The 259671-nt window shown below is 40.7% G+C and overlaps 1 long non-coding RNA gene across 1 annotated transcript; it reads left to right on the plus strand.

Moving 5' to 3' along the window:
• The first annotated feature begins 39317 nt into the window (after positions 1 to 39317).
• On the plus strand, positions 39318 to 171494 carry LOC124174122. The gene is made up of 3 exons (XR_006868869.1): positions 39318 to 39744; positions 96766 to 96844; positions 171352 to 171494. It is a non-coding gene; the product is annotated as an uncharacterized LOC124174122 (long non-coding RNA).
• The last annotated feature ends 88177 nt before the right edge of the window (positions 171495 to 259671 follow it).

Here is a 259671-nt window from a genome sequence, read left to right on the forward strand (position 1 = left end):
AGTTGGGTGCTGGAGTGAAATGTTTAAATCGGTTAGGTTCGCGGATGATCAGGCGCTGATTAGCCAGTCAGCGAGGGGATTGCAGGCTCTAGTGGATGCGTTATACGAGCGGTGCGAGGAGTAGGTATGAGATGAGGATTAATCACAAGAAGACTAAGGTAATGCGGTCTTGTAAATCATCGCGAGCGAGGAATGTGAGACTCAAGATAAAAGTAGGTGGGGAAAAACTTGAGCAGGTAGAGCAATTAAACTTTTTGGGCACCACATTAGAGGAAAACGGACACATTAGCAAGGAAATCAGGAAGCGCATTGAACTAGCGAAGGAGGCGTTCATGAACAGGAAGTAGCTTCTGAGAGGATCGTTATGCAAGAGTTTAAAGAAAAGGTAAGTGAAGAGTTTGATCTGGAGTGCAGTTCTCTACGGTGCGGAAACGTGGACACTGAGGAAAGAAGAAGGGAGAAGATTGGAGGCATTCGAGATGTGGGTATGGAGAAGAATGGAGATGGTGAAATGGACGGAGAGGAAAAGGAACGACGAAGTGCTGGACATGGTGGGCGAGGAGAGGCAGCTTTTTGATGAATTACGGAGGAGACAGAAAGTGTGGATGGGAGGAGTACTTAGCGGGGAAGGAATGTTGAAAATGGTTTTAGAAGGTACAGGGCGTACCCAGGATCAAAACTAGGGGGGGAGGGCAAGCCATGGTTGTTCAAGTTGTAGGTAAGATTTAAGCATGGAAAAGATGAATGAAATCAACATTTTAAGGAAACTGTAACAGCTCTTTATTAGTCTTTAAAAGTATTTGCTTGAAAAAATATTATTTTCCTTAAAGGCATTTGCGATTTTTGGATCCAAGGGGGGGAGGGGCGCAGCTGACCTCTCCTGCCCCTCGCTGGGTACGCCCATTAGAGGATAGAATGTTAGGGACACGAGGGAGGGGAAGGAAAAGAATAGGATTTTTAGATGGATTGAAAGGGAGTAGGCCTTACAGTGAATTGAAGAAGGCAGTGCTGGAAGGAAAGAGAGGCTCCCAGATTACTTCTTTAGTACTCCATGGAAACCTACCTAAATCGGTAGAATACTATTAATAAAAAACTTATGGTAATCCAGTGCTTCAGGTCCTGGTTAGCACACTTAACATTATTGTATAGTGTTATTGAGGCATACTGATAAATTTTTGGCTTCTTCAGCTTGGCCCTGTTGTTATCGTTGAAAATATTGTCGAACATATGTTCACTAAGTCCTGGGAGCAAATTTCCTCCTCTCTCCCAAGCCTCGACTAGGGAATCCCTCACTAAATACCCCAGTATATTACGATTTGTTATCTAGTTACATGCCTGGTATCACCGAATTGCTCATTGCTCAAACTTATGAAGATAAAGAGGATCGATCGAGTAAGTAATGAGGAAAGGGAAGTCTTCTAAAAACCTTATGGAGAAGACGGGGCAGCTGCCCCCCTCCGCACCAGAAGCAAAAGAAAATTTAGTTCAAAACGAAAGTTTTGAACAATTTTTTTTTTAATCCTAGAAAATAAATATTAATATAAAACATGTAATTAAATTAAAAATATTTTATTTCCGAGCAAATAATTAAAAAAACTAATAAAGCGCTGTAATAATTTTCTTGGAATTTTGGTTTCCTTAACCCTTTCTGTGCTACAACTTGAACGACCACAGCTTGTCCCCCTCTAGTTTTGAACCTGGGTAAGGCCTTGGGTATTAGTGCTTCAAGTGCAAACCTTGGGCACATGCGGCAATTTTTGGCTGGAGTAAAAATGAAACGAAAGACACCCTGGAAATGTGATTTGTGTGTGCATGGTCTAATGCCTAGTTTCTAATGTTCTTCTATATTTCGCCGTGAAAAATTTATCAATGTTTTTCTTCATTAAGACCAACCTGTTCTTGAATTTTGTTTTTAAGTTTGACGTTTTACTTCAAATCATGTGCTACTGAAGAATGATGAAGAAAAAATTGATCAACTTTGTAAGTAACGAGAAAGTGCTAAGAAGAGTGGGAGAAATCAGAATACTCCGAAAAATCTTAAGCAGGAGACGGTAAAACTTAGTTGGCCATATTCTGAGGCATGATGGCCTCATGGATCGTAGAAGGGCAAGTGGAAGTGAGGAAGGGCAAGGGACGACCCCGAATGATTTACATAGGACAGGCTATAAAGGATTTAAAAGTGAAGGAATTCGTCGCTATAAAAAGGCTAACAAGCGGATAGAGGAGAGGAATGGAGAGCTACATCAAATCAATATTAGGATTGTTGACGAATGACGACGATGCTCCAATTGATATCGCCATAGAAACTAATATTACCAAAGCTGCGGCCACAGTCCTCTCCTGCTCAAGATCAATGACTAATAATAAAATATTTAGGCACTTCCGTCATCGCGTCAACAAACTGAATACGCCAGTTGCAAGTCACCACTTTCACCTCTTACCTTCGGATGGAACAACGGAACACTTATACAAGATAAGAACGTGAAACGAAAAAAAAGTGTTTTTCCCGTGGAGGTTTTAAATTGCCGAATAAAAAACTTTTTCATATAAATAATTTTTTATCACATTGTTTTCCTTTCTCGCATTTAATTTTTACGAGGAAAGGCATTATCTCTCAGAATTTAATCCATTACAATCCCGAGAAATATAGACTGATATGTTATCATTTCCCAGTATTAGTAATAAAATATTGAAACGTTAAATGTGTCACTGTTATTAATGGTATTTTCAATGTGACGCATGGTGTTTTTAAGATCACTTGTAAACACTCATTGTCACCGGACTAAGGGGCGCAGCTAGGAATTAAGGCTGGGGGAGGTTTAGGTGCAACTAATACCGGGGTGTGTGGGAGTATGGAATACCCACCAGGATAAGCGGTAGGTGCGAGATTAATATTTTGCGGAACTTTAAGATAAATGGCTCAAAATGGTGAGTTTTACGGCTTTCTGAGGGATATGTTATTAATCCTTACACTATTCTATTAGTAATATCAATCCAATTAAGTAAAATGAATTAAACATAAAATATCTCTGAGCTCTGGGGGGGGGGGGGTTATCCCACAAAACCCCCCCTCGCTCGCGAGGACTTGTTAATAGGATACTGAAGGAAGGAGCAAATAAGGTATAAACATGATAATTAGATTCCAGTTATGAATAGGATATATTATGAAAAGCGCCATCTATCAAGCTGTTGAAAAAAACGTTTTTTTTTCAAACGCTTCCTTTTTTCCGAGGTGCCCATCTTTAGGTACCGACTTTTAAAAACGTCATTTTATAATTTTGTCGACCTTTGTTCGATTCCATCCCACTTTGTGCGGTTGTGTGCGTCGTCGCTATGCTCGTTGCGTCTGCGTGCATGCTCAGACGTGATTGAAGAACCATCCATTGTCACGGAAGTCACGTCCCTCCCTCCGTACTTCGATATCACGAGAGATGTTTCTTTCGCGGCTGCAGTGAACTCGACTGCTTTTTATGCCTCTCCCGACCGTTTGTCCTTCACAAACGTTGGCACGAGTTCGTCAGCATCGTATGCTGCGCTTCGTGTGATGTTTACGAAGCCGCTTATATTTATAACTTTATCCATATCAATAGAGTTCGTATTAAACCAACAGGAAAGAAACTAGAACGTGTTCTAATTTGGTGCATGCATTCGTACATGTTCCGTTCCGGTCCACAAAAGGCATTCACGTAAACGGATATGAACGCTTGCGTGTTAATGTACCGTGTGACCAGGCCTTAAAACTGTAAATAATGTGTACTGTAAACGACGTAAATTCCGATAATTTACGATAATCTATTACACAAGCATGGTTTCGTCGAACAGTCGACATCATCAGTGAAGAAAGTACGGAACTTATTATTAAAATATCAACACCAAGGAGAAGGGAGGGGAAATGGAATAACAGGGGATACAGGCTGATTGGTTTGGAGCCCTATCGCGCTTCCCACAGCTTAAAAAATCTAATTTTACTTTTCCAATATGGTGGTTTCCTATTATTTTTTTATTGCCTAAATCGAAAGATTATTACTCATGGAGTACGTATTTCACGTACGTAACGAATCGCAATCAATGCCTTTCGTTTTCTTTGGTGAAGGAAACTACCCTATTCTCCTACTCATTGGTGTCATGGTGCTGGAGCGCGCAGAAACGTCGTTCCGGCACTGGTTAACGAACGATATAATAGTCAGTCAGCCAAAATACATAATAATCATTCATAATAGACATCGTAAAATGTTCAGGGATCGCCACCGGGTCAGCAACTGCACAACTGCTGACGACACTCACAGCCCTAGAGGACGATGACCGAGTCGGAAATCGAAACGTCGGCAAATCATGCAGTTCCTGTCCCGATGGCGATCCCGAGAACATTTTACGAAGTCTATTCGCCGGAAAACACTAAATATTTCTTCTTAATAGACAACTTTCATCAATTTTTTGCCTCAATACTTCTCATATTCGTCACTAAAACAAAATTTTTTTGTTATAAAATGTAAATAATAACCTCTAATATAAAAACAAACTGAGTAGTATTTCACTTATTGTTTGGTTGTGAATTTCCCAGAAAAAGTCGAGCCTCGCCACCTGGTGGCGATACCACGAATTGTCGGGTTTTCGTTTTGGTTTTGTTTTTTGTTTTGTCACTCCGAGAACGGGAGTGAATAGGCAGTCGTCCAGTGAACTTCGCAAGCATATGAGCAACCCCAGGAGAAGGAGCCATGTCGCGCCCCCGACGGGAACAACAGCAGCGGTGAGTGGTATGCCACTGGCCCGGCTCGACTTTGATTTAAACAGTATACAGTCCACATTTAAATAATCACGTTCGGAAGTGATCATATGGTCCTTCGGGCCGGATTTGTCGTTGTAGAATCAGTGTTGGTGTTAGAATACTTTTGGTTTTCCCTTTTTTGGTTGGTTTTATTAGGGAACGTTGAAAATGCCAGTGATCGACGATGTAGAGTTTCGTATTGCATCTCTCTTAGCGAAGATGGGTCGTATTGATAATGTCGCTAAAGATTTCGAAAAGAATTCGAGTGATGTAAAAAAGAGGAATATATTACGAGCTATGACGGACCACGTGGATAGTCTTTTGGAGGAATTCAATGAGGGTATTTTGAAATTAGCCTCGTTGTACGCGAAACAGTCCCCTCCCGTCGAAAAGGACAAGGAATTGCGTAAGTCTACGGAGGAGTTCGAGGCTATGTTTTTTAATACTAAGGCAATTCTTCTGACATATTTCCCAGATATAGAGCCACACTTAAGGTCAACCGGGGAACATCTTGCGACCGGGGAAAGTAATTCAACTCATACCGTAGCTCTTCCTAAGCTCGATTTAGTCGCGTTTAATGGCGATTTAATGCAATGGCAGTCATTTTATGATGTATACCTATCTGCGGTTCATGAAAACCCGTCCTTGAGTGACGTGCAGAAATTTTTGTATCTCAAATCTATTCTTAAGGGGGAAGCACATTCGTATGTTTCGTCTTTACCTGTGTCCTCGGCGAATTACTCGGTCGCGTGGGAGAGTTTGAAAGCGCGCTATATGGACTCAAACAGGTTAACTAATGCCTATCTGGAGGCTTTGTTCGATATCAACCCGATCACCCGGGAAGGTCAAGCTATTCGCAAATTTTGCACATTAATTACTGAGTATGTTGGTGCGTTAAGCGCGGTGGGGCATAATGTCGAAAGTTGGTCGGTCCCAATGCTTTTTATGTTGCGCCGCGAACTCAATTCCGTGTTACGGGAGCGGTGGGAAAAGGTAGCGCTCAATGTTGGTGAGCCTTCCCTACAAACATTTTTTGATTTTTTAAGTGAGGAAGCCAAGATTTTGGAAGCAGCCTCATCGTTTCATTCAGATACTGGTCTGAATAAAAGGCCCCATAAGCCAATGCAATCTTTAAGAAAGTCTACTAGTATGGTTGTTAATACTGATCGGCAAAGGGTCCAGAAATCGTGCCCAAATTGTTCGTTGCCGCATTCTTTGGAAAAATGCAGGAAGTTTTTGAAATTGTCAGTGGGATCTCGGCTAAGATTAGTTAAGGCTAAAGGGTGTTGTTTAGTTTGTTTCAGCCAAGACCATTATTTAAAAGATTGTGAATTCAAAATGCCATGCCCTAAGTGTAAATTTCCTCACAATGAATTAATTTGTTTTGCCAATCGTGAGGGTTCATGTTCGAAATTAGATAAAGATAATACTGCGGTAGAGCAGAAGCAGCAAAACCCTCAATTAGTGAGCGCAGACCCAGATGAGACGAAAGAAAATCCAGTTCGAGAGGTGTCTTCTTTCCAAACGTGCACTCATCGGTTGGGGTCTGTCGTGATGCTTGCGACTGCCAGGGCGATCGTATTGGACATTGATGGCAATGGCCGCGTAATTAAACTCTTGCTTGACACTGCAAGTCAGGGAACCTTTATCACGGAATCTTGCGTTCGAAAGCTACGGTTGAATTCCAATAAAATTAGAACTCCTATTTTTGGGTTCGGAAATAATAATTCCGTGATATCGTCTGGAATTGTCAGTTTGAAAATGAAACCTTTGTCTGAAAGCACGTTGAAATTGGAAGTCAAAGCTATGGTGGTTCCTCATATTGCTCAATGCCCAAAATTATCGGTCTTTAATAGATCATGGCCTCATATAAAGGGGTTGAAACTTGCGGACCCGAGCTATTACGATGAGGAAGAAATAGACGTATTATTGGGGGCAGAATGGTTTGCACGCGTGGTAGTTAACGCGCCGATAATTGGTCCTCCAGGGACACCAGATATTTTGCCAACTGTTTTTGGTCATTGCCTAATGGGGAAAATTGAAAATAAAGTAAATCAAATCCGAGTGTTCTGTTCAACACTTGGTGATAATATTGAAGGTTTACTGCGAAAGTTCTGTGAGTCTGAGGAACCTCCTAAGAGATATCAGTGTAGTCCAGAAGATGATGCTTGCGAGCAGCATTATAAGAACAATATATCTCTAGTGAATTGAAACAGTATGTTGTTCGTTTACCTTTTATCTCATCTACCCTTAAATTGGGGCAAAGCCATGGTTCCGCGCTGCAAAGGTTCTATATGCTAGAACGCAGATTAACCAAAAACTCCGCTTTACGCTCGAAGTATAACGAATTTATGAAGGATTATTTTGAGCAAGGCCATATGATTGTGGCAACGAGTGCCCCATTGAGAACATCTTATTACATTCCGCACCATTGCATTTATCGTTCAAAGGCGGAATTATCGCGATTTAGAGTGGTTTTTGATTGTTCTATGAAAACCACTAATGGCATATCATTGAATGATGTGTTGCATAAGGGTCCCAAATTACAAGTGGATCTAATCGACATTTTGATGCGCTTTCGATTGCATGAGGTTGTGGTGATCGCTGATATACGCCAGATGTATAGAAATATTAAGCTACACCCGGCCGATTATGATATGCAACGAATATTTTGGAGATTTAGTCCCGAGGAAGAGCTCCAAGAATATTGCTTGACCACTGTGACTTATGGAATGAAATCAGCTCCATTTTTGGCAATTCGGACACTTCATCAGTTGGTATGCGATGAAGGCGCAGAATTTCCGCTTGCAACTCGAATAATTCGAGAAAATACTTACATGGACGACATAGTTTCTTCAGTTCGAACCATTGACGAAGCATTAGTATTGCAGAGCCAATTAAAGAAGCTTTTAGATCGTGGAGGATTTGAGTTGCGCAAATGGTTGAGTAACCAGTTGGAACTGCTAGAGAATGTACCATCAGAATTTTGCATTCTGAAGCCAGAGTGTTTTACTTTTCAGCATGAAAACCAACCTGCCGCTGAAATTTTGGGTTTGGCATGGAATCCTAGGAAGGATAAATTTTCGTATAAGTTTGAGGCTGGATTTGGTGTCATCACGAAAAGAACCATATTGTCGGAGGTGGCTCGCTTATTTGATCCACTTGGATTTATTAGCCCTGTCACATTTTATGGAAAATGGCTCATCCAGCACCTTTGGCATTGCGGACTTGAGTGGGATGACACTCCTCCCGAAGAAGTGGTTGTCAAATGGAAACAATTCCGACTTGAGTTACCACTCATTTCGAAATTTGAATTACGTCGTTGCTTGAAAGTAGACTCGGCAATCGACCTTCAGTTGCACGCCTTTGCGGATAGTTCGGAGAGGGGATATGCGGCGGTGGTTTATTTACGAATTGTGAATTCCGACCAGACGGTTGCCACGTCATTACTGATAGCTAAGTCTAAGGTGGCACCGATCAAGCGGATATCATTACCTCGATTAGAATTATTAGGTGTGGTTTTGGCTACTAACCTTATTGATTACGCAAGAGATATATTGCTCCCTCACTGCGTAATTTCTGATGTTGTCGTATGGAGTGATTCAATGGTTGCTCTTCAGTGGATCAAGTCATCTCCTCACCGCTGGAAATCATTTATCGCAAACAGAGTCACTATGGTGCAAGAGAAATTATCTCCGAACAAATTTCGGTATGTTCCATCAGACTCTAACCCTAGTGACATAGCATCGAGAGGAGCCCTTCCTCGTCAATTGATCGAGGACGCAGGTTGGGTGACGGGCCCGTTATGGCTAAGTGAACAATCGGAGGCATGGCCGAGGGTTCCCAGCCTATCTCGCCAAACGGATCGTGATGCCCTTGAAGTGGAAGCTCGAACAATTAATCTCCATACGGCACTAGAGGAAAACGCGCTGACTTGGTTGTTGATGTTTTCCTCATTTTCACGACTGAAGAGGATAGCAGCATATTTGCTGCGATTCATTCATAATTGTAAGCACCCTAACGAGAAACATATTGGTTATCTCACTACTGGAGAGTTGGACCAGGCTGAGGTGCGGTTGGTAATCTTAGTGCAGCGAATTGAGTTTCAAAAGGAATTAGATTTATTACGGAAAGAAGAAGTGCCAAGTCGCTTAAGAAAATTGAACCCATTCATCGATGAGGAAGGTGTCTTAAGGGTGGGAGGCAGATTGAAGCATGCCAAAATTGCATTCCGCCAGAAGCATCCAATGTTGCTTCCAAGTTCTCATCATTTAACGGCTTTGATTATCGATTATTATCATGAGACCTACCTACACCCTGGGTCACTTCATTTGCACTGCCTTATCCAGTCGAAATTTTGGATCATTAATGCTAGAGACGTTGTTCGTCGAAGAATATTGCACTGCATTAAATGTTTTCGTGCAAACCCCAAACCGAAAGAGCAGTTTATGGGCAATCTACCGCCCTCTAGATTGAAAAAAATGAATGCTTTCAGCATATCGGGTGTTGACTATGGCGGGCCATTTGCTCTAAAAATGGCTAAAATCCGAAATTCTAAGATATTAAATGGATATATTTGCTTGTTCGTTTGCTTTGCAACAAAGGCAATACATTTAGAGCTTGTTTCGGATTTAAGCACAGACTGCTTCTTAGCCGCGCTAAAGCGGTTTATCGCTCGTAGAGGCGCTGTGACAGAAATCCATAGTGATAATGGTACTAATTTTGTAGGGGCACAGAGAAGGATGGCGACTTGGAGGAAAGTAACGTCATCAACTGACTTCAATGACAGAGCCGAACGATATCTGGGTGGAAGAGGAATCACATGGAAATTCATACCACCGGGCAGTCCTCATATGGGAGGACTATGGGAAGCCGGGGTAAAATCGGTGAAAAGGCATTTGGGAGCATCACTCGGCGGTCAAGTGCTGACGTACGAAGAATTTTACACGGTGTTAGTACAGGTAGAAGCTGTATTAAACTCAAGGCCTATTACTCCAGTTAGTTCGGATCCTAAAGATTTTGAGGCTTTAACTCCTGGCCACTTTCTCCTACAAGAACCAATTTACGCACTTCCTGAAGAACTGGAGCATGGTAATAGTGGATTGGGGAGACGATGGAGTTTGCTGCAACAAGTAGTAGGGACATTCTGGAAGCGATTGCAAAATGAGTACTTAATGACTCTGCAGCGGAGAGGAAAATGGACCTCAAAAAGTGGTAATATCAAGGAGGGTGACTTAGTTATATTGAAGGAACCGAATCGTAGCCCATGTAGGTGGAGACTTGGCCGAATAAACCGTTGCTTCTTGGGGACAGATGGCTTGGTTAGGGTTGCTGAGGTTAAAACCAAGCAGGGAGTGTTTAGACGGTCAGTAAAAGATTTGTGTCCATTACCGCTATCGCATAATTAACGTTTGAGGTCACGATTTCGTTTTGTTTTTTTTTTTGTAATTTTAGGTTTAGTTCTGTAGTTGATAATTTAGTGTTTCGTATTTGTGAACCTTTCCGAGGGCTACCCATTCCTATTAAGTCTCCTTGATGGCCCCCTTGGAGTGAAGAATAAGCAATCCTTTCCTTTTTGTTTTGTCTTTCCCTCTCCTTACCCAAATTTGAGGTTGGTTTAGTTAAAGTTGGACTATATGATCACATTCGAAAGGTAAAGTAATATATGATTGTTTATCTATTCGATATTAATTTAATTGATAATTACTTTTGGTTTTTTTGCTTTGGAACGGTGTTCCAAGGGCGGGGGAATGTTTGGTTGTGAATTTCCCAGAAAAAGTCGAGCCTCGCCACCTGGTGGCGATACCACGAATTGTCGGGTTTTCGTTTTGGTTTTGTTTTTTGTTTTGTCACTCCGAGAACGGGAGTGAATAGGCAGTCGTCCAGTGAACTTCGCAAGCATATGAGCAACCCCAGGAGCCATGTCGCGCCCCCGACGGGAACAACAGCAGCGGTGAGTGGTATGCCACTGGCCCGGCTCGACTTTGATTTAAACAGTATACAGTCCACATTTATTATCACGATCGGAAGTGATCACTTATAAAAAAGCTAAGGAAAATACGTTCCGGCACTGCTAATTTTGCCATCACGTCACTCCTCCTACTCCTCCTTTGTTTTGCTATTTAAGGAATACATATGTTCATGATCAGTTTGAATAACACTTCCTTAAACTTTGCAAATAACTTCATCATTTTTTTATCTCGGTAAATGTGAAGATTGCTCAAGATATCTTTTGCCCCTTCCCCTTGAGTTTTTGGAGCCAAAAACATGTTAATGACTAATCCAAATAATTAAATTATCCGACATCACATTTCCATTTCTTATTTTCAAATGTATTCAGTGCGTCTAGAGGAAACCCTATTCGCGAATCTAAGCGTAGTGTGTGACACCTGGCGGCTAAAAATCGAAGCTTTGGAAAGATGATCGCGCAAATAAAACTGTTTGAGCGCAATTTTTCGTATTTTTTAAAAGAATTCCGCAAATATGGAGATTAATGTTGCCAATATTTCATTTTATCAATATCCCACCAACATCCAGACAATATGGTCGTTATTAACATATGCCATCTGTGCGATATCAATGTTAATACAGTTAACGTTGCATGGATAACTGTAAAATATCCAAAGGACACGCGAAACAACTTTACAGGGATGTCCAACGGTGGGCATGGAAGTCGATATTAAAACATATCTTTTGGCTTGTTTACACGGTGCATTAACCCGTACGAGTTTATGACTAAATGTAGAAACGTGAGAATGACCACGAAAATGCTCTGTGTAAACACCGAGCTTGTGCGAATGCATGAACGTAAAATAGAACCTGTTCTAATTTGCTTCATGCATTCCTACATATTCCGTTCCGGTCCACAAAAATCATTCACGCAAACAGACATGTTTCGCTCCGTGTGGAAAACCAAAAATTGTTGTATAACCCGATATTTTCCTTTAAATTACAATGTTACATGAAATATGTTACAAGGATATGTAACTTTTTCGTAAATCATGTTATATGTAACTTGTTTCATAGAGCATGTTACACTGTGTAAACGCACCTTTAGGCTGGTTGATTGGATCAACCAGCCTTAAGGTGCGTTTTGAATCGGATTGGATTCAAAATCGGATCGGAGCGTGCGAATTGAAATTGGATTGGATTTGAATCAACCAGCCTAGAGGGCGATGAAAAAGTATTTCATCGTTTCGTCGACAGAAATGGAGTGCCTAACCCGGTGGGAAGCCCGAGAGACATTCACAGCCAATGGATGTACCAGTCTGAAGCGGTGGCGCAGCGAGGGGGGTTTTGGGGGTTAAACCCCCCCCCCACCCCCCCAGAGCTCAGAGAAATATTTAAATTTTATCCATTTTACTTAATTGTATTGATATTACTAATAGAATAGTGTAAGCATTAATAAAATATCCCTCAGAAAGCCGTAAAACTCACAATTTTAAACCGTTTATCTTAAAATTCCGCAATTTATTAATGTCGCACCTATCGCTTATCCTGGTGGGTATTCCATGCCCCCACTCACCCCGGTACTAGTTGCACCTAAACCCCCTCCAGCCTTAATTCCTCGCTGCGCCCCTGGTCTGGAGTACATACCCGGTTTCCAACAGCTTTTTCTTCGATCTGGTATCCCTCCGCATCTCAATCGTCATCGGCACCACCATCAGCGGCGTCGGAGAGGCGCGCGGCATACACGCGCCACGTACCGAAAGCAAGCCGAGGGTTTTGAGAGCGGGATCAGGTGAGCGGCGGCGACTGGAAAAAGTAACAAAAGACGCACGACGCGAAGGAACATCACAAAAGCGATTTCCCTTCGCTCGCGATTGATTTCATTCCGCGAATGTGTCGTCTGAATCGATGTTTAAAAAAAAAGCTTTTCCTGCCTTCTCAAAAAAGACCGCGGAGTGGATTCGGGGAGGAAGTACGCACTTCCAGGCAGTTCTGACAGTTCCCAAGAGTGAAAATATCGATCATGGGAAAAAATAGTATCCCAACTAAATTTGTGCGAGTACAAGCGGTCACCGAGAGAATACGCTTCCTTACCTGGGACCTTTTCGGTCAGTAGCCAAGCTACTACCCTCCAGGCTAACATCCTCCACATAATTTGTAAGGTTCCAATATTTAAATTCTCGTCAGGAAAAAAAAGCATTTCAAATCGAGAATCTTCCGGGAGGCCTTGGAAATTAAAAAGCATAGAAACAACTTCAATAGAGGCAAAGGGCGGAAAATAAGCGAAACACGACTTCCAGTCATTTCTAGTGAGAAAGACGTCCAGAAAACTCGGCCAGCACCGACCTAATATAAATTGAGGCTCAACGAAGGCGACACAGTCGTTAGCCTCGATGAAGTCTCCGGAATAGGAGAAGAAACGTTGGCCATTTAAAGTCTTGACGCAGGTTACCCCAAAAGCCATTAATATTGATTTAAATATAATTAAATATAAGATAAAAGAGAACCTGATGCTCTTTTAAAAGGGTTATACGAAAATATTATTTTAGACGTTTTTTTGGATTTCAGTGCAGTCTCAAGGGGCAAATTCACTCAATATATTATTGATACCATAATACATTGTTAAATTTCATAAGCTTTGAAATTATCACTTTTCATAGTATTTTTTTCTTGCAAGATCTTTTCGCATGCGAAATTGTTCATTTTTATTAACTTTTATCTAGTTAATAGGAGCCAGAATAGCGTCGAAATCCATTTTCTGACATGCAATTTCCTAAAATTTTTCGGGGGAGGAACCCCCTCAAGATGGGAACCATCAAGACCTCCGGGCGAGGGCCTCCAATCACCCCGGGCCAGACAGTTTACGGACATTACATTACGAAACAGATGACGAACTAGAGTGATGAAAATTGAATATAAACAGGAACGCATGCATATGATGAAACAAGAAAAAAGTTTCACTAATTGCTAAAGTTTTTTTCCGCGGCAAGCGGGCACATATCTTCTGCACTGAATAAACACTTTGGATATGAGAATCGTAGGTTTGGGTGTCACACCCAAACCTGAGGTGAAGGAAAGGACTTGACCATACATTTGAATGTGTTACCCAAAGGGAACGGGTGATAGGGAGTTGGATGTTCCATCTCACTCCTTTGGTTTCTACATCCAAAGAAGATGGACGAGTACTTTGGGTGTGAGAACCAAAGTGTTGGGTGGCTCATCAGAACAATGTTTGGATGCCGAATGAAAACTTTTGATCACCAGCCCAAAGGAATGCGCCCTTACCCCTTCCTCCCTCCTTTTCAACCCCACTACACTTACACCAATATTGTTCTTTTTCAACCCATTTTTAAATAGGCCACTAGGACAGTGCAACTAAAAAAATGAGAAAACCTAGCTCTGTGGTTGTTGTACTATCTATTATCTCATAATTCAACATATTGTAACGTGCGTGGGTCCAAAAATAAATATTCTTATTTGTAGAACACTAGAAAGAAAATTTGTTCCCAATATATAAATACACACTTACGTTAAAGCCACTCCAAACACCATTTTCACAATCCCTTCCTGTTCATTCTCATCTCCTCGTCAATAACCTCCGTTGTCAATGCTCTCGATGATTACTCCGCAAAGGTCTCGATGAATCCGCAGTTATAATATCATAAAAAGTGCACAAAAACAGTGAATTAATGTTATTATCAAATTTTAAGCCAATAACATAAAATATTATTAAAATTCAATCATGACATGGCTTTCTCTCACCTAATAAAAGTTGTGGCTGAGATTAGCGACTGAGACCCAAAATTTCGAAACGAAAATCGAGTTTTAATAGTCAGAGATCGAGCCATCATCTTCGAGTTTCGTTTTTAACTCGATTTTTCAAAATCGATCTTGACCACTTCGTTTATTGTAAGTTGTGCCACTACTAACCTCTGATAACGTCATGCGTCCCATGTGAAAGACTTCTCTCTAGAGGTGCGTTTACACTGTGTAACATGCTATATAAATCAAGTTACGTATAACATGTTTTACGAAAAAGTTACAAATCCGTTTAACATGCTACATGTAACATTGTTTTATAGAACAAATTTTAGGTTTCCCCCTTCATGTGGGAAGACAAAAAGAAAGATTAGCAAGGAATGTCCCTCAAGTGTCTCCACCAGATATCGTTATAATTTTGCCAGGTGATAGGAAATGGAATCACACGAGGTGTAGTTTTTGTTTCAGCCGCCAACGCTTAATACTTTTCAAAATATCAGCGACGGAAAGTACTAGGAAGACGCCTACATTTATGCAATCAGCATCTCAACAATAGCCCCTTATACTCCGTTGCTAGGACGAAGAGCACCGACGGTATATTGTTTATTTAGGGCTTTCCCTGGTACTTTCCGTAAGTTTCATTTTGGAGAGAGATTATTTGGTGACAGTATGCTGTTATCGAAATGTCAATTTTCATCGGATCATCACGAAATTTAGGATTGATTACTTATTTCATATTGTAAACAATCCTCGAGGTGGGCGAAAGCGCTGCGACCACTATTATGATAAATACAGTACCTACTTATCTTGATTTTGAATATCCTAAGTTCGGTGAAGGTCCCAAGAAAATTGGTATTTCGATGAAAGTATACTGTTTCCGATTATGGCAACGAGGAAAAGTGGGAATGACTCCTTGACGACCGGGGAAAAATAGATAAATAATCGTACCAAGTATTTCCACTGTGATTTACAAATGAAGGAACTAAACGGAACAAACCTATGCCAAAATAGCAAAGTATTCGATCGATAACATTGAAAAACCTTTGAAATGTTTCGACGCCGTGAATATGCTTCCCTTGCAGTCAGTTTTGTGGCGTCAGGATCGCTGGCTTTCTACCGGCTTTGATGTGCATCGCTCCGTTTGCCATTGTGTTGACAGACAGTCGCGAATGACAATGAGTCGGGGGGAATGGGGAATTTGCAGAGAAGAGATTCGATCGAATATACCTTTCACGAGGTTTCTCCGACACGCGGTGAACTTATCTCTGATTTCGTCTTCGGTACGGTTTTATCGAAAGACCAGGTTTTGACGGATGTGCCACCAACTGTAGAATTCATCGCCTACCCCTCATATTGTATGATGAGGATCAAATAGTCGGCCGAGTAAGTGATGAGGAAGTCCTAAGAAGAGTAGTCTCATGAAAACCTTGATAAGAAGAGGGAACAACCTTTTAGGCCATATCTTGATACATGATGGCCTGATGAAGACTATCATATTGTCGAGTGAAAAGGACAGAAAAGTTAGACCACGAATAAAACATATGGAAGAAGGATGTGAAGGAAAAGAAATAAGTAGGTGTGAAAAGATTCGCTGATGGGAGAATTGAGTGGAGAGCTGCGTCAAACCAATCTTAAGATTGTTGACCAGTGATGATGACCCATTACTTCATATGAATTAAAAGCGCTCAGACAATATTTAAAGGATTAAAAGATGCGGTACTTACCTTAATTTGGGACGGGCACCTCGTTTGCTGCCCTGCCAAACACCCTAGAGGCGGCTCGCAGGGTATTGTGTAGATGTAGATTGCAAGTTTTATTTTCCACCGTTCTAATCTTGCATGGATTTTCTGTAGGAATTGCTAACCTTTGGCAAATTTTGTCTTAGCAGGAATGTACGCATATATTTTGCTATTAAGGGCAATATTTCTATGATCGTGCGGTATGCATGTGGCAGTCTTCTTGCATGCTGCACGTTAGTGATTGATCACCCCCTGCCAAACATCCTGGGGGTGGCTCGCAGGGTATTTTGTAGATGCAGATGCTTTAGCCTCTTTAACGACTGTACTGCTAACGTGTCGGATAATGTTGGAGTCGGTTGGGTTATTGTGTTTATGAAAAAATGTTATTTACTCGTCTTTCCAAAATCTGTCTCATCGCGTCCGCATTTATCTCATTTTCTGACCTGTCGTACTGGAGCTAATTGATTCGATCGTCCATCGTCGTCTGTTATGGCAACCGAAGCCATCGACGTACCATACCTAAAAGTAATGAGTTCCATGTAGGACTTCACTTTTTCCGGCGAATGGTGGCAGTAAATTCTTCTCGGCATTTCATCCGGGTAAGCTCCTCGATCTCCATCGCTACCGACGCGACGTTTCGATGGAACAGAATTCCTTGCTTAGCTTACCCGGATGAAATCCCTAAAAGAATTTACTGTAATATGTTCCATATTTATCATATTTTAATTGTTGTTGCAACGCTTTCTTTTATGTCCATTATTTTTTAGAATACGAAATATATAAAATTTGAATTTAGTGTCCATCTGACAAAAACTGACGATTCAATAGAATAATATTTACGATTAATTTCCAAGCTTAATTACAGACGGAAGCGCTATCTATCAGGAAGTGCGCTGTTCTTGCACTTCTCATCAAATCTCCACGACCGCATCACATGCTTTCTCTAAAATCTCTCAACAGAACCTAGTGTACATCGTCCTTTTTCCAGGGTATCATGAAACATGTAACCTATTATATAAATTAAATAAGGGAAATGATGATGACTTGATTGGCCTATGTTAATGATGTATTTAACTTTACTTTCGAGGCGAGTGAAATGTTACTGTATCATCGACATAATGCTCCTTTACACTAAAAAATACTCATAAAAATAATGTAGTACATACATATATATGCTAGAAAAAAAACTTGTTGCTCACAAGCATTTTCTCTCACACATCTCACTTCTTTCTTTCATAAAAGTTCTTTTAAGATATCCTCTGTTTGATATTATTTATGCAATTATTTAATGATTATCTCCCGGTGGCCGCGGGGTTAAAGTTGTTGCCTGCTAGACCGTCGGTCGCGAGTTTGAGTCCCGCCGAGTAAGTTGCTCCTACTAAGGTCATGGATTAATGCGATCGTCCGTAGTTACTTTTTGTCATCTTCCTCAATGTAAAGGTGTGGTGATGAAGATAAATACATAAATACAAAAATAAATTATAGTAGTAAATGGCGCATAGGGAATTATTTCCGTAATCATCTCGCTTCCTTTTACATTTCTTGTTTCATATAATTCATTGTCCTTTTTGTCACGGTCTCGATTAATCACCTTTGGTGTTGTAGAAATAAGTCTCACGTTTATCAGCTCTTCAATCAAGCTATTCTATTATACAAACTATCCTTATCATACCGCAGATGCATTATCCCTGAGAGGTACTGAATACCATCATGTTGCCGCGGTGAGGGCTGAACCTCCCCCCCAAAAAAACGACCTTAATCCGCAACTAAGTGCCTAGTTTTGTCTTATTATATTAGCATTAACGTTTTTTATCCTTTTCTTCCCTTTCGTCCGTATTATATATTTCCCCTCCATCTTGAACGCCCTAAATGGAATTAGTTAGCATCACTTCCATCTAGAACGCGTACGCCCTGAATATGTTAGGAAAGTCTCCTCGCGAAACGTCGGCCTACAACCAGCAGATCCTAACGCGGTTGAAAACACGAAAATAATTCATTCTAAATCTTGTTGTATTTCTTCTTCAACGGCTCATGGCTCCTCTATCATTTCCCTGGAGGCGTCGACGGACTCTCATCGCGGCGGTGTCTCATATCCTTTTTTCCCTCCTCAGTCCTCCCTCTCCTGTGACGCACAGGAGTAAAAGTCACTGACTTCGGCCCTCAGGGAGGACAAGGGCGTACTCGGGATCATAACTAGGGAGGCGGCAAACCATGGTCCAGGGGGGGAGGCAAGCCGTGGGATTTATGAGATTATTTCCTTGAAAAAATAGTTTTATTTTAGTTACATATCTTATACTAATATATATCATTTTTCGTGGGTTTCAAGAAAAATTGTTGAATAATTTCGTTTTAATTCAGTGCTGATTTTGCTTAAAGACTTATGCGATTTTTGCTTCTGAGGGGGGACAGCTGCCACTTGCTGGGTACGCCCATGCCTCAGGAGTGTAACCTATGCGGGCCCGCCATGGATACCCGTTTCCATTGCTCCTCTATTACGCCCATCTTATCGGAAAGCGATGCTTTGGCTGCAAGGCTCTCGTGATGCTTTTAATTCTCTCCAACCTAGTTCTTAACTCTCCTTGTTCCTATACTTTTCCAAATCCTAGCTCCTTGACCGAAAACGGACTGAGTATGGATAGGACCACCCTGCCCCACTAGTGCCGCACTCAGGCGTCCGTCATCGGAATTACACAGCTGCCGAAAATTTGTTGGGAGTGTCTAGCGGGTGCACAATCGCTCTTTTGTAAGGGATTTGCATTGGAAATTAGACTCAATTAGACTCCGCCTTGCGGAAGCGGATTAAGAGCAGAGATAGGGGGAGGGGGTGGTAACCCCTATGTAACTTCTGGAAAATTTGAAAAAATGGCAATCTATAAGTTCGTTCTACAATTAAAGTTTTAATTTCACAAACGGTGTTTAAAAATAGTTGTCTATTGAAATCTATAAGTCATTTATCTATACATGTCAATGATATCCAATCTCTCCCAATGAAGAATAATTATAATAATTATTATCCCACCTCAGACGCAATATCCCTGTGAGGTATTGCATACCACCAAAATGTCGAGGAAAGTGCTGAACCTCCCTCCCTTCCCAAAACAACGACCTTATCCCGCCCCTGAATCCTTGAGGGTCAGTTACAGTGGGAGAGGTTGGAAATGGAAAGGTGGTCCAAGGAGTTAGGATCATCGGAACAGAAGAATCGACGTAACAAATGGAGATTTGCCACTCTGAAAGTGATTTGTTGTTTGGTCAGATAACTGCGAAATTTCGAAAGGGTCTTTATATCCTTCACTCAATTCTTCTTTTGATTGTAATTTTACCTTTGAAGTATTTTCTCACGAACATTTTCCTTGTATTTGGGGTACAGAAAAATGTTGAACTTGAGTTACTCTGTTTCCTCTTATAAATTCAAGATGATAGCCTAAGCTTTATACGAGTTATCTGTCAAATTAAACAAAAGCGGAGGTATGCGTTCCCATAATCCAATCTTACCCAGTCCAAAGCACACACGAATATTCGCAGATCAGCTTTCAGAGATGTAATTACCGTGTAAATTGGCGAATGTAAAAGGGACCAGTGACCGGTAGTCATCACGTGATCTAACGTCTGTGGGGGGTAAAGACCCTCCCATTACCCCACGTTAACTTCTGTAAAAATTGGAAATATGTTAATTTTTTGGCTGGCTCTCTCCAATGTAAGATATATTTTTATCAAGGGCTTATGATAAATAGAAGGCATTATAATCATTTTGGGCTTTTGTAGCCCTTGATTTATTTATTTATATTATTACTAGCTGACCCGGCGAACTTTGTACCGCCTAACAATCAATGAGCTTACAGTTTAGTTACACCATTTATAAATCAAGAGCGGCTGTATCGTTTTTAATCATGTATAATTTATTATAATAAAATAAGAATGCAAACTCAATAAAACTACGTAAATGAGTATCAAAATTGCTTGTCAGAAAGACATTTTCTTTATTGTATCTACATAGGGTGGATCGGACCACGTTTACGCGGATTTTTTTCAATGAATTTTCTTACTTAGCTTAAGTTTACTTAGTTTTAGCTTAAGAAATTTTGGGCATTGCGGTTTTATAAAGCAGTTAATGAAATAAAAATTATACGGATTCAGTTGTTGGCTGTTTGCGTTATTAACCGTAAAAAAAATGTTTTTAGGCCCAAGTCTGTTGCGTAAACTTGTCTCGTTCACGGGACAGGTTAACACAACGCCAGACTGACACTTGAATGATGCTCAAAATCGTGTAAGAAAAGCCCCTATGAAGCAGCATTCGTATCAAATGACTTTAGGCGCGCCAGTTAAAGTATCTCTGTTTGGAAAAAATGCACTGCGTAAACGTGCTGAATGCGTAAACGCACCACGGTGTGCCCTACACATTCGGGTTTAATGTCTTACTTCAAGCACCTTCTGATAAACAACAGTTTTTGTTTTGCCATCAGGCGCAAGATAAAGCGGATGAAGCTAAATAAATATAGCGAAGCGAAGCAGTGACGCAGCGAGGGGGGTTTTTGGGTGTTAAAACCCCCCAAGAGCTCAAAGAACTTTTTATAAAAACTTTGGCAACTAATATTAGGGGGACGGATGAGTAACAAACAAAACATGTTTAACTATTCACACAGCCGCAGAACCCACTACTTTGAACCATTTATCTTAAAAAATGTCTGGGGGAGGGCCCCCACGCCTCTCGCTTACCTTAGCCAGTTTTATATACCCTACAGACCCGTAGCATTAGCTGCGCCTAAAACCCCCCTATCCTTAATTCCTAGCTGCGCTCTTGAAGTGAAGGAAGAAATACAGCGGATGGTTTACCGACTCGTTAACATACCACGTTTAATTAACCATGAGAAAATCATTGGTTTTCATTAGCACATGAGCACAAACATCACAAAAACTGAAAGACTGATCATGCGATTTGTTAATCGTTATCACGAATGCAACACAAATTGGAAATTGAATGCGTTTAAGCTCAAAAGGGCATATAAGTTGGGAGCATGGAATCTTCGGAATGAGAACTTCCTCATCTTTGAATTTTCCTTTGAGTAAAGTCGCGCGAATCACATTCATTATCAATTTTTTAATCACCAAACGCGTTCCGTTGGATAGTTATGGTTGGTTTAGGTTTCGAAAGATCATGAACGCAGAGCCTACATTTAGCTGTAAATCGTGCCTTGGTAAGTCAGGTACGTCCAAGGACTTAAAATATTCAGATAGATTGTTGGTGATTTCGTCTTCGTTTGTTACACAGTTAAAATATTTGAATTCATGCAGAGTACCAACTATTTCATCCTGATTTACCTAGTTTGAGTAATCCACATCTTCGTTCTGGGCCGTCAAAATTGTTCGCTCAATCAACCAATTTTGATAAATCATATTCTGGAACACTTTGATGATGAGCTCACCTTCCGATGAAACTAATTTGCAAACATTCCGAGGAAGTGTTCTTTTTTCTCGATTCCTCGACAGGAACACGGACACCGTTTGTCAACAATTGCTTGGAGATTTGTTTACAAACACGGTAGTACAGGGTGGTCACCCCTCTGTGATTTCTGGAAAATTTGAAAAAAATGACAATCTATAAGTTCGTTCTACAATAAAAGTTTTAATTCCACAAACGGTGTTTAAAAATAGTTGTCTATTGATATCTATAAGTCATTTACCTATACATGTCAATGATATCCAATCTCGTCCAATGGAGACGAATTATTATTATTATCACAGATCAGGCGCAATACCCCTGTGAGATATTGCATAAAATGTCGCGGAAAGTGCTTAACCTTCCTTCCTCCCCTAAAACAACGATCGTAATCCGCCCCTATCTTACGCTGGCTCGCACGTGCGGAGACCAAAACTCGCTCCTCCCTGTTCACTCAGGGTCCGGAAAAAGCGAACAGTGCATCCGCCCCTTAGTCTCCGTCGACAGCTGTTCGATAATCCACTGGCATCACGCGGTAGCTCAGTGGGAGATCTCCTCATTTTCAGTCTTTGAAAATGAGTGATTTGATATTCAATTGATTTCCACAAGCTCTGAGCGATATAGAATATTTTTGTGAGTATAATTACTAACATTACACAAGTACTCTTTCAGTTACTTAGTGCAAGTATATAAAGTTACTCATATACTTTGGTGAGTGTCAGGTAGAGCCGGAAGTAGGGGTGAATGAAGGTCCATGGGTCAGTGGCGTAGCCAGGGGGGAGTTTATTCAATTATGAATGGTGTTAAAATTAGTTTAAAACCGATTACTTGGTACCCTGTTTTTCAAAAAATTTTCCCACTGGTTTTGGACCCCCCCCCACCCCCACGAACGAAATTCCTGAGTACGCCACTGCCATGGGTGTATGATTGTTTCATACGGTTCAATACTCGCAGCGGCGCCTTGGTGGTATGCAATTGCTTTTATTGATAATGCGTTTGAGGTCTGATATGCGGAGAAAATGGTTATTTAGATATATAGCAATGATTTTAAAACATAGTTAGTTAAGATGGTGCAATAAAAACTTACGCTGGAGGACCACCTAAAAAATACCATCCTTTTTATTTATTCCGAAATTAAGTAGTGGTCGGAAGTCTTAATCCGCCACTGATGAAAAGAGCATGACCACCAGTACCTTTGGGGACCATCTTAGTGATTCCATATCGCTCCTGAAAGTGATATGGATATAGGCCTCAAAATGAGATATGTAATGAAATGAAAGCTTGGAAATAAGTTTCTAAAATTATTTGGAAAATCCTTGTTTATTGTGAAATACGTACCATCGTTTTATTTGCGAAAGTCTCATGAAAGTGTGATTTAATTTAAGTGAAAATTTTTTCAACCACTTTAATTTGTCATCCTCTATGCCCTTCGAGTTTCCCCTTCCATCACGTCTAGAGCGGCCGGAACTATTTTCATAGAGTGCTCGTAGTTTCACATCTTTGGGGGGCTCAGCCCCCTCTCCCTTGAAAATTTTTCCGGTGTATACTACCCGCAATATATCCACTGAGAAGATCTCCAGCCCAGGGTCATCTCTCCTTTGATATCCCATTTTTTGATGTAGTAATGTTTCATTATGCTGAACAATAACCAACGATGTTTTGAAATTTCAACCGTTTTGAAAATGAAATAAGGGTTAAAATAAAAGAAAGGTGCGGAGATGCCGCCAAGATGTATTGCTCCATGCAACACAAAGAAATTCTGATATAGAAAGCTGAAATCTGGGAGACGTTTGCAATCAAAATATGTCTATCCATTCAAAAAAGTAGAATAAAATAAACGAGGCCTGAAAATCAAATAGAGGAGGCCTGCTCGGCAGGAGAAACACCTGGTGTCAGGAGATACTTCTTGGGCAAGTATTACCCTCCCACCTTCCCCAACTCCCGTGTGTTTGACGGTCACTGTCGTAAGCGGTAGCTTCACAAACCTGAGTGAGTGAGTGCGTGTGTCCTACGCGGACATTTGTCCCTTGGAGCAAATCCGCGAGGTGCGTGAGCTGCGCGTTTGTATAATCTCTTAGTGTTTTATTTTGGTTTCGTTCATTACTCCCCTTGTTAACATTATAACTTCTCACCCCCATCTGCCCACAAAAGAGTACGGCCCTGGGGGATTTATTTTCTTTCAACTGTTTAACGGCCGTAGTCCGTTCAATCACTTATATCAAATAAACGGTTTAGAAAAAAGATAAAACAATTTCCACAGAGAAAAGATGATAAACAACGCAGTTCAAATGCATAAGGAGCAATTAATACAATACAAAGGGAAAAATATGCAATCAGTCGCTCTATTGTGCCGCGATTAAAACAGGGTAATCATTAGAAAAGAGTGGGGTCATGAGCATGGTTTGAATGAAAAGAGAATAACTTACAGTTCATGTTTTTCATTTTTCGAATTTGTCGTCTCAAACACTATTTTTAAATAACGAATAAATTTCAATGTGTGCGCCCTCAGTCGCTCGACGAGAGAAAAAAATACGGCGTCGATATTAGCCTACTCCGAACGAAAGGCGCCAAGAGGAACACGGCTTCACGTCCCATCCGACGGACGGAGTTCTGCATTAGAAGTGCCCTCCTTAAGGCAATCAAGCAGGGATCGGGAATTTTCTGAAAAAAATATCTGCCACCCCATCCCTACTATCTTCCTATGGCTTACTGGAACCGTATGATTATTTTGTGATGACCGAGTTAAATTAAATAAAATTAAGCCGATTAAATTAAATTCATTATTTTCCGATGAGTGCGAATTGGCCAAAAATATCGTTAAAGCCAACCAGTATTTCACCTATGATCCCCGAAGAAAATTTTTGGCTACGTGTTACGCTGAGGCTTAAAAAGTTATCTATTTTTGACGTGACGTCTGTTGAGAATTTTCATGATTCGATGGATGATTTGACTCCCCCATAACTGAGGGAGAAAAATTTCTAACAAGTAGCTTTGTAGTAACTTTGTAAGTCTGAACTGAAAGAGATTGCGCGTACATGCACGCTTAACCAATGAGCACAAATCTCTCAATTATGCGTCGAGTGATCCTTCCTTGATATTAAGAGTAGGGAGGGGAAATTGTTCCATTAAAATTATTACTTTGAAGTCGACCAGATAAATTATCTTGTGTAGGATACCACGATGCTGAGTCCTTTCCTTGAGCTTCGTCCTGCTACTCGCCTACTTCATGCATTCATACGTTAACGGAACCTCCCGAAAACACCTTGTGCCTAAAGCAAGGGAAAACGGAATGCGGGTTATTCTATCGGTCAAGTTAGGCTGGCATTGAGTATTTTTCAGATTGGCCTGGCCCATCTTTCTAATAAACTTTGACTAACTTTTTCAATTTAAAAATGTGACCGATTACGTTTCATTCTATCATAAAAATTCTATCCTCTTCCTCCCCCTCTCTCGCTTACCTAACACTATTCTTCCTTTCAACACTATTTTTTTAAACATTCTAACCCCGATCAGTACTCGCTCCATCCATACCCTCCGTCTCCTCGGTATTACATGTTCTTCCTCTCCTCAACCACCATGTCCAGCACTTCGTCGTCCCTCTTTCTCTCTGTAACCCTCGGTGGAGAAAAATTATCATATGAAATGTTAATCCTGGATAGCTAATGTGGACAGTGGGAAACAAAATTACAAATGATGCTTGGACCGAAAACGCACTATTTTTTAATATTCTGGACCAATGCAAAGGCAAATGCAGGCAAATCATTCAGAAGTCATGAGTTGTTCTGAGCATCCTGCAACAGGGCTTACTCGCGACCAATCGGAGGCCTTGGCTCAAAGTTTATGAAGTTTAAACAGTGATTTTTCGGCCAAAGCGTCATCTTTAATTTTGGTTCCTAATGGCATCAGCTATCCAGGGTTAAAATTTCGTGTCATAATTTCTATCTACCCCGTATATTCGGAAACTGGGCATGCCGTAGTCTCATGCCGGAAGGGGAGGTTTTTCAATTTATCATCCATTTTAAAACCGTCGTTTCACGATCTCTCCGCACGTCCACCCCTTCCTCCGTGACTCACTCACGCCACTTCAAACATACCCCTCCCTCTCCCCCTCCCGCATCCCGCCACGCGACTCCTCGAGGGCCACGCGGAGCCGCCTTCTTTTGTCTGCTCCACCGCCGCGAGAGGCGCTGACTCCGCCCTAGCGCGTGACTCACCCAAAGAGGGGGGGTGTATCAACCCTTCATACAGCAGCTGTGCTTCTGGGGTTAATTGTAAGTCCCAGCATCAAATTCATGAGGAGGTCGGACTGCGTTATTGGTGTCACATGCCTCATGTCTGCTTGACGTCGGCTTGCAGCTAAACCTTCGTATCCTTTGAGGCTCGCTCAACCCTGAACAACTTGATGAAAACGATGTAGTGAGTGCGCTCATCAGGTGCGAATCTGGTTACCTCATACACATGCTCGGGCGTACAGAAAGTTTTACACAGATTTTAACCTGCTAAGCTGGAAGCAGCTAAAGATGGGAGGCAACGCGCTAGACTAAGATTGCCAGACCAATAAATAACTGATTTCTTTCAGTGCGACACGGAGAACACACAAGATCCTCACTATATTTCCAGATACGGCGGAAACGATAAATTGCAGTAGAAGTTTTGCCGAACTGATGGGTACAGGATTTCATTTTTCCCCTGAACAAGAAAGGACTACAGTAAATATTAGGCGCGCCTTCGTATCCATTTTTTCCATTTTTTGATCACGGCAGGTTTCCTAACAACCCCCGTCACTCGGGGTAGTATTTCTAGATATAATGGTGGACCGCGTCGCCCAAATGTCAGTGCGTAAAGGAAGTCGTTCGCTCAAACCCGGAATTGTAATTCAATAAAATGATTCCATGTGGGAAAGATAAGTTATAACAGAGAAAGGAACCTTCGTCATTCAGCCATTTGCTCTTAAATTTAAAAATAAATTGTAAAAGTAGCCACCCACTTTTCAAGAGTTAGCGGCGTCATTAAATGTCTGGTTCATTGAGTCGTTCAGATAGACGAAATCTTTGACGGAATGAATGGCTCATTAAAGTGTCAATTACAACGAACCACGTGAGATGCATGAGCGAGGCCGAGGAGTAGTGGAGAGGCTGTGAGCCGCTCGGCAACATTCAGTGGCGTCATGATCTTTTCCGCGAAAGGGGTAAATCCTTCGACATCCTTGAGAAGTAGGCAACGGTTCAAAAAACGGAAAAATTATCGGTCTCTTAATTTTTCATACTCTTTCAAATCCTCTCAACTGCTCCGCAAGGAATGGAGATGGTAAAAACTGATTTCCTTCAAACTTTGGGATTTTTCCAATACATTCTCAGGAATACCAAAATAAATCCTTTCATGTCGGCATCTAACGTAAATTTTTCAATAAACGTCTTCGTTACCGTTTTGCTGGGTATGATAATTAACCCTTTCTGACCAATAGCTGCTTCTGGGAGAAATTAAATTTCAGGACTTATCATTTTTAGCATGTGAAAATATTCTACTCAATCATAATAATTGTGGCAGATACATATTTCGCCATTAAACTTTTTTGCACAAAAGAGCACGCAGTTTAAATCTTTCCTGGATAGAGCTGAAAATGTATAATTTTTTATATGTCACTTAGAATCGAAAGTAGGTAGCCAAGTTGGGATTACTTCATTGCTTACTGAGAATGCAAGAACGGAGTGAGGAGAAGATTTTGTACGGACGTGCGTGCAGATCAGAAATCCACGGGAATGATCGTGATTACGTGAGTGTTTAAGTCCTATTCATTCAGTGCCGTCATCAAATATCAGCTGTCTAGACATCGGTATGACTCAGCTCTTCACTCCTCTATCTTTCAGTACTTACGTATATCCAAACCAACCTTCTGGTTTAGGAATCGAGTGAGTAGATCGAGAAAAAGATGGAAGGATGAGGTGATGATTGATATGGGGAAAATGGGAGTCAGTGAGGCGAGTGCAGAAGTGAGAAAGAGTTGGAGGCAGACAGTTGGCGAGGCTAAATATCATTTAAGATATAAATGGCCAACGGAGTGAGTGATTGTAATGGTTTTATAAGTCAATAAATTTTATAAAACGAAATAAATTATTTTCGTAAACCCCTCAGATATAGTTTCAAATCCCACCACAGATTTTGAATGGCGCTATTTTCGTCGTCATCTCAATTCATTCGCCCTCCGGGTAGTTAGTTGCGTCGCCAGGAAATCAGGCTCATTTCTTTCCGCACAAACCCACTGTCAGTCGTCAAGCTGAAGGTTGGTTTGGTTAGGTGGGGTCAGAGCTCACCACGGATTGAAACACACGTGTCGGTATCAAACGTTTAGAGAGAGAGGGGCTTATTCCCTTCCCTGGACCACCACGCTCTCAGAGAAATGCTATTTCACTGACACACTTCCGTAGCACTTGTTTATGAATATAGCAGCTCCTGTTTGTGAATATCGATTTTCAAAATAAATTATACAATATGTAACACATTTGAATGTAGTATTCGTGGAAATAAAGTTAATTTTAAAGACGATTTTTTATCAAATATTCAGTGGTAGAAGGCATTACGCTGCTAAATAATTTACTCTTGAATATAAATTAAGTTATTTTTTAGCCATTATACTGTAGGTTTTGTTTCAACTTTAGATCATTTCGTTATTTATGATCGGAGCACTTCTTGTTTTTTTATCATTCTTCTTGGCCTTTTTAGTGCTTTACAAATATGCTATATAGATTGAGATATTATGAAAAAGTAAAAAAGTTAATAATTCTATTAGAGGTGCTAGTTGCCTTCGTCGGGGGGAGGAAAGGGATGGGCGAACGGACCCGCCAGCTACCTGTGTCGGTCCCATGCAGTTTTTTTGTCGGTCCTTTCCTCCTCTCCTTTGCTCGCGGCTCAGGTACTTCGCGGACCCGTGCGCCAACTTACGGTATACACACTATAATCTCATGAATGACCATTGAAAATGATTTTGTCCATCGCTAGTTCTCGTTTTCCTCGGTTGACAATTATGACGAAACTATCGTCTGAATCAATCGATAGCTGAATCTGACATAATTGCCTGCATGAAGTTATTTAAATCGATACAGAGATGGTGGTGGAAGTGATCTAATCTACACTTTCTCGTTCCATACATGTTACCATGACGAAGAGCAAGTTTATAGTGATGTCATTGTGATAAAAGGCTCCCTTCATTCCACTTAATTCTTTCAGAGTGAAGTCAAGGGGGCGTTACCCGCATTACCCCTAACTATTGATGGAACGTCTATGCCCCTAACCACGGGGGTCGACCTCACTCGCGACGCCTTGCCGCTGCGACAAAATAACAAGTGACAGACGAGTGGCGCTGCTCGACGAGTAGGAAATCACAGGGAATTTGACAAATAACGCTTTTAACCAATCAGAAAAACTATAAGAAGAGATTCAAATATGTTATTTGAGGATCAGAATAACAATCGATGGAAGAAGAAGAAAACAAATTACCACAAAATAGTCCATGCGAACAGGGGCGCAGCTAGGAATTAAGGCTTGAGGGGGTTTCATGCCCAAATAATAATGGGGGGGTCTAGGGGTTTGGCATACCTGCTAGGGTAAGCGGGAGGTGCGAGGGCCCTCCGCCAGAAAAAAAAAGATAAATGGAACAAGGGAGTGTAGATTAGATCACTTCCACCATCATCTCTTTATCAATTTAAATAACTTCATGCAGGAAATCATGTCAGTTTCAGCTATTGATTGATTCAGATGACAGTTTCGTCATGATTCTCAACCGAGAAAAAAGAAAAATAGCAATGGACAAAATCATTTTCAATGTCATTCATGAGATAAATTTCAGCTCAAGAGTCAATTATTTATCAGCATAGTGACTTCTGCCCCTGAATATTTGATTAAAAAATCGTCTTTAAAATAACTTTATTTCCACGAATACTACATTCAAATGTGTTACACATTGTATAATTTATTTTGAAAATCGATATTCACAAACAGGAGCTGCTATATATAAAACCCCCCCTCGCTACGTCACTGCATGCAAAGAGAGCTCTCCACAAAAAGAAATATTTACGTTAAGCAGGAAATTTAGGCAGAAATAAAGAAACCATTTATCAGAATTTACATTTGGAGTGTGCCTCTCTACGGAAGTGAGGCATGGGCAATGACAGCAGGGGAAAGATCAAGGGTGAAGGCTTTCGAAATATGGTGCTACAGAAGAATGATGAGGATCAAATGGACCGACGGAGTAAGGCAGTCTTAAAAAGAATAGGAGAGAAAAGAGAAGTCTTGTGAATACCTTAAGAATAAGACGGAACAACCGGTCATAGCTTGAGACATGATGAAGACAAACTTTGAGGGACAAGTGCTTGGCAAGAACAGTATACGAAGACTTTGAATAAAATACGTAAATAGAACAGGTAAAGAAGGATATAAAAGAGAGAAAATACTCAGGCGTGAAATAGAGCTGTGTCGTTCATGAGTGACTCGTTCATTGGTCATGTAGTGTTCCTTTTGATCGCCATTGTTCGTTTGGTTCACGTGATTGTGTTCATTGGGTTCATATTATTCACATGGTTAATAGGGTGGTTTCCTATTTATTTTTTTATTGCCTAAATCGAAAGATTATTACTCCTGGAGTACGTATTTCATGCTTTTAGATTTTTAAATGACGATATCTATTTTTCGCGATTAAATGAAAAGTGAAAAATTTCAAGCACGCGAAAACGCGACGCGTAAGTATGAATGCCGGGAAATCTTTCCGTGTGGCGTATTTCTGGTTCCCGCTGCCGCCCTGTGAGGTGACCTTGAGGCGAGTTGAGCGCTGATACGACGCAAGCTGCTAGCGGGTAGCTGAGTACCCTGCTGGCTGGTAGCGCGTGGCTTAAATAAGGATTATTAATATCTTATCAAATGAAGAAAACTTTCCGACCTTAGCCAGTTTTAATAAGTGATTATTAAGACATGTTTCCCTGAGCTCTGCGCCTCATGCATGCATTGGTAACCTCAGACGATGTATAACTCCTATCTACTCGTATAGAAACTAGGTCCCTGTGACGTCACGTGGAGTGGCATCGCATGGGCGCCAATATGGTCTTTTTCAAATAAGGATAAAAATGGACCATAGCCATTCGTCTAAACCGGTATTTCTAACACGAAATAATTTGTATATTATGAATACAGTAATGGTGGGTAACGAATCGCAATCAATGCCTTTCGTTTTCTTTGATGAAGGAAACTACCCTATTGTTCTTTCGTTCGTTCATCATTCGTTTGGTTCACATGACTACTTAATTGTGCTCATCTGGTTCATGTGTTCATTCATTTAGGGTTGTTGAATGTGTTTTGAATGATTTAAAGATCGAAATATTGGTATAAACAAAAAACATCACATGACCCAAATCGTTGAAATGCCCACCTCGTGAGTGAAAAGATTAGCTGATGGGAGAATTGAGTGAAAAGCTGTGTCAAATCTTAAGGATTATTGACGTATGATTATTATGAACCAATCGTAACGGAGGATCGTTTGCAATGTTACGAGTTGAGCCCAAAGAATGTCTCTAAAGTGCACATTGTCCCATTCATTCAACCAACCTCATGTCTTGTTTGCTTTGTCTGTTTTTCCGTCACATCGATGAAATCTTATAATTGATCCTTAAACCCACTTCCCATAGTCGGATCGGCTTGAAATTTTGTACTCTTGTTTGCTTCTGATGACAATGAAATATGCAATGATCACACGTTTGAAATTCTGTTCCATTGTGGTTTGATTAATTAACTATATTTCAATGTGGAAAAATGGTTAAAGAATTTCCACTTCTAGTTATTTGATTTATTCTATATAGGAACTGAACTTCCTTCAATTCCTATCAAGTAATTAATTACATGTGGTGTGAGTGATAGTTCGTCTGCAGGACGAGACTACAGGGTTGCAGACAAGAAAATTCAATTGAGAACCTCACGAGGTTAACATTTCGATCTTGACAGTGGATGCCAGCTTCAATGCTATAGCTAATGCAACATTCTTAGCAAGGCAGGTACGGGAAGTCATTTACGATGTGCATCTACATAATAACCTGCGAGCCAAATCTAGGGTGTTTGGCAGGGGGTGATCAATCACCAGCATGCAGCAAAGCATGAAACAGGATTCCTACATGCACACCACACGGTACAAAAAACGTTACGTATACTAACAAAGTATACTACCGCATTCATTTACAAGGAAAAATTTACCAAATACTCATTAAGGTTTTCTGCCAATAAAGATAGAACACACAAAACATGCTGTTAGAAATAATAGGAAAATTGCACGAAGGTATACAAAATTAGTATGCTACGATAAAAGTCATCTAATGTATTTGTGAGTTGTAACGCTGCCATTATAGTCTCTTATTCATCGTTGAAAAAAAGAATTCAGAATCTGTCTGAATGATCTGATCTACCGTAGTATGTTGGCGTTCGTAAGATATGGCTAACTTCGTCAGGAAATACACTGCTCTTGAATTAATCTAATAGGTTAAGTCTATTTTTCAGTCTAAGGCCTGACAGAGATTCCCATCCGAGGTCAGAAGACAGAGGTCAGAGGACGAGGACAGAGGTCAGTTACACTATCAAGACTATCATGACGACTTTTCACGTACCTGGCAGCTCTTCTGTGCACGCGTTCTAACTCTGTTTTTAATCCTATTTCATGAGGATCCTAAACACAGGCAGCGTATTCTAAATGGGGTCTAACGAGGGAGAAGTAGACAATTTCTCTCACTTTGTTGTCACACTTTCCTAACATTCTTTTAACAAAACCCAATTTACGATTCAATATAGGTACGCGGACGTTCCCTGAAACCACACGGGTACCGAATGCTATGCAGAAATAACTTTGGTTGATAAAAATTTATTTCCGTCGAGATTAATATATTATCGTTTTTCATGGGAAGCCATCTCATTAAATTATTCATAAAATTTATATTAATCTTCCCCAAAGCCGTAAAAAAAACACGAACACCACGCGCGCTCAAACAGCTTCATCAACATTTTAAAGTTTCGTTTTTAGACCACAAGGTGTCACACTCTTCGTTTGTATTCGCGAATAGTATCTACTATCGGCGCAAAAAAGGTAGAATGCTGAAATGTAAGCATTTGTATGAAATTCTAGGGTCGTGTAATAAATCGTTTTACTAATTTTTTATTCTATTACTACAATGAATCATTAAACAGCGTTTAAACGTAAACATTTAGACTCTACGATCGAAAAAGTGAAGTATAACACGCGAAGAAAAATGAGAACGGCGAAACGGCTGTTTTCTTCATCTCGTCTCGGGCAAAATATTTGGCTGAATCACTTCACTGTTTTGTTATAGAGAGAATGACATCTTCTCATTACAAATAGGTAGCTTTTTAAAATTAAATTTGACTCATTCTTTGATTTTTTCCATTGCCGAAAGGTAGATTTCAATTCCCGAAGTGCCGTTAAGTGCATGAATATCTAAGTTACGTGTGATATATGATCGAAATATTTCCAAAATTTTCATGTGAGGAAATGTTGATGTTGTTCCTCTTACTAAAAAAAATTTCAAAGACGAAAATCGCCATTTTGGTCGTGTGCACTGTTTCGGTGTACATTCATGTTACGTTGAGCTCACGATTAGCGTCAAATTTGGACGAAACGCGCCATCTTTGAGGGAAAATTAGGTCGGGTCAAAAAATTTCAACTTTTTCTTTTATTATTCGGCAATACATAATTCATAATGGTAAATTTTATTACAAGTTTTAAAAGACAGGAATTTTTAAGGGGTGGGGTTATATTTGAAAATCGTGTGGTTCAAATGAATTGGTACGGGTTCCGGTACCAAACATTTTAGAAGTTAAGCACTGGTTGAGCTCCCTTATCGGTTTGGCTAAGACGGAAAATAGCAACCTAGAATTCAGCGTCTTAAACCAGAGTTATCGATAAAATAATTAGACAATTTCTTTGGGTCACTCTTTTTTTGGGTTCATTTTCAATTCCTAGCAGGAAGATGTCAACGTTTTAGTGAAAATTAGTCAATTCTGAATCATCGAGGTATTAATATTTTTTTCGTCAGCGCTCTCATGAAATGAGTACCAATTCTATTAAAATTCTCTACGAACTAGCCCACCTTCCGTCATCACATTTTCATACTAATTGCCGTTTATCTGACAAACTGGTGTTTTACTTCAACTTAATCGTTTCTTCTAACTTATTTTGGCGTAAATTAGGTAACGTTCCATTATTTAAGAAAAAAATCGTAAGTGCTTTTAATTTTATCACTTTTAATATTAATTATTATTTGTACATTGTTTCTTTTGATTATCAATATTTTTATGTTTAATTTAAAACACTACCAAAACTGGTTAATCCATATTTTATGTTTTTATATATATTTATTTCGTTTTATGCAGGGCCGGCCCTAGCAGGTGCGGGGCTAAGGGCGAACTTTCAGTGAGGGGCCCTTCACTTAAAATATTAAACTCTATACCCCATCTACAAACTCGAGCATTTTGAATCCCTACCACTCTCTGGCTAAGTATGTGTTCCCCTCCCAAATTCAGACTTCGTAATGACGCCGTTATGATACCATCACGCAGTTGAGTTCAAAATAGTATAATACAAATAAAATTTATAATTATATTTATTCATAAAATTATAAGTACAATAAAAATTACTGCATTATTACTCCTTTTTCATAATACTATTTTTCGTCTAGCACGGACTTAACAATACAGTAATTGTTGAAATTGCGTTTTCAAAACTATCGTATACTTTTAATTTTTTTTTCACGAACGCGGGGCCCCCCAAAGCGCGGGGCCCGGGGCGGTCGCCCCGCCCTAAGGCCGGCCCTGGTTTTATGTTTGTTAATTAGAATACATAATACTTTTGCCAATATTAAGACAACAAACCTAAGATTAGAAGGGGGTTGAGACGTAGGGCAGACTCATAGAAAAGTGACTTAATGAGGCATTGCGTATGTGTATTCAATATGATATTTGCATTTCAAATCTGCCGCGAAAACGGTGGTGATTGATGCTGAACGCATTAGTTCCCTTGGGGAAAAATGTTTCTAGAACGGAAATGAAACCTTGTGCTTTCCGGGCCACTGCGACAGCCATCACTATCCTAATTCACAGTGGCCCATGGTGTCAGACCATTGTGGTCCATCCAAGATGGCAACGCAAGGGAGAATGGTAATCGACTACTAAGAAGCCACAGTAATTTGAAAACCAACCAAGGAAATAATTCATAGCCATGGCCAGTGGCGGATCTATGGGGGGGGGGGGGGGGGGTCTATAGCCTCTCCCTTGGGTATCCAATTTACACAAGATAGAATGGTGATTTTTTTACGAACCCCACTACTGCTGGAATTATTATTCCCACCTAGGCCCCCCTTGTCTCTATCCTGGATCCGTCACTGGCCACGGCTGTAGCTCTTGCTAATTCTCTTAAAATATTATCCAAGACAGTGAAACCACAAATATCACGATAAAGACTATGACAAGTTGAAGGAATTATTTTATTTTAACTTACAATAGTATTATTCAGGCATTAGTGGTTCTTATTCTTTTCCCGCCTCTCCCTCGTTCACCCGACATTTCATTTTTCTTTTATTGCTTGAGCAATTAAGAATAGATAGGGGAAAACGGGGTAGAAATGGGTACGGGATAGACTAGGGTTCGAGTTTTTTTCGCCTATGAGGGGCTGTTAGCTATCAGAGAGTATTGGGAATAGATTAACCTGTTATTACTCATTTTCTGCAGCCAAGTTGGTTTGGTTAATTGAGTGTTACCTCATGAACTGTGAGTTGTGTGAATTTTTACTGTTGTCTTCTAACTTCAGAAGATTTTGCATCGATGGTAAGTCATATTTAAGTGTCTAACTTGCAGTCATTCTTGGTATATTGAAATACGTCCTATAGCGTAGTTTCCTTCATCAAAGAAAACGAAAGCCATTGATTGCGATTCGTTACCCATCATTAGTGTATTCATAATATACAAATTATTTGGTTTTAGAAATACCGGTTTAGACGAATGACAATGGTAAATGTTTACCCTCATTTGAAAAAGGCCATATTGGCGCCCATGCGATGCCACTCCACGTGACGTCACAGGGACCTAGTTTCTATACGAGTAGATAGAAGTGATACATCGTCTGAGATTACCAATGCATGCATGAGGCACAGAGCTCAGGGAAACATGTCTTAATAATCACCTATTAAAACTGGCTAAGGTCGGAAAGTTTTCTTCGTTCGATAGGGTATTAATAATCCTTATTTAAGCCAAGCGCTACCAGCTAGCAGGGTACTCTGCTACCTGCTAGCATCATGCGTCGTATCAACGCTCAAAGCCTCGCCCCAAGGTCACCTCACTTGCGGCAGCGGGAACCAGAACGACGTCACACGGAGTTTTCCCGGCATTCATACTTAGCCGTCGCGTTTTCGCGCGCTTGAAAAATTTCACTTATCATTTAATTGAGAAAAATAGATATCGTCATTAAAAAATTTGAAAGCGTGAAATACGTACTCCAGGAGTAATAACCTTTCGATTTATGCAATAAAAATAATAGGAAACCACCCTATTATCGTTAGTTTCGTATAATTGAACGTCTGACGAACGTTGTTTTCGGGTGTCAGTTCTTAGGTAAGCGTAAACCTGTTCTTGGGGCGTGACGGGGAAGCAAGCAAAAATTGAAAAAAAGCATGAAGGGATTAAGAAAAAACTCTATGTTTATACCGCGGCGATTTCCATTCAAAATCAGTTGAAGGCTGGGTCGTTTGTTCTATTTGCAAGAAATTGGCTCACAATAGGGTAGTTTCCTTCATCAAAGAAAACGAAAGGCATTGATTGCGATCCGTTACCCACCATTACTGTATTCATAATATACAAATTATTTCGTTTGAGAAATACCGGTTTAGACGAATGGCAATGGTCCATTTTTATCCTCATTTGAAAAGGGCCAGATTGGCGCCCATGCGATGCCACTCCACGTGACGTCACAGGGACCTAGTTTATATACGAGAAGATAGGAGTTATACGTTGTCTGAGGTTACCAATGCATGCATGAGGCGCAGAGCTCAGGGAAACATGTCTTAATAATCACTTATTAAAACTGGCTATGGTCGGAAAGTTTTCTTCGTTCGATAGGGTATTAATAATCCTTATTTAAACCAAGCGCTACCAGCCAGTAGGGTACTCAGCTACCCGCTAGCAGCCTGCGCCGTATCAGCGCTCAACTCGCCTCAAGGTCACCTCACAGTGCGGCAGCGGGTCCCAGAAATACGTCGCACGGAGAGATTTCCCGGCATTCAAACTTACGCATCGCGTTTTCGCGCGCTAGAAAATTTTCACTTTTCATTTAATCGCGAAAAATAGATATCTTCATTTAAAAATCTAAAAGCGTGAAATACGTACTCCAGGAGTAATAATCTTTCGATTTAGGCAATAAAAAAATAATAGGAAACCACCCTATTCGTGCTCAGGAGTGGAAAGCGAAGCAGACCATTCCGTACTTGCGAGTGAATGTTGCGATTAGGCTTCAAAGAAGACGAAGTAAAAGTGTACTGCACCTAAAAGTTCATTGAAATTAAAAGAAAAGAATGTAAAAGATGAGTTTTCCTTTTTTGAAAAATATATTTGATTTGTTTTTGTAAATATTTTTCACACTACCCCATTCCACCCCGTAACTGGAGCAGGACGGAGAAAATGACGGAATTTTTTTCCACTACATTATTGTATTTTTTAAATCGATACATTTCAAAAGGCCTATTAAAAATGTGATGCAATTTTATTGAACCGTTGTGTGCTTGTTTTTTTTTAAATGTTTTAACTCGATGCCCCATTCCGCCCGAGTTCTCCTATGTATCTTTTGGAGCGACACCGACAATATGATCGCAGCATCTCATAATTTTTCTTGGTCCGATAGAAGTGATTAATTAAAAATGAAGAGAGACATTTTGCGGAACGGATTGGTATTGGAAGTGTATTTTCCCCGAACTAGGAAGGACTTTGACTAACCTTTGGTGGGACTCAGTACGCGTATTTCATTTTCGTTTTTTTTGTAGAAGGGCGTTGTTCTAATACTCGCCCCCACACACTTATTGAGGCGGCATGTGGGGCAGTGTCGTAGCCATGGGGGGTAGTTCGGGGGGACCGGACCTTCCCCCCCGAAATATAAAAAAACACCATTATTTTCCTTCATAAAAGAAAACAAAATATTGAAAAATCATGAATTTACAAAACATTTCTTATCAAATGAGGTTTTTTCGATTATGAAAAGTATTAAAATTAGTTTAAAACCCTCTTTTTAGTACCCTATTTTTCAAAAATGTATCCCTGGGTTACGACCTCGCCCGAACGAAATCCATGGCTACGACACTAATGTGGGGGAATAGGTAGATGAAATTACTAGTGTCCATTCATACTTCTCAATTTGCTCATGGTTAATTGATATTTGTGTATTCGCTGTAAAGCTTTTGGTTAATGTATTCGTTCTTCAATCTTCTGTTACTTGGATCTACGCATTCTTCTTGGAGCTAACGCACCCTCCACATTTTCTAATGTCTAGAATTGTTATACATTATATTTTTTAATAACCATGAGACGCTCATGTGTAGTTCCTATTGCATGCTGGTAATTTGCCACCCCGTGCCAAACAAATTTTTGGGTAGATATACGTATATATCTACATAATACCATGCGAGACAAGTCTAGGGTGTCTGGCAGGGAGTGATGAATTACCAGCATGCAGTCAGCAGCAGTCAGTCTGATCTGCAACATGATTCCCTCTTGCACCCCACCAAGGGCGTACTCATGATCAAAACTAGATGGGGGTAAGCCGAGGTCGTTCCAGTGTTAACACAAAAAAGGGTAAGGGAAACAAAATTTCAATAAAATTATAACAGTGCATTATTATTTAAAAAAATTCATTGCTCGAAAAAATATTATTTTAATTATATGTTTTATACTGATGTAAGTCTTCTTGGCGTTAAAGCAAATTTGTTCAAAACTTGCTTTTTGAACTGAATTTACTCTTGATTCTTGGGGAGGGCAGCTGCTGCCCCCCCCGCTGGGTACGCCCGTGCACCCCACAAAAATTATTTGGCGTCACCGAGATTCGAACCCAGATTTCGCGATTGCGGGTCAGGTATGTGTTACTACCAGTTACGACAGTTACTACCAGTTACGCGACCAAGCTACCTTATATCGCGGTAGGTAATGTTTGCGCGGGGTATTGTTGACGACAAAATCGGCAAGTACAGAAGTTGCTGTTGAAGACGCTACTTCGGCGTGATGAAGAGACTGCGTTCCGCGAAGATGACGTCGTTTTGCATTTACCGAGACGCCTCCAATTCGGCATGTATGTAGACTGCAGCTTGCGCCTTCTCCCCGCCCGTGGCGAGGAGTCAAAGGCCTCGCGCCCTCCCGGAGGAATCGTGAGAACAGACCGCCCACGGCAGAGAGCGCCTTCAATCTGGCAACACCGCCTCCAACCCCCCCGCCCCTCCCCCTCTCTAGCTCACTTCACTCGCTCTTTCACTGTGAACGTGTTTTCGCCTCTCCTCCCCCTCCCCCAATTCCTCGTTCCCCCCCGTCCACACTCACCCCCTCCTTTGTGTCTGCACGGGCCAAACATCTCGGCTGCTGACTAACAGTCAGTCGGGCTCTCCGCTTCATCACGGAAAGTGACTCGCACCGAGTTTTTAATACGTGCGTGTGTGTGTGTTTTTTTTGTTCTCTCGCTTTACGTATGTGTTTCAGTGCATTCACGCGTGTTATTTACCCCTCACGGTGACGTCACGCCACGCACTCGCCGTTGGCTCTTCCTTGAGTGGAACTCTCTTACGGATCTGGTTAGTTAAGACCACGCCGTGTCTTTGGACACTCGGGCTTCTTCGGCGCCTTCCACGTTTTGTCCTTCAGTGTGTGTTTGTGTTGGTTAGTGCCTAACGTGTTTGTTCAGCCTCGTTCCTTTTGTTCGTCTCGGCGAAAGTGAACCGTGTTTTTTTCTGTGTGCACCTTTTTGGATTATAACCGGCGTCGGCCTGCCGCCGCCGAACCAGCCTGCGCTTTGACGTTTCCGCGATGCTGAGGTAAGCAATTCACGAACGACTGACAGTGCGTTCGCTTGCAGGCGCTCCTCCATTGCAGCCGATTCTATGTTGTAGTTGTGTTCGCGGTCGCATTTTTCTATAGACTAGCTGACAATAAACTTCAGGTTAGGGCCTCAAGATCAAGAGGGGGCTGCATTCGATTTGATTGTAAAATTAAGATTACACTATCCTGAAAAATTGTGAACTGAACCGGAACTGACCCACTGGAATCACTGAACCGGACACTTGGCGAAATAATGTCCACATGAGTAATAAACAAACATAAAAATGTACTTGTAAAGATATTTTATCATTTCTCATGTAATTAACAAACTTAAGAATGGTAAGTTTATGGCCTAGTATTTGGAATAGCCTTAGGACTCTTTTTATGTAAATCTGGCCTTTGTTTTCATCATTTTTCCGCGATGTTTTACGTCTGACCTGCAGATACTTGCGGAATAGCCGGGGAAAAGTCGTCATCGGAGTTCGAACAGCACGGTTGAATCCCGAAAAAGATGATCACATCTTATAGTCCCCGCGGATTGCTTGGCTAGAACTTGATTGTGTGTTGTAGCCACGTTAATAGGACGCAAAATTCTTTTTCGGCGACGGATAACTCTATTATAACTTACTATGTAATCTTGAAAATTCTTGGGTATGCAAAATAGATACTATTTTACAATTATCTGTATCTCTAATGTTAAAAAAATGACGTCTGCGGAAATAATATATAAGTAAAAGGAAAGTTATCAACTAGAGTTAGAATCAAATGTTGACAACGGTCTCCTTCATGCATCCTGAAAATTTCAAGATGATAGCAGCATAATTTGTGCGCGAATAATCCGTCGCCGAATAATACCGGTCGAGCAAGATGTATGAGCTTTCTTATAAGGAAGAGTTATGCCGCCACGTAAGGTTGTTGGTAAAATTTTCTCGGGTTAACTTCTGGGTCAGTTCCCTCTTCTGCATTTCGACATATGTAATCTTTTGTCGAAAAGATCGCGGATATTATGAACAACTGACACGGGATAATGTCGTAAGGTCCAAGCGAGCAATCTGTAAGCAAATAGACCGGTCGAGCTGGAGGTATTTGTCCTCATTGGTTATAATTCCATTCCTTCGCTTGGACATGAACCGTGCACAAAAATTCATCCGTTGCTCTTTCGAAGGAAACGGCGATACTATCATCTGTTGTTACCAGCTCCCACCTCCTTTTCTGCAAGACTATGCGGAAAAACTCTTGTTTCTCAGAAGATGTGGTGGTGATCTCCTGAATAAGATGGTATTTGTGAATGTCAATGAACTAGGAATACGGAGTCGTTAATTTGTTTAGCGTGGGAGTTCACTCGCCAGCCGTAGTAGACTGCTGCTCCGTGGCGCCCTTCATGTAGTCCCTTGGACGTTCCGCGAATTTCATAGCCTGTCGCAGAAATCGAAAGTTTGGCCAGAGGCGAAGAAGATTTTCCCGCTGACCGATCGTTGGGATGAATTTTTTTTGTTTTCCTGGTCTATCGGTCTGTTTTCTTAGAATCTTTGCCAATCCTTTTACCCGAGGCTTTCATAAACATCGACATATTTAGAATATGCATAAGTGTGTGGATAACTAAGTTAAACAGCTTGATAATATCACAATCTTGCACTATTTATACGTTCAAGTGCATCGTACCATGGTCAAGCATGCATGAAGTTATTACTTGTTACCCATGGCATTTATTTTCTTCACACATATTTCAAATTAGAAGACTACCGGGAAAATTTTCGTGTGACTGACCCAAGCGAATTAATTTATCTGTAACTTCGACCAAAACCCTAGAAAAAAAGTGGAGAATAATGTGAAAACGGCAGTGGCGCCGACTCCATGGGGCTTGAGGGGGCCCGAGCCCCCTCAAAAATTCGTTATGGGTGTGAGGAAAAAATGTGTCAGGCTTGTCGATTTTCCCCGGAGTGTCCAGATATCGAGATTCGAGTTATAAGGTTTATAACGTTGATCATACGACTCTTCTAAAATGCTTAAGAAACTTAAAACTTATAAAATTTCCCGGGGAAAGATCCCCGATTTGGGCCCCCCAATGTTTTTTGTAAGTCGGCGTCGCTGGAAAACGGAAATAATTGGCTGAGTCAAATTTCAATTTGTTTAGATTCGTTGACAATAGGTATCTTGGCCTCCGTTTTCAAACTTGGTACAACGTCTTGTTTCTAAGCGGTGCCGTGTCTTGGCTACTCAGTGCGAATTTTTTTATTCAAATATTGCTACACGCACTACCAGGTTGAGCATACTTCACGTGTGAATGCTTGGTAGTGTTAGCTGATAGAAGCACGTAGACCATAGATTGCATGCTGCTTCATCGTGTTTGGAAGACATCCAAACCTTGATCATGTGCAATGAAGCACGTTGTATATCTTGCCGCCCTTGGCTCTGTGCGTGAATAATGCGTCCCACGTTTCCGCCCTGGCCCATCGTGGAAATCGGCGACACCCGCCGCCGTCTCGGCCAGCTGATACACATCCGGGCGGCGGGCGGTCCGCTGCCCTCGGGAGACGTGGCAACGCCGCACCGGCGATAAGAAAGCGTTGCACAGGTGTGTGCAGGGCATTCTTCTCTTGTTCCGAGTTGTGTTTATCAATGATGTCCTCCCTCGGGTTGTTTAGTGATCACGGCACAGCAGACACACGAGGGACACGAGAAAAGCGCATCATTATGCCTGACATGAGAACTTCCGGCTTTACCTAGCGGAACCAGGTCATGGCTGGTATCAATTTACACGTGTTATTTCCGACATGCTTGACATTTTATGAAATTACCATATTAATTTGTAGGTCGTGTATTCAACATCTACATAATATTCTGCAAGTCTTCCCTAGGGCGTTCGAAGTTATTCGAAGTGAAACCGAGCCGGTGTCTAGCCGGCGACAACCCAGTCATCCAACATAGCGCTGCTCTAAACCGATAACACTGGCAAACAGAAAAGGCAGAGCCGTATGGGAGTACATCTATTTCTTTCTCAAGAAACTTCTCTATTTCCCACGTGTGCCTTTTTCCAAGTATCTTTCGTTTTCCGCCCATTGTCTTCTTTGGTGGCGAAGGGGTAATGTCCTCCTCTGTCCGCCCAAACGGTAGCGGGTTCGAACCCCGCCTTGGTGGACTCAAACAAGACGTAGATATTTGCCAATGTGTGGTTGGTTCCCTGCAAATGCGGTCTTTTTACTCTCCTGGTAGCACGCGTGATTTGATATACGAAATAATTGCTCTTATTATTTTTTATAAATGTCATTTTCTAGCTGTTTTTTTTCCAAATAAAATATTTTTTGATGTAGGCAAGGCTTTGATAACATGGAATGGAATTCGATGCTTAGAATTCTGGAAGAAATTCGAGTTCTCTGCAATGGTCGTAGAATTGTACACAGTTTGTATATAAACCAAGTAGCTGTGCACCCAACGGTGCAGAAGCAAGAAAAAGAAAAGGAGTGAGACAAGGGTGTGCACTGTCCCCCTTAATCTTTAATGTTCATCGAGAAAGCCATCAAGGAGAAGGCCGTGTGTGTCAATATCCACGAAGAAAAAAAATTAGCATAATGCGATTTACTGTTGACAAAGCAGTCATAGTCGACACAGAGAAGGATTTGAAGAAGACTTTGACAAATATGGAAAGGGCAATGGCCAGATATCAGTTGAAAATCAACAAAAAGAAGACTTAGATATTAGTATGCAGCTTTAGAGAGGAGGATAAGACGAACATTAAGCTAGGAAAGCATAAGCTTGAAGAGGCGAAAGAGGTTTCTTACCTTGGACTTACAATACTGAATTAGATTTTAACTGTTAGCTGAATTACCAGCGATGGACGAAGCAAGAAAGAAATAGTCATTAAAATAGCGCAGGGGAAGAGGGCTTTATACAAAAAGTAGAATCTTTTTGCGCCTGATAATACAGGCGTAGAAGTAAGGAAACGATTCATGAGATGTTACATGTGGAGCATGTTTCTAAATGGAAGAGGGGCTTGCACGATGACAGCAGCAGAGAATTCAAGACTGGAAGCATTCGTAATGTGGTGCTCCCGAAGAATGATTAAGATAAAATTGATCGACCGTGTGAGTAACAAGGAGGTGCTAAGAAGAGTGGGAAAAGATGCCTAAGTCTTTTAAAAACCTTGAGCAGAATACGGGACAACTTAGTGGGCCACATTATGAGACATGATGGCCTGATGAAAACAATCGTAGAAGGACAGGTGAAAGGGAAGAAGGGCTAGGGACGTACCCGAATGAGTTACATAGGACAGGTTATAAAGAATGTAAAAGAGAAGAAATACGTCGCTATGAAAAGACTATCGGATATGGGAGAGGAATGGAGAGTTGCGTTGAACCAATCTTAGAAATGTTGACTAACGATGATGATGACGTATTTTTCACCTGTCATTTAGATGAATTGGACTTGGGTGTAATGAAAAAGAGCGCACTTCCTTCAGTGTCTGATTTTTAATGGCTTTGGTATATCCTCTAAATTGAAATGGAAATTTCGAGCACCCACAAATAATTTTATGATATCTGGCACGTTGTGGTGTAAGTTATTAACAGTAATTCATAAAATATATTGTTGCATTTACGCATAGTTTATTTTCGCAAGACTCTATAACTGTTGTTACAAAAACAGTCAAAATGTAGTAGTAACGACGACTTAAATACAGTGAAAATCGTAATTTTTTACAGAGGGAACAATCAAGTATCTCTCTGAAGGAGTTTCCACTTTTCCGGCGAGTGGACTGTGTGAAAAAGCTGTCTGGACTGCCACCAGGTCAGGAGCTGGAATTCCGGTTGTCGGCAGCTCCGACACCTTTTCACGCATATATCTCGCTCATTCAATGACTTCATTATTTATTTGTGTACATATTAATGTGCTATTGGATTTATTCTCTATGAATTCTTTTTATTATCTAATCCCTCAATGGAATGATCTACCTAATTCCCACAATGAACAGGTCTGGTAGTAGGCTTCTGTGAGTGCTCATTGTGGTAATTGAATAAAAAGTGGCCCATTGTACACTCGTTTTTTTTTTATTTATGGAGGACACAATTTAGTCATGAATCCCCAGCGAAATATTGATTTGATGTTTTTTTCATTTTTTCTCGAATTTTATGTTGTGTTTTTTGAATTGAAAATAGCCGTAAAATAGCAACATCGGAGGTTAGTGAGCGGATTGCTGGGCATAATAAACTTTCAGCATTCCCGAACACATTTCATGTTCTGCAAAGCGAAGTTCTGAGACCTAACACGTGAACATTTGCTCCTTATGAAAACGTGCGTGGTGAGCGAGTGCGTTTTTTCGTTTTCTTGTGTCAATTATCTTTTTCCTTCCCTCCTTTTCTCTCCTTTCCTTTGCCAGTAAAAGAGTACGGCCTTGGGGAATTCTCATTGTCCGCGTTAGCAGGAAACAGCGGCGGCAATTGCCGATGGAGTTCGTCGGTTCTTTTGTCATACATAGGAAGCCACTTCATTCTAACCAGGGGCCGTATTCTGTAACTCCAAACCGATCGGTGCGGCACCGATTCGTCGGGTGCGACGTCACACCGACTCCCGGTAAGAAGTCGTGCGATTCTGTACGAACCCGGTCGGTGCGGCACCGACGAGAGGACGGGAGATCGTCGGTAGCCGTACCGACAGCAAAGAGGTGTCGGTACGGCCACCGACTAGTGGGTTTCATGAATTCCCCGGTGCGCATTGTACGTTTTATTTTGTTTTTACCTCATCACCGAGTAAATAATGAGGTTTTCTCCAATGTTATCTTTTTCTGCCCCTTCGAATACGCCTCTATAATTCACTGTGTCATCATCTATATTAATTACCTTGACAGAAATATAAGATAATGGTTAATAAAAATGAGGTTTGCTAACATATAATGACTTTCTCTCATTTATGTTACCGCACTTTCACTCGCTTGTAATAGGCTTTATTTCTCTCTATCATCATTTATTTGCTCCGTTGACATAAAAAAGATATTTTTGATTAAATATGAGTTTTGCCGCAATGTTATCACTTTATATCACTCTGAATAGGCGACTGTTATTTCACTCAATCATCAATTTGGCGTTTCTCTCGGCATAGAAATAATATATTTTTATTTAAGTATGAAGTTTGCCACAACGGTATCAGTTTCTTTCATTTGTAACGGGCAACTATATTTCATTTCATCGTCAGCCATTGATTCCCTTGACGATAAAAGAAGATATTTGTTAATAAGTATGAGGTTTACCGCAATATTATCATTTTCTCTCACTTGGAATGCGCAACTTATACATATGTATTTCACCCAATCACAATTTATTTACTTCCTCGTCATTACACTTCTTTTAATTGCACCCAGCTCCATATTTTTATAACAATTTCCTAACTTGTTCCTCTAATATTACATTTGCATTTGAATCCTACGTTCACGTTCCATGGTATGCTATTTTCGTCTGCTACGGTGCCAATGGCATAACCTTCCGTTGATAACATTTATACGGAACTTACTTAATGACAACTATATTACCAAATCATGAATAAATAGCATTATACGTAACCAATATTTAAAAAAAGAAACTACGATCTCAAGGATAGTTTCAATGTGGTTTCAATAATTCATTCCAGCAACAACAATCTCCATCACATACAAACTTTATTGTGATGTTGTAATATTGTTTCCTTCGATTCTGTAGGTACAGCATTACTACCACACATTATATAAGCATTGTCAACAACTTATCCAATATCGTTTATCTTAATCTAGCAATAAGTCGTAATTTCCGCAAATAAAAAGTTTGAGAATGACGACAACAAACTGTGCCAATGAGTCTTCACTTGTTTTTACCCTTCTCTCATTGGTGGAGACACGTGAAACTTCGGATATATTCGGATTTTCCCTGTTTGGGAAGGAAGGGGAACCGTACCGACTGGTTTGAAACCGACGACCTTACAGAATCGCTGAAAGTGTCGTCGTCGGTGCGGAATCCGTTGTCGGTACGGTTTGATGTCCAGTCGGTGGGCTTGAAAGGGAAACCGACCGGTGCGGCACCGACGAAATACAGAATACGGCCCCAGGCCGAAATTCCCTTCTTTTTGAGAAAAGGAAGTACGATTCCCTCGCGATCTACAATTCTTTGTCTTTTTTGACGAATCATTACTAATTTTTAAACTTATATTAAAATCATGATATTTTCGCAGCAGGACTTTGTCTGTTTCCTTGTATCTCAAATATTTAAAAATACATATCGGGGTAAATTTGGTCATATTCTTGTATTAAAAACGGTCAATATTGACTGTGCTTTACTTTATATAAACAAACTATTTCAATATGACGAAAATAGTTGTAATATCTATAATAAGGACAGATATCCTTTTCCCAAATTACAAAGCCAAATTATTACATTAGGACGTAAATATTTAAAAGGAAAAATATCCTGCATTATAAATTGCGTAATTTTTTAACACATGGTGTAAGAAATTAAAAATATCAGTAGAATTACAATGGTTGATATAGCTTATCTCCCATTATAATAAAATTCTCAAGTAATAGAAACAATTCGTATATCGCATGTAATTCACTGTATCGCATGCATTTTACAATTAATTTTCTTTAGAGAAGACTCGAGGCATTCGAGATGTGGGTGTGGCGAAGAATTGTTAAGGTGGACGGAGAGGAGGAGGAACGATGAAGTACTGGACATGGTGGGTGAGGCGAGGCAGCTTTTAGATGCGATACGGAGGAGACAGAAAGTATGGATGGAGCAAGTACTTAGCGGGGAGGGGATGTTGAAAACACTTTTAGAGGCAGTGGCGCCGACTCCATGGGGCCTGAGGGGGCCCGAGCCCCCTCAAAAATTCGTTATGGGCGTTAGGAAAAAATGTGTCAGCTTGTCGATTTTTTCCGGAGTGTTCAGATATCGAGATTCGAGTTATCAGGGTTCTAATTTTGATCATATGACTCTTCTAAAATGGTTAAAAAAACTTATAACTCACTATATATAAAATTTCCCGGGGCAAGATCCCCGGTTTGCCCCCCCCCCCCAATATTTTTTGTTAGTCGGCATCCCTGGTTATAGGGAAGAATGTTAGGTAAACGAGGGAGAGGTAGGAAAAGAATATCATTTTTTAGGTAGAATGAAAAGGAGTAGGTCTTATTGTGAATTGAAGAGTGAAATGCATGATGAAAGGGGAGGCTCACGGAATTCTCAAGCACTCCATAGAAAACCTACCTTAATCGGTAGAATACTTCAATAAATAATAATTAGAGATAGGTGAAAGTTGCAATTTCATTTTTATTTTATCTTACTTTCAATAACAGTTTATCGCATTTTGTAGCGTCTTTTTTTATTTTCGTAATGAGGTAGATGACGATATAATGTAGTGAAACACAGTTATATGACAAAATATAGAATATTTTAAATAAATATGTTGTAGAACAATAATAAATTAAGGAATAAGACATATAGTGGCGGAAGTGTAGCTTGCCCGCGCCCACTTGTAGTTCGCGGCCGCGTAAAGTCCCAGCCAACTATCAGCTGCCCAGTCGCTCACATGCTTTTAGCGGTTGGTGTCGGCGGAGCATTTCAACTGCGCTCGGCACAAAATGCACGAATTTTGCCGTCGAAAAGGCAAATTTGCGTAAAAATATCATAAAAGTCCAGTCATCGCTTTTATTTCGCATTTATTTGCGCACATCGCATCTATACCGCATTTATCGCATTTGCGATTTTCACGCAAATAATGTAGCAATAGAATGTGAGTGTAATTTTACATAAGTAATTGTTACGTGAAGTAAGTGATTGGAGGAGTTTTAAGTGGCGCAGAAAAGACCTCTTAATGATACTCTCTCATCGTCCGGAAGAATGCGTGGGCCAAGTGTTTTCCATGCCTTCTCTCGTCGTGAGATTTTCCGGGCTGGGAGAGTCACGTGACTGGTGTGGCCCTTTCTATTTCCGTGGCGACGGGGTTATTTATTTCCGAGCGAGAGGTGAACTGGGCCGTGTCAAGTGTGCCACGCCAATGTCGCGTGGGTTAAGTTTAGACGGAGAGTTCTAAAAGAATGGGCCACGATTCAAAATTCTCATCGGCCGCAATCCGCGATTCCAAACTGAAGTGTCTAAACCTGGCGACCAAAAATGGAAGCTTTGGCTGTTTTAGCGGAGGTAGTTTTCGTCTTTTTTTTACGGTTTCTGGGAATATGACTATTAGCGTTATGAATGTTTTATATTACGGCTTCCAAGAAAAACCATCTGAAAAATAAATCTTGACTGAAATAAATTTTTTCGACGAAATTTATGTCTGGATAGCATTCCGTACGCGTACACTTTCAAGACCTGTTTACACGATGCATATTATCACGTGCGAGTTAATTTATGATTTCATGAACTATTTTGTTTGACCGGAACGGAACATGTGCGAATGCATGAATCAAAGTAGAACAGTTTCTATTTTCTGTTCATGCATTCATACTAGTTGGGTGGCTACACTGTGCATTTTGGCATTCATTCTCTCGTTTATACATTTATTGTTATGCATTAACTTTTTTCAGCTAATGCATAGTATTAACAGACCTTACAAGATGACTTCCAAAAAATTTGCTCTCATAAATTAATATTGTTGCGATCGGGTTGGAATAAAATAAATAGTGACGAGGTGCCTTTTAGGGGTAAATTATTCATGTGAAAAAACAGAAAGTGGTGAGATTTACAGCAAAACAATAAAAGCAAGAATTCGGACAACGGCTGTTCAAAACTCTCTATTCTAAATAAGCTTGGAGTGAGTTTAAATATAGATCACTTCTTCCTACAAATGTTGACTGAAATAAATTCTTATCCACCGAACAACGCTTTAATAGCATTCATTCGACTCTAGGGGTCCGTCCGGGGAAATCTTGTTATTATGATGTGGATGGATTTTTTATTTATGGCCGGGGGGATTGTATTTCTTATCTTGTACTCCCTGTTTTTTTTGGCCAAGACTGATGGTGTTCTTCTCGACGTACTTTGGTATCTGGTTTTCGTGATATTTTTGACGGTATCCGTGAGGAAAGCGGTCAATGCCATCAATATTTGGTGAGATGACGTTCAAGAAATATGCTTCTATAAATTAATATTGACTGAAATAAATTTTTATCAACCAAATAACGTTTAAATAGCATTCGGTAGGCTTGTACTCAAGGTGTTAGTCCGGAGACTCCACGCGGGTGTTCTATATTATTTATTTATGGCCGAGAGGATTGTATTGCGTCCCTTGTACCCCCTGCTTTTTGAACGGGGATGATGATGTTCTTCTCGATGTACTGGGGTATCTTTCCTAATAAGCGCCTGTAGGAGATAGTTTTGTATAGTTATCTTCTCTGTATTTTGAATACGTTCTGCAGGAGTTATATCGATTACGTATGTCTCATTCATTCGCAATTGGGTGGTCATTGCGACAATACTCACCTTAGGATCATAGCTATCATTTCACTCGTTTCTGCTTCATTTTTCTTTTCGATTTCTTTCCTCGTGGGAGCGTTTCTTGTGTTTTAATCTTCCTTACTTGATGTGTTTAGAAAATAAAGCGAATTTTTGTTAATTGAGAATTAGGGTGCGTCGCCGGCTTTTGCGCCACTACCCAATCATTTAAATCAAATTATGTAATGGTAATAGAATGATGAGATGGGTATCGATCTGAGTAATTTTAGTTGTTTGAAAACGATATTTATTATTTTGTGTAAATTAATGTTTTTCGCCTTCAAAATAGTCCCCATCAGATACTATGAATTTGTGCCAGCGCTTCTTCCCATCCTCGCAACACTCCTCAAATTCGATCTTTGGGATAGACTTTAGCTCTGTCAGGGATTTCTTTTAATTTCATCCGTGCTTGTAAAACGGCCCTTAAAGGTTCTCTTTATTTTTGGCAATATAGCCGAGACAGAGAAGGATTTGAAGAAGACGTTGACAAACATGGAAAGGACAATGGCCAGATATCAGCTGAAAATCAACAAAAAGAAGACTAAGATATTAGTTTGCAGCAAAAGAGAGGAGGCTAAAAAACATCAACCTAGGACAGCATAAGCTTGAAGAGGTGAACGAGTTCTCTTACCTGGGAAGCCGAATTACCGGCGATGGACGGAGCAAGAAAGAAATACACAGTAGAATAGCGCAGGCGAAGAGGGCTTTCTACAAAAAGAAGAATTTTCTTACAGCTGAAAATACCAATATAGAAGTAAGGAAACAATTCATCAGATGCTTCATATGGAGTATGTTTCTCTATGGAAGCGAGGCTTGGACGTTGACAGCAGCAGAGAAGTCAAGAGTGGAAGCATTCGAAATGTGGTGCTACCGAAGAATGATGAAGATAAAATGGATTGACCGCGTGAGTAACCAGGAAGTGCTAAGGAGAGTAGGAGAAAAGAGAAACCTCCTAAAAACATTAAGCAGAAGAAGGGACAACTTAGTTGGCCACATTTTGAGGCACGATGGTCTGATGAAGACAATCGTTGAAGGACAAGTGGAAGGGAAAAAGGGCAAGGGACGGCCCCGAATGAGTTATATAGGACAGGTTATAAAGGATGTAAAAGAGAATAAATATGTAGCTATGAAGAGATTAGCGGATAGGAGAGAGAAATGGAGAGCTGCGTCAAACCAATCTTAAGGCCTGGTTACACGGTACATTAACACGTACAAGTTAATGTACGTTTGCGTGAATGCTTTTGGTGGACCGGAACGGAACATGTACGAATGCATGAACCAAATTAGAACAGGTTCTATTTTCCGTTCATGCATTCGCACAAGTTGGGTGGTTACACGGTGCATTTTGGCGTTCATTCTCGCGTTCATACATTTAGACATTAACCCGTACGTGTTAATGTATCGTGTAACCAGGCCTTTAGGATTGTTGACTAATGATGATGATGAAGAAAAACACACACGGAGCCATGTCCGACGAATTTGGAGACTGGGTTATCCTTACAGTGTTGTTTTCAGCAAAAATTCACGAACAAGCAATGATGTGCGACTTGAAAATCGCCGAGATCATAAAAACGCGTTTAACCTCAGCGGCTTCCACGGATAAAGTAAAAAAAATAATACAGCTGAAAATTTGGTATCGGGCTCGGGGAGAGTGAAGGTCACTTTAGACTGAGGGTCACATGAGGTTGTTGTGACCTTTGACCCCTCGCTGCAGGAAAGGTTACCATGTACTGGTGTCCATAAACGTCCGATGAAGATTTGAAGTGCTCGATCGCTTAATTCCGCGACGCACAGTGGTCCAAAATCGGAAAAAGCCAGAAAAAAGTCCAAAATGGCTTTTTTGTGAGACAGACTTAAAAGTTAGCGTGCTTACTCATACATGCTTGCCAATTATAGATTGATTTGCCATTTTTCATACATTTGAATCGTTGCTGTGATACAGTAGCCCAAACATGGTCAATTTTTCAAAAACGCGCGTGATCTCGTTTTTCTCTGAAAATCTTTGAATTTGTCCAGGTCGTGTAGCGGAGGCATGGTATTTATGGAATAAAAAACACAATGTTCCTTTGACCGAATGCTTAGGCTTTGTTATCCATGTTTTTTTGAAGATTTTGGTTTACATACGCTTGGCTTTACAAGGCAAAGTGGTGTACCCATTTTTCGCGTGAAATTTGAAGTAAAGTTTCCATAGGTCGTGACGCAAGAAAACTAGGGCCATATTCCAGAGCCTGACTCAATCTTCCTCCGTGGGTCAGTCTTCGATAAAATTCTCTTCAGCTAGAGTTATTTTGGTGACATTTAGTTGCAACATTATCAAAAATATTCGTTTATCATATCTTGTTATGCTCTTGTTAGTCACAGTCTCCCGCTCATCCAAAACTACCACTGTTGAAGTACACTATCACGTGTAGAAGTAATTTTTTTGAGAGGGATGTTTCATTAATTAAACATGAGGCTACGGCAGTGGTTAACCTCCCGATGACATTTACGAAAAAAATTCATTCGCCAAGGCTGTTGTTACTCATGGTCTACCGCTCGTCGGACAATATCATTATTACTGTAATATAGCATCACTCGCAGTAGAAGTATTTCGTGGATGGAAATTTCATAAAAAAACTTGAGGCTACAGCAGCGGTCATCTTGGAATTTACAGATTCAGTTGGAAGGCCTCAAGTTGATAGGTTTGGAGTTTATTCTGAGAGATCTTTGGGACCGGAGTGAGGTCTCGCAATGCCAACATTGCAACGGGGTCGAGGTTGAGTCAGGATCAAGACTTGAGTAACGATCTGGAATACGGCCGTAGAGGACTAGACTGCAGAAGACTGGGACTGGAGACTAGTATGCGCTTCATTGGCAATGATGAAGGTAAATCCCAACCATATGGTGTCCGGATCAAGGAAAGGCGTGTCATAAACGTTTTGTGTGGGAATGCGCTCCTATGTGAGAGGAGGAAGAAATGGTCAATTATTGTGGAAGGTCGCACGAATAACGCCGTAGAGGTTTGCCTTGACGTATCATTGCTAACGCCGAACTAAATAATTTATACGTACGATTAATAAACATAAATTTAGTTCACCGCCGTTAGAATAGTACTAGTAACAGTTAATATTATAGATTTTCCCATTTCTTTGTTTTGTCTATTCAGCTGGGAATCGTCGTCACTCATAACATTGAATTGAATATGGTATGACATTTGAAGGAGACTACCAGGGGAGGATCCAGAATTTTTTTCTGGGGCGCGGGGGACAATGGTATGGCGGGTTTCTCACATTTGAGGTTAAAAACAAAAACAAAATGCAACAATTACTGTAGAAAACATTCTCTTTATTTTGATATGAAAGTTATTAATATTAAGTTAAATGATTGAGGCTACGTAATATACAAAATAAAATGTACGTAATGATAGCCGTATTAACATTTTTGTCTATTTTCTAAGCATCTGGGAGAGGGGGCGTGTCCTCCTAAATCTGCCTATGGAGGCTACAGATAGCTAAGATCTTTTGCGTCACTAAAAAATGGAAGGGGAGGAAGGGTGGAGAGAAATCCGACGTCAGCGTTAGCCTGCTCTTAACAAAAGGCGTCAACGGTACCACGGCTTTACATGCCATCCATGGGACGGACTGCTGTGCTTGAAGTGCCCTCCACAAAGCTCTCATGTTGTGATCGGGCATTCAATGAAAAATCTCCCTCGGGGATTAGACCACGGACCCCTGATGGTGAGAAGCCAACAATCTAGCTTTTGCACTTACCCTTTTCCCTGACTGGGTTATCCTGATGGACATCTATCTATCTTATCGCTCGAAAAAATGCAATCGTCACGCCAATTACTTCAGGAGTATCGTAGAATACCATTTTGCGGCGGAGGTTGTACCAAATGTGAATGGTATTGAATACTGTTTCGTTGTAGGCTATCCAATAGAAAAAAAAATCATCAGTGTTGTCTTAAGGCGTGTTAACGCGATATATTTAACCGCGCGGGTAGATGTGTAAACACATTCTCCATCAAAAATAGCTCATAGTGAACACCAAAAATTGAGAAAATGCACGGTGCATGTCGAGGAAAGAGCCCCTGTTCTGATTTATTATATCTATCCGGGAATACTTCCAGCCGGACTCAGGCGCACAGCTGATAAAGCGCCCGAGGAAACGAAAAATGAATGAAATTCCACTTGAATTTGACCCCTGAACTCCCAATTGCCGGTCTGATATATTTACAAAAATTGTGATTGTAACTAGTAACTAAGTCCAAACGGCAATCTGTAGTTCTGGATTCGAATCCAGTGAGGTAGCCAGGAATTTCGTTCGGGGGGAGGGGGTCCAAAACCAGAGTGGAAAAAAAAATAGGTTACTAAGTACAGGGTTTTAAACAAATTTTAACACTTTCATGATCGAAAATACTTCATTTGTTAAAGAAATCTTATGTAAAATCATGATTTTTCAACATTTTAATTTATTTTATGAAGAGCAGAAATTGTGTTTTTATATTTCGGGTGGGGTCCGGACCCCCCGGACCTACCCCTCGCTACTCCATTGCTCGAATCTCGGCGAATTTCACGCAGAAACGATTTTCTTATCCCTTTCCTCCTCGGTCGTGAATTTACCAGTTTTTACCACTAGCGGGAACTCTCACTCAGAATTATTGCCGCTCTAACCGATAGAAGACTAGTGTGGGTTTTGATTTAGTAGTTTGGCTAATTAATACTTTAAGGCAAATAGCCTTTTGAATTATGTTAGTATTGAAAACTTAATAAACATAGGTTTTAGCTAATGAAATTTTGGTGTTACTGACCCACCTTCACTGCGTTTCTGGATTTAGAATAGTTTTTTAAATACCGTAGATTCGAAGTCACTACTTGGAATTCTGAAAGAAATATGTGTGCTTACTATTTTGAAGTAGGTATGATTTAAAGCTAGCTCTTCTCATTTTTAATTTTGGCACCATAAGTGTTCGCAAAAACTGTTTGTAAGTAGGTGATGTTGTGTCGAGGCGTTTCCCCTCATTCAATGGCTTTACGGGGAGGAGGTAGGGGGGTCAGGAAGTTTAAAAACACAATTATTTTACTTCATAAAAGAAAACTAAATATTGAAAAATCGTGAATTTACAAAAGATTTCTTAGACAAATGAGGTTTTTTCGGTTTTGAAAAGTGTTAAAATCAGCTTAAAATCCTCTACTTGGTACCCTGTTTTTAAAATAAATTTTCCCCCAGGTTTCGGACCCCCTCCCCCCGAACGAAATTCCTGGATACCCCACTGACCTCATGTATGGGAAGCTATTTCATTCCATCCTGACTTCGACTCTCAACGGTTCAACTGGTTCAGTAGGAAAAAAACCTGTTCAGGATTTCCTGAACCGCAAAGCCCGACTCATAGTCATCGGAATGAATGAGGTGTTAGGATGTGTCGTAATGATGTTGGGCGTGTCTCAATCCAGGAACCAATTACTTCACTCGTGTTGCAATTAAACGAGACGAGAATATTTTGTTTGAATCCTCTCTGATCCTCGTGTTCCTCTAATCTTTTCCGAACTATGAGTGGATGTTCCCTTGAATAATTTTAGGCTTTGCTTCTCTGCATCTTCTTTGCCATTTTCAGATAATTTCCGAGAACGTGAAATCCTTTCTCTTCTCTTATGCGACGAATTTCCAAATATTAGTCGTAAATTTTTGATTGATATTGCATTATGCGAAGGTGGGGTTCGGGTTTGTGTAGTGTGTTGGCCTTCCTCTGGGCCTGGGTTCAGATCCCGGCGGAGGCAGAGATTTTTGAGAGACTTTCCGATTCCTGCTTGGTTGCCTTGAGGGGGAGGGGCAATTGAAGTACAACACTCTGTCCGTCGGATGGGACGTTGAACCTTGGTCCCCTAGGCGCCTTTCATTAAAAGTGGAGGCTAATGCCGACGTCGGGTTTCTCTCCACCCTTCCTTCCTTATTCTTCTCTCATGGCACAAATGACCTTAGCTATCGATTGCCTCCTCCAAATGCCATCTGAAGGTTTGGTTTTATTGTGAGCGATACGTCTGCACTGAGGCTTATGCCGGAATATCTTCCACTCGGCTTCGTACTAGCGCCTCGGATGACGTCACAGATTGAGCCAAATACGGATATTGTTTGTAATTTCAATAAGTGACCGTCTACGGCGCGCCGTTAACGACTCACTTACGGGACTCACTTCCATGGAAACAGTTCATTTCATCCGCGTCATCGTTGTATCCACGAGAGTGAATGACTCATTGAAAGATTCACTTTAAGATCCAACAGCTCTACGAATGGGGTCATTTCATTCGAAGAAACAGAAATACCCCGCCTGCAGGCGGTCTGAACTCCATATGCATCTGAGTTACGCAGAAGAATAGCCGTGACCTGGTCGCTGGCGTTCCAGCAGGACGACCGCCTCGCATTCATTCAAAAATATTCAATCTCTGTGATGTCGTGATCCTTCATATAATTTGAACTTCCTTGAAATCTCAATTTGCCATTGCCCTCTTTATTAAAGATCTTCTCTCTTAAACTTTCTTTTTAACCATCCCCTTCTTTTTTTATCAACAATACGTGTCTACCTTCTTTAAACAAACAGTAAATAAACAAAAGATAGCCAAATTCGCGAAAAAATCATTAACATATAAATTATTGCAATCAAAAAGCTAAATAACGAACGAAATCAAACAAATGAAGTCGAATAAAATAAAAAAAAATGGATTTTCCACGAGAATGAATGACTCATCGAAAGATACATTTGAAGATCCAACTGCTATACGAATGTGGTGCGGCGGCCTGAATATGAATAGCTGTACCTGGTAGTGATGAGCGGTACATCGCTGTGTTTTAATCACCGTTACTGAAAAGTGGCAGTCACTGTCGGTGACTTAGTACTCGAAATCACTGTGATTGGATCACTGGATTCGGTGAAGATAGCCCTGGCTGCTACCAAGTGATATGCGATATATCGCTACGTGTGATTGAAGAGAAGTAGCCGATCACTGCAGGTGACTAAATCACTAAATACTCGAAATCACTGCGACTGTGAATACAGTGAAGATAGCTCGGGCTGCTACCACTGCTACTAACTATCTACAGTATAATAAAGGATGTCTTATTTTATCTTTTATGATGAATAAGACATTCTGTACGTAATATACAGCTAACGGTTTGAGTATGATGGTTCGAATATTAAATATGTAAAAAAATGCCGACGGGATTTTAATGATTGCCAGTTATCAATTCCATTGCCATATCAAATTTAATTAATTATCGTTATGTAAACTCAGAATTAAAACTATTCCCTCATAAAAATATTTTGCCTAACTTTCCAATTTTCAAGTTTATTCGTTCATTTTGCGGAGAGCTCATTCGTTGGGATTGGACTAAGTAGCAGGAATAGCTGCGCCACAAATCACGGCTGACTTTTATGATTGATTCTCATCGGTGATCGTAATCACAGTTATTGATGAGTAGCAGTCACAGGTAACCAAGTGATTGGAAAATCACAGTTCCACTCATCAATAGTACCCGGTATTTGGGGTTCCAGCAGAAAGACCGCCTTGCACGGAAAAGCCTGAATCGCTCCAGTAGCCGGCGAGAAAAGGTTTAGGTTGTCGCTACGGTGGGTGAGGACTCAATCCTGGGGCGGTGGTGTTGAGCGAATAAAATCTCTCATTCTCCGCTGTAGCATCCTATATCTCTCTTTTGAAGCCGTAGGTCGCGGGTTCGAGTCCCGCCTGGGTAGATTGTCTAGTATTCAGGGCATGGTTATTTGTGAACGTCCTTCTTTGTTATTCGTTAGATTCCACAGCTGAAAATTTCTTAAATGCGCCTTTTTCCGGACTAAGGAAATTAATCAAAATTTAAAAAAATACCTCTGAAGCTCGGGAGAAATGGCTTCCCCTTTTTCCCTATGCGATTTTATTGGTGATCTATGGAAGATAAGAATATATATCTTTGTGTTAACAGGCTTTAGTTGGAGTTTTGGCTTTATGCGACGAACGATACCATGTAATGTTTCTGATATCAGGCTGCGTATTTTGTGAATATGCTGATTTTGGGGCGTGTTACTTCTACAGATTGCTTCTCTTGGCCACGGAGTTGGCGGATGCTGAGGTAGGTTCCACAAGCCAAAGAAGATTTTTAAGATAATGATGGACCGGAAAATTATTTCCGAAAGCAATGATTTTGACTCCCGACTGCCTATTTAATGCGTTTTGCCTGTTTTTGTAGCGTATGGGACGATATGCTCTAATTCGTAGAGTTGCCGTCACGCGTGGTAGAGGGGCGCTTGCACCCAATGTATAGCGACCTTTCTTGCACCCGCTGATACAGATGCCCTCTATTCACGACGCTATCCTGTTTTACCACTGCTCCCGTTACTTTTCCGATGGACACGTGCAGCCGTTAAAGTCTCCGTCGGGACGATAGACTGAGGTCGATGAAACATAAACTTGAGCGCTTTACATGCTATCCATAATTTTGTGATGACATATTATTGTGGTTACTAGGTAAAAATATAAAATGGAAGACTTAAAAGTAGTTTGATTCGTATCCTAGCATTTCTTTTTCACCGCAATAATCTTTAATTATTTTGGTATTCATTTTATTTAGGAAAAATCGAAAATACTACTGCAATGCTCTGTTTCAACTGTCTTCTTCCCGGCGAGAGTTTTAGAGGGGGGAAGTAGGACTGCGTGATCTCACTCTCGATTTCAGGACCCATGAAAAATCTCTTCAACCCAACTGCGAGATTTATTACGGCACGTTTTATCGCCATTGCCAACACGTAACTGATCATTTATTTATCCTGTTTCAATTCCCCTTTGATTTATTCCGTTCAAAAGTAATGGAATTGTATTCGGCGATAGGGCTATTGAAGTTAATATGTGATATAATTCTCTAATTTGGGGATAATAACACGATAAGCGTTGAATTTAAAAAAATGATGAATTTCCCAATACCTTTTCCTTAGTCGTTCACACACAATTACCATGTTTGGATTGAGTACTCTCTTGGCCTTATATATGAACTTCCCTATCCCCATTTTAAAACATGCACATGAACTGAAAGCACGGTCGTCTCTGTTTAGTTACTGATTCGATTCCGGGCAAAACAGACGGGCATAAAAAAGTGGGGGTGTACAATGTCTCTTGTGAATCGATGTGTGTGGGACAAACGATTTGTAGTTACACCATCAGGGTAAACGAACACAAACGCTACTTTAATGAAGGGGAAGATCGAATAATGGTGGCCAAGAATCTCATGGAAACAGGACGTGATTGTTAGTTCGAACTAGATTTCCTCCACTTTGAAACGAACGGCAGAAAATGAGACACTCTGGGAAGTAAGGTAACACAGGAACCCAAAAATCGGAACACGCTCATGACGACTGAAAATCTATTTCATTCTTCGTCACCATTACAAAGAATATATTTTCGTGGACCAAGGTGTACACAAAGCGACAGTTTTATCCATTTAGAAGGGTATCCATGAAGGGAGACGAGTCTGCCATAGTTATCCATAAATATCCATTTCGTGTAAGGAGAGGCAGCTTCTACATAAGCACGGGTTGTCTGGCCAGGACGGCTGGTCCGCGATCGGCGAGGGCCCGGAGGTTAGGGGGCCACCTCAACGCTCGCGTCCATAGTGAAACCTATATGGAAAGTGTAATGAAAAGACACGAGAGTACTCGAGCCAAAGTTTTTTTCGCCGTTTTAAAATTTTACATGTTCATTGTTTACTTTATAAACGACGTACTCTGTTCAATAAGATTATATAAAAAGAAGTTGTCAGAAGATAAAATAGAACTAGATGCTTTTTGAAAGGGTTATTCGAAAAGGTTATTTTATGAATGAATATTTTTTTTTAGATTTCAGCGCGGTTTCAATTAAAATACATCAAATAATAGATAATAGAACCATCATGCATTATTAAATTTTATAAGCTGTGAAGTTATCACTTTTCATCATATTTTATCTTAAGAAATGGCAAATTTTTTTGTTAACTTTTATCTGGCTTTTAGTGCCAGTATAGCGTCAAAACCCATTTTCGGGCGTACGATTTCGTAAAACTTTTCCGGGGGAGGACCCCCCTCGAGTCCTTCCCAGGGTAAAGGGGGCCCCGTTATGATCCCCAGCCGAGGGCCCCCAATCACCCAAAACCGTTCCTGTAGATGAGGTTCGGAGGAGACCAAGAATATGGATGGAGCGAGCACTGAACGGAGACGGCATGTTAAAAAATAGTGTTAGAGGGTAGAATTTTGGGTAAGCGAGGGATAGGAAGGAAGAGAATAGGATATTTTTAGATAGAATGGAAGGGAATTGGCCTTGTGAATTGAAGAGAGAAGCCGATGAAGGGAGGAGAGACTGCCATAGAATTTATTAAATACTCCATGGAAACCTACTTTGATCTGTAGAATACCTTAGTAATAATCCCGGTTTAATTTGCTCCATGCCCTCGAGATGGTCGGATGTTTTGGGCCCTCTTATGAAGTAGAGGGAATCAGTCAGGTCGTAATACGGGTAGAAGCTTGATTTCTTGGATGGTGATGTATAATGAAAAGGGGTTAATTGGGGAGGCAAAGGGAGGGGATCTGGAGGATAGAGAAGGCGTGTGCCCCGACCGTTCATTAGTCGCTTCACCCCCTTTTTCTCCCCCCTCCCCCTTCAACTTAACCACCAATCCCTCTAAAACAACAGCGGCAGTTCCTGTTTCCCCCTCCTACTAAGCTATTGAGCTCTTTGGTTAGAGGAAGCTAACGTAGACACACCCACACACAATATTATTTTTATGTGCGTTGTAATGAAGGTAGCATTTGAGAATATATTCACTCGTAGTTCTCCGTGGCATTCTGGACTCGTGAATACCTCCATCTGCCAAGTTTTCGCTACGTTGGTTGTCAGAGGTTGACGAAAATTTAGCCACTACACTGTTGCGAACCTCTGACAGCTATCTAAACGTGGAAACCTTGTAGATGGAGAGATCCACGAAGAATTGAGAACATATTTCATTACTATTAGAGCTTTGGGAACACTAATTTTTCAACTTGAGTCGGGTTGAAGTAGGGTTGGCCTTAATAATTAGTTATGTTGAATTCTGGATTAACTTTTTAATTTTCATCTATGTAAATTTAAGACTGAACTAATATAAAGTGCATGAAATTAAAACACCTTTTCTAATTTTTTTCGGAGTCCCTTTTAAATATGTTGGATCCAATTTCCCTTTTGCCGACGTTAAAAGGAGGATTTTAAATTTAAGGAAGCAAGATGTGTAACAGAGGTACAATTATATGGAAGAGGCTTCATTAAAAATGATGGTCGCATTTACTCACGAAAAACGGTATTAGTTGGTAGTATATTGTGTATAATATCAGATTTTTCTGCTCTTGTTAACTCCTGTAAGTAGCGCCATCCCCAATTTTTGGAGCTTTATTTTTTTAATCCCAGATATGTAGTTTTTCTCTAATTAATTAAGGATTTAGTCTCAAGTTTACGAGTGTATTGTAAAGATGTTAAATGTGATGTGTTAAAGTAGATGTTGCTTCTGCATTCCATTTATCGTTGATTATGTATGATTTTTTATTTTGTCTCTTTTTCTTATTTTTCACCCCCTTTTCTAGGCGTAACTTAAAGAGGAGATACCGTGCTTAGTTGTCATCATTAAAAAAACTTGAAATAATTACTTCTTTGTCATATATAAATGTTATATTCGAAATCGATTGGAGAAAAAAGCACCCATTATTCGATACCTATACCTACCGTTATTTCATTGTTGACTGCCTTAACTAATTGTAGTACAGAAATATGCGTGAACGTAATATCATAATTATGTTTATATCGATTTTTGACCATTTTCATGTATGTAATTCCAATAACTTCGACTAAACGCGAGTTGTTGCCAATGTCATTCCGTGGCTTTTTCCCGGCAACGGGTAATTAAATGTCACTGTTGTCGCAGTTTGTGACGGGGTTCGTGATTGAATTTGTTTAAAAAAATAGCGATTTTTACAAATAGTATGATTCCAACTCGACCGAATAATTTAATTTGAATATCGGAGCAGTTTTTGTCTTCTTTGTTTCCGTGAGTGTTCTTTTACTCCTGCGTGAGTAAACTGGCGAATAAAATCTGCAGTACTTCTAAGTAACATAAAACTCTTTTAAACACCGTTGTCACTGTTTTCTTGTAATAGTACCGAAGTGGAAGAGTATGTCATCGCGATAGGACGTACATTGTGCATAGGTAATTCATGATATACATATTTGCATTTTTGGTCCCTACCAAAATACCTCGAAACATGCGATTATGTCGACGCGAATTCTATTAATTCATTGCGGTGTTATACTTTGACATTGAACTTTTTACTGTACCTCTTGACTTTGAAATAGTCTCATCGGACCTAAACAGCATAAATGAGTGAAACCAATAGTGAGGACTAGATATAAATTTCAGAAAATCCCCGAACTGTTAACCTATTTTGAGCAACACACGTAAGGTAGATATATGTAAGAGCCCTGACGAAGCTAGGATTCGTCGAACGCTTAGTTAAAGCTGGTGGAGGATTTTTGGACGAAAAATTAAAATATAGTTGCTACTTCGCACTAGTTAGGCCGCACCTCGAATACCCAGCTAGCATATGGAATCGGTCGTCGAAAAATTTAATCCTTGAACTAAAAAAGAATATCGAGGAAAACCACGCGATTCATCGGAAACTACTACGAGCGAAATGAGAGCGAACATTTTTACATTTTGATGGGAGGAAGTGATAGAAAACTGATATTTGGTGGCAATTTGGGATCAGGATTGCGAAAATATATTTTATATTTTTAATAATATATTTTGCAAAATATATTATTTTATATATTATTCGCAGCGAGCATATCAACATGTACATTTCAAACTACCCAGTAAACCGCCTTAAAAGGCGTGTGGCAGGGGGTGTTAGTACACCAGCCGTTTACATATAAAAAGCAAATGCTCAAACAAAATTACGACAGGCATTTATTAATGGTTCCTTAATGGTTCTTAAGTCCTTAATGGTTTGGGGGAAAAACGAATTCCCATATCTATCCCTCAAAAACATATCTCTCTTAATTTATCGCTTTTGTCGGACCTGGAAATATAGTGGGGCTCTAAGATGATGTTCTCCTTATCTCTCATAAAGATATCTATTCTCAATTGTTTAAGTAATCTAAGCCTGGCGCGCAGCTTCCTAGTTTCCGGCTCCCAGCGCAATTCGCTTAACATCTGGTATCCTTGAATGTGTAGCGAGCATATAGGATCCGACAGAGAAAATACTAAGGAATGCTGCGTGATTCACCAAAAATTGCTCCGGGCGAACAGAAAACGTTACACAGATGTGAAAAGAATTAGGCAGCGAGTCGCCAGAGATTCTGAGGGTACGTGCGAGGCTTGGATTGCTTGAGCTATTAAGAACAGATATCTTTCATGGCTACTCGGAGAACTCGGTCCGTCTACAGTGCGTCTATCCCGAAGTGCCTGCGGGCAAACCTCCAGAGTGCAGCTATTTTGTCCGGCTACCGTATGCACCGTTTGAGGTCCGTCGGATCCGCCTGGGAACTTCCTAACGGAGCGTCCCTCGCCTCGGTGCCATTGAAAATAACCGCCGGTGATTCACCGCCTCCACTCCCGTCACGATTGCCGGGAATTCCCGCGGCGACGGCCGGCCGAGGAAGAAGCATGCCTGTGCGTAACCGTTTCGGGAAATTCTGGCGGCGAGCCAGTGTCAATTGAGAGTCTGGTGGTGACGTCTCTGCGCGTTGCAAAAATACCTTGGCGGCAGAGGGACGATGGACGCTGATGCCATCTATTGCACTCGTTCGGCGAAGTTCGTGTATAATCGGGGAACTGGAAATATATAATCCAATCCACAGAGTTCTTCTTTGGTGTACAGTTATCCGCGGTGTTATTTCTTTTCCTATTCTTCCATAAACAGTGCAACTTGTTTATTACATTCTCGGCCGGTACGCCGACGCGGGTATGACGTCATTTGTTCCCAAGTAACACCAAACTTGGAGGTTTAAGTATAGATAAAACCTCGGATTTATCGTCGATAGATTCGATAACCTCGCATGTACCGTAAAAAAACCGGCTCCAAGCAGCATAGTAACCTTCGTGAAAATAGCTAAAATGGGCTACGTTCTTGACATAGGGCAACGCACACGTATTCATCAGTCACACCTCATTTTGATGTCTTTTTTTTACACAAAATTTAAATAGCGCAACAGTTTTATGTCAAATAAAAACTTTTGGGCTATGTCGCCGCGTCAAAAGTTTTTATTTAACATGACGAGTTCCCGCGAAAATTTTAATTAAGAATTAGTATAACACTTTTACAGTTATGTAGTTAGTATATAGTTTGTTGTATTTACATCAATAATCTCATTAATGCATGTATTTCATGAAAAATCTTAACTTTTTATTTCTCTTGTGTCATTGATTAATTAGTTAAATAACCCTTTTAGAGTGTCACTCTTATATAGAGCCAATAATTGTGTGGTACATTAAATGACGTTATAACTACATTATACTGTACCTTCTCTGTGGCGTAGCCAGGAATTTCGTTCGGGGGGGGTCCAAAACTAGGGGAAAATATTTGAAAATCGGAGTACTAACAATGAGTAATGGGTTTGAAACTAATTTTAACTCTCTTAATAATCGAAGAAAAACTTCCTTTGTTAAAGAAATATTTTGTAAATTCATGATTTTTCTGTATTTTGTTTTCTTTTATAAAGGAAAATAATTGTATTTTTATATTTCGGGGGGGGGGGGGTCTGGACCCCCCGGATACCCTCCTGGCTACGCCACTGTACCTCCTCACTTCTTTACCTTTCCCTCCATTTTATCGTCATCATCCTGTTATAGCTTCAGGTGCTGAATGTGTGGTAAATTCGATTTTTAATTAAGTTCATAATTTCAGCGATGAGAAATCTAAAGCAATTCGATAGAGGCAGGCACGAGGTTATGCTCCGGGACCGATGCAGAAGGCTATGGAAATCATTGAACGAAGGGTGAAAAGGCTAATCCAAAAGCTAAAACAACGAGGGGGACCCTAATTAACTTCTTCCTTAAAGACGGATAGGCATGATATGGTGCTTGTAATTACGTAAGGAGTCGCTGATAAATGTAATTCTTCTACGCACACGTCTTTTGATCACAGAGCTCTAGCCTTACGTTTTTCTCCACTGCAGCTTATTTGTGTGGTTATTCAGCTTTCGTGAAGATCGTCGCCATCGCCTGACGTGAGGACCGCCTCACAATTGTTTGCCAGGTTACGCAATGTTGAATGAAAGAGACTTATAATGAGTAGCCACTGATCGTTTAACTTCCTGGGGCATGCTTGATTTTGTTCGGGATTTTCCGATGGTATATGATTTTGTTCTTACTATCGAAACGTCGGCCAGTAAGTAACTCACCCGGTGGAAAACCCGGGATGATTCCACCAGTATTCTGATGGGTTCCTTTGTTCTGGTTGTGTGCAAGTTTGCTCTGGGGTGCTTCAAGGATCGGTGTTAGGTCATATACTAGCCTTATGTACATTATTGATCTGTGTAATGTAAATTGTAGTGGTGAACTAAATGCTTTGCGGCTGACCTAGTTGTGTCTTACTCAGGTCGAACTGTTTCTCACTGGAACAAGTTGAGGAATACTAATAACTTTGAATAACAATTGATGAGCATCTAAAATGGGAGAATAATTTTAAAAATATTACAAATAATATGAAAATTTGCATGAATAAACTCTTCTTCATTCATAATTAGTGTTATTTACGAAGCTTTCTTTGCTTGCGGCCAAAACTTTACAACTGTTTGCCCTAAACAATACAAGAGAGTAACAGCATACACGTTCCTGAGGCATGTGAAACTCTGGCTATTTACCAGATACAATATCATAGGGAAGAACTCTGAGAAGTATTTTCAAACCATATTCCTTTTTGAGCTTTTTTTAGTTTAATTTCTATTCCATTTTTTCTCTTTACTGACAATGAGTCATTACTGTTTATTACTCGTAAGTCAAAATTTCATCTAGAAGCCATTTTTGTCATTCAATAATCTACATTGTATTACAATTATTATATGAAGTCGTTCCCACCGACAGGCAAGAGCCTCTGGGGTCACCTAAACTTCTAATCTGTCTTTGTATCTACTTCATTTTAGAAAATTTCAATGGGCAATAAATATTATTGCCATTTCCGAACGGTTTATTACGATTGATTCCTTGGCCATCGGACGTTTTTCCAGCCTTTATATCAACTCACCAACCTGTCTGTTTGTTTGTCTGTTTGTCTGGTACAAATCTTGTAACTCAAATTTGACTCACTTCCTGTGAAGCAAAAACGCTGAAATTTTGCACACTTCTTCATTTCCGATGACAATACATGAAAATATAACTTTTTCTCTCCAACCCCCCTTTAACCACCCCCCAGTCAACCTATAGCCCCCCAAAACATGTTTTTGATCTAAGAAGTTCCAAATGGTCGATTTTCGTGTTTTGCGACCACAGTAAAAGTTATCCACTTTAGGCATATCCACATAGTAGGCATTTAAAAGCATAGGGGTGGCATTTTGAAACATAGGGGGCTTACCATTCACTGAAAATTTAATAAATATAGTGACTTTTTTAATACGTCACTTTTGGTTTTTCGGGGTCACTGAGTTTTTTTGCTTTGTGTCATATATAAACGTTGCTCATCCCCTGTAATCTAAATATAAAGGCTGGTTTTAAAAAAATGTTTTTTATAAGAGCTTATTTTGTTGTAAGTTTCCACTCTTATGACTCACTAGCAGGTCTCATATCGTCTTCGGAACGTAAGGTTTCAACCACAGGAAATTCCGATCGCGTTCCGAATTCCGTTCTCTGTCAAGCACACTCCCCCTCAGTAAATGACAGCTGCAGTATTCCTGCAGCTCTTATCAGCGCTCCGCATTCGCAGTATTCAATCTGTATTCTTAGTGGTGTTAATGAGGACAGCTACCCGTTTGTCTGTTTATATATTCGTCATCAATGTTGACTTGAAGGCTCTTATCAGACACTGGCCTAATTTTCTAGTTCCGCCGAGCTCATAATCGACCACTCTTGTTTATTGGCCCTCATTCCAATTCCTTCTAGACCTTCTGACGCGAAAAGCCTTATCAAGACCTCCATGGACATTACAGTGCCTGAAGAAGTTGACTTGCGTTGGATATAAGTAATAGTAGTCAGCGTGACTCGGTGGAAATCCTTTATCGCAGGAGTTGAAGGAATAAAAACTTCGCTTTTTCCATGTGGTGATTTATTTTGTCCGGCACGGTTTCATTACATCGTAGCATTTTCAAGGTTTTAAACTTTTTCACAACTTTTTGTTTCACCTAAGAGACCGAGGATGTTATCGTCATGGTGATATTCTTACATGGGCGGATAGCGTTGTTTTATTTTTGTGGAAAGTATACTTGAAATTTTGCTCCGCGGACGCTTCCGGAGATGCGAGACGAGTGTTTAAGATAACGGTAAAAGAAATAAAATTCTCAATTCCAGATCCCCTCTTCCTCTCTTCTAATGTGCAGCAAATAGCATTATTAAAGTTACCGTTAGTCATGCCTCTTTCTCTTAGCGTGTTCAGTCTGGAAGGTTCATGGCAGTACTATCTTATGCACTGGCTTGTCTACTGGGCTTCCTTTGAGCATTTCTTAGCCAGTTTAGCTGTTTGAATGGTATTGAAATTTATGAAAATCTTCATGAAGCGACAGGAAAGGTGTTGCCGAAAATTTCAAATGCCCCCGGAATTAATGCACCACCGATTAGTGTCTCATAATTTGGGCTGTACGGGCTGTATTTTCAGGTTATATCGCTTCTTCAAAAGCCGAAAATTCCTTTTAATCCTCATGTCTAAATTGAGCAACTAAAAATTAAGCTAGTATATATAGAAATGATTGTTATTTTGACAAAAATTTAAACCGAGCCACTAGGCTAAGTATAATTGTTTGTTAAAAAATAGTGCTTCATTCACTTCCCCAGGCCTTTCTATTTAACTTCTTGCCATGGAGTAAGCTACCTACAGTGTAACGCAAATGAATAAAATATTTTTGGGCGTAAAATTTTGGAATCTCGCTATGAATGAAGGTATTATCGCTGATTTATTCCTAAAATTCCGTGGTTAGCATAAAGTTTGTTATCTTATTCATGCTAATCCGTTATTTTGCATGTAAGCCCAGCTGGGCTCAATCCGTGGAAACATTTTTTATTGAAAATACTAAATTATGGGAATTCAACTTATGAGTGTTGTCATCGCTTGTCAACAATCTGAAGATTGATTTTCAGCGGCTCACTACTCAGCTCTATTATCAGCTGATCTTATCGTGCCTCCCAATTTTTTCTTTCGCATTCTTCTTTACCCATTCCGCATATTTCATTCGATGCTTTCCTTTTCCGTTCTTGCCGTCCACTTTTCCATCGAAGATTGTCTTCATCAGGCCTATATGCTTCAATATATAAATAAATAAATGATATATAAATTCATTCATTCATTCATTCATTCATATATTTCCTGTTAGGGTGTTCCGCGTTCTCCATAAGGTTTTCATGTGACTCCTCTCCAACTCTTCTTCCTCGTCGTTCACACTGTGAATCTGTCTTCTATTCCACCAGATTGCGAATGCTTCAACCCCTGATTTCACTTCTTATTATAAGTTCAATGAAACATTTCAATGTTTCCACTGGATTTATTGGAACTCGACGCGTTTCGTTATAACTACAACATTATCAAAAGCATTGTGTATATGACGCTGCTATCCCGGAAACCATGGAGAAAAATATGGACTACATCTAAGCAATCCAGCCATGGCGCGAGGGAAAGATAATAAGGGGATAAAAATAAATTCACTTTCTAAGGAAATGATAAGCGGCTATCTTCCTCCTCAATCATTCGATATTCACTACGTCAAGTGTGTTGTGGTTGTAATAACGAAAATAGTTGTGTTCCGATAAATCCTGCGAAAATATTGCTGTTTCATTTAACTTATGTTTTGATCTTCCACCACATCGAGCCGCATATCGTACTCGAGCAGAGCCGGCCTTAGGGCGGGGCGACCGGGGCGACTGCCCCGGGCCCCGCGCTTTGGGGGGGCCCGCGTTCGTGAAAAAAATTAAAATATACGATAGTTTGAAAACGCAATTTCAACTATTACTGTATTGTTAAGTCCGTGTAAGACAAAAAATAATATTATGAAAAAGGAATAATAGTGCAGTAATGTAAAGTAAAAAGAGCGCGTTTTATGTTTATTTTACGTTATAATTTTATGAATAAATATAATTATAAATTTAATTTGTATTATACTATTTTGAACTCAAAGGCGTGATGGTGTCATAACGGCGTAATTACGAAGTCTGGATTTGGAAGGGGAACACATACTTAGCCAGAGAGTGGTAGGGATTCAAAATGCTCGAGTTTGTAGATGGGGTATAGAGTTTAATATTTTAAGTGAAGGGCCCCGCACTGAAGGTTCGCCCCTAGCCCCGCACCTGCTAGCGCCGTCACTGTACTCGAGATATCTCTACTTATTAGTGATGCAGTGTAAATTGATACGAAGAAAAGTGTGGTGACCTATGTCGTCAATAAAACAGTAATAATTGACACTTGCTTGATAAATCGCGACAAATGTGGAGAATTGTTTTGTTATTAACGCTCAACTCCTACGATTTGTCGCTTCGTATATTTTTTCAAACATAATCCTTAGGCAGGAATCCTAGAGAACGTGAAAAAAAAATGCTGGAACTAAAAGGCTCCTCTGAATTCTCGTCGTAACTGCTTCAATTGGCATTTTAGATGTGTGAGTTGTTTGTCTCATGGCGCCATGGATGAGTGGTGGGGAATGCGGAAGCTGCGTCGTCCGCCTGCCTCGACCCCGAAACATCACTGGACGGCAGTGTTATCGAATGATTTAGGAGCAAGATAGCCGCTCGTCATTTGCTTGGAAAGTGAATTTATTTTTATCTCCACTTTATCTTTCCCTCGCGCCATGGGTGATTTATTTAGATGCAGTTTGTAGTTCTCTCCATGGTTTCCGGGTTTGCTGGTCTATTAGCTGGTATTAGATCTGAGTGTGTCAATCAGACCCGATTTGAAGATGTGGCCATCATAGACCACGGAACGTCATCTTAAAAAAACTAGACGCAGAAGACCAGGAAACCATAGATTGAACTGCAATCCAATGCTTTTAAAGGTTCAAGCTGAAACTTAGATGGAGTCTCTTCGCGCGCGGGTAGTCAGTGAGACAAAATCATCAAAAAAGATTTTTGAATTGATAGAGTGTAATGGAATGATGGGTCTGAGGAGGACTGGTGTTAGGGCGGGTGCTAAGATGGAGGATATTTCACTTTATTTGATGATCATTCTTTGCTTGGCAATAATTATTTGATCCTTTTATTTTAAAAACGAAAATAGCAAAGCTCATAAAACCACGTCTAACCTTAGCGGCTGCCACAAACAAAGTAAAAAATGAATTATTGTCATTCGTCAACAATCCTAAGATTGGTTTGACGCAGCTCTCCTATTTGCTAACCTTTTCATTGCGACGTATTTCTTCTACATCCCTTATGACCTGTCCTATGTAACTAATTCGGAGACGTCCCGTGCCCTTCTTCCCTTCAACTTGTTCTCCTACTATTGTTTTCGTCAAGCCATCATGCCTAAGAGTGTGGCCAACTAGGTTGTCTCGTCTTCTGCTTAAGGTTTTTAGGAGGCTTCTCTTTTCTCCCACTCTTCTTAGCACTTCCTCGTTGCTTACACGGTCAATCAATTTTATCTTGCTCATTCTTCGGAAGCACCACATTTCGAATGCTTCCACTCTTGAATTCTCTGCTGCTATCATCGTCCAAGCCTCGCTTCCATAGAGGAACATACTCCATATGTAGCATCTGATGAATTGTTTCCTTACTTCTATGCTTGTATTCTCAGCTGTAAGAAGATTCTTTTTGTAGAAAGCCCTCTTTGCCTGCGCTATTCTGACTACATCTTTCTTGATTCGCCCATTGCTGGTAATTTGGCTTCCCAGGTAAGAAAACTCTTTCACCTCTTCAAGCTTATGCTTTCCTAGAATAATGTTTGTCTTATCCTCCTCTCTTTAGCTGCATACTAATATCGTAGTCTTTTTTTGTTGGTTTTTAGGAGATTTCTCTTTCCTCCCACTCTTCATAGCACTTACTCATTACTTACACGGTCTACTCGTTTTATCTTCATCATTTTTCGGTAGTACTACACTGCTGAAAATTATATCATACTTCATGGACATGTATGCCGTAATAATGAAAAAAACATTATCGGAATCTGTAAGCCCGCAGAATTTAAAAATTCCCATTATTTTCAGAACATGCCTCCTATACTCTTAAGCAATGATTCCCTCGCCAGCTCCTTCGTCATCCATTCCTTATCATAAGCTTCTCCCTCTCTTCTTGTTATCCTTTTCTGCTTAGTCTATTTTCCCTTTATACGCCGCTCAAATAAAGTTGTCGATATTTTTACAGAAACATACTCTGGTTACCCTCTGGGGTATTGACTTGTAAGTATTGAGGAGCCTGAGGATAATTCAGAAAACTATACCGTGGGAAAATCTGAATTTCTACGTCATGTCATTATTTGCTTGCTATGAGTCTTAGGACGAACTCAGATGGTCTCAAGTGGTACTTACCCCGTCGTGGAAAAGTATCTGTGGCTCATATTTTTCCAAATGCGCTTCTCTACATGCAGTTTTAGGTATTTGTGTTGGGTATGTTAGGTATTTGTTTTAGGTATCTGTGTATGGGGTAAGATGTTAAGTATTTGAGAAACATGCATTTTTCAAATACTTAACATCTTACCCCATTCTAGGAAAATAAATGTGGATAATATTTTTTTCCGAATGCGTTTCTACATAACACACACATTTATTTTAAAATATGCGTTTCTATTTGGAATGCATTTCTTACCCACCGTAACACCGTACTCCACGCTGGAAAAATAACTGGTTAAAAATTTTCCGAATGCATTTCTGTAAATTTGAAATGCATTTTTCGAATACTTAACGGGAGAGTTTCGGAGATGAGATGAATACATGCAGAAACATCCCTATACTAAATGAATTCATTTGCAACTGGTTTTCCCGTTCGAAATGGGAGGAACGGAATAAATTGTGGACGGCAGCGATCTCCCATTCCAATTCCCCCCCCCCCTCTCTCTCTCTGCGTTCCCTGCGTTCTTCTCGATGCACTGTGACCACTTCCGTCGTGGCCTCTGCCTTTTACTCATGGGTTACCAATCTCTTACGGTCGTGACTATTCAGAATGTTGCAATGTCGTTCTTTTGTTTGTGCTTCGGAAATAGCCAGCCAGATATGAAAAGGCATTCAAGAAACATTACACGAAAGTGAATGCGGTTTATGAATGTATCGAAGGCGCTTACTTAGCCCTTAACTCTTAACAATGGATTGCTGATGGCTAAATGCGAGATATTGCGCATATAGCCATCTTTAGAAGGGCCTCCAGAGTTGCTATTCATTTAAATGCATGGGAAATGCACCTGTGAATTTTTTTTCGACATTTTGGAGGAGGTATACACCTGGGTGATATTTTACTTCATTAACCCCTCGAAAAGTTTTTCACCTCATGTTTAATTAATTTTTTAATAATATTTTGAGAATTTTTCCATATTAAATACATGGGAGTCGGCTATATTTAGGGGGCCCGGACGGGCTAAAGCTTGGCTTCCTTTCGCGGTGTATAGCGACAGCGATTTGAAGTTTAGTGTTATTTGGAAAACGGTTATGTCGCCATGAAATTTCGGACGGAAAAAGATGTACTAGCTGGCGGCGATTGAAATTATTTTATTTTAACCTCAAATATTGGGATGTGGTCAATTGTAATTTTTCTTGTCGTTTGATCAAAACTCTATTGGTGTGCTAACACATTATCTCTTATAGTGCTTCGCGGTCTCATTAGTTCTTTGATGGTCATTTGTCGGTAAGCACGCGTAGTTTGCGCTTCCACATTCCTCCGCGCGTGTCGCTGCTGCTCTATCCCACTCTCGCATCGCCTTTACTTCTCGATGATGCGCAATGATTTGAAATTACTCAGCCGCGATTCTTCGATTATTCCCCTAAACTGACCGTGCGTCGCTCAAATCCATTTGAATTGGTTTTTGAACCGCTTTATCAGTTTAGAGATTTCAACAATTGAAGGCGGTAGTTATGTCTCTGCAAAACAAAATTATGAATTCAAAATTTTCGGAAATTCAGTCAGACAACTACTGTAATAAAGCTTTGAAAAGTACAATTTGTACTTCCACGTACTACGTCGAAACCTAGGTCGTCCTTCAATATATTTATCTTGAATTAAAAGTTTTACTTTTCTTTATTTTAGGTAGATTACATGATTCTCGAGACAACGAATTAAAAAATACTACTTTCTCTTTGCCAAATTACATCAAAATACAAAGTTTGGCTGCGTAGCTATGAGATTTGGCTATGTCTATGGATTTTTTTCTCGGTCACTGCTTCATCCCACATTTTAAATCTACTCAACTCTGCTATCCGATTGCCATTGCATCGGTCATTTGATTATATCTCCTGGATATAGACAGTTACTTATACCACTTATTTTATAAGAGCGCGACCCGGGTTTCAATGAGTAATCATCATCATCAGGCGCTAATTATAATTTGTGTATCTTGTTGTTACCTAGTTACTAAATGAGCTTTGCGAGATTCCAAATGCCTTATTTTTTATGGCTGTCATATTTTCAAATCACCATATACGTTACTCTTTCTGTCCAAACCTCTATTGTTTTTCGTACTATACAATTTCCTTCTACTTATAGACATGTATCGCCCTGTAGGAGCCTGAAGAACTCAGCAGATTCATGAATACCATTACCAGTGCTATGTATGTAGAGACGTACGCTCTGTTAGAGCAATTCAACTTTTTTGGATGCACAAAACGGATGCAAAAGTAAGGACTTAAGGAAGAGAATTTCGTAATATATGGAGGCGTTCATGAATAGGAAAGAAAGAGAGGATAATTATGTAAGATAATAAGAATAGGCTTGTGAAGAGTATGATCAGGAGTGTAGCGCTTTACATTGAGGAAACATGGACGCATAGGAAGAAGAACGGGAAAAGACTGGAGACGTTCGAAATGTAGGTGTGGAAAAGAATGGAAATGGTGGAGCGGACGGAGAGGTGGGGGAACGACGAAGTGCTGGACATGGTGGGTGAGGAGAGAGGGTTTCTTGATTAGATACGAAGGAGACAGAAGGTATGGATGGGTCGAGTACTTAGCGGGGGGAGCATGTTGAAAACAGTATTTGAGGGTAGAATGTTGAGTAAACGAGGGAGGGGAAGTAAGAGAATAGGATTTTTAGATGGAACTAAAGGAAGTAGATCTTATCGTGAAATGAAGAGGGAAGTCCATGAAAGGAGTGTATACTGCCAGAATACTTCGTAATATCTCCATGAAAACCAACCGTAATCGGTGAACCACTTTGATAGAGTAATTGTAAAAGCCCCTTTGCCCATGTTGGTGTGAAATGAATAAAAATCCGCTGTAATTATTTCAATGAGCTCTATTTCCTTCCTTTTTCATTTCCCATAGTATCTGTTTTATTGCGTAATCATACATGACCAACTACATATTTCAACATAAGTTTAGTTAACACGGTTGTAACCTGCTAACTTTCGTTACATAAAATGGAGCTTTTATATTGCCGGCCTTTCTTAAATTGTTTTGCACCTGGTGATAACTCTGTAGGTTGAAACACGCTGTGTTTTGAAATAAAGATTGTGGAATTGTTCACCAGTTAATTAATTTATCTTACACTTCCACAAGCCCGAATCCAACGATATTTAAATTTTATTTTATTTAACGGATTTTTGGATGTTACAATCGTATTAACTAAACATGTTTCTGAAGTACTTGGCCTTGCATAGTCGCGAGGTCCTCCGACAAATATAAAAGTTCCATTTTATTTATCGAAAGTCAGCAGGTTACAATCGTATTAACTAAACTTATGTTGAAGTATGTACTGGGTCATGTACCGTCATGTATCGAAGGTCCCTCAGTTTGGAGATTGGAGAGCGGAGGATCGCCTCGTGTGCCCCGCCGTCCCCCCTCTCCCGGAAATAAACCCACCCTATTTATGGCCTCCACTCTCTGTTTATTTAATTTTTCAGGCCGTCTCTACATTCCTCCCCCTTCGAGGGTGTTCGCTCGTGGTTCCTCGGGAACGAAGCGTGTCCGCTATACAATGTATCTGGAGACTTGCTCCCCACACACCGTAGCTGCAATCAAAATTGATTGGTAACCATACATTGTACTAGCTTAGTAACCATAAACAAACATGGCTGGAACGTATGTGTCAAAATTATTGTTTCCATTTTGTTAATTTACCAATTTATGAAACTGAATTTGATCCTTTTTTATTACATTGTCTATTACATATTTTGTCTTTTACTGTAAATTATTGTACTTTTGTATATTTTATGGCCCTATATTTTGTTTATATCTCAATATCTTGTCAATTTTCATTTCAAGCCCTGATGAAGGTTCAAAAATAAATCGAAAAGTTGGCAAAAATTGAATTTTAATTTTTCATCTCAAGACCTGCACTCCAAGAAACTCATTTAGTATTAAATAAGAGGTCAAGAAAAGAAAAAATACTCATTTTATTGTACCTGCAATCATCATGCATGACAGCTAACGGTCTCCTCCACAGCCTATTTCATGGGCTTATTTGTTTTGTGCAGATTAAATACATAGACGTAGGTGTACATGCAATGTTTTCGATTTAATCGTATTCTTTATATTTCGGGATTCCCTCGAGCGCTATAATGTGCTATTCGAAAATTCATCCATGCCTCAATATTAGGAATGTCTATTCGTGTCAATTTTTTTCCAGTCCAGTTCAATTCCAGTCCTATTCTATATCCTGTACCTTTCCATGCCCGCTGAAGAGTACAGCCTTCGCGGAATTATTTTTATTCAATTACTTTACGGTAATAAAACGTTCAATAATTGATATTAGCGTTGTCTCAGAAGTGTGGTGGTCCAGGATAATTGTTAGTACCTGAATATTCGATGCCACGATGAATGTGGAGGCAAGAAGCTTTTAGTGGGAAATCGTCTTTCCTTATGAATATTGGAATAAAAGGTAATTGTATTATTCAACTATTATAATTAATGCGTATGACATGTTTCGGCTAACAGAGCCATCATCTAGTATACAAGACCTTGTTTTTTGTCTCCAAATAATAGTTTTGTGACCCGAAACGCGTCGCTTGCTTTAAATAATTGTGGAGAAGTATAACTACCTTTTATTTCAATATACAAAACTTCCACTCTTTCACGCTTGCATCGGTTGAACTCATTGCCTTATGAATGCTAACTAATACTAATACGAATCACTGATGAGTTTACATGGGCGAACTGAAAGCCACGTTATTATTTTTCAACTTCAACACACCGAAAAGAGCACAGTGAGACCTCTTCATCGAGAGACCTACAAAAAATAACCACCGACGACGTCAAACATCCATGCTCTATATAGGGGCCTACCTACCTAGCAGGCGTGATTCGAAGCCGCTATTTTCGGTACGGTAGAACCAGGGACACATGCAAACAACTTTCACCCTGAGCTCATGCAAATCGTTTAGAAATTCCCAAAAATGACAATCATAGAAATGAGAGGAAATCAAAAGTATACCTGCCGTTTTATGGGTATTCCGAGAAATATGGACTAGTTGTTTAGGTATCATTTTTCGACCGATATTAAGTATTAAAGCCATCGGCGTGCCCTAACTTCAAATTGAGGTTTATTCTAAATGATGAAACCATTTAAAAAAATATGTAAATTAAATTATTTAAAAAAAGTGCTAAATTTATTAAATTAAATTGATATCGCACATTATAAAAAACTTTTAAACTTCCTCTTTTGGTTGGTATAATGATTGTTCATCATGGATTTGTACTTGAATAAATACGAAGTTCTGAAAATGGGTCCATCATAGAGAATTACCTTGTGAAAATGAATTTTTTAAACGTTTTTCGGCGATTGATTATGAGTAGAAACCTCTGCATGTGACTAAAAACACCTCTCTTATTGAGTTCTTGTGGATCATGTTTGAGAACGGAATTGTAGTCTTCGAGAGTGAGGTGGTGCGACTTTTTCCGTCGGAATTTTATCCTCCGTTGTTACGAGTGGCAAGGTCTCGCATAATAAAGGGCTGTTCCCTCTCTCTTTTTTTATTGCCCCCGTTTCCCTTCCCCGGCGGGAATTATTTAGGCGGCCGAATGCTATTAGGGGCCGACCCTGGCCGTAAACATTCGGACCTGACGTCTTTCTTCCTTCGCTTCTAGTTGTATTGCCTTACGCCGCGTTCCTGTCGTGGTTCTACCAAAAATATCTCTATTTTGTTTGAAGTCTTTAAATGGAAATTGGAAGAGGTGGTGAATTCTGTTATTTTAGGGGAGGAGGATAACTAGTGATGGAAGAAGCAAGAAAGAAGTTATTAGCAGTATAGCTGAAGTGAAGAGAGCATTCCATTGAAAGAAAGATCTACGTACGGCGGAAAATTTGGGCACGAAATAAAGGAAACAGTTTCACAGAACTTATATTTGGAGTATGCTTCACTAAGGAAGTGAGGCATGGACAATGACAGCAGCGGAGAAATTTAAGGTAAAAACCTTCGAAATGCGGTGCTACAGAAAAATGAAGAGGATCAAATGAATCGACCGAGTTAGTTGTCAGGACTTCCTAAGAGCAGTAGGAGAGAAGAGAAGCGTCATGAAAACCTTGCTAAGAAGACGGAAAAGAGGCCATCATGTCACAAGATATGCCATGTATGATATGATACCTTGTGACATGATGGCCTGATGAAGACAATCGACGAGGGAAAGTACATGACAAGGACGGATAAGGAAGACCTCGAATTAAATATATGGACCAGGTAAAGAAGTATGTGAAAGAGAAGAGATACGTAGGAGTGAAAAGATTAGCTGATGGGAGAATTAAGTGGAGAGCTGCCTGAAACCAATCTTAGGATTGTTGACCAATGATGATGATGATAATTAAGGCAGGTGTGTATTTTTTTGGAGTAGTTTCAATGGTAAAGTAACCATGGAAAAAAATAGCTTGATCGCCCACTATTTGACCCAGCCGTACCGAGTTTTTTTGTTTTACAGCTCCTTTTCATCTACAAATTCCTTAAAAAAATAAGATAGTCCCTGGCGTAACTATTGCCAGATGATACTGAGTGTTCGACGAAATCAAGGCCGTGCAATAAATCACCCCTTGGAAGTTTGCATTGTTTTTTCTTGCTGGTTCAACATCAAATTGCCTGCTATACGTTGGTGATTCCTAGTTTTTTAAAGGGTTTTTACGGCAGACATTGTGGTTAATCTGAAATAAGATCAACCTTTGCTAGGAAAAGTTATTTTCCCAATTAAATTATCAATAATTATTAAATTATAGATGTGTTAAAAGCCTATATATTATAGTGAACTTTAAGGCTTCCCGCAATTGCTTTAAGTTATGCAATAGTGAATCACCTTAAACTCAGTATTCCAATTTTCAAATAATAGACAGGTAGTATTGGTCTCTCCCCGAGTAAGGTTGGCCATCTTAATTGTCCTCGAAGCCTGCATAGATGCCGTGACTTGGCGGAGCGCGTGTACGTTGTTACCAATAAATTTGTGAGCAGTCGGGAACACTCACAAGAAAACGAAGCATATCCTAGTGTTGGAGTGTGTCGCGAAATTTGCGTGTGCGCGTGTACTGCGGCCCAACGTGCATGCGCGGCCAAACCTATTCGCCAAGTCTCGTCGCGTCGTGCCTTGCTTACGATCAGCTGTGAGTGCTCCGCCAGCAGTCGCCTGGCTGTATCGCTGTACCCTATTTTCTTGTTCGAATTGCAGAAATTTCGCTGTCTACTTCAGCCGTCCTACATTAGCCTTGCCGTCTAAATCAATCTTTCTTGCAGTTGCCTTCTTATTTCGTTGCGTTGAAGTATTTACTTATAAAAAATATTAAAGTTCTATCAAAGATAAGACAGGAAGTTTCCATCTATTTATTCCTGCACTCAAAACCTGATGCGATCCACGCTCCGCACAGGACGATAACCATGCGAAAATTGAAACAAAAACGTGAGTTGCGAGTGAAGGAATCCAGTTTGCCATTGGTGAGATGTACCTACTGGGGTTAGTGGTTGCTTCGCGAGCAACTGCGGTTAGTCTTGGGGCGATGCTTTACGAGTTAATGGACGTAATCTTTGGCGTTGGCCGTCGCGGAAGGGGGGCGCCTGCGTCGAAGAAGGAGAGGTTTTCATGGAAGAAAAACCCAATGGAGTGATCTGGAAAGGACGAAGGTAATGGTGCCTGCCGGTCTCATCAACGCGAAGGGCGAAATTATGATCACCTGAGGGCGAAATGAGGGAAAGGGGATGGAATAACTGTGGGAACGTCCTCAGCTGCTGGCCTTTTAAAAGAGAGAGTGGGAATGACGCGCATTACTCTCCCGAGATGGCGCAGATATCCTCGTGGGGTGGCAGTTTGTATGTGTGGAAATGAGTTCCCTCCCCGGTTCATTTCCTTCTTTCGACGCTTCATAGAGCGAGTGGTTAATAAATCATTTCCGTCCACAATATGGTTGCAGGGAAGTAGGAGATGCGATGCCATTACATTTTAAATTATGGACAGAGGCAACCGGGTGAGTTGGTTGAAGGAATTGAGGGTCGTGTATGGATGTGATGGTATCTGGGAGGTTATTCTGTATCTCCGAAGTTGGGCTCCAATTCGGATGACGTCTCAGATTTTACCAGACGCTGGCATTGTTTGGAGGTTCAATGAGTGACCAGCTACGGCGCGTGTGCAATGGTTCACATATAGATCGTACTCTCCCGTGAACGTTTCTTTTCCATCGTGTCATCTCCAGTGCCTCGAGAAATGAATGACTCATTGAACGATTGATTTTAAGATACAACGGCTCTCCAACAGTGGCAATTTTTATTGGAAAATACATAACAACCCTCGAGAGGTTACTCAAACCTCAATCGTTATGCACGCTCCAAAGGCATCGTTCACCAATTTTTTATTTATTCATGATCTCTATAGGTCTGCTGTTTCCATTTGGGGTACCTCTTGGTGTTATATATGGCTCTCTCATATTTTGAACAATGGAAGAGACTTCTTTTTAAGCAAATACTAGTGTGTCCGCCATGGTATTTTTTGTGATGATTAGGACTGGGTTATAATGCCTGTGCTGTATTTTTCCTCGTGTGTTAACGTGGTTGCCGAAGTTTTATGGAATATTTAGATATTTTAACGAGCCTCATCTAATTGGGACGACTAGCTTGTTAGATAAGGGTCCATTATCGCAAGATGCTGCACAGTGCACACGGCTTTAAAATGGCTTGACAACTATGTATTACTGTGGTCAGTTTTTCTATTCCACGGCGAATTTAACCTTAAAAATGATAACGTGTAAGACCGACTCTTACCCTGGAAAACAAATCAATCACTGGGAAAACATAGAAATCTAAGGGTTTTTATTTAGATAAGCAACCCTTTCAGGAAACCTTTTTCATTTTTAAGCAACGTACAACTGGAGTGTTGATTTCGGCCGTGATCACCGTAGCGTGAATAATCCGTTCCACTGGATAGATATTTATCTAAGGTGACTCGTGTGATATAACTGAGAGGATTCATCAGATGGCTACTGAATGTGTTGTCCACAACTACGCATTTTAAGAGGTTTGAACAAGTCGTCACTGGTGACGCTGACGGTTGTACCATCCGAATCTGACCCGTAAATATAGTTACAATTAGGGTTGCTACCCGAAATTTGTATTCGAAATGATATAATATATCGAATTCATTACTTTTCAATGTTTTACTTCGCGAGTGAAAATGTTCAAATATTGAGAATGGATGGCAGAGAAACTTGGCATTAATAGTGTAGACCTGAAGTCATCGCGGAACTGCGGAAGTTTTTGAGAACCGATAAAAATGCCCATCTGCTGGCGACATGAATCAGGCATCAACGGGAGGAGGGATGGTCCACCTGTAAGTATTCCTTGAAGCATCGCGCGTCGAAATCACTACAAACAAAAGACGGGAGAGAGCCTCGCCTCCTCCCCTACCCTCTTCAACATCTCTCTCCGCGCATGTCACTTCCTCGCTCTCGTTCCTACCTCCACCGCCCGATGGCTCCACGGTCGCCGTCTACTAGTTTTCTTCCATCCCCCTTCTCTCACGTAACGGATGAGTCGCAATCATCTTTCCACCTTGATTGGCGCTTCGCTTCTCTCGGCACCTCTGCAGCAACGACTACGAGATCACGTACGCCTCTGTCCATTCCACGAGTGTTGGAATGGATCTTGGAAAGGATTTCAAATGCTTCTTGTATCTATAGAAGAATGTGTGAACTTGGTATTTTTCCACGCTTCAAGCAATAAAAAGGAAACGGTATTTAAAAAATTTTTATGCTGAAGTTGTCGTTTGCACGTAAGAATGGCGTCGGTTGAAGTATCTATGGGGCTATGAAGAGGAGGGTGAATGGGAAGTTTGAAGGTGAAGGCAAGGTGAAGGGTGGTCGTGTCACGTCATCGAAATGGAAAACGATATTGGTGTGATAAATAATTTTGAAAAGAGCTCGAAAACTTTTTAATTGTCGTGGAAAGTATCTCAGTAAATATGCGGACGTTTTACCTTCTGCAGTTTTTTATTTCCACCTCAAAAAAATTACGACAGAAGGAGTTGTTGCACATAGGTGGGGATTAAGTGGGGGATTGCCCTTCCACTGAAGATCCCGTTGTCCAAGTAGTGGTATTATTATTATTACATATTGCTACAACTGGAAAACCGACACAGTAGCAAGGACATCAGGAAGCGAATTGAACTAGCAAAGGAGGCGTTCATGAACAGGAAGGAGCTTCTGAGAGGATCGTTATGTAAGAGTTCAAAGAAAAGGTTAGTTAAGAGTTTGATATAGAGTGTAGCTCTCTACGGTGCGGAAACGTGGACATTGAGGAAAGAAGACGAGAGAAGATTGGGGGCATTCGACATGTGGGTATGGAGAAGAATGGAGAAGGTGAAATGGACGGAGAGGAAAAGGAACGACGAAGTGCTGGATATGGTTGGCGAAGAGAGGCAGCTTTTAGATGAGAGACGGAGGAGACAGAAGGTATGGATGGGAGGTGTACTTAGCGAGGGGAGGGGTTGTTGAAAATGATGTTAGAGGGTAGAATGTTTGGGAAATAAGGGGGGGAAGGAAAAGAATAGGATTTTTAGATAGTGTAGTGGCAGTGCTGGAAGGAAAGGGAGGCTCCCTGATCACTTCTTTAGTACTCCATGGAAACCTACCTTAATCGGTAGAATACTAAAATAATAATTGCTACAACTAGGCTATTGCCTGGCGGCAGCATTAGTTTACACACATGTATAACAAGTAGACTACCCCTCTATTAATAAAGTAAGAAACGGAGAAGACGCCTGTAGTAAAAAATAATACATTAATTCTAATATCATACAACTAATAAAAGAACATTGACCCAAATGACCAATTTTAAACACTCCAGAATAAGCCCCTATGTCATCAACCAAGAAATGATGAACGCTTATTCCTAAAAATTTTGGTATTTGCGGGGAAGATCTTAAAAGTATCTTTAGGTAGGTCGTTCCATTCCTTTATTCCTCTAGGTAGGAAGGATTTTTTCAAAATATCTCTTTTCTGCTTCATGAGGTTAATTTGGTATTTATAATCTTTACTTCTAGTGAGTCTAGCTTTAGACCTATTTACTTCCAACCTCACTCTTTGGAAAAGGCTTTATAGACCCCACATAATCTATTTATGGTTCTTCTCACTTTTAGAGGTGCCATTCCTAAACACCCTAGCATAGCTGAACCCTCTCTCCCCCATCTATGTTTCCCTAGAGTATAGCTGGCTGCCTTTCTTTGAACTTGTTCAGGCTTTTAAGATTCATTTTTACACTCGGAATCCCACACCGAAGTAGCGTATTCTGGTACAGGTCGAACCATAGTCATGTAGGCAATTTATTTGGTTTCCTTTTTTACTCTCCTTATTATTTCTCATGACCCAAGGCAGAGTTATAAATGACTCTCCCACCACCTGATCAATAAGCATTCCCCAATCAATTATGGATGTGAAATTAACCCAAAAGTATTTAAATTCGCTGAAGTATGAAATATTATCCCCGAGCAAGATTTACAACCGATTATCCTTGGCGTAGTGTCCGAATTCAATTGCACTTAAGATTATAGTAGCCATTTTCTTTTCCTCCCGTCAGTATTATCGTATTTTTTTTTAAACATTTAAGTCGCAATAAATTACTAATAAAGAATTGCTTTGTTGCAACTTTTTAATGTTCTGATCTTAGGGCATGTATTTGTTTGAGATGACGTTGGAAAAGTTAGTGTCTCCTGAGCAACTCGGTGCGTGATGTCGCAGGAGTCGGAAATGTCGAGTGTGTTCTCATAGACAATTCTCGTTTTCAATTAAATGTAACTATTCAAGCGGTTAATACTTTTTTCCATCCCCATACCCGCGGTGTCCCCACCCTTCCAATTTCTATACCTCCCATTTACTAACCCCCTCGTATCCTCGCCCTCTTTATGTCTCCACCCTCATGTCTAACCCCTACATATTTAACCTCATAATGTCCTCATCCCCTGCATGTCTAACACCCTCATATCCTCACCCTCTCCATGTCTCCACCACAACCATGGCCCCTGCCCTTACTCGTCCATATCCTTAAACCCGACATGCCCACAATCTCTATGTTTTCACTCATTCCATGTCCTCACCACCTCCATTATCTCACCCCATCCATGTTCTAACACCCCTTCCATGTCCTCACATCCTCCATGTTCTCACCCCCTCCATGTCCTCATCCCCTCCGTGTCCCCACTCCCTCCATGTTCTCACCCCCTCCATGTTCTCACCCCTTCCATGTCCCCACCCACGCTATGTCATCACCCTCTCCATGTCCATAGCCTCCATGTCCTCACCCCTCCATGTTCTCACCCCCTCCATGTTCTCATCCCCTCCATGTCCCCACTCCCTCCATGTTCTAACCCCTTCCATTTCCTCACCCCCCCATGTACACCCCCCTCCATGTTCACACCCCCTCCATGTTCTCATCTCCTCCATGTCCCCACTCCTTCCACGTTCTCCCTCTCTCCATGTTCTCACCCGTCCATGTTCTCACCCCCTCCATGTCCTCACTCCCTCCATGTTCTCACCCCTTTAATATCCTCACCTCCTCCATGTCCCCACCCACGCTATGTCCTCAAATCCACCATGTTCACAACCTCCTTGTTATCACCCCCTTCATGTCCTCTACTCATCCATGTCCCTACACCCTCTATGCCCTCCCCTTCTACATTTTCCCACTTTCAAGTACCCACCTGTACTTTCTCCTCGCCTCCTCGTGCTCATCCACTCCATACCTTTACCCCCTCAATGTCCCCACGCCCTCTGTGACGATCCCGACTCAAGGGACTTCTACCCTGTCGAATTAATCCGAAATTCTTCGTGACTCTTCTATCGCCCCCGCGGCGTTTCGTATTTTTTCCGGATCTCCTCATGATCCCTCCTTCATTGAGCGGGGCGAAAGCTCTTGCTCCGTAAATTAGATTTTTCAGCCGACTCCCTCGGTTGTCTGAATAAGTTATCCTTCTCCTCACATTATCTTGTCAAAGCAATCTTTCGCAATACCATCATTTCAAACATCCCTATCTTTTGATTCCATTCTTTCTTTCTTTGTAACCAATTCGGCCGTCTTGTATGGAAACCAATTCTATCTCCTTTCTTCGGAATGCGTGATGTGCGGTGTGTCCGTTCATGATAAAATTTATTGGCGATATAATTCCGGTACCGAGCATCGTAAATTGATCATTTTTAATTCATCTCTTTTTTTCAGTAATTTTGTATGGCTTGCCTCAGGAATCAGTCATCATCCTCTCTACATTAATTGTTTATTTTTTGACTCTCAAGTTTTGGCTTTTTTTATTTTCAAATTTATACTGCCGTGACACGAAAATGTGGAGCATTGCTTTTCCTGGACTCAAAAACGTCTCTTTTGCTGTATGTGCTTAGTCATTTCCGTGTTTCGGGAAGGATATTTAAATATCTCCATATGTTATATATCCTTGAGGAAAGCTCTTCATTTTCATGATTATGCGATCTACTGATAATAAGGAAATGATTATGATCATAAGAACAGAATTTTGCGCATATCGTAGGGATAAATTGAATTTGGATCATCCACAATACATTTTAAAACTAATCGCTCGTGAGATTCATGTTAAGCCATGGTGATTAGAGAAATTTTGTAAGCTGGCAGTTACTTCATAAGCTTGCAATGCCGAATTTATTGAAGGAGCTGATGTTCTTTGGCGTACAGTTATCCAGGGGCTCAGCTAGGAATTAAGGCTGGGGGTGTTTAGGTGCAACTAATACCGGGGTGTGTGGGGGTGTGGAATACCCACCAGGATAAGCGGTATGTGCGAGATTAATAAATTGCGGAATTTTAAGATAAATGGCTCAAAATGGTGAGCTTTACGGATTTTTGAGGGATATTTTATTAATCATTACACTTTTCTATTAGTAATATCCATCCAATTTAGTAAAATGGATTAAAATAAAAAATTTCTCTGATATTTGGGGGGTTTTATCCTCCAAATCCCCTCCCCCCTCGCTGCGCCACTGCAGTTATCGATAGTTTTCTTTCATCTCCCATAATCCTTTATAACTCGTCGTTTCATACCCTTTCAATTCCAATTTCATCATCCTCTTCAAGCACCAGGTCTTTAAGGCCTCTCTTTGTGTGTTTCGTTTGTTACTGCATGTTGAGACTCTACCTCACTTCTGGGTCCACTTAATCGCCTAGATGGCATGGCCTATGAATCATTTTCAACATGATGGATTTGTTTGCCTGAAGAAGGGAGAATGGTCTGTCGTTTGAGAGAGATGGCGTTTACGTCGTGCGAAGTGATTTGTGCCGAGGGGACAAGGCAATCGCCCCAAGGAAGGAAGGTGGCGCCAAGGGGATTCGAGTGGTCAAGAGGGAAACGATGCAGACGCTATTTGACCACTGGATGTCCCTGCATTCCACTCACCATTCCGTTTTCCAAGGTGACGACGTAGACGAGACTCCAGCCAGTCCCATAGAATCTTGATTTATGTTGCCACTGCGTGGACATTTTAATTAGTATTATTATTAAAAGTATTGTATCGATTAAGGTTAGTTCCCATGGAGTATTGAAGAAGCATTCTGGCAGCCTCCCCTTCCTTCATGTATTTCCATCTTCAATTCATAAAGCCTGAAGCACCCTTATTCAATTTATCTAAAAAATACTATTCGGTTTTCAAAAATCTCCGGAGCGTGGCGGCGGGTGTAGAGCCATCTATTTGTTCTCATTATTTACTTTACGGCATTTAAAATCGTGAGGCATGGCTTTAAAAACTTTGAATTTGATAGACCACACAATCGTGAATATAAATTTCGGTTTATGGACTGTCCGTATTACACCTTCTTTCTCCGTGAATGTAGGATCTGTCTGCTTGTTAGCGGCACGAGTGGTGGCTATAGAAAACTCATTTAAAATCGCGGTGAGTATCAACGCTCACAACGGCTGACTGCAGAATCCTCTGTTGCAATATATGAGCCATTTTCTTCAGCGCGCTGTGCGACGACCTGAAATGACAATGTGTGTGGCGAATCCATTCTATCTGCATTTCTCTCATCGCAATTTTGAGTGAATGCATTTCCATTTTGGAAGTGCATCACCGTTGAATGAAATTTATATCACGGAAATGAAAATGCATCGGCTATCTGGGGATGCTTCGGTTAAGATGCGTTTTCTGGGGCCATGTCACATGTGGATCCGAGTTGGGCGTGGTACACCCTCCGGAGGGTCGCTTATCCGGAACTCTTTCCTCGAGTTACTCACCTTCGGTAGCCTCTCTCTTCGACCCTCCGAGCGGGGGTCTCCTTAAACGAAAACTGACCGCTATGATTTCTATTTTAACTTTTACAACTGCTAAATGGATCTGGAAATTATTGTTTTCATCGTATTCTCACCAACTGTACGACGAAGTACGTCTTTCAACCGTGTTTCTACGATAAAAATTAACGATTTTGTTAACTGCACTAAAAAAGTGCCTGTTGACCGCCGGAAAATGGCAACAGCGCTTTGGAAAGGGTAAGTTAGTGGGCTATTTGAGTGAGTGCCGAGCATGATTTGGCCGTCTCGTCCTGTTCATTTCCACGCCGAGGCATCAGGTTACTTTACCGGAGAAGCTGAGTGACAAGCGTAGATTTGAAATGAACGCTCTTGTCTCCATTGAGTGATGAATTAGTGCCGATAAAACAGACATCTCTTAAAATTGGCGTAATTACGTTTTTTTGTCAAATACGTTATAAACCATAGTGTATGCATATGTTTGCTGGCGGTGTGATCTCCCGTCAAGCATGCATCGCTCTAAGCAACATAAACTGCTCGAGTAATAGATGTTCCAAGGAAGCTAAAGATACTTCTGATCTCAGTATCGCCCCGATACAACCGTTCACTTTCTCTGGGAAGGCTACTCGGGTTTCTCACCATGTAGATGTTTACATGGCTGCCGACGTTTCGGCAACCGGGTCGGTTCCCATCTTCTGGGTTGATGTGAAGACGCTATTCACCGTGAAACGTCCAGTGAATACTTCGCCCCGTATTCATTTTTTGGGAAATGATGAGGCATTACCTCCTGGATTAATAGTCCCCTGCGTTTTATTTCTTTCCCATCATGCCTCTTTTCAGCGCTTATTTCACACATCACGCATAGTTAATGAAACGTCATGCTTTCTGGCTATTGATATCGGAAATTTGCTCTGTATAGCCTGAATTTGTTTGTGCCTGCTTGTCCTCGAATAAGTTTCTCGCGATTTTGGATCGAAGATCTACTTTTGGATACCGGCGCATAAAATCTCCGAAATTGGTATGAAAATTGGTTTCTCCACGTATCACGTGGTCTAGATTCGAAAAATGACATATTTGAGAAATCGATTTTTTAACTCCTAATTGCACCCATAAAGTAGAGGCACAGAGGCACTGGGCCACACCGTAATATATACACAATTAAGTGTTTCGACAATTTTTAATAGGGTTTCAGACGATTTTAGAGGGGGTTGATTATATGACCTTTTGCCTATCTCGTCTCGTTCACCACAAACATTTTTAGGAATCATTCAGTTAGTTAGTGGTCGCAAGTAAATTTTATTATGCATTGACATCCTTTTTGGAGAAGAGTGGCAGAATTTTTAAAAATTTTCTTCCGTATTTGTGTCAAGTTATTGTCAGAGACACTTAACCTATTTTCCCATTTATCTCCTGAAGTGATTAATTCGATGGTCACCTCCGAAGAGAATTTAAGTGGGTGAGAGATCGGGTCCACGCAAAGGGACCGCATCTATCGCGAATAATCTTTATTTATGTTGCCATTTGATGCTCTTTTTAATCGGTTTTCAAAAATGCTCGCAGAACGAATGTTGAGTGTACAGCGATGCATGTATCCTAAATATTTACATTAGATTATTTCCCACTCCCGGGGAATGGCATTGAAAAGTTGTGTAAAGGGTCAGTTTGAAAAATGAAAGTGACAAAGGTAATTCTTCTTTCTATTATATTCCACTCACTCTATAACATATTGTGGGAGCCAGCCAGCTGAGAGTCACATGTGCACATACTAGGTAACAAGCAACAATCACTGAGATGTAAATAAACAACTCGGAGACAGCAATCACCTACAATAGTCCAATAGCACGGTCTTAGAATATGAGAAGGTCTGGACACTCTCCGTTCAGGCATGGTCATTTAATGAAGCCGTTTCCCGTTGAGGCCGGTAGGGGCGCCACCTATCCTGAAGGGCAAGTTTCCCACGTATCTGTATACGATACTTCAGTAATTATGAACTAATTTATGGAAAAAATGAATATAAACACATCGACAGTGGTTACTAGTTAACAAGTTGATATGCACTTAACATCTTATAGCGAAAAATACCGAGAAATCGTTCTCATACGTGAGTATTAATCAAATGGAAGGCGTTGGATTTCAGCTTCGTCTGCTTCCATACCTTTGTAAAATCAGTTACAGCCATAACGAAAGATTGTCAGCAGTTAAAACCTTATGTAGAGAGGAAAGGTATTTTTAAGGAAATAATTATTTATAGCTATCTTGTGGTAAACGATAATATAAGTTGTCATAGAAGCTACGTACGCACCATTGCCTCTGAGCCCATCGGCATGTTTCCACGGCCTTATAAGAATATAGATGTTATTCCTTGCTTTCAAACACTATTAACAAATATAATATCAGAAACGCAAACGGCTTCTTACCAAGGCCGAAGTGAAACACTTCTTATGAAGTGACGTATGTTAATGTTTTTAATCTCCTGAGTCTCGATCAAGTGATAATAATAATGGCAGGGCACAGCAAACCTAAAAAAATGATTCTATCCTAGGGACGTTTTGCGGGTATAGAATAGGCATATTTAATCGTTCAACAGGGTGAATAATTTCCGGAAGTACCATTATTACCGTTAAAGGCTATTTTATAACGATGCTTACTCACCAAAGGAATAATTTGAGATTTAAGGAAGTAAAATACCATATGAAAGATAAGAACGAAAGAGATTTTGCAAATAATTTCCGAATAAACTTCCACGAAAACAGTGCAATGCATATAATCCGAGGGATTTGCGGATGTCTGATCACTTTCAGGTGCTGGCAAATCTGAAATATTATCCCTCGCCCAAAAATAAGATGAGTAGTACGACAGAAACCACAGGCTAATACTGCTAATACGCGGTAAATGTACTTTTCATGAGAGTTGCACGCACCATCGATAAAAGCTGCATTAAAAGAAATCATGGGAATAGGTATTAAGAATGAAAACGATTCACATTTTTCCAACTTATATAATGTACACACACATCAAATCTACATTTCCAGAATGACTACACAATGCTATTGAAACTGAGATTATTTATACAATCAATGCAAGGTAATGTCATGAAAAATAAATTTTAAGTACTCACAATTTAACATTTCTATTAATTCTTTCTATTACTAATTTCTATTTCTAATTACTAATCATTCTAAGAGATTCAATTTAGTAGGAGAGAATGATGAATAGTTAATGAAAGCCGTCGCACATCTTGCATTTTCTCAGTGTTACTTCATTCCTCCACTGTGAATGACATTGACCACTGGAACAGCAGAACCTGTAATTTAAAATATGTATAAATTTTGGAGCTTTAGCACACCAAAAAAAGGAATCGTACAGCTATTTCATCGCTTCTCAGGGTCCTTGGGGACTCTAAAAAGCGAAATCCCCGAAGTCTTGTGGCCATAACCAGTGGTGCAACGCGGTACCACACACGTCCACGGCATTTTCCTTTTTTCAGTAAATCCGCGAGATATAGCCACGAAATATTAATGTAGAACAATAAGGAAATAATGCAGGAGACTAACATTCGAAAATAAATGAAAACTAAATCTTAATTAATTACAAAAATGACTATTTCCACTCACCTGTAGTATGCGCTCAACAATACGGAAATTAACTTACCCGCTAATTCTTGCCCTCCAGAATACGTGGCGCCGCCCCGACAAACGTGCGGCAGGTTGAGGAAACGGCTTCAATAAAAGACCATGGGTTCCCAATGGAGTGGGATAGGAAGTGTCATGGGGCTGTCCAATAGTCACATCAGCTACCTATAAAGCACATTACTTAACAACAGCATATTATCACAGTGTTCATATGAGAAATCGGTCTCTCAAATCTTCCATAACAACAAAAAAATATAAAAAATCGATTTTATAATCACCGACACAAATTTTGTTTAACGGCCATAATAATAGCTTATTTACCTGTGAAACTCGGGTTGCTATGCCATCAGCGACGCGAGTGGCGACTTTTGCAAACCCATTCAAATGCGCCGTAGGCACGGTCTTAGAATATGAGAAGGTCTGGACACTCTCCGTTCAGGCATGGTCATTTAATGAAGCCGTTTCCCGTTGAGGCCGGTAGGGGCGCCACCTATCCTGAAGGGCAAGTTTCCTACGTATCTGTATACGATACTTCAGTAATTATGAACTAATTTATGGCAAAAATGAATATAAACACATCGACAGTGGTTACTAGTTAACAAGTTCATATGCACTTAACATCTTATAGCGAAAAATACCTAGAAATCGTTCTCATACGTGAGTATTAATCAAATGGAAGGCGTTGGATTTCAGCTACGTCTGCTTCCATACCTTTGTAAAATCAGTTACAGCCATAACGAGAGATTGTCAGCAGTTAAAACCTTATGTAGTGAGGAAAGGTATTTTTAAGGAAATAATTATTTATAGCTATCTTGTGGTAAACGTTAATATAAGTTGTCATAGAAGCTACGTACGCACCATTGCCTCCGAGCCCATCGGCATGTTTCCACGGCCTTATAAGAATACTGATGTTATTCCTTACTTTCAAACACTATTAACAAATATAATATCAGAAACACAAACGGCTTCTTACCAAGGCCGAAGTGAAATACTTCTTATGAAGTGACGTATGTTAATGTTTTTAATCTCCTGAGTCTCGATCAAGTGATAATAATAATGGCAGGGCACAGCAAACCTAAAAAATGATTCTATCCTAGGGACGTTTTGCGGGTATAGAATAGGCATATTTAATCGTTGAACGGGGTGAATAATTTCCGGAAGTACCATTATTACCGTTAAAGGCTATTTTATAACGATGCTTGCCTACTCACCAAAGGAATAATTTGAGATTTAAGGAAGTAAAATACCTTATGAAAGATAAGAACGAAAGAGATTTTGCAAATAATTTCCGAATAAACTTCCACGAAAACAGTGCAATGGATATAATCCGAGGGATTTGCGGATGTCTGATCACTTTCAGGTGCTGGCAAATCTGAAATATTATCCCTCGCCCAAAAATAAGATGAGTAGTACGACAGAAACCACAGGCTAATACTGCTAATACGCGGTAAATGTACTTTTCATGAGAGTTGCACGCACCATCAATAACAGCTGCATTAAAAGAAATCATCGAAAGAGGTATTAAGAATGAAAACGATTCACATTTTTCCAACTTATATAATGTACACACACATCAAATCTACATTTCCAGAATGATTACACAATGCTATTGAAACTGAGATTATTTATACAGTCAATGCAAGGTAATGTCATGAAAAATAAATTTTAAGTACTCACAATTTAACATTTCTATTAATTCTTTCTATTACTAATTTCTATTTCTAATTACTAATCATTCTAAGAGATTCAATTTAGTAGGAGAGAATGATGAATAGTTTATGAAAGCCGTCGCACATCTTGCATTTTCTCAGTGTTACTTCATTCCTCTACTGTGAATGACATTGACCACTGGAACAGCAGAACCTGTAATTTAAAATATGTATGAATTTTGGAGCTTTAGCACACCAAAAAAGGAATCGTACAGCTATTTCATCGCTTCTCAGGGTCCTTGGGGACTCTAAAAAGCGAAATCCCCGAAGTCTTGTGGCCATAACCAGTGGTGCAACGCGGTACCACACACGTCCACGGCATTTTCCTTTTTTCAGTAAATCCGCGATATATATCCACGAAATATTAATGTAGAACAATAAGGAAATAATGCAGAAGACTAACATTTGAAAATAAATGAAAACTAAATCTTAATTAATTACAAAAATGACTATTTCCACTCACCTGTAGTATGCGCTCAACAATACGGAAATTAACTTACCCGCTAATTCTTGCCCTCCAGAATACGTGGCGCCGCCCCGGCAAACGTGCGGCAGGTTGAGGAAACGACTTCAATAAAAGACCATGGGTTCCCAATGGTGTGGGATAGGAAGTGTCATGGGGCTGGCCGTAGGTGACAATACATCTAATAGCTGACCGGGTTACATATGAATTTGTTGATAGTTTGAAACTTAGATACTTAGGAAATTATTCGTTTACATTTATTATCAGATGCGAATAATCTGACTGGCGGAAAAGCCGTTCACAATGGGTGATGAACATTACTTCGTTCATATTCTTTTTATCTGACCGGAGAGAATGATAAATTCTTCTCTCTTGTGTAATATCCGTTTGCCGAAGATTCAATTTATGCGCCGTCATGCTGCTTTCTTCCTCAAGAAGGTTGCGAAGTGCCGATTGTTTGTCGAGTCGGCCACTGGCGGCGCTGTAGGGGACGAAGTGGCGACCGTGGTGGTCGCTAACTCAAACACAAAGGGAATTTCCAAAGTGGGGCGATGTGTTGGTCGAATAATCGGCTCGGATGACATGAGGGCGTTCACGGAAGAATGACACGTTTTATTGCTCTCTTCGGAATGCCTCCGTTTTATGTTCATCCCGAAAGCCGAGATATCATCTCATCCTTATTCTTCTGTTCGTTGGTCATGTGGAATTGGGGTCCGGCTTGTAGGAGGAAGAAAACTCCAAGGTTCGAATACCGTGTAAGCATTTTGTTGGCGCAGTGAACTTGGCAGTGTGCTGGAATTGCTAATATAAAAAGTGCCCCTGATGCATTTACGTACGCTGAGTAGAATAGCACGTAATCAATATTTTCTGACGTTACTTGATGTAATTGCTTCATGTTCATGACAACAAAAAGCACTGCCCAGGAATAGGCAAGCAGTTTTTACTTCACAACTACAGACACAAAGAAAACTCATTATTACACAATGCAACAGCGAAAAATATTTTTTCACGAAAAATGTGTTCTTCTTATAATTCTGCCTCTGAACTGGAAAATGATGCTAAAAAAGTCATATTATTCACAGTTTGTCCTAAACTGTGAGTTTTAATTTAAAAAACTTTCTAAATTTTACATGCATCATATTTGTACGACACCACATTTGAAAAGTTTCGTAGCAGTGTGACATCATCTGGGCCAGACCGGTAGTTCAAATTAGATATATCTGTGAAATTTACAAAGTTTTATTGTAGGTATTAAATACACAGTTTAGGCCAAAAATATGGTTGATACGATAATTTTTTAGTATCATTTCGAATTCAGGAGGCAGAATATTTTGAAGAACGCCTTTTTCGTGAAAAAGTTTTTTTTTTCTCTATTGCATGGAATAATTAATGATTTTTCTTTAAAAAACTGGTGGGTGTTAAGCAAAAATTGCCGGCCGAGACTTCGGCGGTGAGCTAGGTGGCGAATTGTTCCCCGAAAATTGAAATAATTTATCTTCGTGGCCACTTGTATGCGTATTAGAATCGAGCCGTAGAGTAATCCGAGGGATTGCTGGGTCACTGCTTGTTCCATATTCCCCTCGTACGAAAGGGAAACCATCGCTTACGTAATAACATTGCGGGTCCCTTTCTGGGTGTAATGTCCTCGCTTCGGACGCCACTGACTTCTTACCCTAACGCTGACCCTGGCCGTTAATTGCCAGAGGAAGGGTTCGAGGGAGGGCGAGGATTTGCGCCACCACCTGCAGCCCCCTGGGTGAGAAAAGGGAATTGGAGTCCAGTTTTGACCCTTTCCCATTACTATCGTCCGGATCAATGTCCCGGCGGTTATCCGTACGATCGTAAACGGAAGTCGATGCGTTTGCATCTCCGGGCAGTCGTAATACATACGTATTTCAGAGCGCTGCCACCTGAGCTCTGAATTGCGGTGATATGGCGCCGTGGCGCCGGAATAGGAAGGGAAAAGTGAAATTTGGCCTAAGCTGCGATTTGAGAGAAAGAGCCCCTGCAGAATATTTTTTAGAAATTTTCAGATTCTTTTTTTTAGACTTAGATTGCTTGAGCAATTGAGATTGGATATAGGCGAACATCATATTAGAACCCCACCACATTTCCGACAGAAACGATAAATTAAGAGAGATATTTTGCGGAACGGATAAGTATAGGAATTCGTTTTCCCCCGCAGGATTAAAGATTTAAATAATTTCTGAGAGTATTTTCGTTAGAGCATTTCTTTTTTATGATTATTCGGCAGGCGTCCTAACATCCCCATACGCCTCACGCCTTTTTGGCAGCTTGCGGGGTAATATTTAGATGTTTACAGTAAATTCCACCAATAAAAAGCAATGAAAATATTCGGTTTTGACGCCATTTTGAAATATGCTGTTTCCCATTATCCTAGGAATTAAGCCGTTGGGTGTATGCCTTGCATCGCGGTTTGAATACGTTCAACTTTTCTTCTATCGTGTCTACGGTAATAGGGAAAGAGGCACTTCTGTTTCCTTCGAAGTCTTTGCTGCTGCCTTGGAATGTTAGTTTCAACAATGTTGCCATCTTCCTAACGCCTGAAGGCGTTGCGGCCGGAATCTTAATATTGGTGTTATGTTAATCAACGCCTCCTCATGAAGGAAAGGCAAGGTTGTACTGGCTAGGTGAACAGGCAAAACTTATTAGTGTAGTCATCCATAGATTATATATTTACCTGCCTTACGATCAGAACTTCGCTGGGTCATCTGTGATGAGAAATTTGCATGTAAATAAATATCGCATTTAAAAATTAATTCCATAAAATGACAGCGAAAATGCTACTTATACAGCCAATTTTTTATTATTTATTTAATATTATTTTGAGAAGTTTCTGTATTTATTTCATTCCTGTTTGGGTCAGTGTGAAACTCTACAGTAAAATAAAATTTTTAGCTATTGGTTTGTGTACTGTTCTTATAAAAAAATAATCAGGTATGCATTGATACGCACTTCAAGGATTTAAGTGAAGGGGTTGTGAACCCAGAATTTGAAACCGTGACCTTTTTTGAAAGTTTTAATAATGGCTGTTTTGAGATATTTCCTCTTTTGTTTAGGCTAACTTTTTATTTTTTCACAATTCAAAGTCTTAATTAACATAAAGGCAACGAAAGTGCCTTTATATTAATTAAGAAGTCGCAAAAATACTTTACTACTGACATGTGTAAAACCAAGTATTAAGTTGATATGTACATATGTCACGCTAAATGGATGTGTATAAAGCATCAAAAGTTGACACAATTTTATGAATTTGAAACAATTTATGGGAAATTTTTATTACGCTTTCTATTAAACTCAAAACTTTTTTGTTACCAATAATTGAAAATAATAAAAAATCACTTCCAAATAAAGACATTTACAAGATTATAGCCGTGATATTGTCCAAAATATGGACGTTTGAAAATTTACTGTATCCGACTAGCTCGCCAGAATGGTAATTTTTGGTGCTTTTTTTAATGGCTGAAACTATAAAAAATTACTTGTAAAATTAAAAGTGGCCAATTTTAAAGTTAGTAATACAGTCTACAATATATATATTTCTTAGAGAGATAACCACAATGGTGACTCCGCGCTTGGCATAGGGGCCTATGTGAGTTTGAGTGAAAAATGCTGGAAAAAAAATTTGACCCCAGACTGACCATTATGGTACACCTATATTTATTTTACCTCTGAACGCATCATCAACTCGAACACGTCGCATGGCCAGATCAATTTTGAACTAACTCAGTATTACTCTTGGTTAATTCGCTTTCCTTCTTTCTTTGCAGAATTGGAAAACATTGATCTCCAGAAATGAGCTGGGACGAACCTTCGCCGACTAATTCGGAGACCTCACCTTATCTTTTGGTAAGTCCACTCCTCTGCAATGGCAAGCATGGAGGAAGATTGGGCGTATTTTATCTTTTTCCTTAAAAAAAGTCTGTCATTTTGGATTCAATGATGTGTATTTCTCATTGATACTTTCGTTGTATTATATATCAAGTGAGGGTTTCTTTGACGAAGTCTATTTTGTTAACTTTTTGCTGAAAAGTTTCTTTTGTCCGAGCTTTAGATCATCAAACCTAGCAAACTAATATTTCATAGCCATGCCACCCGTACCTCTCTCCTTCAATGTAAAGTCGACCCCAACCCCAATGTTTGTCTACACAACGAAACAGAAAGGAAATGTTCCACCTTCCCGTGAGATTCCACCTCACGCTCCCCTGCCCAAGAGTCCTCTGGATTGCCTTATAAGAACTATGTTAAGGAAGTACTGTTCTGAGTGCAATCTGGACTCCGCCTTGCCTGAGCTAAGTACCTCTCAAATTAATGCCCTTGTGTCGAATTTTCCATTTGTTATCCCTAATCTTGTTGCATGTTTACTGCGCTGTATTAACTGTAACTACATTGTCCACGCGATTTCAAATATTACAGCAAATACTGGGAATAATGTGTTTGATAATCCGTATATATTTTTTCAGTATTTCTTACGCCGAACTTGCCTAATATTTAATAATACGGAATAAAACGGAATACGGAATAAAATACGGAATACGGAACACGAAATTACGTAGTTACGATTTTGTAAACTGCAAGTTGTACTTCATAATTACGTCATAATTAGCAAAACATTCGAAAAATAATTTTTTATACTCATAAAAAGATCAGTTGGCAATGGCTATTTTTAATGATAATGGATCATTGAAGGCTTCATTCTTTCCGTCCGCAGTCCGGAACTTGAGGGAACTAGATATTCCCCGGATGTACACGATTAGAAAAGAGTGGACTGTAAAAATATATGAGAGCAAAGAGCGACTTACCCCCAGGGTTTCTTCTTCAACTCTGGTCGAATGGTTTGAGGATTGGATGTTGACCGTTAGCACGGTGTAACAGCGACTGAGAGCGGGTTTGTTGCCTTATAAACCTAGGAAAACATTTGCAAACAAAAAAATAACGGAATTGTATCGGAAAATGGCGCAAATATCTCACTGCCCTCTTTCGGCCATTGAAATAAAGTCCATCAGTGGTGCGAATACTCAACACAAGGTTTGTAGATCAGTCAATCTTATTATCTATTTCAAAAGTAATTTATAGTCGTTCTGTTCTAAACTTAAGTTTCTTAGATGGATATCTATTACTTTTTTTAAAGAAAGCGACCCTGGTTTCGAGAAATTATGATTAACACCAGGCGGAAATTATTAACTATAAATCTTATTGTAGTAACTTGGGTTACGTAACGGAAGAATGGATTGATGGGGAAGAGTTACCGGGGAAATGGATTCCTTAGGGTCAGTGGGTTGACGTGTTGAATCGAGGAGAGCTAAATAAGCTCGCAAATGGTATATACCTTTAAAAATGACAAAGTATACATTTGAAGCGTGGGTCGGTCTCTTTAACTTTTGTGGAACGTACAATTCAGTATATCTTTTATTATGTTTTCTAACTGCTCTCTATAGTCTAACTCGCGGCGGTTTTAAAATCACATAAATTACTATTACATATTAAGTAAATAATAAATAAGTAATAAATAATAAATAAGTAATACATACTTAGCAAAATTACTTTTATCATCTTTGCTGTGTCTGCAAGCACGTAAATGTTATTTCTTCCTCACATATAGATAAATAGATTGATAGATAGATAATAATTTACGGCTGATGATGAAGATTATTTATTGAAACCCAGGTCGCTTTATTCAGAGTAAGAACTATTTTAAGTAATATTTATCCATCCAGGAAACTTCAAAATGGAATACCACACAGTTAAAACTGAGTTAGTGAATCCTGTACTAAACTGTTTAACAGATACGTAAACTTAGTGACATATGGATCGCTCTTGCCTCATCGCCACACTGTGGACTTTTCGAAAAGGTAATTAAAATGCTCCCAAAGTGGCCACAACAATCAAGCTTCTAAGGGAAGGACTGTGGCCACCTCCATGTAGAAGTCCCCTTTGGTTTGCCTTCGAATGCAAGAAGAAGTCTTTGTCTTCGTGGACATTACAGTCGAATTCACGGCCGGAAAGAGGCGGAGAATGCCGTCCGCCAGTGGTTAGTTGGCCCTTTTCCCTGTTGGCGGCACCCTTTTGGCTCTCTGTGCGTAATAGGCCTCCCGAAGAAGGGCTCTAATAGTGGACCCTTCCCCTAAATGTGCGCCTCGCACCCCGTATGCGAACCCCTCATCGTTCCCGCTCTTTCCCTCCTTTGCACGAAATGGCATAGGAGGAACGTCCACCCTCGTTGCATCACCGTTTTAAAGTGTCGGGAGTGGATGCTTGAGGGGACGGAAGGAACGAAGGGAATTTCCGCGGATATTACTGTATAGGATCGTCCGTTCAGCCACTGAATGTGCTGTCAGTCGCCGCGCATTTAAAAGATTTTACAAAACGATACCTCCACTGCACAAACACTCAACAATCGCCCACCGAATCAAATCCACTCATCTAGTACTATGATAGTCCGTCAAGAACTCTTTTATTCTAGTACTATACTAGTCCGTCAATTTTAATAGACGGAATTAGTTCTGATGTAGTAAAAGTTACATCACGTGTTCCACAAGGAAGCGTAATCGGCCCCTTTTTTCATTTTATACATTAATGATCTCTGCTCCCGCATTAGCAGTAAAATACGTTTATTTGCTGACGACGCTGTCATCTATCGCAAATTAGTGATCACTCTGACTATGAAATTCTATCATCGGACTTAAACAACGTTCATTTGTGGAGCCAAGAGTGGGGTCTCGAACTTAATCTGAGCAAATGCATGACGGTACATTTCTTGCGGAATACGTCCAACTATAACCATATATATGCAGTGGATGGTATTAACGTAAAGGTAACAGATGAATTGAAGCACCTGGGAGTTGCGATAACCTCGAACCTCTCGTGGGGAACAAATATAAGGAATATTTGCGGCATAGCCCTGAAGAAATTAGGATTCGTCAAGCGTATTGTGGGAAGATTTTCGGATGAGAAAGTAAAAGAAAGGTGCTATTTCACACTCGTCCGACCGCACCTTGAATATGGAGCATCTATTCTCAGAGACGTTAATATCATTAAATAATCGAGGTCAAGATGAAGAAATTGATACAATGGAAAATTATGCTATAATTAAGGCCGTTTGCCTCAATTTTATTTATATAATCGAGGCTTAGAGGCCGACAGGAGTAGAATCGTCAATGGTGGAAGGATTCTAAATGTGGTCATACCGAAGGAAAACAAGATAAATTGGATCGATCGAGTAAGAAATGAGGAAGTGCTGAGAAGAGTGGGAGAAAAGAGAACTCTTCTGAAAACCTTAAGGAGAATACAGGACATCTTATTCGGCAACATTATGGGACAAGATGGCCCAATGAATACAATCGCAGAAAGACAGGTGGGAAGGAAGAAGGATAAGGGACGGCCCCGAATGAGTTACATAGGACAGGTTATAAAGGATATAAATTAAAAGAAATACGTCGCTATGAAAAGGCTAGCGGATAGGAGAGAGGAATGCAGAACTTCCTCAAACCAATCTTAGGATTGTTGGCTAATGATGATGATGAACACTAAGTGGCAACACCGATCTAGCTTCTACGGGACGCACTGGGCCTTATCCATCTAATCGTCGTGGGAATAGCATGTCGGAAAATATCAAAATTATAACTCCACTCCATTGACAGTAAAATAAAAAAAAACAGATAATGGAAAATTCAAATAATTCACTCACCAGTAAAATACTGTTAAACCTAATGCACATAAAGTCACCACTTATATGTTGCCGTTGTAGTTTTAAATTTCATGTAAAAAATCGGAGAATTTATTGAAATCAGACAACGCTGTAACTGCATTAAAATTGTTCTTTTTCGTGAATTTTTTTGTGACGGATTTTTATGTAATTTTGTATCGCAGGAAAGCCATCATTTTTAAACGTAGACTTGACATATTCAATTATTTTTATTATTTTAACGATCAATCCTGTGGAGGTCAGCCATAGAAAAAGTTTAAAAAGGAAAAAATTTCGCGTACAATGTAGATCGTCAAAATTTGGCAAAATGTGCATGACATCGTGCGGGGTGTTTTTTTATATAATGATTCACACTAAATAAAATTTAAAAAATGGACAAATTTATTGCTTTTTGCAACATACACAAAATGTTAGCATGATTACAATTAAGAAATGAGAAATCTGAGTGGCCTCCAAGAGAAATCTTTGCTGAAGCGACCTTAAAGATTTTGTATGCACTGCCAACGCTTCAAAGTTTTTTATGCAAATGTGAAAGGGTTAACAATAAACAAATCAATACTATTAATATGTGAAGTATTTATTATACCTTCATTTACACGGAATACAGATTACATTTTCTTAAAGTTAAAAAAATCTGATTGCATCAAAAATATATAAGAACTTTATCCTCAGCCAATGTCAATGACTTGGTTAATTTGGGAAATCCTTCACAACTTTCAACATTTTTATTTTCTCGGGTAACAAAATTCCTTCCATTGGGCATGTACATCTGTGGGAGAAAATTAATCTGTGCCAATACATCTCATTTGCTATTATCGATTATTTTACTGTGGAAATTTTAGTATCACACAATATTGGGTCTCAGTGTGCGTTAGTACCTCGTAGAAAACCTTAACTGTGTGTCATTTGATATTTTTGCTGTCAAACTCATTTTATTGGTGGCCAAAATTGGCGTTGTGACGTGGTAAAAATTTTGGACTACCACGTGGACTTAGTATTTGATGGAACCTTAAAAACTTTTTTGTAGTTTTACATTTTACCTGTTATGTGCATTCGTGGAAGGCCTTGTACGCATTTTTTGGTGTTGGAAAACAGTGGAATAAGACCTGGGCTATCGATGCAAGGGATAGTTTGACCAGAGTTAGTCCAACTATTGGGACATTTCCCTTTCTGAAATTAAACTTAAACATGCTTCCAGGTATAATGTTGGTGAAGAATTACCACGCATAGCGTAAAGTATTTCACTTTTTTAACCCATTACAGCCCAGTGTTGCTTCTAACCAGCGTCTAAAATGTATTAATTTCCTAATATATTAAGGAAATATCTAAACTACCCATTATTTTGTGGTGTAAAATGTAATGACGAGATATAGCGGCCACGATAATTATGGTTGAGTGCAAAATTTTCAAGTTTTCAAAATGAAAAATCTTGAAATTTGAGATCTCCCGGAAGCAGCTCTGGGTCAGAAAGGGTTAAATACATTATGAGCAACATCGTAGTTCTGAAATACACCGTAATGCTGCTGTAGAAGACATGTAGATGGAAGTATCCGAGGGATAGCAATATTGTAAAATAACCCTTGTATCCAGTGCGTCGTAGAAATGCTGTGGGGTGGAAAAGTATCTTAGGGGAGCATTTTTTGGGGCGGGGATGTGAGCTGGGGGGGCTGACAAGAGGCCCATCTTGAGATAACGAGGGCCTCTGGCGGGAGGGGGCGGAAGGCGTTCGCCGTGTGTTCTCCGGACCTGCTGCTTCTGCTCCTCCCTTCCGGTCAATCGATCCGCGATGGGTCGTCAAATCTCCTCTGCTATTTCGTATTATGTATGTGCCTCGGACTCGCTGTCTCTTTAAGGAAAGATTCAAATGATCGGCCGAAATATTGTGCTTGAACCACACCGCTTCGAAAAATCTGGAAACGTCCTTTTCAGCATTGGCGTCTCTGAACCATTTAGGAGCTCTAGTCACTGACACCTCATTGTTGTGAACCAAATTTATTTATTCTTACAAGGGTAGATATCCAAGTGTTACCACAGATCACGTTTAAACTTAGCACTTTGATAGAAAATGAAATTTATGGATATAAATGGTTTTGGTTTGACGTGTGCCTTAGTTTTCGAAATATTTTCGACAGAAAGTACTCGTAAGATAATATTAATACAACCTGCTGTACAACAATACCGCAATATAATGGCAATGTAGCCATGTATGTAAATTTTTTGTCGGATGAACGAAAGAGTATAACTTTTTTCCTTTTTAAGAACCCTTGTGCTCGGATTGAACAAACCACTTATTGACTGGTGGTGGACTGGGTGATTATCAAAACTTTCCGCTACGAATTGGAACAGATTTGACGAATTCTGTTAAAAAAAGCAATCCGGGTTTCTGTTAATTTTTCTTGAAAATTGAAATTATTCGTTCTGATTTTTTTCCTTTCCAACACGTGCCTTAAGGTGGCTTTTCAGTAGTACTGACCTACTGATGGACTTCATCCATTGCTCTAGCTATTGATTTTGGACCCCCAATTCCCATGGTATTTCATGACCTCCGTCAATAGTTTTTCCTTCTTGATGATTATGTCTCGCAAAATCTGAGTCAATATATTTCATTTGGTATTATTGAAAATTTTACTTTGGAAATTTTACTATCGCACAATTTTTGTCTTAATGTGCGTTCATAACCCGAAGAAAGGTATTTGTTTTATTATTTGAGCTTACATTTGTAGTAATTAGTTGTTAATGAGTTTAAAATAATAGTAATTAGTTGTTAATAAGATAAAAATTATAGTAATTCATTTATTTGTATTCGCATCGTGAGAAAATTTCCAATCAGTTCGTTAGCGTTTCAAAGATTATGTTTTAAATGATATTACATATTTCTGAGGTCAAAATTTTCACTTCAATATTTTAATCCTAATTTTATTGCGTGCAATTCCTTCATCCCCACTCTTCAAGCGCCTTCATCTACCCTCAGTCGTCTGCGCTAGAGCGAATACTTTTACTCATTATTCTCTATGTTCAGGAATTTTTCCTTGAATTTGACTTTCATCCAATATTTTACAAAAATTCAAAATACCAATATAGACAATGATTTAATATCCTCTAGCGAAATTTTAGGCTTTCATGTGGATTTAAATCAGTACTTTAATTGAAAATAGTTTTTTTGCTAGTGTATGCTATGCAGCGTATCTGAGCTTTTCCAGGTGTTACTCAGTTGACCAATGATTTTCTTGCATTCCTTCTAGACCATAAATTAGAAGAATGCGTTGGTACCGTTTTCTTGGCTGCCTCTGCCATCGTTTTGAGGGATAATGACTGTTCCTGGAGACTTTGGCGAAACTAGCCGTCGAAACGATGGCAGGAGCCACGTTTCTTACTCGGTGGGAAAACAGAGGGCAGCACATTGGACGCTTGCTTCTTTTTTTCCCACTCGATTTGAACATCTGTCTGTCACTTGTTTTTACTCCTCCGGAAGAAGTGGCAAAGGGGCGTATCTGGGGGGAGTGGGTGGGTTCTCCCCCATCTCCCTCCCCTTTTGCTCCATTCTCTTGACTACTCCACGCACCGCGTTCGTCTTTTTTTTTCCTCCTCCGGCTTCCCAATCTCGCCAAGTGGGTGCGCCTCCTCCTCTCCTTCCAGGCGGCCGCAGAAGGGCGCGCGGGGGGTGAAGGGGGGGCGTGGGGGGGATGGGGGAAGCCGTGTCTTTCATTCGGGCCTCAATTGGGTGTGCCAGCGGAGGACGAGGGTGCGGCCCGCCTGCCGTACCTGGGCCGCTCGTCCGACCATTCAAGAGGTCTAATTAATTTATCGCTTCCTTTTATAATGTGTCCGATACCCGAATGCGCCCTCGTAAATTCAATTCCACCCCCCTTTGCCCCCCCGCCCCCTTCCCTGCTCAAACGAATCTCTCGTCAAAGCGGCGCTCACTCTGAATAGTCTCACGTCCATCTTTATGTGTAAGGCTCCCTGATTTTCGCGAATGCGAATTTTCGCGATCTCATTGTTGCTTGCAAGTATCTATAGAAACATCTTTGGAATGTTCTTATTTATTGAATATCCTTCCGTTTCTAGAGGAATAGCAAAGCGTGGTATCGCTAGCGTCGCCTTTATGACGGCGTCGATATTCTCCAATCCTCTACCCCTCCATTCCTTTCCCTATCCTGGAGTGGATGGCAAGAATAAAAATGAAAGACCACGAAAAAATATATAGAAAAGGTAATGAAGGATGTGAAAGAGAAGAGATACGTAGGTGTGAAAAGATAAGTTGATAGGAGAATTGAGTAAAGAGCTGCGTCAAACCAATCTTAGCATTGTTGACCAGCGGTGATATGCCGTGACTATGATGATATTCTCCCGACCCATACCGTTCCATTCCTATCCTTATTTAGGAGGCGTCGTCTTGCCCTCATCGTAGTGGCGTCTCCTTTCCCTTTTTCCTTCCTCTGTCATCCATTCTCTCGACATTCTCTCAAACCTTACCCTCTCCGGTTACATGGGCATAAAAGTTTTTGACTTGGTTCCCAGATCGGAGAGGTGTATCCTCGCGGACCCATCCTGGGTTCCCGTTACCAGTGGTTGCAGAATTTAGATATGGCGGTAAGATACGAACACCTTATTAATCGTGTAAAAATCGTAAATAACGCCGTGACTATGAAAAAATACGTGTGAAAAAATGCTAAATGAAAATCTAATTGCCCTAATTTTACGTGCCCAATGTTTTGGAGCCTATGTCTATGAAATTATGTGATGACCAATGGAAAAGATTTTTAAAATACTTCCTTCGCGTGAGATTTCTCACGTTATAAATTCTTATAATATTACCTATATTTATTTACAATCTCTTTTAATAATAATTTTTGAGAATACAGCTGCTTAATATTTATTCAACTCAATACAAGCATCCGATAGTCTATTATTTAGACCAAACCTCAAGAAATATCTGCTATAATTAAACAATAATTACCGTTAGTATTTAAATTTAACTCGATATTTTCCAAGGTTGAACTCACCATGAGCAAAGAGGTGATACCCTTATGTGGTATATCTTCTTTTCAAAGTACGGTTTTAAGACAGTAAACACACATTGGAATGAAATTCTTAATTTGTCGAAGTTTGCGAGGTAATGAATGCATTAAGTCGAATGTGTCTTTATTAGTATATTTACTCTCTGCTTTAAAAGCTCTTTATTATGCATGAAAGTGATCTGAAGGGTTTATCTGCACAATATGCCTGGTAAAGGAAGTAGTTTTATGATATCGAAGCTCTCTGTCGACGTTGCCGACTTGAAACGGGGAGAAGGAGTTCATCCTTGAGCATATGCAACTCACAACACGCGGACGGATTGCAGTTGTGCGTTCAACATACCTTCAGGCGTTGCTTCTTTGCTCACCGGGTCGTTACCCTGGGCCGAGGTTAGGCCGGTTTATGAAAAATACTATCGGAAAATTAAATTGAGTACTTAACGAACAATTCACTTAATTGGTCTGGGGTTTTTATCTCAAAATTTAGCTTGCGCTCCGCGTCATCTATCATTCTTCGTTGTAACTAACTTGGTGGTATTCTCCGAAATGAATATTGGTATAATTGGGATAAAGGAATTTTGTGCCGGAGAACAAGATGATGGTAAAAGTTTTGCCAAGTTGAAGTGACCCGAAAGAAATCGTGTCAAAATGAAAGTACATGTCCTCTTAAAACAGGTGTCCCATTAAAAACATTTTCAGTGGATGAAAAATAAATTTCTTACCTATGATTTAGTTTTATCATCAATGCAAATTTCCATGAAGTTCCTTCAGGGAGTGTTAACTTTATAATGGTTAAGGCAAAGCTCGGGGAGCGTGGTAGCCTAGTGGGTAGAGAGCGTGGATGCTGAGCAAGAGGTCCCAGGTTCAAATCTCGGGTGAATCACTAGGACATCCCTAATAAAATCCTCGGAGTGCGACATGGCCCATGGAAAGGTGCTAGCCCTCCCACCCTGAATGTTCACACGCCTGTGGCTTAGTTAGGGGTGAGCTCTATTCTTCCTTAACCAAACTAACCTTCGGGTTTAGTCAATGAGTGAGTGAATGTAGAGTTCATCCAGACTAGCATACCTTAAGATGGTAACTTTTGCGCGGTAGCTTTTGCCCACTCACTAAAAAGAGATTTTGTATTTGCAAACATTTTTTTGCACTTAACATATTGTCATAGTGGGTACCGTTACCATTAGGTGGCAGAAGTCATTGAAGATTCCTAGTTTTCATGGTTCACGTTTGGAAAAAGTATGTAAGTGTAATGTGATGGGTAGACTTCCTTTTTGGGGTAATATTGACCTATCTTTATTATTAAAATAAGACATTGCAATATTTCCACTGAGTTTCCACAACTTAATATTAAGAACTTCCACCATATCGTGGCCAACATCATACAAGGTATTGACCTACCAGTAAAAAAAAGCATCTTAACGATGAAATTTCGTGCGTGGAACAAAATAACCCCAGGTTAGGGCATCACTGGCCCAACTTAAAAAAAAAACAATCACAAGGGAATTTATGCGTCACTGCTGCATCAGAAATTCATGTAAAATATAGTCAGAACTCCAAAAAGTAATGTGGTAACTATTTAACATCACATGGAATCAAATTCGCTGATTTAAACATATTTTTGTTCGTACAAGTAGAGAAGAGGGCTAAAATAACCCCATCTAACGGTAGGCTATAGGTATGAAAATTTCACGCATTCAGGAAGAGGAGTTTCTTGCCTGGTTCACATTGCCTTGATCCACTTTTGTTTGAGGCGTACCGTAATGCTATTCCCTATTGAATTTCGAGTTCAGGTTGTTTTTTTGTCTCAATAAGGCCTTTATTTGCTCTTGAGAGAGAAATTGTGCTCGGGATATATTTAATTTGTCCATTCCGTTTCTCCTAGACCCTATATCATTTACACGTTTAGTCTCAATTTAATACGTACTGAGCTATTTTCGTCGTGATTTACTTTTCAGATTCACTTATCTTGGCCATCCGCTAATTTCATTTGTCAAGTGCATGTAAATAAATACGTGTCATTTTCAGAAAAGATTTTGCTATTTAAAGCGTGTTGCAATAGCCGTGAAAAATGCTGACATTGAATTCATTTTTGATATTTTTAGTTTTTTTTTAATATTTAGACTGATGACCCGAAAACAACCTTATATACCTCCAGCATTATATACCTCCTTTTGGCGAATCTTGGGCTGGTAAAGAATACCTAACTAACGAGGTTCGGTTATTCCGGAGTCTTGTCAGCAGTTTCCCCTTTGGCTTCGTTGCCATGGGAGCGCACTTGGGGGACAGCGACTAGGCCACTAGTGCCCCTTCCTTACAATTCCTTTGCCGAAGACTTGATTTCATTTGGCGATCACTTCCCCGGGCGTATTCCCTCTGGTCCTGTCTTTCTTTGTATAGAGCCGATGAAAGGGATACTTTTCTCGAGATGTGAATTTTTTTCTCTTGTCATCCTATTCGGAGAACGCGTACCACTTACTCGAACGGTCTTTTTCGATTACGGATCACTCGCTTGAAATTAGTGGTATCTATAAGATAAAAACAGCCGTAGTAATTTCCCACAGTAATGTATTTACTCAACCATTTTCAAAATTTACAGCTCATTTTCCAGAGCAATCTGAATTAAAAATATTACAATGAATTCCAAGTAGTGAACTCGTCGACGGTTTATCAAACTAATAGTATCAAATTTAAAATGTCAGGGTAATTGAAATATACCGTTTTTGACATTTGGCTGTATCTCAAATTTGATATTTTCCTTTTCAACTTTTAATGTTTTACATCCATGTATTTTTTTAATGCTTGAGATACAGGAAAATGTGGAGCAAAGTTCATTATATTTTCAGGGTTTCACGGTTCATTTTCTCTATTGCTCTTTCACCCTTTCTCTGCGCTTCCATAGGGGTTATTCTGTATTTCACAAAGTGAATGACTGCTTTCCTAGAACTCTTCGATCTTAAAATGAATCGCTCAGTGAATCATACATTTTCCAGATCTGGCGTGGATTTTAATACATTGTCTTCAAGATTTTTCTTTTTGTAATATTTTTTATTCCTTTCCTCCTATAAATGCTCCTACTTATCACATCAATGAATTGCTTTCGCTGTACATTTTGCTAACGTATGTATTTTCCAACTCACTTCACTTTATCCTGCTACGCCCTAATATCATTTCCTTTGTGTCTTCCGGACCTGTGTCTCACTAATCAGATATTTCTTCTCAGCGACCTTAGTCTCCTTCACTTCACCGAGTACGCCTAAAATGTTTACGCTTCATTCATAGCTGTGGAAACCCTATTACCAACAATCATATTAAGGAAAAATTTCCAGATGTATATTTTGAAATAACTTGTCTTCGGTTTTTCTTTTCTATTTGTAGTTCAACCTGAGAGGTTATCAGCGTTGAAGAATCGGAAAAGACTGGAATATAAAAAAAACAGTGAATTCCTGTACTAGCAGAAGGTAAAGGAAGAAATCGTGTGCTGGTGAAAATAATCTCATTTGCTGACAAATTAACATTTAATGGCATGAGTTTCATAGTGAGTAATTAATTTTTCGTGGCTCACTTTTTTCGTCTTATGACTGTTGAGAGAGGATTCTAACGTGTGCTTTTTCACATTTACAATATTAACCTTCCAGAATTCCAAAAAGACAGTGTTTGAGACGTATTTTTAACATTCCATGTCATAAAGAGAATATGGTCTTAGGCGTCAGTATAGTGGAGTTTTAAGGTTTTATTGTAGGGATGTTTTATCACTATGGCGACTCGTTGGAATAAAGTACACATTTTTTTAGTCAGGAGACATAACTTATGATTATGCATTTTGAGCTGTGCTTTAAAATAACTCTGGAGAGTTACTGAAGTCTATATGGAAAGTACATCTTTTTGATAAAATTATACCATCACCCAAGCTGTGATAGCCTCATCTGATACATTGAGATTTTCCACGCGTCATTCAGTTTGATACCATTGGGTTTTTTCTTACGATGCTACCATGCTGATTTTATTGATCTCATGCAGCCTTAAACGTGATAGATGTCTTTTGCCGTGTGGTTTTGGATGGAAATGGTACTTTTTAAAACTCCCCCACATTAAATGCTTAAGGTATTGTGATTTTTACGGCGCATACACCCTTGGTGTCTCTAGCTATCCGGGTGAATTTTCTAGGTGCAATTTTCTCTGGTGTTTATACTGGTGAGATGGGCCATCGTAGCGATTCAACTCTGCACTCTTGCTTGATATCAGCGTAAGCAATACTACAATACATGCTTCAATCACCAATATTGCCTTGATGACGAGGGAAATCAATCGCGATGTCATTCGCTTCGAAACACGTGAAAATTCTTGCCTACAGCATCTCTTTGCCGCTAGGCTCGGGTGGATATTCGGCCGCAATGGTCTTGGCGCGTCTTGGGGGGGTGCTTTGAACTCAACGGATCATAAGTTGACGTCGGAAGGGTGAGTGCTCCCCCCATTAGTCCCTGAGGGGAGGGATGCTCGCGAAGGATGGGTGCAGAAGGGGTGGATCCCCCCACCCCTCCATGCCGACCAGCGCCAGAGTGGACTGGATGATGTGCAGGGGTTGTTAAAGCTGTCGCTGCTAACCTAGCTGCGCTGTATCTGCTACTGATGGCGTTGCGGACGAAACCATTGTTGACTTTTCTTTCCATTAATATTATAATCGAGATCTCCATAGTCGGTCTCTAGATATTTTGCAATCCGCTGAACTTATAAATGGCTTTACATATGTAAAAACTCTTCTCGGGATACCGCACAGGTAAGGCCATATAAGAGCGCCAAATTAAATAATGTATATAGAGCGGGTTTACAAATATCGCCACGCGCGTCACTGACGGGGTAGTGATCTGAATTTTACGGAGAAGTAGTTATCGCTGGTTAAATTTAATATATATTCGTGATTAAATTCAGCGTGAATGACACGATCATTTTTTTCGTTATTTTCGCGTGATCACTCCAGCAATCACTCGTGTGATCACTCGCAATTGATCGTCGCCGGCATTGTTTTTCGCTATCATTCCAATGATGAGGATTCCCATCACTTTTTTCGTCCCCCGTCTGGTCGCTTTTTCCGTCGCTGGAACCGTCACTGAAACCCCGTATCAGCCAATCAGAACGCATGCCCGTATGGAGCGATTGCAACGCAACAATTGACAATCGTTGGGAACGACATAGGTAACGGCGTAAGACTGTGATATCGGCGATATGATGCGAGAAGCGACGGCGGGAGGGACCGTGTGATTAAAAAAATGATCACTGGAGCGATCATTTTTCCGGGCCCTAAGAGGGGCGAAACAAATGATCGTGTAATTCAGGCTTCATCTTCCTATTTGATAACTTTTGAACGCTATTCCTTGTGATTGTTAATATTATGCAGTAAATATTGATAATAAATATATTGGATGAAATCTTCTCGGGTTTCCAACCGGGTCAGGGCCTACACCATGCAGATCCTGACCCGTTTCGGAACCCGAAAAGCTTTCATCTATGCTATTCACCGGGAAAAAGCTCAAATTCTTCATCAATAAATATATTGCTCTCCCGTCAGCGCCGCGCTGCGGACGTATTTGAAAATGGATTGAAATGCGTCCACATCGGCAATGAAAACCTTCCCCGGGACGGACTAGAAATTTGTCTGTGTACTCCCCTTGTATCTTTCAGTCGAGGTTGGAAGACTTGCTTCAAAGAATTCAATATCCCGCCGTGCGCAGCGCTGCAGTCGGGTGCGTACTCTTCCCATCTGTCAAATTTGCCACTATAGTGTGGCCATGTTCACTGCAGTGGCGTGACCAAATGAAAAGTTTCCATCGAAAGGAACTTCATTTCACTACGCCAGCGATTCTAATTCGGGCGCATTTTGACTGCCCAATAGTATGCGTAGTCAGCACTTTACTTTCCGTAAAGATTGTGATTGCTAGCCTAATTCGTTCCTTGGACCTGGCCTGTATATCTTGCGCTGGAAGGTAAGGGTTCAGAAACTTGAGAAGCAATAGTATTGCAATAACAAACAGTAGAATATACAACAGTAGCTGGCTGGTCAGAAGTCGTCTGATCCGTTCTGATGCGATGGATGCAGCAATAGCAAAGCGCCTCACGTTTCGACTGCCAGAAACAGTTCAACCAGCCGGAAACGGTTAGAAATATTCATTCTTTTGAAAGTTTCATTGTGCAATCGAACGGAATTAATTCTAGTAGATTTTGTTAATGGTTGATGTCGCCTAATGGATATCCGAATATCACGAAGAAATAGTTATCATTGGGGCTGATATGTGAAATGTATATTCATGACGTTATCATCACGTTAATAAATATTCAATGCTATACTTTGCGATTTTTAATAAATAAATAGTAAATATTGAGAATGAATCGATCCTTCTCGATCGATAGAATGAATAGATAATATTAACAGCACGTTAAATTGAGAACCCTCGAAGCCAAGGGGTACAAGTGCAAAAATATAATTTTACATTAACTTTTCGTGAGGCTCAAAGATGTGAAGCGAATTTGTCGCTTTTCAACTGATATATTGGCTCCTCTTCAAGGAGTTCACTTGATGAGGATCACCCTGTGGCAGGGGTGGCCCTCAAATCTCCCCTCCCTAATCCCCCCATTCGTGTTGTACGTTCACCTTGCGCGCATCAGTGGTCTTTCGCGTGACAGATATCAGGGGGTGGGGGCTTAGAGTGAAAAGGGGGGGACGGACACCCCTGCTAATGCCACTGACGTGCCCTCCCCCCCGCTCATCCTGACCCTCTGCTGGCAATTTTAAAAGGCACCCGCGGTGAATGCTAAGTAGACCCTCGACGCTAATGCCTGACAGTTCCCTTTCCCGACAGGGCAGGGGGAGAGGGAGAAAAATTCTTTTACAGAGGTTAATTATCTATTGGCCCGCTTGGTGGCTCCACTGACGCTTTTATGGCCCTCTTTACTTTTTATGTGCGGTCGTCGAAAGTTAAGGGAAATTTGGTGATTGAAAAAAATTTTTTTTTTTACTCGTCCTGATTTACGTCGATCGGGGAGATCCCCCACATGTATGATCGATATTTTTATTATGGTGATGATTTTTTTATTTCTCTGAGGTACCCAGGTGTACGTAACGCTTTTTGGAATCGCAAGCGATTGGAGGGGGGTCGGGTATTTCTTCCCTTAATATCCTTGCTGTAAGCATTTGATACCCACTCTCTTGGAAATATTTATGGTACTTCAAATTTTTTATGCTTATCGTCGTATAAGGAGAATTGCCATAAAGAGAAATTAATGTTTATGAGATTTGGAGGGCTCATGCTTATCCTACTTGGTATTAATTCCGTGGGGTTATCGTTACTGACTGGCGCGCGGCACCATGTTCCAAGGCTTTTGAGGGTGTTTGGCTGCTTATGATATGCGCGCAAATAATTAAGAATGTTATTTATAGAGGAAATGCACAATTTTTTTGGCCGAAATTTCAGAGGGGCAGAATAAATTACTTTAGTTTTCAAATCTGGCCTTCGTATTAGAACCGGTATATCGACCGCCTCGTCGTCATTAGGAATCTTCTGTGTATCCAAATCCACGTGAAGCCTTGTATTAGTTCTCCGGTAGGGTGTTTGGCAGGGGGTGATTATTTCTACCCATTGTCCACCACGGTGCGCGTTTAGTACTTTTAAGCCCTACCACTGCTGCACAAGTGGCGGGGGTTAGCTCTCAACTATCATGCATCGTCCATTTCCCTTCGAAAGCAGTTACACCCAATCACAGCCATCAAGTAACAAAGGGAGCTCAATAAAGTGTCATTGTTTATATATCGACCCGTCAGTGATACTGGTCTCAATATTCATTCGCATACTACCCCGCAAAGCTGACTCATTAGACTGTGGCCGGGAGTACCGGGACTCCAGCCGTTAAAAACAGCGGAAAAAAAGGAGTAGTGACAATAAGTGCCACGTACATTTATTGAAGTTCTTTTTTTGTTAGGGGCCAAAACGAAATAATATACCTATCCGTTCGGCAAAATACATTTTATGATTCGTCATTTCTGTCGGACGTAGACAGACGGACGTAGCCAGGGGGGTGGGGTCCTGGGGGTCCGGACCCCCCACGAAATATAAAAACGCAATTATTTTCATTCGTAAAATAAAACAAAGTATTGAAAAATCACGAATTTAAAAAATGTTTCTTTAACATATGAAGTTTTTTCGATTATAAAAAGTGTTAAAATTAGTTAAAAACCTCCCTCATTTTGGACCCCCCAAACAAAATTCCTGGCTACGCCACTGGACTTCGAAGTATACTTAAGTAGGTATATATGTTCTCCTTGTCGTTGTGAAAGATATCTATTCTTTTTAGGTAACAATTGAGCAGGAAAAATAGAAATTATCTAAATACCGGGGAAAATGATCAGGTTTTGGATCGCACTGACTTTTGTTGGGATGAAAAAATTCACCCATCCCTAACACATGCGTTTTTATCTTCGATCCGCAACTTCATGACCTCCCATGGATAAACCAAAACAAACCCTCCTAGCAACGTAAATAACTACGTAATTAAGTATACATATATTTAATATTTACGAAGCTACAGTGGAGGGAAACATTTTGATTCGAATTACGCTGTAATATATTGAGTGGAATTTGCTAAGTTTTATCACTTTAAAAATAAATGGTGTTCTACATAATTTTCTCCCAACATAGTAACTTAATACATGACGTGTATAATATATGATTTTTATTGTGATGATTTATTATAAGTTCGAAGGAAAAGTAAGTTTTTGGGGCTCTCCGTTCCATTTCTCTAGTCATCTCCCAACCTTCCGGAGGGTTCTCGAAGCGTCACGTGATAGTATTTCAGCTGACACAAATTCTCGGTCTGTAATTCGTGGTCTAGACCCTCGTCGGGTGCGAGACAGCTGTGGGAAGGGTGCAGGGAGAGGGTTAGAGTGCTGGCGCTCCTTAGGGTCCGGGGTATTTTTTTATTTTATTTATTTTTTATTATTTTGCTCTGGCTCCTTCACTGATTGGGCTTCGATGTTCGGCGGGAGAGATAGCTGTTGGGGTGCGCGCCGGAAGTGCGTAGCGGGGGGATTTGGAAGCTGCGGTGGAACGCGGGGCGTGGTGTGAATTTGGAATAGGTCAGAGGGGATGGATGTATTGGTTTGGCGTGCCATAGTGTTCCAGGTGGACCAAGTGCACTTCAAAGGGGCGTCAAGGATTAATACTATTGCTGTGTAGTTCAGGAAATCCTGGTTTTTTACTGGACTAGTTTTTCTATGATTCACCGGTTCAGTGTTTTTTAAACCATTTTTTTCTATTGAATCGATTTTTTAATGGAACAATTATTCTTCTCGCCCGGTTTTTCTACGATTCACCGGTTTAGTGGACTGAATCAGTTTTTTCCCATCGAATCATTTTTTTTTACTGGACCAGTTTTTCTACTTATCTGGTTTTTCTGTTCCGTTGTTTTCTCAGTGAACTTATTTTTTGATGCACCTTTATTTTGTAAATTTGATTCTTGAGATACATTTTCCGACAAGAGGTACGTAAGTAATACAGTAACTCTTTTTGATGCAACATTGAAAATTTTAATTTATAATGTGATGAAGAGGCATCTTCAGGTGGATTCTGACGAGAAACATTCTTCTACGATGAGATGGTTATTACCTTTCCATAGTTTAGCAGTACTGAATACGGGAATGCCAAACTACTGGGTATGTGGGAAGGAAACTTTCGATACACATGCCAATGTGCAGTTCTGAATTTTTTCCGGAAAATTCGATGGGGTGAATTAGAACCTTTTTAATTTTTTTCTTCTCCAAATTTTGTCCAATTTATGTTAAATTTGGTTTAATTTTGCCTAGCACTTAATGGAACTGGACATCATGGTAATTTTTCTCCAAAGATACTCATAAATGAGAAATGATTTAAACTTGATGTTTAGAAAATTTATAAATCGCGACTATACCATGTGTGCGTGATGGAGGAACTTTAATCGATTTTACGGATTTAAAATGACTTTCATTCCCTTCTGTTGTACAAAGTAAAAAGATTTCACATTTAGGAGAGTCTATTTAATGATGAAAATTGGTATTTCAACGTAGTCTATACCTCTGAGTCATGATGAAAAATGTTTCATTGCTTTAGATTTAAAGATTCGCTACGTTCATAATGATTTAGCTTTTAAATCGTCACTTTTGATTTCAAACGATTGCACCATGACCCATTTCCCACTTTCTGTTGCACTTTTTAACTTTGGGTCGCATTGAATTTTCTTCTTCCTCCGCGCCATCCCACGCCATAAAACCTTTTCTGCACCTTGGATCCTGCCTTAAAATACGTTTCACATCCCAGATGTGTTTTCCCTTTCCTTCCATACGTGGAAGCACATTTGCGCTGCAACACAATTCATTCAAGCCTCGCGACTGCCACGTGTGTTTAATTGCTACCTTTCTTTGTCAAAAGATAGCGCCGCTGTCGACATGTTATCAATATTTTTGATTCATGTATTATGGTAGAATTGGCTTGTAATACAAAGCCTGTGATCCAAATACCTTCAATTAATTCTCGTTATTCATTAAATATCGCACTTTGTGGCTTTTGGGGGCGTAGTCGAAAGCACGAGACTATTGTAATGATTATGTATACTGTGTACCTCATTAACTATGTTGTATTTTGCATGTAACGTGACGTTAGTTTTAACTAAGTAGGTTTTCTCAGATTTTTCACGCCCCATTCTTGTGTGGACGTTTTCCTGCAGTGGGTTTTTTCGCTGAAGGACACTACTCTCTCATCCTCATGTTTTTCCCAGAAACAGAAATTTGTTTTACGCGAAATTTCCACGCATGCTTGTTTATCTTGTTTGACATTTTACGAATAGAGAATATTATATATTTTTGTTTTGTAAACGTTTATTTACCGGTTGAGGCTTTCCATGGCCGACGTTTCGAGGCTCGACTCGAGCACCGTCATCAGGGCAGTTGAATGTCGGGCGGGGCAACGTGAACGGATGGCAAGCATCTTGGCCATCCTTTTCGACTGCTCAAAAAGGATGGCCAAGATGCTGGCCATCTGTTCACGTTGCCCCGCCCGACATTCAACTGCCCTGATGACGGTGCTCGAGTCGAGCCTCGAAACGTCGGCCATGGAAAGCCTCAACCTGTGGAAAACCCGAGAAGAATTCCTTCAACTTGTTCGCCGGGAAAAACTTGTATCCTATTTCGTTTATTTACCGTTTAAAATATGTTGTCAATGACGCTAACGAGGGGTTAGGTGGAAGAGGAGACCAATTAGTCTCAACCACACCCGAATAAAGACATGTTATTATTATTATGATTATTATTATTCAGCTGAAATCCCTCCACCTTCTTTCTTTTATCCCTCACCACTCGTATTAATGTGACACCTACTCGCAAAACCTTGAGTAGTACCTGTGGTGATATCGCATTAAGTGCCGAAATCGGTTGGATTACATACACTTGTAAGTTAAAAATTAGAAGTTGTTATTACTCACATTTGATTTCGGCTTTAAACACGAGTCGCCTCACCCAACTATCGCCTAGCCCTCTTTTGAAGACTTTTAATAGACAGTGGATCATGTCTAGCAACGGAAAAATTTCGGTCGAAATGGATCTTTGATCGAAATAAAAATCTTCACCATTCAACAAAAATCGAAATTTGAACCAGAAGATCGATTATTCGAAACAATCGTCGGTTATTTTAAATAAAACAGATCGTAAAAAAACATGTTCATTATTTATTCGAAAGGCATTCAAAATACACATATTAGTATGTATTAGAAAAAATCTAATTAGAATAATAGCCTGAATTGCTTGCAGTAGGAATTCAGAGTATCACGCACATTAAAATTTTGGAATCACCGCTCTGGAACTGTTCGGCTTCTCTCAATTTTTTAAGAAAGATCCACTGATTACGATGCTTTATTGATGATCATGGGAGTTACTTTCCAATTTTACCGGCTTCAGAGAAAAGTCTTTCACTTGGAACGGATGACATGGTCATAGGCTGATAGTGAGGCTGCTGAGATCAACCGAAATGGTCAAGGTCGAAGTTGAAAATTCGAGTTTTGGATCAAAAATCGAAGATCATGGCTCGATATCGATTTCCTCGATCTTTGACTGTTGGAAATCGATTTTCGTTTTTTATAAAATTCGATGTTTCCATCACTCCGTATGACATATTTCGGGATGGGCTAAGGTCGCATGTCTCGGAAGGGCTTACCCCTTATTTTTCGCAGAGCCTGAAGGGTATACAATGTCGCCTCATTAAATGGGGATCCGGATGTATTCCCGCCAGAAAACATGGAACCGCATTGCCATTCTTCATATTTTCTGAAGAATCGGGGGTCTAAATTGGGAGAGAGAGGGATACCACCCCTAAAAATTCAACCCCCACCCCCAGATGTGCTTTCCCTTTCCTTCCGTAGGGTGCAGCACATTTCCGTTGCAACCGTTGCAACGCAAACCATTCGAACCACGCGCCTGCCACGTGCGATGAGCTACTTCCTTTCTTCGTCAAGAGATAGCGCCGCTGTCGCTTACGTCCGTCTCGTGCAGGACACCCGCAGCTGCTTATGAGCCCCCAGTACTGCCGTATCCTTCGCGAACTCATCGGGTCCTTTAAGGTGAAGAAGGCGTATTTCAAACTTCCCAATCTCAATATTTTCATAATAACCAATTGGGGAAATTCCACAATCCACGCCGAATATTCCTTATCCAATTTATTATCGTGTAGAAACACTTGAAACTCGGTTTGAATTGAAAAAATCTTCAAATGGGTGAGATTGCGAAATCCTATTTTTGATACTAGCTCTAAGCTCTCGTTTGATTAACCCCAAAGATTAATTGTTTCAGACAATTACGATCATTAATTTTCGTTCAACGGTTATTATTTTATGCCCTTAAAAATCCAGAGTATTAAATAAAATGTCGAAAAGGCTGGATATACAAGAAAAACCGTTGTCATGGTAACAGGAAAGTGCATGCAAAACATGTTTGCGTTGCCATAGCTCCGTAACTAAGGAGTAGCAACCCCATGTTAATGGAACAAACTATGCATAAAATTGTCACCACTACCACCTCCTGAAGTATTGCAGATTCCTTCTGAAACACTCTGTATAGTCAAATATGATTTTATGCTTTCCCGGCGGATAATGAGGGTAAGCTCTTCTCGGGTATTCCACCGGGTTAATTTATCCACAGTGGCCAACGTTTAGCCAAAAACCAATAAAACAACATTCAGAAGCCCTGAGGATGAGCCCCCAGTCGGAGCTTGAAACTTTGGCTATTATGGATACATTAACCCGGAGGGAATCCCGAGAAGAGTTTACCCTCTCTGTATAGTCATTTGACACATTTTTGAATTCTTTATCAATGAAAACTATGTAGCAATCCTAAGTCCGCTTTGCGTTTCTCCTTTTATCCTTAGAAAAAAATTGTGATTGATTTCCGTCCAGGGAACCTGTGAATGATTTCTTTGCGTTGAGTTCAACTGTCCAGCGAAACGCTGTGGGTAGAACTGCGGTTAGCATTCCAGAACTGTGGTTTCGATATCAAGAAAGCAGTTCACTCAAAACCGAAAAGAAATACTTGCAATCATGCGGGAACAGTGTTGAGTCGGTGAAGGGTAAGAAGCTGTGTTTGTTATGGATGTGTCATATGGTAAATAATTGCTCAACCGTGGTAATTATTTTTTTTAGAGATGTAAAGTTCTCGGAAAAAAAGATCTTGCAAGAGATGGTTGAAAAATGTAAAAGATTGAAAAATCTAATTAGATTAATAGCCTGAATTATCAGTAGTAAAAATGTACAAATGACGCACATTAAAGTATTGGAAACATTTGGATTCACTAAATTTTTTTTAAAGAAAGAGTAACGGATTTAGATTCTTCTTGACGATCGAGGGTGTACCTTTCCAAATTTTCCGCCCTAAGAAAAAAGTCTTTAAAACGGGACGGATGACGTAATCATAGGCCGGTGTTGACACTGCTGGGATTAAACGAAATGGTCTAGATCGATGTTAAACATCGAGTATGGATCGAAAATCGGAGATTGTGGTTAAATCTTGATTTCCTCGGTCTTTAACTGTTCAAATTCGATTTTTAATTTAAATCGAAATCGATTTTTTCTTCACTACTTTGAAGTTTCTTTGGAAAGGAAAATTTCCCCTTCGCTCGACGAAGGAAGTTTATCGCTCCATGTAGCTTATCGTTTGAACGTCTTGAGGGCGGCGAATATCGTATCAAGAGAATAAGCGTGATTCATCTTCTTCTTGCCTAATCAGTGCCTAGGGAATATTATTTGGCCAAATAGGTACAAAGGTGTCCCTCCAATATAATAATCTAGCTCTTTAACTCTGTTGATATCGCTGGGAAAAGAAAAAAAAAAATCTTCCCCCCTTGACCTGCCTCTGAATCGGGTGGAATCTCTTCCTCTCCCTTCTAGCGAGAATTCGAGAGCTCGCTGAATTCCGACCAGTTTAATTACGTTCAATTTGGAGCTGCCGCCGCGTCGTTTTCGTCGTGTTGGTATTGCGGCTGGCGGGTGGGCGATGCTTTAAGGTGGCGCTAATTAATCGAGGGGTTTGGAGGGAATCCGATGCTTCGGTCGCAATAAGGGAAGGATTTCTTCCGCCCCGGTGATGTTGACTGGGGGGGGACGTGGTTCCCCATCCACGCACTAAATATATCCGATCGAATGAATATATTGGACCCGCAAAACTCAAAGGAATGAGATCATGGTCGCTGGGCAACGCGGACGGGAACGGTGGAAGCTGGTCCGGCTTCAGTTCGTCCGCGCCTTCTGAACTTGGCTATCGTCATCAGAGGGAAACAGGACCCAAGGAGGGTCCTTAGAAGGTTACAAACGTACCGGGGCCGGGACCCAGTACTCAGTAGCGGATACAGAGAAAACTCAAGGCGGGTCGGGGGGGGGGGGGGGCGCAAAGATATCTTCAGTTAACTTTACTTTTATCGTATTAAAAAATAATCAAGTCATATGCAGAGATTCAGAAATTTTAAATTTAAGTGATTATACACATATTCAAGACAATGCCATCTTATAATATTAAAAAGTTACAATTGTGGTAATGCTATGTTTGTCATTACGGGTGGCCCCGCAAAGGGCCCCCCATCTGTATCCGCCACTGCCAGTGCTACAACTGATACGCCCGCGCACCCGGGGAGGGGAGTGGAATGGGAAGGAAAAAGGGTGGAGGCGCCGCCGCGATAGGAGCCCGACGGCGCCTCTAGGGTAGGCACAGGTATGGAGAGGTGGGATAGGGATTACCCTCGCCGCTATGGAAGCAACCAGGGCCCACTATTAGCGAAACCATACCTTTTTGTGCTAACGATTTTGGAAGATTTTTCTATAAAAGAGAAAAATCCAAAGATCAAATCGTTGGATTGGGTTGGCTATCGTCATCAACAGTCATCAATCCTTAAGCATGAATCACACGATGATTTTTTCCATCCCTTCTGAGGGACAGCTCCAGCGATCATTCCAATGATGGAGGAAATGATGACCGTTTCACGCGATTATTTACCGCGATGGCTCGAGGAATGGAAAATTCCTCTGAAACCATAGCTGGCACCGTCCTTTTCGGGAAGAACCCACGGCCGATAGCAGGGATCGTTACGGCGCCTTGCTTGACTTCAAATTAAATGACATAAATACAGAAAGTGACGGAAAAATCAATGCAAAAAAGGACTGTGGGAATGGCCGTGTGCTAGGGGACTACATAGAGGAGGCACGATTCCATCCCACCGGAGGTTGATCTCTGTTGCCACTTCTATCGCATTTCAATCTGTTTTCAAAATTGTCCGCAGCGCGGTGATGAGTGCAATGCGATCCACTTTTTTCCAATATTTTGCAGTTTAATGTTTCAAATTGCGAGTTATAGCGTTGAAGAGTCATTAATTTGATAAACAACATCATCATGAATGTAAATTTCGGTTGACACTCCTAATTACACCTTATTTCCCCGTCAAACTCGGATCAATTCGTCCGTAAAAGACGCGAGTGGCGACTTCTGCAAGCCCATTTAAATGCGCGGTGTTTGACAACACATTTAGAGGCATTTGTGGAAGGTTTCTCGGGAATTCCACCGGGTCATGTTCTCCAACTCCATCTTGGCCGAAGTTTCGATGTACGAGTTGTCCATCGTTATCAGGGATGATGGACAACACGTGCATCGAAACGTCGGCCGAGATGGAGTTGCAGGACCTGACCCGGTGGAATTCCCGAGTAACCTTCCGCGATTCTGTACGCCGAGAAAGCCTGCGATCATTCTTCATGTAGAGGCAGACTTGTGGATCGTATATTGCATATTCGTGACCGTGTGATTAAGTAAATCATGGGTCAAGCGATCACTACTTTGGTCCCTGAAAACTTTATCTTTCTGAGGGACGGAAGAAAGTGATGGTGTGATGGAGGGATTGATTGTGATTGAGGGTATGATGGTTTGATAGGTTTGACGCAGCTCTCCGCTCAATTCTCCTTTCGATTTATCCGTCGACAACGACATAATTCTTTTGCTTTACATCCTTCGTCACGTGCTCTATGTATCTCATCTATGGTCTCCCTCTGCCGTTCTTTCCTTCCGCCTCTCATTCGTATATAATTTTCATCAGACCATTGTATCTCATAATATGGTCGATTTAATATAACTTTAATTATTAATATTATAATTAATAATTAATATTGTAATATAACTTATATTCCCCCGATTGTGCGAAAAATCTACAGAGAAGAAAAATCATTCACCTTGAGATTCCCCGATTTCCGGTTAGGTGTTTTAGCTAGGTTAGCTACCGACTCGTCATTCTCACCAGTGGAGATTTAAGGACTATACAGGTTGTGCATTGCGGGTGACTACGTAAAGTCACCATGGTCCCGGTGTGCTTAAATTAGTCAAGACGGACCGCCTCTATTTGGTCAAAGTCCGGGCTTTGCCCTTCGGCTGTGGCGCAGTGTGCACGATTTGGACTGCTTGTGGAATCATATGCTCAGCAATCCATACCACCTTGTCCGATTTCCTTTAAATTCTAAATAAAATAGAGGATAAGGATTCCTCGATAGCTTAACTGGCTGAAGCACCTGACCGGAAATTGGGGGATCCGAATTCGAATCCCGGTCAAGGCGAATGATTTTTTCTCTGTGGATTTTTCGCACAATTTGTGTATTGCGGGTGACTCCGTAAAGTTAACACCGTGGCTAGTCCCGGTATACTTAAATATAATTAATATTCCCCCGTTTTTGGTATTAAATTGCGTATGCAACATATCTTTGGAAGACGGCTAGAATAAATAAGATCGTGCATTAAGATCGCTTCAGGTTGTTTAGGAGCTGCTCTCAAAGTGGCAAAACAATTTTTTAGGAACTTCTTTCCAGTTGCTGTGAAATCCGAATTCACCTGGTAGCATTTCGTAGGCGTACTCAATCTCACACGATTCCGTCGAGAATTTCCGTTGCTTTGGCGACATCTCAGCGGTGCGGCCGGACGCAGGACAGGAGTGTCATGTCATGCGGTGCCGTGTAGTGGCCATCACCTGACACGTTCGCACGAAATTTGCCGTGTCGTGTCCCCGCTGAGGCAACTCAAGCGGTGTCAAAGGTGTTGCCCTCAAATCGATTTCAAGGACACTCCTCTCGCTTTCGCACCCTCGAGTGATCATCAGACGGCCGAGGCTACGCACCACGCTTAAAACTTGGATTGCATTTTTGTGGCGGGGGTGAAAGCATCACAAAAGTATTTGGGAAAACATATCCATCTCGGGTCTAGGACCTCGATAAATCGGGTATATAAACTTATACCCAAAGCTTTCCAGAACCTGAACTAAAACTACCAAGACTATTGTTAACTTTGCATTTTTTATGTTGTTTTTTAAAAGCATACTCATGTGTCTATTTTGTTCTAAATTGACTATTTTTTATTTCATTTTTTAATTTTATTCTCAAACCACCGGGTACAGCTCATATTGGCCATTTTATACCGGGGTATTCAACAAATGTAACAAGTAAACGAACACGAACAACCATGTCCGGGATCAGGGATAACGTACCCAGGCGGGACTCGAACTCTTGTTTGGCAGGCGAGGACGTTACCCCGCCGCCACCGAGGCCAGCAATTAATTTGGCATTAACCGGCGACTACATTTAATTTAAAGAGTAACTTGACCGTGCAAATATTTCATGTATGACGAGGGGTTTGACGGAAGACGAGACTTTCTAGTCGAATTATGACTATTGATATTATAAGACCAGTCCGTGATCCTCGTGTATTTAGAGGCACTCGGGCCTTTGGAGACACAACGCACTGTGGGGCGAGTTGAGCTTTTATAATCTGACCATCGTCAGTTGGTACTTCAGTATTTAAACCTACGACCAATAGGATGCTTAATACGCGGTAGAAGTCTCTGTCCATATTTGGTTTCAAAAAAGTCTAAGAAATAGCCTCTGAATTCTTTCTAATATGATGACATTTTTTGCTGCATAATGTGCTCATAAAATGGCAGCATATTCTAGTTTACTTCGAGCTAAAGCATTTTAAAGTAGAATTTATGCTTCGGTCGTATGAAAAAACATACGCACTTTTCATTACAAATCCCAGATATTGAGCTAGTTGAGTCGACTCAGTGGTTATACAGTAGATTCCGTTTAATGAGTCCACCGGTTACTTGGGGCAGCCGCTTAATTGGGGCAGATCTTGAAGAACAGAACCCAATAGAGGAATATCCCAGAGTATTCTCCGCTTAATTGGGACAGCATGCCGCTTTATTGGGCCATGAGTCGGCGACATAGACACTATACTCGCGACGAAATTAATTTTTTTTTTTCAGAATACTATTTTTTTATGTTTTCCTCCTTTGATTTAATCTTATTTTTCACAAATGCCCCTATTCTTGCCCTATTTTGAAAGCTCTTGTTGTTATACTATCCGCAAGAGGATCAGACATTTCTTTAATAGGACTTAGTGAAAGACATTCATTCAGCGTCGCCCGTGGCTGTGAAAAATATTTTTAATAAAAATGTTATAATTCTTAAAAATGATAATAAATTAACTAAACTCGCTGATTTATTAATCAAATTAATAGTTTAAAAAACTTATGTTGCATTATAAACAGTCTTTAATCTTCTTTCTACCATTTCAAAGTTTTTTATGCCCATATACAAGAGAGTTCGCCTAATCGGGGCAGCCGCTTAATTGGGGCAAAGTGCACAAGTCCCGATATGTCCCAATTAACCGGAATCTACTGTATTTCACTAGTAAATTAGAATTACTCCATGAAAAATATTTTCGCTCGATTTTTTTGAGCTGACTTTGATTTTACACAATCAGTTTCACTATAAACACGTAATATTCAAGAGCGTAGAAGGACTAGGATGCTGTTCATGGATTAACATATTTTGTATAAATGAAAGAAAATATAAAGTATTTAATATGCCTGTATCTCGGACACTATGTCAGTTTTCCTAATTTTTCAGAAGAGCAGTTCTAAGATTAAAAAAAATAACTAGTGATTACCAGAAGTTTAGGTTAATATACCAGTAACACTGTGATTCAAAAAGGTTGTAAACTTGTTGCCTATCCGTCTAGTAATTAATGATTAAATTTTTCAAAAATCTTAAAACTGCTCTCCTGAAATAATAGGAAAAGGGACATAGTGTATTTCCCCTCCTATGTACGGGTGTGTGACTTCTTTTCAGTGTTGAAACCATCTCAAATTTAAAGCGAAATCAGTGGTCCCTATATCTTCCTGGATGGTCTTCATCTCTTCAAAGGTGTCTTCCACCCGGATGTTGATTGTAAAGGTAATTCGGGGAAGCCTCCTCCAGCTTTGAACGGTGTTAATCGGAAGCATTTTCGTGGGGGGACGCGCGGCGAGTATGGAGTGGCTGACAAGTGATGCCTGGAATGCGTGATTAAACTCGAGAGGAGGAGGATTGAATTTTGTGGTCGAGGATGTCGGAGAGGAGAAAGGGGAGAGCCAATCCCCCATCCCAACCCTTTCCCCCCTTGTCACACGCGTCAATTGCAAACGGGCTCACACCTGACATGTACCGCGTCGCGTGGGTGACGAGTTTGCGGCATTGCCCGCTTGCCTGTCATGGCGCTGATGTTGCCTCTTGATGGGTCCAGTGGACAACATTGGACGTTGAATCTGTGCACGAATATTGCTCCGGCCGGCCTCTAGATGTGTTCTCGCCCACCGCACGTTTAAATTGGTTTACTTAAGTTGCCTCTCGCGTCGCTACCAGGCAGGACGAACCTAATTTCTCGAATACACAACGTTTGTTCGTTAATACTTTCGCGGGTATTCGTCATGTTAAATAAAAACTTTTGGGCTATGTGGCCGCGTCAATTTTTGGGTGGTCCCAACGTTTCCAAACCGATGCTGGTAGCTATCCAGCATCGGTCGGGAAACGTTGGGGCCAACCGAAAATTGCCGCGGCGACATAGCCCAAAAGATTTATTTAACATATCATCATCATCATAAGTCAACAATCCTAATATTGTGCACTGAATTGTTGAGGCCTTTACTTTGTAGAATTCCATTATATGGCTGGAAGAAAATTACTTTGCTTTTCTACAAAACACACACTTTTTTGCCGACTAGTTTCGGTACACTGTACTAGTGGTCTTAACACTAGTACAGTCTACCATTTTCAAGACTAGTGGTCTTAACACTAGCACTAACACTAGTCTTGAAAATGGTACACTGTACCGAAACTAGTCGGCAATAAAGTGTTTGTTTTGTAGAAAAGCAAAGTAATTTTCTTCCAACCATAAATCCTAATATTGGTTAGACACAACTCTCCATTCTTCTCTCCTATCCGCTAACATTTTCATAGCGACGTATTTCTTCTCTTTTACATTCTTTATAACCTGTCCTATGTAACTCATTCGGGACCGTCCCATGCCCTTCTTCCCTTCTACCTGTCCTTCAACGATTGTCTATATCAGGCCTATTCATAATCTGGCCAACTAAGTTGTTCCGTCTTCTGCTTAATGTTTTTAGGAGGATTCTCTTTTATCCCACTCTTCTTAGTACTTCCTCGTTGCTTACACGGTCAATCCATTTTATCTTCGTCATTCATCGGTAGCACCACATTTACAATGCTTTCACTCTTGACTTCCCTGCTGCTGTCAACGTCCAAGCCATACTACCTTCAATAATAAGTCATCTACCATTCAGTGAAACTTTTTTAACATCTATTTTCATATCTCTCGAAATGAGGTACAGGTTTTGTTAATTCTTTGAAATTGAATTTATATTTGGCAACATATTTTACTTATTTATCTATGTTTGTCGTTTTTCCATCATAACCCGCAGATCACATTAGTTGTAAAAAAATTGAGTTATTTAATTTACAATTACGAAAAATATTGAGTAAATTTTCATATTGTGAACATTGTTGTGGTACTTCGATGCCTAATACTTTTTCATAATTTTTCTCAACTTAATTCCCCTCATCAGATACATTGTATCCGTTGACGTGTTCTGTCCCTCCCTTCCTGTAACTATCCCTTCGGTTAGAAAAATCAATTCGGCCCTTATCCAATCTATAGGAGTCGCTAGCAAGGATAGTAGTTGTATCCTTAGACCGAATCTGGGGGATAACCCTCACCGATTTTACTATGGCTCTTCTCTGAGAATAAGCACGCATTTAGCCGTATCAAAAATGTGCGTTTCTGCTCTACCGGGCCTCGGGAATTATAAGGAAAATCACGTCGTGGTGTTTGATGAAACTGGATTGGTCGATGAAAGGTGATACATCTCTCCTCGTTGCATTCCGTGTTTCCGATGACCGTGGACTCGTATTTTTGGAAATCTTCTCGCTTCGGACGTCGCTAATTGTCAGCGCCGACGGCGCGTATACTTTCGCTGTACCGGTGAGAACAAGACTCACCACAACCAGCCAGTTTTCAAAAGAAATTAAATAAAATTGGCGCAATTGTGTCGTTGTCTGTGTAAAGTGATTGTATATGTAGAAAAGGCAATATTATGATACATTGGCATATTGAATATATGCATATATACATATTTTTTAAACAATTTATTTAAATTAGATTATATCAGATAGAGTTTTTCTCTTTTGAAATTCCATTTGTAAGGTAGTGGAAAAATAATTGCCTCTAATAAAAAGCAAGGACAATTTAAAACCTGTGATTGGAAGAAGGTAAGACATACGAAAGACACGTAGTCGTGAATAATAATAGGGCAGAGTAATTTGCATTGGGTTAAATGTCTGTAACAGTTTTAATTTTGCCCTGTAGTGTGGACAATTATTGGGAATGGAATCTTCTCGCTTCGGTCCGCCGGGAAATATTTGTCCTCCGCGTGTGGGGAGAACGATTGCTATGCATTTATGGAATTTCCGTCATTGGCCACAGGATATGATGCCCATCGCGTATTTGAATGAATCGCTTACTGCAGTAAGGCATCATGCCCGAGTGGGACGATTTTTCTATTTTTCTTCTTCAAGTTTTTGCCAGGTGAGAGACTCAACGTTTCCTACTAAAAGGAAACATGTCCGCTCTGTGTTATTAGCATTAGAAGGCGGAGGTGGTCTCATTTGCTTGCGAGTGTGTAATTTTGTATTTGTATTGGCTTGGTTAATTTCTTGGTTTAGTATTGATAATGCTGCAGTGCATCGAAACATGTCGGCTGTATTTATAATGATTTTTTTGCGGAAAGTGCAAAGTGTTTCACTTCATATCTCATAATGGATCTCCACAAAGTATCTGCCTCACCCATTCAATTTACCAATGTAATGGCCTTTGTTCTGTTTTTGGTGTTAGCTAAATAAACAAATAATAGGAAACTATTTTATTATTGGCTGAAAAATAAATTTTTCATTTTTAAGGAGACCTATGTGTTTTATGATTTTTCTTCCTATTGCAAATAGTTTTAATGCTATTTTATCGCTGAAAGTTATGATTGATTAAAAATGGATCATGAAATGGAAATTAAAATGATTTAATGGGTGAATTTCCGTGTTTTCCCTGCTGACCGTCTTATTGGCAGTGTTCTCTTCCAAATCCTTGGTTAATATTCCTTTGCGTGTACGTGGAAGTGCGACAGAAGGATGAAATATTAAGTATTTGTGTAGCGTAACGGAAGCGAGGAAGTTGAGTCATCATGAATATTTCATTCTTAGGCCGCACGTGAGAGAGGTGACTGCACATTTTTCCGAATTCGATGTAAACAAGTCTCAGAAATGAATGGATTAATACGGAAGTCGGAATGAATTAACAGTTTCCACCCTGCGGCTATTAAAGGTTCCCAGCCAACTGGGATTTTTAGGCCATATTTGAGCCGGCAGGAATGGAATACTTAAATAAGTGCAGCCTTTGCTCAAAATGTATTTTTTTCCTTATCCCAATTTATAAGAACGTACTTCAATTGTAAGTTCTGGTTGTATGAAGTAAGTAAACAATTTCAGCGCTGAAGAGTGCAAGGCCGCTAGACTGGCAGTGAAGATATCTCGGTATTCACATCGGGTAAGATTTTCCATATCTTTCCCGATGTCTTTCCATGCAGAGATTTAGGAAGCGACTAATTAGAACTTTTATATTAATAATTATTATGTTGATTACAAAAAAGGACGTACAAAATATTAGGAGCCTATTATTATTTTATTATATATTATTATTATTTAACCTAGAAGGTGGACCTGTGTTTAGATTACCATCATTATATAATAGTCTTCCATGCATTTGTTTATAAGTAGTGAGGAAAAGGACATGTACCAACGTTAAAAAAATAATGTCTTTGACTTATACATATATTGTTATAGTTATCAAATTCGATATAAAAAGTATTTCTTCAATTTAAGGATAAGTAAACAACCAATTTTTTTTACACTTTTTAGAAAAATATTAATATTCACTGTCCATTTGTTCTCAAATAGTAATAAGTTGTAAACTTTTTGCCCAATTTATGTGAAACTTTTTCTGAACGGTGAAAATTTGAACCTCGGTAAGGTTGTCAATACCCTGCGAAAATACCATAATATTTGGAATGAATACATCACCATGTATTTTATTCCTGTTTGGCCAAGAAACGCCCAACTTGCCCAGTCAGCAGGAATGAGATGTGGAAAATCTTACGGGTGTTAAACCCGAGAAATCTTGTTGATTAAAAACGTTTGGGCTATGTCGTCGCGTCAATTTTTGGGTGGCCCCAACGTTTTCCGACCATCATCGTTTGGGAAACGTTGGGGCCAACCAAAAATTGACGCGTCGACATAGCCCAAAAGTTTATATTTAACATGACGAGTACCCGTGAAAGTTTTAACAATGAATTTCGAGAAATCTTCATTGCCATTGTTCGGAGGGGAAAAAACAGACATCAAAGGACTAGACTGTTGGGCCAACAAGTTTGCTCTCCCATCAGACGAAGGGCTGGTGCAGCTAGACGATTCTTATCCAACCTGGATTATTGGCTACGCCCGCATATGACGATCGGCGGTATTTTCGCAAATTGCCCACCGGCGATCCAAATTGAATGCGCAATAATCTCTCATTATGGCCATTTATGAGGGTAGGTGGGATGGGGGATTTATCTTTATTCATTATTTCACCCAACCCTCTCTCACCGTTTCCCTATCCATGCTATTGTTCATTATGCACGCGTCGGTCGCCTTTCACTTAAAAATACTGCGGTAAGTCCGGAATTATTTTTTTTTTACCAACGTAGTTTAAAATCCGAAACTATACCATTAAGCCGTCTGCACAGGAAGCCGTGTGATTGTGTGCGGCTTTTTTATGCGCGCTGTCGTGGTGATTAATGCGGAGAACAATAAACTTCTAACCCGTATTCAATTAGTGGTGATATTGCCTGAACTACGGCAATGGGCCAATGGAAATGCGGGAATAATTTATCCACTCGCGGCCATTATTCCGTTTTATTTCAGACCGGAGTGCTGATTAAAATCGAGAATTTTAAAATGGTGGCTTTCATCAATTTTATATTCTCCAGTGGGCGAGTTGTTCACATACGGCGTTATTTTGGTGCAATGCAGATTTGACGGTCGAGCGTATGGAATGTTCTGAAGAGATGCGATGCCATGAGTGGCTATTTGGTTACCGCACCGTAGGGTTTGGTTACCGTAGGTTAGTTACCTGTATGTATATAAAGGCTCTTTTTCTCTCTAGTTGTAAGCACACTAATGTCGTTACAAGACAAAACCCCTGTTTTTTGTATGCCCCACAGTTCGGCACTGCTATAGTTCAGAAATCATTTACTGTTGTTGCCTCAAAGCTGTGGAACGATTTTCTGAAACAAGTAAAAGACAGTGCATCACTGGAAGTATTTAAGAAAAGGATTGTCACCAACTTACTATCTAGCTACCCATGGATACTGACCATGTAATTAATTTATCTGCTCATTGATGTGATAAATGTCCATTGTTGTGTGATAAGTAGCAATTTAGTTATTTTTTTAATTTTTTAAGCTAAATTCCCTTTTTAAAATCTGCGTTATTTGTTTATTGGTATGTTTAATTTTCTTTTTTCTGTTAGAAAAAGAAATTCATTTCTTTTCCAGTTCATTGTTGAATGATAGCATTGTAAATGTCAATTGTTAGCAATGCACATGACCACTTCCCGTATTTGTTTTCTGATTGGTATATTAACGTATTAATTGTCTTGCGCACCACCGTAAATAATTTCTATGTTCCAAAGGAGTTCACTCCTAGAACAATAAATGAGTTAATTATTATAATTATTTTTAACGTGAATTGAGTCGATGGTGCTTATTTTTCGCTCTGTTTGTTATATTGTGGCCGAGATATGCTTTAAACACTGGCCGACAGCGCTATTTTAATCAGTTCCAGTGGTTTTAATTATTTTATCAACATAGATCCAAGAACGAAGATACTTTTAACGTAGTAATGCCCCGTGCAGATTGCGATTGTCCCAGCGATCGTCCAAACGACAGTTGGCAGAACTATGTGAATGCATGTCCGGAAAATAGTTCACATAGTTCCGAACTTTGCCACTTTACGATGGTTAGGCGCTATAAAACTGGAAGAGGTAGTGACAAGAGAAGGACTAAAAGTTTGTAAAGCTCCCATCGCTCTATTTTATTCATGAATTTGTTCAAGCAAGGAAGAATATTGGCTGAAGAAAAATTATAAGTTAAATACACGTTGAACACAGTAAGCCCTCCATACCTTTTCTCAACCCTCCATACCTCAACAGCTTTGCTAGCGGTCCGATTTCTCGTTCACTTTAGATTTCAGCACTGGAGGGCAGCACAGATTTTAACATCGTAGAGTGAATGCAAATTAGTTCCAACTATCGCTGGAACAATCGCAATCTGAACGAGGCATAAGCTATCGGGAGTAGTGTGATTCAGCGACCTTTGTGTTTTCTCTCGGGATATTAATTAAACGGGATGTTGTATTTTTATGAAAGAAGTTTAGATTTGAACGTGGACGTGGATTGATTGCATAACAGGAAATGAAGATGTCAACATTTTAATAATTATGTGAAGGAATGTCTAGGCCACGAATGAAACGTCAACACCTTGTTCGGTTAACCCAATCTAGATATACCTTGGTGGTATAATTGGCAGCATGCCTGACCGGCAATCGGGAGATCCGGGTTCGAATCCCGGATAAACGAAATGATTTTATGATGTTGAATTTCATCATTGGTGTGCATGAAAGAATGTGCTTATTCGAGAAAGCTTACTTTCCACCTATTTATGGAAAAAATTGTGGAAAATTATGTTAAGAACTGAACTAAAAATTGGATTAATGGCTTTGGGGATTTATCAAAAATTTACGGGTACTTGAGACGATGTATCACTCTTCTGAAGAAATTGCAGCCAACTGCCGCAAACACGGTATTGAAATTAGGTTGGTTGTTTCTCAGCCGCATCGATGTCTTTTCCGGCTTTAACTTCCAATTTCCACGTCGCATCCACGTTGCGGGTGAACTTCTCTCTTCCACCGGGTTATCTACTCCATAGAATTTCTAACCCTTTGGAAATCCCGAGAAAAGTTTACTTCCCTATAATGCGCCTGTAAAGCATCAACATTATTTTTTGAATCAAAATCTTCTTTGTTATGTTTCATCCCGAGATGTTTTTCTCCATGATTCATGATTTGAGCTAAAAAAATCAGGCATGAAAACGGTATGAAAAAAAACGACTATAAAACAGCGCATTCCAAAATTTCGCGCTCAATTTCCCGATCACGAATATTACAAAAGAGGATCCCCAATTCAGCCTCTTAAATGTGCGAAAAATCCACAAAGAAAAAATCATTCGCCTTGACCAGGAGGTGAACCCGGATCCCCCGATATCCGGTCGGGTGCTTTAGCCATTTAAGCTACTGAGGCGTCATACCTCTACGTGGATATTTGCGGGCGACTCCCGTAAAAGTTATCACCGTGGCTGGCCCTGGTATACTTAAAATTACTCTAAATGTGTTGCTGACCCACCACGCACTTAAATGGGTTTACAGAAGTCGCCTCTCTCGAACAAATTGATCCGAGTTTCACGGGGAAATAAGGAATAATTAGCGGCGTTAACCGAAATTTATATACATAATGATGTGATATATCAAATTCATAGCTCTTCAATGCGATTTTTGCATTTGCAAAGACCATGCTGGAAAATATTGGAAAAAAGTGAATCAATTTGCATTCATCACCGCGCCGCGGACATGTGTGAAAGCCGATGAAAATGCGACCGAAGTGACAACAGAAATCAGCCTTCCACGGGATGGAATTGGGTCTCATTTATGCAGTCTCCTTGCTCCCGATAATTCAAAATTGACCAAACCCCACGGTAATTTTATCCTAGATTTAACCAGGATCCTCGCTTTTTCTTACATGGTTATTCTTAAATTGTTTCGTCTGTTTCGTATGGAATCTTGTAATTGATTTTTACCCACCTCCCATTGTCGGATCGGCTTTAAATCTTGCACCCTAGCTTACTTTTGATGATAATATAATATTCAATAATTTTAAGTTTGAAATTATATTCTATTGTGCTGTAATTTATTAACTAAATTTCCATATGGAAAATAGTTTTAAATTTTCTCGAAAGGTGGCATTAGCTGAAATTTATCCGTGATCAGAATTATTAAAATAGGGAAGCAAACACTGGTGGAGGTGGACGAATTCTGTTATTTGGGAAGCAGGATCATTAGCGACGGGAGAAGCAAGAAAGAAATTATCAGCAGAATAGCCCAAGCGAAGAGAGCATTCCACCATAGGATAGACCTGCTAACGGCGTGGAACTTAAATATGGAAGTAAGGAAACAATTTATAAGAACCTACGTTTGGAGTGTGCTCCTATATGTAAGTGAGGCATGGACAATGACAGCAGCGGAGAAGGCAAGGATAGAGGCATTCGAAATGTGGTGCTACAGAAGAATGATGAGGATAAAATGGATTGGCTGAGTTAGCCACGCGGAAGTTCTGAGAAGAGAAGCCTCATGAAAACCTTAATAAGACGACGGATCAACCTTGTAGGCCACATCTTGAGATATGATGGCCTGATGAAGGCAATCATCGAGGGACAAGTGGATGGCAAGAACGGAAAAGGTAGAGCTCGAACAAAATATATGGAACATGTAAAGAAAGATGTGAAATAGAAGAAATACGTAGTTGTGAAAAGATTAGCGGATGGGAGAATTGAGGGGAGAGCTGCGTCAAACAAATCTTAGGATTGTTGACCATTGAAAATGATGATGATGAATATGAGCTTTGATTTAATCCATAACATAAAACCAGCTCACACAAAGATCACATTAGCTCCAAAGAGTGAAAGGAAAGAGTTTGGAAGAGGCGTGCCATCTCGTGGCGCGGAATCTAAATGATCCTTTTCAACTATCTGTGTGACTGGCCCAGTCGTGTGAACTCGGGAATCTTTCTATCGCGTCGCGGCACGAGGCAAGTTTTTCGGGTTGACCTCCGCGTCGATTCATCTTCATTACGACAGTTTCGCCTTTGTTACAGCTGGCGTCATCACTTCGAACCTGCGACACTTGGGATGTGGGATGGGCAGAGAGGGAGGCGGGCGTTGCCATGTTTTATCAAAAGACTGTCAGTGAAAGGAAACGAAAAACTGTCTCAAAAACCCACTTTGCAACATAGCTAACTTACGAAGCGTATTCCGGAGAGGTCTGAAAGCGACTGAAATTCTCGGAGCCTAGGCTCCGCTCATTGCACTTCGGTTGGTTTTTGGTTGGAAGTCACGTTCCCTCCGCCATTGCTCCCTACAAAACACTGGAGGCCGCCTCCTAGTCGCAAAAATGTTTGAATGACTTACAGAACAGTGTTGGCTCCTCACCGGTAGTGGATGCCACAAAAACAACTCAATCCCCATAGAGAACGAATAGTTAGCACTATGTTGATGGAGACTTTCGCGTAGTGGTGCAGCATGCGTAGCAAGTTTTTCGGGTTGACCTCCGCGTCAATTCATCTTCATTACGACAGTTTCGCCTGTGTTACAGCTGGCGTCTTCACTTCGAACCTGAAGACGCCATCTGCAACGCCGGGGAAACTGTCGCCATGAAGATGAATCGACGCGGAGGTCAACCCGAAAACCTTGCTGCTTAATAGTTACCATTACTGAAAATGTCGCCTCGGTATTGTTAACAGGTTTCAGGACCAATTTACCGACTGCTCAGGACGATGAGAAGTCACGTGCTCTCCGCCTCTCGCCTCCGGAGAAAAACTTGAACCCGCTTCTCAGTCGCAAAGATATTTGAAAGGAACTCTAGCGCTCGCGTTGCAATCACCCCCGGAGCCCCGTCTAGTCTTTCGCCATTACGGCCTCGAATAATGGCCTCTCCCGTCTGCTTAGCATTTGGATGCAGCGGCGCTCTTGAGATTGCGTTTCGATGAGATGGATGGGCGGAGGGGATTGATGGCGCTAGTGGGCGCCCTCGCGACAACGGATGCTGCGGAGAGATTGGTTTCTCTCGGCGAAGGGGGAGGTGGGAGGGCGGTTTAAGTGAATAGTGCGAGGCGTTGGTAGAGGGGGGTGGGAGGAGATAAAAAAGAGAAACAGAAGACGGATGGGGAGCGCGCCGTCCGGAATGCGTCCTTCTGGTCGACTCTTCTTCCTTGTCAGCTGACGAGGGAAGGCACTCGAGTGTCACCTTGCGGATGGCGCGTCAACTTCGCGGTGTGATTTAGGTTGGCATTTTAAGGGATAAGTGTCTGTGCTCAAGTTTCCAGTTGGCCTTAGTTTTCGAGATATGGTCGATAAAAAGTATTAGTAAAAAGCCTATATTTATGCAACCCGCGATATAATTCAATATAACGTAATATAATGGCAATATAGCCGCATTAACATTTCCGGAGACTTTTTTCCCGTTGCTAGGCTCGAGGAAGATCGCGGTAGGGGCGCCATTAAGGGCGTTTTGGATTGTGCTTACAATAAAGTTAACTTTATTTTGAATTCACTTATTTACGAACTAGTTACATCTATCGGAGGTGACATCTATCGATCATGTACTACTCATGATGCAAAAAATAGTTTTTTTTAGTGATGCCAATTTTAATGTTATTCAATTGTTTTTAATTAGAAAGAGATTCAAACTTGGTTTTGTAGCAATATTTATTTCGTTGAAAATTTATATTTGCTGGAGTAAAAATGTATATTTTTCATATAATATAATATGTAGTTTCTTATATATTTGATTATACGTAAGGATTTCCCATAGATATATACCGTTACCCGGAAAATTTTTCGTTTTTTTCGGAGGGAGGCGATGTTTAGGGAGTGGAAATGCATTTCGCGGGGGATGCATTCCTTTTGTGGGGTTACGCCTTAGACTGTACCTTCCAAACTTTAAAAAATGTGTTTAAAGATATATTTTCCGTTTTCTTTAAGGTATATTTTCGTTTTTTGGCTTGTTTTTGGTAATTTATAAACTACTCAGTTTTTTATACTGTATTTTGTTTCCACTTTTTTTACTTCATTGAACGGATGACTCGCTTGCCCGAAAGGGAGACCGTGCAAAGTCTCCACTGGCGCCTAATTTCATTTCTTCCATTTGTAATATTTTTTGTTAATTGTAGATAATATGGAATTAAAAAAAATCGTGGGGTGCAGAGGTTAAACCCCCTCCCCCCACGTGCCCTCTGGATTTGTTTATTTTGGCGCTGTTTGCGTTATTGGAGGGGATACATCGGCCCCTCGGGCACCCCCTCCCTCCCGGATGTTGAGGTGTGCTATCGTTACCGCGGGCGATCACAGAATGCAATCGCGCTCCTTCAAATTTTCGGCGCTGCTTAACTCTTTAAAGACCAAACTAAACTTACCAACTGATCTATATCATTTTCTTGCATAACCTATTCATTTTACAACTAATTAAGAGATATTAAGGAAGAAACCCCGGACAAAAAATTTGAAACGCGTTTTCAAGCACGTTCCCAAATGGGAGCACGCCACAAAATTTTGTTAAAATGCACTTGAAAAATAAATGTGCACTTGACTAAAAAAGTAAGTTTAACTCTGTGACTAACTCTTGACTAAATGAGTATTTGTCACTGGAGAGCATGTGTAGAGAAAAATATCGAATGAACCGCATACTCTCTACAGAGTTGATTAAAATAACAAATTTAGAAAAAGTATAATTCACATCCAATGAATACACAAGTCATGTGATTCTCTTTAAAAATACTTCTATACTTATTTACATAATAAAAGCTGTAAAAGTAATCACAGATACGAAACATGATTTTCGTGAATTTTTATAAATATGTTCCCAAATGGGAAAAATGGACTGCAAACGGTTAATAGGACGTACACCTCACTCTTGACCGGTTAATTTTTTGGTGATGGATCACGCTCTTAAAACTTATGAAATATCATCTTCACATTTTCAGGGTGAACAGAGTAGGCACCGTTCAACATTTACCTCTATCAGAAGTATCAAAAAAATAACACGTGAGAAAATAATTATAATGTCCTAATTTGGGACTAAAGAAAATATTGGCGACTGTCTACATTAGATATTCTTCAAAATCCTCATTAAGCACCCTCAATCTTGTTAATTCCTCCCTCACCTCTTCCTCAAAGGTGTATGTGTGATGTTCTCAGGTACTGTGATGTGTTGCAACAGATTATAGCTCTTTGAGCCGAAACGCGTCGTACCAATTAAAATAATTGTGGAAACGTGCAACTACCCAGTGGCGCCGACTCCAAGGGGCTTGAGGGGGCCTGAGCCCCCTCACAAATTCGTTTGGGTGTGAGGAAAGAATGTGTCAGGCTTGTCGATTTTCCCCGGAGTATCCAGATATCGAGATTCGAGTTATCAGGGTTCTAATGTTGATTATATGACTCTTCTAAAATGCTTAAAAAACTTAAAACTCACTACTTATAAAATTTCCCAGGGCAAGATCCCCGGTTTTGCCCCCCAATATTTTTTGTAAGTCGGCATCCCTGCAACTACCTTTATTTAAATTTGAATATGTTTGTAGTTTCTTAGGAAAACCAGTTCCTAAGAAAACCTAGGAGTTACTCGATAATTAATGGAATAGATTAGTACATACTGCAGCTGAAGCAATGTGGATTTGAATGCATACTCTACAAAATAATTTTGATCACAAAATTGGTGCAAATTGCTCTAATAAGCGTAGAATTGGGTGTATATTTTTTACGCACTGCTCTGATGTCCCTAAGGGCACGCTAGGTAGTGCCCAAGAATGAAGTCCGCCCTCCTTTAAAATTCTCGGAGGCATTCAGTAGCATTCTCGACGACAATTGCAACACGGATGCCAAGAAGGGTCTGACTGCTGGAGGTTTAAACGCTCGCATGATATTGAAAAAAAAACAACCGAAAGAAGAGGACGCAACGTGAAAAGGGCGCGCGAGAATGTTGGAATTCCGAGGGATGGCGATTGTGTCCGAGGGGGCGAAAGCAGTGTCTCCTGGCGGCAGGAGCGGGAAGCGGTGCGTGTTATTTTGGCGAGGGTGTGAGTGAGTTATTCGACTCCGTGGTGTCGCCATAGAAACGGCACCCTTGGGAGAGTGAAGAGGGGAGGGAGGAGGGTGGTTTCTCGCCGTACTGACCTCCACGACGTTTCCTCTCTTTTTTAAGGTGGCTTTTTGGGGTCGCTCTGTGGTGCTTTTGGACCCATGTGCTGTTGGACGGGGGTTGGCGGAATAAAGAAGCATAAAAAGGGGACAGCCATGTTTCAAGGGAGGCGTAATGGGGGCGCTTTTATTTCTCTCTCTCTCTTCACTGTCCGACCGCCCTGCCCTCTGGTGGAGGTGTGCCCAGGGAGGCATTCGACGGTGTAAAAGTGCAATTTGACCCCCCGTTTGGTGAAGGGGTGGGGATTCGTTCGCTGCATTCTTGTTTCCCCTTCGCGCAAGTTGCTCCCCGCGATGTGCTTCGGAACGTTGGAGAACAGTTTTGTGGCAGCAGCGAGTCCCTTTATTTCATGCGGGACAAGGGGATGTTTATGTGTCACATCTGCGCGTCTCTTCCTCATGGGTCAGACACTTACACTGACCGCCTCTCGCGCGAAACTACTGTCTCCATTCTACTTACTACACAGCCCTCCAGGCACGTAGCCTGTGGGAGCGTTTCCCGAGGTAAACGGCAACAGTATTCTTTTGGTAATATTCCATGTATTTCAAGAGCACTCCAACTGAAGTATTTCTCGGTATTCTTTGTCTATTAATCGGTATTCCCCCGACAGCAATTATCGGAATTCGTTCTATATTCATTTATTTATTATCCAAGAAAACAATCATCACGATGATCATTAAATTTTCAGGGCAAGCTATAATAAGAATGATGAGCACGGTTATATCCCTCCCATTTCAGAGGAATTAAGAGTTCCTTAGGCAGAACTCGACCATTTTCTGGATGTCGTGAGGAAGGTGTAGAAGGCCTTCACGAAATAAATGCTTAGAAGCCCAAGAAACTGCTTGCTAGGAGCCTTCAATTTTGCGTCAAACTTTAAAAATTATACAATGAAAAAAAGCACTCCGAAAAATGTATTTGTGTACGAAACAAACAATAAGGTTATATAACCTTTCTCATTAAACAACATGCAGTTAACTGAATTTTAAAACGCAATATCCCTAATGTCTGTCGTACTTGCGCTCTTGCCCGCATTTCCCGAATCGAATCCGGTCCTACCCCTCCCTCCGAAAATCCCTTTACACATACCACGGTCGGATAATGGTAGTTGTTTTGGGGATAGGGTTCATTACTTTCCGCGACTCCTTAGTGGCATGCAATACCTCTAAGCGATACTGGGTCTTAGTTCTGATATGTGTGGACGAGTGACTTTTAGATTAGTAATTTTTAATCAATTATTTCGCAATAACTCATTTTAGAGGCACCTTATAGGCTGCCTGACCTTTTCGATATTTCCAGAAATTAAGGGCGGGGGGCTACTCTCCCTCCCCCTCCTTAATATGCCATTGTATATTTATGTCTACGTACCACCCCGCAAGATGCCGTATTAGGCGTGTGGTGGGAGATTTTATGAAACCATCCGTCAACGAAATAAAATGTAAATACCCTAGCGAAACACGCCTTGCTATTCATGTCCTTTATTGATCGGGGGAAAAACGAATTCCCATACTTATCCGGTCGGCAAGACATCTCTCTTAATTTATTATTTATATCGGACGTGGAAATAACATTGAGTTCTGATATGATTTATCCGCCTTGAAAGATGTCCATTCTCAATTGCTCAAACAATCTAATCTTAGTGCTCAGCGTCCCAGTCTCTAGCGGCTCCCAGCATAATTAGCTTAACATATGGGTAACGCTGTCTGTTCGCCCGCAGCAGTTTTTTTTACGAATAGCGCAGCTTTATTTTGTATTATATTTAGTTCACTGATTAAGTCTTTCTGCACCGGATCAAATAAGATCGCTGCATATTCAAGGTGCGGTCGGACGAGTGCGAAATAGCGCCTTCCTTTTACTTTCTCATCCGAAAATCTTCCCACAATACGCTTGACGAAACCTGACTTCTTCAGCGCTATGCCACAAATATTCCTTATATGTTTTCCCCACGAGAGGTTCTAAGTAATCGTAACTCCCGGGTACTTCACTACGTTTTCACTACGTTACGAATATTTTACATCTTTTGTATAAATATCAGCTACTTGTCAAAATGCCTTTGTTAAGATTTAGAATATTTCCTGTATTTTCCATTTTTTTTGCTCTCATTGGTTTTACCTAGAGCAAAATAAAAATATTCTATTCTACGTTTGTTGCCTTTACGTTAATACCATCCTTATGCTAACACCATCATGTGATGAAGACACCTATGTATGCATGAGATTGCAGAGGGTGACATGCAGTGTACTAATTGAAAGTGACTTACTGACTGTTTAGAAGAAAAGCTTTTCCAGAATCTTTCGCCCGCCTCCCCCCCTTAATCCTCCGCTGACGCTGACCTCCCCATGTCCTCGTGACCTTTGGCGGTGGCGCCCGGCGGATTCCGTGATTCCGCCTTTAGTGTCCCTCTCTTCTCCCAAGATCGATCGCCAATCCGGCTAAGAGCCTGTCACGCAGCCAATGGGGCGGCGAGCGAGGAAGCGAGCGGTTATTTGCCGCCTTGTTCTCTGCGGTGTCGTTTCCACCCTCAACCGCGGACCCCAGGCAGATTTCTCTCTCCTCCCTCGCCATCCCATTGCATCTGGTTTCGGCTGTCTTTATAGCCCAGGGTTCGGGTCACACAGTAAGAAATCCCGGAACATATTTGTACACTTGAACCAAAGGTGGATTGATCGCGAGGTGGCATGAGTGGTTCCATCGCCATCTGTTTTGGTGACCCGTCTCTCCGAGGGCTCTTGCGACCACTCCACTCCTGAGTAGTATTTTGTCTGCACCTCTTCCTCATTGTCTCTTGGTCATGGACATTTCTTTTCTTCTCCATTCAATCGTATCTAGTCCCTTCGTTTCGATCGGTCTCTTGTGGTGACATATTACTCGCGTAAGACGTATGCTATCGTCTGTAAAATTTCAGAACATGTAAATTAGACCCTTTTCATAATTTTCCTGTATCTCAGTTATCGAAAAATTCCACCTTAGAAAATAATAGAAAGGCGATAGGTAATATTTTTAAATTTGAAATACAGTAGGATACTTGCGTTTCAAACGTGTTACTTACAACCCTGAAAATTCCATTATAGGTTTTAGCATAAGAATAGGTGTAGAGATTAATACTAGGTACTCTCTAACATGCAGGTGATAGCCTTATTTTTGAGGATAGTGACCTTTCCCGTAGAAATACCAGTCGTGCCGGATTTATTTATCCTTTTAATATGCAATACACACGTAAGATGATATACGATTCATAGGTCATCAATTCGTGATCCATTGCGGCATGAAACAAAATAAAATCTCTGAATCGAATGCTTATTCAGTGTTGATTAAGCATGCTAACTGAAACTATGTGTTAAGCTTTTATGCTCATCTTTGTCGTATCTTACTGTTGATTAAATTATTAACTGTTGTCAACGAAAGCCTACGGACGCGGTAAGAACCCGAAGAAAAAGCCGAAATCCTCAGATTAACGCCGAAAAAAACCTTCGAACTTACAGGCAATAATATTGCTTGCATTGAATGATGATGTCGTTAACTGTCTTAACAACTCAAAATGACCTTCTCACATTGCATGCATAATTAATTACGCCCACCGTGTGCATTTTTACTGCGACTCCATCAATCACCAGTGCCATCTGCATCGCATCGCCTGGGTTAGCCCGCGAAGTCCATCCAGGGTGCAAAATGCGCTCCTCTCCACCCCCCTCCCCATTGGTCCATTGCCCTTTTGTGCGTCCCCTTTGTAAGTGCCGTTTTGGGGGTCCCTACCACTTCACACGCACGTCCGCCCACCAGCTGACTCGATGATGCCTGGCACGCGGATTGGCAGCGGACCTATCGAAAGCGCGCCTATATTGAAAGGGAGGTGCTGAGCAAGTATTCACATGCGGCGAAATGAAGAGATTTTTGGGCCAACTGTGCGTCGAGGTTGGCAATTGGCCCAGGAACGGTTGTGCGTGGATGACTGATGATATTATGTGGAGGGAGCTCCCGCGACAGACCTCTGCGCAGTGGTCACAATCAGAAGAATATTGCAACGGACGTTTGTATGGAAGATTTGTATCCGAAGCGGTTCTGATGCTCTTTACCAAGTTATGTGTCGGAAAATCGAAAATTTGAGATGTTGCACCCATGAAACTGATGTGAAATTTCACGAGGATATCGATGGCTAAGTTCTAACTACATGTATCTCAAACTTTGGCCGGTCTGAGTTAATACTGCTAATAAAAAATAAAATTCAAGCAAAAAACAGCCCTTTGTTTGCAAATGGATGCTTATTTTTCAGTTTTGTGTATTTTTGGCTTTTTAATTTCGATTAAAGTTATGTAAAATTAAAAAAATAAATCGCTGTTTTGCTCTCCTGAAAATGTACTAATTTTGAGATAAACGTTGTTAGAACTTAGCCATCGACGTCTTCATTTCTAGATATCTTGGTATATGTACGATCTGCAAATATCTGTATAGATAAATATCTGTATGAAATTATGCATGTAAGGACGCAAAATTGAAGGGATTGTCTGTGCTGAGAATGAAGTTGAAAACTGCGCCAAATCAACCTTATGGTTTTCGACCGAGAGTGATGTAATTTAACATTTAACGTTTGACGATTTTAAATTGTATTGCAAGGACGAGGTTTTTTTAGCACCAGTGTTTTATTTGGGCCAAAATATTTCGGAGAGCCAAATGTTTTTGTTTCACGAATAAATATTTTTAATTGTAAATTTATCGTATGTTTAGTTACCATGTTAGCCCTTAGTTAAGGACAGATAGCTTAGACATATTTAACAGGCACCTAATATGCTTCAAAACACACAATACAATGAAAACTCGCTATGGATAACTTAGGTCCTCGCTAAAAATCGAGGTAACCGAATTTAAAGAGTTATGTCTCACCAACAACTCGTTCGGTTGTATGCGAATGAACTGGAAATTTATTCCAACGCTTCTCCATTATCATCAGAAAGGCTTCCACAAATTCGTTATTTTTATCCGGATTTGTATGAAAAAGGTACTGTTTATCATGCTCTTAAAATGGAAGCTCCACTTTGATAGCTATTTTTTTTTTAGAAATCATCCATGCATTGATTTCAGGATGAATTTAAAATGAAGAAACAGTGTTAAAAATGCATATTCCCTAGAAGGGCATCGTAGTAATTGCTTTATCGCCAAGAAAGTGTATCCGAATAAGACTAATATTTTCGCTATGTCTTGAATTTCTGAATATTTAAAAGCACTGTCGGCACAGCATACCTATGCCTATAGCGTTTGCCTCGCATAGTACCTATTGTGTTTGCTTGGTGGGGATGCCCGTTGAGGCGCGGCGCGTGCCATTGTAGCCGTGGGTGTCGACCCGTGGTGCCAGGTGGCGCCTCTCGACGGGGTGAAGACAAATGCTCCGCTCTCCCCCCTCCGAGGAATGTGAATCCTCCTGTGTAACCCCCCTACAACTCCCCTCCCTGAATTTCCATCAGTCCACACATTGTCCCTCGTCTCATCGCTCTACCCTGTCGCACGGATACCAGTAGATTTCGCCTTTACAGTTGTTACCAAGGATGGGACGCGACACTACTGGGAAATGCCCTTCCATGTCACCTACTCCGCCGGTACAGAAAAGAATGCTGATTTGCCGATTTCATCCATAACGTTGTTTTCGTTGCCTTAGTCAAATTTTAAGGTGAAAATTGTACTCACGTTAAATTAAGAACTCGGGGTTAAACTACTGTACGGGGATCATAAATGCAATCTATTAAAAATGTCAGTTTCTATTAAATTCAACCGTGCCAGGCGAAACATAATGGAACTCCTTCATGATGTATCAGAAAGGAAAAACAATGGCAGGTTCCACAATTTATTAATTACTGCGACCGGTTTCGATTTCATGATGATACTATGTGATCGAAACCGGTCGCAGTATTTAATCAATTGTGGAACCTGCCATTGTCTTTCCTTTCTGATACATCAGTTTTTATTTATTTTTTATAATTTTTTAACGTCGCTGGCTAAGGCGCGGTTATATCCTCGTGTAACTTCAATCGACTATCGTGTGCTATCCAGGCGAGTCAAACGCTCATGATTTGCTATTAAATATGTCTTGCTAATTCTGTACTCAGCTTGGAGAGAAATATGTCACGAAATTTTAACCCGGAAATGCTGATGCCAGTAGGAGCCATAATTACTCATGACGTGTTTGTCGAACACGCACCATTTTTAAACTACAGGAACTTTGAGACAATCTTTACAATTGGCCCCGAGTTTGCCCTGTTGCCGAATGCTCTGGACAACTCATGACTTTGTCCATTGATCTTTCGTATTTGAGAGATTCAAGCGCTTTCGACCTTTTGTGCCTACTGGCTTCTATCCCGGGTTATAATTTGGTTACGTAATTTATCTCCATCCTGTAATTTTCTCTCTGAAGATGCTGACATCCTTGAAGCATCTTTCTGCTTCATTCGTTGATGATGTGAATGCTAACTCGATTTCTTGGGGGACCGGGTTATTGTGGTGGCTAGAGTGTTGGCTTCCCACCCGGCGGGCTCAGGTTCAAATCCCGGCAGTGCTAGAGAATTTTCAGAGATTGCTCGATCCCTGCTTGAGTGAAGTGTGGAGGACATTTCAAGCGCAACATTCCGTCCGTCGGATGGGATGTTAAGCCGTGGCCCCGCCTTTCGTTAAGAGCAGCCTAATGCCGACGACGGGTTTCTCTCCCCCCTTCCCTCCATACCCATCCCTCATGGCGCAAATGACGTCAGCAGTCTGTCGCCCCCTCCAAATACTACTATTACTATGATTTCGTTCTAGGAATTTACAGTTAGTTTTTATCTCCCTCCACCGTCAGAATGTGCCTTCAGCGTACAAGGAAAACCATATTTTTCCACCACTTTGCCTTTAGGGGCCTGATTCTGGTTCTTTCTGGCTATATCCAACGCGATATGTCGAAAAGATTGACGAACGGTGACTGAATTCGTATTCTCATTTTCATTCGACAGCTATTTCGCCAGAAAAGCTTCTCTTCGACCCTCTGGCGACGAAAAAGTTATGCTCGTTCTGTCTGGCGAGCATATAGCGAATGTAAACATTCGCCAAGAGCGAATTTCGCTAGCGACGACAGTGAAATCGCTCTTGCGGCTTGGCGAAAGAATTGATGAGAGACCGAATCGTGATTTAATTACAGCTATACACCATTATTATGTTATATTTTTGGGCCCAATGAGTTTAATTGTTATTCAAATAATAATGGGTGATTCGTCATTGCTTTCTTCACAGTATTTCGCCAAGAGAACGAAGTTTCCCGAACTGAAGCGATAGGCGGGGCGAAAAGAACGAGAGTAATCGCGGAGAAAAATTTCGCTTCACTTCGAGTTGCCGTGGCGAAGCGAAGACCCGGGCGATAGGAGAACGAGAACCACTGCTCAGATGTCCTCCCCGACCTTTTCTCTCCTCTTTCGGATCCCATCGATAACGGCAGCCACCAACTATCCCTCCGTGACCCTTTACTATATACCCTCTTGTATTTCATGTGTGGTGGGTTCTAAATGTACGTACCAAAACGCAAGCCGCCTCAATAGGCGTGTAGCGGGGAGTGTTAGAACACCAGTTGTTCATTAAAAAAAAGAATGAAGGTACACGATGCTGTGTTTTTGTTAAGTAATTGCATTATGCATCTTACTGTTGATTATAGAATTAAGTGTTGTCAACAAAAGCCAACGGACGCAGTTAGAACCTGAAGAAAATGCCGAAATACTCAGATTAGCACCGCAAAAAACCTTCGGACTTACAGGCAATAATATTGCTTGCATTGAATGCTGCTGTCGTGAACTGTCTTAACAACTCAAAATGACCTTACCCACAATACCTGTATAATTAATAACACATACCGTGTGCATTTGGCTGCGGCTCCATCAGTCACCGCAGAGCCTGACGGCGCATGCGAAGTTCATCCAGGGTACAAAATACACTGTATTTCTCCTAGCTTTCGAAGAAGTACGTAATTGTTCAGGGGAGACGACGAATTCCTGCACCTAACAGTGAATGAATGCAGGCGAGTTAAAGACGAAAAAAACACGTTGAAAATAATTTGAAATAAAAGGGAGATATAAAAGTAAGGAGGTTGGAATGCACGAATAAAACAATAGATAACTCTCCAGTCGGCCTCGAAGCATGTTGTCACCCACCGCGCACGTGAATGTGTTAGCTCAAGTTGCCACTCGCGCCGCTGACAAGCAGAACCATCCCTATTTCATCTCATTTACATACGACCCCACAAGTCGCCTCTATAGGCGTAAGGCATGGACTGTTAGTACCCCAGCCGTCGACGAATGAAAAGGAAATACTCCGTCTAGCATTTTATTTAATAAAGTTCTCTTTTGTTCGGGAGGAAAATGAATTCCTAAGCCTAACAGTTCGGAAATATATCTCTCTTACATTATAGTTTTTGTCGGGTCTAGAAACGTGGTGAAGTTCCAAGATGGTATATACACCAGAGATGGCAAGTGAAACGAAACGAAAATGTTTCGTTTCGACTCGAAGGGAAACGAAAGTTTCGTTTCCCTTCGAGTCGAAGGTTTAGTTTCGAAGTTAGTAAACGAAGGTTTAGTTTCGTTCCCGCACGAAATTAAAATCACCATGGAATTTAGTTTCGACCCGGGACGAAACTTTACTCTTGAGAATGAAACTAAATTAATAGAAACTCAGCTGCTCATAGTTGAGTTTCCATCCCAGAATTTGAGTGGAGGGGGATAAGAGGGAAAAGTTTCGGCCCATTTCATGACAGAATGTAGAGAGGTTAAAACATTGAGCTTAAAAATCGAATGGCCAGTTTGCGTTCACCATTCTCCTGTTAGTGGTAAAAACATGAGTGCCCCATGTATCTAATGGTGGTAGGCCGAACCTCTACTCATTCAACCATACTTCGGACTCGGTGTGTGGGTCGAAACTAAACCGTTCGAAGGTGAGGCACGTGGTCCCTCCGGCGCGAAATGTTATCTGTGTTTCGTTTCGCCCCAGAGTTTTAGTTTAGTTCCGACCCGAAGTAGTTTTGACTCCGATTTCGTTTTGATCCTGAGTTTAGCTCCCTGGGTTTAAATCCATTTCGTTTCGTTTCAACATTTCGCTCCCGGAAACAAAAGTATTGAAATTTTACTTGTTTAGACTTTCGTTGTTTCCATTGCTATCCCTGATTTACACCGATGATGAAGTTCGCCTCGAAAAAGCATTTTGCTTTACGGCATTCGAACCCGTATCTCCCTATTGTCGGTCAGGCGTGTTAGCCAATTACACAACCAGGGCATCTTCTCAGACCGAACTTAAGGATGGATTTTACCGAGCAAGCTTTCGAAGATGATGTTCTGCTTGTCGCTCTGAAAGATATCTGTTCTCAATGCTCAAGCACCGTGCATATACAGTCCATGTTTCTTATTCAAGGGGGAATTCCTCTTGGGATATTTACTAGAGCCTGTAGGGTTGCACAATATCCTCTGCATTCACCCTCCCCGAGGGGGAAGTTGCGGTGGAGGGCAGGGGCTGTTGTGCCGTGGAAGTCATGATGATGCACACGGCAGTGTCGGAATTTGGGAGTGTAAGGCTGACTGGGTGATCAATCACCCGTGGCTACGGCGTGGAGGGTGCATCGGTGCTGCTCTCCCCCCCTCCCGCACCCCTCTCGTCGTCGCTTGCCCCTCGCCGTCAAATCACCCCGCGATTGTTAGGCGACGATCGTGAAATGCAGCAGTGGACAGTGGGTCCTATTTGACTGAGCCTATGTGCATCGCAAGGAGGCCTTCTCGCATGAGTGCCATTTGCCTGCCGTGAAAGCAGAGGGAAGCTTTGTTGCCCGTGGAAACGTGAGGCCAATTGGTAATACGTATTGTTACCAGGGAAAATACTCGTTGTTTGATTGCATAACAATCGCGTATGTTAATGAGATTGCTTACTTTCCTGGAAATTTAGGGAATTTAGGACCGCAATATTAATTTCCATTTCAAAAGGTTTTTCCCCTGTACTGTGATGCAGTTGATCCACTGCTGGTGTCGCCTATGTCGGAAATGGAACGGGTAGTTGGAAGTAATTTCGACATCGTTTAAGTTTAATACGAACTTTTTTATCGCACTAATATTATCATGCTTTACGATCGTAAATGATTGCAGCAATAAGTAGTTTTTGGACTAACTCTGTCCATTTCATGCTCAAAATTTTTAAGGATGATGATCAATTAAGGAATCGTACGGAGGTAAAACCTGCAGAAAGTTATTGATTTTGTAGCATTTTTATATTACTTATGACCCATTTTATGTATTAATTTTTTATGGCGAATAATGTGTGAACTATGTTCTCATCGCCCTTTCAGAGGAGTAGCTCATTTAAATGCTCGCTTTTTCCTTTTTTGTTCCTTCCGGTCATTTATTTTCTTCCCCCTCTCAATACTTTACTCGTCAGGTTTCAGGCCTAGATCGCTTCCAGTTGGCATTTAGAATTTTTCTCCATTGCTTTATTATGATACCTTTTCAGTTGCTTCATGGAGCGGAGATCATCGATTTAGATTGTATCCTCAGGTGTTGAAACGCGTTCGAACCAAACCGTAAAACTGAGGCAAGAAGGGCTTAAAATATTATTCAAATGTACTCTTTTTCGTTTGGATCAATTTAACTGAGGTATTGCTGGATACGTATATGAAACGCAGGTGAGATTGATTAATATCGACGATTAACCTTGTAGGAAAGAGTGAAAAATCAATTTCTGGGTTATAGCGATATCGAAAGAGATTATTTGAAATTTCTGTGGAATTTTCGAGGACAATTTCTATTAAAATAGAAGATGAGAACGCCGAAATAATATGTATTAAAATGGTGGGAAAAATGGGACTACTTTCCTTTTCCTAACTCTGAGGAAGGATTTCACCGAAAATTTAGTTTTGTGAGTTTTTCTCTTAAGTTGTGTCTTTTACTGTGTGTACCCAACCTGGGATATTTTCTTGTTGTACACCTCTTCGAGGAACTTTATTCATTCACACGACACCTTAAGCGCAAACATGCAAAAACATTCACAGGTAAGGAAAGAAAGAGATGGGAACATTTAACAGAAAAAAGGAGGACAGCGGTGCTGTGGTAGATGGAAAAAGCCTGTCATCAGAGGGTAAAAATGCTGCCTGACTGCACATAATTCAACTGTGGTTTAATACATTTAATTCATAAGTGGCTTCTTTACCCATTTCCTTGTGATCATCTAGGTAAGGTAGAAGGTGGGGTCGGCTTGCGAGAGGTAATAGGTTGATGAACTAGCGTCGCCTATTCACGCATAGCGATCGTCCAAGTGGCGGAGTCTATGCGTCAGCTGGTTCGTCGCTGTAATTGCGCCATCTGATGACAACGCGCCTTGTTCAATTGCCTCCCCCCCACCCCTTCTATTGTTTTGCTGGAATGAGAGTCACTCGTGTGGGGAGCTGATAAGCCTGCCTCTTCTGCTAATAGTATTGGAGGGGGGGAGGGTACCCCTGGTCGGGCGGTCAGCCGTGCGTGTGGTGAGCGGGCTAGGTTTGATACGATCCTGTTGTTAGGTTGATTGCTTGCGCACCGCACACAAAAGCTGTTCGTGACATGCGAAGGATGTGCTTTAACCTCAGCGACCCTAAGCTCCGTTAACGCCAACACACAGTGCATTACACCGAGCCACAGTGAATACTTTTTTTGCTTAGTCTATCACTGTGTTTAATAACCGAACTCAGATTGGTCTGAACTCAAGACCGATATCAAAAGAGAACGTGACGCGACTCGGCGCGTTGAGTTTACGAGCATGAATTTTGCATTTCGATCTACACCTATCGATTTTACCACCCTTGCGCTTGCCTCCCTTTCGTGTGTTTAGATTGCGCAGCACGTACCTCTATTGTGCCGTGTTTATCCAATTTCTTTGTATAGAATTAGAGAAGATAGCATCTGTGTTATGTGAGGGGGTGAGAAGCCAAGGGGTAAAAGTGATACATTTTTGTAAACAGAGTTAGGGACAGAAATTGATAAAATGTATAGACAAAAACTTCGTGACCAAGATATGTTAGTTAGCCTTTGCTCTGTGCTGACATTGAGTGGAAAATTAAATGCACAATTAAATATCTAGTTTATTTCGTTTGTTTTCTTTACCTAATTTTTGTAGTTAAATGTGTTTAGAATAAGAAATTACTTGTACCCCTTGGCTTCCCACCCCCTCATATCATATAGGTCAGACACTGTTGATGGCAAATTTGAACCGAAAGATGAGATAAAGAAGGGAGATGAGATGCAAAAGCTGATGTAACTATTAAAGTACATTAAATACACAAAAAAAGACATCATCATCATAAATCAACAATCCTAAGATCGTTTTAAGGTTTTCGCAGCGATTAGATGCACTATTATAATTCATTTTCGGGAATACGTCTGCGTGCTATTAATATTTAACTCAACGTTTCGATCCACTTACTGGGAACGTCGTCAGGAGAATGAAAATATAAACACCTATCATACCGTTGGAAAAACTGGTCCATTGTTGTTAAGGTATTTAAAAAAGTAAATAAAAATAAAAATAAAATAAAAGCCAACTTCTTTAAAACATCTAATATAAAAAAGGGAGATGAAAGGTGGAATATTGTAATTAAATTTTCGAAATGTATCTCTTCCACACATGGCTTAAATTATATCCATCATCCCTGTTAAAATTCATTGGTCTTTTAGAAATTTCTATCGCCTCTCTAATAAGCCGTGGATAATATGCAGATTTTCTTGCAATGGCTTTGGCCTCATCCAGGAGGATCTTGTGTCCTGGCCCCGACATAAAATGATCGGCGACAGCTGAAGTTTCCCATTGCCTTGCCTTCAGCGCCCTTTCATGCTCTTTCAGCCTTGTCACTATCTTCCGTTTGGTCTGTCCGATGTAACTAGACCCACATGAACACGGAATCTCATATATGCCTTCCATTTGTAATGGGGGAACAGCATCAATGACGGATGGAAGTAGGTCTCTGATCTTCCTCAACGTGCCAAACCTGGTTTCAACGTTGGCTTTTCCAAGGATGCGAGCAATCCGGTCCGTTGTTCCTGATACGTAAGGCAGAACTGCAAAAGCACTTGGTTTTGTTTTCTCCATCGGGGCCTTGACTTCCCTTAAAGCTCTCCTAATGAATGAATTTGCATATCCGTTTCCTTTTAAAATAGAAATAAGATGTTCCATTTCACTTTCTACGCTATCTTCATCAGAAACGGCAAGGGCTCTATGTCTTAAGGTCTTGATAACGCAGGACTTCTGACGCGGGTGATGGTGTGATGCCGCGAAGAAGATGGCTCCTTACCGTTTCTTGATGTTCTAGTAAGGAAAAGGCAAGACGGAAGCTTGGGACATTCGGTCTTTAGGAAGAAGACCCACACAGATAGGTACTTAAACGCGGCATCACACCATCACCCGCGTCAGAAGTCCTGCGTTATCAAGACCTTAAGACATAGAGCCCTTGCCGTTTCTGATGAAGATAGCGTAGAAAGTGAAATGGAACATCTTATTTCTATTTTAAAAGGAAACGGATATGCAAATTCATTCATTAGGAGAGCTTTAAGGGAAGTCAAGGCCCCGATGGAGAAAACAAAACCAAGTGCTTTTGCAGTTCTGCCTTACGTATCAGGAACAACGGACCGGATTGCTCGCATCCTTGGAAAAGCCAACGTTGAAACCAGGTTTGGCACGTTGAGGAAGATCAGAGACCTACTTCCATCCGTCATTGATGCTGTTCCCCCATTACAAATGGAAGGCATATATGAGATTCCGTGTTCATGTGGGTCTAGTTACATCGGACAGACCAAACGGAAGATAGTGACAAGGCTGAAAGAGCATGAAAGGGCGCTGAAGGCAAGGCAATGGGAAACTTCAGCTGTCGCCGATCATTTTATGTCGGGGCCAGGACACAAGATCCTCCTGGATGAGGCCAAAGCCATTGCAAGAAAATCTGCATATTATCCACGGCTTATTAGAGAGGCGATAGAAATTTCTAAAAGACCAATGAATTTTAACAGGGATGATGGATATAATTTAAGCCATGTGTGGAAGAGATACATTTCGAAAATTTAATTACAATATTCCACCTTTCATCTCCCTTTTTTTATATTAGATGTTTTAAAGAAGTTGGCTTTTATTTTATTTTTATTTTTATTTACTTTTTTAAATACCTTAACAACAATGGACCAGTTTTTCCAACGGTATGATAGGTGTTTATATTTTCATTCTCCTGACGACGTTCCCAGTAAGTGGATCGAAACGTTGAGTTAAATATTAATAGCACGCAGACGTATTCCCGAAAATGAATTATAATAGTAATCCTAAGATCGGTTTGGCGCAGCTCCCCGTTCCTTTCTCTTATTTACTGGCCTTTTCATAGCGACGTGTTTCTTTTCTATTACATCCAAAAAGTACTTAACATTCAGAAATCAATGGATGATAAAATATGGGAATCAACCTTCACATCAAATATATAGTCACTAAATATATAAGTGTTGTTTATTTTGGCCAGCTTTATTCGTTTGTGGACCAATGTGCGCTGTTCCTTAGGAAGTTTTGTCGTGCTATTTTTACCTGAGTTTACGCAGCAACCAATTTCCATGGCAATGGACATCTCATTCATTGATTTCCAAACATAGTATAGTATTTTGGCATAATACCAAGTTTATATCTCGAAGAATGTCGTTTTCCCATTTTGTCAACCTTTTTCTCGATTACGACCCACTGTGAGACGTTAGTACCTAATATTAATAAGTATTTTGTTACATACCTAACACCTTAAAAAGATTTTGGTTACACTTTGAATTAATCTTCATGAAAAAGCATGAGTAAAGTGTTTGAAACCCTAAATATAGTATAAATAGCGCATGTATGCTTTGTGCTAATTTGTTTTTCCTTATGATTATCTAATCAAAAGGTTAGTGAAGAATTTGATCTGGAGTGTAGCTCTTTACATTGCGGAAACGTGTACACTGAAGCGGGAGGACGAGAGGCTTTCCAGATGTGGGCGTGGCGAATAATGGAGAGGGTGAAGTGGACGGAGAGGAGGAGGTACAATGAAGTGCTGGACATGGTGGGTGAGGAGAGGCAGCTTTTAGATGAGATACGAAGGAGACAGAAGCTATGGATGGAGTACTTAGCGGCGAGGGGATGTTGAAAACTGTGTTAGAGGGTAGAATGGTAAACGAGGTGGAGGAATGAAGATAATATGATTTTTAGATAGTATGTAAGCCAGTAGGCCTTATTGTGAATGGAAGAGTGAAGTGCTTTACGGAAGGGGAGGTTCCCAGAATTGTTCTAAAGTACTCCATGGAAAATTACCTTAATCGGTGGAATGCTATAGTAATATTTACCTTATTATTCCGACGAAGACTAATTCGCAACCGTTTTTACGATCAAAAACATTTTTAAATGTTGTTTTAACCCAAAATCAGCATTTGTGGAAACAATTGCTCATTTTTTATGATTTGACGCAATGGGCAATTCCTTGATTGGCGTTGGTGTCGGTGAAAGAGAACGAAGAAATCCCTAGGGCGAGTTGAGCGCAAGGTAGCTACGCACTCCGGGGTTTGAACACGACGGTGATGTTTGCTGAGAATCCCGCGAGATCGCGCGACGATTGTGCGTCGAAGGACCGGAAATGTCCCTGGAGACTCTGAGCTACCTGTCTGACAATTCACCGCGACTTCACTACCCGATGAACTTAAGTGCCGCGTGAATTGTGTGTTGCCTAATTATGTCGAACGCCATGGGCACTCCAACACATCAGCAACCGATGATTTCGTGGCAATAGTGGAATAAATGGCTGTTAACATCTATTCTTATGAATATCTAATGGGGAATATTTTGAAGGCGACAGTATTAAAGTTGTCGAATAAATAAATAAATAAATATTAAAAAGAAAACTGAAATTTCCGTTTATTCAGGACACGCCTCGTAATATAATGTGGAAGTTTGCCCCAGCAGTTTATTTAGAAATTAGCTTTATGTAACGTTTGAGTATAGGTAGTATTTTTGTGTTGCACCAATCGGTGATTCATTAATCAGTTTACTTGTATTTCTTTTGTCCATGAACGATGGGTAAAAATTCTAAATTCCACCAGAACATGCCGTTGTGAAATGGAAATTTGTCGCTTACTGTGGCTGGGAATTTTTTATATATATTTATCTATACCAGTTGATTTATCTTGACAAATCAGCCTATGTTGAATTAATTCCTTCTTTGATTGGATCTAACGGCAGTGTTCGTTAGACAAACTAATGTGTTCAGGTCGAACTAGCATGACAAGCCTATTAATTATTGGGGAAATGTTGGATGGGATTTTTTTTCTGGTGTCCGCATTGCAGTGGTTATCATAGTTTCCATATCGCCTGTCTTAGTCCGAGCTGCTCATTTTGCTGCATAAACGGACTTTGCTCGTCGAGTCGGTGCCATCAATGTAGCATATTGCCGGCCTCGGTGGCGGCGGGGTAACGTCCTCGCCTGCCAAACAAAAAGGTCGCGGGTTGGAGTCCCGCCTGGGTAGATTTCCACTATCCAGGGCATGGTTGTTCGTGTACGTTTAATTGTTAAATTTGTTGAATACCCCGGTATAAAATGGCCAATATGAGCTGTATTCGGTGGTTTGAGAATAAAATAAATAAATTAATTAAATAAATATGCCTCGGAAAATATGTAGATATGCATCTCTTTCCTCGGGGGGCCATATTTCTGCTACTTGTGAATCATGGCATACCACATGCCTAAAACGGTGTTCCTTTTACAATTACAATCAATCACATATTCGCAATTAAATTGGTAATGAGGTGTATAAAACACTTGTTCATTGTACAGCACTTTTTCCCGGGACACCTGAAATATAATACATCTTTTACTTCAAACATTGGTAACTTCAGCATTTAAGAAATACGGGATATATATCCTGGTGGCCTCAGAATATCGCTTTGTCTTAACTTGGGCTTAAATGTATGATGTATTATCGCGAGAGTATGCGGTGCAGGCCGTGCCGTCTGCTCCTCAGTATCAATCCAAGTAAAGAGATATTTCATCACCTCGTGGGTCCTAAAATTTCTCACATTCTTTTATTTTTAAATTTCACATGTCCTTTTACACATCAAAGGAATGCATAATTCGCAAGATATAAAATATGCAGAAAGTTTTACAATAGGTAGTATATATTCGCTTGCATGCATGCAAAGTCGGATGGATATGAATGGCGCGCTAACCATTGGATCTCATTTGGCAACTCGCAGTACTCCACCGAGATGCCCCGTCATTATTGTTCCTCTGTAATAACTAACTCATTTGGAGGAAGCTCGCATGGTTCAACGTACTGGCGTGGTCGCGAAGAACAAAGGATTTGTTCGGGGAGTTGCTACCTGCCGTGCGAGTTGGTGTTGACGAGGGGCGTTGAAAGACTTTGGCCAGTCCCCGAAGCGCGCTGCTGCCGCCTAACTGAGGAATTCGGGGATTCCTCACTTCAGTAACGCTGACAATGCCTTGAGGGTGTTGTCAGTGGGGACACCTCGACACCTCATGAATGTGTGTTGTGAATGTTTTGCTAATTTTACTGTGAAAATATACAACAGAAAGTGCCTAGAAAACTTAGGCGAACGATAGGTGTTGGGTATCTCAGGTACTACATTAGTAATTCATAAATTATTTGTTTAATTTTAATATTTCCTGTAATTCAACAGCATGGCTCCTTTTTAGTGATATAATATCTTGTTTGTGTAATTTATAAATACATTGTAGGCTACATTTTACATTGATTTTGTGCGAAATGGCAGGAATCTTTTATATTTTGCTATTGTAGCTGTATATTGACAAACATGCTATGAAAAAACAAGTACAAAAGGTGCCATCGTGTAGAATATTGACGTTATGAAAGCTATGATATAATTAAATTTATTGCATTCAACTTATATCCCTGCACTCATGTAATAAACAAGTTTTTTTCCTTCCCGCCAACAGCTGTGCGGGGTGACTCAGTTAAATCTCCAATAAAAATTGAAGTACGATCAAAAACAATTTAAATGAAAAAAAAATCATTCGTCACCTAAATAACGACAAAGTTGTTGAGCTCAAATACAAAAAATATTGAAGGGACAAGATGAAAAAAATAAGAAAATTATGCAACATTAACATAATTTGGGGTAACTGAGTTACCCCGCACAGTCACGGAAGGGTTAAGAATGATTATTTATTCACCCAAACTAACGACCTTCTCGCAATATCTTTTGTGGTCATTTTCATGTGAAAATATGGCACAACCCCCCTCATGTAAGTCACTCCTTTGTCTCATCTGCGGCCCTTTCCGCGGGCGTCCTTCGTCCGGCCATTTCCATGCTATACGCGTCTCTTCTTCCCCGTGTGTAGTGCGCCTGATGGCGCCTACGAGATAGTGAGAGTAATGGCTAGTAGGTACGTCGTTATTGCGACCTTAAGGGGTGCCATCGCCGCGGCAGCCGGTGGTGGCCACGTGGGAGAGGGCTGCTTTTGCTGAGGGCAGAGGAAGTACTTCAGGTGGAGCTTACATCCATCCCCTATGCGCCAGAAACGGCGTTCGGTCTGGGCGCCGATGGCGCTGTGTCTTCATTGCATTGCACAATATGACCGTTAAAAGGACGCTTGCTATGCTATCGACCTTTTTTTCGCGATGTGTTCGTGTAAAAGTTAAGGTATCGTCAGGAAATTTTCTCATACAGAAAGAGCACGTAACGTCGAGGTCAAGTGGATGGCTAGAAAGAAATGGGAAGACCTCACTTAAGCCGTTGCGCTGTAATGACGAGTCTAGCTCGACATGAACTTTCGATGCCAAAGCGCTCAATGACGAGTGTATCTCGTCATCGGATTTTCATAATTTTAGCGCTCTTTAAAGGAACAATATAATTATTTTGAAAGCTTAACAGTGTTAAAAACATTCATAGTATACAAAGAAACATGATACATTGAAAGGATTAAAAAGATTTTATTCGAGTGGCGATAGCTGTGTTCTCCATTTTTAATAATCACATTTTATTTCACGGTTTTACGATGATTACAAAATATCATTTCATTTTCTGTCATTTAAAAGAGAACCACAGACAAAATAAATAGAGAATAGGAGCACGATATTCAGAAAATTACTCGAAGTGGAAGGGATTAAATTATATGGAACAGGTAAAGAAGGATCCTAAAAGAAGGGTGATGTAGGCGTTAAAATATTAGGTGAGATGATAATTAAGTGTAATTCTATTTCAAACCATTCTTAGGATTTTTGATCAGTGATGATAATTGTGCGAACCATTTGGGTTATGATTATAAAGGGTTTAGTGCCTCCAATCGTATCGTCGGTCTGATGAAGTTAATTTGCTTATCCATGAAGCAAGTTATTATGACTGGTGAAAATTGATATTTGCATAAATTGTCGCACCAGGCGTTTCGTATCTATCTGCGAGAAATTACCGTGATGTTGGAGTAACTCAATGAACGTAGGGGAAGAGTATAGGGAAGGATTTCATAATGCCGTTCCCCCAAATGAACCCCATCAAGTCCTTGTTAAATAAATCGATCAATTCTATGTCCGTTTAAATTATAATTTGAATTGCAATCAGCTCATTTTTTATGCGAGAATATATGTTTCTAGATGTGCGTATAATTTCCCCCACCGTTTCAGCTCTTCACCATGGGGCCACATGGAAATATTTGGTAATAGCCCTCCCCTATATGAACCGCATCAAGATTTTGTTAAATATATATAGCTCAATTCATTAATTATGGTTTGATCATAATTTCTAATAGATTGATATAAAGCCTAAGCATTTTCATCATTGAAGCATTTGTATTGTTTGTTGTAGGCATGAGCAGCATTGTTTGGTTTTTGTCACTACTTGTCATTTTTAGTGCTCACTACTGTTAAATTGTGTCCCTGATTTCTTGCGAAAGTCTTGTTTGAATTGCAATCAGCTCATTTTTTTCGGCGAGAATATATATTTATAGATGTGCATATAATTTCTCCCACCGTTTCAGCAGCTCACCACGGGAGAGGGACGGGGGTAGGGAAAGGATTCCATAATACCCTTCCCCCCATATGAACCCCATCGCCACCGCAGTACGACCTCCTTAAACGAGAATTTCAACCACCGCGCAAATATATCACCTCTTCCGTAATCCCCTTCCCTTAACTCCCCCTTTCAGCTCCCCCAACCCCCTTCATTCATCCCCTTCTTCCTAACCCTTCCCCCCTTCCCAACTCCTGTCGTAAATTCTGAAATATCTCCTTCCCCCCCTATGACTCAAGTGCTTCCTTCTCCTCCTCTCTTTTCAATGCGGTGCTCACTGCCACGTCAGCCCTTCTTTTCAACCTTATTCCTCTCTCTCTCCTCTTTTAAATTTTCATTCCGCCCTTCTTCGAGGATATCGAGTGGGAAAACTTGCTGAAATATTTGTTTTCTTCCTCCAGCTTAAAGTGGAGACACGGCTCGCAAATCATCGGATCGCTCGCTACGAGCCTTTCACGTCACAACTAAACTTCGTCGGGTGGTGGTGATAGGACAGTTATGGATTATTGATAGAGCTAACAATAGCACTTTGTTTTTGGAAGGTGAAAGCATTTTTTATGCGCTGTGGAATCATTTGGGACAATGAATGCAGCAGAGAAATCTACTGTGAATGAAGACTTTTGTAATATGGTGCTACAGAAGAATGATTGAGATCAAACGAATTGATCAAGTAAGTAATGAGGAAACCTTGAGAAGATTAAGAGAGAGATTAAGCATCGTTTAAAACTTAAGATGAAGGAAGAAAAGCCTAATCGGCCGATATGGAGGCACATTGATCTGACGAAGGCAATCGTCGAGGGATAAGTGGATGGTAAGAACAGAATAGGAAGACCTTGATTGAAATATACAAGACAAGTAAAAAGGGATCGAAAGGGAAGGATTATGCAGGTATTAAAATATTAGCTGAGAGGAGCATTGAGTAGAATTCTGATTCAAACCAACCTTTGACCAGTGATAATGATGCCGAGAATCATTTGGAGGAATGTTTTGGAATTGTTTTCAGCCTCTAATCGTATCGGCGGTCTGATGAGGTAAATTGGCTTATCCAGGAAGCAAGTTATCATGAGATGGCAGGTAAGAATTGATATTTGCATAAATTATTGCTCCACACGATTCTTAGCTGTCTCCGAGAATACTTCCGAAGGTGGAATACATTCCTTTGGGAGCCGAGTCATCTCATGGCAACGTAATCCATGCCTTGATCAGTGAAAGATTTCGCTCATCAAGTGAGATGGCGAATCGTATGTCTGACACATTTTCAGAAAGAAATGTTACTAATTATTTTTGACCCACGGATTTTGAAGAAAGGTGCTATTTAATTACTTCTTGTATTAATTTCACGTGATGGTTTTCACAGGATGTGAATGGAAGTTCATGTCACCCATTTAATTTTGGTGATCATATTGGAAACGGTTTGTACAAGTGAAAAATACTGGAGAGCTATGCCGAGGAATATATGATTATCAAAGGATTCAGGCTTGAAATTGCCAGTAGTAATCTGTAATAGAATTACTGGCGAACTTTTATGTGAAATTTAACCAGCACATAACGCGTTACAACTCATAGAATCATCATCTGGTGAAAGATAATTTAATCGTCTAAGAACGCAAATATAATTACCATTCGCCATTCATCCATTCCCCCATCAATAGAAATCGTTTTATACCTGTATTTTTGCTCAATCATATTTTCATACACCTCCTGGTGGCTCTATAACTAGAAACGTCCTTTGTACGCCCATTACTCGTAATTCTAGGAGGGGGAAATTAACGTTGTTAAATAAATAACTTTATCATGCTAAAGAGTAGAAATTAAAGAGCTGTCCTGTATCTGAAGGAGTTTTGAAGAACAGAGTCTTAAATTAGACGTTGTCGACCCTGTGGAACTAGTTAATGGAAGAAATTAACTAAAGTTTCTACCTTGATGGCAGTTATATTCCACGCATATGCTGGGAAGTATTTGTGAGGGTAATGAATTGTTGTCATCAGCATAGTTATGCTTAGCAAACTAGTCGAAAATGAGAATCTTCGGGGGATTTGGATAAAGCTTAAACTGTGTTGGCTTTAATAGCAGTGGCAATGTTTCGCGCTCTACAGAAGGACTAAGGAGTTTACTGAAGTAACTTCAAACCACGTTGAAAGCATCCAATATGCGCCTTTCTAAGTGACTAAACGGATTTTTCTAATTGCGTAGCTTTGTCAACACGGATAAAAACCTAGCGTATGGAACCTCTGTAAAGTGAAATGTTTTATACAGAAAGGAAATTAATGCATTCATTTATGAAAGACAATATGGATCCAAGATGGCGATTTTATGGAAGTATATGGAATTAGAAGTTGTAAAAGAAATTTTCTATACTGGGAAATATGAGCCCCGGATATTGAATGCCATAAGAGGTAAATCACGAGAACGACAGATTGAAAAAAACATTTTTTAGAATGGAAATATTCCTTTCCTGACTACCTAGAAAATAAGGCCAGTTGTATTCTCGCTGTGTGTATTCTAAATGCTATTCTCCGAATACAATTGATATATTATTACGAGAAAAATGGCGGAGCAGTATATACTTGAATATTGAGAAATATATCGCTTGAGGATTCTGTAGGCGCTAGAAACATTAGCAACTAAGTTTGGCATTGGGATAATAAGGTAAAGCAGATAGGTAGCCCACGTGATAGTATCGTTTAAAAAGTAGGGATGGACGGATCCAGGATTTTTTTCGGATCCGGATTCGGATCGTATCCTTGATTTTCGGAGCCGGATCTTTCGGTTCGGATATTTTCGGATTCAAATGCTTTTTCAAATTCCTGACGCTGAGATTCTCCCGATGATTGTTCAATCTCTTGGGAAGAGTCACACTGTACGCCAGTCGAATTTTTCTATTTTTATATTCCACGGCTGAAATTCCCCTACGTAACCTCTGCGAGTGCTTTCAGACAAAACGGTTCATGAGTAGGACAAGAATCGCATGCGACGGCGCATTCGAAGATAGAGTCGATACTCTTTCCACCCTTATAGGGCGATGCATTCACTGAAGCTATTATTTAAAATATCGGATCCAGATCCGATGTCTTCCTCGACTTTGGATCCGATGTATCCGATGAAGGGTAATATCCGCGGATATTTGTATCCGATCCGACCATCCCTAGTAAAAAATACTGTCGGAATGGAAGTGGGAACCCCTACCAACTATATCTTCCCAGAAAACAGAGTACAGCCAAATGAACCTCGGAAACTCATCGAACGGGACTCGTCCGCAAGTGGCGGTGTCGTTCGCAGCAGTGATGTTGGCCGTCTACATGCAAAATCCTTCTCGAGACATTATTATCAGCGGGAGCATCTAAGAAAGAAGAAAAGAAGACAAAGAAGATGAAAAAGGAGAAGTCAGCAATGAATGTGGGGAAATGGGATGTGAAAACAATGATGAGGGCGGGTAATCTAGAAAATATAACAAGAGGAATGAATACAATGCGAGCAGATCTTTGGGGACTTGGTATGATGAGATGGTGGGATATTGGGGACTTCTAAGTGATGGATTAATATTTATGTGTAGGGATGGGGAGAAAAGTCAACGAGGGGGAGCTTTAGTATTAAACGGGAAGCTGGGTAAGGTGGTGGTAGGTGAGGAGAATAGTGACGTTCAGCGGATATATGGGGATACATAAACAGGGGATAAGCTATCATGTAAGTGTTTCATTAGCATTTTTCTGGAAGAAATTGTGGCGCGCCCACCAACCTTGTGAAAGTTCAAGACTACATGTACATTAGGACATGATTGGGAGGAGGAGGTAGATGATATGAATGAACAGCTCTAGGAAATAATCAAGGAAATTCCGAATAAGAGAAATCTAGAAGTGATGTGGGTTTGGGCGCCTCAGTCGGGGAAGGGAGGGATGGAAACGAAATGGGGTAATTTGGATAAGGAATGCAAAAGAATAGGGGAGAGAAAGAAGTCAATATTTGCGATAGAAACAAGTGAAACACATGATCTGATAGACCAAGCATTTTTTTATATCTTGAGTAGTTTTGGCAGCGGAAAAATGAGATATACCTGCAATTTTCGGGTGCGACTGAGCTGTTCTGATGGATCTTGTCTGGCTAGATTTGTTTATTATCCAAGAGAAAAATGACGTTAAGCAAAGAGAAATCCCTGGGTTAATATAATTGATGCCGACGCTTGTATAGTGCGGTATAGTGCGGTAAATTTTCATGAAAACCTATTTTCCTAACTTTAAATTTACAGAGACTGCAAGTTCACAATCCTCGCAATAGCACGTCATTATCGTTGAATAGAGGCGAAATTAATTTACATTCGCTATTTTTGAGTCCATAATGTTACATTGAAGGTATATGATATTTTGTATTTGGTTGAAGTCCGTGTTGATCGTCATCGCTGTAAGTTAGTGTTATGTTTTCATGTTCTGAGTTGATAATTTTAATCTTGCTACCCGCGCCAGCCTGCGAGCGACACGCTTTAATTAAAAAACTTTGAGACCTTGCATTCTCGTGAATTAAAGCAGTATGGAATGAATATGAATTTTGTGAAGAGAGTTTTTGAGTTAATGGCCTGATGAATTCCAAGCAATATTTCGATGACATTGAGTGCTGGTTCTTACAACCATTAAGGCTATGACATGGCTTTCCAGGATATATGGCTCATATTAATTTGAATAGCTAGAGCAGCGAGGGAAAGTATCCTTTACGTGTGAAAAGAGCCGTGGAATCTCATTGATGGATAAATTATTCGAATAGCGTGTGAAGATTAAAAGAAGCAATTTTATCTTAAAATCAATTCGGGCATTGAAATTCGAAATCTCAATTTTTAAAAATATTCGGTAGAGAGAAGAATAATGTAGGTCAATGACAGCTCTCGGAAAAAGGTAAATATAAGTATTAAATATATTAGGTAGATAGATTTGGCTAAGGTAGTTTATATCAGCCACGACAAACCAGTTTTATTAATGGCCCTGTCCCGTTTAGCATAATTTTTTCATCTCGGCAAGGAAGACATAAGGAAACAATTCATCAGATGCTACACATTGAGCGTGTTTCTCTATAGAAGCGAGACTTGGACTTTGAGAGCCGCAGAGAAGTCAAAGAGTGGAAGCATTTGAAATGCGGTGCTACCGAATGCTCCTCGGAAATAATTTCCACTCATTCTTTTTAAGCTGAGTCCGGAATGAAACACGCCGCAAGATCACAAACGGAGAGTAACGAAAAGAAAAACTTTGTAATTACACATGGATTTTAGATGAAGATTCACCTGATGATGACGTGCCAAGTCGAAACCTAGGTGTTTCATTAATAATACATTTTTGTGAAATCACAAAGAATTACTTTTCATTATTTTAAGTCGATTCCATATAGTGATTTCTCGAGACAACGAAGATACAGAGGCGGTGGAAGAAAGAATAATGGTCAAAGTTTCCCATGATCGACCTCATTTCTCGTGATGGCGACATTCCAGAGATGACACTTTGATTTTATGTGAAGAAAAAATAATCACCTCTTTCTCTCTCTTATATTTTTTTGCCAAGGCTTTTTTCCATAATGAAGCATCTTCTATTTTCACCTTAGGTCTACGTGTTTGCCTCTGCTGCCTCGGAGATCTCATTTCATTTTCCTTCTCTCTCTCGCGCGCGCGCCCCCCTCCTTTCAGAGCAGAAACTTGCGATGAATCATTTGGCCCATTGTGGCGAGCATCTTCTCGGAATGGGTGGCATTCCAAGCGACTTATTTTTTCCCGTCTCCCTCCTCTGCTCCATGCGACGATAAATCCTGGCGATATTTTCCTGAAAGGATTCCTTCTTCTTCTTATTCGTCGGCGAGTTGGTGAGTGTTCCTCCCTCACTTCCTCACTTGAATGAAGTTTGTGCATTTGCATTCGAGTGTTGATTCCAGGGAGTGGTGCACTCGTCGTCGCATTTCAAAATCCTCCTTAAAGTATGCATCTTTTATAGCACAAGTACCATTCGTTTCCTTATGAGAGTTCCTCCCTCTGCAATTTATTACGTGAATGTGAAATCTTTGCTAAAATATATGGATATTTTTTATAGAGGCTATTATTAATTGAATTTTACCCGCACACCACTTTCAATTATGATTCGCTTGATATTGAAGTTTTTGGTCAACGGCCAATCCATGGTTGAATGACAAACTGAAACTCTTATCAGTGGAACAATTTTTTTGAATGATTATTTTCCTAATGAAGCATCGCCAGGGCATAAGGTCTGTTAATTATTTTATTTAGGAATTTCTAAGTTAGCCTAATTAATGTCTAAATTCCTTGGAGGCTACCTTACTTCCCCGGAAGGAAATAATTATATGTATGAACGTATGTGTTGAGAGAATAAATATTATTATTCGGTGGAATTCTATTAGTGTAATTTTAAAAGTTTCGTTCATAATAAATAAATACTTGCCTCAGGACAAAGCTTGGATTTATTTTTCACTTCATTAGGGCATAGGCTCAATCATAACACAATTGCCGTGGTGAAATTGAAAATATCGAAAAAATATATGTTAAACAAAAAATAACAGTGCGAGCATATGCCCTGAAGAAACTTTAAAAATAATACGTAACGTTGGCCTGAGGCATGTTTTTTATTTGGCCGAGCCCTCTGTCTTAAGAAAAGAAATATGAATAAAGAATTGGTCGATGAAACCAAAACATTTATTCACCCGTAAGTGTGATTGAAAAATTAAGAATGATTGAAAATAATTTGCCCCCGTACCCTGAATCTGTGTAATTGTCATGCTTTTGGCGTAGTTCGGTTTGAGTTCTACCCTTGCTTATCGAAACCAACCTTCGGGTTGCACTTCTGTTAGGGTGAGTGAATGTGGAGTTTGGGTTTGTGTGTTTGCAAGAGTGCTGACTTCGCACCCAATTGGTCCAGGTTCAAACCCCGACGGTGGCAGAGATTTTCAGAGGATGCCCGATCCCTGCTTGAGTCCCTTGTGGAGGGCACTTCATGTGCAGCACTCCGTACGTCGGATGAGACGTAAAACCTTTATTAAGGGCAGGCTAATGCCGACGCCGGGTTTCTCTCCACCCTTCCTTACCTACCCTTCCCTCGTGGCGTAGATGACCTTAACTCTCGGTCGCCTTCTCCAAATACCATACCATATATGAGTGAATATTCGGAAAACATATTAACTTCCCTCTCTATAATGTTCGTGTTGATGCATATACTTTACGGCATCTGCATCGATTTTTACCCGACGCTTTTAAAGAACTTGAGGCCATTAAATTGCTCTCAGGGGCTTATGCGCTTACAAGATTTACGGAATGCGATGCAGGACTAGGAAAGCAGCGTGATATTTTATCGCCAAAAGAAAATCACAATTTACATAAAATGTAATGCATATAATTCTCTAATGCATGCAATCCATTAATGCATATAATTCTTAACGAATGAAATTAAGGGTATCGATTCTGCCGCCCTTCACACTCGCTCGCAGCGCCGCCGTCGTCTCGAAGATGAATTGCAATTACGAGTCATGAGTCGGTGCTAGGGATTTACCTGTTCGCTACGAGGCGTTCTCCAATTAAACCTCCTCCCACGTATCCTTCCACAACATTCCACCCCCCTCCCCCACATGCATATTCTGATTGTTTAACCCCTGGTCCCACCCTCGTGAAGACCCCTGTGTGCAATATGTGCTCTCGGATGGGGACGCTTTCTAACTTTCGGTGAAGTGATACGTTTTTGGGGGGCTCTCTCCATCCCCCTCCTCAACATGACTTGGGTTCCGCATAATGGTGTGGGCAGATTCGAGGGGAGGGGGATGCTCTTCAACGCAATACCTCTCCTTTGCCGTGGGGTGGTGGCTGTTCTCGGTGGTCGCCATGGAGGCCGTACGCGCGATGCAATTTGATATTCATTCGGCGGAGGCGCTTTCAAGGAGTCCCATCCCTTGGTTTCAGTTTTTCGCGACCGGTCGAAGGGGCGATGGCATAAAGGCTTTTTTTTGGGCCGTAAAAATATTGAGCGGTCGATCCGGCGCACCTGACCCTCTTGATATTCCTTTGCCCCTGAAAAAAAACGCACGAGAGATGCATTTGCGTGCAGTTTCGTTGTGGAAACGGAAATCACATTTGAACTCTCACGCATGTTTATAATTCAGATCACCTCCAATCGTCCCTCGACGATTGTCTTTATGAGGCCATTTTGCCTCAAGATATTTTCGATTTTTTTCTGTCTTCTACTTAAGGAAGAACTTTATCTCTATTGAAAGTGATAATTTTTCTATGAAATTTTTTTCTCAAAAATGTTAGCATCATCGATCGGTTAAATTTTGCGCACAACAATTGAAGCTGAAGTGGAAGCAACTCGAGTGAGATGGGAAGATAGCGAATGCATGACTTTTTGTTGACACTATGCTTTCCCAAGGTTCACACTAGGCTTTTATCCTTCTCCTCATTGAATTTCCTCAATGCATCTCATCATTTCCTCATCCTTCTATTACTTCGTTTTCCTCAATAAAACTGGACGTTTTGAATGATGCCTATTACTCGAAGTAGAACTTCGATTAATTTAGTTGAAATATGGACGCGATTATCTGTTTTCTAAACGCCCTATCTTTTCCTTCTCTACCCCTTCTTGTTCGCTCGCTATAGAGTGAACTTGGGGAATTAATTTTTTTCAACCATTTGACGGCCGTAGAAGGTGAATTAATTTATATTCCTCATTGCGTACTATGGACCAATTTGGTCTTCATCATTCATCTGTTGCACCAAATTTTGTAATCCTTCACTCTTGATTTCTCCGCTGTAGAAATGTAAATCAAATTTAAGCCCTCGCGCAAATTTATGAGTTAGAAAATAGCTAACCGTCAAATGTTGACGAAAATTTCGAGTATAGATAAAGCGTCCATGTTTTAACAAAATTCAACGAAATTAATATCAGCGAACGGAGACATTCTCTTCAGATTAATTCTACCCTGTGTAACGGGCATTATTTAAAATATCTGATGACACCAGAAATATCCTCAGAATTCTACTTCAATGGCAATTGCATTCCGCGCTTTTGCTGGAAAGAATGCGTAGGGATAATGAATTCATGTCATCAGCATAGGTATGTTAAGCAAACTATTAGAAGGAAGGAATCTTCTGTGAATTTGGATAAAGCTTAACTGTGTTAGCTTTAGTAGGAGTGGAAATATTTCCCATTCTCCCGAAGAACTAAAGTGTTTACTGAAGATGTTTCAAACCAAGTTGAAAGCATCCAATGTGCGCGTTTCTGAGTCACTGCACTGATTTTGCTACTTGGATTGATTTGACAACATCGATAAATACCTCTTTAAAAAGCTTACTAGCCCATGGAATGTCTCTAAAGTGACATGATTCATGCGGAAAGAAAAGTACTGCATTCATTTATTAAAGACAATATGTATCCTACATGGCCATTTAGTGGAGCTATGTGGAACTAGAAGTCGAGAAAAAGTTATTCTGCCGTGAGAAACATGAGCACTGGATGTTAAATGCCGTAAGAGTTAAACCACCAGATCGGCAGATTGAAAAAATATTGTGTTTGGAAACATTCCTTTACTGTCTGCCTGGAAAATAAGGCCAGCTGTATTTTTTCGATGAGCACTCAGAATTTTATTATCCGAATATCATTGAGACATTATTACTGGGAAATGGCGGAGCGGTAAATATTCAAATATTGTAAAAGTGTCATCAGCATTCGTATGCTGAGCAAACTAGTTTAGGGAAGGAATCTTCTGTGTGTTTGGATGGAGCTTAAGCTGTGTGAGCCTAAGATGCTTTAGTAGTGGGGATAATGTGTCGCATGTCTCTTTGTTTAATTTTGCATGCTCGTTTCCCATTTCTAAATTTATGTATTATTGTACTTCTTGCTGTAGTTCACTGGCCACGTTAATGTAATCTCCAGGATTCACACCTTTTCGGATGTGCCCTGCTCTCAGTAGTAGAGATGCGTAGGAAGCCATTATAATATGGCTGAGCTAATGTATATATTGATCGGTGATCGTCTCTTGCGTTTGCGTTTTGCGCAAGGTTGTCTTTATTTTTGGTAATTGTGGTGAAGAATATTGCATCTCTGATGTTTTTCTGTCTCATAGACGAAGGCATACATCATTAAAATTGCTCGTTGAAATCCCATCTGCGTTACCATTCATTTTCCTGTATCCTGGAATGCCGGCAACTTATTGTAGAACGCGCTATGTGGGTTGCAGACATTGTGATTCCATCAGAAGCTTACTCGCGCTGAATATCAGGGGATGGAATCACAGCCGATGCACTTGATTGTATTCCTTAAGACCTCGAATGCTGTGGTCATTGTGCGTGAGACGGGATCGTGAGTTCAATTTCGAGTTTTTCGAGTTTCAATTCCGAATGAATTTCTCATCGTGAATATGTACTTCTCTCTTAAATAGTTTCTCTGCCGTAAGACCAGCCTTATTTCACAAACTGAAGAATAATAATTATATTTTTTATTTTATCATTTTTTGTTTTAGGTCACTCTTTATTCCTATAATAACTGATTACTGTTTACAACACACTGCCAACTTTATCGACCTATTTGTTCGCTTCATGCAATTGCGCGTACGGCAGCAATTTTTCATACACAAGGTTGAGTATACGACGTCATTTGCGCGTTTATTGCACTTTCTTAACAATTGCGCGCTAAAATCGCATGAAGAGCATATTTTTGAACTGAAATTACAAATATGAACCCCGGATAAAGCACGACCGTTTAAATACACCCCAGTTAAACGTTACATCTCACAACATGGCCTAATTTGGTCATTGTATCGTTCGCGTAGTATTAAATACTACAATCGAGGTCGTTTCGAAACCGCCGATAAAAAACCGAAAAATAATCAATTTATATCAATTTCGAGTTCTCTTGGTGACATGGACAACGATATCATGTGACAGTTTCGGAGCTACCTCTAATAAATATGACTATTATAGGTTATTGCCGAGTTAAAAACAAATTGTCATCGAAATGCTAGTGTCCGTAGTACCAAAGTCATTTAAGCGAGGATAACCCTTACGGTAAGGATAATTAGAGAGCGGGTGACGTCACGAAATTGGTTCCAACATACCTCGAGCATCTCCACGGAAACGTGGTGTTGTGTCACATGACTTGAATACGATTACCGAATTGTACACCATTGCTGTGCATTTGGGCGCCTAGAAAAATATATCCTGGGTTAGCTCAGTGGTCTTTCATTCGTGAGTAAAGGAAAAAAAATATTTTATAATATGTTGTAAGCCATTTAGATTTGTGCCTGATCATATGTTCCGGGCACATTGATGTGTGAATTTCCCACGTCACGCGATAATTATGATGAGTGGACCTAATTACCGTTGAGGATGCTTGCTAGGTGGGAGAGCTAGCCGTCTTTTACTTTCACCCTCATTCGAAGGGATGACCGCTAGATATCTCTTCCGCTGGGGGTAGTTAATGAATTTATCATATGAGATCGTAGTCCTACGTCTTGAGGTGAAATCGAGATAAATTGATTATTGGCGCCTGTGAACTCGGCAAAATAGCATACTACAATAAAGAATGCCATGCTTAGTCCAAGGGCATAAAGTCTTCGTCACAACGATTAAAATTAGCATAACTTGACGTAATATCACCTAGTCTTAGAAGTGAAATATTCCACCAATCACTGCTTAGACCGTGTGTAAAGCATGAAATATGTTTAAGACAACTTCGATAGCTCATGACTGTCGATATACATTATTACCATCCCTTTTGCTGACTACTCTTAAGGGAAATTAGTGTTTCCCTCCACTAATGACATTTCTCTGTTGAGTTGAGCCGCTTTCAGTTTTTGTGGACCAATGCACGCTAATTTTGGAGTTTTCAATTCCTCATTTACACCTTTTTTAGTCAAGTTCGCATGAATTATCATGAGGAAAAATTCCCCTGGGCCTTTGGATACCCGGGACACCGCACAGACCACTATGCTATTCAGGTAATTTGATTCCCATGGCAATTTTACTGATGCTCATAGTACTAGATGTCAGTCCCTCGCGGTCCATCAAGGATGGTAATGCGAGGGAGAAAGGCTTCAATGAAGCCACAACCGATTCATGCCTACAATCTAGCATATAATACCATGAGCCTCGGTATTATTGCCTACTGAGTAGGGAATTCGAGAACATGGAAAGCCTAATGGTCTGCGCAGTGGCTCGGAAAGCCAAAGATCTGTAGTTCGATCACCAGTTCAGGGAAATGTATTTCCAGGCAATTCATGTGATTTTCTCAAGGTAATTCAAGGTCATTTCATATTCACAACAATTTAAAATTAATGGAAATTTCAAATTCGCATGGCAATTTTAAACGTGAACGGCAGGAATGAAATTTGCATTATTCGTTATACATGACACGTTCACGCGGCTGGATTGAAATGTTACTCAAGTCAAGTTGTAGTGAACAAGGCCGCTTGAAAATCGTCTTGAAAATCTTTTGACTCACAGTACCAATGAATTCTTTCTTGTTCCGTTGGATTGTCTAATGAGAGTACTATTCCGTCCGTTTCAGTTGCTGACCACCCTGGCCTCCGACCTGGACCACATGCGCACGGATCTGCGCCTCACTCCGCCGCCCCCGTTCGACGAGGGGGCTGGGGGTCGGCGGCGGCGGAGGCGTCGGCGGCGGAGGAAACGCCGGAGGCCCCCGGGGACGGGAGTTGGGGGCGGAGAGGTGGGGGAAGAGGAGGGGGAGGAGGGAGGGGGGGAGGCGATGGGGGAGTGGGAGCCCTTGGAGGAGGACGCGGGTCTGTCGACGGACAGCAGCCAAGGTGACGACGACAACGACAGGTGGGTATGCACGCGCCCCGCACGTCGATGCACTTCTCGCGAGGCTGTCGAAAGAAATAAAAATGAATGTTACTCACAATTTTCCACGCATACACAAATTTTATAGCTACGGGAAAGGTAGCATTTATTGAGAAAGGTATTATGTAGCAGGATGAACCTAGAGCTGAGGAAGAGAATCGTGAAATGATATATGTGGAGTGTTGTGTTATATGGATGCGAAACGTGGACCTCGGGAAGAAGATATGGAGATAATTATAATGATAGGATCAACGCTTTTGAGATGTGGGTGTGGAGGAGGCTGGTGAGAGTGAAATGGGTGGATAAATTGAGGAATGGGGAGGTGCTGGAAGGAATTGGGGAGGAAAGAACATTATTGAGAACTGCACTCAAGAGAAAGGGGAATCGGATGGGGCATATTTTAAGAGGGAAAGGGATTTTAAATACAGAAGTGGAGGGAACAGTGGAAAGAGAAAAGAGAAGTGGATGATGACGGCTGAATATGACAGTCGCGGTGAGGTTAGGGAGAAGCTACAGGGAAACTAAAGGGGAGGCCTTGGAAAGAATGAGGTGTAGATTTGAGACTTTGGTGTTTTGGACGTGGCAGTGAAAAGCAGAAAACAAGTCGATGAACATGACTGACTTTTTTACCTGTAGTACCTAATATTTAAAGTAGTACCTACTTTACATTTTCTATACTAACAACGTATTAACATGCTCATTATTATGTACTATACGTCAATGTCAGCAGTGTATACATCATATGAAAGTTGCCTAAACACAGGTACTCTTTCGACGCAACTTCGCTTGCAATCATGGCATCTCTTGTTTAAATTCGTTTAAGTTGTTAGCAATACATCTATCTTTATCTATAATGTGATTTTGCTACACATCGCGAGGCAGGTGTGAGACTCAAGACGAATGTAGTTGGGGAGAAATTTGAGCAGGTAAAGTAATTTGTCTGTCTATCACGAAATTTTTCCCTTACATCCACCTCCTTGGACTGCTTTGCCATGGATACAAAGTCAGGGAAAAGTTTTAGAATTTGGACTGAAAATCAGGGCAGAGTCAGGCTTACTCTCTATCATTCTATTTAAAAATCCTATTCTCTTCCTTCCTTTCCCTCATTCACCCAGCATTCTACCCTCGAACACCGTTTTCAACATCCTATACCCGCAAAGAACTGTCTCAAACCATACCATCTGTCTCCTCCGTATCTCATGTAGAAGCTGCCGCTCCTCGCCCACCATGCCCAGCACTTCGTCGTTCCTCCTCCTCTCCGTCCACTTCACCTTTTTCATCCTCCGCCACAGCCACGTCTCGAATGCCTCTAGTATTCTCTCGCCCTCCTTACTAACATGTAATGCGAAAATAAATATCTCTCCTTTTCTGTGATGAGGCTGGGTGGCGTCTCAAGGACGCCTTTATGTAATGATGAACACGCTGCGGTTATGACCGACCGAGATGGAAGGGAATAGTATCTGCCATTGGAATAGACGCGGTTGCAGATTTCATAACCCGCTAAATCAACCGTTGGTGGCGATTTCAGGGACGATTTTCCAAGGTGATGACATCCTGCTATCGAGACGGCTCAGGTCGGCCATCATCTAACTGTGGATGAGGACTGTGGGGTGTTGGACTGACCGACATGTCTTGAGTTTCGAAACTGTTCTGTATGTATAGATTTTCGCTCGTTTTTTATTTTTAAGCTCACCCTCTCTCTATCCCACCTTCTCGCGCGGAGTTACTGGCCGCTGACATGCATTCACTAAGCCGGGTTGGGGTGGGGTTGCAGGGTGTATCTGCACCCTCCGAAATTTTTTCAATATGGCGACCACCCGCGATGTATCTGCTGAGAAGACTAATAACCCATGGACAACTCTCCTCTGACTCCCCATTTTTCGATATTGTGATAGATTAAAATAAACTTTAGATTTTTTTTACCTCTTGATAATGAACTGAAAATTTGGAAACCGATATTTTAAATAAATACTCTGTGGAATGTTAATAGTTCATTTTTGAACCTATCATGTCAACTTTTCACGAAGTGAACTCGCAAACCATTGATTTGATTTCGATATAGCAACATTTCTTAAAATTATGACTGCTACGAACGATGAATTTTTTACTTGGCCACATTATGAGGTGTGGTGGCCTGATGGAAAAATTCGTAGAAGGACAGGTGGAAGGGAAGAAGGGCAAGGGACGGCCCCGAATGAGTTACAGAGGATAGGTTATAGAGAATTTAAAATCGCGGTCTTCGGTGGTATAGTGGTTGTATTTCCGCCTGTCACGCTGAAGACCGGGCTTTGATTCCCAGTCAAGAAAATATTTTTCCGGCCTCAGTTGCGGTGGGGTAAAGTCCTTGGCTGCCAAACAAAATGTCGCAGGTTCGAGTCCCACCTGCATAGGTTGCCTCTTTCCAGGATATCGATGTTTGTGTACGTGTAAATGTCAACATGTTGAAAATAGTGTAAACCGCACGACCGAAGTATAGACCAGTGAGATTAATGCTAAAAGAGCCTTACTCAATTTCATATGCGTATAAAATTGAGGATAACTTGGAAAGTCTTAAAAATATTTTCTTTTTGTTTATGCATTAATATCTACATTTAACTATTAGGGTAAACATTTTTCGAAAAGTTTAACAGATGTAGGCATCAATTGGTGGAAGTTAGACATATTTAAATAATTAAAATAATGTAGCACTTTTCAACAAAATTGCAAAAATTAAATTAAACAATACAATTTTGTGGAAAAGTGCTACAATATTTTATTTATTTAAATAAACTTTTTTCAGCCACTTCAATCAACGCGCAACATAAAAAGAAAAGTTTTGAAACTCATACCATGAAAATAACTTCAAGAGTATGGTTTTTATAGAAATTGAAACTCAAGTCTCTATAGTCCTGCTTTTGGCCCGAACAGTAGAGGTCCTTCTCAAGATGGAGAGATGCGTAATATTGGAGTGCGAGTATCGGCATTCCATTGCTTAGAGTTCAGTTCCTGCATCCGACATCCCTGCCCGGAAAATGGCATGGCACAGCGCCACCGAGTGGTCGGATGAGGCTGTGATTGCTAAGGCCAAGTGGGAGGGGGAAATGGCTGCGGTCTTCAATGAGGAAGTGACATCGGTGGTGGTCATTGCTTGCGGTCGCCATTGATACCATTGGCTGTGGAGACGCCCTCGATATGGGACCCATGGTTGGTGGATCACCTACTATCTCTTAAGCAATTGGTATTTAGCTATACTATAGGAGCTATCATTGCTGTACTGCTTTGCATAAATGACATTATATGCAGTTGTAATTAGTTTGTCACCGAGGAAGCGGCTGGACATTTGGTATTAGATTTAGATTTATTAAAGATTACATGAGGAACTATTGAAATAACAAAAGTATAATATTCTAGTTATTTATTTGAAATTATTTTTTAAACTTACTCTATGACTCCAAAAATCGTTTGTATATTATGTCACTCAGCTCAGGAATAGAAATCAGTAATTTTTATTGCTTTTTTGGCGATACAACTGATGAAATCTCGCGATGAAATCTCGCGATGAAATCCGATGTGTCATCAGTTATTGTAGAACTAATCAAACAGACTGATTTCCATTTAGAAGGTCAGTGGCGTTACAGACAAATGATTTTTGGCGCTGGAGTATGAGTTAAAAAAGAAAATAATGTCGAATAAATAATTAGAATATTATTCTAGAGTTTTTTTAATGGAGGCACTTGATTTTTTTACTACATCTCCATGCAATAAGAAATGTATCGACATTTTGACTCCAAATTTTGATGCTTTGGCAGCTTAGCCAACACAAGAAAAAATTTTCTAAGTTCAATGATCAAATAGTTTTTAGATAAATGTGTATGCCTATAAAGAAGAGGTTATAATGCGATAAAGTATGTTATTCTAGAATTATTAATTTTTTGTCTAATGGATCCGTATCTGAAAGAAAGGAGTGTATCGGATTTTTCTGTAATAGTGCTCTTAATGTTTGCTTTGTTTCAGCTTTAGATAAGATATTCCGTATTCTCGTGGAGGTAGAAGTTGAACATGAAATATTTTATCTCATCCTAGAGCAGGTCTAGAAAGAGGTTTCCGAGTTCTCCATATTGCTCCCAAACCCAGCAGCTAATACAGCAGTCAGTCCATTTCCGGATGACTTGCTCATGTCTGCCTAAGGCCAGGAGCAGAGGCATGTGATGCACCCTATCTGACGGTCGATGGTTGCCGTTCCGGCCGTTAACAATTGCGTTGCGTCGTGACGGACAGTCGTAATGGGTTTCGTGCTTTAGCGGTGCTAGAAGTGGATGTTGTGTATCGAATAGATGAATGGGGTGGGAAACGAGGTGGTGTACATAAGAATAGGTGGAGTGAGGTACTGTGTAATTCCATTCGCCAAGCGAGAACAGTGTGGGTTGGCCGTGTCGTGATGCAATGCAAGTACGTGGGAGACCGAAGTAAGGTCATCATAAGAAATATCATTTCATTAAGAGTAATCAGTAGATTGAAAGGAAAAAATAAATTTCAACGAAAATACTCCGGCCATTCTCTCGTGATGAAAAAAATTCTTATCTTTGTTACCGCCCATTTTTCATGAGTTGTTGACGTCATTAGAGTTTCTTCAAGCAGGGAGAACCTTAAACTAGGGAAGTAATGGCTAACAAGGGTGTATACAGCCACGAACCACACGACGTCGATGCGCGAGGCCCAGGAGTGGCATGAACGGGGGGACCCGCTGGCCTTGAGTTTGTGACGTCATCAGGTTATGCGTTAAAGATATATTTTTCGCGGCAAATAAGTAGCTCGAGAAGTATGCAGCAGATAGAAAAACGGGAAAATAAAGGTGTATTTAATTATCTAACTCTATCACATTTGACAGTAAAATGAAGTTGGTATGTATGGAGTAATTTAGTTGCGGCTGTTAATCGACATACATATGATACAAAGATACACATATACTAAAAGGATGGGTAGGTGGCGGTGGGGTGAAGTCCTCGCCTGCCAAATCGAAGGTCGCTGGTTCGAGTCCTGCCCGGGTAGGTTCTCCCAACCCCAAAGCATGGAAGTGGTTACGCGATATTTCCCCCGATGTATAACGTCTTATATGAGCTTTTTTCGGGGCTATGAAGGTAAATAAAAGTTGGATATAAATAAAAATCATTGTCTGATTTAAATTGATTACGATTATATTCCTCACCATTACATGTACTATGTTTGTTTGACATAATTGTCATAACGCATTATCACCTTAAATTCTTGTAATTAGTATGTTATAGCTAAGTGCGATTATTTATTTTTTTGTTGAAAATGTTGTATTGTCTTTTTTTCATGCTCTTGGCGATCTGCACTGGTTGCATTTGTCTGTAATTATATTTATTTACTTTTTACTTCTATTTATCTACCAAGTTGGAAATGTAGGAAGCTGTACTATAATTTTCTCATGGGCCCCAGTGCCTAAGAAAATAAACGACATTATTATTATTATGTGGCGAAAATAAAAAAAAGTGAATAGGAGTGCTGCGGACTGCGGATGGTGTTGCGGACATTTTTGAACACCGATTTGAAAGCGACCGAAGTTACAACATAAGTCAACCCTATATGGTATGCAATAGGTCCACCTCTATGTAGTCCTCATGCTCTGCAGCTATCGATTCCCCTGGATGTTATTCATGGCGCAATCGGACGGATGAAATATGAGGCTTTCGCGAGTCGCCCAATCCGTGTTGCTCCTATACGCTCCTTGACTATTGAGGCTACGTGCGCCGTGTGCCAGTGGTGGGACAATCCCTCGGAAACAAGTTTTGACCCCGCGTGATTGATTTGCCCCCACTGCCTCCGGGCGCCATCGGGCGAGTATGGCCCATATCTCGTGGCCGAGTACATATTCCAGTTGGACGGGTTTTCACTCTCAAGATGGGCGCTAAATTGCATATACTTTCGCTGACTGTCTATCGGTGTGGTTGAGTCCAAATTCGGTAATACAGTATGACCTCCCTGGAATGTGAAGGATGACAAGGATCGTTTCTCCTCGATGTCTCTCGAAAAAGAATGGGCGAAATATCGATGATAAAATATAAGGAATGGTAATTAAGTAAGAATAAATGGTAATTTCCACCCTTTAATATATATAACTCCTCTACCGACCATGATTTCTACACTTTATCATTTTTCAAGACCTCGAAAATGACATAGAGTATCATTATTAGAAAAAATACCATACCTTTATATTGTATAATTAATAAATCGAATTTACACCACGTCAACCCTGAAATGATACCATACGATGGTCAAAGTACTCGGAAGGAATGAATAAATATGTAGTACCTATACTTGGAATCTTAAGCAATCATGTTATTAAATATTTCAGTTTGCCTTGATCTCTACCCTGGCCTTGATATTTTAATATTTTACTTATTTTATCTGCCTCGAGAGCTCCATCTCTTTGAGTTCACCGTCGACATGCCGAAGCTAAGACGACATTCATGGCTAAATTGCCTACACTCTGCTCTATGAAGGCGACTTTATAGAAATAGCTCGCTGTCGCTCGCGAGGAGGGCTTTGTCCTTCTTAGATTATCCCTGATCACTCTCTATGACTCACCACCCTATCTCCCTACTTGGTTGAAGTAGTAGTTCACTAAATATTGAAATTGCACGATTTGGCCAAAATTAAAAGTGCTCCGATCGGTCTGAAAATTGGTTTCTGCGACGTGTCACGTGATTTAGATTCGAAAAATAGCATATTAGAAAAATCAGTCTTCGAGGCAAAGAGGTGTTCTGAGAGCAAATACAATGTTATGTTTTGAAAACAAGATTTTGTGTTTCAACAATTTTTCCAAGGGTTTCAGACGATATTAGGGGGATCGATTCTAGGATTTTTTGTCTTATCTCGTCTCGCTAACCCCAAATATTTGTGTGAAAGAGTGATCGGGAATGGTATTTAAAGCGTATTGATTAACGAAAAATTAAAATAAGCTCTTAATTAGAAATTAGCATAATGGCCCTGGGGCGTTTACAAAAATTTACGCGCACTGAACGACATCTAACTTTCTTTTTGAGAACTAACAGCAAACTGCCGTACACGTTGCATTGAAATTGAATTGGGCTTATTCTCAGCTGCCTTCCTGTCTTAAGCGGAGTTTACTTACGTCCTATTTCATAACAAAATGTCCTCTTCTATGATTCACGTTTTTTTTGGCAAATTCGTATAAAATGCGCGTGATAAATATGGCGATTACTCTGCGCGTTCCAAATTATTTAAAGTTTAACTTTTCCAGGATCCGTGATAACCTTGTTCTAATTACGCCGCCATTGATATATGTACTCAGGAATATAACACTTAGTTATCCTGGCGGTTAATTTATTTGCAATTTTGTCTGTAAACTGGCCGTAATAGTACTGGGATAGAGACTGGGATACAACATGTAAAAACATTCGTTTTGTCAGTGGCACTCCACGAATCAGAATCATGGTCCTTAGGAATATTTAGAAAAGAAGCTTACAGGGTTTGATTAAGGTGGTTAATGCTGATCAAATGATAGGATAGGGTGAGGATAAAAGAGTTGTTCGGGGAATAGGAGGTAAAGTGGAGCTGTGAAGCATTACACGGCAGAAAAAAATGATGAATAAGTATTTGGGACTGAGAAAGTAGGGCATAAGGAAGAACGCGAGGGAAGAACAGCATCTAGCATGACAAAGAGAGGAAGAAGAAAGCAAGAGCGGCTGCCTTATACAAATGAAAGGATTGCTATAAAATGAATTAAATTACTTTGAACTTTGCGTTAACATTGTTGATGTCTCAGTAATTTACTTTTACATGCCTATAGTTTTCATTGATCATTTTTTTTAAATTGAAATATGAATATGTATTTAAATTTTAATACTACTTACTACCATTTTGTTTGAAGCAATATATTTTTAAAATATGATATCATTCACTTGAAAACTACGAATCTGAAATATCTAGTCATCTGTTCAGCAGACATTGTACAGGGATATAAGTTTTCATTCCTAACTGGTTTTTTTCTCTTTCCCTTTGCAGGTACGGTGTGATTTTTTTGCCAAGTCCTGAGAGCTGTGAGTAATATCGTACGTCCTTTCGAAGTTTTATCTACGTGTGTAATCCAAATCATATAATTCATACACCAGCTTTAACAACTTTCGGCTGATTTTTAATATTTGAAATGGAAATTTGGCTTATTTTGATCTGATGAAGGAAATTTTGACCGACATAAAATATTGCGGGTGATTTTTTAATAGACTCGCTCCCCAGGTATGCAACGTTCCATTTACAAAAACTTTCGTGGTCCATGGTCGTCAATATTAATGGCTTTTGGGATAACTCGCATCAAGATTTTATAATGACCAATGTTTCTTCTCCTATACCGGAGACCTCATCAGAGCTAATGACCGTGTCTCCTTTATTGAGCATCAATTTATAGGTGGTTGGTGCTGGCATATGTTACAGGTATGACATGTATGCACTCTCCCAGTTAATAAATACACAGTTACATTTCCAAACAGTACAGAAGGCCATTACAGAAATAAATAGTGACATATATGTGATAATTAGTGAATGGTTACCGGGGGTACCACAAAAAATAACAATCCTCTTCACCTTCCTACATCGCATCAACCTACAACCTAATGAGTATTACTTTCGGGATGCATCTTTTAAGATTTTTTATTTTGGAGATGCTTTATCGTACAGTTGGTAATATGGCAGATGCAAAAAATAACTAACAAATTTTCTCAGCACTTAAAAAACACTAGTAAAAATACAATAAGTTTACGCATTTTTGAGATATTTTATGGTACACATAATTTATTTCAGGTCTGAGTGAAAGACCCCATTAGGCGAGCAATTTCTCCTCAACGACTACTGGTTTGTTTCATGTCATTAAGACAATTACCGCCAACTCATGTGCCCAGTGGAGAATGTGAAGCTCAGAGTATTGCCGAATACTTGCACCGAAGATACTCCTCCTCATTTGTCGCAGGAGCTGAGCGTGACATTGGAGATTACTTCCCTGCGTCTAATTCCTCGGCACCTTAGCTAACAGTCGCCACGGCGGAGGATGTGCGACGATAGTTCCATAAAGGGAAGGGTGAGGTGAGACCTTGCGAACTATAGGGCCAATGGCTGAACCCATTCACTTCCTAATCCCCTGACGACGGCATCCCCTGTAGACCCTGGCGACGTTGTCACGTGAGAATTAGTACCTCCCTCTCTTTACACTCATCCCTGTTCATAGACAAATGACTCTCTGTTTTTTCGCTCCATTGTTGCTTATCAGTGCTTCAATTCTACGATTTGAAGCTTGCAGTGTAAAAATCATTTTCATCAGTGCAATAAAATGAGCGCGTGGTCGTGGTGCTCTGTCTACGGCGGCGTTGATCCTCGCCTGCTCACACGGAGGTCGTGGGTTGAAGTTCCGCCTGGATAGATCGAAGTAATTTGGGTAGAGATCTAGACAAACACGGAAAGTGCCAGTGTATATCCATACACTTAACGTATTCTTTTTAGTAGTGTGTAAGGGGAAAAGTTTTGTTTGGCGGGGTAGGAATACAATTGTACGAGGGCCGTTTTTTTTCAACTTCCGATGGGTCATGATCAGAAGACGAAGTGATCGATTAAAAATTATTTCATTGCTAAATGTCGAGCTCACTTGTTGTGTCTTGTCACATTATCGCCTCGGCGATTGAGGAATTGGTCGTGCCTTAGGACAAGCTTTATTATATTATCTTCATAGTTTGTTGCCGCCAATGACTTCCAATGAATCACGCCTTTGTCCGGAAGCTCATCGCCCGTTTGAAAACGCCTCCCACAAAGACACATCATCATTTCAGCGTAAAGATGGAAGTCCCTCAGCACTAGATCGGCAATGCATGACGGGTGATCAAAAATGTCCAATTTAAATTGGCCAAGGAGCAGTTGGGCTGCATCAGCGCTGAGATGACGGTCGTTGTCATGGATCAGAACACTTCCAGAAGTCAGTACGTCTCTTCTTTTGTTTAGAATGGGAATGGACGTAATGTTTCACTCTGCTTCGCACTTTAGCCACATTGCATTTTTAAAAAATTCTTTTTTATTGGCATTATGGTCAAGACATATCAATGCTGGAGCCATTCGGCGAGTTTTCTGGCTGTCGCTCCGTAGTGCACACTTGGCGGGAGAATCAATTTAGGGAGTGTAATTAATGAGATTGCTACTAACCTTAAACTAACAACTTAAGGTCAGAAATGACTTGAGCGTGTGGTGCGGAGGACGTGCAATTACCCTACCTGAGCACTACCCGTCTTTCTCTTGTGTGGTGTTTTTGATGAGCTATCGGAGGTTGAAGAAAAATACCTCCCTCAAATAAATATTTTAATTGTTAATTGACGAAGGAATACTTATCTGGAAGGGGAGACAAGCCGGATTAACTTGCAAAATGCTCACGGAGAGAAATTTATTTGTTCTTCGTACAAATGCGTGATTGCTGCCTCAATATTTGTTGTGGAGACAAATCCATCATTAAATATAGAAGAAACTTTAGTTTCACAGAAAAAACTCGTCTGCAACGGTTGCAAATGCTATTTGTAACCTTGAATTTGTAACTCTTTGAAATGCGTTTGTAAGGCAAGCAAATAGATTTGCGGTAATCGACAAGGGGAAGTGCATTTGAAGACTTACCCTAACTGGGTATTTAGTTTGTGGTGGATAATGACCCATTCCGGAATTTCCATTGAAATCCGAGGCTGTAAGGGACAAAAGTTTATTGAATTTAAACGGAATGACTCAAATGCTGTTTTTACCATAATTTTCATGCGGTATACATGTATCGTGCGAAGAGGGTGGAGATAAATAGGGCATTTTCCACATCGAGGGACTTTTGAGAATGTTGAACAATAATTTCTATTGGTACTATTTTACTTCCAACTATCCTTTTTCACGTCCGTTCAACATCATTTGCATGATAATGCGCCCTGCAAAATGTTAAAACGGACCTCTTAAGCATTTGATCCTTGCAACGAGTACATAGGAGTTTGGCAAGAATTAGAACAACAACTGAAAAAACAGCCTCCAACAAAGAATGGACTCATTTTCATCTCTGATCAACCATGTTAAGATTGGTTTGACGCAGCTCTCCACTCAATTCTCACATCAGATAATCTTTTCACACATGCGAATTTCTTCTCTTTCACATCTTTCTTTACCCGTTCCATATATTTTATTCAGAATTATATTCGTACGAATGGACTTGTTAGTGGATTCAAATGAGGGCTTCATAATAATTGTGGGTGATACATGTGTTTCGTCGTTGAATTCGATGAAACTCAAGAGTCTCGTAATAAGGGGAAATAAGCAACGACTTCGCGAAGCGAGACCACAGAAACAGCAAATGGACTCTTCTCTTTTAATGGTAGCAACCCTATTAATTTCCAAAACTTTTCCTTCCGTTCGCAGTCAGCGATCTTTTCTTCTCTTCCCCTCTTCCAACGCGGCTCTCTCTCCCTTAGCCCCCCTCTTCCTTCTCCCCCCCGAAACGCAGTAATCCCCCTCATACCGTCCTAAAGCCCCATCATCTCATCCACGGTAATTGCACGGATTATGGCTCCCCGCGTTCAGACACCAACATCCTCCCTCGCCCCTCTTCCGCCTCAACGGCATCAGGTACGTACATATTTCCGCGGCGCACACCTGTGGACCCCTCCTTTCTCCTTTCGACACATTTCGGGCGCCGCCTTGCAAAATTTCTGCCAAACAGCTTGAAAGCGTCGCTTGTTAGCAGCAACCCACCTTCACGAGAGGAATATCATCACTACTAATCCCTGGAAATGAACAGCAACCCTCATGAAGGATGACGTTATACTTCACCAGCGAACTTCATTTGTGAGACACTACACTCGGTGACAAATTAGCAAGCTATATGTTTAAAAATATAATGAGTTTATTGATTCCCAAAGCAGCATTCACATAAAGATTACAAATATTTCATGCGAAACTTTGTCAGAAGCTTATAATCCATCTAGTTGCTACTGGCACCGTCGGAGAAAAAATTAAAATATTACTATAAAATCCGGTGAAGAGTATATAGTAAGATCCAAATCGTTATTAATTGGTACTATGAAGATTGAAATTTGAGAAAAATGCTTCCATACACTGCCCTGCACAGAATGCAGAGCTGCATATTGTCAAACGAGTAATCAAAGCTTAGTAATTTATGAATAAAAAATTATGCTATTAAGTCATACAATGAGCCGCTCAGGACAAATACCATATGTGCAAGAACTTTACTCCGTCATATTAAATATTCGACACTGGACTGAGTAAATTGCCATTTCTGCTGCCATTGGAAGACATTGTTTTCGTATTAAAATTAAATTTTATGCGCACTGATATTAAATTTTCGATCTCAGGTCCTATATGCAGAGCCTTCTTCTAAAGATAGATCTATTGGGTGTGATTGGAGGTACAAAGAATTTAAGGTTATGCTGTGTTCTCTATAAAGGCCTATTTTCTACTCGCCACCGCTGTGATTCTCCGTATTAACCGTGAAGAGTGTATGAAATGGGCTGGACTGTTCACGTAGGTACTGTATGATCGAAGGCACTTCATCCAGGACGTGAGGCGATATTCGCCCTGGTAGCTACTGCGAGAGCAAACTTCATGTGTCACGAGAGTGCACGCTTGTCGACGTGATATTCGTGATGCTCCGCCCCCTCCCCCATCTCACGTGCCTTCCCACCCCTTCCATTCGGGCGGCAATCGAGTGCACGTGCTTGAGACGTGCATTTATTCCCGATGGGGAATGTAAGCGGGGGAGAATGAATGGGGAATGAGGGTGGGATCATGCACTCATCCCATCTGACCTTGGACCTATCTCTTTCTTTGGCGCATTCATAAGCGCCGACTAAGAATTCGATGTCAGCGGCGCTTATTTATTTTACGTCGTTTTCCTTAAAAATTATACTGTTTCAAGTCGTCCGTACACACGCTAGTTATCGCGAATTGCTATGATTTCGATATTTTCTAAAATTTGTTTAAATGATAACGTCTCCAAAATGTTAACATGAAGAATTAGCTAGCTATGGTTAGGTTTCAGGGAAATCGTTTATTTTTGCAAAGTATTGCTAGTGTTAGCCAGCCAGGTCTCGTCTTTCTTCGCAACCATTTCGCGGAAGGTGTTGCCAGTCAGTTTGCCGATCCGATGCGTCGTCATGGAGTTAAAGCGAGATGCATATATACTACAGATTTATTGTCGATAGGGACTGCAGTCAAGATAGTCACTGATATTTATGGAAAATGCGACATTTGTTAGAGCTCCCTCGTCGCATGTAGCTTACAAGTTACCGTGCGTGCCAGTAGCGTTGCAAAGGCCTTGGGGCGAGGGGCTCCGAGCGAACTGTTGACTTGGAAACATTCTCTAGTTTTTGAGTTCTATAGCGATTTTGATCTCTCTTACAAATAGCTATTGAGAAACGAAATTTGTGATACTTTATTTTCGGGAAGCTTTATTTCGCTCCTCGGTGATGATTGGGGAAGCTTTTGTAAAAATACGGTGTACAGATGCTGATCTACGTATGATAAGACCCTTAATTCAACAGAGGCCCAAGGCAGCAAAGCGGTGTGGTGTACGAAGAACGAGTCGGGCTCAAAGGGGGAGCCACAACTAGGGCTGTGCTATACTCTCGACCACCCGAAAGTCTCGGCGGTCGAGACAGGATTTTCATTTCTCGGATCGTCCGGGTCGGGATTTCGGGCGCTGCGAGAGTCTCGTCTCTCGGTCGGAAGTCTTGAAGGCACTCGATAAGTCTCGCCTCTTCGAGACTTCTCGGCATCCTTCGAGACTCCCGGACAAGGCGGGAATTTCAAATGAGGATCATTATCAGTCAACAGTAGAGTTTACGATGTTGCCAGTTTGCCGATCCGATGCGTCGTCATTGAGTTAATGTTTGATGTATATTATCTTCTTACATGTATTAATGTAAAGGACTGTAGACAAGCTAGTCGCGGATAGTTTATAGGAAATGCGACATTTGTGAGAGTATGCATTCCTTTACATGTTCGGGTTTATTCACACAATAACAATATTTCATTTAATGAGTTATCCTCTGCATCCATTTTTTTAAGACTGAAAGGGGCGAGACTTTTTGAGACCCGCCATGAATCACGAGCAGAGTCCTTTTGATTGCCGATACACTGTATAGTATGTAACCTATGAGGGAGTAGTGTAGAGGACTCGGTAAGCGGGACCCTCGCCGCTCCGAGTTCAGTCCCGACCGTTCCAAGAAATGAAAGTCTCGTCTCGACCGCCCAGACGAGACTCTCGAACAGAACTAGTCGCGACTCCTCAAGTGTGGCTCGCGAGTCTCTCTGTTCTCTTATTTTACGAAGACACACGTTCGTGCCGATTCGCTCGCACGATGCCCATTACTAGTCTCTGCGTGTCATTGGATGAAATTCGCCTCGCCACTACTGTATCCGGTTTTTAAAATTTGCTCCTTCCGTTCGTCGTTCGCATTAGATCGATATTGAGGTGAGTTATCGAGCGTGACCCAAGCCCTTGGCCTCCTTTGAAGGTGAAATGAAGCAGAAGTTAGGGCGGAGCTTAGCTGCGAGGAAATTAATTTCTCTGGGCGCGGTGGCTTCTGTTACATCACTAATCGAAGAGACTTCCTCCTTCGTGTTTATATGCTGTGAGCGTATCATGGATTTATTTCCTCTCCGAAGGAAATCCTTTAAATATTAACTCTACGGTGTATAGAATACCATATTAAATGAAGAAATAGGGTTTTGGGATAATAGCTAATATCCACTTAATTTTCTATGTACTTTTAATAGCGTTCCTCCTTACGTTCTGTAGTCTTCGTCCGATTTTGGATTGTCGTTTGCAGGGTGTTTCTGGAGGAATCTGCAATACTTCAGGAAGTTGTTAGGGAAAACATTTTTAGGCATTTTTCGCCCAAAATATGGGGTAGCAACTCCTTAGCTACCGATCTATGGTAACTCAAACGTTCGTTTTTGGATGCACTTTGCAGTTGCCATGACAACTGTTTTTCTTGGGTATCCAACCTTTTCGACTTTTTATTTAACACTATGTGTTTTTAAGGGCATTAAATTATTAAGGGTGGACAAAAATGTGAGACTATAATTGTCTGAAGTAATTTGAGGCTATGATTGTCTGAAACAATTAGTCTTTGAGTTTAATTTAACGAAAGCTTTGAGGGAGTATCGACAATACGATTCCGCAATCTCGTCCATTTTGAGATTTATTGTTTCAGACAATTTTAATCGCCCAATTTCGTCCAAACCTAATTATTTACAGTCCTTAAAAAACCAGAGTATTTAATAAAATTTCGAAAAGGCCGGAAACTCAAGAAAAACAGTTTTCGTGGTACCTGGAAATTGCATCCATAAAAAATTATGTTTTCGTTGCCATAGCTCAGTAACTAAGGAGTTGCGACCCCATTTTTATGGATAAAAAATGCTTAAAATTGTCTCCCCTTCCACGCCCTGAAGTATTGCAGATTCCTCCTGAAAAAACCTGTATTAATGTTGTTTGCAGAGGTGACGGATCAATGGTGGATGTTCAGGATCCTAGGTTTAAAAATCTATTTTGATCATTTGAAATTTGCTTGCGAAGTCGTCTACCAATCGTGAGACCTTCTACCATCACTGTTCGAGAGTTTACCTGTTTTCATTATATGATATATCTCTCATACTGTTTCACTGCGCTGCACGCGCCGCGCCGTGACTCTGTTACTCGCGTGATCGAGAATGGGCGGTGGCAAGTTTATTCGAGAAAATTTTCACCAACACGTTGTGATGCACCTGATTGTCATTTGTTGCATTGCAGGCGAAGTGGCATGACATTAGGCGGAAAGGCTACATGAATGATGTTTAGGGTTAATTAAAATACATCATAATTATAATTACTTTACGTTATTAGAATTAAATTATCATATTGTATATATCATTGAAGCGTCGCTATCGTTTTAAACATAATACCGTAATTATAATTATCCATTAGCACTTCCATAATGAACCATAGTTTTGCTAGGTAGTCTAGAATAGGTAAATATCGCGTCCTTGAATTTCACTCAAATTTTATCTTGGGCGTGGAAAAGAGAATTTTGGTAAGCTCTTTTGCTATGAATCATTTATTAGTGATTGAGCTCATACGACTGTAATTAATTATCTTGATTTTATTCAGCATAAAGTAAAATCAGTATTCTGGGAATAAATAGATATAATAAACGTAATTTCATATCTAGATGAGATACATATATCTAACTGTAATTTGACAATGTTTACTTATAGTATCATTATTCTTCCTTTAATATTTGCGATATTTTTGCTTATTCAAACAATAGTTTGGGCATCCTTTGTTAATGAAGAGTTATTCCTGGTATAGTATCGTGGAATTCTTCTTCATTAATTTAATGACAGTTGGTGGCGATTTTCCACAGATACTTGAATTGGACGAACGGTTTCAATAAATCTCAACTGAAGGTTATATCAAATGTTTTGATACCAGTCGAGTGCAATTCAGGCGAATGTGGATAATTGACATTAAATTTTAATCTTTTATTATTCTTAATTCAATTGAACTTAAGATGACAATATTTCGATGAAAAAATAATTTAATTTATATATTTGAATCATTTGTTGTTGTTATTATTTAATGGAATTATAGTTTTCTTTCTCAAATTGAAATGTGTGCTTGTGCGAAGTTAATCATCCCAAATTCGAATCGCTGATATCATGCGGAATACAAATGGTGACTGCTAGAAACATTCTTCAAACGGTGAAGTATGCTATGTATGTACCTACTTGATTTCATCTGCAGTCTCTGTTTTTCGAGTGAATATCGCTGGTGTAGTGGGGTCTGTTCGTGATGTTGATTGCAGTGCTGCATGTGGGTGAATGAAAGATGAATGTGTAGTGAAAGTGGATCGTCAACATGCCGAGCCCCGAGCTCGGATGGCGAGCGAACGAATGAATGAGTGAATGAATGAAGGCGAGGAATGAAAGGGTCCATTCTGTCTCGGCGGATAGGGAGGTCGGTTGGAGGGAAAAAAACAATAATGGCGGGCACGGGTATAAAGAGGGAGAGAGCGGGGAAATACTCTCGCTAGTGCGCGCAGACATCGCTTGTAAATGCAGCGGAGGGTTATTATCGGAGTTTTGAGTGGGTACCTACCCATCGACTGTGAGGACATTGGATACCGTTGTGTGTGTGTGTGCGTAAAAACGCAAATTTTTCTCCGGGAGAGATATTTATCCAATTGGGCCGAGGAATGTTTTTTTTTCCTCAACGCAGCAACATCCTCGAGTCGACTTGTTTTTTTTTTATTCTGGGCGTATTCTCTCTGGAAAATTTTCTCCGCTGAGGGAGGCTTAGAAATACCAAATTTGCCTTACTCTTTTTTTCCTGATTCCCAATCATGTAAATAAAGTAAATCATTTCGCGTCGGAAACAATACTTCAAAGTTGAACACTTTAAAAAAAAAATTTCATTCCCAATTATGTATTGTTGGCGCAAACAATGGTAATATCATGCTGAATGATGTAGGGCCCTAAAAAGGGCCGTTGGGTGTCTATCAGGACGTTTACTTTGAGCTGGTGCACTTGGTGACGGCTAAATTATTCTCTTTTATTGCTAGTTATACTGTGAGACAGACAATTTTAAAAGTTGGCATTCACTGGAAAAAATGCATGTTGGAATACTTTATACGGTGGCCTAAGACCAATAAAACCTCCGAAAACAGCACATATTTGGTCATTTACACGTGATCTATACAACAAGTTAACTATTACACGTGTACGAACAACCATGCCCCGGATAGGAGTTTATCCCGCCAGGGTATAAACTCCTATCCAGGGCTAGGTATCTCCCTATATTACGCTCCATTCACTTCCTTTGTCTTATCTACAAGCATCCCATACCCATCCACCATGTCCATTGTAGTCCACCTCGCCTTCCCCATTTCCCACCGTGTCCAAATCTCAAACGCCTCCAACTTGTTCTCGTCAACCGTCTTCCTCAACCGCACTCTTATCGTTTGCATCATCGCCAGTCTAGGAGGGTTATTCTGTGTATCGGAATGAAAATGATCGCATTCGAAGAGCTGATTGATCTTAACATGAATCCTTTAATGAATCACTCATTTCTCGGGGAAACAACAATGGCACGATGTAAATAAACCATCTCCGTATAGGTGAGCCGTTATTTGCACAATCTGGATTTCGATGCTGAAGCATCATCAATCAGGTTCTATATTTCAAATGACCGTCATTTGAATTCGCATCTTGTCATTTGAAATATAGTACCTGATGATGATGCTCTAGTATTTAAATCCAGATTGTACAGAAAGTTTTTTCTTTGGCCGTTGTGGATTGTAAAAGTTACTTGTATAACAAAGGAAATACTTTTGTTTATCAAACGTTCATCGGCGAATATGTCCAAAATTGAGGCGTTATTGATTGAGAAAAAGATGATTTGATCGACGAGAAGCAGGAAGACTAGCCAAGGATCCGATATGGGGTGGATGCCAGATTGGTCGGATACGTGGTCACCTAGAAGGAGAATGATGAGATGCGCGAGTATGAAGGTTTTTTATTTGGTCATGGTGGTTTGTTAAAGTTACTGGTATAATAAATGAATTGCCGCAAAGTGAACACTATTAGAATTTCATTCGGAAAAGTATTTAAAGTTGGGCAGTGTTTCTTTTAATGAAAGTAAATGCCGCGCAAAGATCGCGTAGTGGTTTTTTTTGGAAGGGGTTGAGTGGATGTGCAGGAAGCGAGTGCTTGAGGGGAAGGAGGGACAAAGACAGACAGAGAGACAATGGGAGGATGGATTAAAAATGGAAGAAGGGTATGCGGAGACAATGGCCTCGAGCTGATTGGGTGGGCAGCAGGAGGGGGAAGGGGGAGGGGACAATGGCAGCCTCAGACTCGCGAACATCTTGCCGTCGTGATTGTCTTGTTTTCACTCTCAATGTCCTCTCTTCCCACTACAATTTCACACTTTTATCACTATTCATCATTCAGTTAATGTAAACTTAAATATATCTTGTATGCCTCTTGCGGCTCGATGTGATGGCAGTTATTAAAATTAATTAAATGAAACGTAGAAATATTTTCACTGAATTCATTTGAGCACAACGCGTTTTCGTTGTTACAACACTTGTTGCTACGGAACTTGAGAATGTGGTTGTAGCAACGAAACGCGTCGAGCTCTAACAAAGTAGGTAAGTTTAAATGTTGCAATTATTTATTTAACTAATAATATTAAAGAAATATCATTTACACCAATTGAGGTCGATAAACGTTTTAATGTCATCCAATGATGCAGTTATTACGATAAAAATTCCATTGTTGATAACCACACTTGCATTACAAATTTTGGGCACATGATTGCCAGTACATACATGTCATCTTTTCGGAAGTTTCGTAAATAGGATGTTGTCTTACGCATCCAGTCTTCTTGAGGATCTAGAGAATATCACCCCTAGAAGTTTTACCGTCACCTTTGACTCCATTTGCTTGGAGGAATGGTTCCAGTTCCTTCTTCCGCTTCCATTTTTAAACGAATATTTTCCGCTGAACTGACACCATGTGAAAGGCAAAAAAATATTACTTCAATCAACATGGGTTGACTGAAGTAATATTTATTTGTATTTTTGAACATTTATTTGAAATAATATCACCTCAAGTCATCAAATGCTGCAGTAATGGCAACAAAAAGTCTTTTTTTGCCAATCAAATCCGTATAAAATTTTTTGATCACATGGTTACCAGTAGATACATGAATATTACGTCCTTTCCTTAAGATGGCATTTGGATGACGTTTCAAGGATATAATTCTAAGAAAGAAATACAGTCGGGGTTGCGCTCACTTAAAGGTGGTTATGACAATCATAGTGACTGTCACATGCGTGCGTGATGACGGATGTATAGATGATGCGTACGCAATGTTATGATTCTCGGATTGGTTTACCTCCCTATCCCAAGCCATTACTTCTTTTGCTCCCCTGTGGTTGCGCGTATCACTTCCCCTAGTTCTCTCTTCTTCCTCGGGATGATCTTGTTTCGTTTCTCCCGCTCCAATATGCTTGCCTCGTGATAGCTGTGCCTCACGATAAGTACGGCGACCGGAAATGGTCTTTTAAACCGGAAACGTCTTTTATATTGTTGCCAAGGAGGTCTTTCTGATTTGTTTATGTTTATGTAAGTACGATGCCAAGGAAACAAGATGGCACTTTTCCACAAATTTATTTATACGTAAAACGCGTTTTAGCTGCTTAGGCCACTTTCAAGTACACGGCCGTTTACTGTACAGTTAATAAGCTGAAATAAGTTATATGGATTAATAGATTTGTGGGAAAGTGGCGTCTTGTTTCTTTGAAATCATGACGTGTTTCCACTTATCACGCCTACAACAATTACTTTTACGTAACTAAGTTATGGTATTTAGGTATCAGTGGGCATTGCTTGAAGGCTCTAATAAATTGATTTTTTATAGACGTGGATATCATCGTGGATCTTGTCATTTACCCATCTCCGTATAGTCCACATAGACTTTGCTTCATATTACTACTCTGCTCTTTTTCTTATACTATTTTTCGTAAAATAGACGATCAGTCGTATTCTCTCACTTGATCATTCTATGGAACATTCTTGTGAATCACCAAGCCGCTTGGCCATCGATTTTGTTACGATCAGGTCAACAGCGGCCGTCAATATTTATCCGCAAGTTGGTTGGAAAAATAGACTTTTTGTAGCTATTACTGCATCTTTTGATGACTTGAGGTGATATTCCATCAAAGAAATATTCAAAAATACAAATAAATATTACTTCAGCCAACCCAAGTTGATTGAAGTAATAATTTTGAGCCTTTCACATGGTGCCAATATAGCGGAAAACTTTTGTTTATAAATGGAAGCGGAGGAAGGAACTGAAACCCTTGAAAGACTCGATCTAGCCAATGGAAGATTTTGTATCGAATAGCAGCCACGATGATTAAACTCATCGTTTTCTCCATGATAGTTTGATTAAGTGATAGTCTGGTGAGACTTGTGGACTTATGCATCTTCATTTTACTACCCCGCAAGCCACCACAACAGGAATGTGTTGGGGGAATGCAATGACACTTGTCGTTAATAAAAAAAAATTAGAAAAAAATGAGTGGGAGATGCGCTTTTTGAATCCAACCCAGAATTTATCGAAGTCGTTCATTGTTCGGGAGAAAAACCTTTTCATATCCATTCGGCTCAATATTTCCCTTGATGCATTGTTTCTCTAGGACCTAGATATTTAGTCAGGGGCTTAGGTGTTTTTCTCCGTGTCGCTCTGGGAGATATCTCTTCTACCAATTAGTAACTCAAGCAATCTTAGCACCGAAGGTCCGAGTCTCTTGTTGCTTTTAGCCTAATTCATGTAAAAGCTGTTTTTATCCAGGCTTTAGTCTCCCCCCTTTCTTCTTCCCTCCCTTTGGACAGGGCCGTTATGTTTATTGTGAGCGTTTCTCTTTCCGAGAATTTTTTTCACCGAAGGAACCACCAGCTACATGCCATTTGCGGAATTCGGATGTATATATTATTGGACCTTTTCTTCGACCATTTTTGAGGGTCATAAAATATGCGGAATACCACTGGTGCTGTCCCTTAGAAGGGATAGAAAAAAATAATCGTGTAACTCATGCCTTAGTCTCTTCCCTCTGGGGCGGGGTGCAATATCCGAGAATTATTTTCACAAAACAAACAATCAGCTACAAGTCATTTGCGAATTCCGGTCGTAAGGATTAGTGGAACTTTTTTTCGATCCTTTTTGACGGTCATAAACTGTGCGGAATACGGATGTGATCGCTGTAGCTGTCCCTCGAAAGGGGTGGAAAAAAGTCATCTTTGTGATTCAGGCTTAAGTCTCTTCTTCCCTCTCGGGCGGGGCCGGTGTGTTCGGTGTGTGTGTGTCATTTCCTGAAAATTCAGTACACAAAACGAACCACCAACTACAAGTCATTTGAGGAATACACACGAATTAGTATACATTTTTTTCGACCCTTTTTCACGGTCATAAAATGAGCGGAATTCGGATGTGACCGCTGGAGCTGTCCCTGGGAAGGAATGAAAAAAAAAGATCGTTGTGATGCTGAAGTCTCTTCTTCCCTTCTATTTCACAGGGCGCACTACTCGAGAATGATTTTCTCAAAATCAACAACCAGATACAGGTCATTTGCGGAATTCGGAATTTCGGATTAGTCGACCTTTTTTTCGACCAATTTTGACGGCATTCGAATTTGCGGAACTCGGATGTGCCTACTGTAGCGCGCAGGAGCCTCCTCCTTAGAAGGGATGGTAAAAATGATCGTTGTGATTCAAGCTTTAGCCTCTTCTTCCCTCCTCATGGACGGGACCGTTGTCTTTAGGGTGGGAGTTTCACTTCTCGAGAATTCTTTTTACTGAGGGAAAAATCATCTACCTGTCATTTGCGGAATTCGGACGTACAGATTAATCGACCTTCTTTTTCGACCAATGAAAAATCGACAAATCGACAAATGAAAAATCATCTACATGTCATTTGCGGAATTCGGACGTACAGATTAATCGACCTTTTTTTCGACCAATTTTGACCAAATGTGCGGAATACGGATGTGACCGCTGCAGCGTGGTGGAGCTGTCCTCTGGAAGGAATGGAAAAAAATGATCGTTGTGATTCAAGCTTTAGTCTCTTCTTCCCTCCTCTCGGACGGGGCCGTTGTCTTTGGTGTGTGCGCGCGTGTGTGTGTCTGCTCGCGGATGGATTTTGCACGACGTCGGCGAAGGGTTGTGCGTGCGTTGATATTTGCTCTTTGAGGGTTTGGGGGAGGGTGGGGAGGAGGGAGTGAGAGAGAGAGAAAAAAACGGAGATTTCTGCCGGGTGGCGTGCTCTTTTGAATGCAAGGGAGTGGGAGGGGGAGGAGATAGGGTTGCGGTTGTGGGGGGTAAAGGGGGGGATAAGGGTGGGTTTGCTGTTCGAGTCGGTTCGTCCCCCGCCACCACGCCCTTCGCCATATTCCCGTTCTTCCGTGAGCGCGTGAACCTTCGTCTCTCCGTGCTGTGCTTCACGGCCGCGTGCGGCACACGCAGAATGTTCCGGAGTCCCATAGTGAGTGCGCCCGGGTTAAAAATTCCGGTCGCCAATGCATAACATTACGGGTGAAGTCTTTGGTAACTTCACTCCAAGTAAGATCCTCAAAGTGCGAGGTGGTTCGAGGAAAGGGACCGGCCTACCTGCCATCTGGATGTTCACACCCCAGTGGCTGAATCTGGGGTGAGCTCTACCCTCACCGATCCATGCCAAACATCGTGTTGAACATCACCGAGTGCGTTTGAATGCTGAGAAGTTTTGATCGGGTGTCCCGATTGAGTTTGCCAGAGGAGGCCAGCTCAAGTGCAGAACTGCCGTCCGTCGAATGGGACGTCGATCTTTGTCCCCTTGAGTTTCCGTATTCGACACACAGGCGACCTTCTATCAGCTTTGCTGGCCGGATTCTCTCCCACTAGCAGTGCAGCCTCTCATCTTGCAGCCCTCGACTTTGTAAGACTCTCCGGATGACTTCTTTCGCTATACACACTTCGTAGCGTGGAATCCTGATGTGACTGTCCCCTAGTGTTTCCCTACTCGACCTGTAGGCGACCTTCATTCGGCTCTGGTGACCAGATGACGTCTCACTAGTCGAACAACAGCCTCCCGCCTTGCAAACCCTCGATGGACCCCCCCCCCGTTTTCGCTTGAAGCACTTCGCGATGGGGAATGCCGACCGGATATAAAGTGTTGTGCCTCGATCATAGAACTCCATTGTGGAACGAGTCAGTGCTCCATTGGTGAGGTGCGCTTCTTAGTGTGAATTTCTTCGAACAGTTACGGAGTCATATCCTCGTTTATTCAGTTGCATCAGACTGAGATTAGATAGACGCGGGCGATTTTCGGAAACTGGGCGTATGACTCGATGCGTTTGGGTTAACGTCCCATATTTTCTAATGCTTTTGCTCATCGTGGAAGTTAGTGGGAGTGCGTTTTCTCCTGTATTCATCGGTAAGACGTAAGCTCAGGCAAACCTCGTGATGAAAGGATCTCTGACGTGACTCAAACTGTTGCTTGAGTCGCGTGCCTCGCACACGCCGCGGAAAGGGCGCCGCGTCGTGAAAGAACCCACGAACCACTCACGCGGCGCACGCGAAAAGGGGTTGGGGGGGAGAGGTTGTCAAGAGCGCGTCTCGCGTCAGCGCACGACCGATCAGAAGGAAAGAAAGTACTAGTCGGACGGAAATTCAATTCAGATTCAAGTGACAGCGCAAGGTTTTGCAGGATGTCGGCGCTATTTGTTTCTCTTCTGCCTTCCTTCGTAACTGTCTTCGCTTTCTTCCGTTCTGGTTTCCGGGTTCTCCTCCGTGTTGTGGACATCACTCACTCGATCGTCTCTCCCTCGTCCCCTCCCCTCCATACCTACCTCCTCGCGTCCCCCTCACCATAGCTACCGTACTTGCGAGATTCGGACCTATTTATAGCTCCGCCGTGCGCAAGCCGAGAAATTCCTCGCGATCCAGGAAAGCAGCTTCCACCCACTTCATTCCTGCGCATGTCTGCCGATGATGTCTCACTCTCTCTCTCTCTGTCTCTTTTGCATTTTCGTCGCGGGGTTTCAAGTGAAATATGTATCCGGTATAACGGTGGGCTGAGTGATTACTTTCCTGTATCGATTAACTACCGATACTTGCACATTTAGTATCAAGTAATGGGTAGCGATCACTTTGTAATCCTGATCCCTAGATGTATCCACTTCCATTGACTATTTCTTTTATTCACGGTACATGGTTGTATCAGCTTACAGTAATAGTTAGTAATTTGTACTCTAGACCTTAGAGTTTAAGCATCTAGTTACATCTGAAAAGACGAGTACCGATGGCTGTGTAGCCATTTTAAATACTAGGACACTTGAATTTTGCGACCGTCTTGCTTTGCCAAGATCAAGCGGGAGTGATCTCACCATTTAGTCCTCATCGCCTCCCGCCCCACTTATTGGCTGTGAGTCGACCTCAAATATTAAGTCCACCTCGACCTTCCCCTCATGGAATCAATCCCTCCGAATCAACCCGTAGAATATATGCACGACCCGTATATCTGTAGGGCGCCGTCGCGAGGAGGCTCACTGGTTACAACTTCATTTCCACACGCTTGCTTTCGATAGTCGTCAGCATCTGATTTGTATCACTGCTCCCTCATAACCTTACATTTTTTTTCACTTTCTACCGCCTTTTTTATATTTTAGTTTCAACTTGGTGCATTTGTCCCAATTTCCATTTCAATGCTACAGTTTTGGAATCCGACTAAGTGCCGCCAGGCTTTTATAGTAATTAAGAAGCGAAATTATATACGATAACGGTGATTTTAACTTGTTACCGTGCTGCGTCTACGGGCGGAGTGCGATGAAAATCGCCATGCACGCAACAGGCTGGTTATCCGTGGAGGAATAGTGGGTATCTTGGAAAACGATACCGATTTACTCATATCGTATCTTAAAATAAACGATGATTAATATAAAGTATTCAACTTGTGCCGTTTGTTTTTAAACACACAATGACATTTTATCATAAATGAATACTTCAATTGTAAGATAAGAGTGTTGTGTCATTGACCTTAGTCGTCGACGCACGCTAAAATTAAATAAAAAATGTGGAACATGGTTGGCAGCTGACAGTTCTCTCTAATCAATTTCTTGTTATCCTCGTATGTGCTGCGGGCTAACCTTAAAAAAAGTGAGGGGGTGGTATGACTTCTTCGCACGAGACAGGTGAAGATCTGTTTGCCACCCGGCCGCGTGTGACGGCGAGATCATCTCTCGAGACACGTGACCACCCCCTTCGCCAATGAGCGGCCTACCCTCCTCCCCCCCCATCCCCAGTCTTACTCACTCAATCGCCCACTCTCCCTCTCCCTTATCTCAGTCACTATCCACTCTTCACGGCGACCGATCGCTCTTTTACGAACCGCTTCGCGAATAGCACTAACACGCGCCGCGACGAATACGAGGCGCCCTCACCGGCGCGGTCTGGAGTGACTCATACCTCCGAAGTGGGCTACGCGATTTCTTTCTTGTTTCGAACACGACTGATCCCGGTATTGCCTCGTTCAGATTACGATTGTACCGCCAATCGTCGTAACAATCGTGCATTCACACAACGATGGTTAAAACCTGTGCTGCCCTCTAGTGCTGACATCTGAAGTGAACGAGAAATTCACGGTTAGCAAAGCTGTTGAGATATGCAGGGTCAAGATATTTCTGTGTTCAACGTGTGTTTACCGAATAATTTTTCTTCCGCCCATATTCTTCCTTCCTAGGACAATTCCATGATAAAAAATAGAGCGAAGAGAGCTTCACGAACTTTTCGTCTTTCTCTTGTCGCATCCGTTTCCGGTCTCCCAGCGCCTAACCATCGTAAAGTGGCAACGTTCGGAACTACGTGAACTATTGTCAGGACATGCATTCACACGGTTAATTCGGCCAACTATCTTCAGGACGATTGCTCGGACAATCGTAATGTGAACGAGGCATATGTTTCGGTATTAAGAACTGGATAGCGTTCGATTTACATTCGCGCTTCATGATTGCATCGACTTCTGCCAACGATTCCTCGTACTCGCGATTCCGAACAGTGTCATCTTCCAATGGTGACTTCTCGTACTCACGATTTCCGGTTGTATTCACTTCTGCTGACGATTTCTTGTGCTCACGATTCCTGGTTGTATCCAACTTCTAATAATCGCGCGTAACTTTCGATTTTTAGAATTTGGTTACCCCTGAAAAGGCGAGTAGCGATTCCTTTATAGCGGTTACCGATACTTGAACACATGGCGAGAAGGGACACGCACGCCTTCGTGTTGTCGATGTGCACGGAGTCGCTGGCGCACATGGCACGAAAGTAGGCGGCGGTTCTCGTGCAACGGGTGACGTGTTTCTCTACTTCGTGACACACTTCCGTCGATGACTTTCAAGACCTTATAATCCTTCGGTGTGCGGGATTTTAATGTGGTGAAGAAGGTTTGCGAAGGAACCACGGATCTTTCCCCTACGCTATGGATACTTGGCATGTGAGGAAAGTGTGTTGCGCCGTCTACGAAGTGATTTGACGAATGTCATCCAATCCGAATCGTGTGATCTCCGATTGATACTCAACTGTGGGTGAATCTCTCCGTGTGTGGTCTGCTTCGAAAGTGAGCAAGTGTGTTTTTACGAACTGTCGTGGAAGTTGTGGACCAAGCCTTATCGTCAGCCGAATGGTACTCAATAAAGGAGACACCAGTACTCCCGTTGAAGCTTGATTATTGATGCCATTATTTTAGCGTATTTGATCGGGTTCCAAAAATGTCCCGAGGGCGGCGATGAATCGACAGTGATCCATTTATTCTCAATATTTTCATTATGTTATACGAATAATTCGAAGGGTTATCATCATAAATTTGTGTTATACTCTCTATAGATCACTTCATCGAGAATAAAAATCTCTAATTATAGGTAGTTTATCTTTGAGTAGCGTCTTGGAGTATAGGTCTTTAAGAACTTAATGTAAAATTTTAGCCAACGTTTCGTTACATTTTTAGTTAATTATAGGTAATTTATCCGTAATATTAGGATCGCTTTGCCCGTTAGCGACTTTTTTTTAATCCGTTTCAAATGCGCGGTGGATGACAACACATTTAGGAGTCGGACCGAAGAAACCTCTGTAGCAATATTCGTGTGCGCCAGCCAATTCGATTTCTGTGATTTCTAAGAATAGTAGAAGACTATCATCGTTCAAATGTGGCGCCATGCTCCTGAATCATCCTCGACCAGATGGACGGATTCGCGACATTTCGGATTCTCTCGTCGCGTCGTGAATCGTCGTTGGCTCTACCACTCCACTAGTTGATAGTGCGAAGAGGAGCGAAGACGGCATCTTGCTGGAGGCGGAGGCGGGACGTCGAGGCGGGCGATGAGGTGCTGCCCCCGCCTCCGGCGTTCGCCTCCCCGCCGCCCCCGGGGGCCCGGAGGCGGGCCCTCTCGGCCCTCCGGGGGCTCTTCCGCCTCGTGTGCAGCCGTCTGGCCAAGCGCGGGGGCGGGAGGCTGGAGGAGGGGCAGGGGAAGGAGGCCGCAAAGGGAGCGCTGCTGCTGAGGGACGAAAATATTGTCACCTGCTGGGAATACCGGTGAGTTTGACGATTATATCATCAATGCGAACATCCATCCCGACTCTCCATGCCCGTGTGACTTTCATATCCAAACGGCTCCTATCAGTATTACAGTCTATTTCTTTTTTCATTGAAGTATTCTATCAGTTGTGATACCTATATTTTCATTGAGTATTTGGTGGGTTATCCCGGTCTATCTCTCCTCCTAACTTTGACTTGGCAATGTATTAACCCTTAGGTACATGCGCCCGCCCGGGGGTGGATTGTATTACGACGGACGATATCTCGTAAACGCTTAGAGATAGATCAAAACAAACAGAAAATCGGCCCAGAAGACGTTACTTATACGTTTTACATAGGGGTAATACTTTTTCGGCCTCAAAAAGCTCCAGAGTTCTCAGTACTTAGGGCCATTGGGTGCACGGGTTGCCGTTATTTTGAAGTACCAAACCAAATTTTAACACTTGAATGTAAACCAAATTTGGATCATTTTGGGACTTGGTAAACATAAATTTTCTCAATTCTGAAAAATAAGGGCCGGCCTACAGTGCACGCTTGCGGCTTTTTTTTTGCCGGATTTTAATATTTCTGGATTTCCTAAGTATACATTAAAATATTAGAGTATTTTAACGCATTTGAATAACTTCTAATAATTAAAAGCACTTTAAATTTATTGTTTGAGGCTGAGCTCACTGCCATTAGCATTGCTCTCCGATCCATTAAAAACAGTGTTGCGTCATTTATGATCTGCACAGATTCATACAGTGCTCTCCAATCCATATCTCTTTATTCTCCTTGTCACCCCATTGTTCAAGACATACAAAGCACTCTGTTATCCCTGAGTAAAAAAGGGACCAAGCTTCGCTTGGGTCCCTGGACATGTGGGCATACCAGGGAATGAGAAAGCAGATTCTGCAGCCAAAGATGCGCTCAGGTCTCCGGATACAGATTTTCAATTAATGCCAGCGGAAGATTTAGGGAATGCCATGAGAGGTATAATTAGACAAAATTGGAAGACGCAATGGCTCGAAATCCAAAATAACAAACTTCGGGAAATTAAGCCCGTGATAACTGCGTGGCAGAGCATAAGAAATGTCCGCAGGGAGGAAGTGGTTTTAACACGCTCAAGAATTGGTCACTGCTTATTAACCCATTCATACCTCTTCACCGAAGAGAGAATACAGCCCCAATGCTTAAATTGCGATTGTCCACTAACAGTGCGACATATCCTGACGGACTGTGCAAGATATCGTACTGCACGGACGAATCATAAGATCGGAGATAACCTAGCTGAGGTACTAGGAGACACTCCCGTGAACATTTCCCGACTGATAGCATTCCTACACTCAACTCGACTTTTCAATAAAATATAAATGATACATCTTGTAAATTATTGACACGTTAATTTCAGAACGGGCCTAATCCCCTTTATCAATACCAGTCAGTGAGTGGTGCAAAATGGCCTTAGCCGCCGACGCACCCTATAAAAGAAACACTACTACTAGAACTTTGTGCTTTCACATTAATACTATTATTAATAATATTAATGTGAAAGCGCAAAGTTCTTCTTTTTAATTTTAGCACTTTAAATATTTTTCTCTTTCATTGATAAACAAAGATAAAGAATATCAATATGAAAATTTCTTCATAAAATTTCTCTTTTATTTATAAAAAAAATAAAGCGAATATAATACGAAAATTTCTTGATAAATACTTTGAATAATTTTTCTTAAGGAATAGTAGGAGATGATTTTCTTGGTCGAGGAAAAGTACAGAAATAGAATAGGATAGTGTGCCACTAGTGATCTATACGCAGTAAACGCGCTAGATTTCGATTTTTCGAAAAATGCTGCAAAATCCCCGCTCTTTGTGTGACTAAGGGGTTAAGATAATTAGTAATTAGTGTTGTCAAAGTATTCTATCGGTTACCTATGGTTGGCCAGCGTGGAGTATTGAAGAAGTATTTTATCATTCTTCCCTCCCTTCATGGACTCACCTCTTCAAAGTTGGCTCGTTGTCTTCCTTAGCGTTCTGGATTCGTGGATATCTCCATAGTCCGGGTTTTCACCGCGGTTGTTGTCAGAGGTTGTTGTCAGAGGTTGTCAGATTCTACCCTCTAACACGATTTTTCTTCGTAGATGATATATGATACGTTGTAAACTTTTTGTTTCTTTCTGTTTACTCCGTATCTCATCTAGAAGCTCGCACCCACCATGCCCAGCACTTAGTTGTTCCTCCTCTTCTCCGTCCACTTTACCTTCTCCAAACCCACATCTCAAAGTTCTCTAGTATCTTCTCGTACATCCACCCAAGTTTCCATATTTATACACCGTAGTGCGCTACACTCTATGTGAAGACTGCTATGTATTATGAAGTTAGTACACATTTCTGCTCTATTGTGATGGAATATTATTCTTGGTGGTAAAGATATCCACATTCACAGCAATTGTTTCCTTTCGAGTTTGGTAAGGTATGATTGGTAATGAAAAAGATACCGGAAAACTACTCAGGTCTGAGTTTGTTCTAGCTGACTTTTACATTGTTTTTCATCAACGAAGTGCATAAAAATTGTTTTATCTCGTGGTAACAGGGAAAGTACCAGACATGGGCCGTAGAGCGAAGCACCAGGTTAGAAAATTGGCTACACATATTTTGCGAAATTAAATTAAGTACTTGCTTAACGAACAACTTAACTTTATTAATTCCATTTTTCAAACTTTTTCTGACTAAAAGATCCGATGGTAATTTTGTGAAATTCGTGCATATCAGAACTAGCACGTGGTTAAATTTCCGTTTACGAAGCATGGCAATCAGCTTTCCATCACCACGTTAGGTGTGCCCTCTTCCACGAGGTAAATCAATGAATTCGATTTATACAGAATGCTGTCGGAAACGGGTTTGGTGTGTTGACTAGAGTGATGGCCTCCCACACAAAGGGACCGGGTTGAAATCTTGACAACTGGAGAGATTTTTTGAGAGAGAGCCCAATCCCTGGTCGTATTTATTTGGAGGGCTCTTCAAGTAAGGCCCTTCGTCCTTTTGAAGGGACGTATACCGTGGTCTCACCTGAAGCCTTCCTATGAGAGAAGGTTGTTGTCGACGCCAGGTTTCTCTCTACCAATTTTTTTTAGCTTTCCTCGGCAATGCACGGTGAAAATGATCTCAGCTGTCGATCGACTCCTCCAAATAACGCACCGAATGATGTCTACTTCAACCCACTGTCAGTTCCCACTCGTCCCGGGGGCATATACCTACCCCGTCGATGGGGAAGAATGACAGATTTGGGGTGGGGGGTGGTGGTGAGGTGTTTTTAGGATGTAGGGGCAGGCGATTAAAATCCGATACCCGCAGATGGTGAAACATTAGTTATTGTCTGGCCTAGACTCTTCGCGTGAAGTTGGGGGCCACCGAGTGGGTATTTTACGAGTGATTCCGTTAAGGAAGCGCGTGATGGGTGGAGGAAGACTGTGCGACGACTATTCGCGGATCCAAAACGATACGTCTGACACCTGGCGGCAAAAAAGCGAATCTTTTGAGATGTGATCGCGTGAATGAAGGTGATTGAGGGCATCCGTGCAGATTGAGATGGATATTACGGATATTTTATGTGATGGCTTCCAAGAAATGTGATCTTGTCAATTAATTTTACCCGAAAAATTTTTTAACGATCACAATAGGGAAGTGCACTAATTTTTTTTTATTGCTGAATTTGAAAGTTTAGCCTAAAAAAGAAACATTAGTATAGTCACTTTTATTTTCTGCATCTGGGGTATGCACTTTAAAACGTTTTGAAAGTCGGAAAATTTCATGTTGCGCTGAAACACAGTGCCTCCATCTTGATTGAGATGTGACGTCACAAGGCAGTAGTCACCAGTGGAGTATCGCTGAATTCCGTCGCCTTCTTTAGCGCGGCGAGAGTTTCCGGGAATCGGTGGAGTTTGCTTCCTAAAAATGTCGTCTAGTACCGAAAACATGAATTCAAAATAGAATTATAAATGATTTTTTGTTCCAAATTTCATCTCGACGTCGAAACAAAAGCCTGGAGAAGATATTCATTCCCGTGCCTTAAGCACAAGCTATACGGAATAAATGGTTCAAGGCTGCTCCTGACTCTTACCTATCGATGATATTCGGTTTTGAAGATCATTTGAAGGTATTGTAAGATCAAATTGATATTTATATTATAATAACTTACTTAATAGGTACCTCAGTCACATCAGAAAGTGTGTTGAGTCAAAATATAGCATCTTCCGCGTAGACCTACGTAATTTATAAACTGAAAGTAGTTTGGTTAAAGAATTATGGCGCGACTGTTTTTTTTACACGACCTGGCAAAATGCGTACTTTGCCCATGATATGTGCATATATGATAACAAACGATTTTTGTTAAAGTTAATCTTTATTTGTTGAAATTAGTACATTTATGGGTGATACAGATATAAAGGTACACGGCAGGTCGCGCGGCGTAATTTGTACTCCACTGGTGACGGGTTCATCTTGCTGATCCAAAATATTAGCTACAATACCTCGAACTTTGAAAACTCGCAATATAGGCAGTCAAAGTACATTGTAAGAATACACGAGACCATTATAGCCCAGAATGTACGTAGGTACAGTGTCGAAATCCTTGGTTTTCAAAGATTGACGTATTTTATACGCCAGCGCGCCCGGTCAAGGGTTATCAACTTTTATTTCATCCTATTGTTAGTTGAAATTATATTTCAGAATGGTTCTTTTAGCACTGCTACTGAGGTAAACTGGTAGGTACTGAGTACAAGGTACTGAGGTATGTACTGAGTAAGTAAACTCCCTTTGGAGTAATGTGAATTACAAGTGTTCGAGATATATGGCATTTTATATTCGCTTTGTGTTCTTATTAATTATGCCTGTACGCATATTGTTGCTTGCCGCGAGCCTTTAATGGTATGTGCTCTTGCAAGAGTGGTTTTCATTTTTAATGTGGAAGTTAGTCAGTATAAGCAAAGAAAAAATTAACATTTTAGCGCACACCAACCCTTGTAGTCATCGTATCTCTGCGTTTATAATGACACTGCTAAAATACCTAAACGCCATAATGATGATAAAAAAATTGTCTCATGTCAATGATTGCTGCAATTATAATTAATGATAAACTTGATGCCGTATGATCACAACGAAGACAACAAAAATTATGCCATGACGCAGTCTTGAACCACGGTCCTTCGGGTGTGGTCTATCCTTTGAATCGGGCACGCTACCACTACCCCAACCGACCCATAATGAATAAGAGGACATTTTGGATTGATATATATAACTTGTAAAAAGTAACGCATGAAAATTAATTAATTACAGCCTAACTAACGCCCTAATTGAAAAAGATGCAGCAAGGTACGCGGTCTCCCCTTGTTAGCCTTAACGTCTCGCATTTCTATGGAGCGTTGAACCTGTCCTCCTTATTCAAAAATTCAGTAACCATAAATGCATCAAAGTTTGGTATACCATTTATAAATCGTTGGAATTTTCCTTCTCCCAACCAATATTATCTTTTCTTGAACCCATCCTGGACAGCGAACCATTGCAACAACCAGCCAGCTCGGAAATAAGGCTAACATCCCATGATTCTAGTTGCGAAGGGCGAACGTTCCGGCCGGCGTGAATACATACGCAACGAATAAGTATTGCAGCAAACGTCTGAAATAGGTTTATTAGTTTGACTCGGTTCTTACAAAAAAGTTCTGGCATGATAAACGGCATTGTGTCAAAATATACCCAGCGAAAAATAAATGCCATCATGCATTTATTAAAGATTCAATGTGCTATTCGTACTACGCTTTCCAAACTTGAAGTTGACACGTAAATGAATATTAATATATTACGCAATGATGAAGTCGTTTACTCAAAAGAGAAGTAGCCACATATATATTCTGAAGATATTTTATGACAGCAAAAAACGGATACCCTCAAATTCTGTAATTTTTCTATGCAATAATAGTGGTAGAACTAAACGGTGTAGAAGCAGCCTTCTGCTACTGCCTTGTGACGTCACGGCCAATATTCAACATGGACACCCGTTTTCGCGGCCTTTGAATTTTTCCATATTTCAGACGGTCATCTCGAATAAAGTATTCACTATTAGGATTTAAACTGTGGTTTTACGACATTATGTTATTCTGAACTCTAATTTAAAAAATGTGTTTGGTGCATTTGAAACACTAGTGCACTTCCCTATTATACCAGTCGTTCACATATAGTCAGTACCTGATGGTGATTGTGTAAAAATTGAAACACCGTGTAAATAGGAGTTATCGTAAAATTTGTGGGCAGTACGATATATTAGTTGGTCATTAGCTATGTTGTTCTACGACATCTCTACGCAAAAAGTTGAATTTATCTATCAATATTTTTAAAAGCTCAAATTATTCAGTTTTTATAGGTCATCGCTCAATATTTAATAAAAAAAACACCACCAGTCGTAAGCATGTGTTGCATATGGCTATTCGCACTCGATCGCCTCTCCGCCGAAGATGGTGCTGCCTCCGTGGGACAATTGACTCGCGAATAGCGCGTTAGAATGATCGTTCTCGAATGCGGGCGTATGCGGTTTGAAATTTGCCTCAACAGTCGGGAGGTCGCGATGAGAGAGGGAGAGGGAGTAAATGATCGTTGTTGCGGTGAAGGGTGAATTCGGAGAAGAGATTAGCGTCACGAGAAGCGTCACGCATTCGTTAGAAATACATTTATTTCTTAGTCACTGTCCATAAGTTCCTTTTTTTACTTCTGTCCCATTCATGTGAGGCGTAATCCGCATGCGCAGAATATCATATTTGGTGGGAAACTGAAATGGATAAGGATTGCTTTCTTTTTTTTTATTCCGATCGGAAAGCAATGATTGGCCAATGTTGATTGTTACGTCACTGCCTGGAGAGTTGAATGGAATGGAAAATGGAACGTGTGAATTGTGGCTAATAAGAAACAATTTCATTGAGATGTTACCATTTTCCATGGTTTATTTCACTTAATCCTCTTTGTTCCCTAGCCAGGACACGTTGGTAGATATATTGATGCATACAAATTTATTTAAATCCTTGAACAAGATGCCCCTTGGAACGTTGAAACTGTGACTTAAAAAGAAAAACATCGATATCAGCAGCCACGCTTTAAACTTATACGTACAAATATGGCGTTCAGTATAGTAATATTTGCAGGTTTTTATAGGTGACTAATGAATTAATTTGCTTGAAAACATGAAATCTGTCAGCGTGTTACGTATTTGATATTCTATATATTTGACATTTATTAAATTTTTACATCTGGTCACTCATAAATGCTTCTTGAATATATCTATATTTAAAGAGGCCTTTATTTCCTTTGGAAAAGAATTACACATTTAAAAGAAGTTACTACAGTGGTGTCAAAATGCGAGCAATAGAACCGCTTTCTTCCTTATTCATTTCATTTTTGTTTTGATATTACAATATTTTTAAATACTCGAGTAGCTGTGGTCTTTTTTTGTTGATCATTGTTAAATAAGCCAGGGTCGGGGCAGGGGAATGGGTGATTTTTTAACTGATGGAACCAGGGTATAACCCTTCTATATATGTGAGTTACGGTGACCAGAGGAGGGGGAGGGTTATAACTTCATGTGATAATCATATTGAAACTTAATATCGTATTTCAATCACAGATGGTGCACGTTTGCGTCACCTTGGCATGCGCAAGCGACTTACAATCAGAATGAAACACGAACGCACACTTCTTTGCGTGTAAAAATAACTTAGAAAATTTAGATAGATTTAGAAACTAGGGGCTATTTCTCATACGTTTCCAGCCGCTTTGATACACGCCTAGATACTGGTTACTATGCTTGTGCTGATCGAAATAAAATTTTGACGTTCAGATCTGAAGGCAAAGTTAACAATAATATAGAAGGGATAAATTGAGAATAAATATCCTCTAGGGCTATGAAGAATGCTTGAAAATAGTAATAATTGCATTAGCAAAAAATAACCATAAAAAATCCTTATTTCAGTATAGCTTATGATTACTCCTCATATTCGAACCGTCTGTGAAACATGTTGGATCTTAGTTTCTTAAATGCACTTTACACAGGCAACGCACTCACATGCATATCTCTTGCTTTGGTATTCCGCAGATCCCAGCCAAAACTGGCTGCCTCCTGGGTGTTTCGCTTTTTGAGTTAGTTTCAGACAGCAAAAAGTCACTTGATTTTATTTTAAATTGAGTCTTGGCATAGTGATCAGAGTTAATTAAGGTTCGGGAATATGGGTGGGGTTTATGGCAAATTTAGGGAATCTGTATTTAAGTTTTAGAGGAGGTTCGTAGTCCCGGAGATTTTTCAATACAGGATCATTTGTAGTAGAAAAGGAATTTTCAAATTTTTAAAGTGCAATTTTAATTGATGTTAAAAATTGGGGTCGATGAAAGATCTTCCCGAATGTTTTTGTAAAATGAGCAAAATATATTATCGAAATTAATTTGTCAGTTGGATGCTGAAGGTGAGTTTTGGACTCATCGGTACAGCTGTGTATCGTGCCTTCGGCACATTAAGTATTGAGGGTTCCTTGTTGGTGATCCCGATGGATTAGCGGTAATTGAGCCGAACTAGAGCACGTGCACTCGGGCAATAGGTCAGTGCGTCGCTCATTCACCTTACCTAGACGACATGAAATGCTGTCGTGTTCAGTGAAATGTGACTATTGTCGCCTGGAATGGGGTTGGGTGTGGCCGCCGAAGAGAGTATCGAGCTTCCCAAACGAATGTCTCTTTTTCTGCCCGTGTAGTAATACGTACGGGTTCACTGAGACCCGAAATAGCAATTTATTTAAATAAGTCGGTGGATGGTAAGGAAAACCAAAGTGACGGCGAAAAAAATGTATTTCTCATTCAGAAATTTTCTCATGAAATTATTTTTTTTCGGTTACTTAATAAAATAATCTCTCTCATTCGCGGTCCCACAGAGGGTTAATCCATTATGGAGTATCCAATGTATGTTGGATAAAATGGTAAATTTGTTCGTTTGTCGAATATATTCAGGATATGAGATCCCCGAAAACCCAAAAGATCACGAATAACTACGAGAGGGGCTATAAAATTTGGAGTATTCAATTTATACTCGGTAAAATGGTAATTTTGTTCAATTGTCGAATATATACAGGAGAGGAGTGCCCCGAAAACCCAAAAGTTCACGAATAACTCCGTGTACCTCGGCACCGATCCATCAGCAACGGGTGGCTTTCGTTTCCTCCAAGGGAGTGGTTTCTACTTCTCGCCCTACTGAGCTCTTAAGTTGTTGTGGCTGTAGTGCGCGCGACTTTCCTCGCCTGTCGGCGAATTCAGCCGGCTATTTGGTGGTCGGCTAATCCCGTAGGTGCTATCCTGCATACGCCTCTGATCTCTTTCATGGTGAGCATTGTGGTATGGATGACAAGTTGCCGCTGAGGAAGCATTCGTGGATATGCTTTTTGAGTTATCTAGGGTATTCTCGTTCGAGGGTGCGATCTGATGCTTGGGCCACCAATCCACTGAACCGTTGTTTGGGTGTATTCGTCTGGGTATATTCATTGCATAATAATTGCTCATTGCGCAACTGTACCGCTATCCTGCATTTTTAGATACCGTTTTAGTTTCCCCTATGCCTGTTGGAGAAGCTGCGAGCCCAAAATTGAATAGATCGGCATTCACAAAAAATTATCGAGTAAAATTTACGGAAGCTAGTTTTGAAATAGTCGATGTAAAATTTTGATGGACAGAAGTTAAAATTTTACTTCAAAGAAGGGACGAATTTATTTCAATCGTGAACTGCATTTTTAACGATTAATCTTAATTGTTAATTTGTCTTTATTGGAAATCCAAACTGTGCTCATTAGCATTAGGAGGCGCCTTAGAATGTCACACTCCTCTGCCCCGCTACCTGTTGAGGTTGCTGGAAAGGAGACGCGAGATTGTCGCCGCACTGCCGATATGATCGCGGAAAAATGATAACGGTGGAAGGATTCTCAGGAGAGGGGTGACTCAGACCACCTAATATCGCAATTCGGTGAAAGAATTCCGTAAATAGGAGCGAAACATCAGTTGCTGCGAAGAACAATTCTTATACAGTCATTCTCTCGCAATTTTGGATAAAAAAGAGATATTTTCCGCCCACTTTTCTTAAGTTAGTGACGTCATTTAGAATTTTGGTTCACTTACTCTTTCAGGGAGAACATTTTGCTATGGGAAGGAATTGGTAACGAGAGTGTAAACAATAATGAACCACGAAAAACCGAAGAGCTGCTATTGCGTCGCGAATGGCGCGACAGCTACTCCTCTCTACAATACCGGCGCGGTGTAACGGTGGGCATGGATTAGTGACGTCATCAACTTATGTGCGAAAGGATTAAAGCCATCGATTGTTCGCAGCGAATAGTTCGACTAGTATGCAGCGGATCAATCAGTGGAAAAAAGCTATTTATTTTTTAAACTATTAACTTCGACAGACAATTGATAAACGGGTACCTTGAGAGACATCACTTCCCCTATAACCCGAAAAAAAAAAAAATTTGTTTGTTAATACCTAATTTAAAAGATAATAGATTTTTAGATAGAAAGAAAGGGAGTAGAACCTATGATGAATTCAAGAGGAAGGTCCGCGAACGGAGGGGAGACGGCCAGAATACTCATTAAATATTCCATACATATTTTTATTTATTTCAACTTCCGCGTAAACAGCACATAGAGGCCTTTACAACGGAGGATTAACAAAACACGACACAAATATCCTTGTTCTGGATAGGGACCACGTACCCAAGCGGGATTCGAACCCTCGACCTACGGTGTGGCAGGCCAGGACCCTACCCCACCGCCACGGAGGCTGGCAATATCTTAATCGGAAGAGTACTTTAATAATAATGCTCCATCGTGCGTCGCTCCAAGGGCCTAATGAAAGGAGAGGAAACTATCCCGGTTTAATTTTGATGAGCGTGTTTCTCACAAAGCAATGAGCGTGGCGCTTAGACTACTGCAATACGTTCATCGACCGACCGACCTAAGATACTCTCCGTGGTTTCGATTGTGTTGGTGCTCCGGTTGGCAGGCGGTCTGAGGGCGGGGATGTCGGTGAGCCGTATGCAATTGGGTGCGAGAGGAGGGTCACCGGGGGTGTGGTGGAGTAATTGAGGTGGGAAGGGGTCGCGTGTGGCACCGCGCGGAATTGAAGCGGGACAGCGGTGGATAACGGCGAGGCTGCAACACCACGTAATGTGGGATTGGTGCCAGGGTGATTGCTTCGGCTCGTATTATGTTGGTGCCGGGAAGAATCCTGTAAAAGTGGATGGATATCATGACGTCGCATTAGCTGGTCATTCGTTTTATTTTTCCAAACAAACTGTGTCGGCCTTTCTCACAGCATGCTAATGGCCATGCCAAAATTTGCTTCGGCCGTCTGGTGTCATCCATCCACCTGACCTGGAGGTCTGGGTTCGAATCCCGGTTAAGCCAAATACTTTTTCATGTCGAACTTCATCCTTGGTGTACATAACTTTTCACCCGTGCGCGTGACTGCGTACAAAGTCACTGGTTTCATGCACTGCTCATCCATCCTATTCACGTTGCCTAACCAGAGTAATTGCTTCCTTTCCACCTCGCTTACAATTTTTTCGTCGACAGTTCCATCGTCTTTTTTATCTATTGTATGATCCCTAACATTATAAAGTCTATCTTCAATTCCTCCTAATTTAATATCACTCAGTCGTCAATAACCAATATCCGTTTTTTCCCTTAATAGCCCATGCCTCTTCTCCAATATTGTCGAGGAATGACCTAAAAGTTCACTGAAATTTGTTAATGGTTCCTGGGGTATCTCCTATGTATTGGCCTAAGTAAGCGTGACATATTCTACCCAAGAACCTCTATTCCTACGACATTTCTCGTCATTATGGTTACGAATGTTGCCCCTAAAGGTGAGCTAATAGATGAGGCAATGCTCCGTTCCGGTGAAGGTTGATTTATGTTGCAAATTTCGGCGAATTTCAATCGGTTCTCCAAAATGTCCACAACGCGGCGATAGGTGAGAGCTATCCATTAACCCTCAATATTTACTATACTTCGTGTGCAATTGCGAGGAATAGAATTCGATAGATCACATCTAAGCGCATACATATTTCGGTTAATTGTTCTAATTATTATAAAACTCGTAATAAGCTTCTGAATATTCGCATCATTTGTACAACGAATTTGTCTTTAAAAGAAATTTAAGACAAAGTTTTACAAGAACTCATTTTTCCGATCTAATGACCCCTCACTATTGTACAGAGATGTGCCATAGATCGTTCATAGTATGTGTTTCTCGCACATGGAATTCATTACCTGATGCTGTAAAAGCATACAAATTCATCGTAAGTTTTAAAATGAAAGTTTTCGATTTGATAGATTGCATCATGCTTGAATGAAAAGAGAAACTGATTGTTGTATCTTTTAAATTATAATCTATCAAGTAGCATTACTTTCTCATTCTCTTTCATTCTATGTAATATTATGTGCACCTGTTTTCAGGGTCTTTGGGTTGTATTTTTTTAGTTGTTCATTTATAAATGTCTGAAGGACCTATGGGTCCACGACAATAAATGTTTATTTTTATTTTTATCATCATCACAAGTCTGTAATCCTAAGATTGGTTTGATGCAGCTCTCCTTTCCTCTCTGCGATCCGCTAGCCTTTTCATATTAATGGTTATTATTCTCTTTCGCATCCTTTATAACCTGTACTATGTAACAACTTCGGGGTCGTCCCTTGCCCTTATCCATTCCACCTGTCCTTCTACGATTGTTTTCATCAGGCCATCATGTCTCATAATGTGGCTAACGTAGTTGTTCCGTCTTCTGCTTAAGGTGTTTAGGAGGCTTCTCTTTTCTCCCACTCTTCTTAGCACTTCATTGTTACTTACGCAGTCATTCCATGTTATCTCCATCATTCTTCGGTAGTACCATATCCCTAATACTTCCAATCTTGACTTCTCTGCTGTTGCCGTCGTCCAAGCCTCGCTCTCATCGAGAAACCTGCTCCATTTGTTGCATCTGATGAATTTTTTTCCTCTTTTTTATCCTTGTTTTTCAGCTCTAAATAGATTATTCATTTTGTGAAAAACCCTCATATTCTCTATTGCTTATTTATTGAATTATGGATTATTTATCCGCGAAATTCGGATCGCTCCATACTTCAGCAAAGTAAAGTAAAGTTTTGTAATCCTTGATTAAAAAATGACACAAAGTGCGAAAGATCCACAGAGAAAAAATCATTCGCCTTGACAAAGTGTTGAAACCATGGTCGGTCGTTTAGTGTTAAATTAAATAGTGTGGAAATTACCATTTGTGTTTTTATCATGGATATAGCAATATTCCACAAAATCAAGCCTGAAACGATTTCATACGTTTTGTAAACCCTTTCAAATGCGCGTTGGGTGACAACTCATGTAAGTGGTCTTCTTGAGAATCCTCTATTGCAACAATCGTGGTTGCCCCCCAACCAGTATACATTCCATAGCATCCTTGCGTGCTCCCAATCCTCCACCCTCATCGTGTTCCACGCGCAGCGTGTCGAAACATCGCGCGGTCGTTCCGTCGGTTGCTGGGGTGGGGCCGGGAGATGAACACCCTTATCCTTCCTCTCACACATTCGAAGCGCACAGGTGGCGCGAACGCCGGGGAAGTGGCTCCTTTGCTGTTTTCCTCTCAAATGGCGCGTGTCTCGTGATATGAGGGAAGATATGTTGTTTATGCTCGCCCGCTCCCTGCTATATATGAGACACTGAAATGCCGCGTCCAAATCCTCCGCTCGCTTGTTCAATATTCCTCCCACCCCTGTGTGTCTTCCCCTGATGATATTCCATGGCCTCGGAGGGTGTGGATTTTTCTCACTTTGTTCTCGGCAAGTTTTAGTACTCCACATAAAGCACTCTCTGCCGTATTCAATGAGTCATAACTCCTTGTTTTTTTTAGAGCTATGCAACGGCGTGAGGATATGGTGAGTTAGTTGTCCGATGTTTAATATCTTTTGAAATGCCAACACAGAATTTAGGGTCCCACTCTTTTAGAGTTTGAAGGTCCCATGCTTGGTAGATATTTAATGTCAAATTAGCATCTTCCTCATTAAATTAATACGCGCTACTATGGCTGGGAATCATTTTGCTTCTGTAAATAGGGTGACTTAGTAATAGAGACCTTCTTGTCCAGCTTTTCCTAAAATTTTCATGAAAAATCGGGAAAGGATCGGTCAATATACCTCTCCTTCCAAAATGGTTTTAGGTCTTTTCTTGGTTTTCATTATATTTCACCTTATTAGAATTTTTAGGATGATGCTAATGATAGTTCAAATATTATAGACATCGATTCGCAACCTTGCAGTCTGTAAGATTAATCACATAATAATAATGAAACACACTTTGTTACTTCCACAAAATTCACAGCTTCTATTTTAATACCGGTTTCGGCTATTGCACCATTTTCAAATGCCCGTATTGTGTATGTATTTATGTATTTGAAAATGGTGTAATAGCCGAAACCGGGAATAAAATAGAAACTCTGTGAATTTTGTGGGAGTAATAAAGTGTATTTCATTATTAATATGGAGCCCTTCCATCATGTAAAAGCTTCAAGTTTCGATTGAATTACATAATGATTGCGACTAATGGCTTTTCAGTTGTACGAAGACATACTCTACCCTTTAGTATGCACAAAAATGCTTTCCAAGGTGGAAATGACGGTCAAAGAATACTTCATAACTCAACTCCGTGAGGGATTCACGTTCGCTCGGAGGCAAAGGCTAACGCGCGCCCCATCATAAAAATCACTTAGCAGGCCAAATTCCCTCCTCAAGGAGCTATATAGGAACTATTTTATGCCGCAATGAAGAAAATGAACTCTCTCCCAACTCAGAGGGTTTGTTATTCCCCGTTGCGGAGGCTTGGTTCATTGCCAATTCGGGACTTTATTTGTTAGAATTGGAGATTTTTTCATGAACTTGTGCAGGTCTGGTGCCGAAATTCAATGCCGAGAAGCAGTGAATTTTAGAGTGATTGGTGATTATATCCAAATCCTTTTGACTTTCGTGATTTCTACAATACTAATCATTAGCAAAAAGAAGTACAATTATTGGAAAACTTTTTTTACCTAATTTGAACTTTTAAAATCATCAGATCTCAATTATTTAAAGTTCAAGTGTATTGAAGGGTTACAAAAGTCTCAGTTTTGTGTCAGTGAGTAAAAAATTCTTAAGCCCTGAAGATTCAATATTGAAATTTAGGGCCCATACTTTGGTTCAGAGACTCCGAAAATAGGGCATGAATCCTAAAATGAACTTAATTTCAGAAAAATTTGACGGGAAACGGGCATTTCGAAAATAATCCCTGCTACTGCTATTGGCGGTGGTAATTGGTGTCTGGGAATATTCCGATCGGCGCGGTCCAGTCGAAAAGTGAGCACACTCCAGATTGCCGTTGTATTCCTAGTGCGCTGCTCTGTCAGTCTACACTTAGAAGGCTATTGCCCCTTCGAAGTTTTCCCTGCCAAATACCATCACTGCCATTACTCCTAATTGAATTATTTATACTGGAAACAGAAGAAATACGTATTTTTAAAATTCAATGTCAAAAACACATTAAGTATCTTCATATGCTATTTAACATTCAACCATAAAATAAGAGGGTATAGCACCGAGGGTGTATTGTAATATTACATATGTTTTCATAAGTAATCGGTTTATAAATATCTTAGTGATTGCTTGGATATATAATATTCCTATTTTGAGGCCTAAGTAATAGTAAGTTATATTTCATATATGTAACTAAAATCTTTGTCCGTTTTATTTGAATAATAATTTTTAAATGCAATATGCTGGGCGTGTACCAGTGAGCATCGATAGCAACGTATAGCACCCAAGGTATATTTCATAATTTTGATAATACTTTATCTCTTTATTAATATCTTAACGATTGATTGGAATTGCGAGGCCTAAACAATCATAAATTATGTTCCATACCTGTAGTTAAATTCGTTGCCCGTTTAGTATTGTAAGTGAAATAATAACTCGAAGAAAATTTTGCACAAAGAAATAATTTTTAAATGAAATATGCTGGGTCCAAACAGTTAGTATCGATAAGCTATATTTATATGTATTATATATGTACTTATCGTAGTATAATATAAATATATCCAAGTAATAAAGTGGGTCGTTCCAGATGTGGCCTATCCTCTCGTCTGCAACAGTCTCATCGCCTTCGCTTTGATCCCTCGCTCGTGGGCGGACGCCATGTTTGACGAATGGCTGCTCTTACTTTACTCTCCCGTTGGGAGTACAGGGGAATCTTGGAAGGGGCAAGGGAATGAGGCGCGCGAGGAAGTTGTTGCGCGAATATCTCAATTAGGGCGCAAGGATATTTCATGGCTCCAGATTGCAACTTTCACGGAAAAAAATAAACGCGAATTAGCTGCATAAAAAATTAATGACGCCGATGAAGCGCACCGTGGTATACTTTTTAAGTATTCTCGAGGGTCATAAATAACATCTGCGGGGGCGAAGCGGTGGCCCATGATTAAAAGTGAATAAAATACGAGGTGTATGTACTCGTTTGCAAACTGCGACCACGGGGCCAAATGGTGTTGCCCGGTGAACCTGGTTGGGGGAGGGGACGCATTGGCGAAGGAATACCCCACCTTCCTTTCTCTCCACTTTGAATAATGAAGAATTTTACTTAATTACTTATTCCTGCTGGTGAGGGTGCTAAAAATATACAGGCGAACTACTTGAACAATGTGAAATACAAAATATATCGCACTTCCAATGCTTTTATCATGTTTGAAAATTTATGTCCATACTATTGCAAAATATTTACTGGTCTTCAAACTTGTAAAGTATGCATGTATTCGTCATTGTGATTTCAACTATTCATAATTAATGTTTTATAATATTCACCTCAGGCCTGTTTGAAATTGCATGCCATATTTGTTGGAGTAAATGATTTATCGTTGTTCATATTCTACCCGAAATTTTGTGATGAGTATGTGTGTACACTATGTATACTTGGGTTTTCTTGCTATGATTGATTAACTTCAAGATTTTATTTTTTATATCCTGATTTGTTTGTTGTTCTGTATTCTATTTGGAATTATTTGATATATTTTGTAAAAGTTTATTTTGTGAGCTCTATTGTATATTGTAGCCATTATATGTTCTTAATGGACAATTGCCCAAGAACAATAAATATTATTATTATTCCTGCGTGGTTATCACGATAAAATTAGGTGGTCACACACTTGGGCAGTTCAACTATTCGGGAAATATGAATCGAGTGCAATATTTCCATGGTTAAAAATAAATCGGTCTCGGTGACGGTGAGGTTAAGTCCTCTCATGCCAAACAGATGGTCGGGGGTTCGAATCACACCTATGCCTGGGTGTTTATAAAATTTTCGTATAATGTCTTTAAAATTATATCAATTGGGGTAACCTATGATTATTACAGACATTATTACCGAGAAAAAATGCGAATTTCACTTTATAATTATAATTTTGACCCAGGTTTCAATATGTAATGTCATCGCCAGGCTACATTACGTGTTTAAGATAAAGAAATAAAGAAAAATCTGAATTTGACAGTGCGTGTTGAAACTGTGTTCATAATTAAAATTAGTAAATTTTTATGCGGTTAATAATGTCTATAGTTATTTTATGTTGAATTAATTCGGATCATTTGTTTATTTCCACCTTTAAACGTGATATTTGGTCCTGATCTTGTCGCAAGAACTTCCATTGTTTTCCTGTCCGAGTTCACCATCAATTGCCGCTAATGACCAAAATGGCATCCGGGTACCATGGAAACAGCAGAACGATTAGCGAATCGCAGCGCCATGTGGAGGAAAAAAAACTATGCCCCCCCCCCACTATATTGTTCGTGGGAAAAGTGCGGCAAAAACGCTTAGGAGGCATCAACACGTGCTAAACCTCCACCCCCCGAAGTTCATCCCTCCTCTCTCAAACTTAATCGCTCATTTGTCCACAAGCCACTAGTCTCTGTCTCTGTTGTAGAGCTGATTTACCACCGTGATAATACGTATTTTTAGACAGTATCAGTTGAAACCGGCGCGGTAATTATCCGAAAGTGAAAAATTGGGATTCTCAATGCGGCTGAAACCTTCGTTTTCTCATCAATTGCATTGGTCGAAGTAGCTGGCGGAGAATCGGGATGGGTAACCGTTGGGCGAAGTGTGAGACAAGGATGCCCACCGTCGCCGTGCTATTTAACTTGTTTGCAGAGGAAATGGTAAGGGAGGCATGGTGCGAGTTAGCGGCTGGAGTTAGGAGTGTAGAGGGAATGATGTTTAAATAAATGAAGTTCTTATAAAAAATTTATGATACAGTCTGCGAAAGGGTTCCAGGCACTGGTTGATGCGTCAGGTGCTAGGAATAAAGGCTTGAAGATAAATCACTAGAAGGTCAAAATACGAGTTTGTAAAGCATTGCGAGCAAGGATGTATGATTCAAGATGAAATCAGACTGAAAAAGCGAGCGTATCTTCTACCGCTGCGACGCGTAAATACAGGCCCATTGAGCATCAAAATCTACTTCAGACCTAATGAAGCTGGCGGGAATTGCCGACGAAACTTACGTTAACCGGACAAAAAAAATGGTGGCAGGCTATAAACATAACAGCATCGAAAATAAATGTTGTTTTGCATGATGTTGCAGGAGAAAACGAAATTAAAAAATATGTTATTACCAAATCTATAGAAGTGTTGGTTTTAAATCGTAAAATGAGATTTTATGTTTACTATAGTATTACGCCGGTTAAGGTAGCTTTGCATGGAGCATTTTGCAGGTTATCTCGACCTATCTACCCTCCCAACCTGAACTTTTTCAAAATGCGTGAAAAAATACATTCACAGTAATTACTATTTCCTTACCTTACTATCTATAAATCCTATACTTTTCCTTTCCCTTCCTCGCTCACCTAACATTAATCCTTCTATCACTTTGTCTTTCCTCTTCCTATCCGTCCTCTTCCCGAACTCCTGTAGTCTTTTCTCATCACCTTTCCTAATTGTCCATGTTTCCGCACCGGAAAACGCAACAACTCTTCACCGGCCTTTTCTCTAATCTTTTAGACAACGATCGACTCATCAGTTCTTTCCCTTTCATAAACGCCTCCATTGCTAACGCATTTATCTATATTAGTCCTGCTGTATCCGTTTTCCTCGTTCATGCTCTCCAAATTGCGTATGATATATTAGGTGCGCAACTAAGTTCTCGCTGTGTAATATTTCTAAACCTGCCGCGTGAACGGCGGTGAAATATACAAGAATTGCCATGAGAAAAAATTCCCCTGGACCGGGAATCGAACCACGGACCTTTGGCTTTCCGGGCCACTGCGCAGACCACTACGCTATCCAGTTTCTTTAATTCTCATGGCAAGCCAAAGGTCCGTGGTTCGATTCCCGGTCCAGGGGAATTTTTTCTCATGGCAATTCTTGTATAAGTTCTCGCTGTTTTATTAATGAAATCACAACTTTATTGTAAATAAATTGTTACAAATGAATAATTCAAAGTATGCGCTTCGACCGCCGTTTTATTCGAATTAAAGAAGAAAATCAACTCTTCCCGCAACTGACGGTTACTTGGTGATATAACTCGGACATTTTCACGCAAAAATAAGGATTTAACGCCAACACAATCTCACTATTGTCGTGAAGCGGTTTGTTTACGAAATATCTAAGCTTGGTTCATAACGTGTCCGATAGGTCGAAATCGACCTGCAATCACTGTTGCGCACCTAATATATATTTATAGTTTATGAAGATGAATCCACGTTTTGTTAGAAAGACCCATCCGAGCGGCTAAATTTTGAAACGAATATCTGTGCGGATGAGGCATTGTTGATAAAGAGACAATCTCGGCACATCAGCTGTTGTGTTTCCTTTTTTCCCAGAAGACGCAGAGTAGGTATTTTGTGCGGCGTCCTCCCTGGGATTGGTTTTGTCGGCAGGGAATGGACGAGAGCGCGTGGTGATCGCGTGGCTGATATTGGCGGGGAGCGATATTGCTGCGAAGGAATGCTTCCATGAGGGGTGGTTTTTGTGGGAAGAGGGGCCTTGCCAGCGGGAATTGCTCTTGGTTGGGGGGGGCTCGAAGGAGGAAGACGCCTCCATCAATGTCCATTTGCTCACGAGGCGGCCCCTTTAATAGAGAGCGGCCAGGGGTGTGCGTCGTCAGGGGCGGTAATGTTGCGGCATATGGTGTCGCGCGGGAATGCTGATGCGTGCTGGGAAGTGGACGCCTGGACGGTCGCGTCGCTCCACGACCGGCAATTGTCGTTTTCTTGGTCTTACGTTTTGAGTGGGTATACCACTCATGTGTTGGCGATTCGGAGGATATGGCTACAAGTTCCAATCCCGTTGATGCGGAGCTGCCAGACATCTCGGGCGCGACGAAATATAACATAATTCTCCCTTTCCTACAAACTGACATTGCAAACGGGAATCTTTTCCCAGTGTCGCTTTTGAAAAAAAATGTTCTCATGTAATGTATGATGTTCTTGTAAAAAGATGAAATACCCGAGTTGGAACTGTTGTTATAATTATTATTCTTTATTAATCCCGCACGTGTTTTTACATATTAGGAAAAGTCTTTCAACAAAAGAAAATATACACAAACTCTTTTAAATCAAATTCCTGTTTTTTTATCAATGAAAAAATTTATATCCCACAAAATATAATTAGATGAATTGAATAATAGAGTTTACAGTCATTTAAAAATATTATTTAGTTGTACATCTACAGATACAGTTATGGAAATACAAGGAATTATTCCGTTGAATAGAGATATCAAGAGGAATATTAAGAGGTTTATTTATATTTTGATAATGATGCTCGAGTTTTGGAACAGGCCGAGATTTCACCGAATAAAGCTATTTGGAATCGTTAAAGGTTTCAATGTTAATTTATTTAGCTGTAAGAGATGAAGTGGACGGAGAGGAGGAGAAACGGCGAAGTGCTGGATATGGTGGGTGAGGAGAGGCAGCCTCTAGATGAGATACGAAGGAGACAGGACGTTTGGATGGAGGGATTACTGCGCGGGAAGAGGATGTTGAAAACAGTGTTAGAGGATAGAATGTTAAGTATACGACATAAAGGAAGGAAGAGAAGGAATGGGATTTACTGAAAAAATGAAAGGGTGTGGGCCTTGTTATGAATTGAAGAATTTAGATAGAAGAGAGGCTGGAATGATCGGAAAATGCTCCATGGTAACCTCACTTAACGGGTAGAATAATTGATTATAATTCATTGAGCCATGTACTCCGGGTTCCAGAAAGTAAACTCACCAACCTTTGCAGATTCAGGATGTTTCAGGGGGAATATGCAATACTTCAGGGGGTGGTACGTTATACAATTTAAAGCACTTTTTGTCATTAACATGGGGTCGCAACTCCTTAGTTACTGAGCTATGGCAACGCAAACATTTTTGTGGATGCACTCTTCAGAAACCATGGAAACGGTTTATCTTGGGTATCCAGCCTATTCGACATTTTATTCAATGCTGTGGTTTTTTAAAGGACATTGAGTAATTAAGGTTGAACCAAAGTGTGCGATTATATTCGTCTGCAGGATTAATTGTTGTCGGAAACAATTAAAATTTGAGCTTAATTAAAGGAGAGCTTTATGTGAGTATCGACAATACGATTGCACTATCTCACCGATTTTGAGATTAACTGTTTCTGGCAGTAATATTCGCTCATTTTCATCCAACCTTAATTATTTAATGCCCTTTAAAATCCAGAGTATTTAATAAAATGTCGAAAAGGCTGGATATACAAAAAAAACCATTTTCATGGTAACTGCGAAGTACACCCAAAAAATATTGGCGTTGCCATAGCTCAGTATGTAAGTAGCTACGACCCCGTGTTTATGGACAAAAAAAGGCTTAAAATTGTCTCCCCTACAAACTCCTGAAGCATTGCAGATTCCTTCTGCAACGTTATGTATAGTTCCTCTCCTTGCCACAGAGAGTCGCTTCCTCTCGGATCCATGATTTGGAGCGAGTGTTATGATCGGGATGTAAGGAGCGCGCGCACCACTTGCCTTCAGCAGTCATTCTTCATCCTGTCCTGCAACTGAATGCCCGATTAATTGCGCGATATGGTTCGCCTATTTACCCTTCCCTTGGATTCAGTTGTGGGACGGAACCAACGCCCTCATCCCCCTCCCCTCTCCTCCAGACAAGAGAGCGCGCTCCCAGTGTCCGATGATGGATGACGCGGCGCCCCCACTCGACCGATGAGGGAGTGAGAAACAAAAGAGTGCTACCGTTGCGTCATCATCATCAACAGGGCGGCTCTCTCCCCCTCCTCCATTCTTCTTACGACGTCTAGGAACGAGAAAGACGAAACTTGAGGCCAGAGTTGGGGCTTAAATGAGTAAAAGTAACATAGTTGTCAGTATAGAGTACATTTCATCAAGGTATTTATTTCATCTTTTACTGTGTCACTTTCATCATTTTTTTATCATTTATTCATCATTTTCCTGATCCTGTGATTACTTATTAGTAAAAGAGTAGTATTGAGTAAAAGTAACATGGGTGTTAGTACGGAGTACATTTGTTCAAGATATTTATTTCGTCAGATACTGTGTCACTTATATTCATCATTTTCCTGATCCTGTGATTACTTATTCTTATTTCTTTTAATCTGCTGGCTGCTATTCGCCGGAAATTCATTTCCATGGTCAATAGTAGTTATTTTGATTTTCCGTTAGCGGTCATAATTAATTGCTCTTGGTTACTTTGCTCTTTATTGTTGCGTTTTCTCTTTATCTTCTTTAGATATTTTCTTGTCCCATAATATACTATTTGAAGTGTGTTGCGTATTTTCTTTATTACACCCATCTTTAATGTCTGCATCCAAACATTTTGTTTTCTACTATTCGGTTCCATTGGTATTTGTACTCGTTGCAGCACCCTGATCGAGGGAACCTTGGTTCAATTTGGGAGTGTAGCCCTCGGATACCCCTAAAGCAAAATCCTCGAAGTGCTAGGCGGCCCAGGGAATAGAACTGCCCCCCCCCTACACTGAATGAGTAGAATTCACATACCTATGGCTTAGTTCTGGGCGAGCCATGCCCTCACCCAAACCAACCTCCGGGTTGAATCACTGATTAAGAGTGAGTTAAATCTTATCTCATAATAAGGTATTCAGAATTCTTACTGCCTCATTTCCGTTTGTACCTCCATCGCTATTGGTTATCCATCATTTTTTTCTGCAATTTAAAGAGGAAATTATGGATGTATTGAAAAATAAATAAAAAATATGCTACTAATCCATATGCTGTACCGCCTTATTTTGGCTTTGAAGAGGAAACAATGTCTTGAATGTTAAAGCAGAATATTATTTTTATTATCCTTTAATTTTCTTCAGTTTTCACGGAGTGGTTTTCGTGTAAAGAGCACGGGTTCTCACCAAGGTAACTCTTTACTGTTGTTATTATTATTATAAAAGTATTCTACCGATTAAGGTAGGTTTACATGGAGTTCATAAGAAGTCCGGGAGCCTCCCGTTCCATCATGCACTTCCCTCTTCAATTCACTGTTAGGCCTACTCCCTTTCAATCTATCTAAAAATCCTATTCTCTTCCTTCCTCTCCCTCGTTTACGTAACATTCTTCCCTCTAACACTGTTTTCAACATCCCCTCCCCGCTAATACTCGCTCCATCCATACCTTATGTCTCCTCCGTATCTCATCTAAAAGCTGCCTCTCCTCACCCACCATGTCCAGCACTTCGCCGTTCCTCCTCCTCTCCGTCCACTTCACCTTCTCCATTCTTCGCCTCACCCACATCTCGAAAGCTTCTAGTCTTCTATCGTCCTCCTTCCTAAGTGTCCACATTTCTGTGCCGTAAAGCGATACACCTCAGACGAGACTCTACACTAACCTTTTCATTTAATTCTTACATAAAAACCGCATATATGGCACGCTAATTGTAATAACCAGGCTTTTGTTTTGAATCACGTAGTAGTGTCTTCGGAATCCGCTCATACATATTCCTGTGTCGTCTTTGAATCGTCCCTTCCCAGCCAATGTTGAGGGGTCGCGTCTCCGTGGAGACAGACATTAGTCTCTTCTGTCTGCGAGAGGAAATAATCCAGTGTCGGAAATTAGCAGCTTATCTCACACTCCCTCTTCCCCTTCAGCACTGCATCCGTCTTCTTCCGCCCCAATCTCACTTCGGGCTCAGGAAATTAGTTCGTCGGGGACGGGGATAAATCAAACCCTCTGGTTCTGTTATTTGATGACGTAAATGTCAAATTCGTTGCAATTCTGGTGAGTTTGAGTGCAATCCTACTCATCAATGCAACTCGTGCTTGTATTTCCCTCTTTGACTTCCAAAATTTTATTTATTTTTATTTCATTGAAAATATCCACTTAGATTTTGAATATCTCCTTTATTTTCGGAGCACTCCTCGTACTCGTTGGAACTATGATCAATGACTATCTGTCAATCATTTTTCATACTCATCGGCATGATTGGTATATTTCTCTAGTACGTCATATGAATAGTAGTTGCAGTGAAGAGGTTTAATTTCTGTCTCATTTTGCTTAATTGAACCATCATGAATGAATGTTCGGCCGTCAGGCTAATGAGTAGCTAGTATGTGGAATGTTAAAAATTGCCATGAGAATTAAATGAACCTGGATAGCGTAGTGGTCTGCGCAGTGGCCCGGAAAGCCAAAGGTCCGTAGTTCGATTCCCGGTCCAGGGGAATTTTTTCTCATGGCAATTCTTGAATAGAGTAGCTAGTAATTTACATTGGCGTATTAAAGATTACCATTATAAATTGTTCCAATGACCAACGTATCCTTTACCTTGGGCCACAACCTTGCCGCGGTGGAAAGGCTTAAGCATTCCTGTGATCTCTAGAGCTGCACCTGCGGGATTGTTTTCTGAATTTCTCCCGGTGGAGCCACCCTTGCCAGATAGATCGAATGTTAGGAGCCAGACGAATGGTAGTTCTCGTGATGGTGTCACGTAAGAAAAACCAAAGATGGAATGGAAGTGGGAAGCCCTACCAAATATCTCTTTCCTGAAAACATGGAGTACAACCAAATGAGCCACGGAAACTCATCGAACGGGACATGAAGCTTAAAAAAGAGTAATAACCGACACTTTGTTACTTCCACGAAATATATATATTTTTTAATCCGACCGGTTTCGGCTGTTACACCATTATTACTTACTGAAAATAATTTTTTTCTGTAATTGATAATGGTAATGGTGTAACAGCTGAAACCGGTCGGCTTTAAAAAAATATATATTGTGGAAGTAACTAAGTGCCTGTTTTTGATAATATGGAACCCTTCTGTAAGGGTGCGAGTTCTTGCCCTTGGTGTCGGGAAGCGAATAATTACACAAAGTATTTAAAGTTTTTACCCAAAGTTTATTTCCATTCAAAAACCCAATATAAAAATCAATTCAAGCAAAAGGCATGAAGTAATAATGAATTTGTGCGTCCAGAATAGCCAAAATTTAGAATATTACCAATGTCTCGGGAAGGAGAGGAGCTGCTGGTGATGGCACGGGTGGATAGCGAGGTGCTTAGGTCGCACGGGCCCTACGGCCCGCGCTTCGACTCCAACTGACGGCTACATCGCTGACAGACCCGTGACTGAGTAGAGTTACTGAGTGCGTGAGTCCCTGAGTGCCAATAGCATCTCAACCGTGCCATTATATAGGGAAGTGGAACCAGGATGTTTTTGTCCAATAGGAATGGGAAAGGAAGGGGAAGAGGAAGGTTAGGCGTTCTTGAAAGTGGAAAGGCGCAAATCCCGAGGCATAGTAGTCTTTCGTATCATATTTTCTGTTGCGTAGAATGGTATTGAAGTATTAGTAATTATTTGATCGTTCTATATAAATATCCGTGAAATTGTCCATCTTCATCGCGAGTCTTAAACATTCAGCTTGGTGTGAAGCAGCTCTGCTTTAAGCTCTCCAGTCAACCAATCTTTTCATATGTACGTATGACTTCAATTTTAAATCCTTGATAACTTGTCCCGTGTAACTCATTTGTGGCCTTCTTTTGAATATGTATACGTCCAATTATCATTCGACGTGTGTCTTCGACAGACTATCACGCCTCATAATGTTGCCTCGTAGGTTATCCTGTTCAATGAATCAAGTAAATCCGTGTTTATTCTCTTTTTATTCATTCCCGGCGATGAATTGATTTTTCCACTTCTCCATTTTATTTTTTCTTCATAAAGTATTCATAGAAAAAGAAAATCATTATGAATTATTTCCGTTGTTGTTTTATTTTTTCCTCACACTCTTATCTACGAATATTACAAAAAAGGATCCTCAAGTATGCCTTAAAATGTGTTCACACCGCGCATTTAAATGGGGTTTCAGGTGTCGCCACTCGTGTCGCTGATGGACACATTGATCCGAGTTTCCGAGATGCAAATTTTTAGGGGTATTAACCGAAATGAATACACATGACGACGTGATCCATCAAATTCATAACTTTTCAATGCTATTCCTCGCAATTTCAAACATTATTCTGGAAAATACTGGAGAAGAAAATGTATTGCATTGCACTCATCACCGCGCCGCGGACATTTTTGAAAACCGATCAAAATCCGACCGAAGCGGCAACAGAAATCAGCCTTCTATGATGTGGAATTGGGCCTCCTCTATGGAATACCCTTGCTCTTATCCATGCACGTATTAATGGAAGTTGGATGAAATACGGTACAATTTTTAAATTCTCTTTATCCCTTCAAAATACACTCAAAACGTATTTTCCGTCTCTTTTGTTTGCCCATCGATTCAATCTCTTCCCTGCATTTAGGAAAGAACAAAGTGTATGCACGGGCCTCATGCATTTGATCGAAAACTTCCAGTGCATGCACGAAGCAAGGGAAAGTACTTACCTCACGAAACTGATTTTATTTACGCTCGTGCTCTGGGGAGAAACTGGATGAATTGGCTGTATTCACAGCATACCATGAAGTCATGGGGTTGAGGCATTGGTAGTTCGTTTCCGCTATTCTATTTAATCCTACATCGTGCTCTCGGCGCAAATGCCTTCAATCGTTTTCCCCGCCATGCAAGCGAGGTCTTTTGCAATTCATTTATTTTTTCGATGAATCGGATTTCTGTAGAGAGCTCGCAGTGAGTGGAGTTCGCTGCGATCCTACGCCCAGGAAGCGACTTCAAAGGTGCAGGGCTCGTTTCAACCACATCAGAGCCCTCTGCTGTGAGCTTGGGTGACTAGATATCCTCTGCAAAAATCATCGGGAAATGAATAAGGCCGGAATGCATTTTTTTAATTTCTAGCAAATCCTGGCTAGACGATATAATGCAAGGGTTTATTACTCTACCCTACTATAAACGTAAACATATCGTATGTAAACACTCTTATATGGAGGAAAATTGTTTTCATATAAACTTCCAATGCTCAACTAAATTAGAATAAAATTTTAATCGGTTTCAAAGTTTATATCGCTATTTATTTCAATTATCCCCGGTCAGGGAAATAATGTATATGTGATTGCGTAGGAAAAATTAATGATTTTTCTGCTAACTTAACGACATTCAGAAAAATGCGATGGTTAAAGGAAATGCAATTGCAAGAATTAGGACTTCATTTAATTATCCATCTGGTGAAAATATCCCTGCTCTGTGTCTTTATTGGGAATAATATAAACTGAAACATAAAACGGCTACACAGAATCCAATGGTTGCCACGTGAACCACCAGAAAGGTTCATTCATTGGCCTTCACGGCCAGTTATGATAAAGACGACTGTGTAAAAACTTTCTTCCGGTAAAAAAATACATTAATGTTCCAAAGTTAGCCGTAATCGGTGAATTGTGTTGTAATGCATAAAGGACCAACTCATTCATTCGTTATAATTCCATTGAGTGACATTTTCCATTGAAATCATTTTCTTACAGTGAGTAAAAAATTCCGTTAAAAGGGGACGTTAAAGAGTACCGGAGTTTTTCATTGGTTCAGAGTGTTTTGCATATTTCGTGACTGAGTGTTGAGGAATGAAAAGAAATAGTTTTTTTCCAGAAAGATCGATGAAGCTAATATGTTGTCAATACGTCTCGCTTGACATAATTTATCAAGTTTCACTCGTGAGAATATCTCAGTCAGCATAAGTGAAAGAAGCTTCAAAAAAGTGGTGCCTTATTTGGTATTGTGATCGATTTGGTTATCTTGATTGATAACAGCGGCCATTCTTCGCCATTTTAAAGCCTTGTATACGTAAATTTCGTATCAAATTTGTTGGCGACGGTTAAGATTTTAAATTGCTGATTCTTAGATCGAAAGGCATCGATATGATTTTTGCCTAGCTTACCTAGGAAATCGTTATTCTTGGAATGGATAATGAGCGTGGTCTCCAGCTGTGCTAGGTAATTAATGTGGGAATACTTTAAAATCTCAAAATTTCCAAAAAATGTGGAGTTTTTTAATGAGAAGATGTATGCTTGGGAAGTGCTTATTAGGTGATGTCTTTTTGCTACCATTATTCGGTGAGAATGAAGGCTTTTGCCGACTGGCTTGGAGGAAGCTTATCTCCCATGTTTCCTTCTACCGTATTCTTCCTTCGTGGAAACCTAAAGCTAGAAGTGCAGGCCGAAGCGTTTCATCGACTATTTTAGCTGTTCAACCTCTCGGCAGAATACAAGAGGAATAGAATACTGCGGTTAGTATATCGGGAAGGTAATTGCATTAGCTAAAGGAGAGTTCATTAACAGAGATGACGTAATGGGAGCATATAACGTTATTTAAGAGTTCGGAGAAAAGGCTATTGAAGAGTTTAATCTCGAATTTATGGTTCGGAAACGTGGACACACAGAAAAGAGGACGAGAAAGCACTGGATGCGTTCGAGATGTGGGTATGGAGAAGGTTAAGTGGACGTAGAGGAGGAGGAAAGACGAAGTGCTGTACATGGTGGGTAAGGAGTGGTAGCCCCTAGATGGGATACTTTGGAGACATAAGATAAGGATGGAGCAAGTACTGAGCAGGGAGTGAATGTTAAAAACAAAGTGAGAGTATAGTGTTTTGGGTAAACGAGGGAGAAGAAGGAAGGGAATGGGATAGATTTTTTAGATAGATTGAAAGGAAGTTGTCCTAAAAGTGAGTTGAAGAGGGAAGTACGTGAAGGAGAGAAGAAGGTCCGACGAAGTGCGGGACATGGTGGGTGAAGAGTGAAATCTACTGGATGAGATGTGGAGCAGATAGGGTATGGTTGTGGCGAGTATAAAGCTATCAGGCGTTGTTAAAACCGTGATAGAGGAAGGAATGCTTGATAGGCGTTTGAGGAAGAGGATAGGATATTTTTAGGTAGAATGAAAGGGGAAGGGCCTTATTGTGAACTTAAAAGGTTAATGATGGAAGGGGCAACGACCGGAGTCATTCGCAAATGCTCCATGTAAATCTATCTTAACCGGTAAAAACACCTTAATAATTACAATCACAAATAAAAACGGGGAGAAAACATAAGGCGAGTTGCCCTTCAGTTTCTGCCAAGTGTGGTTATTTCCGCTATTTTCCCTTTCCGTTTCAGAGTGACTTGTTTGGGGATGTTCATTGTATGTTGTGTGTTTAGGTAGGGAGGAAACGGGGTCGTATTCTGTTGTTTGACCGTATATTTCCCCATCCTGACTCGCCGTTCTTCATCTGGATTAGCTGCGTACACAGCTTCTTTTTCTTTTTCTCCGGCGGGATCCTTCTTAAGGGTGAGAGGGATTGAGATCGTTGACCGTTGCTGGTGGGCCCTTTCCCATAATGCCTTGCGAATGCAAACCGCGAGAATAGAGCTCTCTCTCTCACTGTACATTCTCCCGCCCATATTTCATCACCAACTCCCTCTCCAATACATCCCCGCCCTGCGTCCTCTTCACGTGCCATTCCCACAATGCATCACGCCCCCTGCAAATTGATAACGCTCTCCCTCTCTCTCTCTCTCTCTCTCCGCGGGAGATGTTTAGCCCGATTGCAGCGCCTCTGCCGGGTGCTCGCTCCATTTTTCTCACATAATCTTGGCGCGCGAACGCGGGACACGTTGAATTATGGGCTTACTCCCGTCTGCACGGCTATTGCCGCGGCGACGGCGCTCCTCCCGATGCTCTTCTGTTTCCATGGCGGCGCTCTCGAAATTGGATCCCTCCTTCCCCACTCCGCGAGTTCAACGAGATGGTGGTACGTGCTGGATAACGTGCGGCATCCTTGTGAAGGGCTCAACACTGAAGAGCTAGTTTCGCTGGCACCGGTGTTATTAATATCCAAGAAATTTCGTCCCTACTGAAAGTAATTGTTCTGATGGCTTCGCTCGATATAGTATACCTAAATAATTATATTTTTCGGAAAGTAATAGATTCGAATTAGCCTGTTGTTTGATCATCGGAGTAGCTTCTCACGTCCGAGCAAGTATAATTATAATAAACGTTTATTTTCGTGGACACACAAGGTCCTAAAGACTTAACAGAAATAAAAATTTAGCTTGCTTATACCACTAGAAAACAATAAGAAATTGAAATAAAATCCGAAGATCTGCAACAGACGTGTTAAATTCAACAGAAAATAAATTTTACCTTCCACGTAGCTAACAAAAATTTCTACTGAACATAAAACTTGACCTAAAACAAGAAATAGTGTTTATTTGGAGCAGAATGGGATTTGAGAAAGAATAATAGGGAAAGTTCTCAAAATATATAAGAAAAAGTGACTGAACAGTGAAAAATCGTAGAACAAACTAGAGACACCATTTCTGTAAACCATTTAGAGGAATTCTAGGTTTTCACTCATGCGGAAGGGATATACAGGCCATACATATTATTAATATCTCTGAATGAAACAAAAACGAAACTTGGAAGGTGTATTGAATGCCATTATAAATTGCCATCTCCGTCAATGGAAAATTGCCTTAAAACGGCCATGTATAGGTACATATATTTGACTCATGCCATCGTTATGGGGCCTCTAAGGCGGACAATGGACACAAGCAATGCGCAACCTGAATGGTGCCCTTAAAATACTCCCGGTACCTTCGATGTTCTTTGTGTTGTTTGATTGGACCACTTTTCTGATGACTATGGTCCGGAAAAGCTAATAAAGCTTATAATTACAATCTGTTAATTCGAATAATGATGCTTATGTGTATGCTTTCGTTAGCATTAGAAGCTAAGACATATCGTAAACGCATCACGTATGAAAGCAACATGTGAGTGAATGCATAGCTATCATTTTATTGACGGTAAAGTAAATTAACTATTAGCTCGGCAAATGTAATATTTTCCGAGGCTTGTGATTTCATTTTTACCCCTGAATCTCAGCTGATGCTGAACCAATGAAATACTCGATCATAAACAAAGCTTGGGAATCACTGATAAGCGTGAGTTATAAACCCATGCAATCGAAGGTAATGAGCTAATATCATTCAACTAACAAATGAACATTGACCCAATTAACCCAATTTCAAACACTCATCGTAAGGAATATAAATTTTAATTAACAGCCATAGTCATAAAACAAGGAAAATGAAATAAACTTTGTAAATTCAACGCAGCCTTGTATATATCCCTATTGATTTCGACCAATAAGCGTCATTTTCAAAGGGCAGTCAACTACAAATATTTGCGTTTTTTAAATGTACGGGGTATTTATTATTCTATGAGGTAAAACACCGTTTATTTCTTTTACCATGTTTACTGTGCGTAATTCATTCGATGGCGTAGTAAATATTGAGGATAAACGAATCGCTCTCCACCGCCGCGCTGCGGACATTTTTGGAAACTCATTAAAGTGTACCCAAAATGGCGACAACAATCAAGTTTCAACGGGAGGGACTGGGTCCTCATCTATCTAGTCTCCCTGGTTGTTGGTCTATCACGTCAACGCATTATTGTTTGAGGGAATTTTCCTTCTCCGTATTTCGCCGTGCTTTATATTGAAAACGTGAGAAAAGGGCAGATGGCGCTAGTGGCGCCGTCATTTCTGCCATTCCCTTTTTTCTTTTATTTGCTATTGCACGTTTCCGCGGTCTTTCGCGTTCCTCTGTTTAAAGGGAAGCGAAGGCGGATGCTGTCATCTGGTGGCCGCGAGGGGAAACTCCCAACCTCTCCTACGCTTCCCCTTTGTTTTTGAGCTGCTTTGCCTCGATACCTCCCCCATTTACACCCTTTTTTCAACTTTTGTGCTCGATGTGTGGAATAACTAACGCAGCGCGGATACATTTCAGCTCCATTTCAATGAGCACTGCAAATACAATTGAGCCCATCTCTTCTTTTTGGAGAGGATCCCGCGGAATAACCACATAATGAGGATTATTTCCACTTCGTGCATTCCCTAATGGTTCATTTTTTTCCATACATCTCGTGCAATGTCTTTTTTTTTAAATATGGTGTTTCGATGCCTTTCATTAGGCTGAGTGACAGCCAGCAGACTGACTTTTTGTATCGACTTCCCGTGGGACCCACTTTTCCCAAGGCGCCTCTTGCTTCATTGGTTGCAGTTTTTTTTTGGATTAGCGACGTTGGGAGTGTATATATGAATGTAAGAGTGTGAATGTATATTTTCCAAAGCACGCCGTCGACATACCCGTCGAATAGAGTTTCCTTCATGAATAAAGATTGTTTACTGAATGGGATAATACCCATTTTTCTAATTTACGGAGGATCTTGTCACCCTCTTCTTGTGTTTCAGTTTTTTTTTGCTCGATTGTGGTTAGGAAATGCAGCTAACACAGCTGACGTCGTATGCTCCCGAATAAAATGTTTTTTTTTCGCTAAGGCACTTACCAGATTTTGAAACTGTAACGCTCTGAATGTGGTCTTCGTTGTAATTTCTATGCGTTCACTCTTATCATGTATTAACGAGTCGTTATTCTGCTCACTGCAATCCGAACGCATTCACTTAGCTTTTGGTAAGTTAAATTTTACTGTGAATGGGGTCGTTTTCGAGTATTTTTGGAAGAAACTTCGGTCGGTAGTGTGTTGCAGTAAATTTGAAATTTCCTCCAACTTTATGTAAATATTCTTCCCAGTACATCAGATATTTTTTTAATCTGGCGTTTCTAAAATTTTCATTGCTTGGAAAATAAAATTCAATTCTAACGTTCTAAACTGTTAAATCATTTCTGTCGAGGGAATGTTACGAGAGTGGCATGATCTGCCGGAGGGACTTATGGGCTGCGACATTACCGAGAAACATGAACTATACTCGTAACAGAAATGCACAAAGTTTCAATGTGAAACCCAAGAAAACACCAGTCGCCCTCAATCATCGCACTCTCCCTGAGTTCAAACGCTAACAGGCAACTTCACATACTCGACTGGCATCCGATGTTTCCATGTGGATTGTGATGAGTTAAAAGTCATTCCAATTTTCAGTACTTCAGTATAGTATACCTATTGCTCACAGAATCATATGAAATTTGTTGAAATCGGTATAAAAGTCAATTCCTTACTTTGACCATTGAAATAGCTAACTGTTTGATACTCCTGGTAAGGATTTTCGTACCAAATACTATAGAATGAGTATTTTCTCCTTTTCTGACCTCTGTATTCAGTATGAAATTTGAGTCTTGAATTGCAAGGTCATAAAATTGAAGTGTAAGATTTGCTGACGTTTTGGTTTATTCATCAGGGCTTTAAATGAAAATGTGGTATAATTTTGATGCATAAACATTATAAATGGCTACAACAATGTTTTGTGAAATAATATAGCAAAAAAGAAACATTCAGTTGTTAATTAACAAATAATAGGAGATTAGAATTTTGGCATACCATTTTTAATTGTTTATTATTGGTAACTAAGCTAATACAATGCATGATTACCTGTCAATTGTCGTTAACAATACTGTGTTTGTTGGCTTATTTATCAAATAGCGCCGCCCCAAATGAAGTCATTGTTAATCGGAGACCCGGTCTCCTCTCGAAGCAACCCATATGGGTGCTTCGTGCCGTGACCACCCACTCTAGAATTCGCAGCGTGGATTCCACTCTAGAATTCCCAGCGCTTTGCGTGAGCGCTCGCTCGCGAGTCACTCACGATAAATACCCCCGGGGCGAAGAGCTTACACACCTACGCTTTGATACACATTGAGAAGGGAGGCCGTTACGATGAAGGATGACTGAACCAAGAACAGAAGATGAGTTTACTCTTGGCCTCCGCTTTTTAAAGCGGAAAGATTCCTTCAGAAGAAACCACGCATCCTGCCATCCTCCACGCTACATTCCACCCGGTAAAGGAGACAAAAGAGATCACTCAATTCTCTATGAAAGGAGGTTCCGTTGCACTTACATATCGTATCTGGAATTAAAATTGAGTGCATAAAGGAATTGGGGAGGCTTTTTTATGGTATCAGGGAATAGTTGTCAGGGGAAAAACGCACTACATAGTTGTTTTTTGGTACACGAATAATGCAATAGGACATTATGCATTCGGCCGCTACTGAAGTAGATGTGTATGGTTCGGAAACTTGGACAAATAGGAAGGAGGACTAGAAAAGATTCGAGATGTGGGTATGAAGAAAAATTGAGAAGGTGAAATGGGCGGAGAGGAGGAGGAACGACGAAGTGCTTGACATGGTGGGTGAGGAGAGAGAGCTTTTTTTTAGGTAAGAAGGATTAGCGGGGAGGGGATGTGCTTAATAGTATATGAGGGAAAAGGGTTTGTCAAGTGACTTGACTGGACTTAGGTTTTTATTAGGGATGGTCGGATCGGATACCTCGGATCCAAATATCCGCGGATATTGCCCTTCATCGGATACATCGGATCCAAAGTCGCGGAAGACATCGGATCTGGATCCGAAATTTTAAATAATAGCTTCAGTGAATGCAACGCCCCATAACGGTGGAAAGAGTTCCGATTCTATCTTCGAATACGCCGTCGCATACGATTCTTGTCTTACTCATGAACCGTTTTGTTTGAAAGCTCTCGCAGAGGTTACGTAGGAGAATTTCAGCCGTGGAAAATAAAAAAGACAATATACGACTGGCACGTAGTGTGACTCTTCCCAAGAGATTGAACAATCATCGGGGGAATCTCAGCGTCAGGAATTTAAAAATGCATTTGGATCCGAAAATATCCGATCCGAAAGATCTGGCTCCGAAAATCAAGGATCCGATCCGAATCCGGATCCGAAAAAATCCTGGATCCGTCCATCCGTAGTTTTTATTTTACCTGGCACCGGATGGGACCACAAACCGGTCCACTCTTCCCCCGGGCCAGGGCTTTTAGAGAGTTTGAGCATTTATTTAAAATTCAGGCTGTTAAATGATGTGTGGAGCCAGGCCAGCTAGTATCATAGATGGTGAAACTGCCGCGTCAAGTCAGGAGGTCAGCAAGGCATAGTTTCCACCCTCCCTCGCCTCACGTGATGGTGTTGGACCTCCATTCATTTCCACAGGGAAATACATAAATAAATGGGCATTCGGTAATTAAAAGATCTGGGACGAGAATTCAGGGGTTAGAAGGATTACATTCAATAAAATAAAGGTAAAATTCATTGAATTAAAACTGAAATTGTTTGATAAGTTACAATAGTAAAATGGCGGTCAATAAAGAGAAAATAAATATTAATTGGGATTCAGCTCCGGATTCTCCTTGCGGACACGCAACTTGACTTTAATTCCATACTTAGAGTAGTAGTGAGGGAGGGGAGTGAAGAGAAAAATATTCATTGATTGAATGATAGGGAGTGGCATGTATGATAAGGCCACGATGCCTGGACACGTTCAAATCGCGTCGTACGTTACTCAATAAACATCGTGGAAAAAGAGCCATCTCTTTCTAAAAAAAATATAATAAAATATATATTTAATCACGGCATTGGCAATTGTGCCTATTGTGTTGATTAAAAAAAATCTATATAATCCATTGAAAAAATATTTTCAAAAATTAATAAGGATCATAAATTGTTTCCAATACAGTTTTCCAAAAAAATAGTAAGATACAATCTAAAATATATTTAAAAAAATATATTATAATCACATAAAAAGAATAAAAACAATTTCAATTTACGGTATTGTGTTATATCTGTTGTAAATATTCCAATTTAGTTTTTAAGTTTCCTCTTCACACAAACAACACTTCATACAACAATAGTACAAATGCGCACGACACCGTTTTATTGTAAATCTGTCTGACAGGTTGTGGTGAGGTTGGCTCACCGGTACAGTTTTTACCAACGCATCTTCGGCGCGACCAGTTCATGTGGATTTTTTCTCTTTTTTGGTTGATAAATCGCCCGTCTCAGTTACTGTAACGTAAGGAAAATTCGAACTCTTATCTTGAAGTTAACTTGAGTAGTCTGAGATCTAGAACTAGTCCGAGGTAGGGTGGGGACGAGGAAGATTGACTCAGGTCCTGGAGTACGGTCTTCAGTCGTCGTGTGCTCAACGGGAGGAAAACCAGCCCCCCCACCTTCTCCTGACACGCCTTCATGCTTCACAGCTCTCTCTTACCCTCTATACCCTCTACCCACCCCTTTTTTCCATTCTCAGATGAAAAACTCATTCGCCACCGCCTCTCGTGTCCCCTACGCTGTCTGCCGCCATTGTTCTTTCATTTCGCCTCGTTGAAATTGAAGAAAAAAGAAAAAGAGCTTCTCTCTCGGTCCTCCTGTCGCAATTACGCATTCTCCCCACCCACTCAGTGGTGGTTTAAGGGGAAGAGGCGGGGGTTGGGTGGGGGGTTAGGGGGTAGGTTTAAGGGGGGATGCTGCCCCGTTGTTTTTTTTTCTAGAAAAAATTTAAAGTTGGTAATCTTTAAGGCGGCTCTCGGATGAAAGTTGTCATTTCACCAGCTGCGAAATAAAAATATCTCTTTGTTGAAGATTTCGCGGCTCATCATAGCTGGTGATGATTTTTTCTTGGGTGCATCCTGCGCACTTATTGGGTTTGGGTTAGATTTTTTTCTCTTGTTGTTGGGTAGGGGGTTAGGGGTAGGTTTTAAGGGGGATGCTGCCCCGTTGTTTTTTTTCTAGAAAACTTTAAAAGAAGGTAATCTTTAAGGCGGCTCTACAATGAAAGTTGTCATTTCGCCGGCTAAGAAATAAAAATGTCTCTTTGTTGAAGATTTCGCGGGTCATTACAGCTGGTTATGATTTTTTCTTGGGTGTATCCTGCGCACTTACTGGGTTTGGGTTAGAATTTTTTTCACTTTGTTGTTTACTTCGTCAAAGTCATCTCCAAGGTGCTAATCCGCAAAGTGTTCCGGCTAATTCGCGAAACGTTGGAAATTAGGAAATTCTACCAGAACTTCAATAGGGACTGTGGCTTAAAAATAGCCACGCGTGGGATCCTGCTCTGAAGTTAAATAAGAATAACGTGACAACTCGACCATCCCCTTCCCTATCAACATCCTTCCCTCCATGAACCTTTATATAAATGACTTCTATGAAAAACTATCCTCATTCCCTTAAAATAGTGGCTCAAGAAGTAAAACAACCAATAATTACGCGGGGCATACCCAGGGCCGGATTTACCGTAAGGAAAAATAGGCACATGCCTAGGGGCGTCGCAGTCCAAGGGGCGCCTTCTGTTAGGCAACCCGCAATGATCTGCACTGGAGGCGCCTTGAAGTGCACCGCCATCAGGAGGCTTATTATGTGTGTTCCGTCTGCCTGCAGGTGCCCTCTTTGCTAGGGCTTTAAATGTGCTAAGTTAAACTATTTCATGTAGCTTTACTCCAAGCTGTTTTTTTATTGAATTGTCTATGTTTTCCCTGCCTTAAAATTCAAGCATAAACTCATGCTGTGAGCCATACATCTGATTATACCTTTTTTTCCGAACCTTACCTCATGAGAGTGGCTAAGCCTTATCATAAAAATCGGGGAGGGGGGGGGCTCAAGTGAGGAGAGGGGCGCTCAATGGAGGGGTGCCTATAGCGTAACTTTGGGTAAATCCGGCCCTGGGCATACCCGAAAAACATCGTCATCAGCGAAAAAACGATGTTTAAAAATAATATATGGATGTCTAAAGGCCTCTTGTATACGAATGTCAGTCCTGAGCAGAACCATTGTCGCTGAGAGTTGTTGCATACCACAAGGCTCCGCACACAGTGATGAATAAACCCCACATAACAACGACTTTTTTTTCCACCTCTGCACCCTTTCCACTGAGAAGGGATATTCCGCCTCATATCGCCTGCTCCTGTTGCACACTGGATGCACCAAAGGTTTCTTTGTTTTAAATTTTTTTAGAAGACTTCCATTTTGTGCTCCTTACGCTTTTAATTTGAGCGTAATTATTCCTCGCCTGGCCGGGAAGGCATTTTCTGTTGTTGAGCAAAAAGAGTCGCAAATTTGGAAACTCGCCTGTTGAGGTCGCTGAAACTGGCGATAGTGTTTATGAGAAGGCATGCCTCCCTCTCGATCGGTTCATATTTTGAGACGCATTACTCGCGGAAAACTTGTACTATTGTGACGTCAGGCGTCAGTTTTTTTTTCAAATCCTCTTTAATTTCTTGAAGATACTTAAAGGTAGTTACTGTAAGATACTTTTTTAAAAGTTGTTAGTCAACGTTTTAGTTTATTTAAAACCATCATCAGGGATTAGCTTTGCACATATTTATTATAGGTTTAAATCTCGGTATGAGAAATATTTATTATAATATTTATTATAATAAATATGTGCATAGCTAAGCCCTGATGATGGTTTTAAATAAAGTGAAACGTTGGCTAAAAACTTTATTGCATCATATGCATTTGACCTATGCTCCAAGATTTATTTTATCATTAATTAAATGAGGCCAAGATACGAGGAAAAAATCTGATACTTTTTTAAAAAGATAATTTCCTCCTTTGTTGCTTTTTTGCTTCACTCCTACGAGCAACTTCCCCTTTTTCCTCTCTCCTCAGCAATCCCCCCTCTCCTCCCATTGACAGCTCCCTAGCAACATCAGCAACATTAATTGATTATCAAACGTTTCGCTATTATCTTGAAGTTTTCAGGGTAATTTCAATGGAACCTTGTTAGCATTTACCAGTATCCTAATTACAAGGAAAGGAAATTGGCGAAAATTACTCAAAGGTAAAATTTTCAAAATTGAGTTTGAGGAAAATGTAGACAACGATCCTCTTTATCTTCCCTGTGAGTTAGAAGTTGATAGTATTTGTTTTTAAGCGAGTAATCCGTCACCGAAAATGACCGGTCGAGCGACAGTTGGTCTTTCGGGTGATGAATCGATACCTCCAATGCAAAAACGCTCAACAATCGCCCACCGAATCAAATCCGCTCATCTAGTAGCCCAACAATACGAATCCGTTCAGCTGTCAGTAGACGTAGCATAAACGCTCACCTCCAAGTTTGGAGAATAGTAGATGAGCGTTTATTTTCTGGACACTGTCAGCTGAGCAGATTCGTATTGTTGGGCTACTACATGAGCGGATTTGATTCGGTGGGCGATTGTTGAGCGTTTGTGCAGTGGACGTATCGGAATGTACTGCACGGAGTACATCCATCTCACTCACAACAATGAAATGTTGGTTGCTATGCACCGTGCTCGGGAGCAGTTGAAGCCGGGCTGAGAGCATCCGGGCCTTCCAAACATATTCGACTCCCATGTATTTTAAATAGGAAAAGTCGCAAAATTCGATTGGGAGGATAGTAAATTTGGAGGTGGAAAAACTACCATCAGTAAGTAAGTAAATCTTCCAAGCCGCAATCAGAAATATTTGAGCAGAGAAAAAAACAAATTTTCGCGATTTCAATGCATTTAAATGGAGCGAAATTCAAGGGACCCTTCAAGATGGCAAATTATTGGCTTCACCTTAGGAGGAGCATCAGCATTTCATCGTATTGAGTTCATTGATGCATGGGCCCTCTTCTCAACTTCGACTCCTGTTGCGAGAAAACAGCTGACTGCGGCCTATCTCTTGGGTTGACGTGCGTGCGTAAAGGCCATTGTCACGACACGCGTCCTTGCGCGCGCACGCCATATTGATGGACCTGGGCTCGATTTTATTTTTTCTCGCTCCCAACCCCCTCACTTCATGCCGGTAGAAAGCCGGAGCGATGCCTCTCGCGAATAGTAGTGGCGCAGGGGTGCCTCGTTTCGCGGAGACAGATGAAGGGAGCGGGCCGCGCGTGAGCGCCGCCCCGCGCAGAACGTTCGCAATCGCTGCTTCTGGATCGATCCGTCTCGCCTTTCGGGAGATCGAGCCCACCCGATGCACTCTCTCTCTCTCTCTCTCTTGCGCGGAATATTCGATTGTGTGGCCGAATGCCTAAGGGCCGTATTCTTAAGGCTGGGACACAATCAACGCTAACGTGAGACAGTATACGGGATCCGGGAGAACGTGAGACGGGGGACGCCACCGTGCGGTCACAATTGACGTTCCCGTGGCCGGAAAGAAAATTGACTAACGCCCGCGCAGTGGTTTTGTTTGTGGTCTTCAGTCTTTTAGTTTGTGTGTAGGAAGAGTTTTGAAGAATGTTCGAAATCGACGAGGATAGTATGCACGTAAATTAAATTAAGTAATGGCTTACCTTAACTGACTTCTCTTCAGCTCACGTTGCACAACAACTGCTATATTCAGCAATGGGCGCCAACAATGCTGTATCGCTGTAAACAGATGGCTCCCATTTTCGGGCTCTTTTGATTGGCTTTCCGTGTACGGGACACGGGAAGAGATGAAAGTTGCCCATCTCTCGCGTTTAAGTACTCTCCGTAAACGGTGGTTGTGTCCCTTCCATAAGCTTTCCCTTCCTTCATCTTTTTACCACTTCCCGTTAAACGCTCGCGTCTCACTTTAGCGTTCATTCTGTCCCGGCCTTTAGTCGACCCTACATATCCGTCCCTACATAATAAAAGGCCCCTACATGCGTTTCTCAGTCGACCTACATAAGTGGTGGGGGGTAATTCCGTCGTCAAATGTGGCGGCTTGCCCATAAGGGCTTTCGGACGCCGCCCCTTCCAAAGATTTTGGAAAAAATTAAATGCGCATGCAATTATAATTACATATATATATATAATTAACCAAAGTGTTTTTTTCTATCGCATACGTCGAAAACGTAGGAAAAACACGAAAAAATAGCGCGAGAAGTTCGCATTTGTAGCCGCAGGGCGCTGGCCGGAACGTCCCAATCCATCGCCATGCAGTTATATGAAGTGTGGTAGTGGTGGGGGCTGCTGGTACTATGACGCGACTAAGCTTGTGCCTTATGGAAGTCTTGGAACGCCGTCCGATTATGCGCAGAGCGACGTATCTAGTGAGATGACATCGCCGCTACGGCTGGCGGCATTATAATCTGGCGATTACTTGGTGCAGCAGTGTTGCAGAACACCTTGTTTTGGTTTAAAATTTATAATTATAAATATTGTAATTTTATTATTTTTAATTAAACAAATTTAATACTATAATAATAATAGATAGCCATAAAAACTCACTAGAATATACAAAATATTCAAAAATTTTGATCCTCCCGGTGAATTGTGCCCCCCCCCCCCCCCAAACATTTGACTCACGAGCCGCCACTGGTCGTCAAGTTCTCTGAAATGACGTAGATGATGGCGCAGCGTCAATTCTCCACTTCGGTGGCGTAATGGGACCTAACTATGAAACTAAGAAAAGACGTCCGATAATTTTCGGGCGTATTGTTAGGGCAACGGCTCAAGGTAATTAAACAATCAGTGTCGTCCGCCAGGTCGAGTCGTTACCTTAATTATCTCTACAAATAATCTCATATTGAGCCAAAAGTAGAACCTTATTGTCTTTAAATTACTTCAAAAGCGGTCTGTACAAGATAGTAATAAGTACGGAGCAAATATGATCATTGACGTGGGAACTTACATTGCATCATCAAGGTTCGTCATTCGTTTTCACTTTCCGTAGTATTATGTGGCAAATAGTGGTATGAAAATACGTTTTCTATGGTTATTCGTAAACCAAGTATTGGTTTCCCAAAAGTATACCAAGTGCCAAACGTGAAAAAATTATTATATATTCGTGGAAACAAGGGGAATGTATACCGCTATATTGTTCTTATTAGTTCAGTCAATTTTATAATTTATTTAACTTGGTGGCTATAATGTGGTAGTGTTATTACCTTCCCGCTGTGTTACTGTACGTTTTAAAATGGTTTGTGTGAGCTCGTCTCCCTTAATATCCTTTGTAACGTAGATTCTTTAATCGAAGTGATTAGCAGACGATATTTGGCCGCCATGTTTTTGTAGGGTGTAAGAATACTGACCTAACCCTCAGCGAGTCATTATTCACGAAGAGGCGGTTTGCATCTTACGTTTGTCGGTTGTCGACTCACTTGATGAGCCCGCTTTTTTTTGCCGTGCGACCGCGGTTGTACCGAGGGCTTCGTTTGGGAAGTAGGAGTTTATAGAAAGCCGTACTTTAGCATCAAGAATATGTCTTTTATAATTATCGGGTAATTATTTCTGCCCCAAGATAAAAAGGCTGTACTCTTAAGTTGCATAAAATTGGATTTCATGGTAAAAACCATTGTTTTTCTGGAATGGGTTGATGATTTCCCAAGACAATTTAAAAACCGGTTTCTGATATTTTATTCCCTCCCAACTTTTAGCGGAACATGGATTTCCTCTCATTGGACATATTCCATAAGTCGATTATTCGAGGGAAAACCCATGAAACCTAGTTCTCATAAATAATAATAAAAGCATGGATTTTGAGTTGTCTCTCGTCTTTTCGTGCACATTGTTCATTCATGATGTCGCTCCAATTGCCTCTTTTGTTGGAACAGTCAGGGCTGTTTGCTGTCTGGTTGGCTGTCCCATAGCGCTTCGATTGCCATCTGACAAGGATTCTCATTTTGATGCTTCTCTTGGGGATAAAGCGAGCCTTTATTGTTTGCGCACAAGAGGGTTCTGTTTTGTCGTGGTTGCTATCGTTGCCCATAGCAACCGTGATGGAGACATGGTATACACATGATCATCATAAATCAACAATCCAGAGATTGATTTGATGAATCTCTCCACCCCCCTCTCCTATCCGCTAGCATAGGATCTACGATTGTTTACATGAGGCCACCATGCCTCAAATGTGGCCAAGTAAGTTGTCCCGTCTTCTCCTTAAGGTTTTTCGAATACTTCTTTATTCTTACAATCTTTTTAGCACTTCCTCATTACTTCATCGGCCGATCAATTTAATCTTTCATCATTCTTCGGTGGTAACACAATTCGAATACTTCCACTCTTGATTTATCTGCATTTATCAGCGTCCCATCCTCCATTTCGTAGAGAAGCATTCTCAATATGTGGCATAAAGTATTTCTAAGTCGTATAATTTTTTTGAAATTTGAAATTATAATGATGAATACCGCTTATAAAATTATAAAGGTGAGATGTGATCGAGGTTTTTTGTATCATAAATTATAGATATTTTGCAGGTTTCTCTTTACAAAAAATTATTTCTTGCCCTACAGAACGAGTTTCGATGCGTTTGAATCATTTTCAAGTTTCTTAGTCAGTGAAAGTTATTTGGAAGCATCGAAAGGCGTCGTGTAGTTTAGTGAATTGAATTTTTAAATTTCACCTGCGCAATCTCTTTCCTTTATGATCGACGAATTAAATGGGTGTTCACATAATACGTTTTCTCGCTCGGGTACATGCGTAAACGCATTTACCGTCATAATTGCTCCTTACAGACACGCAAAATTGCGCAAATGAACGAATTTATATCGAGGCAGGGGTGCAGCTAAGAATTGAGGCTAGGGGGTTTTAGGCGCAACTAATACTTGGGGGTGTGGGGGTATTGCATAGCCACCAGGGTAAGCAGGAGTTGCGGTGGCCCTCCTCCAGAAAATTTTTAAGAATAATGGTCCAAAATTGCGAGTTTTACGTCTTTCTGGGGGATATTTGGTTAATCCTAACACTATTTTACAAGTAATACTTGTCCAATTAAGTAAAATGGATTAAACTTAAAAATTCCTCTGAGCTCTGGGGAGGGGGGGGGTTTATCCCCCAAAACCCCCTCATCGCTGCGCCACTGCATCCAGGATATAGCCCCTTTGCTAATTTCGTGCATCTATTCGAGCATTGTCTAACCGCTTGCTTGCACGGGTAAATAAATCGTGTTATACCAGCTTAATAAGGGATTGAAGGGAATTCTACGAAATCTAAAGTTGTGAATATATTTGCAGCATGGAAATAAATGCTATTATCTTATGTCACATGGCTTCCTGTGACCTGGCGCACCGATTGTGTTCTCTTTCGACAAGTCGTCTTCAGCATCGCATGCAGTTGAGCTCAATAAAGAGCGCATTGATTCTCTGCCTCCCTTTGCAATCGCGCCTACATTCAAGAGGGTCGACCGGAGAACGTAGACTACAGTTCTCAGCGTTACATATTTACGTTGTGCTGCATGATTGTAGCGTTCCGCTTGTAGGTCGTTCACGTACAAGAGAGTGACCGAAATTAGGATCTCAGAATTCAATTAAATTTTGTAGTGTATTTGTGTATAACAAATTTGTTTAAACAAAAACGCATTTAAAAATTTTCAGTTCAAATGTATTCCCTTCAGAACTTTTGAGCGTTTTGCGTGAAGGTGCATTCATTACGGAGCCAACGAATAAGTGACCTTCTTACGTGCCGTTGCAGTCATACAAGAAAAGAAACGGATTATGGAGACGATGGACGAAATGGATTCGAAGTGGCCGATGATTTGGTTGGAGGAAGGTCCCCTGCGCTAGGTTTGTACATGCAAGTGAAAAAAGGGTCATAAAAAGTTTTGGAAAAGAACGGTTGAAATCCGGAGAGGAAGAGCCGGGAGAGGAAAGGCCTCCTCTTCCGGAGTTCTGGACGTTCGACTTGTAAATGTTGAACTGCTTTTTCTTTTAGAATTGGTTACGTATCCCCTTATGGGGGGATGATTCTAAGAGAACGCCCGATGGACTATATCACTACAAATTTTGATCGAATTCTGCGACCCGGATGACGGACTATTCCCATGCTAGACCCAAAAGACTTTTTCATAATACGAATTTGGCGCGTGTAGGTGAAATATTAAAGCTACTCTGAAAAATATTTTCTGCATTCAGCCATTATCTCTTAAGTTTGAAATAATAAAGCGCCTAAGTTGCCTCTCACTTTTTATGAGTTGGTGACGTCATTAGAATTCTAGTTTATTTTACTTGCATAAGTATCTTCAGAGAGACGCGGTCCGGGGGAGGGGGTTTGGTTCGCATTTCGCATTTCAACTGTCTGCCTGTGCTGTGCCTCGCTCGCCTGGCTAATTAAAACCCTTTTGATACTTTTATCTGTCTCTCTCCACTCTCCCCCAAGAATCGAAAGGGGGAGAGGTGATGGCCCTCCCCCTGCCTCTATCGCTTCGTTTAGCCCACCCCCTTACCGCCCGCATCCGCGCGCTCTTCCTTTGTTTTTGTCTGCTTCTTCTTCCGCGATCTAATGGCATCACGCAGTGGAGGCCCCGTTCCATCCTACAGATGGTTCATTTATGTTGCCGCTTCGGTCGGTTTATAATCGGTTTTCAAAAATGTCCTCAGCGCGACGATAGTGGAAATCAAATTACTTTATAGCAATGCAGTATTTGCGATTGCGAGGAATAGCATTGAAAAGTAATGAATAAGTAGTACACGCCGTAAGGAGTATAAACAGAGTGCTTCAGGAGGTATCCCACTAATTGAGGTGGTTGGGGAGACTATTTTTTTATAGAATTTTTGTCCATAAACTTCTCAGTCACTGATCTATGGCAACGAAAACATTTTTTTGAATGCGCTATGCAGTTGCCATGGAAACGGTTCGAGCTTCTTCTTGAGAATCTTTGAGCTTATTTAAATGAAAGTCTAGAGTGAGTACCGACAGTACGTATGAGAAATCCCACCCATTCTTTTGATTAATTGTTTCAGATAATTATAATCACACATTTAATTATTTTATACCCTTAAAAATCCTTCTCTATCCTTCCAGTCACCGGATATTGCTCTCCCGTATGGTCCATCACAGCTCCCTCTCACATCACCTCTCTTAACAGTATAACAAGCTTCTTCGCCGGAATTGTAAGGTACAGGGTGCCCCACGTTCGAGACATATCTACCAGCTCAATCCTATCTTCTCTATCAATCACTGATCTCTGCCATCAAATGATTAAGACAGATTTAAAATTTATTTACAATATCCTAACATATTGATTGTTCTGTTCCTCTGTTAATTTCAGAGTGCACCTATCCCTAGACTATCCCTCGCTAAGCGCTCACTCCAACACCGCCTTTACTCCCTGCTCAATTCATTGCCAGATAATATTGATCCGTTTTTTATGCTCTTAAACTCTTTTGTCTGTCAATCTTGCCATGTCCCATTCCTCGGCGAATACGTAAACCTCTCTCTTCACCTCCCTTTCCACGTGTTTTGTATTTTTCTTCTTTACTATCTTTTGCCTGTACTATTTGTTTTGATTGTTTACGTTTAAATTTCATTACTGCGTCTCTGTAAATTGCGAGAAATAATGTATGTGAGAAACTACTTAAGTAAATAAATAAATAAATACATAAATAAATAAGTAAAAATAAATATATTCAGGGTGAACTCATTTAAATGCGCGCTGGATGACAGCACATTTGGAGAGGGACTTGAGTATCGTCTTTTGTAATATTCGTGCCACGATCACTCGCTATGCGATGCAAATTTGAATGATACCCAAGGGACCAAGGGGTTTTCGTCCAATCCGACGGACGGTGTACCGTACCTCTTGTGCCCTCTACGGAGCACTCGAGCAGGGATCAGTCAGTCTAGGAAAATTCTTCGCAGCCACCGGGATTCGATCGCGGACTCGATGGTTTGGAAGCCAACCCTTAACACTTTGCGTGCCAATATATATGAATAATATATATGAAGATTGCCTAGTACGTAATATTGCACGTGAAACAACATTTTTATGATCTCCTTGAATTAAACAGTTATTATTGAGCATATTAAAAAAGTACAATGCATTTAATGGCTGTAGATGAATTTTTTCAACTTTGAGTTTTATTTTTCAAAAACAGTATGTTTTCATAGTTATACTTGAAAATCAGCAAATTATTTTATTCGTAGCTCATTCTTAAATCAAAATGAAAGTTCATCTTTATTGCTCTCATTTCAAAGTTCATATGTATTTATTTCTCTTCGTAATAAATGTATAGGAACTTTCTGCTGATGTCTGAAAAAATTACATGAATTTAGTCAAACGGCCGCATTTTTCAGAAAGGATTTTAATTTGCGAATGGCACTCAAAGTACCATATGCCATACATACCCGATCCCCATGTTCTTCATTTTTATTATTACACCCTTTTTCTGAACTTGATTCGTCTCTTTCTCTGTTTCATCGCTGGAATCTTGTAATTTATTTTTAGCCACTTCCCTTTGTCGTCTCGGCACACCTGCTTCATTCTTTACAACAAAATAATCAACAATCAGATGTCAAAACATTTTGCTCTCTTGTGCTCAAATAAATAATTTTCCATTTGGAAAATAGTTTTAAATTTTCCTCAATAGATGACGTTAGTTATCAATTATTTTGCAGGAATTTCTTTAACAGCTCTGGTTTATGGAGAGGGAGAGGTTTATGCATCAAATTATCCACCATGAGTTAGTTATCACTGATGGATTCAAATGTAGCGATCGTGGCCTTTTAGTAATTTGTATTTAGGCGGAGTGTGTATTGCAAAATAATTTGTGCATGAGATAACCTCTGTTTCCATCGATGCGAAAATGATTCTGAAATTCCTGCTAAAAATGGCGATCGTTCAAATAATTGCATAGCGTAGGGTTCATTGAAAGCAGTTGGGAATACGAGAAAAGAGGGAATATTAGCCCCCCCTTCCTTCAAGACGAAAACCGACTCGTAATAATAGGGTGTGTATCCCCCATAATTGCCCCCCCCCTCGCAATACGGCCTATTAGGAGATCCCCCTTGACTGCGGGATATGATCCGATTGCACTGGTAGCGAGCGATCGCCCCTGTACGATGGTCTCCGTGGTAACGAAGCGTGTTTACTTGCGTCTATCGACCTCCTTCTCAAAGTACTGCTTTCATGAAATCGCTCAACTCCAAACAAGTGGAATTCTCATACCCCCATCTCATGTGCAGCCTGGAAATTGCGCATCTGGCCATCTTGAAGAGGGCCTCTAAAGGCCGTTTTACACGGTACACGGAATTGCGCAATCTGACGTACATGCGAAGGCGCAATCAAAATTGCGTCGTGTAAAGCGGTGAATTGCTAGAACACATGCGAGAATGCGTGGATGCGAGACGTCAGAATAGCCCCTGTTCTAATTTCGTTCATGCATTCGCGCAAGTCCGCGCCATTTTTGAAATTAATGCAGCTCTAACCTGCACAACTTCGTGCCCCGTGTAAAACGGCCTTAAGAATTTCGGTCCTTTTTATTGCAAGGAAAATCGCGTAAGTTTGAAATTTTTTTCTAGGCTCACATAATTCGGATGAGATTGCGAGTTGGTATGTAAATTACGTGAATCCCAGACGATAGTTTTTTCCACCTCAAAATTCACTCTTTTTTAAAATGGAATTTAGTGTTCTATACCGTTTCAAATGCATGGCAGTCGGTCATGTTTGTAGGTGTTGGACGGGCTTCAGCCTTGGTCCAACTCCTCCCGTGTGAGGTGAGTGGCGACCATAATTCCATTACTTCCACTTCAGTGCATGCACTTACTACAAGGTTTTTAATGGTATTGATATTGTTATAAATGCTACAACTGGACTAGTTACTTTGTGATCGATCATTTGGAATTGGCGTGCGTCGTCGGAATATCTTGGGCATGCCTGATTTTGCCTTGCTAAGGCAGTGGTAATGCATGAATGGTCCCTGCTGAATGTAATCAGGCGAATAATTGTCTCTCTAATGAAATATACATGTAACGTTGTACGATGATTCAGTGAAGTCATCTGGGGCATTATTATGATACCTTGGATGGAAGGGTTAAACGGTGACTTTTCATGAAGAGTTCAAAACGACTATGACAACATTACATAGTGCTAAGACAGTGGTTTAAAAAGCATTTGTTGCTAAATGTAGTTTTTCCACCAAATCTATCTTGTCTAATATCATTTTTCTTTTTTTTCTAGGTAAGGAGGCTCGGGTGCCATATCTGCTTCGCAGTACCGCTGTAAATTAGTGAGTAGTGCTAATTTTGCTGTGAATGGAACGACATCATGGCAAACGTAAAGGGAAACGTTGTTCGATATGCCCAGCTTCGAATTTCTTGTCAAACCCCTCTAGTATTTTGATTTTTATATCAATCATGTACCATATTTAAATATTCTATGACCATGCAGAAAGATTTAAGGTAAAATTAAGATAAATGAACATTGTTTACATATTGTACACACCTAGTTTGTATTTTATGCTTTGTAGTTTGCACGACGACTTGGAAATAAAGGGTTCATTTGCCACTTATTTATTGTCGATTACAATAGAACTTGAAAAATAAAGAGACCCATATTTTTCCATTTTTTATCCAGCTCACTCCTTTTGGGCTATTTGAAGCGAAATGTTGACGGGCTTATCCCTTTCGCTATAAAGTTCATGACGTCACTGACTCTTGCTGAGAGGACCACCGCTTCTCTTATAGTCCTCGGTATCGCGTGTATTGTAGTTCTTTGTCATAAATACTCTTATGAACGATTCTTGTCCTCGATGATTGGGTCTCTCTGAACGACAGAATGGACCAGAACTTAGAAGAGGTCCCTAATTCATGAAAAAAGGGGGCAATTTTTGCATTGTTTCGTTTTAAAATTGTGAGAAACTTGGAAGAGGAAAGAACGAGGAAGACTTTGTTCGTACTGAATTATATTTCCCATCCATCTGCCGAATTATCTTATCAGGTTGCAATAGTTTTTCACTTAACAAGCAAACGTACACGAACATCCACGCCCTGGATACCTACCCAGGCGGAACTCGAACCCGCGACCTCTTGCGTGGCATGGAGGCCTTTACACCGTCGCCACCGATGCCGGCGAGATATCATCCTCTTTTGTTTAGAAGATTTTTTTAAGGTCTTGTTAATATTGTCGTCAAGGGCGTCTACTCCACATTTTTTCACGCAGGTAACCATAGCAACCCCCCGACGTTAATCTCGTCTTGATTTTTGTTTCTCCCCTTGCAAATCCTTCTTAGCTCCCACCCCCACCCGCACCCCCAGGGTACGTATGTACTTAATACCTCAAGCCTACCCTCCTCAGTCCCCCCAAAATGATCCCCAAAGAAGGATTAAGTCTCCGGACCCTCTCTCATTTCTTGCATCTCTTGGAAGGAGAAGGAGCCTCTTCTTCCAAACTCTTTCCGCACCCCGCCTGCATCCGAAGGAACTTCATCCCCCACCCCCTCAATACATCCCCATTCTCCACCGATACGGTAAAAGTCTCGCTTTTGTTTTCCATCGCTACATTTTGCTCCGCCCGTGTCGAGTTGTTCGACGAAATAGTGGTGATCGCCTCCGATTGCATCTGTCTGCCTGTCCAAATGGATAAATAAATTTCTCAAGTTTTTAGCATTCGCAGATCCCATCCCAGAGAAGAAGGGTCAGTTCATATATGTGCCCAGCACACTAGTGGAGTGAATAGGGAAGAGCTAGGGATCGGGTAGGTGTGGTGGCTTGAGTGTCGACTATCCACCCCGTGGCTTTGGATCCACATTCCGGCGATGGTAAAGAATTTTTAAAGCATGCCCGATCCCTGTTTGGATGTTGTGTGGAGGACATTTCAAGCGCAACACTCCGTCCGTCGGATGGGACATTAAGTCGTGGTCCCCTTGGCACCTTCCGTTAAGAGCAGGCTAATGCCGACCGATATTGTAACCTCTCTATGCGCATGTCAAACGTATGAAATAAAATAAATTCCCCAAGTCCGTACTCTTTGCTGGGAAAAAAGGTGGGGGGGGGGGGTGGGAATTTGAAATGGGCAAAGAAAAAGACAAAAATATAAATCTAGGAAAATCACGCTCACACTCACGCACCACGCGGATTTGCTCCTAGTAACAAATTTCCGCATAGGTCTCAACCACACACACGCTAAAGTTTTACACACTCTAAAATTAAGTCTGTTTTTCACCAGTAATTAAAAGTACATGGTCAAATAAATAACTTACACCCTGTCAAACACCCCTCCGGAACTTCGCCACCAAAATTCGGCATCCACGTGGAGAAGCTTAAAAGGGTAATAGGGGGGGGGGGGGAGGGAGAAAAAGACGCCTCTTGCTACCCCCCCCCCCCCTCCATTCGCATATCTTCCTTGTAGCCAATTTTCTTGAGGCAGTCGGCTGAAATCTGATCACTTTTCTTAAAATCGTTATTGCTCATCGTGTAACCTCGTTCAAAAATGTATTTAACCGCTCCACCGTCAGGAGCACTATTGGTGCTTTTATTTTAGCTATTTAAGTATACTATGTAGTGAAGTATAAAAATGTAATTCTTCATTAAAAATTTCGCGGCTACTCATCATGTTAAGTAAAAACTTTTGGGGCTACGTCGCCTCGTCAATTTTTGGGTGTCCCCAACGTTTCCCGACCGATGCTGGTCGCTTTTTCAACGCTACATGCAAACCTGCGACACGACGTAATGGAAACATCAATGGATCATTGGCTATTACGTATCATGCATTGATTTGGTATACTCCGGGAAATATTGATGTAAGAAGTGATGGTAAATCATCTTGAAGAAGCGGCCAGCCTGGTAAGGGAAGATTCCCTTGAAAAAGCGACCAGCATCGGTTGGGAAATTGCGATTGTAAAAATGAAAATCGAGAAGGAATATATCACTCATCACTTTTCATCGCGGAAATTTTTGAAAACAGATTAAAATTCTCCAAAAGTGGCAACGAAATCAAGCTTCTGAGGTTCGGACCGAAGCCTCCATCGGCCGAGTGGCATCGCACAGCGCCGGAGTCGTTCCGGATTTCTCCGCCGCGTGGCGCAAGCGGCTCCGAGGTCGCTCTGGAGACGATGTGAGTAATGCAGTGTGCCGCTTCTCTTACTGTCGCCTTCTCCTCCTCAACATGCTTCAATTTCCTGGCAAGGCTGAAGCCTGAGGAAACCTCTTTGTTCTATATCCACTGCCACGTAAAGTGTACTGCCAATTCGCGGGGCCTCGTCACCAGCGGTAAATCTGACGAGCCCGAGTTCCAATCTCTTTATAAGTATATTAAGCGCACTTACTTACATTTATCCGATTTCTGGAAGAGATATAGCGTTTTTCGCCTTCGAGCTAACTTCTCGAACAAAACAAGTCTGGTACGGCCATAACCGTGGCTAATACTGTAACAAGCCTTGAAATCATTGCGCAAATTCAGAACCATCTTCTATATTATTTCTACTGTATAGATACCTTTTTCTCAACTTATACGCAACCAAACTCTATAAATGAGGTACCAAAATGCACAGAATTTATCAGAGAACATGCGACGGCACGTCTTACTTCCTAAATATTGCTATTGTTTCCTAAAATTGGCTTTTAAATAATTAAAAAAAAAACAAAAAACAAAAGAAAAAGCGGTAAATATTCCTGAAGTTAACAGCGCACAAACTGATACATTTGTTCATTTGCAACGATGTCTCGCATTCTTTAAATAACTTTTATCAAAATGCGGCTGATTCCACATTCAAGTCTCCTGTTGATACGTAAGTATGAGTCATCATGTGCGTTTAACAGAGGATAGTGTAATTACTTCCAATGTTGTGTTTAAAGAGGTCCTCTGACCTCAATTTGTACATGAACATTCCAATTTAATTTGTACATAAGACCCAGACTTTTTTTCTACATTTTAAAATTAGAAACGCGCCTATCCCTCTGTGGACCTGCATTGAAATGATCGGGGGAAGCCCGCTGGGAGCGGGCGCAGCACGCTCGTAATGATTGATTGGTGCTAATAATATCGTTCTCTGGCACACATTAAAACACAAAAAACGCATCTATGCAAACCATTGTGCCGTTTTCTATTAAAGAATTACCAGCATGACACAACCCAACAATATGCATCACCATGTAACTCACTAATTGGGGCTATGCATCATAACCCGGATACAAAATAAACTCACGTTTGTGGTAATATGTTCTTAGATAGGAACGGAGGCTTCTGCGGTGGTTAAATTGATAATTGTTTTTCGTGTAAATGCCTCGTTGACTCATTTTGGTGGGCGACAGTTTCGGGCGCATTCCACCTTCCGCCTTCGGGTCCATTTAAACCCGAAGACGAGAGTTGGAATAGAGATATTAAAATAATAGAGGTGATAGATTTAAGTAAATAAAAGATCGTAGCAATTTTTCACCAGAAATTGTAATTATCTTTTGGAAAAGTTATTATCTTGTGGAAAAGTGCTACGATCTTTTATTTATTTAAATATATCTAACTTCCGCCAATTGAAGCCTGAATCTATCGGACTTAGAGGTGATAGAACTCGTAGATAGTTGATATAAGCTTAATTTTTAGGAATAAACGATACACTCGCTAACGCATCTCTTGCGGGCTAATGCGTATAGTAACAAGTATTATAGTGACTGGAGCGCCACTATCGATAGCGACCGGCGGGATTCTACGGAGTCGCGGGAGTGGAGAATCCCGTGTGCAATATTTATTGCCGATGTGCCTCCGTTTGCTGTTTTGGTCGATGCAGACGTGTGCTGAATCATTGCATTCAGTCTTTTTCTTCCTACCATGCTCGATTCCTATCCGGTACACCTTGCCAAGGGAATTGCTGGAAGGGGTTTAGAGAATGCGATAACACATACCGTCCAGTGATAAGGAGGCATATGGAAGGGGGGCGGAGTTTTGGTGTGCCAACTTAGATAAGGAGAGTGAGTGGGAGATAAAATCTGGTGGCTTCGGTGTTTGATGCAGTCGCGCCTCTTTAATCGAAGCGATCGCTTCCGTGCCGTGGGGTGGTGTCTCGCTAATTATCAAGTGCCGATCAATTAGTGTTCCTCTGTGTTTTGTGCATTGTCACCATAAGTTCATTGAGGTCATTGGGAATGCGTGAGGCCCCCAGGGGCGTGTGGGCCTCCATCAAGAAGCGGGGGCCTGCCTTCTTTCGGAAGTGGAGGCGGAGGGCCGCAGGCAGGTATGTTATTGACGATGAGGACCTTTTCGGAAGATACTGTCACTTTCAAAAGTTTTAGGATCCTGAAGATAGGGCGGAAAATATTTAGAATGAAATATCCTGCGATGGGAACCCGATATTTGTTTCATCACTTCATTGTTGTCCATTAGGGCACCGAGTGGTGTAGCCATGCCCCTAGAACAAATTGAGTTTAGCAGAAAAATATTAACCTATGAAACAAACTTATTTGACTCCACCAATTTGTTATAGCAAAACAGCTTCCCGACGACCCATGTGCAATTTCAAGTGCCAAGATAATATAAAATGTGTTTTATAAGGATGAAAATGTTAGCATTTTCTTTCCTAGAGGGGGATTCCACGCCCCTGACCCTCCGGGTCGTGTCCCCCAACCCCCCCAATCACGTCGTCCTGGCTACGCCGCTGAGACTACCGCATTTATTTACGGAGAGTGTCTTATTATACGTGAAATACAAACCAACTGTAAGATCCGGGACAAGTACGCAGTAAGTTCACACGGAATAATCGTCAAGTCCAACAGAAATCGAAAAAAAGGATGATAAATTTTCAAAAATAAATTAACTTCTCCTTTTGAGCGCATATGTGTATTCGCGCTCAAGCGAATTATTTGCAGTGCTTAACCAAGGAGTTCAAGATGAGCAAGGGAAGCGATGTTTTCTTCAGAGGCAGAAGTGGCGCCACAAATTTTGTCCTTAAACTTTTGAAAGTGACTGTACCTCAGGGAAACGAATTATTTGGGCGTAGTCGCACGAGTGTTCGGCCTTGATGAAGTTTTTACTCAACTGCCACATGGCATTGGAACGTTGATTGATTGATATTGGAACATGGGAATGACCTCAGAACTCGTAGTGTGTGTGTTGGGTTTCGACGGAGTCTTCTTCCATTGAATTTGTGACCCTCACTTCCCTCGAACATAGACTTTTCATCGCCACAGACTTTGTGTGAATATTATTTACCTCTCAATAAGTATTTCACTAGGGGATTTGTTGAGATGAGTAAGACTCGGACAGGCATGAAGGATGTCTCAACGTGATGAGATAACAGCTGCGATCGATAAAAAGCATAGTAAATCTCCGGGTCCGGAGGGAATACCCACGCGTGTTCTTGAGGAGTTAGCGCTACAGATCTCACCGTTCCGAGAAAAAAACTTTGAAGAATGAATCGGAGGCTTTCGGGAGCAGCCGCGTATTAAGCTTTGTCAAGCGAACTTTCGCGGCCATTACAGAGCGCATCATCAGGGGATGAAACCACTTCATCATAAATACGCAGAAATCTCGCTGCGAAATCCTACCTTTCAAAATATTCAAGAAGTCACTGTCTGAAGGAAATATACCAATAGACTGGGAAATTGCATACGTTACACCGACATTCAGAAAGAGAAACAGATGTGACCCAGGAAACTAACTACTACCAACTTCATTAACTACGGGCGAGTTACTCTAACAATTCGAGCATTTCTGTTTTTATTTGCTAACGTATGGCGTTCTAACAACCCACGCCACACACCTTAGGCTTGCGTGGTAAACATGCTAGATTCAGATGATGGAGTGAGGGATCAGCTCCCTTCTTTGGGGTGATTCGCACCTCTTCTTTCTCTTCGGTCGTGTTTTAATCGGTTTTCAATAATGTCCGCGGGCCGGTGATTACTGTAATTTGATCCACTTTTATCCAATATTTTGCCGTGTAATGTTAGTCATAATAGCATTGAAAAGTACCGAATTTGATAGTTCAAATCATCATATGTATAAATTTCGGTTAATACCCCTAATTATTCCTTATTTCTCCGTAAAACTCGGATCAATTTGTCCGTCAGCGATACGAGTGGCAACTTTAGTGAACCAATTTAAACGCGCGATGCGCGAAAAACACATTTAGAGGTCGAATTGAGGATCCTCTTTTGTAATATTTGTGGTTTTCTCACTGGGTCACTGAGCTATCCCCATTGTATTCCTTTCCAGACCAATACTCCAAGGCACCTCATTTATATACTCTATCCAACAGGATACGACGCTTCCCTTGGAGTTGAATATCGATACCACCACTGCACAAACGCTCAACAATCGCCCACCGAATCAAATCCGCTCATCTAGTAGGTACTATGAGGGCTATTTTGATGAGCGGATTTGATTCGGCGGGCGATTGTTGAGCGCTTTTGCAGTGCAGGTATCGACATGTGTCCCGAATTTGAGAATGTAAAGAGTTCAAACGGGTCAAACTAATGAGTAAGTGTGACAATGTCAATAATGGTTGAGATGGTTTTTGGTTTACGTGTTTGCCCAAAAATTTAATTGCCGCTGAAAACTGGGTTGAAAATATGTTGTCACTGACGCAAACAATTATGTGTACTCATTACTTGTCTGCCAATCTTCTTTTAAATATTTTTATATGTGTAAAAAGCTTGTCTGGACATTTTGCTGGATTTTAATGTGAACAAGATATCTCTTTGTAGAAGGAATGTGGTTAAGAGTTTCTGTTAGTTCTTTGACCTTAAAAGTTATCTACTAATATAATAGCCGCTTTGAGTTTTCTCTTTTCTCCACTTTGTTGTGGAGGATACCTCCAGCATTTAGTTTTATCTCTTTGCGTGATAAGCCAGATTGAGATAATACGATCAAAATTGTACAAGCGACGGAAAACATAGGTGCCAGATATTCAGGCGTGCAAAGAGCATTCAAGAGTGCTGACGCATGAATCTGTAAATTGTGGGTAGATAGAAGTATGTTTTGGACATGATATCCCTTGGAAGTTTACGTACTAACGTAAAAATTATCGATTTAGCAATCAAAATTCTCATTTTGAAATTATGCAAACAAAAAATGCACGAAAAAGGAATGGTGCGTAGTACAATGATATTAACAGGTTTATCAAGGTGACCAATGAAATCATTTTCTCGCATGTGTGATATTTCCAAATGTATGAATTATGCAAATGCATGGCATTTGTGAAATTCCATAACATATTAATTTACAATTTCGTTTATTATACTAGCTTAGTAATAATATGCTTCTGGAACAGATGTATATTTCACACGGTACCTAATTTCCTCCGGTAAAGAATTCGCAATTCTTCCAGGGGAACATACACCGATCTTCCGTACATAGTAGTGCAGAAATGCAGTAATTATTATGAAGGTATTATGATTAGGGTAGGTTTCCATGGAGTATTTTAGGAGAATTCTGGGAGCTTTCCTTTAAGCACTTTCCTCTTCAATTCACAATAAGACCTACTCCCTTTCATTCTATCTAAAAATCCTACGGCCGTATTCATAGTTTCCTTAGTAAGCTACTAACGCCTAAGTAGCGTTCTAAGTAGTAGCATACTAGCAAAATGGTATTCATAGATCGTTAGTAAGGGCTACTAAGCTTAGTATGCTACTATCTAAGTAGCCGGTTCTTAGTCGCCCTCAGGCCTTGTCTAAGGGAGCTACTAAATATGGCGGACCGTTGTGGATGATCGAACTCCGGTTTTATTTGTATACTGTTATAGAGTTTTTAAGCATTCGTGCCAAAATGGAATACGAGAATCCATTCTTCAATTAAGGCAGGCAACGTATGTAGTGTAGTTGTTGACAGGAATTGAAAGTTTTTCGTAGCTGCGAGGAAGCTACGACTTGCCGTGAATTTGTGCCTCTAGTGTAAGTGAACACAATTTGTACATTCAATGCACCCCTAAGTGAATTGATTGCATATAGACGATGAAGTAAAGAGTGAAGCGACAAGTGAAGTGATTTGTGAGTGTATGAGCTACGACAAAATAATTTATTTCTTCCATACTGGTTTAATCATTTCGATCAAAGGTGTCTACTAACTTTTGCGAGAGGGGTATGTTCCATATTTGAAGAAGTTGTTCTTTAGGGATACAGCAAACGCTTATAAATTTTCATTCATTTGTACGCTTATAAGTTGTGTTTGATTTTATCACTTATTCTAGTCACTTCATCGTGAGCTTTCGCCAGTGTGTACATTTCGCGTATTTCGTTGCGCTGTTGTTTTTGTTTTGGTTACGGTACGAGTGATAGTGGGGAGTGAGATTGGAAGTTTGTTGATGTTACAATTTCTGGTTTAAAAATTTGTTTCAGCCTATTTATTTCATTGTCTAAGTAATGGTAATGTGAAATAACATCAACTGATTCTAAATCATTAGTGATGAGTGGGAAGTGAGATGTGAAGAATTCTTTCGAACGTCAACGAGTGCAAATTCTTTTGGTGTGTGCAGAGTGATTGGAAAACTGTTTATCTTGCTTTACTAGAGTTACGTTATAGTGTTTTGAATTAAGTGTGAGTCAAGCTTTTCATTGAACCAGTTGATTTGGAATGTACGGATTATAAGTGTCATAAAGACAGCTCGTGAAATGTGAAGTGAAATGTTGTGTGCGTTGTAGTGCTATTTGTGATATGATCCGCAATAAATAAGTAAAACAAGTTACGTTAATTATGCTTTGTTTTTTACATTAACCACCTCTAGTAAACTATATGCCGTATATTTCCGCTCGCTGTCAATATTTGAAATATTTAAATGTAGCGAAGCAGATTGTTGTTTCCTTGAGTAACATTTTAGGAGTTGCAAACATATGTTACTAATTGTGTAATATTTCTAAACCTGCCGCGTATATGTTACTAATTGCTCGCACGTAGGTGTTTGTAACGTAATAAATGTATATCATTCACACATTTATCTTAACGATTCATTTCTGCATTGCAAAATTTTTCGTTTCTACTCCGACGTTGAGGTGTATCTCTGCTTTCCGAATACAAATGTGTATAATACTGACTTTGCTAGTTATGTTTTTCCATACTAATCACGCATACACTAATGGAAACAAATATCGGAAGTGCAAACAATATGCAATGTATATGATCAATGAATACGCTGCAGTTTGTACAACAATAACTGCATCTGAAACGTACAAATGCTTCGGTATTACTCATAAATCTACCCTTTCCCAATGGTATTGCAATAATTGTTATGTACAGCAATCAAAAAATATGTCTGCGATGCGATATCACATCAAATTATCCATTATGAAGTAAAAATTTCGATGCATTTTGCTGAATCAATTTCTTTTGTTTGATAGTTTTACGAATTTTCCGCACCGCGGAGGAGTCAGATGCAGTGTTGCCAAGCGTAGCCTAGCGGGTTGAACCGAAATCGCTACCGAGTATCGGCTGCCGAGCTGGCTAGTAGCATACTAAGTTAGTAGCTCTTAGTAGCTCACTTAATAGAATCCATGAATACCATATCTTAGTAGGCGACTAAAAGGTCTTAGTAGCTGACTAAGTTAGTCGCCCTACTAGCGTGTTTTAGCGGAAATCTATGAATACGGCCGCTATTCTTTTCCTTCCTCTCCCTCGTTTAGCGAACAACTTTTAACAACAACATTTTCTTCCCTCTAACACTTTTATCAACATCCCCTCCCCACTAAGTACCCGCTCCATCGATACCTTCTGTCTCCTCCGTATCTCATCTAAAAGCTGCCCCTCCTCACCCACCATTCCCAGCACTTCATCGTTCCTCCTCCTCTCCGTCCACTTCACCTTCTACATTCAATAAGGGAACAGAAAAATGGTAAAAATGGATTTTTCACCCAAAAAACGTATTTTTCCCGTAAAATTAGCTGAAAGATTTCTTTAAGTGTGTCCTACGGATACTCTGTGATGCTGGAAGCCTGAACGTATCAATAGCAACATTCCTCTTTTCATACCATCGTATCCCACTTGTGTTTCAACGCGCTTGCTTGGTATTTGACCTTGATGTA

Source organism: Ischnura elegans, chromosome 2, assembly GCF_921293095.1.
Source record: "Ischnura elegans chromosome 2, ioIscEleg1.1, whole genome shotgun sequence".
Taxonomy (NCBI): Eukaryota; Metazoa; Arthropoda; class Insecta; order Odonata; family Coenagrionidae; genus Ischnura; species Ischnura elegans.